Source organism: Chroicocephalus ridibundus, chromosome 2 (genome assembly GCF_963924245.1).
Source record: "Chroicocephalus ridibundus chromosome 2, bChrRid1.1, whole genome shotgun sequence".
NCBI classification, from domain to species: Eukaryota; Metazoa; Chordata; class Aves; order Charadriiformes; family Laridae; genus Chroicocephalus; species Chroicocephalus ridibundus.
The window spans coordinates 51385612-51673969 of NC_086285.1; the positions used below are offsets into that span (position 1 = coordinate 51385612).

General features: G+C 41.3%; 1 protein-coding gene across 22 annotated transcripts; it reads left to right on the top strand.

Annotated features, from left to right (window-relative positions):
• The first annotated feature begins 38488 nt into the window (after positions 1–38488).
• On the top strand, positions 38489–238574 carry ARPP21 (cAMP regulated phosphoprotein 21). 22 transcript variants are annotated; one of them, XM_063325463.1, is made up of 22 exons: positions 97737–98366; positions 99423–99464; positions 133906–134073; positions 135831–136036; positions 136882–136923; positions 137846–137935; positions 142051–142195; positions 143484–143562; positions 144882–144941; positions 145844–145984; positions 161873–161981; positions 163854–163955; positions 170476–170513; positions 172620–172679; positions 174966–175198; positions 182721–182951; positions 187316–187485; positions 189067–189171; positions 191613–191876; positions 199204–199330; positions 236448–236599; positions 237759–238574. In XM_063325463.1, exons 4-22 carry the CDS (start codon positions 135869–135871, stop codon positions 238014–238016), a joined length of 2574 nt encoding a protein of 857 aa, XP_063181533.1. In that variant the 5' UTR covers positions 97737–98366; positions 99423–99464; positions 133906–134073; positions 135831–135868; the 3' UTR covers positions 238017–238574. The 22 variants fall into 22 exon arrangements, with proteins under 22 accessions (XP_063181534.1, XP_063181541.1, XP_063181543.1 ...); XM_063325462.1 differs by lacking the exon at positions 97737–98366 and adding an exon at positions 98782–98894; XM_063325468.1 differs by lacking the exon at positions 97737–98366 and adding an exon at positions 99021–99035.
• The last annotated feature ends 49784 nt before the right edge of the window (positions 238575–288358 follow it).

Below are 288358 nucleotides of genomic sequence, written 5' to 3' on the forward strand. Positions count from 1 at the left end.
TACCTGTGGTGTTATTGCATCTCTCTCGTTTTTCTTTTTGTGTGTGTGTGAGAGGACTGTTTTGTGTACTTGCTTTACAAGTCTTCACTTTTCTTACAGCAGAGAAGTTTCCAAGCAGATCTTACTGGGTGGAATCATTTCACTCATTAATTTAGCAAGACATTTTCACAGCACAATCTTGTCGGCAATGGCCCCATGTAACCCTGGATGTGCCCAAACTCTCCAAGTCCCTCAGGCTTAATGTGAACGTTCCCAGGCTGCGGCTGTGACCAAGCATTGATTTGGGATGTCCAGCCAGGCTGCAGGATCTTAAAGGGCTTGATATGGGAGGCAGCCCCTGAGTGTATAACAAGCTAAAGCCGGTCCAATGGCACAGCTGGAGCTATGTGTGCACAGCTGATCCTTTAGGAGAAAGGATGAGCCCTGCAGTTATGAGGCTGCGACCACATTGCAGGGTGGTGGAGGACATTGTGTTTCTCTCTTTGACTTACAGCTAGGAAACCCTACAGGAATGTAAGCACCTACTCTGTGAGTCCGGCAGCCAGGTAAATCCCAAGCAAAGATGCTACACTGCAGCTTATTAATATACAAAGGTAGAGGTTATAAGCCTGATTTAACTACTTGTGACGTTTCTGTGCAGTGTTGTACTCAGTTTTTCTCTTGGGGTACTACTTAATATCTCTCTTTGCAGTTTATGTGTTTATGAATCTTATTCCTAGATATTTAATTCACTCTGTGTACTGAACAAGGAGGTGGGGGAGAGGGAAAATCAGGAGTGTAAATGTAGGTGGACTTGTGGACTACCTTAAGGTATCTAAAATAACACTATTGCTTAAAGTATCTTGCCTGACACAGGTTACCTATTATATCCACTAACTGTGTATGGATACCCCACAAGCCTAGGGATGTCTAAAAATCATAGTAGATGCTTAAGTCTAGACACGTGAACCCCACTGTGGAGATTTGTTCTGGGTTTTACTTCAGAGGTCTAAAATTACTTACTGTGGGATCGGTGGGCAAGTCTGCATGCCTTTCTTGGATATAGCCTTTACTACTAAGGTACTGCTGCTAATAAGGGGAGCCTATCACTCAAGTTCATCAGGTATACTCCAGAGAAGCACCTATTGCTCAGAGTGATGAAATTTCTCATTTAATAAAAATATTCATCCATCAGCCAAAAAAAAAATCTGATTAAAATGTCCTGCCCTGGTGCCTCCAGGAGATAACTTTCTTCATGATCTCGTTTCTGTCTCTAGTCAAGTTTCCCTATTAGAACAATTTCTGTCATGAGGTTATTGGAGAAAAAAAGGTGGGTTTTTTTTCTCCTATGGGGTCCCTGACCCAAGGAGGGGCTGCTGTGTTAGGAAGAGGGGTTTCTAACAACCACTGTGAGAAGCACAGTGACTAGATGAGGAAAAATATTCAACATGTTGGAGAAAGCAAAGAGAGTTCATGCAAACTTTGAAGTCAATTGAAAATTAGAGGGTGTGATTAAAGGCTTTTTTTTTTTTTAACTTTTTCCATATGTATCACTGTGATTTATTTAAAAAAATTGTTTAGGAAACAAATTTTCAGGGGTTGTGAATAACAACAAGTGAATTAGGGGGTTTCATTCAAGCGAATGTTTGTAGTGCTGCTTTATTGTGTAGATACTGCTGCATCTAAGCATTACCTTTCAATTTAATTTTAATATAAATTAACTTATCTTCATGCAAGTGGCTTTAAAGCTAATAATCCTAAAAGAATTAAGATTAGAAAGTAATGCTATCAGTGACAAAGCTCATTAATGGCTTTTTATCACTGCGAACTGGTGAACTATAACGAGGATAATTGGCGTAAATGGAATATACCATTTCTTTAGCCAGGTATCTTGTACTCTGCTTTACATTAATTACTTCAAGGTTTTGTTCTGATCAAATAAAATTTGGATGGCTTGTCCACCTCTTTTCTGAAAGGCTGAGCAAATGTCAGATGTGCTGCTTTGAGAAGTCAGAAAGGGTAAATCTGCAGCAGGCAGGATAAGGACAGGCAGAGGAGGTAAAAACAGGGACTGGAACAATTGCTGCTGCTGATCATTTTCAGCTGGCTGTGGGGACATTCAGGCAGGATATTCCCACAGAAAAAAGGAACTTGGTTTTGCAGAAGGAAAAGATGCTTGGGTTGGAAATTATACTCGTGTTTTGTAGTGGATCAGCTCAGGTTTGCTGAGGGAATAGGGATTTTTTTGAACCCTCTATAAGAAGTATGTTACTATTTTAAAGTTGTTTGAAAGTCCAGTGAAGGCTGGTCTGCTCCAGGCTTTTCTGAGAAAGCACCTGAACAAAACAGATATTTTTTGATTGTGGACCTTAAAAGCCCTTACCAGAGGGATAGCCTTCTCCCGTAACTTCACATACAGAAATTAAAGTGTAGCATGCATCAGCATGCTTTGATACCCTTATTAAAGGCCTTAAGAGCCCCTCTCAGGGGCCTGTAAGCACTAGATGAAGACCCTTGGCCTAAAGAAGCAGCATTCAAGTAAGAGATCTCTGGTCTCTCTCTGCTGGGAAATACTGGTTTATAACACACACAGAGGCAGGTTTCTGGACTGCACCCTCCATTTTCCTGCCAGCTCTTGCTGAAATTGCTCCATTGTAGCTCAGGGTGCAGCAAACCTGCCTCCTGTAACAGCCGTCTTCCCTTTCCTTGTGTTATCCAGCGTCATGAGGCAAGAAGAGGTCATGTCTTTTGTGCAGTTAGTTGAAGTGTTGGTTGTTGGTATCTGGAAAATGGAACTTGAATTCAAAAGGAAGCAAACCAAAGTATCAGAGCACCCTTTTCTTCCCTCCTCTGCTTCTCCTGTCTGGATTAGTTGTGGTAAGGGGAACTACTTAGCCATCTTCCTGTCTGGTTTTGTGCCCGCTGGACAAGCAGGAAGGATGCTATGAGGTTTAGGTTTTGAAGGCATAAGAGTAAATGGTCATATACTACTGCTCTCTGGCAAAAAGTGAGAGAAAGGAGATTTTAGCAGTTTGAGAGGCTGGTACAATAGACTTATTTCTTCTTCCTTTAGACCCACTACCAAAAAAAAAACCAAATTAAGCTGGGGAGGAGGGGAAGTTCTGATAAAAGTTTTCTGTCTGATAAATGTCTTCTGAAAGTGAGCACAAGATTTTCCTTTCTTCTCCTCCCCTCCCCCCCTTTTTTTTTTTTCTTCCCTGGTTTATTTGGGGAAAAAAAATGTTTGCAGAGGTTGGGGTACTCATCCAAGTTCAGCCAGCTTTTACTTTGTATTCTTGTGGCATTTCTGATGGGCAATAACTCAAAGGGTCTGTTTCTTCCCTGTCCCGCACCTCGTTCATCGAGCAGCTCCTGCACCTGGCAGACGAATCAATTCTAAACCAGCAGATTTCAGGGAGGTTTGGTGCCATGATCTATGCATTTTTCAGCAATTCAAATGGAAAGAGCTCCTTTACTAATCCTAAAAGTTTGCTGCATTAGTGCAGTACCTCAGTGAACGCTCTAATGCTTGGGACATGTGCAACTAAATGGATTGAAATAGGTACTTAAAGATTCATATAATGCATTAACCATTTTTGTAACTTAATTCAAGGCATGATATATACAGCTGACATCAAAAGCCTTTCATAGCTGTTCTTTAATTTCAGTTTCAGTAATGAATATAGATCCAATTAGAAGGGAGCTGATACACGTTGAAAAGAATTAACAATACCCCTAATTTCCATGTTGAAGTAATGGCTGCTATTATAGACTTCTTGATTTTAATCAGATATTCTCAAAAATGACAGCGGATGGGGATTCATAATGCTCAGCTGATGCTACGAGGGATCACACACTCTCTCTCTCTCTGTCTTTTAAAAAATAAATTAAATCTTACAAGCATAGAACAAAAGCTTCTTCCATGCACTACGTATTTTTCTGTCACAGTAAGGTTTATCCAAGCGGCCAAGAAGCGGATCCCAAAGACCATGTCTGCTGGCTGGGAGGGTTTGCAGTAGCTGACCCTGAGCTCCAGCTATGTTAGACAAAAGTTTAGTCAGGCTTATTTTGAGTCTCTCTTTTATGGTTTACGAGGGCTTGGTGGCACTATCTCCAGACCAGGTCTGAAGCTCTTGGTTCAAAGGATTTTGTCTTCGTGGTATTGAAAGGGATGTTGGAGCAGTTGTCCCAACTTAAATTGGATAAACCTTTGTGATATTTACGTCACTAACTACAGTGACTGTGGGGGGAATGCCCCTTTGAATTGACTCTTTCAGTGATTAGTGAGGTACCTAGTGTCAGAAATATATGGTAAACTAAACTGGATGAGAGTCTGACAGCGATGTGGGATTGCTTTGTGTCCTTTATGTAAGGCTGCATGCTAGAAATTCTTCTGTCTTCAGGGTTGTTCTAATTTTTGTGGCTTGTGCTGCTTTAAGAGGAAAGAAAGAATTGTGTGTAGATGCAGCACACAGGGAATGAATCCACTTACACAGGTTTTCCTCTCGTCCATCTACCCTTACGGTAAAAATCTGAGTCTTCTGCTTCTGCTACACCTGTATGACCTGTACCTTTATACAGCCATTAGGATTTGGTATTGCAGGGAAGAGTATTTTTCTGGCGCAGTAATGTTTACCCAAGCAGCCAAGAAGCGGATCCCAAAGAGCATGTCTGTGACACGTGAATTACTGCACATGAATAAGCTCACCTTTTCTGTATGGGCAATAGCTGAGGTTGTGATATGAAGTCTCTTCAGTCTGGCTTGCTTTTCTGACATTTTTGAGTTGGTCTGTACACCAGCTTCAGTATGTGTGGGAGAAGGTGGGGTATGCGGCATCTCAGGTAGAGACGCTGGAGAATATTACATTTTCTGAAGCAATAAAGCCAAGCAGCTTAACTGGACAAATAAACCTATTTAGAGAAATTGAAAGTGTAGTGTTTTGTTGTCACTGAAGAAAAATTCCCCAAACAGTCTCACCTTTTAATAAGCGCTTGACTGACGCACAAGCTCAAAATGAGAGCTATTGATAGTGTCTGGCTGCAACACCTGTAAAGCAATATGGGATAAATCTATCTGAATCTGTATTGGAGGATACCTTTGCATGCAGCTGAGCTGTTAATCTAAAGCATATATTAGTCACAGAATTTTAATCAAGTGGCTTGAATTAGAAAATTTCATCAACAGGGATGCAATCCTTAAATTGAAAGCGATATTGCATGCTGCTGAATGGATGTACTTTTGTGTTCAGACCTGGCTCCATTAACAAACAACTTTTAGATGTGCTGCATTTATTCCAGTTACGAAGCTTATGTGGGTTCTCTCTGGTACGTGCTTACTTTGTTTCGGATAGTGTTGTACCCCATAATTAATGCTGCCTACCCCAGTGCAGGGAGTACTCTTGCTTCTTTCTCTTCCTATGTTGTTGTGGGAGAAACTAAGATAAAGAAGCCATCGTTTATTATACAAGATGGTAGAGAGATGGCCTGGCTTGTGTCTTTGTCAAGAGCCAGCCCTGAAACTGTATTAAAACATGAAGGGAGGGTGGTGGATATACATAGATATAGTCTCAGTAGGAAACAAAGTTTGAAAGTGGCAGCTGCATTCTCCAGTAGTGTTAGGAAAGGGAGTATTAAAACTTTTTTTCCATTTAATAATACTAATGTATGTTTCTGTGTCTCTGTTTGGTACTTGGGAACCATGGTATTTCTACATGTAATATGTTTGCTGTACTAGATACATGTAACTTGATCATATCCAGTGTTGTATCAGACACATATGAGGAGAGCATATTAAGTGAAGAATTTTTTGAGCAGGTTTATTGTTGGTTGGTTTGTTGTTTTTTTTTTTTTTTTTCATAATAAGCAGTGTGAATACGCTTGAAAGCAAAATTTCTGAAGGAAGAGAAATACTTGATATGGGCTGGTATCAGCCTGTAATGGAAACTCTTAATTCCTTAATATGCTTCATTCCTCTCTGTCCCTTATTTCATGCTGCATTGTGCACAGCATCAATTCAACTGTGTTTCAGTAAATTTCTCCTTAGCCGTTTCCAGGAGCTATTCTCCAGTTCAAACCTGCTTCATTGTTACTTAAACCATTTACGTAGAATATATTAAAATTAAATCTGGGTGGGGTTTTTTTGCAAGTCTTTGAAGAAGCGAGAACGTTTGAGTGTTAATATCCTTGGGGGGCTTTATTTGGCTTTCTGGCAAATTCTTCGAATTTGTATTCCAATACCCTATTTAAAAATATAATAATCAGTACTAGTTTGGAGATGCTTCTTTATGCTAAACAAATATTTGAAAAAAGTTAATAAATTATTAATTAATGTTTAGATGCATGAAAACTTAATTGTTGCTGTTAAAGGTTTGCATCTCAGGTCTTGTTTACAGCATGACTTATAAATGTCTATTCACAATGTGCACTAATGATTTATCATCCCTCTTGATATTGTGACTGTAGTATGTGGGTAGGTCACCTACTACAACTGTATCAACTATTTAAAGCATGCCCTACATATAAGGTGAGATTCATTAGCCATTAAGCTTTAGTAATTGTTCCTGTTCAACATCGGTCCTTCCATCCTCATTATATTAATATTTGCAGTAACCCAAGACTGCAGGAGGAAAAAAAAAAACAAACCCAACAAACAGTGACAGATGAAAACCCAAGACCACCTATGAAAAAGCAGCATTAAAATTTTGGCTGAGCCAGGAAGGCTGGGAAGATTGGAGAGAAAAGTCTGGCTGTGGATCTACCGAAATTGGTTCTATGCACAGAATCTAAGAACATAAACCTCTGCTGTCAATCCATTTCAGACCTAACTTCCTTTCTTGGGCATCTTTTATAGTGTTGAGCTATAAGAGGCACTACCTGTGCGTCCCTTTTCAGAGTCACTGTATCTATCAAAATAGCATGTACAAAGTTTGCCAGACTCACCAGAGACAAAACCTATACTTAGTAAAAGTTGCAGTCACAGTTCACAGCAAAATTCAAGGCCAGGCTTTCAAAGTTGGAAGCAGAAGATAATAGGTAACATGATGGATCTTCATCTTAGTCCAATTTTTCACAGCCCCATGCCTCTCTAGTTGCATAGCCTCTCAGGTTTCCTTTAGCTGGGCTCATGCTCTGACGTCATCTAAGAAACTGTTACCTACAGGTTCTAACCATCGAATGATGCCTCTTTTCTGTCAGGTCTCTCTACCTAACGTGCATATAAGCAAATAGCTGGAGTCATGTAAGATATTACCACTTCTTTACTGCCTGGCTGTTTAGTGAGAGCACACCTATGTCCGAGCCAGCGGAGGGGAACAAACTGCACCTCAGCCACTGCAATTCAGTCTTGTGTTGCAGACCAAACCCATCTTTGCTGGGGGTTTAAGCTGGTATAGTGAACTGAATCACCCTTCACAGGGGCAGAACTTTGTGGCCCTTCCTGTAGCCATCGCTATGTGTCTTCTCCTCTCTGAGAAGCTGGCTGGGTCACAGACTACTGTAGATAGATTTGCCAAGCCCCCAGGGTCAAGACACAGCCTTCCCAGCTGAGCCCAAGCGTCATATCATCTGAAGCTCCAGCAGACGTACAGTGTACATGGACAGAGGGATTATATTCAGCCTGCTCTCTGTATTCACTTGGGGCAAATTCCTTGCTTCAAAAATTCTGTAGTAGGAATTTTCTCAAAAATCCAGATTTGGAGTGGATATAAGCAGAAAGAAATGTGAATGCACAGACTTAACTGGCTGCACTGAAAACCAGACTATAGAAGCTGCAGGTGGCTGTTGTGTGTACACAAATACCTGGATTCAGGTTAACTTTAGGTGTTTAACTTCAGGATTCTGTAAAGGCGGCACATTGTCCTGGCCTCTCTCCAGATAAAGAAAGGGAACTGAGACAAAAATGGGATGAGTCGAGGCCTACCAGATCTGTTAGGTCAATCTACGCCAACCTATTCAACTTGAAAACACCCTGATCACTAGACTGTTAATATTTGTGCAATTGATCTAGTGATAATGTCTCATCTTCCTCCTCAGACGGAGAGAAAAGTGAGACCTTTGTCAGAAGTCGTCTAATGATTTTTTTTCCTTCTTTTCTCTCCTCTGCTCAGCAAATAGAGTGGAGACTGTAGATGGTATTTGTTTCAGAACTCTGCCTTCGAAATGATGATACATGGTTTAATTTTACTATTATGCAAAGTCTCATTGAATCCCAGAGAGATTACTCATGGTAGGAAAGTGCAGGACAATAAATGCTTGCAGGATCAGGGGCCGTCTCTGTTCTTTAGTCTGAAGCGTTGTCATTACATTGTTCGTTACTGATAACTGGTCTGCCTCAAAAGTTTTTCTCCTGCTTTTTACGTATTGTGTTTCTATACAAGACCTAATTGCTGTGCTTTTCTCTGCTAATGCATGGGAGTTCTGGACATAAAGTCATGCTGTATTAAATACTCTAACCAAGCAAATCCGCATACTGATGGTGTTGCACAATAAGCAATTAAGTTTCGCTGCTGGGCCCAAGCAGGCGGCTCAATTCAAACCTAGCAGGCTCCATGTTTTCCCAGGTCAAGGGCTCCATGCAAGTGTTGTAGTGCAAGTTCCCCTCCTATACCTGCTGGGCTAACTATATCATTTGTTAACTACTCTTGTCAGCTTTCTTGGTCTTTGCCATATATTCTTTATCTACACGGCATCCTACCTCACTCGGACACTGTCATGCAAAGTATCTTCACGGTGGGAAAAGGATTTTTTCCCCTAGTGGAAACCTCTCTGGTCTTTCCTCAATAAAGAGGAATGAGGGTCAGCTTTAAATATGAGTACTAAAATGTGCTTTTTTGGACTTAGTTCCTGGTGTTTGTCCTGGTTTGGGGTGGAGCAGAGCCAACTTTCTGTTCAGTGAGAGGCTCTTGCTCACCCTTGTTGCTGTGGCAGCCAGGGTCCCTGACTGGGCTGTTTACCCCATGGAGGGGCTGCACCTGTGGGGAGGAGTGGGCAGGTCAGGGGACCCCAACTGACCGATCGGGTGTTCCATCCCATCTGCCATGCTCAGTGTAACAGCTGAGGGAGCAGAGGGGTCAGGTTGGCTCCTCTCCCGTGACTCTCTTTCTTCAATGGCTCTGTTTCTTCAATGACTGATGTCTGCGGAGGACCCCGTCAGCTCATCTGCCTCTTTGATCCCGGTCAGTGTGTTCAGGTCCCATTTGGACTGAGTCCAGTCTGGAACTTCCCCAGTGCCTGCCAGTGACATCTCCCAGGGAGCTTGAGGTTTTGTGTATATTGGTATATATTGTATCTATTTCATTATTTCCTTTTTAAAAAAATATTAATATTTAATTGAAGTAGTTTATTTTTTTCTAAACTCATAACTCTCTTTATGTCTCTTCTTCCTCTCCTTGGAGTGAGAGGTCGGGGGAGAGTATCTGTCATCTTGTCATTGGCCAACCTGGCCCAAACCACAATAGTGTTCGAAGGCAATGAAGAAAAATATGATCAGCTGGTCTCTAAAGAGGCAAATTATGTCAAATGATGATAATCAACAGGCTGGGAGGGGAAAAAAGACTGATTTCTTTTGGGTGTACTCATATTAGGTATTACAGCAGCAATAAGATTTTTTTTGTTCATGGTTGATTGGTTTAGTTTTTTGTGGTGTTTTTGTTTTGGTTTTGTTTTTTTTTTTAATGAATAGTATTAAATTTATCCCCTCTCTAAATCAGATGTGTCTAGGTGCAGATATACTGTTTCAACTCAGATCATGGTAATGAGAATGCAGTTATATTGTTCTTTCTTTGTTTGAACTTTTGAAGGGGGAAGCTACTTTGGGCAACAAGTAGTTCAGAACTCTTGGATTTGGGTGACTTCCTCTAGAGATTTGTTTGGGGTGGAATTTTTCAGTTTGGGTTTTTGGGTATTTTTGTTGTGTGTTTTGTTTTGCATTGTTTGGGTTTTTTTGGTAGATTAGCTTTGGAATGTGTTTCCTTTACTGTTAGTGGTACTCTTAACTATCAGATATCTGGCACAATTATTGAAATATCCTATAGTATAGATAAAACAGAATAATTTCACAGAGCCAAGAAAGCAGTAATTGCTCATGCAGATGGATTGCAAGCTAAGAAGAATTTCTTATGAGTATATTCAATTTTTAATGTTATGTAAATTATTCCTACACTAACATAAACAGGAAAGCAGGCTATGATTTTCAGACCCTTTTGAATAACATTTGTTCACATTTCTTTCATTCATTCTGCATTTTTATTGTACCACCCAATAACAGTTTCCCTCCCTTTACCACCCCATTCATCCATTAACGCATAGATAATGACCTCATTGCGTTGCTGTGAAATACACTTATCGCTGGGATTCATTATTCTGTCATGGCAAGGCTATTTTTAGCCCAGACTCCAGCTGGCAACTGAGAAGAAACATAGGAAAGGAAATTGCCTCAGGTGCTATTAGTGCTATCTAGTTGCCTGTAGTGTCTACCATTTAATGTGAAGTGCCCTGGAGTGCATGGCTCCAAAAATAATTTTACTTTATTTCTTTAGCCTAAGAAGCAATATGCCAGTCCAGAGAAAAAGGGGAAAAAAAAAAAACCCAAAACCAAAAAGAAACAAACAAAAAAAACCAAACAACAACAACATCAACAAAAAACCCCAACCAAACCTGAATACATGGCCCTGCTTTGAGGGGGAGCACTTTAAAGCTGATCAATAAGGGCAGGTAGAAAAATGTGTAGCACCCAGAGTTGTGATCAAATTTGTTCCTTTTGCATTACGCACCTTGAGCCTTAGCTGTGCTGGGCACAAGCTCTCCTCAAATTGGCATCTCCAGATGGCTGGGAGATGTTTATCTAGACACTTGTGTTTGGGATTGCCAACTAAATTTTACGTTTTGGCTTTTGCACAGCACTCAAATTTGGAATTATTTTTTTTAAGGACTCGTGTGAAAAACCTCTGTTTTTTCTGATGATTTCGTTGACTCACTAATATTTTTAACATTGTGCCGTATCTGTGGAGAAGAATTTGGAGACATTTTCTACCTTGGTGTATGGGGCCCATTGGTAGTACTATTTCCCTAACAAAAGATTTCAAGAGGTCCTAATTCTTGGAGTAGAAAACTTGCAGCTGTGACCTGCCTTTAGTCAGAAGAGAGTGAAACTAGCTGCCCTGTGCCTGGCAGTCTTACCTTGGGGAATGGGAGTTTAAAGGACACAATTTGGTTCACAGTGCACAGATTTATGCATCAGTATTTACCAGTTCCAATAGAGAAGCTAAATGAGTGTGAATTACACTGGAGAGATCTTGCTTGGATTTAGGCAAATATTTTGGAGTGTGGACAGCCTTTCATTGCTCCAGTATGTAGCCTGGCTCACCTCAGTCCGGGGCTCCTTCTCCTGTGGGAGCAGACTTGCATGTTTAAGGTGCTCTAATTGAGAATTTAAGGGTTTTATTCTGGATCTTTAGCAGATTTTTACATCTGCTAAAATGTAGAATTTTAGCAATCTCTACATTGCTAAAAACATCAATGAAATTGAGTTTGAGACAAATTTCAAATCTCTATTAGAAGAAGTAACTAATCTCCCCCCGCGTCAACCTGTGGTGTATAGTTTCTCTGTAGAATACTCATTATTTTACTACAGTCCAAATATCCTTTATGAAAGTATGCTTTAAATGGAAAATATATGTTGGAAACCTTTATAGTAAGGCTGTGCATATCTAAACCAATTCCCTTTTTAGCCTCAGTAGAGGCTGAGGAGTAGGGGGAGGCAGGAACTATATAACAGGAGAACAAGCTTGGACAAAACACCCACGGGCAAACTTGTCACCAGAACCTGCAAACCATGCCGATGCCAGCCAGGGACTGCAACTTGATAGTGGCCGTATCCTTATTTCAGTTTTTGCGTATCACAGCGTGGTCTGACGCAGTTATGCCTTGTGGCTGTGAGTAACAACCCCACCCTGGTCCTCCTCAACACCAGACTGAGGTGGTGAGAGCTCTTTCTCTTGAAAACCCACAAAACTGCAGTGAGCCTTCATGGAAATTAGCTGGTTGATTCCTGGATGAAATTCACCTCTACATCTTCTTTATTTAGCATAAGTGGCTATCATGCTTCTATGATCCACATGACTTAACTTGATAGATGTGGCATACAACCTGCAATAGCAGTTACATTCCTCTGGGAGGAAAACTTAATACCAACATAAAATGATTTCAAGGCATGCTGTTTAATAAGGGAGAAAGATAAGCTTTGACAAAACACAGCTTTATGCTGCTGAGAGGCATGGCACCCAAGAAATTAAAACGTACATTTATTAGGGAAAGAAAGAAAGGGAACTGCAAATTATTTCTGAAAATTGTGATAGCAGTAGGGTCCATTTTTAAAGGCATTGTCAACACTTGTACGTTGAGTTAAACAGAACTCCATGCTTTGCCTCAGGCATCATTACTTCCAAACTACTCTAAAATGACTATAATATTCTCCATTATATCCTTAATTAAGCATCACAGGACGAAGAAGCTTTGCAAACAAAGAACAATTCTGTGTGAATTGTTGTGGAGGAGGGAATTGTTGTGTATGGCATCTCTTCATTGTTCTGGTAAAGTGTGATGGAAAAAAACCAACCCCTTTCAATATTTTTGTAATGCATTTAATCAAATTATGTATTATGAACCTGTGACTGGATAATGGCTTGACAGTGACTGAACACTAAAGCGATTATGAAAAAACAAAGTTTAAGGAGATAAATATAAAATTATTGCTATATGTATAAATCCATTGTCATTATTCCAGGGATACTAAATAATCACATTTAAACAATAGGTAGTAAAATATTGTTGAACCAACAGCCTGTGTCTGGATTTTTAAGCTACCAGAAATCTAACTTGTCAGCAGTTGGAGAGGGGGAAAAATGAATTTTAAAATCTAGAGCATTTAAGAATGGCAAAATATTAACCCATCAAAGAAAACATGAATTAAAGTGATGAATAGAAATATTCTGACTAGCTTGGAAAAATACCCTGTTTCTTTAAGACACTTGGAAACGAGTATATTAATTAAAAAAATATATAATAATCCAATTAAGCTAAAAATATTATAGAATGGTTAGAGTTGGAAAGGACCTTAAAGATCATCTAGTTCCAATCCCTGCCATGGGCAGGGACACCTCCCACTAGTCTAAGGTACTCAAAGCCCCAACCAGCCTGGCCTTGAACACTCCCAGGGATGGGGCATCCACAACTTCTCTGGGCAACATCTTCCACTGTCTCACCACCCTCACAGTAAAGAATTTCTTCCTAATATCTAATTTAAATCTTGCCTCTCTCAGTTTAAAACTGTTGCCCCTCGTCCTATCACTACACTCCCTGATGAAGAGTCCCTCCCCATCTTTCCTGTAGGCCCCCTTTAGGTACTGGAAGGCTAGTTGGTTTCCAAGTGCCTGGAATATGTTGCTTTGCAAGTAGCTAAAGTGCCACCATATTCTCTGTGCTCTTCAGAAGTTCTCCTCTAAATGAGACTGGTTGCACTTCTGCAGCTGCATATATTTGGGTGGTGGATGTGGCAGCAACACCTTGAGATGCCAGCCAAGTTGGTTCTTGGTGATCAGGCAAAAGGCTCATGCCTAAGAGGAGCGGCTGACTGTGCTGAAGAGCTTGCGGAGTGATGGGACTGGAGAGGCAAGGGACTGAGAAGCGCATATGAATGTATGCGAAAGCATAAAGGCAAAGGGCAAATAACAGCAGTTCCTTAACATGGAATGGATGAAACTCATCTGGATATAGAAAAACATCTTATTTTGCAACTGTGGTCCAAAGGACCCCTGATGTAGAAACTGTTACGATATTTCTTGAACAACTCGGGAGTTAGCTAAAGAAATAAAGGCTGCTAAAAAACAATGGAAACTCTTCAAACCCCAGAGCAATTCCTCCTTCATTTGGAGGTTCAAGTATTTTTTAGAAATTTAAATAGGAGGGAGAAAAACAGCTGCACAGTGCTTCAGGGATTATATGCTAGTCATTAAGAAAGCATTCAGTGGCCTTTGCTAATTCAGTGCAGAGATATATTACTGGAAAAGTGTTGTGACAAAAAAAAGTAATTGCAGCTAATAGACAGTTATATTTAACTATTAGATTTCAACTAGATGAGTGGAATATTACTGATCAAAACCCAATGTTTCTTAGGCATTTTTTTTTTCTCAAAGAGGATTAGGGCTGCTTTACACTATTTCTTTGGTTTAAAGACGGTAAATGGAGGTATTTGAAGACTGTGTTGCATTTAAACACTTGAGGTGAGGGCTGTACGGCCTCGGGGCACAGCTGGTGAGAGGGGCTGGTGCACAGGGTACCTGTATTCATCTCAGTCTGCCCTAAAGTAGTTGTCAAGAGCAGAGGAGGAGGAATGACTCTGGGGATCTTCCAAGAGCTCACAGGAGAGGAAAAACTAGCCAGTTTAATCAGGAAAACTGGGGAACAGTTTAAGCTATATATGTTGCAAAGTCCAGGCTAGTTGCAGACATGGAGATGACATAAATGATGAAATAAAAATACAAGATTAATTTTCATTGACTGTAACTCCCTCTTTTGGCCCAAGAATTAAGGTGTAGCTCATTGATGGTTTTCTAGCTCATTTTAGCCTGGTTTTACAATATCACCATTGGGCTTTTCCTGAACCTGTTTGCTAATTTTCCCTAACTTTAATAAAGGCATGGATGTCTCAAAAACACAGATTCCTATGTATTCAGTGAAACTTGATGGCAAGGGAGGAGAAAAGGTCGTCTTAGTGCCTAATAAAGGTGGAGGGGGAAGGGAGGAAACAACCCCAAACCATTAGGCCTGCCATCCACAAGCAAAGTCCAAATTTGGTCATAACATGATATATTGAAGCGTAATTGATAGCTGAGGGATGTAGGAGAGATCTGGGGAATAACAGAGGGATTGGAGAACATGGAGAAGGGGAAGGAGGAATGGCAGCATAGCCCAGGAGCAGGAGACACTGAAGTTACAGCTGCTAAAATAAGTACGGCAGCAGTACATGCCAATGTATGGCACAAACCCTTAAGAAAACGGGCATCTTTAATTCTGAGGCGTGCAGAATAACTTGTTCTGCATCATATTTCTAGTGTTAGCAGCTGGTATCTTTATTACAAAGGAGGCCTTTCGCACTGTGATGATACTATATTATGTTGGGTTAGCTCTGACTGGACTTGTGTCATGTGATGTTTTTTTGTCTCTCAAAACAGATGAAAATAACTCTTTGACTGCCTGGGAGCTTGTCCCAGAATGAGCTTCCTGGGGTGCCTGCTTAAATGCATCCCAATTGACCTTTCTCCAGTGTTGCTTAAAATGATTAGCAAGCGGCTTTTCAGAATTAATATATTTGCTGGCATCACTGAGGAAAAACGAGAGCAACATGCAGCTACACTGAACTGCCTTCCTAATTTCAGTGACTGTTCTGTGCATGCGTATTTTTTTCCAAATATTTGGCGTGTGTAACGTAGCTATTGTGCTTGTTTAATTTCATCACCTAGCTGTTTGTACAGTATGGCCATGTTTCAGGAAACCAGTAACTAAGATCACAAAGAATAAATATAGTGGGTTTTTTTCCTCCTCCGTTCCTCATTTTCCTCTGTTCATTGAAAAGCTCCTGTGTGTGAACATCCCTGGTTCTTCCTTGTTGCAGCAAACATCACATGAGCAAGTCACTGTCTGCTTTTCTTTCCTGGGATTTCTAGCATTTCCTTTCTTTCCCCTGTTTTGAATGATGTCCTGAGGTGTTATAACTGAATGTTTAATATCTAATTATTTCCTTTAGAAAGTTGCCTGCAACAACTTGTCTTGATTTGGAATTTATTTAGGCCGTTATATTTGAGGGCAGGCTAGGACTGAAAGGTCAGAGTTGGGCACAAGTCATCCTGCCTACACATCTGCTCATTTTAAATAATTTCCGGTATACTTTGGTATAGTTTAGAAGTCTTATCCCCTTAATAAGCCCTCTGCTTTTTTTTTTTTTTTTTTGTCGTACCATTGCGTTTCAAATTGCCTAAATTTGTCATGCTGAATGGAAAGGGTGATGCAGCATTTACTAGAGGGGTGGGATTTTTTGTTTTGAGGTTGGGTTTTTTTAGTCAGGGTTAAAATATTTGAAAGTACTATCAAAAATAAAAAAAGAAAGAAAATACCTACCCCCATAATATTAAATTTTGCAAATCTTAGTGATGAGTGAGGTTACTTATTGTAGTGTGCAACTGTGGGATGAGAACTGTCATATCAGTGCCTAATGTACTGAATAATGGGCCTTCTACATAAAGTGCATTTGCTTTGTTCCTACAGTGACAGATGCAAGGAATTAATTTCTCTTAGCAAGAAATGTTCATTGAAGATAAGGCCTGAAATAAACACTGACACACAACTGTGAAACGCCCCGAAACTGTTTCTTGGTGACAAATTACTGCTGAGGTATATAGACCCTTCCACAAAAGTGACACCTATTGAATTTATTAGACAGATTATATAGAGAGGACTGAATCATTTTTTGTCCTGTTTGTAGAACTGACATTTACCAGCTTCTAATGAATTGGATATAGGCTGCCGAAAACAAAAGTCAGATGGTTATGAAATCTCTTGGACTAACCGCCGTGGATCATGCAGCCGCTGACAGTGTTTGTGCAGTAGCACTTTTGTGTGGAGGTGGACAGACCCTGAGTTTGAGGTTCAGGTCATTCATCTTTCCAAGGGAAATTGTATGAGAGCCACAATCAGAGCTGCGAGGCCTCACTGAATACAGTGAATCATGCAAACGCTTTGTACGTTGCACAAGCCAAGGCCAGATGCGCTGACCGGCTTTAGAGCAAAGGAGGAACCTGAGGAGTTGAAAATCATCCATTGGAGCTAGTGGGGAAATTTGATTTTTGCCAAACGAAGGAACCAATGCAGTCAGTGAAGTGCAAGCAAGCATTTCAAAGTCAGCTTCTTGTAGAGGAATGTGTGTTGCCATAAATTTCTTTTGTGAGTGTTTATCTCTGGAGACGTTTCTTAAAACACTACCTCAGGTCACAAGTCAGCCAGAATGTGGGCTAATCTTAAATTGTGTCTCTTATTTACACATAGTCAGAAAAGACTTTACATGGCACTTCTTATCAATACTTTTCAAAGGAGATTAATGTCCAGTTTACAAAGAGGGAAACTGAGATGCAGAAAAGTGACTGAATTACAGTCATTTCCCCTCTCCCCAACCTGTTAACAGAATCAACAACAAACCCAAATCTGTTGATCACAATCCTGTATTGCTTTCTGCAATCCAGTTTGTATGGCTACCGCTCATTTTAGTCCCCTAATCTTGTTATTTTGGGATTTGAGTCCAGGTTGGGGAACAAACGCTGTATCTCCTGTATCATCAGGTCACCAGTAACTCAAGGATTCCGGAGCGTGGCAGGCCATGTGGCTCAGTGGGCAAAGGCACCAGTTCACTCAGCTGGTATGCATTTAATCCTGTACTTAAAATGCAAGCAAGCAAGCTCCTAATTAAAAGGTTCCTTTATAATTTGCAAAAGCAGAAGCATAAAGAATTTCCCTGTTGCACCTCTATCTGAATTATTATCAATGATCTTTTAAAAGGTAAACAGAGAAGTAATCCTCCCTCAAGGTATTCTGAATGAGAGGAGAATAAAGTATCCTTCAGCAGCTTAGGATCAAAGCATCCATGAGACAAACAACTTCTGGTGAAGGCAGATTTGTGAAGGTATCTCTGCTCTATCCTCAACAACTTTGTGGGTTTCTTCCCTTGCTTCATATTCCCCTTCAACCCCGCTGTAAAAGTTGTCATACTGACAGCCAGGCGTGAACGCCATATGGAACAAACAACAAAAAAAGACCCTACTACTGAACACACACTATAGGTGAGTATCACATGATATGGCTCATGGTAGTTGTTTCTCAAGGGTTAAACTGACCCTTGCCCAAAATGCTATATGAATCAAATGCACTACCTTGATCCTGCTCCCCTCCCAGTTTTGCTGGACCTGAATACGTGGGTGACTTTGCCCCAAGGGTAGACATAGAAGGAGATGCAGTCAATAAAACACTACAAAGAAGTAGTAAACAGCACTTTGTTTCTGTTTACCTAACACAGGGCCACCTCTACAAATAAATAATCTGCTGGCTTTGGTTCAGCTTGCTAGCATAGAAAGGTTTGTCTCACTTGAAGACTTCTTCATGAGTTCTCCACAACACGTAAATGGAGCAAATATATCTGAGTAGCAGGTCCCAGAGGCTTTGGGTCTGTTTGGCATGATGTATGTGGAGACAGCCCAAGGCTATCCTCTTTCCACAGTGAAGTGTTAAAAGAAGCTCTCCATCACGTTAGCCAAAGAAGAGAAACACATAATTCTGATGTCTGCTTTACTGCCCCCAGTCTTCCCTTCTCTAGCATCAGGTACCAGCTAGAATTTGGCGCGCTCTGCCAGTCCTTTTTCTCTTTTTGCCTACTCTGAAATAGCACCTGTATCAAGGGGTGGCAGAAACCTTTCTCTATTTGGCATAAAAGCTTTCTGAACCCCAGACCTCTCTGCCTCAGAGCGATTGTGGGGCTGCAGTGAATTTAACCGATGCAATCTGCACCCTTGCACTTGAGCAAGATTGTGCGCAATGTGAAAAAAGAAAATTTCAGCCTAGCAATGAGGAGCCCCTAAGTGCTTTGGATCTTGGAAAAGATTGTTTTGATATTCTGCCGTATGCGTAATTTTAGTATTTTTTTTTTCTCCCCAGTGATTTAAATTAATTTGAATCAAATCATTAGGCCCCAGACTGGTACTGAACATAATGACTCATCCCTAAATTAATATTGTCTACCCTGAACTACTCCTGTCTAAATCACTGGAAGATTCACGCTTCTCTCAAAATCAGCTACATTCAAATGAGTGCTGCAACAAGTCATTAGGTAATGATGTAATTTATACGTCTGGGTCAGCAAATGTTTTCCTGCTCTGACTTAAAATGGACAAAGTGTGGGTAACTAAACAGGTGTCTTGTAAACTTTTGATATTCCCACAAGTGGGGGGAAAAAAAGAGGGATAAAAGAAAGAGTAAGTAGAGCTTGAATCAGGAGAAAACACGGCATACCGTACTGCAGGAATTTCCAGCTCCAGCCTCACTTCTTCCTCATGCAGCGTGGCATCATATAATAAATCTGCCTCTCTCTCAGCAAATTCTGTCTTATGAATGACGTGCTTGACACCAGCACTTGAAAGGGGCTATACTAAAGGAATCGGTTAGCATGAAGAATAAATGCACATAATTAGACTGAGTTCAGTGGTCTAGGTGAAACCTTTGTATAACTGAAGTCAGTCATTTTAGATGCTTGCTGTACATTGGACCTCTCACATCCCTACATCACTGTGCCACGCGTTGTATTTCAGTCACGGCTATATGAGGGGAGAGACTGGCAGCAACGTGGCAAGAGCATCCTGCAAATGCTTTTCTGCGGCTATGGAGCCAACACGCTAAATGGTCTGCGAACTGTGCACAAGGCAATTTATCTTCCGAAGGTCTTAAATAGTGTAGCCCCAATGAAACAAATGGATAATTATTAACTTTTTCTCATCTGAGCATCAAATCTTTTTGGTTGGTTTTAATTGTATGGGATTTTTTTTCCTGATTATTAACTTTGGACGGTGGCTATTTTTATGTACTAGCAAGCCTGTCAGTAAATGAGCTTCTTTCCTACACCTGTGTTGACAGGGTATGGCATTTTAGACTTAAGTAATCTTGGCCTCCTTAGGGGAAGAAGCTGTCAGTTGTTCCCTATAATGAATGGTAGGTTTATGGTATGAGGTGCTGCCTGTAGTATTAAGCAGCAAAGAAAACACGGCTGTCCTAGATTGTAAAGTGCTGGCTGCTGGTTAATGGTAGCTGCGATAATGAATAACTGAATGATACAACTTGACAACTGCTCAGTTTTATAGAAGATGACACTATTTTTTCTTAATTTCTCTGTTTTCCTGAGCAGCTAGAACTTCCTCTCTTCCTTCCACAAATAAGAGAGAAGAAGTGGTGGTGGAAAAAGAAAGAATATAATTATCTCCTTGTCTCTTCCCTATGCTGAGATAAGGCGATTACCTAGCTATTGAATCCTTTAGTACAGCTCTCTTCCAAAGCAATCTCACGGTGAATTTACATGACCAGGCTTGCTAGCTTCAGGTACTTTTGTAACCTGGATGCGCTGGGTGCAGCACGCTTATTTCATTGTGTCGTTCCGTTTGGAGGAAGTGAAGGAATAATGCTAAAAATGAGTGACTGAGCTGACGGAAGTGACATTCGAGGTGGCTGTCTGGAGGGGCTCAGAATAATTCAAGTATAATGAATGTGAATCATACCCGTGTCAGCAGATTTGATATCTGGAAGCCAGTTTACTGAAACTCTTATCGGGTTGCATTTCTGTAGCTTCTGGGTTGTTGGTGATTGCTCAGTCCCCAGGGCATCTGGGGATGGGCTTATGGACCGCTTTTTGTCTGGCTGCTCTTTCATCAATGGTCCTATCTTGCTCCCATCCTTTTCACAGTATCGAAGCAGAAACTTCTTACCATACTAAGGCACAGTCCTGGGATTATTAGTAACAGTTATTTTTATAATAGATGGAATCTGTAAGGATCCTAAATCCTTCAAAAACATTCAAAGTAGTTTTTACACTTTTGATTCTATTTTTTCCTAAAGCTCCCTTCATTTCCTCCTTGTGTCTGGGCTAAAACACTGTATGGGATGAGTCTTGTTGGGTTTTGTTTCCGAGATCAGATGTATTACAGAACTCAAAATGACCAGAAAAAAGTTAAAGGAACATTTTAAAACATTCAGTAAAAAGTTTCTAGGCCTAGAAAATGAGAAATGACTTTTTTCATTTGTTCTTTGTTTAACAGGAATTTCTGAACTATATGTGGCTGGACAAATTGTTGGGTATTTCAGAATAAATTCACCGATTAAATTTTTAAACAAAACACTAAACAAATTCATTAGTGAAATATTTTACTTTGATTCTATAAAAGCTGTTGTTCAATCATGTAATTTTCTCCTTTGGCAGATTTTCAAAGTTTTCAAAATATCGATTGTTCTGTAATTTTAGTCCCCACAGCTGTGGCATAGAGTTAATTTCCTTACGAGTGAAGCCAATCTGCATAATCGGGATCTGAAACAATGGTATTTTTTCTGTTTTTCCTGCTGAATGTCTGCCTGAAGTAATGCTTGTGCTATCATAAAGTACTTGCAGGAATATAGAGCATAATGTGCAACAGAGAAGTTTCACACGAGAAATAATATAGTGAATGATTTAATGTTCCTGCAAACTGATTGTATGCATAAATGTGTGTACCTCTAGTACCCCTGGATGAATAGTTTCTAGCGTGCCCATTTCCCAGAGCGCTGCTCTTTACACGTAGGCTTCTCTTCTGCTTGAAATCCCATGCACCCTTCATTTCCCACAGATGGCCCAAGGAAGACTGCCACTTTCCCAGAGGTGAGGAAAGAATTATATTTATCCAGATGCCCACGTAAAGTCCCTCTTAGAATATGTCAAATAAAATGACAGGCTAGAGAGCTGACAGGTGCTGCAGTGAGCCTCTGTGAGGTCCCGAACGCCTCAGCTGGTGAAAGCGAAGTAGTAACCAAGGAAGAAAAAACAGTGACAATGAAAGAACTTGGATAATAAATATTCCTGCGTACGTGAGTTGCCGTGCAACGTCAGTAGGAACCAGCGAGATGCGAAGGGATGAACAAGCGAGAGTGAGTTTCTGGAGTGCTGAAGATTGCCGCGCGGTCTCTTTTGCAACAGAGGTCCGGGAATCAAATGGCTTCCCATGCTCAAGCCAATGGGTTTTGCTGACTTAAAAGATTTCATGCCAAGGCTGTCTTTCTTTTGTGAGGACTTACTCATCACCATCCAAGGAGCTCACCACTTGTTCAGTATCGGCTCCTTTTCAGTGTAAAGAGAGAAGATACTTTGCAGACAGTCTTTTTGTCCACCATGTGCCCTATGGGCAAAATTGAGATCTGTGCCTGAGAGGGGCATTGAATTTAGGAACTGAACATCTCTCAGGTCTTAAAAAATAGACAACTAAGCTTCCTCTCATGTATATGTCTGCCTAGTGTCACACATCTAATGACCTCTGCAAGGATGACTGGAGTTACTTGGCTGTGTTCTCAACTACCATTTTGAACAGCTCCTTGTGCCCTTTTGTTTTCTCTTTAAATACTGGAGGTATTTAATAGAAAAGATATTTGGGTTTCTCTTTCAGGCTGCGCAATTTGCCTGGCAGTATTTAGGACAGAATGTGTTTGTTGTAACCTGTGTCGGGGAGTGGCTGCTCTGTGAGGGCCGGGTGCCCATCATTCCTTTCATTGCTGCCCATGCTCTACCATGGATGGCTTGGTCTGTCAGAACCTGGCAGCCAAGTCGGTCCTCGGTTTTTTTAGATAGATAGTCATGAATAGAGAGATTCATCACAGGTTCCACTTAACTATGTTTTAGAAGACCTCTGTGACCCATTCACTCTTTGCAGAATACCGCTATTAAGAATTCTAATTTAGACAATATATGAATGGTGGTAGATACACACGCTTATATGTCTGCGTATGCATACATATATTCATATAAACATGAAAGCCTTGACAGATGTGAGCGGTAGGTGTTATAGATGGTTGTAGCACGTTGAAGAAAGAGCATTACAAATTGTGATAAGCCACGTGGCTGATCTGCATTTCGATTCCACAACAAGCTGCAGTAGTCGAACCGCCGTTTTCAAAGCTGTGGTTAAGAGGAGCAAACTGCATCTAATTCGCACCGCACATGTCAAGTTAAATCTCCAAAGCAAAAGAGGACCAAAGAGCTGGCTCCTATAAGAGAAAGTTACTGGCTTTGTCAGGAGAAAAACCAAATTATTTGACAAATATGAGCAATCTCTGTTTATGAAATACAAGTTGGAGGTAGCTTGCACCCTGGTTACCTGAGCAGAGGGTGCTTGAAAACTGAATGTGAGCTGACACTAGTCTTTCAGAGCCCTGTGCTACTCTTCCCACATGCCAACACCTTCCACTTTGGAAGGCAGAAGCTGTTTGGGTTTAGGAAGTGCTGAACTTAACATTAAAACACACATTCATAAGCCTGAGCACTTTACAGAATCAAAGTTTTATCTTTCCTACTGTACAGCTGAGGAAACTGAGGCACAAAAAATATGCCCTATTTAAGGTGACAGGAGGAGTCTGCGATAGAGCCAAGAGTAGAATTCAGCTCCTTCCTTATCATGAGGCTTTACACTCTGGATTATTACTTCACAAAATACAATTTTGGGAAGAAGTACACCCTGGCCCAGTTTCTTCCATTTGTTGTTAATTGTGGAATTATTTTAACTAAGAAACAGTTACATTTTAATTTGTTTTTTCTTCCACAAAGATTGAGACATGCTTATATAATTTAAGAAACCAAGCAAAACAGCCTTCTACCTATTATTACCTTTTTAAATAGACATTAAATCTCAGGATCTCCCTTTAATTTTCAATTGTGTATGTTTTTCTTAGTCTAACTTCACTGCAGAATATTCTATTTACTTTTATTAAAGTTTAGGCTTTTGCTTGATGAAGCTGTGCTGCTTCCTTTTCACGTTATTTTAATATATTATTTTAATTTCCCTAAATAATTGAATTGTTTTGCACAGAGAAATGCCATTTCATTGCTTCATTTCTGTGCAGATTTTTTAAAAATTTCCATCATAACGAAGATGCAGAAGCGACTAGATAAAACATTGTTAGTTACAGATGATAAAAGTTGAAGTCTGCCTCTTCTTTCCAAGCCTAATGTGGTTGCAGCACTACTCATTAATTTCAGATTGCCGGTGAATTTAAATATTGAATGTCATTATTTTATCCGTGTCTCCTGCTGCTCTCTGCTGTCCCACTTCTTGAGACAGCAACAGGAATCCGATAGTGCCGCCATCCTCGGGGACATGATGTGTTTCACTCAGTGAGACACCTTAGCTGTTCCTGAAGAACAAACAAGCAAACAAATGTAGCTAAAGAACTTGAGAATGAGTTTGCGGCTCAGGAAAATGTTTTCTATCCTCCTTATGCTATTGTTTTCAAGGCTGTAACTCTAAATGGTCTTCCAAGGTTCTCTTTCTGTTATCATCGCTTTGTGATTATATTGACTGTATCTGTCACGTTCACAGGCAACAGTAAAGGGCTTAGCATCTCCTGAAAGGCCAGGAAACCTTCTAGAGGCTTTACTTCCGATGGAGAATTGATGTCAAAATGCAATGCTTGGAGTGGAAAGCAAAGCCCGTTTTGTCGTAAGAGCAAGGAGGGGGGCTGTTATCTTCTCTCTTTCAGTAAGAAAAGTCATTTGATGAGTTCATGTCAGGGTCCCTGCCTGCTGCGCTAACCCTCCGACACAAGCACTGGAGTCATAAGGCAGTGTCTGTAACCGCAGCTGCAGAAACCTACACCTTCACTGAACGTCCAATTACCTCCTGGTCTTTATATGTGGTTTCCCAGCATTAGGTATACATGCGAAAAGGCTACTGATATATACGCATTACATTAAAACTTAAGGGTGAATTTTTGAATCCTGAGTCAGCGTGTGTGTGTAAGACTATGGGATTGGAGAGGGACATGGACCCCTGCTCATGTCACCGAGAAGTCTTGGCATGTAGGGAAAGAAGGTGAGCAGTGGTGGGACCCGTTGAGTCAACCAGAAAAACTGAGCTTGGCTGTGATTCTTAAACTGGTACTCATGAGTTTTAAATGCTAAACAGCTTTGCCACTGCACAGGGCATTGCTGATTTAAAAGAAGAGTGTGGCAAAGCTTGGACCTGTCCTAGCTAAAGGCTGACCCTGAGCACTGTTTCTTGACATCTATGAGCAGCATGCTTTTTGGAAGTGACGTGCTCCAGACATCACTGGTGATTTTGCACATCTAGGAAGGAGGGCGCAGCAGGGCTGGACATCTGCCCTGTCAGCCCTGGAGCAGGGTTTTGTCTTCAGAGTATAATCTTGAAGACCATAGAGAATCTTAGGCTACGGAGATGGTTACAAAAACTTGTTAAATGGGGATTGTATGGTAGGTTGTGGTGCCATGTTCAATTCCCTAAACGTGACCCCAAGCGCCTTGAGCCTTGCTTTTCCTCCCTCCTCTCCCCATGCCCCAGGCAGAGCAACACTGGACAGGGTCCACCAGCTCCCTGTAGATCAGCATGGGACATGCCAGGGTGCTCTCCTCACCACCATTCACGTGGGCTCTCTCCATCCATTTTTCAACTCTAGACCCTTTCCCTTTCCTCATTAGTTCTCCAGTCCGTTCTCCCCTAGCCTTTTCTTATCCCAGGAGGGCTTAGGAGTTGGTATGGGGGGAGTGAGACCGATGGTAAAGGATCTCTGCAGATTGCCAGTGTGTAAAGCCTTTGGTGTCATGAAAATCACAGCTAAATAACAAGCGTGCTTTCTGCGTGAGGATAGATTTTCCTTCTTTTCTCCTTTCCCAGTCCCTGCCTGTGATACAGGATGCTCAGCTCTGCTTTTCGGTGCCGCTGTAGGACTGTCAGGACTTTTTATTATCTATAACCTTCTCCCTGCCCCACTCCACACATCCCGGGGAGCCTCAGACCACCGCCATACCGCTGCGGCTCCGAGTTGTGCTGTTTCCCTCATCCTCTGCTGCCTGACTGGCTGCGAAGGCATATTAACAACTCCCGCAGCCTCCGGGTGCAGCAGGATGGGCAGAGCTACTGGCGGAGTTTGCTTTCAGCTCTCGGGGCTGAAGTGGTTGACAGATGTTTGGAGGATTTCTTGTCTCTGGACCAGCGCTTCGTCTGTTCCGAGTTATTCAAAACACAAACAGTGGGTTGGCAGGAGTGAAATACGCTCAGAACCAGGATGTCAAAACAGAAATATATTTTTAAAAAGACAAGTGTCAAAAAAAAAAAAAAAGGTGTTCATGCAGTTTATAGCAAGATGTATTTAAATAGTTGAGATTTTCTTCTTTTAACCCCTTGGGCTCCCACCTGACATGCTATTATGCTATATCTATAGAGGTTTTCATACTTAAATGTTATCAAGGGTATTTTGGGTCCTGAGTCCCTTCTCCGCTGACTGATGGATCAGCCAGGTTTCCAAGGTGTTTGGAGTAGTAGCTAACAACATAATTTGGGACTATCCTGTGAAGTGTACTGTTGTAAAATTGTAGTGAGGTGCCACAAATGCAGCGAGTGATACTGTTGAACGGAGTGGTGGAGGGGGCATTTGGTGAGAAATAAAATTACTCAGAAAAAACAGAGAGGAGTTGGGGAGAGAGAGGGAGGAGAGGATGGCAGAAGTAAAACAAGGCTTGGATTTAGAGGGAGAGAGAGGCAGTTCTGCATATTTCAAAATCATAATCAGTATAGGAAAAGAGTTTCAGGGTCCTATAGCAGATACAGCTTGCCTGCAGCCTCCTTAGGCTGCATGTGCATAGTAAGGCAGGGGTGGTAGCTGATACCGAAACGAATCAGCACCATAGCCCTCTGAAAAGGGCTGTGCTCCTCTGGCTGAGTTATTGCCAGCGGTCTGGGTATTAGTAACTCCAGTCGCAGGTAGAAGAGTCAGTATTCCTCTGCGGGATCTTTGGAAAATAATCCTAATAACATTCAAGAGAAAGTGTAGGAAGCAATGGAAACAAAGTCCAAAAACAGAGGATAAAAGTGAAATTATTTCAATTATATTTATGCTTTCTCTCCCTTTTTTGAGTGTGATGATTCTTTGGAAAAATAAAACAGAAAACCAACATTCCTAGTATGTTGAAAGTTGTTATGTCCTATCCAAATGTTACTTGGTCAGCATAAGAACTATTTCTATTAGAAGGAAGGTAGCCCAGGATAAAGATACATTCCTGTTATTGCTCTGCACTAATAAATCAGCAGAATGCCGCTTTACTGGCTTTCATCAGTTGCAGAAATAATTCTTTCTTCAGCTATTGATGCTGTTCATGTGGGTATCATCCATATCATTGCCTGTTCTGGTTATAATCCTTGTCATCAGTACAAAGTCATGCAGTAATATTACCTGATCTCATGATAGTCTTTGACCTGCAAATTAATCTGTTGCTATGCTTTATTTTGAGAACGCTTTTGGTGACAGTGGATTGTTGCTGTGCTGTCACTGCTCATCGTCATGACAATGTGCTTGGTAGGAACACTTAATGTTTTAGAAGCTTTCTGTTCTCACGGCAAATAGTACCGATGCTCTGGCATTTTCCATTTTTGTTGAGATCTGATGTGAAACTGGCGGCTCCACATGTACATGCAGAGTGGATTTATGAATTCTAGTTTTGAGCTTGCAACCCTTTTATTACCTTTATAACAGCCTGGGCCATGACTGAGTGCCCGCTCCTTTTTCTTTCCAATAGAGGGATGGCTGTGCGACCTGGGCCCAAGTTAAAAGTGATGGGACTGCTTTTCTTTTTCCGTTAGTGTAACTCGGCTGACTTCAGCTAGATGAGCTTGGCTAATATTAATGTCAATGAAGAACTGAGGAAAAGCTGCCTTCGTTCAGTGGATGTTACTTATTTCTTTTACATCCTTATTTTTTTTTGTGGTTAATGTAAGCAGATCTTATGAATTCTTACCATCCATAAAGACAGCACCTAGCCAGGGAAGATACTGCTTTTTTTTTTTTTTTTTTTTCCCCTGAAATGAAAGTGGTGATATTTACCCATGTTAGATTCATAATGAATGTCAGTATGATCTGTTTGTGTGCATTTGGGGGTGGACAATACTTAAACATTCCTACTAAAGCATTAAAACACTTCGCAAACTATTGTAGCCAAGGGCATAGCTACGCCTACCCAACTAGTGTAAGAATCGGTGAGTGGGTGTGGAGAGGGAAAGGACAGAAAAAGATAAAGCAAACCTGTGCGATCTCTATTTCACATAATTGGATCCAAGCAATGATAACAACTTTATTCTCACTAACACCCAGGTTTAAGATGTAATTGCTTTCTGTCACTGGAGGCATTCTGGCTTGGTGTGTTGTAAACCCGATGGAGAGGTGGTCTGTCTATGGCCGTGATTCCAGTCTGCTGGGTGATCCTAGAGGCATCCTGCTGCCTCTGGCCGTTTCCGCTTGTGTCGCAGAACAGCCCAGCAGGCTGAGGCCTTGATTGGAGTCTGAGTATGGAATATGGACCCATAATGCTGGGCACGGCCTTTTAACACAGGAAGTTAGAAGACCTGTTTACTGTGAGAGGATACTTGGGAGAGCCCAGATGTGTAACTCCTGCTCTGCCACGCGGGTACTTTTAATTTCTGTCTTGGTGGCCAGCAGTACCCAGCTGAAATGTCACTGTCCACACTTAAAGAGCATTCTGATATTTTTTGTTCCTTCTTCATTCATCTTTCTTTTAGGAACACTTTATTTTAAATTGATTTTGTTATTAGTGGATCTGCTCAGAGGCAGTGCACCTGTTACATATATTGAGAACCTGACTCCTGACTTTAGCAGGAGCAAGTGACAATGTTTTAAATTAAGCTGTCCTCCCTGCAACTATCCTTCTTCCCTTTATCTCCCCACCCAGCCATAAATAACCAGGCAGCAGAAGGCAGGTAGTGTTATAAATTGTCAGGCTACACAATTGCCTCATGTTCTGCATTCTGTTCTCTTTCCCCATTATCATCCATTTTAAACTAAAAGTACATCCATTTGTGGTTCTGCCATAAGAGGATGTCAAATAAATTGATACTGTAGTGTTTAAAAAGTATTAAAGAATACAAATACATACCAATATATTGATAATGCTCAGCAACCAAAAAACCGACTACTAACTGGATGGTAGTGCTTTATTACTGTCATTTAAAGACTAAGAAGAGTGAAGTATAATATGGGGAAGAGTGATTATCACTCATAGTCTCTCATTTAAAAAGATGAGTGCTGGTTTCACTCGCCATAGTGGCCCATGATCTATTAGCCCTCTGTTTCCCTTATACAGTAGGTGTTCTAATAAAGAGCTCGCTATTTACTTCTAAAATGTCAGTATATCATCCATCCCAGGTCTTCTTGGTGGTTTTACTAAACAATTGCAGGCAGGAATTGTAATGAGGTATGGCCCTCTCGCTTTCCTAAATGCTCAGACAGAAATGCATGGCACAGTATCTGCCAGGCAGTTGAGGTGGCTGGCAAGGATGTCATCCTTGGCCGGTCCCATCTTGCTTTTGGGTTCATGTTCTCTCTCAGTTTTTCATCAGGGCATTTCAGACTGCCTCAGTCTATTCCACCCCTCCTTGGCTGGTGCTTTGCTGTATTTCCAGAGGTGCTATAACAAGTGTAACCTGTTTTGCACTGCAGTTACTTTCTTAAACACAGCTTCACTGTCATGTAATGTACATGGATTGGGTCTAAGCTACACAAATGTGTTCACACTCGTCCCTAGAGCTTGTTCCCTATGCTGGGGCTGTGAGGCGAGTGTGAGCTCCTGGGGGAGCTGCTCCTCACACCACTCCAGGCTGCCACATGCACATAAAAAGGACAATCCCAATTGCTTACGCTAACCCGAAGTTTCATCATTTATTAAAAAATGTGAGGGTGTGTTTCCGTTCAACTAAGAGACTTCTTGAAAGGGAGAGAGCCCTGTCAGAAAACTTTCCTCACTTTTACTGACTCTGACTGGCATCTTTCATCCATGTCTCAATAAGTGTAAAAAGACAAGAAGGGGACCAGAACCTGCTGTTGACTGTCCACTGTTTGTCTTAAACAGTCCCTTTCCCTGGCACAGCAAATGCACTCGTGAGCCAGCTTCTAGGGAGAGGGCACTTAAAAGTGGGGAGGGCAAATTTTTGGGGGTGTTTTTTGTTGTTTGTTTTGGTTTTTTGTTTTGTTTTTTTTTTTTTTTTAATCATTATCAGCTTCTAAAATGTCTAGTTATGCATTAGGAAACAAAAACTTATTAACTCTGCTGCCAGCTTCTTCATAGCTTTGAATGTTTCCCATTTTGGATGACTTTCAGGCATTATGCAGAACCCCACAGACCGTATCCTGTTAATGGTTTTAGACCTGAACTCCCTTCCCATTGCCATTGAAATTTAGATGGAGGGGGGTGGTTTGCCTAAAAAGCAATGACACAATATGGTCCATGATCTTGTTTTAACAAACCGGACTGACTTGCCAGATGGGTTTCTACTGCGGAGAGCAGATAATGCAACATTTGTTGTGTCTGATATTTGGAACTCTGGGGAAGGAGACCAAAACTGCTGTCATTGAAAGTAGTCCAGTATTGGTCATCTTCCTCCCCTTCTCACTCTTCTGAAAATCTTTAGAACCATGTTTTTGACAGTGAGTATTTATGCATAAATATTTTGTTATGCAAACTTGAGAATGCAAAAAAGGAGGGGAAAAAAAATCTGCTTCTACATACTTGAGCCAAGCTTCCAGGATATCTTTCGTGCCATGCTTTTTGTGCAGTGCCAATCTCAAAAAATTATACAGAGCTGTTGAGAAAGAAAGCTGTAATACAGTGCTGCTGCTCTACAAACTAATAACATCTGAGAGAGAGCATGATCAGTTGGGCAGCATGATACTCTTTATGTTTCTCCTTTTTCTTATTATTTCAGTGGTTAAATCACAGCCTTCAGAAGTCACTTTCACAGAAATAGTCACTAATAAAACCAGCTTCAGCAGGAGGATGACAATAAACTGTATTGTATCTGTGCTGCCAAATTCTGGGAGAATACAGGACTATTTAAATAGATGCTGTGATTCCATGTAAGGAATCGCTGGCCATGAGATATGAATACCAGAATGACAGCAATGATGTATTCCAGGCTGAAGACTAATCAGGAGATTAATATGTGTTTGTCCACTTCAGTGTTAGTCTTGCTAGTTAAGCTGACTAAGCGACAGCTATAGATGGGGACAGGGTAACGATTTGTTATCCACTATAACAAATCAATCTATAAATAAACATGTGACAGGATGAGCACCATGAATTGGAAAAACTCTGATTATTTTTTTTTTTACAGAGACAAGGATGTCTTGTTCTAGCCAAAACTGGAGGCAGTCGTGGGAGACGATTGTGATAGATCAGAAACAGGAATTGGAGTTAGTAATAATCTTTGTTTGCTCTGTTTCTTGCTTGCAAGTAGGAAGCTTTCTAAGAGGGAAACTCAGTGGTAAAATGGGAGTTAGCCTTGGTAAGTGATGCTAAGGGTGGATCTGGCAGCAGCACGGGATGAGCCTCACACATAATTTGGGGGTGGAAGGGGAGCTGTGAGTGAAATATAATTATGGCTTGCCTGGCTGGTAACGCTGCCTTGAAGTTCCTCTCCTCCCTGTATTGTGAAGACATTTTCAGTGCAGCTGGAAATGCTGTTGCTAACCAACACACGAATGTGAACACTAAGAACATAAAACCGCTGGCATTTTTAAAGAGAAAATGTAAAGGCTCTTCATCTGGAAGATATTTGCACTTGCTAATAGCTTCTGACGGTGATAAGCTTGTGGGTAGTATCATTGATAATACAAATGAGAGGTTAAAAATTCCAACGGATTCCTCCAAACATGAACCCGCAGTGTTTTTAAGGTTCCTGACAGTGAAGAGGTCTATCCCAGCTTGCCTTGCCATCCAAGGATGGACTTGCTCATTGCATTGCAGCTCTTTCTTTTCTGCTGGTTAGAAATGAGGAGAAAAAAAATATAAAATTGGAAGTGGTATATTTCAGGAAAAATACATCTTGCTTATAAATAGAGGAATTGCAGCACTAACCATAATGATGCATCTAGTCAAGCATCCTTAATAAGTTCCTGACGCTCTGCTTCATTTGTGCCAGACGGCCGCCCAACACAGGCACTGGAAATGAAAGTTGCCCTTCAAAGCTGGACCTCTGATGATTAACACTTCACCTGTGTGTTCTGCCAAACAGTCATGCCGCGCAGGGGCCCACCTCTGCACAGGAACTGACTTCTTGCTACCCTGCTAGTCCTCATTGTCACCTCTCCCCTCATCGACTTAGGGAAACTCATTCTGTGTTACCAAAAGAGGAATGACGAAGGAGTTTATTGCAGTATACGGATGTCTGAAGAGCAATGGGAGAGATACGTATTCCTTTTTTTAGTGCTGTTTTCAAGTCCCTGTTCTTTTACGAAGAGAGAGAAAAAAGTCTCAGGGTTCCCCCAAATCATCCTTGAAACCATGCAAACATGTTTTTCTGAGAGACTGAGAATTAACCAGAATTGAACTAGATTTGCCTTGAAGTACTTTTTTTCCTTAGTCATTCAGAATAGCTTCTTTTTGCATGTGTTCCTTTGCATAAAGCAGAGCAAATTGTACGTAAAAGCAACCAGAACACACAAAAAAACGTACTCGTATAACAACGCCACCATCCTGTTTCCTACCAGGCATATGTCAGATGTACCTTTTCTTGTTAATCTCTAATCGATAGTGCCTCATCCTTTGGCCCCTTGGCTTTGGTGGCAGCTTGTATCTGTCAAGTGTTGAGGCCAGCAGCTCCCACTGAGCTCCTGTGCCACACTTGTGCTTCCTGCTCCCTCTGCTCATCTCTCCTGCCTCTTCTTTTCTTCAGCTGGCACAGTGTCCCGGGTTGAGCGACACTGGACTAATTTCTCTTCTAATGCTGGGGAAAACTCCAGTTTTGGAAGATTCTAGTGTCTGAATTTGTGAAAATGTTTACTTTATGGCCAGCTACGCTATGTGGGATGCAAGGTGTCAGTGTTTTCAAGCCTTGCCAGATGCAGGGATGAGGAGGACCAAGGCCTGGGCATTTGACCCGGGCTGGCCAACAGCCAGTATATCTTATCTTAGTATCGGGATTAATACTGGTTCTTTAGTATTATTGTTAATTATTTAGTCTTATCCTATTAAATCTATTTATATTTCAACCCTTGTGTTTCCTTGCTTTCCCCGGTTCCCCTTTCTGGGTGGGGAGGGGTCATCGGGTGATAGAATAGTTGTCTAAATGACAATAAATTATTATGGGCTTTCTCAAACTGTAACCCACGGTTCAACACATTTCTTCCTTCTCCTGGCAGGACTGCCAGTGCACAGCAGGCAGGCTGGATGGGAGCACCACTCGGGCTGCTGCGGGGGGGACATGGGAACGGCCCCTTAGACACCTGTGAGGGGGTCTATGTGCACCCTGATCTTTGCTCATTAGGACTTCTTAATTCTCCCACTTGCTTCATCTAGGCTCTTGCATCATTCAAGGGCATTTTTAAATACCATGCTGAGCTGCCATCTGATTTTTTTTTTTAATTTATTTTTCTTTTCATTTTTATTTTTTGGGAGCAATCTTTTCTGTTTGGGGTGAAAACAAGCTGTGCTCGAGCACTGCTTCACGTCTCTAAAAATAAAAGTTGGCTTTCGAAGTACACAGCATACTCTCTCTCTTTCTGCCTCTCCATCTTCCCCCCCCCTCCCCGCTCCCTGCTTGCATCTTTCTGCTGGAGAGATGGCGGGGGGGGGCATTCTTGGCAACTACCGAAGATGGATCCTAAGTGGTGCACAAGCGCACACATAGCAATTTGGCACACAGCAGGGGCTGGGGGCGGGAGGCATTTTTGGATTTGTCAGCTCATCGGCACAGCTAGGTTCTTGTCAAACAGCAGAAGTTGCACAAGTCCCTGGTGGCTGAGATGCAATCGGCGAAGCGGTGTCGGTCTGGAAAAGCAGAGATGTGAGGCCACAGAATCATTTCTTCCCCCACGCTGCATCACAATTTACAAACCGGGTCGCAACCCGGTGTTACTGCCTCAACACCCATTCTCTTTCTCGTCTCGTGTGCCCCAAATTTTATGTCAGTTTTGAGATCTATTCTCTGCCTGCATATCTTCGTTTCCCTGCCTTCACATATCAGCAATTATATTAATCATGATTCTGTGATATTAATTGCTAGAAAATTTTGGAGACTTCATTGTGGTCAGCACAACCTTGTGCCTGGGAGAGGTTTGTCAAGCACAGGGATTCCTAAAAGGTGATAATGTGTACCACAGGAGATACGTGAGCCACTCCAATGCAGTACCCAATACAGGGCTGACCCAGGAGTTGCCTTTGCTAATAATGCTGCTGCCATTGATGCTGCATTGATGGCCTGTCAGAAAACATATAAAAATTAAAAGTTTATTGTGTGCTTGGTCTAGGATATGAATATACTCTGCATAGCATAATATGAATTTCCTCTGATGAGATGCCTCACACTTTCCTAAACTCCTTTTCTGACTTAAAATATTTTCTCGCTATGTTTTTGTATGACTCAGAGATGCCTTATCTATTTGGGATTGCAAGCAAAAAGCATTGGAGCTTTTTACCTCTGTGCTGTTTGGGAGATGTGCTTTCATCTGCGGTACAATATACTGTGTAGTTTTGAATATGTTTGTCTTCCCTCCGTGACTCTGTCAGTTGCTTCAACTCATGCTATATAAATTTATTTAAGATATCTCAGTAACGGGCCCGTGTAACTGTGTGATTAGGTTCTTGCCTTGACCTCTGCTGTTGTAGGAGATGTTGAATCCTAATGAAGGGAGCACGAGGATGCTGACAGATCCCCCTTTTGTGTGTTCATCACTGCTGTCCCCGCTGCTCTCTGATATAGTGAGGGGCTGCTTCTCTGCCAGTAGGTGCAGCAAAGTCCTGAGGAGTTATTTTAGAAACCATTAAGCCACTCTGTCACATAAGGCTTGGCCTGGAATTAATTTTGTGCTAACCCGATGATCAATCCAGCCTTCCCCACAGTGGTAGAGACGGCATAATTACAGACTTCTGTAGAAATGGAGCTAGGACGTTCTGGAAATCTCACTTCAGGACCCGAGCAGTTCAGCGGAGCTACTGCTCAGCCTTATCTCCCACAACACAGCCCTGCACATCACACGCACCATTCTGCACACTGGATGGAGAACTGTGTGTATTGCTATTTTTCAGATGGACTGATACATTTAAAAGATGGAAACAGAAGAAAAAGTTGACGATTATTAGTAACCAATCTGTGTGCATCAAAACATTCAAATTTTTGTTTGAGTAATTAAAGGGTGGCTGACAGTTCAAAAATAAACCTCTAGTCTAGCTATTAAGGCATTCTGCCAAGTCAAATTCCTGTTGTGGAAATATGTGAATATCCCCTTGTATATACAGTCTGGCTGGAAACTTGCGTATTGCTTTTGTCCTACTCATAAGAATTTATTCTACCTATCTGCTAAAATAGCAGCAGTTTGAAATTGCAGACATCTTCCTCAGAGTGCTTTGTAGCTGTAACTTGGTCGGTAGGGTCTTTTGCTGGGTTCAGTTCCCTTTAGACAGGAAAGAGAACCTAACATTTTTTTTTCATAATATACTGCATCACAGATCTAACCACCGTGTGTTTTGGGGAAAAAAAAAAAAAAAAAAAAAGAAAAAAAAAGAGACATAAACTGTGACCTTGCTCAGCCTTAATCTTCAATATAAACTACATTCCCAGCTATTTAGTACTGCTGCGATGAAGTCCAACAGAGTACACCCAGTTACTGATATTTGGATTGGTTGTAGTGAAAACTGGAGCCACCTCCACAACAAGGCAGAAGCCAAGCGTGGCTTTTGAGTGTCCAGCTCTTGTGGATCTGATCAGATCTGGTTTTGTCCTCTTGTATCCTTGGGTGTACGTTTCAAAGTACAGGGCTTGTGGGGCTGGACTAAAAAAATGCTTTTCTTCTCATTATTGTAATTTTAATTCTTGTGAAAGTGCATAGCAAGCTAGGTTGACATCATGGGAGACCATACACTCACTAGAAGATCTGTGATACCATAAAAAAACCTCAACATATATGTGAGAAAACTCAACAGTAGGGTAAAATCTTGTGGGAATTGCATGCAGGCATATCCAGGTCCGACATTAGCCTCATGCCAGAATCTGAGCAGCTTGTTTCATGTTGTAAGTGCTTGCGCAATATTGAGTGATGATACCAGCTGTGCTCAGGTTCTTGAATTACAGCTAGATGGTGGCCATAAGGGGACACACCATGCCTGCAGGAATAGTTGGCTTGCTGCTAGACCAACAAGCAGAGCGCTGGAAGCTGAGACTGAAAAAGAAAGTTTCCTGAACATCTCTGTTGTTTATTATAACTCTCTTAGAGAATATGGCTTTGCATGTCAAATTTTTGTTGTGATATACTTAACTTCTAATGGCATATGCTGGCATATTGTGCCGTATATAATACAAGCTTAAAGCAGACAGCTAAATCCCAGTACGCTCCAAGGTGAGTCTCCTACCTGCACTCAAGCTTTGCAGCTAGATTTGGTCTTCACTTGATCTTGAATTATTTGCGATGAGATGTCTAGCGAAGGACACACATCTCCTGAAATGGATATGCAGCCCATGCCTCAGCCACAAACAGCCCTCACTAAACTGATGTCTGCTGCTTTCCTCTTTTAAGGAAACCTGTAATTTTCTTCCACAGTAAGCCTAATGCCTTTGACAGACACGGAACAAAGCAAGGAACAATTAAAGTTATTTGTTTATATAGGTGGCTGTACATGGTCACTTAACAGATTGTGTCACATCGGGACAAAGCAGGCTTCCCACGTTCCAGTTTGGTACATATTATAAGGGTTGGAAGAAGTGGATCTGAATCCACATTCCTTAAGAGAAATGTTTCTTTCTCTAGCAGGGTGGATTACGTAGCTTTCATCACCTGACATCTTTTCTCTGAAAGGCTGTAAAATACAACGAGAATTTTCCAAATCTACCAGTAATGCTATTTGAAAGATTTAAATGTTAAATATTTGTTTTGAAGATTTAGTTTAAAGATAGGTGTTCTGGCTAAACTGAAACTTTGTTGGTTTTCTGGTTTGTTTTTTTTTTTAACAGAATGACTCAAATGGTTAGTCAGAGAATGAGTAGAGAATATTTGGCAACTGCAGTCTGGCAAGCCCGTCTTGATTTGGTCGGGTAAACAAACAATACAGCTACTAGGGAAGGAGAGAACCTGCCCAGATCTTGGCCTGATCTATATATTACTATCAAAAGAGAGACTTGGCTGTGGAAATTAATCAAGTTTCTTTTCCCCTGAGATCAAAGAGGTTACTCAGAGGAAGCAAGGGGAATGTAAGGATTCGGCTGTGTCACATTTTCTCTCTAATTTAGCCGTCTAGGGAGCCTCCCACGTTTTACAGAAGTGGAAACATCTAGTTTCATTTTATCTTTCTCAGGCTGCAGCAGCTTTCTTCTTCAGAACCCAGGGTCTCTCTATGTTTACTTTTGGTGTTTGTCCCTTTAATTCTCCTACAGTTTCACAAGTGCTTCTGGGGTATTTTTAAATTTTAGCTTATAATCACATTTTTCTAAAAGGCACCATCTGGTCCCTGACATGGTTTAAAATAACAATCCAGCCAGCACGAAGCCAGCAGCGAGACTTCACACCTTTCACAACCCAGTATGAGAGTTTCCCCACCTATATTTCTCCACAAACACTGTCACCATTGGGTCCCATTCCCCTCCAGATAGGTCTCGCAGAAAGCAGGGCCTCGTCGCTCTTGCTTTCCATCCCTTTCATCTTGAACATAGTCATTTTATGGAAACAAAATGGATGCATCAAAGAAGCTTACAGCCAGGACTGTGGAAGATCTGCTGTAAACTGCTCGGTCAGAGAATTTGGAGTTGGAGCTCACGATCGTATTTAAGCTGCCCTCTGGTGCTTATTGCTTCTGCAGTGCATGCCTTCATCGCATCCCCTGGTGCCTTGGAGACCCCTGCAATATCCAGGCAGCAGGTGGATTCAAGCACTGAAAAAATTCCTTAAGAAATAAAAAAGTGGCTCAGTTCTGTGGGTGTCTTATTTTAAGCAGGACTTTAACATGCTATGTTATCATTGCTATGCTGGGTGGGAAGGTTTTCTTGCTTTTGGTTTTTGTGAGTCACTTATAGAACTAGCTTATTTTACCTTCTTGCTGCGTGCAACAGCGCTGTCTGTCATGGTGCTTTCCCAGTAGCCACAAATCAAAGCATGCCACTAAATCGTGTGATTGTGCCACTGTCACCCTCGGCATGGCTGAGGCTCAGCCTGGCCTTTCTCTTCTGCCTGTTGGAGGACCTGAGGTTGTCGGTGCTGAGGTAGCAGAGAGAGTAAATACGAATATATCCTGTCCTATTTGTGGCCAGTAATTTTGGAAGGACCAAAACCATTCCTGGAGAGCAAAGCAGGCTAATGTGATGAATGGGAAAGGACCACGGGGTGGCTCAGGGATTTCTCTGCAGGTTGTCTGTCCGGTGGAATATTCTCTCTTTTTTTGTTTTCCTTTTAACTAAAGGCCGAGCTGGACAATTATTTCCCTACAAGCTGCTCTGTGACTGGATCACACTCCCGTCCCCGCCACGCTTCCCTGGTGCCGGCGGCGCGGGTGGTTAATATTAGCTGCGCAGCTGATTGTCCCGGTTGGTGCCCTGCGACAGGTGCGGGACGGACGCCGCGCTGGAATCCCGCCCGGACCGAGGCCGGCGCTGGCACCGGCGTTCCCATTATATCAGGAAGGGCCGTGTCCCATCGCTGCGATGTCCCGGCCCCCCGGGGTTGGCCCCAGCTGTCTGCGGGACGTGGAGTGGGGCAGCGGGTGCCCAGGGAGGCTGCTGCAGGGAGAAGCAAACCGTGACTCCTCTGGAGCGGAAAAACGGGAAGCTCCTGGATTGGGACTACTCCTGCTGTGTGGATGGGGTAAGGAGAAGGTCTCAGCAGAGCTCCGGGCTGACGGTTTTGTGGCGCTACTCTTAGAGGAGGGAAACACACACAAACAATTACTAAAAATCAAGTATCAGCACCGTGAAATTAGCAGATCTGGGTTGTGTTTGCTCATCTGTTGGCCGTGCTTTCTTTACAGCACAGCACTTTGGGTTTGCATTAATTTTAATCGGCGTTCTCTAATTTTAGAATGCTCCTGTGCAAAGTTACTTTCAATTCCAGTGGTGATTAGATGGTGATGACGTGTTTTAATAATAAACATGGGAGAGATATAGAAAAAGAAATCAAATGTGCTGACTGCACTTGTGGGGAGGGGAGAAGCGTGGTTGCTCTGCTCTAAAAGTATGTGATCTGCCTGCCCAGGGGTAATATCTTACGGTCTCCCATCTTTGTTCTTTTTTTTTTTTTTTTTAACCGTAATAGCTTTTGGTAAAAACAACAAAATGTCTAGGTGGTGTTTACTTAGCATAGAGGAAAAGGGAGCCGAAAGGCTCCTAATGCTTCACACGTTCATTTCTAGTGTCCTGTGCCCTCTATGTGACCCCCTCTCGGTGGAGCGTGTGAGGAGAGGCAGGGCTGTCAGGCAGATCAGCAGAGACCCGTGTGCCGCAGTGTGACTTCTGCTGAGCAGCGTGTGCGTGTGCCTGCGTGGTGCCAATGTGCAGGCTCACGGGTGGAGCGAGGCAGGTTTGCTTAGGGAGTCGAGCAGGCTCTGTCTGCAGCGTGACAGTCTGCCATGTGCTGGAAGACAGATACTGCTGCTGCATCCAAAACAAAGAAAAAAAAAAAAACAAAATAATTAAAAAAAAGATAAGAGGCTCATCTCTGTAATTCAGTGTTTTCTGTTACCGAGGGCAGAAGGTCAGCCTCAGCAGTGCTCCTGGAGAGTCAGATTGATGCAAAGAGCAGTGAAATCAGTGGGCATCCTTGCCTTGACTGTGGTAGGCTGTGGGTCAGCGCCGTCCTCACTATTTCCAACTATGGGTAGCGGTGAAACAGTTTTGGGGGAGTTGTGGAATAAATAAGTGCTATCTGGGCCAAACAATACAACATGGAACTGATGAGGGAGGTCCCATTTCACAAGTGTCAGGTGTCTCCAGGAGCAGTCTAGGTCTAAATTTTTTCCGGAAGAGGTTTTTGGTTGAAGCCATTAATATTTGGACATGGTCTTGGCAAAAAAGATAGAAAATGCCTTTTCTCAGTGCTACATGTGACAATTGCATGTGTGGTCGTGCCTCAAAGTGCACCAGGGGCTCTTTGCTGCAGGAATCGTAATATCCTGGGGGGGTTGCGAAATCCTTTCCGGGCCGGTACCTCTGACTGAGGACACTGTGCTACTGTAATACTATTACTGTCCTGCTGCTCCTAACCTCTCCACAGCCAGCACTGCGCTGGGGACTTGACGTGGTTCGTTGGCAATGAGGACACTATGTAAACTATGATAATCCCATACATCTCTTAATGCCCTGACTCATGCTTCCAGCCAAACCTTTCTTCAGCTCCTTCTCTACTTCCCACCATGCACCCACCCTGGTTTCTATTCCTCTTATTTTGATATGTGAAGCTGAATTTGCTGCACCTCAAACCAGTGCTTCAGCCATGCCCAGGCAGGAGCTCCCATGCAGAGACGGGCCAGTGCTGAAGGCCCAGAGTTTTACTGAAGGGAGACGTGCTGAGGCACGGGGAAAAGGCATGACCATCTCCCTTTTAAAGTCATTTATTTGTGACTTAAAAAGTGCCTCTCTAAGCAGCTCATAGAGAAGCCATTTGCAAACTTGATGCCAGTTTTTAAATACAAGATGAAAGTAGATTTCACTGCCGCTGAACTCAGCAGCTAAGAGTCCCTCAGGAGAGAAGCAGTGATTTGTGTCCCTGAAGAGCTAGGTCTGTCGCCTTGCGGAGGATCTTGTGTCCAGGTAGGAAAGCATCAATGAGCGTGTGGATCTCCAGCAGTGCTGGAGACAGGATAGCATGTTAATATAAAGCTTTGTTTATTTATTTAACCATTATGAGAAATGTTTAGAGTTACAAAAGGTTGAGAAGAATAAAATGTTTCTCAGAGTTTGTACACAAATGACTGATCTTGCATAGGAGTTAGAGAGCGTATCCAAATAAGTTTTGCAATTGACCTTTCGTAACCAAGCAGGTCACGCAGGCATTGCTGTATCTGCACAATTCTTTTTTTTTAAACTAAAATTATGTATCAGTTTCATAAGAAACTGACATTATGGGTTTATGGGCTCCTGCATTACATTATGTAGCACATCATACTCATAACTTAGCTTCCATCATTCTAGTAATTTCTCAGGCATTTAGCTTGTAATGTCACTGCAACATATGAGAAAATCCAGTTCCATTTCTAAGCAGAATGGGAATCCACGCTGTTACTGTAAACATGTTACCTGGTCAGAAGGATTTTAATTTGGTGTTAAGGAAATAGAAGAATATACTCTAATGATGTACGCATCTAGCTAGTGAGGAAGACAATCCCCTTTGCTTCTTCAACTTATATTGCCTTTCCCTATGGCCTAGGACTATAAATACATGTATGCATTTAAGAATATGATTTCTATAACATACAAAACATGGGCTAGCTACTCATAAAATCGATGCTGTTTGGATTCTGACACCACTGCTGGTGAAGCTGGTGATAACCAAGCATGCGAGCAAGGTATCCCTCAGTCGTCTATTGACAATCCTGCACTTCTGTGAATTCGTGAAGAACACTTCTTTCCCTCTCTGGCACAGAAAATCTGATGGTGGCCTGCTCCCTCCTCACCAAAGTCTAGAAACAAAGAGCAAGGGAGAAAGGCTGTTTGGCAGAGAGACTGGGAATAGAAGACTGGGACAGATTTTCTACCAGATGCTCCCCAGAGCGAAGGCAATTTCCAGATAAGTTTGTTAATAGCTACAGTTGTGTATTGTTTACAAACTCTCACCTCCCCAAAACCAAAAGAGGGGGGAGAAATTATTTGAAACACGGAAAAAGAATGCATGAACAGTCTTACCAGAGGCTGTAGAGGTACTTGAGGGCTACATGACCCATCCTTTGGGGAGGTTTGAGGTGGATGTACCCACGTGGAGCTGAGTCTGTTGCTGTCCAGGTGCCTTCTGTTCCTGCCTCACTTGTTATTGACAAACTTCACTGGCAAACTAGGGTAATGTTAACACGTTCTCACTGTAAGTGATTATGTTTAGATGTCTTTGCCTTGAATTTAGAGCTGCCTTAGATCTATCTATTTAATGCTGGGTTTCCCCTGTTGCTTTCCTGGCAAGTTCAGCCATCTGTCCCTTGCTGCTACAATGGCAACTGCACCTTTGCATACGCTCCCACCTCTTCCCTGCAGTGATTAAGAAAGGTTAGGTAAAAATCTGTGTATCCCAGTCTTCAGGCTAAAGGTGTCCATATGTGTGTGGGGAGGGGAGGGCGGGAAGGCAACGCGATTATTCACAGGGATGGAAACCTCCATCCGTTTCTTCTAAAAGGAAAGAGGTGAGGTGTTCACAAAACTGGCAGGTTGGCATCTCCTATATTAAGGGGTGGTTGGTAGGGAAGGCTCATAAAGAAGGTGCCCCATTGAACCCTTAGCAACATGTTGGCAGCTCCAGGCAGGCCAAGTGGTCATGGAAGAGTGAGGAAATGGGAAACAGCAGCAGCCCAGGCCCCTGGTGTCCGCACTGGTGGATCCTTGTGCAGTGCAAAGGCCCAGAGCGGGAGCAGGGTAGGTGACTACTCGTGATGGATGATGTTGAGGCCTCAGAGAGAAATGATATAATAAATGGTTGGTCTGACACAGTAGGAAATGTTTGCGTAGAAGTGACGGGTAATAAATAAGATCATGTTGCTATAGATCCTCCAGGCAGTGCTGGAGCAAAAATACTTTCTGATTTTCTTTCTCTAAGGAAAAAAGGTAGGGAGGCAGGGACTCTTATTTGTAATAGCCAGGCATGAATAAAACTGTGTTTGCTGCATACAATCGCTGTAATCTAAGGCTGATCCAGATCCAAGTCAAGTACTGCTGCAGCTGTAGGTTCTCAGTTGTCATAGCTAAGCTTACAAAACATCTTCCCTTGCGGCTTGTCTAATGTCACTGTCTGGAGCTGAGGGCCCACTGTTGTATCCATGGTTAAAACACCGTCTTTTCTTGCACTTGTTATCAGGGCTGCCATGAAGATGGGGACAGTCAGCCAGTTTGCCCCAGGCACTGACTCATTATATATGATACATGCTAATACATAGACGGCCATAGACTCAACTTCTGCCCTGGAGTTTCCAAGTGTTCCTGTTTATAATTTTTTACAGTATTTTACTCCCCCCCCCCCCCCTCCCATTTTTGTATGGATTTTTCTCTTCTCTCTTGCTCATTTTTATTTGAATACCAGAAAACAGACCTCTATTGCTACTGCTGCAGTGGTCAACTTGGTAAGCTCTCCATGCTAGTTTTGCTGGGTAGATAAGTATTACCTGAATGCAGTGTTACAAAATTAATTAAGACTTTGGTTAAGAAATCTATTAATTGATTTAGCAATCTGGAAGGGATTGTTCCAGAAACAGGTTAGCATCTCTTGTTTTTAAAAAAAAAAAAAACAACAAAAAAGGAGTGGGGAGAATACACTGGCTATATTTTTAATGTTCTGAGGTAGCTTCAGAAGCCTTACCCCCCGAAATCAGTGAAACAGTGTCACCTCCTTTTACTTTCCTTATAAACACGTAAGGAATGCATAAGAAATTCCATACTGAAAACCTTTTTTTCACTATGTGTCTAAGGGTTAGTGGGCAGCCAGGGAATGAGAGTACTAAAATTATCTGCCTAGCCTCAACGTTTAAGGTCTTGTACAATGCATTTCAGAATGCTTTCTGTGGGATTTCTTTTCTTTGTGTTTCTTCCCCCTCGAGAACCCCACTCCGTGTAATGGAAGCTATCCAGCTGTCCACATTCAAAGGGCAACTATCCAGGAAAAAACCCCTAAAACCCACCACCACCCCGCAAGAAAAAAAAAAAAAAAACAAACCAAAACCAAATCTTTTATACAATCAAGCTCTAGTTTCCAAAGATTCCAGTGCTAAAACTTTGATTTTTTGTGAGCCACTGGTAATTAAGATGGATGGTGTTTAGTGAATAAGGGAGGGGCCAGAAGAGCATTTAATGTCCCCTCCCAGATGGGGTGCTGGTGTCTACAGTGGGACTACTGGGACTGTCCAAGGGAGTTACTGTTTGTTCATAACATCAGCAGTGAAGTTAAATTGTATAGTATACTTATAATTTTAGAAGCTTTGTCATTTCAATGCCTTCTTGTGCACCTGATTGCATATCTCCCATTTTCTTATCCATGATAAGGGTTTCTGGGACTTAGGACTTGGCAGGGAGGGAGGATTATTTTGGAATAGGCATGTAGTGACCTACGATTTGACTTACAATATTAGGCAATGCCCCAACAGTTGCTATATAGACCTACTGAGTACCAGCACTTGGAAAGTGAGGTCTGCAAAACAAAACAAAGCATTTTTTCCTGATCGTGTCCCATAACTATGGTAGTTCAGTGTGACGGGGTAGATTCTTGCTATTTTCTGTGCTCCTGCAGTACACTATGCCTAAACTAACTGGATTTTAGGATTACTTGCTGTTCAGTACATCTCTGGCATCACAGGATTATAATGCAGGACTCTGACCATGGGAGTATACAATATTGAATCCTGCAATATAGTTTCCATAGTATTGCATTACCTTCCCTCCTCATTAATCCGTTGTTCCCTAAACCCTGTATTTTTAATGATCAAATAATTGTTCTATTACAGAAAACCCGAATAGGGCTAAATCTATTTGGTAAGCAAGACTACCAGGTTTCACATAGAAGAAAAAATGGGGGTGGAGGAAATGGGTGGGGGGAGTAGATAATTATATGCAACATATATTGGTTCCAGCATCATATTTATCTTAATTATAAGAATCTGTTGGAGAGATAAAGTTTCCCTAGAAGACAGCTAACTGGTAGCGGTGGGGTTATCTGGTTTGCTACCGTTCTTTTTATTTGTAGATTTTATATGCTTTACAGAGTGGTTGTGAATATGGTTATCCCCACTTTACAGATGAGGGATCCAATTTTGTGAAGATCAGAGAAGAAGTTAGAGGGGAGCACCACGTCTGCTGCCACCCATGCTTTGACCTTTCCAAGTCCTCTTTGACTTTCCAAAGCACATTTTTACAGCCACCCATAACACTGCTCCCCATTGCAGGCTCCAAGCGGTGCCACACGTATCTGGGGGTTGAATTTCGGCCCTACTGCTCTCCTTTTGCTGACAGCGCAGTAATGAGCTGAAACAACAACACGCTGTTCCCAGGGCTGCGTGGACACTGCTAATGCCAATGAATAAGTAAAGCTTATTTGTCGTGACAAGGTGATACTTGTACATTATGCCAGATCTTATCCTGTTAAAAAAGAAAATCTCTACTGATTCTCATTTCACTAAGGAAAAAAAAATACTGAGGAGGAAAAAATCAATATGTTCAAACTGGGAACGTATGTTTATCAGGTTTCTGAGAGAGACTGGAGGTTAAATACAAAGCCTCAAATAACAATTAAGTTTGAGGAATTTTGCCTTGAAATTAAAATCCTTTGCCTTTTCACACTTCTAGACACTGGGGGCATGAGAGCGGTGTCAAGCCAATAAACTGGGGAAGGGCAGGGAGCTGAGCTGGTAGTTACCCCTGAACTGTTTGTCAAGCCTTCAACAACACCCTGAATTTAAAGGCCCATTGGTTGTGCAAGAAGAAGACTTATGGAAGGGCAAGAGCAAGAGCGGCTGCTTTGGTTGGAACTGGTTATTTGTGGTGGTGATGTTGGCAGGAGACAACACCAAGTTTCAAGGCCCAGTTTGCTGAGATGACTGAACCAGACATGAAGACCACCATCGTTGGCTTCAGCGTGGCCCAGGCAATACAACCGTAGTCCCAGTTTCCTTTGGTAAGCCAGACTGCCAAAAGGTGGGAAGTGTAACTGAGATGGTTTTTAGAGAAGCGTGTAAGCTTGTACTAGAAGAAATCAGTCAGGAAAACTCAGGCTCCCTCTGTGGAGGTTTGAGCTGTTTGGTTACAGGAGAGGAGGTCTTGGTGTGGACCCTCTTTCTCTTTGCTGACCTGGGGGATAAACACAGGACCCAAGAAATTGCAACATTTCAACCGTGTGCCATTAGAGCCTGAACTGAAATCCCAGGATCATATAGCATATTTGGATTATTAGTATTTCTGTTACTATTTTTACTTCTGTAGCAGTATTTCTGTCAGGGGGTCCATATGCTTGACAATTTGCAGAAGAGGTTGGTATGTCTGTTTTACAGGATGGGGAAACTGGGAGGGCTCCTGCTGGTCACCGAGGCAGCCTGCTTTAAGTCTTGCTCTGACGACTCCTCGTAAAACCTTCTTCTGCATTGCAAGGAGGCTTCAATGAGCATCACAGCTGAGATGGGGATGGTTTTAGGTGGCGGGTTATGGGACAAAGTCTTCCAGCCAGTGCTTTCATGAGCAACGCTAGCCAAAGTAGACATCCCCTTGTCTGGCCCCTGGAAAGGGAGATAAATCAGTCTTAAATGAGCAATTTTATTGACAAATAACTCAGTCTGTGATGTGTGAAAGATCTGGTGCTTTTCACTGAGTGAAAACTGATCTGTGCTGTAGTAGCCTGATGATTCACCACACAGAAAAAATCAGAAGTCAGAAAAATGCCTTGTGACAACTGGTCAAATGTGCAGCACAGGGCTGATCCCATTGGTGTCCAGGGTGTTCCCCTCCAGGCCATCAACTAGGGTCAGAGGCATCTCTACACTGCTCAGATTTGGAGCCATCAGCTCCACAGTTCATCCCAAATTTTCTGTTTGTTATGCAAGGTGAGGAGGTGGAAGACTATGTGTTCATCTAGCTTGGGATCCTGGGGAACAGCAGGGACGCTGGGAAAGAAATAGGACATAATTACAAAAAACTCCCTTCCGCGCTACAGCTCCTCACCTTCAGGCATTGAGAGGTTTAGGAGGGGCTTCCTGAATGGTGTGGCATCCCAACCATCCTGTTGGTTAGATATGTCCCTCGTGAATTTGTCTAGTCCCCTTTTAGGCTTATTTTATACTTTTTGGCCTGTGCAGCATCCTCTGTCTGTGAGTCACAACTTAATTACACCTTGTGCAAATAGGTTCAATGCCGCACTGGAACTGGCAATTAGTACTTGCAGTGGCGATGCAAAGAGACATTTTCCATGTGAAAGGTACTTTTCATCAGCGCTACCCCATGAGGGGAGCTGCCTGTTGAAGCTTGCAGGAGATAACGGTTTCGGGGGGGAAGGGGATGGTGCCAGCCATCACGTCGCTGATGAGCAAGAGGAGATAGTTAGGTACTGTCAGCGTGGTGCCGCACACCTCGTGCTACCTGGCACTGGAACAATTAAAAAAAGCCACGTTGCTTGCTGAACCCCAACTGCTTATTTGGTTCGCTGTGGCCATGGAAACACCTGACCTATTTACACCTTCAGCGGAGCGAGTGGCGGTTGGCGGAAGGGTGGTGGGAACAGGGGGAATGCTTTGCATTTGGATTTTGGAGACTTTTAATTAAGATGATGTACGTGAATGAGTGTGCACGTGTGCTTGTGAGGGAGAGTCAGAGGAACACGGCCCGAGCAGGCCAGGGGTTCCTGCCTCAGCTCAGCTGCAGCATCGGGTGCTCCTTGAGCAAACACGATTTGCCCGGAGCCTGTGTTTTGCATATGTAAAATAACATTTACCTTCTCGCCCACCATTTCCAAAGGTTTGTCCATGGCTTTCTCAGGCCTTATGGGAATTCATTCTCCTGTCATTTCGACGGCAAACTACTTTGCCCTCTCTCTGCAGTGTTCAGCCCTAAAAGGCTCCCGTACATGGGAATCGGCTTGCCCTACCCAGGAAGGAATGGAGAGGAGTCTCATTCTGCACAAGGGTTGCCCATGCACCTTACAAACTTCATCTGCTCCTTGCCCACCTCTCAGTACAGCCAGTAAGATGGGAAAGAGCAACATAAAGTCATTTGGCCACATCAAACGGAGCAGGAGATTTCACTTAATTGCAGCTGGGGTTTTTACTTAGGCTTGCAGATTCCTGTGACAGGATAACACCGTGTAAGTTGGTGGAGCATGGGGACAGCAGATGTCAGGCTGAGCTTCCAAATTCTGTTCTTCTGAGGGCAACGTATTAGTATAAATGGGCAAATTAGGTTTTAGAATAGCAGTTACCTGAAATGGAGCCCTAGCTAAAAGAAGAGGAGATCTGCTGGAGAGGGGAAGATACTAAACTCTGGCCGTAAAGAACTCTGCAGATACAAGATAATCACGGTGCATATTAAGAATGAAAGGAACTCCAAGACTTTAAAGATCTGTTGGGAAATCTTGAGGAAGAAAGGATGTTCGCATTTGATATTAGTGAGAGAGAGTCTTTAATATCTCCAAAGCATCTGATTAATAACCATAGCATCAGAGCTCAGGAATGCAAATTTCATAGCTCTTTAAGATGAAAGCTCCCCCTCTGCACACTTTTTTAAATTTTGTGTTGGTTTTTTTGGGGTTTTTTTTTTTTTTTGATTGCATGTTTCAAAACCATTCATGTTCTGGCAGGTAACAGGTTTTTTTCATCCTGAAAGTAAGGGTTGACTGAGGAACAAACTGTGCAAATTCTGTTCTCAAACACCAAAATTAGAGAGAAAATACCATCTGTCTCCTCTCCAGCCTACTCTCCCTGGTCCCAGTAATGCCTTCTAGTGGAAAAACAGTCGTGAAGCTACTAACACGACGTATCAATACACCAGAATGCAATGGTTTGTGTTTGTGGTGGGACTGCTTTCTCCCCAGAGGAGGGAGGTGGAAACCATGTTCCCGGCTGGATGGGGAAGACGTTCACGCTGCCCTGTGCTGCTGGGTCCCTGCCTGGGCTTGGTGGAACTCTTCCATGGGAAAGGGCTTTCAGGTGGCATTCCTGAGAGCTTTCTTCTCGCCCTGCTACAGCAATCAAATTGACGGAGCTTTGACAGCAGCTGTGACTCATTTCAGGAAGAAATCCACTTGAGTGCTCATTATCACTTCAGCATCATTTACATTTTTCCCAGTCAGGGTGAATATTTTGTCGTGACAGGGTACAGGCTGTTTCCTTTGCCCTGGGAAGCCCGCACAAACAGACTTTCTACCTGGAAGCTCCTGCCAGAAGCTTTGCAGCTGGCTGTCTTTTGTTTCTGACTACTTCTTTTTCCTCCTTCGTGTCCTTAATGGCTGTCTGGGTTTTGGAGACCAGTTACACAACGCTGTTTTTTCCCTCCTCCAGCATCGCTGAGCAAATTTCAAGGCCACAGAGGAGGGGGAGGAGAGACTGATGTGCTGAGCCACCTTTGCCCATCCACTTGTGACTGGGGTATAATAGGTACAGTTGATTTGAGACTGCCAAGAGTTTGCTGCCAAATTGAATTTTTCATAAACTGATTATTGCAAAGTGCTCTTGGCAGAGGAATCTTTAACACCTTTCTAACAAGCTCAGCTCAGCCCAGATAGTAAGAGGGACACTGTAACACTAATCTCCTTCTGGATCCTTGGCCAGGATTTTGGATTTACCAAGAAACTGTTTCCACCCCTATTCCCTGACCCATGAGTAAACCTACTTAAGGTTTTTTTCACAGCTATTATTGGTGCAGGCATAGGAAGACTTCTTCTCTGCTGGTGTGAAGCAGCCCACCTCCATTGATTTCATTGCCCTCAGTTACTTTAGTACTGTGGGGGTGATCATGTGACTCAGAGACAGTCGATAAAGTTGATGGTAATCTGCCCTCAATAACTTAGTGTTTTCCTCCAAAGAGAGCTACGTAGCCAGGGAAAGGGGCTGGCTGAACTACTCAAACAATTTATATGGCAATTTCTGCCTTGAGTTTTCTGCTCGCAAAATACTCATCCAAAAAGTTTGGGGTTTATAAGGCGTTCAGTCTTCATTTTGTGTCAGTGGGTTATAAAATAGGTAGGTATATTTGGTTCCTCAGGATGCAGCGTTGTCCCTGTCACCTGATGACTGTCACCTGACAAGCAGAGAGAGACCGCTTCCAAGGAAGGAGGACAGCCCCCTACCTACAGGCGAGTAGCCTTCCTCATTCAGAGACACGTGCTAAGTGGACAGAGTCCCCAGAATGTACTTAACTTGCATGAGCGTTCAGCAAAGGAAAAACAGAAAACAGATTGCAGTTAAAGCAAAGCTGCTATTTGCAATTAGCCCAAATCATGCTTAGAGCTCAAAAAAATACACACCAAGAGTATTATTTTGGACAAACTGCATCCCTTCAATTTATCTATTGGAGGCCGTGCCCACTCGGACACTGTGGAGGGCCTGCTTTGCGGTGGTGCCTTGATGTGAACTCCAGCCGGATAGTCCGGGGGGTGGGCAGGGATCCCACAGCGCGCACACATCTGCTTGGCAAACCTGGCAGAACAGATGCTGGGTGTATGCGATGCTGTAAAAAAATAACAATTCATCATTTTATACCCCCCACCCCTCAGATCACCTTTCTAGCAGGTGCTCCTAGCTTCAAATAAATAGTACCTTAGCAGTAGCAACAGGGGGAGAGCATGTCCTTATTTATTATTCTATTTGCTTTGCCTTTCCTTAATATTTATACCATTAAAATATGGCAGGGCTTCACACATGCCGGTGACATAGATGCAGCAGAAAGCCCACGCTACTCCAAAGGGGAGACATTTATGGAAGCGCCAAGGAGCAGAACAAAGGCACAACGTGCCGCTGGGTCTGCCACCAGCAAGCGCTTGTGAGGAATAATCTGTACAGTGTACGGGACACACGCGGACAATGCGGTCACAATTTAAAAAGATGCCATCTGTTTAGGAAATCTGAATGTTTTTGATCTGCCTCTGAAACTAAAAAAGAAGTAGGAGTACTGGGGCTTTGATTCTCTTTGGTGGTGCAAATAAGCAAGACGTTTCCAAATGTCCGGGCAGATCCTCTTCTGCTCGGGAGAGCTCCTCGTGGAGCAGGCAGGGGAACTCTTCTCACATGTACAAGAATTATGAATTAATTAAGGCGATGTTGAGATTTATAATTCAAATGTTTCCACTATAATTTTTCACAAAGGTTGAATAACTTGAAAATTTTTGTGGACCAAAAATCTACGAAAACTAGGGGAAAAAAGCAACCTGCTTGAGGGTCAAGTCAGGGATTCTTTTTGTTTTCATTTTACTCCAGGAAAACTTCTTTTTGCTGTCCATTAGCATCCATTTTGAAATGAAAAGTAGTTTCGATTTGAAAAATGAACGCTTCTAATTAAAAGTGAATTTCAGCGAGATATTTTAAATGATGTGGGATGTTCACTGAAAATGACCTAAAACCAATGCCAAATCTTCTCAAAAAATGCTTCAGCAAGTGCTTTTAGCCAGCTCTTCTCAGCACATGGACATTTTCTATAGCAGTAAGAGTTCTGGTGTTAAAACAGAAAGCACTTATCATGAAAAAGTGTCATTTCAGTCAGATAATTCATAAATATTAAGGATAGTTGCTTGACATGATAAATGATGTTGAAAATCACTATGTGGGAGAACAGGAAAAATGGCATCTGGGAATGTGCTGTCATTAGTGGCCAAAGACTTTGGCAAAAAAAAATAATTATGTATTTGTTGTTTTAACAAGAAGATCTATGTATTATTCTTTTTTTTAACATTTCAGACATTGAATAATATGCCAGTAATGAAGAGTTTTTAACAAACAAGAAAGCTAGACTAATTAACCATAAATGTTTTTCTGTCATTCCAGGGGCTAAAATATCAGCAAAGATGGGTGAATGTAGGTTTCCACTACTGGGGGATGGGAAATTAAAAAAAAAAAAAAAAAAAAGGCAAGCAGTGTAGGGTTTTTTTTACAAAAACGTGAAAAAAAATTCATTTTATTCTGGAAAAAAGTGTTGGACTTTTTTTCTGTTTTTCTCTTATAATCAACTAAGGAGGAGAGGGAGAGAGAAGCTGCAGTGGCAAAGTTTGACAGCTTCATTAAAAAAAAATAATAAAAAACCCTCTTTCATTTCTTCAAAATATCTAAACTACTCCTAAACAGCAGTATACGAAGGTGGCCCAGAATAACCAAACCTTCTGTTGCTTCTTTGCAAAAACACTTGTATCTGCAGTGTAGCTTTAGAGGGATGCGTCTGTTCACCCGCTTCTGAATCGGGAGTCTCTTTCTTTTGGTGAGAGCTGGGCGAGGAAGATTATGGCACGTTTCACTTCTTGTCGTACCGCCCTCCTAACCTTTGTGTGCGTATATACAAAAAATGCATTTTGAATTGACCTCCAGAAGGAGGGTGACTTTTAAGACACCCATGTCAGGATCTGTCCTGCCTGGTACCTACATGCCGTGCCGTTCTCACATGGAAGGAGAGGGTAACATCAAGGACTAAGATGCTCTTTCTCTTCATCCACAGACCTCCTTACAATGAGTGCACTGCTGGAGCAGAGGAAAACAGATTTGTGAAAGGGAGTGCAGCTGCAGTGGTTTCCATAACGTATTTTTCATTTTCACTGCTTTCTCCCAGCCTCCTCCCTGTCCCCTCACCATCCCCAGGAGGACTGCGGACACGGTGCCTGTCCAGAGTCACCCGGGCACAGGTCACATGGAGCAGGGACCATAACATTTTGGGTTTCCCCACTCTGCCTCCAGTAGGTCCAGGAGAGAAGAAAGGGGGATTTGGTTCTTCAGGTTCATTCTGGTCTTTTCGCCTTTGTTAACACAGATAGCAGATTTGGGGGGGCGGGGCGGGGGGGGGGAAAGCTCCATATTTGTTTCAGAGAAAAAAGCTGAAGTGTTGTTTTCATTCTGAACTGGGAACAAAAATGCTCTTGACTTTCTCAAGGCACAGAATTCTAAAAATTCACTTAACGTCCTATTTTACTGGCTTTTCAGTTCTGAATTTCTTTTCTGTATTCTCCTCTGGTACGTCAATAGCACACAGCGCTGGTTTTCGTCTTTCATTTGGTCTTTTTTGCAATAGCTGAAATACTTAATCAATTCTTTTTTTAAACCTTAAGAGCAGCTGTTACTTGGTGTTGACTAGCACATCTTAACATTGCTTGTAGATCACAGAGTTTCTTTTTTACATTATAGCTGAAAGTGGTTTCCACTTAGCTTAATATTTTCTATAGGTATCTATTCAGATACCATTCATTTGGATTTATAGAAAAAAATGAAGCAGGCTCTCTATTTTAATTTGTATGGCATTATTCTGTTAGACCATATAATCCAGCATCAAACATTTCTTTAGACACACGCCTTGCCTAGTTTCATTCAAAGCATTCCTCTGCTTGGAGGCATCAGGCAGATCCCTTGGGCAATTTGTTTCCAGTCGAGAGATATTAATGTTTCTGTGTGATAAAGTGTTGGTTTTTTCTTCAGTTTCATCTTTCTGTGGCATTAAAATTGTAAACGCAACAAGTGTTGATGAACGAGGTGCTGGCAGAGCCAAACGGCAAACCCACACCAGTGAAAGCAGGGACATGATGTAGAGAAAAGAGTCATCTTTTGATCCATTAATATATACTTGGTGTGTACGTACAGGTTGCTGCACAGTGCAGTCTCATTTACTAGCTGGCTATATGACAAATGTGGTGCCTGTGTCATCTCTGACCTGTGCCTATGGAAAATGAGCTTTTAAAGCCATGATCTTTTATATATATACTGCCCAGTTTGCTGCCGGAGGATGTTGCATATATGTGTGGTAACGTCACCCGGTAAACAAATAGGTTTTGCAGTTTGGCCAGCATCATTAGTTAATTAGACCCTGGCTGTTTAGGCACCTGGAACAAGCAGGGGGAATTTAAATTCTTCTGATAAAAGGATTTATTTATAATGAGTCTCGCCACATAATGAGTTCCAACTGGGGGAGACTGACCATTAGCGGATGACTCACAGCATTACCGTAAAGATCAGAGTCACACATTCAATTTTATCAGGCTTACATACGCTCAGTGAGAGCACAGATTCTAGAAACAAATCTTTTGGCTCCAGTTTTTCCACCATGTTAGATTTGATACAGTCCTCCTATGCCTGAAAGTAAACAGGCAGGACACAGCAGACTATTTATTTTATTTCATTTTTTTATTGCTCTTCCTCTCTACAGTTTCAAGAGGAAAAGAAGCTGAGTTTTTAATATTGCGAGAAGGCTCAGCCCTTTTCAGCTGGGAGATGTCAGAAGCAGCTGCAGACCTAAATGAAAGGAGCTCATCTCTGAAAATTTGCTATGCTGTAATAAATGCAGGGTTCCGCTGGTGAGCTGCTGATGGCCCTTTAATGTCTTTATACTTTAGCAGTACTCAGAGGCACTGCAGTTCCTCCCCGTCCCTCCCCAGCAGCTCCTTTCCCCCTCCCTGCCCACCCAGGCTCAGGATTTCATCGTGTGAAGGCGAGAGTTCACCACAACATTCAAGGGCTACGCTGAGTTTGAAGAAAAGGGCCGTGCCTGCTTTTATCATCCAGCCAGCAGCTTCCCTTCAGCTCAGATTGATGTTCTCCTTTACTGGCATATTTGCTTTAAACATTTGGCTGCCTGAGTCACGTTCGTATACTGCGCGTTGTTGGTATGCAACATGGGGGTTGTTATCTATTTATTTTATTTAAGTAGCATATGCTATGCAAGGAAGAATACATTTTCGCCGTATCCTTGTGACGTATTTTCCCAATTAGAGGTACGCAGCACGTTAGGATGAAACCCAAGAACTACCTTCCAGCCTCCGGGTCTCTGCTCTTTTTGCGCTAATCTGTGAGCATCGGCATCTGTCAGTCTGGAAACTGGCACAGTGTTAAGAGCATGACAGATTCTCAAAAAACACATTTACAGCTGGGGAGGTGAGGATAGCGTATGCAGAGCTTGGTAAAAGGATCTCAGAGTTTGACGGAGGCTCTGGGAAACTGTCTTGATGTAGTGTAACCTGCAGTTTAGAAACCTTATAAAGCCTTTTCTCCCTAAAGTTTTAGAGATGTTGAGTCTAGTCATGTTGTAATTCATCATCGGGTACATGAAGCATAGTATTGTGGACTGGTGGGGGAGACCCCAAGGAAAGGGGGGGAACCATGCATGACTGATGGCCACCAGAATGCTGCCTGGAGCAGCACTGAGTAACGTGGAAGAGCCTGGGCTACCAGAAACATGTAATGGGCAAGAAAATCACTGAGAGGCAAATGGGCATATGCAGACAGATGATAAAACCACAGGATAGTTTGGATTATTTGGAGATTATCACAGTTGAAAGGCAAGAGTACTGTTCACTACTGGGTAGCAATGGGACTAAACACAGCATAAAACCCAAAATCTCTCCGACAGAGGAGGAAAGAGATCAGTTGTTGGGATCCTTCTCAGCCTAGCATCATGCAGGGACGTTTCTATGCATCGATGAAAATGTGGTTAGAAAAAGAAACGTATGTGGTTTATGAGACTGTAACACTTGGAGCCCTGCAGGAGGCACTGAAGCTGGCAGGGCTCTGGTCATGAGCTGTCACCATATTCGCTAAAGCTCATTGGTTAAAGGCAACCATCGCAGCTGTTGTTTGGAGAAGCCATGGTTTCAGGGACAGCAAAGGATATGATACCAAAAGCAACTGTAGATTTACAGCAATGTCCATTGGTTGACCTGACTCAAGAGGGCATGAGTGATAACGTGTATGGTGAGGAGGACTCCCACAAGAAGTCCTGCAGGCTACAATAAAAAGGAAGCATCAGATGACCCGATGGTGATAAAATCCATTTCCCTAAGGCAAGTAATGCTCCGGTAACCTCTGACCCTGCAAGTCAGACCATACCTACGTGTGATACCAAGCAACAACCACTGACGAAAGAGGTAGTCTCTGGAGTTTGGAGGAAAGGACGTAAGTGGTGGGAAGACTCTGAAGCCCTCAGCACAAGAAGGACATGGACCTGTTGGAGCGGGTCCAGAGGAGGGCCAGGAAGATGATCGGAGGGCTGGAGCACCTCGCCTATGAAGACAGGCTGAGAGAGTTGGGGTTGTTCAGCCTGGAGAGGAGCTCCAGGGAGACCTTATAGCGGCCTTCCAGTACCTGAAGGGGGCCTATAAGAAAGCTGGGGAGGGGCTGTTTGCAAGGGCATGTAGCGATAGGACGAGGGACAATGGTTTTAAACTAGAGCAGGGTAGGGTTAGATTAGACATTAGGAAGATGTTCTTTACAATGAGGGCGGTGAGACACTGGAACAGGTTGCCCAGAGTGGTGGTGGAGGCCCCATCCCTGGAGACATTCAAGGCCAGGCTTGATGAGGCTCTGAGCAACCTGATCTAGTTGAAGAAGTCCCTGCTCACTGCAGGGGGGTTGGACTAGGTGACCTTTAAAGGTCCCTTCCAACCCAACACTTTCTATGATTCTAAGACTGCCCACATCCCCCTAGTCAGCAGGCGTAAGGCAGTCTCTACCTCATGGAAAAAGATCTGGTGAAAAGCTCATTTTATTTTGCAAGCTCGGAGTCCTCACCTGAGCCTACCCAGCACTCAACTGGCAGGTGTAGTGCTATAAAGAAAAGAATCGGCAATCATCACTATAATGGAACTTCAGTTTTTCCATAGCTTGGAATATTGCAGTAAAATACCACCAGAAAGTGAGTTGCTCTGACTGACATGATAAGTATTAACGTTTGGGAAATCATTTTCTGTCTTAAATTTCCCTCACATTTTTTATTTCAGATGCTGTTTTTACATCAGTTTGAATTTTTCAGACATAAATGGTTCCTTATATAAGATTTTAGCTGTCCATTTTGTTCTGAAGTTGCTCGTTTGTTCTTCTATTGTAGGAAACCTGTTTGTAGCTAGGATATGCCAAGAAAATAAAATGGTTCTTTTGCTCCTTTTTCCCAGCATGCTACCCAGCTGTCCCAAAATCTCATTGCTCTTTAATACTGAACACTTCAAGGCAGAGAGAGATAAATAGAAAGAGACTGAAAGTACCTTTATATGGGGCAGTTTGCCATTTGGCACAAGCCTCTGTCTGAGTCAGTGTTTAATTGTGTTTGCTGATCATAGTTCTGGCCTGGATATTTTAAAATAGATGTTATCTATTAAAAAAAAAAAAAGAAAAGAAAAGAAAAGGGGGAAACCAGAGGAAAATTCACACTGTAAGGTGCCTGAATGCTTTTAAAATTTTATTTTTCCTTTTAAAATTTTATTTTTCCCTTTTAAAATAAAAAGCCTGAGAAATTGGAAACATCCACATTATTTTAAATGCAAGTAGAGACTTTGGAGTGCCAGTTTACCAAGTATGTGCAAAATCCAGATGTAATTCATCCTTGATGTTGCAGCCGGGATGAATTTATTCCAAGGTCTATACAGAAATCTTTAACTCCCTGGTTTGACAAAGACTGGCAAACAGCGAGGTTGCATTAGATGTGCCAAGCACTGTAGGCTGTGGTTACGCTTTGCCTAAAGTGCCCTCAGTGACCTCGTGGTTGTCAAGTATTTTCTATGGTATTGTACGCATGAGAAGCCAACATAGTTCATTCAGCCTAAAATAGCATACCCATTAGCTAATGGTGACAAGTTTTGGGTTGGGGTTGTTTGGGTTTTTTTCTGTTTGTTTCGGGTTTTTCTGTACTTCCTAAGCCTGTGATCCTGCAATGTGAAATTCCCCTGCTAACCATGTTGTGAGGACGGGGTCTGTGTCTGTAAATTGGAAGCTGAGCTACAGGAAAAAGAAATCTTTCTGTGGTCTCTTTTTCTATATAGCTTATTAAAGGAGTAATGCAGCGTTACTCAGGCTGGATGGAAAGCAGCCTGCGAGCGAAGAACCGCAGTGGAGAGCAGGAGAAGATGGAGTGCAGGCTTGGAGGATGATGCTCCCACCTCCGCACTGCCTGGAGAGCCGGCACAACTCTCGCAAAAATTTGGCAGGCGAAACGCAGCTCCCAGCAGCCTGAAGTTTCTTACTGGAACGTTTTGTCCGCTCCCCCGTCGGGGGTCCCATCCAGGTGTATCGCACTGGAGTAGAACAAGAATCCAGCTCTTTGCGGCTAAAGTCTTTCCAGGTGCAGGTGGCAAACTCCGCGTTTGGCTCCTCATGCTCCACCTTCCCCAGAGCAACTTGCAGCAGCTGCAGCAACAATGCCAAAGAAATAATAACAGTTTAAAAAAAAAAAAAAAGCTATCCTTTTGCCATAGCTTGTTTTCTTTTAGCTTTAATGATGATTGTAAAGAAAAAAAAAAAGAAAAAAAGAAAAAAAGAAAATGCCCCCCAAAACCCACCCCAACCACGACTGGGAATTTGGCGTGGAGTTTGGTATGTTTGTGGGCAGGGAGGGGGGCAGAACATCAGGCTCCGTGTCATGTGCAGGGGTTTGACAGGACAGCTTTTCCCTCTGAGAGCGATTCCCAGCTTTGTTTTCTTATTTCCAAACTTAGTCTCCAAAGGAAGTATGAGAAATAGATCATGTATAAAACACCCAGGTGGAGTGTCGCTGGTTTAGGTCTTTCATCCTTAAATTGACAAGAACGTTGTGAGTTTCATAAAACCTGAAGGATACATCTGTGTTCCTCGGGCGGCGCAATAATAAAATCAGCAAAGGCTGATGCTACTGCGCGGATACATCGCTCACAATAAACATTTGAAAGGCATTACATCTCCACGGTAAATGAGGCTGTCAAAGGAGGCCACTTTCAACAAATCATACTAAATTATGGCATGTGAAAAGTATTGCAGATTAGCTACTCTAGTTCATTCAGTGCTTAATGGCCGGTCTTGAATGGCAGGCAAGGAGAGGGAAGCTGGTGGTATTCAGCGATGTATTAGCTATGTAAATACAGGGGAGATGTCGTGAACCCGATTCTTCTGCCGCCTGCCCTGCACCTTTGGAAATGTAAGGGAGCTTCAGCGCGTCTCCAAGGAGGTTGGCAGCCAGTGCTGGAGCCACTCGCGGCGGCTGCGGCAGGTTGTGCCGCTCACTGTGCTCCCTCTGTGCGGAGACATGTTGAGCACTTTCCTTTTCCCCCATCTCACTGAAGCCGTTCAGGCTGAAAATGTGTTTTGCTCTTTGTGTATCAGTGCGACAACCAGCATAAATGAAAACCTCAATAGAAATGAATTATTAGTATTTATAGCGCCCCTGGCAAACTCTGCCTTTTTAAAGGAAGTGCCAATAATTAGTTATGGTGTTTTAATTAAAGCGAGCAATCTGTAATTAACAAAGGGATGCTGTATTTTATATCCTATTTTTATTATTTTTATTAATCAGCAGTACTTCACAGATGTTATATTTTCAGTTACTTGTAATGCTCTTTTGCATATTTTTTCCGCTTCAAGGTGGAATAATTGGTTTTAAGACACAGTCAGCCTGAGGGGGAGACCCTGTTCGGGTCATATTGGTAGTTGTGGCAGTGTTGTACAAGTTACTTTGGATGCTCCTGAAAAAGCAGTAAATTTCAGTTCTTGTTCTTTAAGGTTTGATGTTTGCTTCTCCTATGGTGCAAGTCACCTGCTGAACATAAAGCACATAGAAACTTAGTTTGCTATCCAATTTCTACTCATGTAAGTGGTCATTTCTATTAACTGAGTGTTTAGAGCCCATTGGGCAATAATTAGTCTGACCAAAATCTCTCCTGTGTAATTGTTCTTTTTATTTCTTTTCTGATAAAAAAATCACCTACAATTTAGTTTTGTAACACAGATGAACTCAGGTATTCCTCACGCTGGCAAGTAGTATATCCCAAACGACCACTTTGAACGTGAAATACATTTTGTTCTGGTAAATGGTTGTTCCTCATGTGGTTTTATATTAGGCTGGAGAGCTGAAATTGGTATTAAAACCTGGTAAGGACCTAGTGATGATACCTGAGCAACTTTGAAAGAGCCTGTGTTTCTCTGTATTCTGCTTTGGAGACGTATGTATTCAATTGCTAGTGTCTAGCTCAAAATGACCATGCACATTAATTTCATACAAGATGTGCCTTCATCCATGTGTGTGTACTTTAGAGACAGCAGGAGACACAGTCTTGAGGATTGTATGCGCCTTAAATGGGTTGCTTTGCTGCAAAAGCTGGCAGAAAAATTCCTGAACCACTTCACACTGTTGGCATTAGCAGTTAACACCCTTCCTGTATACGACAGGGCATGTGATAGAGGTGTATGGCCACCTAAGCTCACTGTGAAAAGCAGAGTAAAATAGTTCAGAGCTGTCAGCGCTACAAGATTTATATTCGTTCTGTGCTGTTATGTCCTGCACGCACTGCGCAACCTCTAAGCTGATGGCCCCCGGATTTTAATTTTCAGGCTAAGTCCCTCGACACTTTTGCAGTCCTCACAGCTTTGGTGGTAGAGCCGTTTCTGCAAAGTGTAGCCTGATGGAGAGGTTGTAGCTGCAGATTTAGTCTGAATGTTAATGGGATGTGGAACGGATATAGATGGGAAGGGTGAGGAAGATATTTTCTTTCCAACCAGAGATGCCTCTAGCCAGGTGAAATTGGTGTGATCCCACCAGTCTTCTGCTTAAAAGGCTCCTGCTAGGGCTGGCAGAAACAGTGACGTGGCCTTTGCCTTGGAGTGAGAGGCACACACGCATGCACTCTGTATCCATCCAGGCTTCCCAGTGGGGGCCAAAAAGCCTTTAGCTTTTTTCTCCTCTCTCTCCCTCCTCTTCTGCCTTTCCTCCCTCCCACAACTCTGCATCTGGATGTTATTGCTGTTGTTTGTTTTGAAATCATTTGGGAAACTTTTAAAACAAAAAAGAGGTTAGCATACCCCTGTTTTGCCTCAGCCGTAATTTCCTTATTTATCCTTAAAGATATCTTTTGAAAGAGTAGCCAGGATTTAGGATGCCCACACCGACTATAAGCTGAACCTTCTTAGATCTCCTAGTCACCTTCCCTCCTACCTCCCCTCCTACCAAGTGATTCGAAATAAGAGGGACCTTCCTTGAGGGGAGTGCTTACCTGTGCTTAATTAGAGATTTAACTGTAGCCTTAAATGCTTTCCCAAATAGGAGTCATCAAGTGAATCACAGCCTTGAAAATCCCTGGCAGGGAAACGTTTGTTCTGAGGCTTCCAGATGGTTAACCATGCCCTTGTTTTGAGCTTCACAGAAGAGTGCATGAAAAGGCTCACAGCTAGAAATACTAGCGCTTGCGTTTATTTATTTATTTTATTTTGGCTATACTCTTGTACACGCCAGGTTCATGATTCTCTCAAAATGAGAGTTAGTGAATGCTGGCATTTACTAAAAAGGAAATGCTTTGTTGTGTCAATGTGTCTGTAAACCTATGCAGATTTTTAGGGTAGAGGAGAGAAGGTCCTGGAGGTCCCTCTTACTTATTGCTGCTGAAGGGAAGAATGGAAAAGTAGAGGGAAGAGAGCAACAGATAGAAAGAAAAAAAAAAAAAAAAGAAAGAATTAAGAAGCTAATAACGGCGAAAGCTCACTGCCCGGCCTATGTTTCTTGCTGTGTTTGAATGATTTTTCTTTGTAGACAGCTTTGCATGGCACTATTTTTAGAATCTCTTTAATAATTGAGCTGTAGCGATTGTGCTCAGCAGTTAGAACAGGCAGGGAAAATAGCATCTCAAAGAAACTGTGCACCAGGGTAATAATTTAAATCAAACCGCATTATACTGCGCTCCCCTTTCCCCTCTCCCCCGGAAAGGTGAAATGCTGCAGAACACTGAACACAGGGGGAAAATGAAAATTGGGCAAGTTTACAGCATGTAATAAAATCCATCAAGAGGGTCCATGTTTTAGAGGTGGAGCACAGGAAGAGGAGATCTGGTCAGCTGTTAATGAATTACCGTCACTGGGTGGTTTATGAGGGGAGCGCCTCAACTTCCCACCACTAGCAGTGAATTAGGAGAGAGCAGCCCTGCCTCTACCTTGCAACGAGGGAAATTGTCGCAGAGGAAAAACGTTTGTCAAATGTCAAACACGCCGAAACAAGCCCAAAGCGGCAGTCCAGTGAAATACAGGAAGCTCCAGTGGTGCGGTTGCTGTTTGATGTGTTTGGCTGTGGCCTGGCTGTACACCCAAGCCCACGGCAGTCACCGGCACGGAGCTGGGTGTCCCCTCTGGTCCCACCAGCTGTGCCATACAGGCAGGTTTGCCCATACCGATTGCAACATACTGTCCCTAACATCCCTCCGCATAAGCAGCAAACTTGGGGCTTTCACAGGAAAACTGCTGAGGTGTGGACAGTAAATCCAGAATAAACAAATCACTGTCTAACATGTCTTCAAAATACAGGGACAGCAGCTACTATGGTAATTTGTAGATTAATACCACAGTGTTTTGATTTCTAGTGAACTCTATCCATGATAATACTATTATTTAAACCACAGTTTGATTATATTTTTATTTTTCATTATATTGTGATAATGTTTTTATTACTGATATGGCCAAATCTGATGGCATGATTAAGTCGTTTTTAAGGATTTCAGGCATTTACTTTGCAGTTCCAAGTTGGTTGTCTTGTCTTACATTGACATGCTTCATTACTATACAGACAGAAAATACTTTGAAACAGAAAAAGAATATAAAGTATTATGATTTGCATTAAGTGGTGGCTGGCTGTAAAGATATAAAAATAGGAAATTTCAGTTATCGTCTCACAATGTAGTGTTACAACACAGAAATTAGAATCTATTTCTGAATAAAACTGTGGGAACTTGTAACAAATTCAGATTTTCGAAAAAGAAAATTTTACAAGCTCCTTTTCTCTAGAATTTTCTTTTAACGTAAAACTCTCTCTTGAGCAGACTGAAACAAAGATACTGAGAATTTTTTATCAACCAAAGAGTCTGAGTGTTGACCTGGTCTGTTCAGGAAGCCTGAGAACTGGGTATAAGCTTGAAAATGCACAATAGTCCACCGGATTTTGGGAGCAGGACCTTTAAAGGTGATGACTATAAAGAAGCTTTACTTGTCTCTTAGGAAGTTTGATTTTCCTATCAGCACATGGAAGATTCCTCTCAGCATTCCTCTATTCAAACTTATTGCAGTTACTCGAATTTCATTCTTTTAATATTTGAACTCAGATTCTTCTCTAATGACACCTTCTTCTTCCACTTCTTTTTTCGTATAAAATAATAATATTGACATTGTGATATGAGAAATATCCCTAAGATAAGAAGTTGATGTCAAAGTTGATGGCTTCCCTTCAAGTTTCAACAACTTGGCTGTCAGAGTGAAAAGGTTCTTTTTCAAAAACAATTTTAATAGCCTAAGTCATAAAGGTCCACTAAAAGTATTAGAAATATAATTATATGGCATTAGTCTTCTCTCCTGTTCTGACCTAATTTGGAGAGGAGTCCTTTCTTTGAAATTCAAGAAGAATATTAAAATTAATTAACTTCTATGTGTTGTCTTTGTTAGTTGGCTTTTATTTCCTTTTTTAAAACAGAGAGGACTTTTTGCCTTGCTTGTAATAAGACTGATTTTTAAAGATACTCGGTTGCAACTAAATGTTAAGGTCCTGTTTTTTAACCAAATTGGAGTTGTTGTATCCTAGATCATGAATTCTATGTTGACCTGGTTCCCGAATATTTAGTTTAATTTGAGACCTGTCAAGAAAAACAAAAAGGAAGAAAGAATATGTCCCAGGATAAGTTGCTCTGCAGTAAACATGTAGATCGCATCCAAATTGTTAGTGCTGAAGTGTCTATTGCCTGTCTGCAGGCAAACTAACTCGAAAATTAAAACCAAGAATGTCACATTCATAAATAATAAAGTAATCCTAGCAGGCTTGTGGAAGGCGTTGTGTCAAGAACTGGTAGTTTGGAGAGTAGGCTGAGACTGTGGTCACTGGATCCAACTAGTATAGGCTTGCCTGGGCTGTTGCAAGGCAGGAGGAGGCGCTGAAGTAAGACTGTTGTGTACTCAAAGACAGATTGCGTATTTTTCCGGTATCTGTAACTGTCGGGTTGATTTGAGGCTGCGATGTGACTGAAGGACTCTTTGTTAAACCTGTGATCCGTAGCTTTCTGACATGTCATCATGGGAAGATTAGCCTGAGAAACCCTTAGTCCTGCAGCCTGGCAGTTTCTGGAGACTGGATGCGAGCAAGATGAGGTGCAGAAAACACCTAGGAAGTGTCTGCTGCAGCCTAGAGGATCCGCGCAGAGAAAAGCCATGAGGGGTGTGGACTGTACTTGACAGATGTCCAAGTGGTCTAGAGCCAGGGCTGAGACCCGTGATGGGTGACTGCAGACATGGTGGAATAGCGTGGGGGAAAGCCAGAGGTGCATGGGGCCAGTACTCTCATCTCCTTCCCGAGAAGAGATTGGGGTTAGACTATATCATGTCCCACCCTTGCAAAATATGAACTAATTTCTGTATTTTCTTAATTTAAAAGTACTCTATGCTTTCCTGTGCTAACTCAGAAATGGAAAGACTGAGCCTGAAGTGTTGGTATTGCCGCAAATTCATTAGTCCCTGAAGAGCAGAATGGCCTTGCTCTGCATTTCTTCTTTCATCCTCTCTCTGCTCACCTCATCCCCGAAGTGCCCTCTCTGTCCTCTCTGGTGCTCCCAGCAGGTAAGGAGGAGATGTGTTTGGGGCTAGCTGGGAGCATTGCGTGCACTGCTTGGATGCTTGGCCACTACCTGATAGAACAGACAACAGCTGACTTTCACCTCTGTTTTCCACAATACGAGCAGTGGCTTGGGCTCGACTTACCCGCCCTTGTCTATGAAACTTGCAGGACCCTCAAAGTTTGAGAGCTCTGTCCCAGTGGCCAGGAAGAATTTTTCAGTTCGGTGAGGAGCAGAGGGAAGAAAGGGAATGACACTAGGCAGTGTGCAGGCAATGCAATCGCATGATCAAATTGGTCTCAAAAGTACACTGAAAGATAAAACTGGCCTTCAGTTTTAAAAGAAAACTTTTTAATGTCATATATAACAGAATATTTATAGCACTCTCTAAATGCTAAGCAGAGGGAAGTATCATTGCTAGACAGTGGGCTTTTATAAGAATAAAAAAAAATGTTCAACTTTTCTTTGGAGACATATCACCGATAAGGAAAAGTTACTGATGTAGTAACTAAGGGATAGAGGAGTATGAATAGGCAATAAAAAATTAATTGCATTGTTTTCTTTTCAGCCTCATATTTGATTTTATGCTTAGTGAATGTTGGCTTCTATTTATTGTGGAGCGTAAGTGCTGGAGTTATACCTAAATTTAAAATAGATATTTTTTTAAAAACAGTAGCATGAATTCCTTGGCACAAAAAATTCATTGTTTATGGTTTACAGGTTGGCTGATATGCAAAGAATATGTGTGAGTAACGTCTCTCTGCAGAAAAATAGAAATATACATATATCATTATACTTGCAGGCATTCAGCAGAATGGCAATTTTCAACTTCACAGACTTTCCTAAAGCTCAGCTGCGTGAGCCAATTGGACCCATGAAATTGGAAATGAGCTCACATTGGTTTGGAGGGATTAGAGCTACAAAGAGCATCCACAGAATGGTGAACTTGGCCTCTCTGAATTATCTGAATCCAACCTCAGAAATTCTAGTTGGAAACTTCATTTGATGGAATTTGCAGCAGGCTGGAGAGAGTCAAGTGGACCTGTGGTCCCAGAGACGGCTTTGTGGCTTAAATGTTGTGAGCTCTCAGCTCAAGCCTGACTCCTCTGAAGCCTGAACAGATCTGCTTAGTATTTGGGGGTATTTAGGTGGATTATATGTCAGCTGGAAAGCCCATGAGTCCTAACCGCTCATGTAAGCTTGTAACTCTACTTCTCTTCCTCTTAACCCTCTTTTTCTGAATTATGAGCGATGGGAATTAGTGTTTAATTTATTCATTCTGTTTTCAGTGGAGGGAGAAAAGGAAGAATTTAACATTTAATTTCTCCTAACTTGTTTAAAAAAGAAAGAAACAGTCAAGTAGTCGAATATCTAGGAAATCCTTCAGGTTTGACCTTGTTAGCATCTCCAGTGTTCTCCATGTAAATACAAAGACCGTAGATTTCTAAAATAATAATAATAATTCCTGCTTTTGCTACATCCCAGTGTTCCAGCTTTATGAAAATTGGAGTGAGGAAGTACCTTCAGAAAGAAATATGGTGGCTGAAATACCTCTGTCTTGGTGACAGAAATAAAAGCTGCCTGCTGTTGGGAAGGCACCCCTTGCCTTTTAGAGCATACGACATTCTCGTCTCTTCAGTGTTCAGCCATTAAGGTGTAATGAACTTCTTAATGTCCATTTGTTTATGGAGACAACTGACAGAGGGATCATTTAATCTGGTCTTAAGTGTATTTTTTCAAAAGTGAAAGCTATACCACTCTTCCTACTGAGATCTTTTCTTTGTGCAACTAGCAAAGGCGACTGTCCCAGAGAGAAAAAGAGCTTTTACAGATTTTAGGATCACTTGATGCACTAGTTAGTTTTTAAATGGTGACTGCCAGCAACTGTATCAAAGCAGAACTCTAGTCACAGCCTCATTGTACCGTCTGTGCATTTGATAAAAGACAGGTTCGTTTAAGGCTATGCTGAAAAGGAGATAGGTAAGACATTAGAGAGTCCTATATTGATGGACACTAGGCTGCAATACAGTGCAATGGTGTCTTTGTACGTAATTTCTACACTAAATCTTGTCATCAGTAGTTTTATTTTTAAACGAAGATTAAGAATTAAGAATAAAATATATAATAATCTTTTTCACATGTAGCTGAATATCTGTCTTTCTGCAGAGGCTGATGCTTTTTTTTTTTTTCCCTCTGGAAGCTCGAGAGAAGCTCCTGTCTTCACAACAGCATCTTTCTGCCGTTGTTTTTAATCAGACTGTCCTTAGCTAACATGCAATCATTAGCCTCTCTTAAGATACCGATTACAAATTGACCATTGCTTTCTGTGTCATCGTAGAGAGACTGAAATTATTGTTAGTCTGATTTTTAGTAGTCTCATAGTGAAAAATAAACCTTTAGAAATGGAGAGTAACGGAAAGAAAATGACCGTTTCATTCTAGCCAGGTAGACACAGCAGAAGGCCTCTGAGTTTTAATTATATAGGAAATACAAAGTCTATTCATTGTTACGGTATCAAAATCGCTTGGGACAAGGCAACAGGACATTGTCAGACGCTAAATTTACTGAAGGATCCATTTGAAATTATATTTTAATTTAGAAACTAATTAACAAATTTACTTGTAAACACATGGAAATATTGATTATGTTCTAAAAGTGTAAGTGCATCAATATTAGGAGCCTGAGCAGTGTTCTTCATACACGGCAATGCAGTTAAATCCAGCTTGAATTGCAAGAGTCAGTTCAAGCTTATCAAGGGGACATACATGTAATCTATACCTATAAATATATGTCTGCAGAGTATATACAAATGGATGTTCTGGTGCTTTATATGTATTCATTCCTCCATTCTAAAATGTTTCTTTGAAATAAGAGGGTTTTATCAGACTGGTACGTAATTTAAGACTTTGTATTACATTTGGGCAAATATGCACTTCTTGCTAATTTATTTTCATTAGATACTCAGATGTATAAATGCACTTACAGCAAACTTACATAGCTCTCGGGAAGCAAAAATTGCCTCATGTTGAAGAAATTTTATGGTACCATTAAGGCTGACTCTAGATAACTGGTTAGGAAGGTTTTGTGCTATCGCTGCACCATTGAAGGTAAAGTGCTAACCTGGCATTGTTACGGCTTCTGAAGTTAAATGGAGTTCCTGATAGGTCTTTGCAGTTATTGTACAGTTGTTATTCATTAATATGTAACGGTCAGATCTTGTATGCTTTACTATCGTTACTTCAAACAGGAACAAAAATAAGGGATTTAAGAGCACTATAAATATCCAGCGCTGACATATTACAGGGCTGATACACTGCAAGCCAAATTTTTCAAAAATGCTTGATGTTCAGGCTAAATTCTCAAATGAGCTAGGTCCCAGTTCTGCACTTCAGTCAGACAGCAAAGCTGCAAGGGAAAAATCTTGCTCCAGTGACTATTTTGGTGAGAAAATCGGTTATTTGACTGGAGCCAGCAGGCCACCCTGATGCAGTGACCAGCAGCATCATCTTCCAGCCTGGGGAGGAAGGAGGATCATGTAGCACAAAGGCTGCTGATGTTTCTTCATTCTGCTAAGATTAGAAGCACCTGCTTACAACCTTCAAGGTTGAAGAGCAAGGCTGGATTAAGTATTAAATATAATATTAAGTATTAAGGAGCAATTACTTCTTAGTTTAGCAAATTCAGGAAATTTGCAGAATTATGAGGCTTTAGCCCTAACTGGCTTTTTGAAACAAATGTATCTTTAGACAGTGCTTGAGATGGGTCTATATAAAGATGCAGGTCGTGAATATGACAGGATGGAAGCAAGGCTTGTAGAAAGACCTCTAGATCCCTACACCAGATTGTTGTCTATACACATATTCGTGGAATATAAAGGGTGCATATGCTTATATTTGCATCGTCTTTATCTGACAACTATCAGGAAAAAAAAAAAAGCAGAAATCAAACTTTTAATATCTGCAACACCTTCTCTAGTACAACCGTCAAAACACCAGCCTAACACTGTCACAGCGTTTCTTCAGAAACTGTATTTCCTGTACCATGGGGAAGACAGCCCCGAAAGTTGATGTGCAGCCATTGTCATCCACTCAGACACTGCTGTAGGTGGAGCAGGTAGCACAGCCAGATTCTGCCCTTTAAAAAACACCACCACCTAAATAAAACCCTCTCTTATTTCAGTTACTGCTAGACCTGCCTAACCCTCTGCCATTCTCTGGATAGAAATGTTCCAAAGTGTATGCTTTGGGCTAAATTTCATAGAAAATTCATCCGGTGCCATCCAGCTGTTTCTAAGAACAAAGCTAGGCAAAAAGATGGCTGTTTTTCCCTTACTAAACCCAAGCAAATAGAAGAACCACTCTGACAGACTTTCCTGAAAAGCTTCGTGTCCCCAAAGACCCGAATCCGATCTTTGAAAATAGCGGTTGTTTTGGAGTTGTGCATTTTACTCTTCCCATGAGCATCCACTAAAATTACAAGTTTTGTATCTACTGCTCAGACACACGCAGTAGAGATTTCTTTTAATTCTAGTAGCTAATTTTCCTCATGCTTTCACAACATTTTGTAAACTAAATCCTCTAAATAATTTAGCTGTCTGAAGCTGCAGCTATACAGTGAGTTTAAGCAGCCAGTCTTGGCTCTTAAGCCAAGAAGGAGTCTTGGCACTGCTGTGGATCTGTTAAGGAAATTCCAATGGACTATTGATTTTCTGCCCCTCTCAGTCTTTTTTGGGTCGTAATATGCTGCACAGAGGTTTTGGCTCACACTGTTAGTATCTGAAACTGTCCGACACGCACAGATCATATATGCCACATTTCTCATGAGGGTCTTTTACAAGTCATGGCTTTCTCAAGAACATGATATGTGTGTTTTATCAGCTCTTTAGCATGTGTTGCTGCCTATAACATGTTTAATTATCTGCACAGATTTTCAGTTGGTCTTCATTTCCTTGAAATGGTTGATCAGTCAAGTCACTGACAACTGAACAGCTGTGTTTACTTCTGTTGGTACTTTGTTTGACCAATTTGCTTTGATCCCTCTAACAAAGAAACAGCCATTTTGATTCTGTTTTTGGCTCAGAAAAATTGAGTTTGGTTTATACAGGCCTCTATCCTAACTAGAGCTCTGTCCTCCAGGCATATTTCAAAGGATGAGGAAGGTAGGTCTCAGTCCCCATCCCACTCAGAAAGGTATTACAGGAGCTGAGTGGGACTCTGTGGATGACTAGCAGCGACAGACGGGGAGCCAGTGGGGGTACAGTCTGAGTTACTAGAAATCAGTCTGCAGGAAAAGCTGAAAAAGAGATCTGGAGAGAAAGGAAAAGCTGTGATTAGCTATGCAGGGAGAACGACCATGGGATAAGGAGTCCAGCTGGACAATAAGCAAGTCAAGGTTACAATCAGGAGCTTTCAACAAAGCATCACACTTGAATCCATGCAAATGCACTATTTCCAGAACCTGAAGTGGTTCTTCAAAGACCTTGTATGCAAGCTTTGCTTTTCAACACTTCTGTGAAGTTCCCCTCACCCCAGCAAAGTATGTGTTTAATTCCCTTTTAGCATTGTTGCATCTGAACAACACTAACCTACGAGATCTCCACTAGGAAATGGCAGAATTAGTTTTGCCTGTATCGCTTTAATTAGCCCCTCCCTGCTCTGCACATAAATAATTTACTTCTTGCAAAATAGACTTTAACTGCGTGATTAAATTTTTCCCTCTGGACTCATGCTTCTTTCATTGCAAAGAATAGCTTGGATACAGCGACAGACACATACTGTCCAGCAAAGGATGCTTTTTTATCTACAGATCCCCTGCCTTACCTGTTGCAGAAATTAGGGATTGTATAGAGGAGCTGAAAATGGAGAAAGAAAATTATCATAGTGAGATGCTTTCCTGAAGGCTTTTTGGTCTTGCTTCTGCCATGTTGTTTGAATGCAATATTTATTCAAACAAGACAAAGGCAGAGAAGTTTTTACAAGTCCCATTGGAATAGTTGCATAAACAGTTGCCTTAAAACAGAAAATGTTGTCCCCTTAACTGAGATTCACTCACTGAGCATGTGAAAGCTGCAGTACTGTTTCACTGGCTGCTTCTAGTACTGGATCCAATCAGCTTTTTCTACATTACACTGGATAGGAGCCATAGTGCTCATGTGGTCACCTCCTCCTCCTCCTCAGCTGAAGGCATAGTAACTTCCATGTAAGCTGCAGTAACTGGGAGTTGAGAGGCAGTAACATCAGAAAGAATTTCAAATTCAAGTGCAGCAGCACCTCGCTGAAACCAGTCTTTCAATTGGGAGTGAAAGGTCTTCATTTTAACAGAAACCCGAGGGGCTCATCTCTGTGGGCATTTGAGGGCTCACAGCATCAAATGAAATCAGTGGGAGATGTGCTTCAGACATAAAAGATGCCATTGAACGCTAAGTACATTTAAACTCTCTAAGCAAGCTGAATGCCTCTTTAGCCTCTGTTTTTAAAATCCAAGCCTCAATTCCTGTAATTTAAAATGGAGCTAGTACCACCTTTTAGTCCCACAGACTTTTGAAAAGAAAAATTAGTATTTCCAAAACTGCTTGAATGCTATAGTGGTATGTTCCCAAGAAAAGTCTGTAAGTAAATTGTTAGATTCAGAGCAAGGAGTAAAGTACAAAGCCAAACCATTAACACCGATGAGAAATGAAACACTGATCAGCTTCTCACAAAGTGAGTACCATCCATCCAGTGTGCTGTATGGTAGAAGGGATCTGCAAAGCAGTAGTATGTCACCATGTGATTAAAAACTCTTTGCTCATGCATTCTCATAAAGGGAGTAAACTGAAGTTGCACAGGCCATTTGAAGCTGCTCAAGAGAGCAGGAGGTTCGGAGTAGCCTTGAGAGTGAAGTAATCAATAAGGTGCAGGGAAGCATGTTATTTATAATACTCTGCAGTTTATCACATGGCTGTCGTCACTGCACATTCAGACATATCTGTAATTGCAGAAAAAATTTCCATACGATCAAGTTTCTTTCCTTGTAAGAATGACCGTGATTTGTCTTGTTCATTGGTTTTTGCTAATTGTGACTCTTTATGGAGAGTTTTTAACATGTGCTTCTTCTCAGCATTACTCAAAATAATTTTTCTAAATGAAATTCACTGCTATATTTGGAAAAGAAAAATAGTACAAATTTATCCTTTATTCTAAGCATAAATACTAGAACCTGCTCCATCTCTGCTGTAGGCTGTTTTGTAATAAACTGTTTTAATTACAAGTAGTCTTGCTGTTCATGATAAAATTGCCTAATCGTGCTGCATTGCGAGCTATGACTGATACCTCTGCTTCTTTCTTTCCCTGACTTTATCCTTCCCCGAACGACACTTTTGGCAAACATCATATACTTGCATTTAGTTACCTGCATGTGCTGAGCAGCTCATGCTAAGATTTGAAAAAGCAAACTAGTTTATCCAGGAAGTGGGTTTGTTCATGTGATTTTGGAGTTCAGTTTGTGGGGTAACACAAAGGAACGTGAGGTACACGAGGGGAAAGAAAATCTCATGACATCAAATGAAAGCATAAAAAGGAGCAGATGTGCAAAAGTGGAGGTTCTCCCTTACCTCCTGCATCAAGTCAGAGTTAAGGAGACAGTCTTGAATTGTCTGTCACTGGCTGGAGCGCAGCAGAAAAGATTAATAAATTTATTAGGTGCTTAAACTTGCCTTCCAGCCTAAGCTAAAAATCTTGTTTAGCTTCTTTGAACTATGAAGGGCCTTCTATTTTTATTAAACAACAGAAAGCATATTGGTAGTCATAATGTTGGGTTCTTATAACCAGATGTGTCCAGATTAGTCAATTTATTGAGTAATGTAAAGGTTTTGGTTTTTCAAGGAAAGAGTAATCCAAATACAATATAAAACCAGAAAAGTTATTCTGCATTTTTTTTCTGGAGCTTCTGAGTCCTCTCTTCCTTTTACATAGCTCTAATTTCTTTTGGGGGAATGTGTCAGAACTTAATAAAAAGGCTAGGAGCATTACAATTTTGTTTGTGATCTAGGGAGACAAGCAAAGCAGGGGCTGATGTGCCAGGAGTGATAATGGCCTATCCCTTTCAGTGAAAGAGCCTTGAGTAATATTGTCCTGCAGGTGAGATATAAATTTGTTTTAATTCCCAGTCAGGATCACCTGAGTATTTTCTGCTACTGGGATAACAGTGAAAAATAAACAAGGCAACAAGAAACAGCAGGCACTATATGGGTATCATTGGTAAGGCAAAGCTTCCTCTAGGTGGGTTTTTTCCCCCTAAAATTGTCTTTTCTCACGATATAGAAAGCCATCTCTGGTCATATGAAGAATGTTTGAGAAGCCAAGTCAAAGAAAAGCAGGGTCAGGGTTTTACAGTGAAATTTGTTGACAACTGAAAACACTTAAGAGAAAAAAAGGTCTCACAAGGAATATATTAAAAAAGTCATTTTTTTATTAAATTGTTTTATTTTCAGTTAGGACCTCTTCTGAGAAACTGTTTCTTTGCATAAGACCTGATAGTGTGGAAGGCTTAGGTGCCTCTGGTCGTCTAGTATTGCCCACAGTACAATTGTTCATTAATATGGTTGCATTTTAATTATGTGTTAAGAGTTCGCTGTAATCATAGAATCATAGAATATCTCGAGTTGGAAGGCACCCATAAGGATCACCAAGTCCAACTCGCGGCTTTTTGCAGGACTATCTAAGACTAAACAATATGACTAAGAGCATCGTCCAGATGCTCCTTGAACTCTGTAGTACACATTTACCCTGGGACTAAGGAAGAATGCATGCAAAAGACTGGAAGTGACCAGTTTACAAGACCAGTTTACTAAACTTTCTTGATTTCTTTCTAGGAAATTTTTTTATCTTAATGATATTAAGATTAGTAAAGTAAAAAAAAAAACAACCAACCAAACCACAGTTATTTTTCTGTTGTAGTTAAATCTCTGACCAGTTTAGACAGCAAGACCTAATTTCAGTTAAGTTGAATTGTTCGACATCATAACAGGATCCAGCATTTATCATCAAGGGGTTGTATACTTTCGTAGGCGAGCCTAGTTCGAATATGGTCTTTCACCCTTTTTATGAGAGACTCCACACGTGATGGAAGCAGTGCTGTTTAACAGTGGGAATCACGTAACGCAAAGGATGTAATAGCATCTGAGTTTTCTGTTAAAGATCTTAAAAAAACCTGGCCTTTAGCAATGAGTCTTTACCATAACCTCAGGATACTCTAGGATCTCTCATTTCTCTGACTTCACAGCTCTAGAGATTGCTATCAACAGCAGAACACAAAATTTGGCTCATTCCGGCTCTTTTGGAGTTGACCAACTCTTTTCAGTCAGCTCCACATTAGACTTCTCTATGGCAGTACGTAGGGACTCCTCTGGAAAATCTACAACACAGCTTTGGCTTCCCTAGTAGTGTGAGACAGGGCGAGCAATTAGGATCTGTCACTGAGTTGCTGTAGGGCTTCCTTGGAAATTGCAGGTTGTATTTAGGCAGTCAGTGGTGTTCTGCAATGCATGGGGCCATTTTAGATCCAGAACTTATCTGAAACCACTTTTCACCCTTTATTTTGTCACAATTCGGGTAATCTGGAACTTTATTGGACACCCTGTGTCACTTGGCAGTGTAATTAATGTGCAGCAGGCTTTTTTTCCCCTCTTCTTTTCTGCTGGAACAGCATGCAGGGAGTCTGTTGTTCTGTCCCAGAGCATCTCTAAGGCTTCCTGTCCACCGGTATCAATACTCCTTTCCCTTGGGGCTTACCTCTCTTGGCAAGACATTCAGATCAGCATTCAAGGCACATCGTTTGCTGTTTCTGTCTTTTTCTTTGGCGTTTTGAAAACAACATACATAATTCATGTAGCAGGTGCAATTTTTTGTTGTCATTGTCCTACAATATGGTGCGTAGTAGTAATCAGTAAATTAAAAAAAACCACATTGGAAATTAAGAGGCCGTGGTGGGAAGTTAAAATATGTGGATATTCTTATTAGGTAAGCTGAAAATGAAATGCTGCAGTTGTACGCTACTACTACCATTCCCGTTTTTCTCGTTACTTATTTTTCCTGCGTGTCATGCCTTGAGGGCCACCCCATCAATTAGGAGTTTAATTGGAACTGGAAGGATCATGTAATAAAGTTGCAAGCTTAAGTTAGCCAGAAATGGAGAGACACATGCTTAAAAGTGAAAACAAGAAAGTAAAAAGATGGATCACAGCTTAAGATGCTTTTCAGTTGCTCAGGGAGGCAAACCAGTTTTACAGTATTAATTAACATTTTAGGACATGCTATATCGAAATAGCAGGAGCCTGTATGTGCGTGGGAAGTGTCATTTCACCACAGAAAGACAGAAATAAATGAAAAAGCAGTCATTTTCTGAAAAGTAAGATTTTACTTATGCAGTACAATAAAAAGGTGAAAAGCATGTTTTTACTATCAAATGAGGAATTTGGGTATTTTGGCAAATGACGTTAGAAAAGTGCAGCACTAAAACAGTGGAGGAAGAAGATGTGGTGCACGTACATGTAGTTCTCTCCTTCTGTTGTTAATTGCCTCTCCATGCCTCTGGCAGTGAAGCTCTCCCTCCTCCATTTCATATGCAATGGAGACGCCAAGAAAAGTTGCCTGGCCCTTTCCCCCTCGCTCCATAGATACAAATGCTGAAGCCCACGGTGGGGCTCCTCCTTCAGCACAACGAGTTTAGGATTCTCAGTGAAGCCTCCCTCCCGCAGATCTTTTTCGCCCTGTTCATTGCTGGTCTCCTTCACGCATTGCTCCCTCGCATCCCAACCGCATGGCCACCGATGCCAACCTCAACCTCTCTGTGCTGAGATTCCTCTTTCCAGTGCCTCCCCCAACACGTGGCACCTACGTAACAGCGAGGTTCACACAACTGCTCCCATCTTCCCGGTGTTCTTGCTTCAAAGGTCTCTTCTAGATGCAACATCTACTTTCTGGAAAGGTTGCGGATAGATGAAGAAGTATGTCTGTGATGGAAAAATACCATGAAATCTTTAAAATACTTGATTACCGTTTAATGTATGGTTACCATTTTGCCACATTCGTTTGCATGCATTTTTTGTGTGTGAGTGTGTGCTTTTGAGCCTTAAACTTGTGTTTCACTATGCCAGGATAGTGATTTACGAAATAATAAATATTTTGTAGGTGTTCCTAATGGAGGAGGTTGATATTTTAGCATCTGGCCATTATAATGATCCCACTTAGGCAAATAAAGGGAATTTGGCATGAACCGAAAAAAAGCTGTGACTAAGAAAACATCAGTAGCAATGAGCAATTGAAAGCAGTGGATTGTAAACATGAGGAAGGAAATTTGTCTTGCTGGAAAGAGAAAAAAAAGAAGCTAACTTTCCAAGGAGACTTAGGTAAATAATAAAACTAAATGGTGGACAGAATAAGTACTAAATAAAATGCCTGAAGAGAAATCCTAATGAGCAGCAATTACTCCTTTTAATATGTTATTTGTAAGATAATGGAGATGATTAGGACAGGTGTCCGATTATATATTCTGTTTATAATTAAGCCTTTATTTGATATAATTTTAAAACCAGACAATAACAGAAATTGAAGAACACAGCAGCAGGCTTTTTGTAGAAGTCTGCTCTTTGTGAATCTCTGTGGCCTACTGCGTACTGATATCTACAGATTTGCTAAAGAAATCCTCAATCAGTCGTTACGATACAACGCTGGATGTACTTCAGCCTTACATTCATATGTGTTATAGAAGTTATCTGACTAAGCAGCCACCTTGAATATAGCTTCTTTATATTGCCTTGCTCTTGTGAAGTAAAACGAAAGGAGAAAAACCCAACCTAGATGCACAGATCCAGATAGCTTTCCTGCATTTTTCAGGAAATATCCCAGTGAAGCATGTTAGGAAGTTAAATGATAGAAAATCTCATCAGCTCACGCTCTTGGCTCTGCTGTTCTTTGTGGCAGATTTGGGTATAAAGTGAATTTTCCAGCTTCTTACAATTCTGAAAAAAAAAAACCCAAACCAGCAAACTTTTAATGTAACTGAAAATGTATGCATACAGCTATCTGTAATATATCAGCTTTCTATTATATATCTCTGTGTTGGACAGATTATGAAAAATTAGAAGTTTTAAGTCAGATTGCACATTTTGAATTGAAAAATCTGAATATATTTTAATTCTGAAAAGTACAAGACATGTTTAAAGACAAAGACTGTTTAAAGACAAAGCAGGTAATTTAAAATATACAAAAATTGTTATAATTATCTTTAACATTTATGACGCGTTGGATTTAAGACTGATGAAAGCTAAAGCTCTTGTAAAGTTTTCGCAAAAGGTGAATCTTTTCTTTAAAAGGTAAATAATAAGAGAAGTGGCTTTTAAAAAGCAGGTCCAGTGATACATCCCAACAGCATGACTCATGCCCCTAAAACTCATTCTATGCCTGATACATCACCATTTGCTACTCAGCATAAGCCTGTAGCTCGCTTTCTGTTGAAAGAGGAAATAAGACTTTTAAAGCAGGAGACAGGAGACCAGACTTTTGCAACACGTATGGCAAGACATCCAGCTGATAGTGTTAGCAAAGATTTACGGAGAGTTTAGGATGCTGCCTGTCTGTTAGCACCGCTATGCACTGCGTGTTTTTTGTCTCGGAGACGACATTGCACAGCCGTGTGTGAGAGGCACCAGCCGTGAATAGTAATGCCGGTTCTGTGCTTACTGTGCCCAGGGATGCACAGAACTGGGGCTTCTCTTTGGATGGAAAAGATAACGTCGGGAGGCAGCTCTGCTGTGCAGCCAAAAGTTTGCATGATGCCTGGGATGATATGATTAAGCAAGAAAAGGAGGGGGAGTTTCTAACTTGTGTTTGTGGGTACGTATTCACACACGTACATAAGCCTTTAAATGCACTCCTGTGCCAAAAGGTTTGAAAATCAGAAAGTAAACAAAGCTGCATTCTTTTACCTAAACCATCATGAGGTCGTTTGAAATACTCCTGTTTTGGATCTCTGAACATCTCTTTAGGAGGCTGCAGCCTTCAGACATACCAGTAAGCACTCCACTGAGTTGCTGCTCGTATTACTAACTGCCTTTGGTGAAGAGTATGTTTCAGTAAATCATAAAAAGGATAAAATACACGAGTATAGATTCACGCCAGGTTTTTTTCCTAAGCTGTTTCACAGGTTCCTCCAGCCTTAAATGAAGGTTACCTAATACGTACACCATGATTATACACAGAAGATTTTAAAATGTCATTTAGCAATAATTAGTTTTCATGAAACAACTGAAAGCTAGCAGAGTTTTCTCAATAACTCTCTCCGGAGACAATCAACTGCTTCACTAGAGCTCAATCTTTGCTGTGAGTTCATTTTCCTTTCATCTTTTGCCTCACGGAATGAAACAAAAAATTGAAAAACACAGAAAAATGACAAAACTGTAATGTGAAAAAGTTACAAAGTGAACACTTGGCATACAGTCACATTATATGAAAGGGTATTATTGGCTTTATGTTAAGAATGTCACTGATTTCTAATTATCCAAAACAAGCTGTTTTAAGAAAAGGCCATTTTGAATATTTCATTTAAAATTGTGTTTTGTAGGAAGGTTAAACTCAAATCTTACTGCATTATCAACTTCCCTCTATTCAATATTAATGTATATACATAAGTATATAGACAAAGAAAACATTTGTTCCAAATATTTGGGTTGAAATTACAGTATATGCCACATAATAAAATAGTAGGAGGTCTGCGAAAGGATCTAAACAACTGTTCTTGAAAAAGAAAATTGCACCTCAATGATCTGTTAGTCGTTATCACAGAAGAGAGAGAAAGGAAGGTGGACGGCTTTGCTTGATTCAGGCTATGATCCTCTACAGCTGAGCTACTGGTGGCTCGACCGTCACTGGGAGACCGTGAAGAGCCTAAGGAGAGCATTCAAGCTTTTGTGTGTGGTTTGTGCGCACTTTCTCTCATGTTTCTTCCTTGAAATATTTTGAGAGCCTTGTTCTGAAGTGGAATGTTGAAACCTTGGCAGTCTTTCAAAAAAATGCCTCTTGTTTGCTAGCCAGCCGTTACAGGATTTTTTGCATTAACAGTAGTAAGATGGGAAAACGGACATCAAAATGCAGGCTTATTGGCAATGTGCATTTGTGGCTAAAGATATTAATTAGGAATGTGATGAATTAGGAGTCATTAAGAATGTGATAGGGAACAGTAAAGATAAATGTTGACATGTTGTTAGGTGACTCATAAATACATTTTCACTTGGAGTAACCTGTATAGAACAGGTCATTTTATCTCTCAGAGGATTCTGTGTGGTTAAAGGTTATTTCAGAAAAGAACGACAGCAATGAATAAAGGCATAGGAAAGCTCTCATATGAAGTGAAAAACTTGACTACCTCAGAAATAAGAAGCCTCAGAGGTGACAGAAATACATAAAGCAGTGAATGGTTGCAAACAGGTAGATGAGGATCCTCTATTGCAACAATGGTGGAATTTATAAATGGGGATGTTAAACATTAGAAAAGAAATCCTTTTCGCCATGGTATCAAAGTTCTACGGGGTATTGTTAGCAAAATTCATACACTTGAATCTTGGTTGTTTATATGGATAAAGAAAAATATCTCAAGTTCAGTGCTAGGAAAGAGCTTGGGAAGAGTTATTTAAGTATTTCTTTTAGTTCACTTCAGGATCAGAGGTAGGATTCTGGTAGGATCAGATCCACTGTGGTGATTTCTATGTGCGTGTATGTGTGCATATCTCACAAATGCCCCTTCCTTTACAGGAAATATAACTGCAGTAAAACCAAAACAATTAAAACCCTGCCCCTCCCGCCGCCCCCCAACCCTAGTACAGTAGACCCCAGGAGACACCTAATTTTTGTAGGCTTCTGCCTAGAGGGAGAAGAAATTCCTCAGTTGAAATTCTTCCTGAAGCTAGCATATAGCATGCGATAGGGACTGAAGTTATTTGCTGGCTGTAAAAGACTCTGGACAAGAAGACCAGTGTAAATCACTTCACTTATGAAGTACATTAATCCTCCTGAGTTGATAGACCTTGGGAGTGCATCTACATAGCACACAGAACTTGGTTTGAATCTTCACAGACCTTCTATGGCACCTCTGTGGCCTTTTCTTTTTTTTTTTTTTTTTTTGAGGTAGAATGGATCACCTGAAATGACCAAAATCAAGAAGGCAAAGTCACAGCTAACCAGAAGGGTGATTTTATGGCTTGATGCTGTGTGTGCGCAGTGTGCCTTGGCATGGGGTATGACGGTACGATGAGTCTGTGGAGCACAAGAACTGCTGAGATAGTTTTGGAGCTTTTCACCACTCAAATTCAGTGCAGTGTAGGTTCACATGCTCATCTGGAGCAGGCACAGGCTCCGACACATATCCCATAAAGGGAACCCATAGCTGAGTTTTGCCCTAGAGGGAAGGAGTTGATTCGCTCCAGGATAAAGCCATCCTTTCTTCCAGGCCAGCAGAGAAGGCTGTCCTGGTTTTGGTGGTAGAAATGGAGCATGTTTCTTTCTGTTTCAGCAGTCCCTTTGGACACAACAATAGAGAGAAAAAAAAAGGAGATGAAAGTTCATAGCAGGCCTTTTGCAAAAATGAACAGATGGAGGAAAACTTTCTTATGGCAACTGATAACAAATAATAACAACAAACACTTTCAGGAAGGCCTGAGATGCACGAGGAAAATGAACCTGTTTGCCTTCTCAATGAAAATTTACAGTCTGTATTGTGTCTCATGAATATTATGACCCTCTTAGAATATGAGAAAGGGGAAGGAACTAAATGTTTCTTTTTCTGCAGCATTGCATGGAAAATGCAAGGATTTCTCACAAGCTGCAACAACAAAAAAAATCTTTTTTTTTTCCTCTGGTGCATTGATTGCATGGACATATTGTATGCATGACATTCCAGCATATTGTTCTTTTTTGTTCTCAAATAGGCTTGTTTTCTCAGCAAAGCTTGGATTGTTAACAGTGACTTGTCATTCATCTGAAAGTCCTTTCTACCTTCATGACTGATCTCGTCTGCCTTTGATTAAATTACATTTTAAAACATACTTTCACTTGGACTTCTGTAATTTTTCCAGCTGCCGTTTCTCTTCTCACCAGCTTGCTGAGGCTATTTCAAATGTTTTTACTGGAAAATAATTCTCTTGAGACATATCACATAGCTAAAAAGCAAAACAAAAGAGAATCTAATTTACCTGAGGGAATAATCCTAGAAGAACACCTACTGCTGAGTATCAAATAATAGCTTAGTAGTACTCCAGAACAACAAATGAATGGATTCCTCTGTTCCTGGGACTCCTGTGTGCTGGACATCACTGGGAGAGCTGGAACTTGAACTTTCTGATTCCACCAGAAACTGTTTTTTTTGCAAAGCAGATAGTTCCTCTGTTGCAAAAATAATATCACCTTCTATTCCAGGTGTAATAAAAGCAGTTGAGTACTGACCTGAAAAAAATAGTTATTGTCCCTCCAAAGCAAGCTGCTATAAACAAACATTTTTCCCTCACAGTCCACCTTCATGGACATAGTGTTTTACTGTTGGAATCAAGCAATTGTTTTGGCCTGTAATCCATTGCTTTTCTTTCTTTTATTTTTCCTTCCAGCTCTCAAGGAGGCCAGCAGTAGCATCTGTTAGAGTTAAGATACACTGCAATGACTTTTCTGATACTGGAGCCCTGTAGCATATTGGCTATGCAGAAGCGAGGAGATAGGCTTTTCTGTCTACATGATCTATAACACTATGCTGCTAATTCAAGAAGAGTGAACTATTTTTAGAGGTTAGCAAGTGACTCAGAAAAAAGAAGCAATTGTATAACAGATGCGAAACCGAACATTCAGATTATCTAGCTGTTAAAAAACTGGAAGAAATCAACCTAATTTCAGTTCAGCTGGAAGCAGTAGGCTTCTTTAATAGCACCCCAAGTTAATTTAAAGCGTGTTCCTGAATATAGAACCTTTGCTATGGTGAGCTACAGATGCTTTAAAAAACAAACAGCCCCTTTCCCCCGCTTCTGATGACAAATATGAATTCTAGTGCGAGAGATTTATGCCAGCGTTTGATGTTGACTGCATTGCACCTAGAGTTTTAAATCCCACTAGAAATCGCTTATCTTATTAAATGAGGAGTTTAATAGTATGCTTGGATAGTTGACAGCCAAAACAAGATCAGCAGTGTTTTCACAGGGTAGGAAAAGTGATAAAAATGATGATGACTGGGTACGTACTAAGTGTCAGCTCTGTCAGGATCATGGGCTTAAGATTTAAGTTTTAATATAATATTTCTCAAACCTTATTGATTGTCACTACTTAAAATTCAGAGGTTCCCCTCAGAATGCTTCAGGAACATTGAAAATGTCACTACAAACTCAACACCTGGAAAATTTTGCATTTGAGTTAAAAAAATAAAAAATGACTGCAGTGTTTACTCTTAAAAACTGAGACAACCTAATAGCCTTAATATTTCAGCAGTTTTCTGTGGCAGTTTATTAGGTGCACTGCATGAGGTTAAGATAGAGGTTTTTCATTACATAACAGGAAATAAGCCATTTTTAAAACTTAGCCAATGTTGTATAACACTCCTGTAAAGATGGGTGATAAAAATCAGGCTGAGGTGAAATCAGTGGTATGAACTCAGCAGGGCTTTGATTTCACCCCAAATTCTGCTGCCAAAATTCTACTTTCTTCGACCAGATGAGGAAATATTGGTAGTGAAGTGACTTTCATTGGGTTGTAAGCGAGGGTAACCTGATGTGAGCGTGCTAAGGTGGAACCACGGGATGGAGTCAGCGGTGGTTACCTTCGCGGATTCAGCTTGGGGAAAAAAACCCACGTACAGAGAATGATCTAGAAACACTGGCAGACTGAAGGAGGGCATACCCTGTTTTGGCTGAGATGAGCGCTGACAGCAAATTCGTGCTGGTTGAGTAAAGAGGTGGAAATTTTCCTGCCGCGTTGGATTTTTCAGGTTAATATGGTGGAGCTCCTTACTGCTTCTGTGCTGGAGGCTAGGTGTTAGAGAAACTAAAGCTTGGGGGGCTGTGGGGAAGGAACAGAGCTGTGACAGTTCCTAGAGCTGATCTTGGTGTATGTTTCTTGTATTTGTGATACCTACGTACTGAGAAAACTCTGCTAGTGAAAGGGCAACAAACACAGTTCCGCTGCATTTTTTTCTACTTGCCTTTCCAACTCTAATGAATGAAAATTCATCTGGAGAAACACTAATTGGGTTTGACACCACAAACACAGCAGTAATGGAAGCAGGTTTCTCAGCTAGGGAATCTGATGATCTAACAAGCTGTCTCAATGAGATTAGCTAGTTTAAGGTCTTGTGACATTATTCATTAGTTTTCTAACACGCTAATCTTTACAGTACACTTCCCAATTTGATGTTGTGTCTCTTTCTCTAGCTATGGGCTCTGTTCTTTTAAACCCAAGATAATGCTTCTTGTTAATTCATTGACAATCGGCAGCAAAAAAATAGCGCTCCCTGGCACTTTACCCTTCTCACAGTATCTCTCAGGATGTTTGATATCAATGTCGTTTTATCCTGAGTGGCAAGGTGACCAGATGAGTTGATCAAGAAGGCATCGGTAAGTATTTATAAACAAATAGCTGGGAAATTTGTCAATGCTGAAATCCGTTTTATGTAAGAGAACTGGTTGAATGCTATTGTATTTTCAGGAATGGCCAAACGGCGGGAGTGTAACAGTTGATTGCCCGGAGGAAGTATCAAAATTCTGTGATTAGCAAGTTCTTTGTTCGTGCCAGCACAAGAATTTGAAAAAGCAAAAGGGTCAGAGTGTCTGCAATTCCACGCTGTGTACATGAGCATGCAAGAAAAGAATGACAGAACTAATGTACGTGGTCTGTAAATAATACTGGACATGTTTAGGCATCATTAAGATTGCAGCAAAGCATCCCCTCTATATTGTCAGACTTGAAATTCATCTACAATTCTTGTGATTACTCTTACTGCTCTTTGTGATAATTCCTTATCAGTGTGAAATGTTCTTCTTACTCAAACTAAGTATGTTGCTTTCACATCACTCTAAAATAAAACTTAGTTGCTATCATAGAATAACTGCATCTAACCGAAAGGGCAAATATTACCTTCAGTTGCAGGGACACAGGAGCTGCAGAGAGAAAATGTGCTGTGCTACTCCTTTGCTCATCACAAAACCGTAATGTGGAAGAAGAAGTGTTTCATATGCATAAATAAAAATCAACAAACGAAATGCATCTAAGAGTATTTGTCTTGGCAGTTTCACACATTTCTTCTTTTATAATGAATCATAATATGAGTGTAAATATCAGTTCCCATCTTTCAAGAATTAGAAAGTTTCAACCACTATTTTTTTATCGTTCACTGTGCAAATGAACACTTTGAGTATCATAGGAAAAGCTGTTCACAAATGGAGCATTTCTCACTTTGGAAAAACTTTGTCCTATACCGTTTTATTTAGGCTACACCTATAAATAGAAATCAGCTGCTAAGAAATGAGTTTATTGTGCTACATCATACTGTTTTACTTTGCTACCCAGCTAATCCTGGTAAGGCTAAAAAATGGTTAACAGGCAATCTGTAAGATCTTATAAAATGACATTTGGAAATCCTGCAGTCATATTAGTCATTAGCCATGGCAATATTCTGCCATAAGGCAATGAGTCAGACGATTGATTAGAGAACCTCATCATGATATACCCTCCGGCATGAATATGGAGAGAGGGAAAAGGAAAAGGAGAAAGGAGAGTGCATGGGACACAGGACAGGAACATGGAGGAAAAGAAGGGCAAAGAAAGTCAGAAAGAGCTTCTGTTTTAGAGGTAAAGGGTAATAGAGGAAATGGACAGAGGCAGACAGCATAAATCATGACTTCTGAGGACCAACAAGGTGTGCTACCCTCATACTTTGTGAGTGAAGTTCAATATCGCTGGAAAATCTAATTTTTCTTGCACTCTTAGTATGGCCTCTTGCTCTAGACATGAGGCAGCTGTCAGCCACCTTTCCCACAGGCGTTCAATAAAAGTTGTGGAGAAGACTGGCATTGAAACATTGTCTGTTTTAATTCTGCCCATTTTCTCAAATGGATGTGCGGATATGTAGGGCTTTAGCAGCTATCATCATGTTTGCTGAGGAGCGTCAGCAAAACAACCAAGAGTGCACAGAAGCTGACAAAAGGCCTACAGGGGACACTGGAAAAATGCTCACCCTTGAAAATATTGCTGGGCACTGCAATTAAAAGGAAAGAGCTCTGCTATTTAGGGGGTTGTGATGCTTTTACTGGTGGCCATGCTATGACTCCCCTGCTGCTGTTTAGGAAATAAGCACACCACTTTTGGCTGTGATGCTCAGGTATGCAGGGCTGGGTGCCTGCCCCATCCCTGCAGTCAGTCTTAAAAGCTGCCAGCTCCTGGTAGGAGAAAGGCAGGACACAGAAAATACAAGTATTGTACAAATAGTAAGAGTGGTAGACACAAGAAAAAAAAAAACTTGTCCAGCTAAGACTTTACTGCAGCACTTTTTTTTTTTTTCCCAAAATTCATCTCCCTAATGTGTGATTTTTCTCCAAAGCAGGGTATGATGACTTAAGGACCTTATTTGTGGTATTTCAAAACGTCTGAGTCTATCTTGCTTTATCCTGAATCAAATTCATCTAGGCCCTCAAGGGATGCACAGTTCTATCACAAACTGGTGGGCTTTCTAATTTTACTCCTGCAGATTTAGAACCACTTGTCCAATATACATGTAGTATAAACAGTCAGAGGCACTTGTGCCTTTAATGCAGGGGAGCTATTAGTAAGATATTCTCCATGAAGGCACTATCTTTTATGGGGTTTACTGCTTTTCTTGGTCTGCAAGGCTCCTCTCTTTTCTTAGGCATTTCAGGAAAGAGGTTCCCAGTTTTGTTTATGTTTATAGGAAAGTGATTACAGTTATAATACAGGGGAAAGCTGATCTGTTGGGGGTTTTTTGGCTTATTTTCTAGAGTATTCTGATTTGTATGAAAATACTCTGCCTGTGATAAACACTTACTATAACTACTTTATAAATCAAAATGAATAATTTATCGTTTGTGCTTTTAAAAACTGTGTTAATCAATACCAAACATTTCAAAAGAATACATACAGATGATATCATTGGCAAACGAGATTGCTGCTGAGATCAATGTAAAATTCCCATCGTCTTCAATGAGACTATTTTCAGACTGGGATGTAGGATGTTACATTTTTACAGATTGCCATTATGTAAACTCATAATGATGGATAGTCCTTTCCCGAGAATTACAATAGCCACAAGAAAGATCAGAAGAAACAGGTGTGAAGAATAAACAAAGGCACTGGGAGATGGCTTGAATTGCTCAAAGTTCGCCATTAAATAAAAGGTAGAATCATGATCAGAGCCCTGATATTTGAAGTCAAGACCTGGCTCCTGCTTAATGATGTTGCTTCACATGCAGCTTTCTCAGATGATGCGTGGCTCATCTTTCTTGGGCTGTGGAGACCTCATATAGTGTGTAACAACAAAATCAACTGTAAGAACAAGCTTCATCAGATTACTCCCCACCGCCACTAATTACTTTTCATAGTGGCATGTCACCTTTCTCTCTGCCCTATCCCCATGCTTATGAAGCCCTTCCCCTCTCCATCACTTACTTCTGCGAGCCATGAAGCTCTCCTGATATTGACAGAAAGGCAAGATAGAGAGAAGGCTTCATGCCTCATGTGCTCACATAAGCAGTGGATCACAGGCCCGTGTAATACAGTTACAGATTGAAATAAGGCTCCTGTTCACCACGCTTATCTTACTTTCAAATTGTTTAATAAATCTTTTCTTCTTCATAAGGAATCTCAGAGGGCCTGTGTCTAACTCCTTTTTGGGGGAATGTGGTGGTACAAACACATTTAATTATCTTAGAAGAATTTCGTAACATAAATATTACAATAAAAAATATTGTTGAAAGCTACACAGCATATGGATAATGCCATATGTCATTAAAATACATCTATCTTTTAATTGCCATATTAATCAGTTCATCCTGTGGGCTGTAAACTTATCAAAAGTTTGGGCTGCATTAGGAACGGGCCATAAAATTGTAACTGCAAACCCTCATGCTGCTTACTAAACTGCGACTAATTTTACCTGTTCTGACATTATTATCAACCTTCTCCAGTTGTTTTAGTATCTTTGTATAAAGATTAGCTCAACTGTTTTATTATGTTTGTGCCTCGCTCTGTGATGTCTCATTTCTTTTGTGTAACTGCTATTACTAATAGTCAAGTACATGAAGAAGTCCAAGGACTACACCGTTCTCTTCAGGGTACAATTATTTCTGGAAAACATTGGAAAATGCACAGGCTTTCCACATGAATGTGTCTAAACATAGAAACTATTTTATGTGGAAACGATCACCAAGATTAATGGCTACTGTCGTTCATTATTCACTGTATTTTAAGGAAGATTATCTGCAACATAAATCATCAACAAATAAAACAGAGGTTAGGGTCATGGTCCAATCTTTCAAGAGCATATAGGACATCTCTTGTGCTGCTCAAAGGATGTTTTGTATGTGTGCATTCAACTGACTCTCAACAGGATTGTTCTGAAATTTCTTGATGGGCATGTAAATGTGACTGAGGAGTATAATCTGTCCCCCTGTGAAAGCCTGAACGCTCTCTGCCCAAGATGTCAGGAGGCTTTGAATGTAAACTTACATATCCTATAGATATCTTGGTCCAGTGCTCTTGACCCTAGAGTCAGCAAAAAAAGATGAACAACCTCAATAGCCACAGAAAGCAGATGAATCTGGAGAAAAACGAATTTCAGGAGCACTCTATCTATTTACACAGAGCAGTTATATAATATCTAAGGGCAAATGGCGAATCTCTGAATCACACGTTGATTAAAGCTGGAATAGCACAGAAGTTGCCAGTCTTTTTGAATGCTGAGCAAAGGAACTTTATTGGAATTAGAAAAGTAATGTTATTCTGAGACTTACTCTCTTTCTGCATCTGTCTCTTTCTTCCATCTCTGCTATTCGTTAAATTTCTGCCAAGAGCCTGGCTGCCCTCTAAAGCCTGGCTTCTAGCTACAGATTTAAAGAAATAATAGAAGTGTTTTATACTTTTTGCTTCATAATGTACTCCTAATAACATTTTGTAAGATACGCAGCATGCAAGACAGCATTAAAGAGAAGGGAAGGACCAATTTTTCGATTCCTTCAAGTTTTGTTTTTCTAAAACTACAGAACACTCTCTGATGTTAGGGAGTTTCATAAGTCACGTAACTGAAATGCTGATCAGTAGCAGCCTTGGAATGAGACCTTAACTGAAGATAGTAGGATGATCATATAGTTTACTCTGTGGGCCTTAGATCAGGCCCTAAGAAAAAAATTTCTTAAGTTGTTTGCTCTGTAGGACCGCATGGTTGCCATACTCATTGAGAGGTGTTCAAAAGCAGACCAAAGTACAGTTATCATGTCTCACAATTTTCACAAGGCAGGAGCTACACTGTACCGTTGTGTTGTATTGAACTTTCAGGGAATTATTTAATTTAATATGCCTCTGGGGTTTTCCGTGACACTGGAAACAGATTAGAAATTTAAAGTGTATAGTATTAAAAAGAAAAGAAACCAAATTTGAAAGAGAAAAGGCTTTTCTCACAACAAAGATGATTTTCTTATCTGTTCCACCAGCAGATCAGGAGTAGGAGTGAATACAAAGGCAACACGTAGGTAAATGGCTCTGGCAAATGAAACTTCATCGTTCTGGGTGTCCCATGCTTGGTTTAAGTGAATATGTCATTCGTAGCTGGTTATCCAGTGATTCAGTCATGACAGGATATGCTTTTGTCCCATTTGGGACTATATCCCTATTTAGATTATGTATCTATTTGCATAGATATTGTCTCCTGCTTTACTAACAGGGGAGAGGCGTAAAAGGGGACTTCCCTTGGAATGGCAGGAAATAATTTTTTTATATGCACAGGTTCCCTGTAATCTTAAGGTCAAGTTTACTAGCCAGCAAATGGGGGAAGAGTGGCCATACTTTTTAATTAACCCATTTTTTTCTCCATGGCTGTCAGTAAATTTACATTTGGCTGCGAGAATCCAGTTTCTGTTGGCAGCACAGGCATTGAGACATGTACAGCTTGTGCAGATTGCAGCCTGTATCAGTGCTTAAATACTGAGCTCAGAATTTCACTGCTAGGCTGTTCAGTGCCCCCACAATGTCTTTCAAAGTATTCTAGGCTCGGGTTTATTGTATTACCTTTGTCAGTCTGAAGTGCAGTAATTTATATTTGTCACGACTGCCCTTCATCTGGTGTGGTGCAACCTTGGGCTTTTTTGTCTTGTCTTTTTTCTCAGTGGAGGAGTCCGGTATTTTGAATAATTAAAACCACATGAATAGTTGATCTTGGTGATACAGCATACAACACTAAGATGACTTATGTAAAAGCCATGTGTTTTTACTTCTACTGTCTCATTTGCTCAAACTAGATTAAAAAACTGTTGTCATGAAAAATTAAAGATGATAATAATAGGCATTATTATCCTGTTTACTACATGCTGCTAATATAGAGAGATTTAGATTTCTCCTGAGGAATGGTTTGATGTATATTTGTTTTCAATTAAATTTGCATATGCCGCTTTAAAGAGAAAGATACTCTATTTATCTCTCTATTTGCTTTCACTGAGGAGGGAATAAAAGTTCCATACTTCTCCCCCTTTGCTGTATCACTGCAGGAGAGCCCTGTATTGTGTATCATAAAGAGACTGGGAAGCTGGGTAATTAATCATGAGCTTTTATGTAATAGAAAGTTTAAAATTCATTAGCTTTATATCAGAGTGAGTGTTATGAGGGAGAACATGTTGTGAATGAGAGGGAGAGCCTTATAATTAAGGAAGTGTGTAAATAATAATGAAAGTCATTAGTGCCATTCAGTTTGTAAGAATGTCATAATGCAATTGGAGCATTAAAGTGAAATTTGCAATGACAAACATTAACGATACAAAAGAGAGAAAATGTGGTTATCTTTAGTTTGACAGATAATGTCAGCTTTCTTGCAAGGCCCAGATGGTGCACAGGAAAATGTTATGAACAGTTTTATTTTAATATTTTTATGATGCGATATTTGGGAATACAATGTCACAAACACACAAGGAGGTTTGTATTTGTGAACCAATAGTGCCTTGCAGAGTACAGAGCCCAATGCTGAGTGACCGAAGCAAGAGACAGGGAAAGTCTTGTCATTGATGCAAGATCGTTGTTGCAATAAAGGTGCGGTGTGGTGTAGCACGGTATTATGAGGCTGTTAAGTTTTCTGTCTGTCTCTCTCTCTGGATATGCACTTTGAATCTTTCCTTCCTTTAAAAAAAAAAAAAAGAAGAGAGGGGGAGGGAGAAAAGGAAGAAAATGATTTAACAATTATGCTGGAAATTATATGATGCTAAAATTGTACCATGTTCTGCTCTTTCCTTTCAATGAAGGGACTTTCTACAGTATTGCGCATTGCAAAGGCTATAATTTTAGGGCGTGAAAAAATGTAGATTCCAAACAAAGGAAAATTTAAATATGTCTAGTGGATAAGGCAAGGCGAAACAAAAAGGTGGCAGCTGGAGAAAATTTGGGGGAACTGTATTATTTATTTTAAGGGCAGTGACTGAGAAATAACTATGCTTAAGGCTCTAAGACCTGAAAGGTCCAAGACCTCAAAGTATCTTTGCGTTCTGTCCGTGAAGTACAGCGTTATGGGGTTTCATACTGCCCCCATCACTTCGTGTTGAATCGACCTAATTTTTACATCAGCAGTCACTCATTCTCTACTGTCTCTTTTCTGCAGCCCACTAGCCAACACAGAAGTTGACTTCAAAGCGTTCAAGAGAAACACTGCAAATTGCTAAATTGATGCTAATCAAACTCAGACTCTGCTAAGAGTCTTAGGAAATGAGCAGTGGTCACAAAAGAGTGAAACTGGTGAGGTGAGGGTGTGCTGGAAAGCTCACAGCTACAGGACATGTGCTAAGGTTGTAATGGGCTAATGTAATGGGAATAAAGAGCCCATTGGGCCAGTGCAACATAGCAATTCCCACACCTTACCAAATTATTGCTTCAGTAGTATTTTAACCCATAGCTCCTTGAAAAACCTCTAAGACTCCCCAATCGCATGACAAAGGCCACATTTTTGCGAGTTTTATCACCACTGACAGAACTTGAGAGGGTTTTCAAATGAAACACAGCAGGAATTATTCTCTGCTTACTGTAGGGCTGCTGCTACTGTTGGGGGGTTTGGGTAGGACAGTCTAAAGTAGAGTCACGGTGACTATGCTAAATTATGGTTACATCTGTGCCTTTTCTGGTCATCGTTACTGAGCGTAAACAAAACTAATGTGATGATACATAAGCTGTAAAAAGAGGCTGTCAGATATATTGCCTGCAGTAGTTTGTAAAGGGCTGGTTTTGGAAAGCATGATTTAGCACAGGTTGTGCGTTTTGCTTTGTTTTGTTCTGTTTTCGTTCAGGTTGCTCCTGTTCTTTGGCATATCTGCACACTGATTTGCACATAAAACACGATATGGCCTTAAAGGGGGCAGCTACTTCATCTCACATGGACTGTGAGGGGAGCTGATCTGCCAGCAAATTATGTCACGCTCTTAGCACCCTCTATTGTGGAGGGTCTCCACATCTCCTCTTGAGCAGTGTTCATGATCAACGTTTCTCGTTTGCCGCTTCTCTAACTGAATGGGTTAATAAAGCTGGAGGTTGGCAGCGGGGTAAGCACAGATGGTCACAATTTTACAGAATAAGAACTAGCCTTTCTTTTCTTTACCTTTAGTGCAATTCCAACCTTTATACACCAATTTGTGTATAGATTACAGATTTTGAGAATTAGTTTGTGATCTGGCAAGTTCATCCCTGTTTAGGCAAGGCATATTTTTGTAGACTTCTCTTTTAATTATTCTCAGTACAACTGTGTTTAAGATGTGACTATCCACAGTACTGGCAGCCACATCTTGAAGCCATTATACTGTTTTTACCCTGTTTAGACTCAGACAGTATCTCTGTTAACTTGAGTGGGAGTGACCTTAGCCAAGATAAAGCCCAACCTTCTTCTACAGATAAGACTTTGGATTGGGGATCCTAAAAGAGCAATCATTTCCGAGCCTCTTTATAGCAATGTACTGGACTCCATCACTCCATGTTTATGGTCCTGAGTTACCAACCCTGCCTTGCAGTTGCATCCACAGGAGGTGTGAGGTGGGAGCAGCTGTGCAGAAGACAAGGACAGTGCCGCTCTCGCTGGGAGGTCCCCATCAGCTTCCTTTGTATTATAGTTCAAAAGCAAGTCAACATTTAGGCATTGTGGATGGCAGGAAAGCTTGAAGTCCCACAGTTAATATATGTCTGTATTCTGCTCATTGGAAGCCAGTGCTGTGGCTTCCTGGCCAGTGTAAACCTCAGAGCATACTACAGCGAGGTAGGGTGGGCTGCAGGAAAGCATCACATCCAACTGACACAGATGCTGTGGCCAGGATCCCTTCTAGAGATTCTCATGGGAGAAGTTAAACATTAATCTGGTTGAAGAGTATCAACATACTGGTATGGTATCAAGTTATTTGTGAAAAATACCTGCAAGGTAGATCTGGGCCTGATGTCAATGGGAGCCTTCTCTTAATCCGTTACGTTAAAAACATGCATTTTGGAGAAGACTAGATATTTCTAGAAGCAAAAGTTAAGAGGGCAACATGTTCAAGGGAATTTCAAAGGGAGAAATTGGCAGTTAGTGAGTACTCTGGGTTACAGGGGCAGACTGGCAAGTTTTCTTTTCTTGACCTCCAAATCATTTGCCAACTTCAGTCTCTAAGTTTTCATATGGTATCCGATCTACACAGTAGGACTGCTTATGCACTGGAAATAAGAAATAGCACTGCTTATGCACCCAGGAAATGCACTGGGTTGCATCTATGTGCCCTGACCGAAACACGCAACAGAGATGTGCTGAACATTATTACCAAGACCCAGATTCTTCACTACGTGAAATAGATAGCCGAATGGAAATACCTCACAGTCCGTATGATTGTTCTCTGCCTACTTAAGCTCGGATGATAGTCTTCTCTAAAATATACAGGTGTTGCTTTTGAGTGTTAAACATAGCCTACAACTCCATAACAATGGTTTACTGTTAATATTGCTATGGCAGGATTTCTAGAAGGTAAATGGGGATTCCTCTTGACATTGTTTTTTTCTTTTTTTCCCTCCCTGTCATTTCCTAGATCCACTTGCTCACTCAATAAGTGGACTAGTCCTCCAGCTTCCCTTCTGCCAGGATACCTTAAGGACAGGTGTAGGTCTAGTCATGGTTTAGCAGAGAGAGACGCACTATGTATTTTTGAAAGCCTGTACTACCCACATCTTATTGTGGAAGCTGAAAATTGTCACCAAAGCTTGCCTGCTCTCTAGGTGTGCTGTGAGGAAATCTATGCTTTTGTACGTTGCTTTAGACAAAGAGCTGCAATAAAGGCTTTTCTTGGTGAGATCTTGATGGGAAACTGCTTTGTGTTAGTGAAGTTATTTGTGATTCTTATGGCTCCTGTGCCGAGGACTGTAACTTCCCTCCTGCAGATGCTGTGTTTGTCATATGTCTCCTTAGAGCCACTCATACTTGTGAGCCAAGCAGTTCCTGGGCTCTTAGGTGACCCTGAGCCGTTGGATTATTAAAGCTCATAAATCCTATTGAAAGACTTTGGAATTTCCTCAGCCTGATTTCTTCCCTACAGTACTCTAATGTGTAGGTAGTGCACATTCCCCACAGTGAATCACAGATCTCAAGATAACCAACTCATTGCATTCAGTGCCTGGGACTCTCCCTCCTCCTCTTTTTCTCACCATTTTCTCTCTGGCCCATCCTAACACCACAGCTCACAACATTCTTGCTGACTCTCTCTTCTTACTGCTCTTTCTCTTAACCACTGCTTGTGTTGTCTCTTTGCCCTAACATGCACGTTGCACGTATACATTATAAAAAATAACCACAATGCCAAGTTCCTATATCAGAGATGTGCTTCTGTCCAGAGCTACGGAAAGCTACCTGAAATTCTCAACCTGTCACAGCTCTTTGAATGTTCTCCGCAACATGACTGCGTCAGAAGGGGACTGGGATGAGCCCTCTGTGTGGCATTTGACTTACTTTGGGTCATCCTTTTTGAGCTGCCAGACACCCTTTAGCCCATGAAACAGTCTGCTGTCCTTCCAACACTGTCACCTGAAAGCCCCCCAGTCCTCCTGCCTATAAACATAAATTAAGGAAAAGGCTACAAGAAGAGAGACCATTTGCACCAACGCTAGCTGTCAAAGCTAGAGTTCAAATTCCTGCTCCTTTTCTTTTGAGAGTCACAGCTGAGCAGGAGCTGCAGTTTCTGGTCTGAGGGGGGATCAGATGACTTTTTTTTTTTTTTGGTGAGGTGAGGAACTTCATGCTGGAATATCCTTTTCAAGATACACAGATATGGCACATCAAACACTTTGGGATTTCTAAAAGAAGCTAAGAGGGGATTTGAAATGTCAAACACAAAGAAATGATGCTTTGCTTTTAGGGGGAAAAAAATACCTTCCTCAGCCTCTCTAGCAACCAATTATACTTTTAAAGGGTCATTCATTGATCTTCCTCCAAAGAGAGAGTCTTAGATTTAGGTACCTGATATTAATCCTAATGAAGTCCATGGCAAAATTCTCACTGACTTTGGTAGGAATAGTATAAAGCTTCATATTTTAGCAAATCTGGGCTACCAGTACAAGCTGTACGCAAATTGCTTGGTTAATTTTCCTTCACTTGTGATGTTGTGGCTGGGATACATATTTTAGCTCTTCCTGAGAAGCGTTTGAAACTAGAGCAATTTGGGTATATTTACATAATGTAAAGTGCCATTTTAAATAGAAGTGCAGTATTTTTAAGTCCATCTGCAAATTATGCATGATTAATTTGTTTGCAACATGTAGGACGTACAAATGGAAAAAAGTTTTTTAAAAAAAGCGACCAAAAAACCCTAAGACTGATCTCTTTTACAGAAGATTATGATAAAACACATCAACAGTTAGCTTATCATACTGTTGTGCCGCAACCTGAATCATTCCATGACTCCAAAACACAACAGACTTTATATGCTATTTTTTTTTCACTGAAAAATGACTAGAGGCAGAAGAAATGTGCAACCAGTCATGCAAGCTTTGACTAATGTATTAAGTACCACTGCCTGCCTTCTACTACAGGAATCTCCCGTGATTGCAGAACTGCGTGAAGCTCTGGCTGTTTGACTTCACATACTTGCAATCTGATGTCGGTTTTTTGAGAGCCCACTAAGGTTTCCTTGATTTCAAGTGAAATCGAGATAACACAGAGATAACTATGTGCTCGCAGTGAAGAAGTAATGTAACCTGTTGTCATGCTTCAAAAATACCTTGAGCTTAAGAGTTTGGTGCTGCCTATTGGAATTTTGTGTACCTATAGCGCGTGTATGCTTCACTGCTGTAGGGTGGTCCTGTTGCACAGGAGCATTTTGCAAGACCAGAGCCCTAGAAAGCATGCGCTTTGGGTCAATTAAGTGCTTTATTCAAGGACGTATTTGGAGAACTAGGTCTTGTGTGTCTTTTTTTTTTTTTTTTTATTATCCCCAAAGTTTGTCTATGCAACAGACAGGAAAATGTGTCAGAGGTCTGAAGCGTTTATCAAATTCTGCCTCTGTTTAAACACACAGCTTCTGCTGACTTCCAGGAGGCTTAAATGGACAGTTATCCCCGTGCATGTTTACAAATCAGCACAGGCAGCAGCAAACCATGGCTGTGGTTCCCCACCTCTTAGATATTGTGATTGTGCAATGACTGTGATTTTTCCTTCTGCAAAGAAAAGTCCTGAAGAGGGAGTGTGGGATGCATATTCTGTTAGATTCGCATCTGACCGATAAGGTCTGAGGTGACTTCTCAACAAAGGGAGGCAATTTCACCTCTCTGCACATGCTGTGTTTGAAGCTGCTTACCATTCTGAGCTGAAATACTAGCTTGCATGATACTGGAGTGGTACTGGGACTTTTTTTTTCTGAGTATTTCCTTTGTTGTTGCCGTTGCTGGCATCTTTTAGCATTTGGTAGCTTGCCCCAAGCACATCCTGCCACGGACTGAACTGCCAGTAATACAGCTTGGATGAATTTTTATCTACTTACAAATCTGACATACAGCTTCGACGCTTCCCACTCTGAAGTCACTCCAGTATCCCAACGGTGGGAGACACGTGTCTGTTTTACATGTTCATTGTGCCTAGTGACTAGGGTAAGGTTTTGAAACATTGACTCCCCTCGCCCCCTTTCCTGCTCAGGCAGGTCTAAGTGAAGGCACAAGTGAGTACTGCTTTAACGTCCCGACGCAGCCTGCCTCCTCTCCCTTAGCTGGGACGCCTGCCTGGGAGGGAAGGGGTGATGTGCAGCAGCCAGGTGAGGTCCGTGGCATTTCAGTGCACGTTCAAAATGGTTTTGATAGCCATTTTGGAAAACAGACTTGGGTCCACAGTGGAGATGGCTGAAAGAAACACTTCAAAACCAAAGAAACAGTCCTTCCAGGTCCCTTCCAGGGATGGATGCCCCATCCCTGGAAGTATTCAAGGCCAGGCTGGATGGGGCTTTGAGCAGCCTGGTCTAGTGGGAGGTGTCCCTGCCCATGGCACGGGGGGTGGAACTAGGTGATCTTTAAGGTCCCTTCCAACCCAAACCATTCTATGATTCTGCGATTCCCCCGTTGCCAGCCGTAGCGCGCTTCAGCGTAGTGCCATTCATAGCCTTTTCTGCCAATCTTTTTGCTTTCAAATGCAACTTGTGGCACACAGTGCGGGGATAAGTTAAGTAATGAAATTGATGGAGCCACAGGCTAGGAGTAAGCCACCCCGGGAGGTGCATTAGCGGAACGGGTTTTGGTGTGCCCGGCTGAATGCCTCTGATGACTTGAGGCATGCACCAGGAGCCCGCTAATGCACACCCTGTCGTGGTTCATTGCTCGCTGTATTCTTCCAGTCCAATTCCAGCCAGCGGTCCCTGGTAAAAGCAGGTGTTCGCTTCTGAGGGGAAAGAGGGATTCCAGGGGTGCCAGGATAATACCTGCTAAAGCAAACGTTCCCCCCCCACACACACACACCTCCCCTCGCCCCAGCCTTCTGTATGTTCATCCGTGTCTGACTGGTGCACGAGTTCTTCTACATTCGTTAATTGTGGCAAACTGTCTTTTGTAACGAGGACTTTCTGAAAGCGCATAATGAAAGGAGTGCATTTTTAACTGCATATTTTAAATAAGAATTGTCTGTCTGTGGGAGTTGGGTTATTTGTATCGCTGTAGACAGAAATGAGCGCTATATTTCATAGGACCTTGCTGCTTTGTACTTATTGACTGTTTATTTTTCATCTACAGGATTACTAATTGCAGCGAGTACCAGACGCTTCTGTCTCCTTTCAGGTTATTGTAGTAGAGGGCATTGTACCAGATGCATGGTTATTCACAGACCATGCATTTCCAGCAGCTGAATTGCTGGATCTGCTCTAAATGATCTATGGCAATTACATTTGGCGTTGTACAGCTATAATTTTACTGCATATTAATAGCCACCTAGCAAAGAGGTAAATGCCCTTTTCTCGGCTGGGTGCAGCGTGAACGCCTGGATGTATTCAGCTGGGTGAAACAAGGCTCGGTTTTTAAATGGATAGCAAAGGTTTTATGTGTTGGAAACGCATGTGCTGGGGAAACGCGTGTTTCCCTCTGCCTTGCTGGTGTGCGGCGAGGCTCCTGGAGAAACACCACCACGCCAGACCCTCCATGGAGACACGCTGGGAGAGGGGGAGGGGAGGGGGAAGGGGATCATGTGCCCCATTTTAAGTGGCTCATCTGCCACCACCCAAAATCTGCTGCGGGCTGGTTCTGGAACCCCTTTGAGCGGCCCGGCTGATCCGTGCGGATGCTGTCGGGTTTCACCGGCAAAAATAATAACAATTAAAACCACCCTCCCCGTAGCTTCCCTGAAGCTGTCCTCTGGAGTCAAGGGCCCATTTTTTTTTTTTTTTTTTTGGGGGGGGGGGGGGGGGAGAGGTGGGGGCGATGGGGCGTGGGTGGAAGCAAATAACAAGGAATCGGAGGAGATTAACGAGCTTTCTCCTTATTAGCGCCGCTCGGGTGCTTTGTCTCCGCTCCGGGCTGGGGATGGGCTGGGGGTGGGGGGTGGGGGGTGGGTGCAGCGTGACTGGAGGGGCCGGCGTGCGGGAAGCCGCGCACACACACACACACGGACGGACGGACGGACAGACCGACCCACCCACCCCACAGACAGAGAGAGTCAGCGCCCGGCCGGACAGTCAGCGGGCGGCGCGTGTCTGCGTGAGGTGGGGTGAGGGGGGGAGTGTGGGGGGGAATGGAGGGAGGGAGCCGTTGGGCGCGCGCGCGCAAATGGCGGCGGAGCCAACGGCTCCTGCGAGGCGGCCGTTGGGGCGGCCGAGCCCGCACGCGCCGGAGCGGCGGCGCTGAGCGCAGAGCGAGCGCGGAGCACGGCGAGGAAGCGACGCGCCGCTGCCTGCGGTCCGAGGCGCCCCACGCTGCGTGGGCGGGGAGAGAGAGAGAAAGAAAGGGAGAGGGAGAGAGCGGCAGGCAGGCAGTGCAGCGCAGCGCGGCAGATAAAGGACAGAGACAGGCAGAGAGGAGCGAGAGGGAATCCAGTCAGGCACCGAGGGAGAGCGGACAGGCAGCGCTACAGGCAGGGGCAGGCGACGGCAGCCCGGCGGCGGACCAGGGGCGAAGCGAGAGCGGAGCGGGGAGAGGCGAGGCGGCGGGAGGCGGCCGGCGGGTCGGGCGGCGGCGGCGGCGCCGCCGCGGCCGCGGCCACCGCGCCCCGGCCACCAGCGCGGCGCGGCGGATCTCCTCCCGGGGAGGAGGCGGAGGCGGAGGAAGAGACGATGTCTTGTGGGAAGACGGGCACTGTACTGTAACAGCCGCGTTATCTGCCGCAAAATAAACAAACCCGCCAACCAAAAATACCCAACAAACAAACAAACAAACCAAAAATAACCCGAGCCACCAAGACGCTGGGGGCAGATCCCGTTTTCAGGCAAGGTAAAAAAAAAAAAAAAAAAAACCTGGAAAAAAAAACCAAACCCAAAACCAAAAAAGCCAAAGCAGAATCTGTAGGCATTTGTGTGGCGTGATGTCCTTTGTTGTTGCGATTTATTTATTATTTATTTTCCGTTCCAGCATGTGTCTTCTGTCATGTCGTTGGAGTCATTCGCCCCCATTCCTCCTCCTCCTTCCCCCCCCCCCCCCCCCCCCGTGATCTTTTAATTTTTGAGGTCAGGGCGGCTTGAGCATGTAGAAGCGGCGGGAGAGGGAAATAAGAGCTGTGCATGGAGGCTGGGGCTTGCGTTTATTACACGCGATATGTGCATTTATTTATAGCAACTGCAGGATTCCGGCTCGAAGATGCGGTATTTAACCGGGGGGAGGGGGGGAGGGAGGGAAAAAAGAAAAAGGAAAAAAAAAAAAAAAAAAGGGTATCATTCATAGTGTAGCGGGGCAGGATGATTTCAGTGCCGGAGCCTCGCACACGGGATCTCGGAGCGGCAGGGTAGAGGTGGTGAAAGCCAGGTACGGCGCGGGGAGGCAGGGAAGCGGGAGGGGGGTGGGTGGGCTCGGCGGCCCCCGCGGAAAGTTGTCGCCGGTAACGAGCAGAGGCGGATCCGTCGGGAGCGCGGAGGGGCGGCCGGTGGGTCGGGCTCGGAGGCGGAGGTGAGGCGGCTGGAGAGCTCGGTTTGAGGGGGAAAAACAACGGCGGAGCCCCCGCCCCGGAGCCGGTGGTCTGGGAACCGGGCTGAGGTTGGGGAGGTGAGCGCCGCCGAGGAGGGGAGCTGCGGGAGGCGATCTCCCTCCTCCCAGCGGTCGTTTTAGGCTAAAACGTATCAAACTGTAAAAAAAAAACCCAAAAAAAACCCGCCAACTTTCACTCGCTGATTTGTGAACAACATCGAAGGATACGCTTTAAAAAGCCGTGCTTTGCCGGAGGGAAAGCCTGGGCTTCTTTGACTGGCATTGTTCTTAAGGGTGGCGATTTGAGGGTAACAGCTTTACTTGATGCTTCCTTAGCATGTCTCTTTTTGTTTTTTCTTTTGCATGCAGTGAAGGAGGATCACAGTCCAGGACTTACAGTCATATCGTTAGGTATCCTAGCAGTCTTTTTTCATAAAAAATAGTTAATGTTACTCCGCTTAGTGTAATTCTGCTTTACTTGTGCGTGCGTATCAACGATATTTCTTGTAGATCTTACCGAGACATGCTCATCCAGTGCAAGCATTGCGCAGCCTTGTTTAATTGTTGTTATTTTATTTATTTTTTTTTTTTTTTGCATTCATTTACCGTTTCGGCCAGCGGGGGGGAACACGCTCAAATTTCGGGTGCGTTTTGCTGTGCTAGGTGTGTCTTTGCGCCTCCGCTCGCCCTCCCTCCCGTCTTTGCGCTTCCCAGGTGTCTGCGGTTTTGCTTAAATTCATCCCACTGCCGTGTGTGACATTGCTGTAAATATGCCGAGAGGGGGAACAAAGGCATTAAAGAGCAGCACAAGTGGGTTTTTTTGCTCACCTGTTTGACTTCTCTACCATTGCGCTGAGCTAGATGCATGCCCGGTGTGCCTTCTTCTAAATGGCATATGTAAATTCTAGGCAAGTACAAAGCAATTGAAGCTGAGGGTGATGGGGAGGGGAAAAGAGAAATACTGTGAACTGACCTGCAACTTTTCAGTCGCATAATTTAACTGCACGCTGATTTTTGTTTTAGCAGTCTTCGTCACGGATCGAGGCAAGTTTGTGTGCACAATTAAGCTTGCAAATTGCTAATCTCGCACACTGACTTTGCCTCTTGGTTCCCAGCTGGGCATGGTTACCTTGAGAGCTGTGGTATCAGCACTGTCAGAGCATGCTCCGGTGGGGAGATCGGGTGTGTTCTATTTTTAATACTATTTAACGAAGATGCTTCTCACTCTGCAATATACGAAGCATAATGGAAGAACAGAGCAATGATTGGTTATGGATACTGGAAAAGGAAAAATGCGAAGGTAAAAAGGGGAAATCCCTCAAATATTTCTATTAGGTTAATGAAAGAAAATGCAGCTGTGCAGAAAGGTGATCAATTAGCTGGTTTTAAGTTGAGCTCTTTTGTGGTGTCTAAGATGATTTTTAAAAAAATCTTTTCAAAAAGTTGTGTGAAACAAACTAGATAGGAAGTGATTTTGTGCAGTTGATCAATCTGACTGTTTGTGGATATGCTTAAGTTGAAGAAGAATATTCCAGTCTAATTCTTTTTTTAATGTTGAAATGCCTTACAGTGGAGTAGCGCTGAGGAACATCTTAAAAATATTTTTTTTTCTTGTGCTAACCAGTTTTAATGATGAATTATTTATGTTCTTATTGGTAGCCTCCTGAAGCAGGAGTTTTGAGGTTTTATTCCTTGTGGTTAAAAGTTAATTCAGTTGATACTAAAAATCCTTGTTGCATGCAATGCTTGCAGAATGAAAGCAGCTGTAAACCTCTTGCGATGTACGTGTAAAGGAAAATGCCTATAGATAACTACAGCATATGTCATTGTGCAAGATGCATGTCGATACTTTGGAAGAACTACCTCCTTCAGTTCCATGTATCTGTAGTCAGAAATACACTTATTAGCTATTCGCAACAATCTGCGCACTCCGAGTCACGTAGAGAAACTCCCCTTGATTAAAGATGTCTTCTATAAAACAACTGTATTTTCTCTCTCTGTTGCCTACAGTTTTACAGGATGGTGGTCTAAGAAATGGCTGAGTACCCCTCCTGCAAAATCCTTTTTCAGGCAATCGTTTGTTTCTGCTGTATCCTAGTCCTTTTCACTGCCCCAGGGCTAAGTGTGCAAGTGAGGGCTGCTTACACGAGTGTTGCACTGCATTGTATCCTTGGAGGAAAAATTACATAAGGAATGTATAAGGATGATGATAGAGGAAACACAGTGAGATTTTTAATACAGGTGTAATGATAGATCTTGGAAAGAGATAAGAACAGTGCAACAGTCACTTTTTGAAACTTTATCCTGCGGAGTAAAACTGTGGGCCAAATCATGTTTCTGATGATGCTGTATTTCCTCTGGGCTTTACTAGGGTTATTTGCATGATTACAGTAAACTGGTCTTGGCCTGATAAATCACTGTTACTAAACAGAATTTCTGGGAACACATAAAAGAAAACTAAGTTTTAAAATCTGCAGTACTCTTGGCTTCCTCCCAGGTTATGATTTTAACAACTAACTTTAAATTTTGAATCAATGCGAGGGGGGGGGAAGTGCGCTAATTCTAGGATGGTTTGCTTAGAGTTTGCCTTTCTTCCTGTAGGCATCACTCTCAGTACTGTCAATGGGAGCTTTAAATTTGGAAGTGCATCCAGGGTTTGGTTCGATGGTTTTATCAGCGGTAAAGACAGACGCAGGGACAAATCCTCAGCAGCTGCAAATTGATGTAGTTCCATTGGTTTTAAGAACAGTATAGATTTACACCAGCTGATGATATGCCCCTCTGCTTGTAACATACAGGATCTGTAACTTGCATTGAGTGGTATTATCAATTTTGATGGCATTAATTTCAGAGTAGGAAAATGATTTTGGCAGATTGGCAAATCCTTGTTTATAGGGACTTCTCACAAATGAATGGCTTGATCCAGTGAGTGCTCTCAGCTCAATTTATTTGCTCAGTTGTAAAGGTAATTTGTAACTTACAGGATTATTTAAAGAAAATGTTATTTGTGTTAAGTAATCTGTTTTCCAAAATACCATTAAAGATTGGCCAGTTGAGAAGCAATGTAACTACCGCGCAATAAACTTGCAAAATCTGTTTGTCCCCTGTTCATTCATTTATTAGATTATGAAGTTCTGTATTAATGTTCTCAGCAGGTAGTAAGTCAAGCAAATGGGTCCCTTTTTCTTCTAGAAGATTGAAACATTCATCAAACAAGTAATACATGGCAAAGACTCGTTACGTTCCAGTGGAGAACTTTTGATTCCGAAGACTTGAAAGTACTGTGTATGAATGTCTTTGTATCTGTGTGATAACATGTGTTTCTAGGGCGCGTTCTGTTTTGATGACAAACTGCAGTCCAGGTAAGTAGGATTTTCCCCATTTTGAGACTGGGTAAATTGAATTGCAGATAAATTATGCAAACCATGTGAGGTCACACATCTGGCTTTTGACAGCCATCAAATGAGACCTGTTCCAGTCTCCCGTCTTTTTGCGTGTCACTGATGGATGATAAGGCTCCCTGATTAATTGCTGGTTTTTGTTTTGTTTTCTAATTTTTCCACTTCATAGATGAAATGGTGACTTCCAGAAACATGTAGATGTAAATAAATTACATGTTTGTTTATTACAAATATTTCATTTTTACATAATAATTTAATGATAAATGCTTCTAGCAAGGAAATACCTTCAGAAAGAGTGCAAGGAATAACTCATGTCTGGTCCTGGTTTCTTTTGGAAGTATATTAAACATGCCTAAAAATTCAGGTAGACATAGTGGTTACTGTTTGTGGACAGGATATGTTTTTCTTGGGTTCTTGTTTAAGGAGACTTAAATCATGATAACAGCCACTATGGTTTGCGTGAGTATACCAGTGCGCGCGCATACCATTTATTAGAAAAATAAAGACATTACACCATAAAAATACAATACTACTTGTTTTAATTAAGACTCATTTCTTGATAAATGACATCTGTGATGGGTTCTTTCCAAGTAGGTCCTCATTTGTCAGTGAAGGTTCAAAAAACCATTTAGTTATAGGATGTAAGAGGTAAACTGCACATCATTTTCTTAGATGTCTGAAGTAACTCTAGTTTTAGACTCTGCATTATCTCATGTGGTGGTTTTACAGTAGATAAACTTGATGATGTGTTGCCAGTGACCCTATTTAAGAGTGATTACTATTTAGAGGTCTCCTGTGTTCTTCGGTAGCTTATCTTCCTTCCTAAGAATACATAAATGATCTATATTAATACTTCATATGTGGCATGTGCAATCCAGCATTAATTCTGGGGGAAGAGTACTGAAGCTCTCTGTCACCTTTAGGAGAAGAAAAACCCGAACAAACGCTTTCATACTGTCCAACCGCAATTGCGCTCTTCCACCTGTTAGTAACATTGCCAGTTTTTACTACCGCTTCCTTTTTCAGTGTTGTGGTTTCCAGGCTTTCAGGTCATCCATCATCAGTACACTTCTTTATGGTTCCTAAGGTTCCAGGAGTTGTGGAAAAGGCCTCCTTTCGTTCAGATGCATCGGGTTTTAATCGCATGGCGAGATCTTTAAACCATGTTAGATCATTCCAGATTCCTAAATAAGTAATAAGCTGGTATTTGAAAACGTTACATCACTGGTGTACCCCGCCCCGTTCCCTTTTGCTGAGAGGAAATACAGAGAAACGAGTAAACAAAAGAACATATTTTACAGGAGTGAGTTCATAAGAGCTATTTAGATGAAGTAATTGCTACTGTGATAAACATGGTGGAAAATACTACACAGTCCACAGGTTTTTCTGTTAATGTTGAAGAAGCTATGAAGCGTGAGAGAGTGATAATGTCATACAGCATGACTTAGCTGAAATGCAGAAGGCGTACTTAGGCAGTGACAGCTGGGAATTTGAAATTTATGACTTGGCTATCCAATGACTTTCTGAAGCAGAGGGTTTAGAGTATTTTTTTTATAGTCGCTGGCAATATATGGAGGCAGTAACCACGTAAGACTGTTCTCAGGGCAGGCATGTTCACATAGCATATGTTGAAGTATGTAAGGTGAGAAGTGCATTTTCGTAAGTGAAAGAAGATGTTTTTCACAGAGAAACTGGGACGCTTTTATGCTTCTTTCTCCAAATCAGATGTCTGCTCTTGATCTTTTCAGGCCAAAAGTCACAGTTAACAAGAAGAGTGCCATGAGAAAGCGAAGTCCTATGAAAAGTATTCTTGTAATTTAATGCTTTCTAGTATATTTCTCATTTAGTCTTAGGCAATGCTATGTTTTATTTATGAGCTGTTTATACAGCGCCTGTGTTAAAATTATAGAGCCTTAGTAACATCTTCCAAATGATAAAACTCTCTTTTTCTTAAACTGGATGACTTTAATCTCTGGAGTCAAAGGAAAGCTTAAATGGTCAGCAGGACAAAGTTAAAAAATAATCAGTGATTAGGCAAAAAAAAAAAAGGCAAAAACTCCCACACCCCTTCCCCCACTGGTAAATACTCTGTTTTTTATTTCTCAGAGTTTTTGTCTTCTGTTTGCAATCTATGCTAAAACATAAACATCAAATACATAAGAATCAACTACTTTCAGGCTTCTGTTTCATCCCAGTTTTTATGGTCATAACAGCAGTGATTTTTTACTGGATTCATAAAATCACCAGAGCCATTTTTATATTCTAGGAGTTTAATTCTGTTATCAAAAGCATGCCTGAACAACTAATAATTTTGTCATTAATTAATCCTGTTGCAGTATTTATATGTTTCTTGCCTCGTGAGTTGAAGTCTCCCTGTGCCTTCAATACGGAAAGGATTTTGTAAATTTTCATTACATCATTAAATATAAGAGTCAGATTGTGGTGCTTTTCTTCACAGGGAGTGCATGCATCTTGGGTTTGGTGACTTGCGGAGCTTCCAATGGTGTAATGCTTTATTTACTGTGAAGAAAGTTACCACAATTGGTTCCTGAGTAAAGAGGGATGGCAAGGCTTTTCGGCTGAATGAAGCTAATGCAGATAAACTGCAGTGATTAGAAGCATGTTATAAGTACAGTTAAGCTGTTGTATAGTTAAACTCTCCATACTAATTAATATTGAATTCAGTGGGAAGTTTTACTGGGGAGCAGACTTTGGTGTCGATGCTCTCATGTGAAAAAGGTGCGTAATGGTGCACTTCTGGAGAGTATGCCTACTTTGTGCTTTTTGGGTGCTTGTGCCATTGAACTTAATTTGAAGTGCTTCGCCTTCAGTTGCACAAAAGTAAATAGTAAATTGCTGTGGTTCAAACTAAACTTTAAGATTTTTCCATTTTCAAGTGACAGTTCCATTTCTAAATACATTGCCATTGGCATAACATTTAGAATCATTTGAATGAGCTCGCTTAATGTATTATAAAGTATTTGTCATGGAGTCAGAAATGTTTATGGTGTCATAAAAGCTTTAGGAGAAACACATCAAATAAATTGGTCCATTCTAAAGGCTCACTACAGAGTTTAATGTAAGCCCGGGAAATGTCTGATAGCTTTATAATTTGTGTACTTTATAAGCCATGAAATCTGAAGTGAGGAGGTCTGACTTTCATGCTTTTGGTTTTTGTTCCTTTAAGAAAAAATCAGAGCTTTCTGCTCCCAGCAAAAAAAAAAAAAAAAAAAAAAGGAAAATTGTGAACATAGATCTAAAAGGAAAGCATAATGAGTAACTTAAGGCATTTTAAAGTGCTGTATTTCATAACACGTACTACCATGAAGAAAATGATAACAAATCCATTTTTTGATTCAGGTATGATTTTTGGGGAAGCTTTAATTTGTAGAAAACAAGTCTAACTGAATTGGTAAATGCATTGTATTTAGCAGCATCGTGTATCTCAATATGCTTTTCCACTATGGTACAGCGATCTGTTCTGCATCTGAGCAGCAAAATGGAGGGGTCTCTAGTGACAAGAACTGTGGCGAGCAGCGTTAAGAATTCTGTTTAGCTACTGAAGACAATGAATTATTACTGATGGATAATGTAACTTTTGTTTAATCTGTGTACTGATGAAAATGACATCATTTAAATGAAGTCCTTGAATGACCTGCTTCTTGAAGTAACCATCTCAAAATCAGAGGCTGAGGAGTGGTGGGCTAAGGGGTGTAATGGAGGATTAGCGGCAGTGGTGCTGCTTGTAATGTGAAATCAGGTTATGGGCATCAGAATTAGAAGGACAGCAAAGCAAAGGAGAACTTTCAGGTGATGTTCCCTGAACATGAAGTAATTGGAGTTTTGGACCACCCAGAAAAAAAATAAATAGATGTGTAGCCTCTTTTCAGTATCATTTGTTTTTCTGATTTAAAAAAAAAATAATAAAAAATCCTTATACATGCGATGTGTCTTTGCTTGGAGGATCAGGACAAAGTAAGTACTCCACTGCAATCGCACTTGATCTCCTCAAATCTGAGACTATAGGAATTGTAAATGAGCTGCTACTTCTGAATTTTGCTGTTGGTGAATTGCTCCTCTCTGCCACCTACCTGGCAGACCAGAAAGGAAGATGACAGAATTGTGGCCAAGGTCTGAGGGCAGCTACACGGCAGCACGCACTCGGATGATGCTTCTTAGCCTGGCTTAATGTTAGCGCATGAAGCTGGTGGGCGAGTCCTGGGGAGGCATGCAAGATCATGGACTATCTAGTCTGTCGCCAGTTCTTTCGCGAGAATAAATTGGTTTCTATCTTAATAGCTCTTGTCTGGGCATGCCAGTAACCTCATAAATTAGTCAGGTATTTACTGAAATAGCATAACGTGCCCGGTGACTACATAAACTCACACCTTTCTGTAAAGGGCTTTGTATTAATGGAGAAGGATTGGTGGAAAAGAGCAGCTTATGAGACACAAATCTTGATGCAGTGTTTTGGCTGCTACCGGTAACCATATAGCCATAGTCGTGGGGCCGTGGTTTCTGCAGATACCCTGTCCACTCGTTCTTTCGTCCTGATCGTTTCCGCAGTGCGGAAGGAAGATGCGGCAAGCACCTACCTCTTTCAAAGCCCACATATTTCTTTGATGTGTTTGTCACTCCTCGGGGTTTTTTTTTTTTTTTCAGGAAGGAGAACAGAGAACATAATTTGTACTCATGAAGGCTAATTATAATTCTTCCTCTACAGATCGTTTCTTAGAGGGCCGTATGTTCAAAGAATTGCTTCTGACTCTTTTCTACGTTGCGGTTATGTTCAATGTCCAGGCAATGAAAGTCAAATTGTAGATTCTTTTGGCACCTATTCCTGTTTGTGTTTATTTAATAACATACACTTGTGTCACGTCTTTATTAATGTTGTCAAGCACTTCAAAGCCATCTGTAATAAAACTGCTTCAGTATAAGAGCGTGTCAGAAAACAAGGCAGTAAAATATCGACACTTCTTAACAAAACATTCTATTGATTAAACAGCACCATTTCAATATGTGGAAAATTGAAGTCAGTTCTGATTACTTCAGTACTTTGAGAGTAAGTAATACATGATTCTTTGACTTGCCTAAAAAATGACAGCCGACTGAGCAATTCGGTTGTGTATTAGAGCGAATTCTATGGCATGGGAATATGCCTGCTAGATTTGCACTGATTTGAGATCATAACAAAGGAGGAGCATACATGACCCAAGTACTCCTGGTGCATAGTTAAATGTTCCCCTGGAATGTATCATTTATTACCTATACTCGGTAGTTGGATTGGGGCTGGCAGATGATGGTGTAACATACCAATGCTCCTCAGAACATCAGCTGCATGTACAAGCAGTTTTAATGTCTAGTTGCTGCCAGACAGATGATTTTAATAAAAGAAATACGGAGGCTTGATTTTTGATCTCTGATGGTTTATTTTGGGGACAGTAACTTGAAGTGCTGTTGTTACTAAGCATTGTACGATTGGAAAATGGAGATAATTTCAAGTAGCCTTACGGCCTCAGCAGAGAAAAAAATACGGCAGGGAGTTAATGTTACATTTTTCTGGCAAGAGCAGAGTGTGTGAAGCAAAGCACACTGAGGTTAGGAGACCTACTGCATCCTTAGGTGTAGCATACAAACAAGGGATCTTTCCTAAAACCAGTTTGTAGCCCTGACCTAATGGTTGTTGCAAGTGCAGCAAGTTAAATATTAGAGGAATTCACTGCAGTCCGAATACAAACTCTTCTCTTGTTTTGTTTCTTGATGTATGTGTTTCAGTCAGTCTGTAGCATTTATGTCACTGCCTCTTTCCTGGCTGTTTCCATGCATGCATCAATTGTCTCTGTTCTGCTCCTTGCATCATCTGACCATTCTTCATACTGGGCCTGTCCTTTTGCAAATTGTGCCCCTGGTGTGAACTTCCCTTTGTTAAACTGACCCTTCTGACTTTTCTTGGGTTTTCGTCATTTGCTCACACTTCCCAGCTTTTGTTTCTTGCTTCTGTCTACATCAATTGCTTGCTCCTGTTTGAAATGGCTGAAAACTTTGATTTATTCATCATATAGTTCTGCACTTCTAACAATAACTTCATTCTGTGGATATTTGGACAGTCTGCTTATATTAAAACATGTTATATAAAGCATGCTGTCATTATTAGAAATACGCCAGTTCATAGATCTCTTGGACTTTGTTTTGGTATCTCTTAAGGAGGGAGTACCAAACCAGCTCTGACTGCGTCTGTGAAACAAAAGGTTTTGTGGTGGAATCTACAAGACCTTGTGCTTTTGGACTTTTTAATGTATGCAGATCATATCAGTGTACCTGGGTCCCTTTGGGGCCTCCATTCGAATTCAGGAGCATCAGGTGCACGTTTGCTCCTTGAAAATGTTGTGTCCCGAATTTTCTACTTATATAGATTATGTTTTTTTCTTAGATTAATAATATTTTCAATAGATTTCATGTCTGTTCTTAGAAACTCAGGCATAAGGGAGATGACCCAAAATTAAATGCCTTTGACAGTGTGTTTGTTGTCAAAGGCTTTTTACATGTTGGCTCTCTGACGTTTCAGATGGGCTGCTCTCGGTGGTGTGAGCAGGAGATCCCAACAGCTGGCTTAATTTCTAACGCATTACCTGAAATGCAGTTTGCTGTGTTACTGGGTTGTGCGATGAAAAGAGGAAAAAATGGATGGAGTTCTTTTATCGAGAATTATTGCGTATTTCATGTCTGTACGCTTGTTGAATAAGCTTGGAAACTGCACCAAAAGCTGAAGGTTATGTATTCTTCTCATAACTTTGATTATAATGATTGCGTAGCTGCAGCACCTGGTCAGAAGTGGAGGAGACTGATTGATTATATACTAAGACATCCAGCTATCTACATTTGAAGACCTATACTAAATACGTAATCCATTTCTGTGAAATGCATATGTAGAAGCTCCTTTTAAAGACAGGGAAGTAAAGGAACTCTGGGCTGAACCTTCTCACTGAAGTGGAAGACTGATGTGTTTGAAGGAGCATGGTTTGCTGCCATCATCTGAAAGTTGAAATTTATTTTTCCTGGCAATCTAATCTTTTTTTTTTTTTCCTACATTTTGTATTTTTTTTTTACCTCTCTGTTCAGTGTTGCTGAGATACAGCAGGAGAAGTGCCTGTATTCATCTGCCAATTATGGATTTAATTCAGTTATTTGTTTTTCAGTAATCTGATTGCCATTAGTGCCTAGTTCACTAATTGCCTGCTGTATTTTGTCAGTTTATTATGAAAGTAACATTCAGAGTATTCCAAAAGCTAATAAAGAAATGATGGCAGCAATCTGAACAGATGATGTATATAGTTATGAACTGATTCGATTTTTTTAATGGGTTAATGTCCAGACTGATGGACAGTCAGCTCAGTTATTTCTCAAGCAGCATTGCATTGAAGAAATCTCTCACCAGTTAAAGACAAAATTCTGTGTTGTGTGGAGTTATTCCATGTTTTAGAGGGATGTCATACTAACAAGTCATTCATTCCACAAATTATGGTGCCAATACTCACCTCAGTGGATTTAGTGATATCAAATTCTCGAGTTCAGTTGTTTGCTAAGGAGATGATCTCTGATTTTTAAAAGCATGTGTGTAAATGTGTGTAGTAGCACAGACTTGGAATGTGGTGAGATGGGCTTGGTTTTTTACATAGCCTAGGTTTAAGTTGACTGAAGGAGAGCTCTTGCTTTTATTGACTTAATTCTCTATTCTTAATCCTTGCAAATAAAGGCATGAAAACGTTAGTCCATATAACCATATTGCTGCAACTTGGAGAGCGATGTAACTGGACTGTGTTTCTGTAGCAGAAAGCTGATATGAGTAGAAGATCCTTCCAAAATGTGCACCCACATATTTTGTGGTCTCTCAAGATAAAACGTTTGTATTTCTGAGTAAAACTAAGTTGAGATGTTTCCCAAATGACTGTATTACCAGTCTGCTGCTAAACTGCCTTTCCGATGCAGTGGATAGGAGAACAACTAGATTGCATTTGGAAGACAGACAGGCAAAACACTTGTTTTCAGCTTTCTGCTGAATTCATACATTGGAACAGGTAAACTGTTATGTGATGAGGGAAGCCGTTATAAAAGTAACGTTGCCTTGTGTTCTTCGGCCCACCAGAATAACACTAGATACAAAAAGTACAATCCCCATTCCCGTGCCCACTAATGTCAGCTAAATAAAAATAAACTTTATTGTTGAAAACAGTTTATTATTTTTTTTGCTGGCATTGCAGTAAAGACAAGATGGGGGAGGGGGGAATCCAACCAAAAATACCCCAAGCTTAAGATGAGAAGGATGACACTGGGCTAATGCTGTTGCTGCGCATGAGAGCACATGGCTCTGTAGGAGAGCTTTTTCCACTGATGCCTAGCTGTGAAGTGTGTGTATGAGGAAAAAGGCCGGCAGTAGTCATGGGCCAGTGGAGACCTGTTCCCCTCTACCCTGCACAGGCTATAGGCGATTGGTGTGATAGTCATAAAATGCCTGTTTACTTCAGGAAACAAAAGGAGACCCTTTTATAAATTGGCTAACTAGTCTGCCAAGAGAGAGGATGCGTTTGCTGAGTCACTAGCAGAAAAACAGGGCTACTGCCTCTTAAAGAGTATTTTGTGGTACAGACAGTGAAATATCATGACAGGTTTTGGTTTTTTTTCAGGAATGGGTCAGATTTTCAGTACTTCCAAATGCCTGTCTGAGATTATTTGGATGATTTTGGGTTATTCTTTTCCAGCGAAGGCTATAAAAATTATTTATGTCTTAAAAAGGGGCCTTTCTGACAGTGGGAATAGCTACAAATTTGAATGCTACAGATAGTATTAGTTGGCAAGCTGTATGCTGTACCAATATCCTCACAAAAAAAAAAAAGCTTTCCCAAAAAATGCATTTTCCAAAAAGCAAAGACAGATAAATGGGTGTGTTATGAGTGAGTAACATGAAACAGCTTCAGGAGGGGAATGGTCTACCATGAGACGGTAACTCGGAGAATGATATTCAAGCAATAGAAATCCCTATTGTTCAGTTTTCTATTTTTTTCTTCTTCCTAACATTCTCCAGCACTGAATTTCCCTTCCTCATGCTCAGCTTTAAGAAGCATGGATGTCCCCGGGGAAGGAGAACAGGCAGCCAGCCATCTCTCATCAGTGTGAAACTTTTTAACAAAGATTCATTTGGGGAGTGGATAGAGGGAAAAAACAAAACAAAAGGAATTGTTTTTAAACAAAAAAAATGCACGTTCGGCATCGTTTGCACTCCCCAATGAAAAGTAAGCTGTCCAGCCACTAACTGTGGTGATCTGAAGTATGTCTGTACAGTACGTGGTACACAGTGAGGATAAAACCCGTGGTATAAATAAATATTCCCAGCAAGGCTTCGAAAGGCGCCGGGAGTGAATTCGAACTCGGGTAATGAAAGCAGACTTGAAGTGAAATTGAGCTGATTGTCCTCACCGATTGCCTTGTTCAGTTTGCGTTGATGCTCCGTGGCGTGCTTTAATGGGTGTGCAGGTGATGTACTCAAGCCTCAAGATACCCCAGAGAAATACTCCTCCTGCGTAAGTGAAAGATGAAAAGATGATTTGAGAAGTGTAGGCACTGCTAATCAGGCTGGTAGAAGGAATATGAAGAATAGCAGTCCGCATTCAATACTGCGTTTGTTGTAAATAACTAAAGTGGCATCACTTTAGTATTTAGATGCTGATACGACTTTATGTTTTTCCCCATGTTTATTGTCAGTGTTATGATGCAGGCTTGCACGCTGCTTATTTGTTTGTGCATCTCTCTTAGGAAATGAATCTGAGCCATTATTATAAATTACTTGTAAGTGCTATTTCAGTCTAATTAGATTTATAACAAAATGGATCCCGTAGACAGAATTTTGCATAAATAAAAGCATTTTTCTCGCTCTTTCACTTTCCTGCCTACTGTCTTGTAATAGTAGTTCTCAGATCAGTTTGATCCAGAGGCCACAGTTAATTGTAATGTGCTTCAGCAGGTTATACAAAAGAAGCAAGGAAAGTTTTTCCTGATTATTAATTACTATTGTTAAAAATGCAGAACTTCTAGATTTCTTGTCATGTGCCCCATATCTTCATATATAGACAAAAAAATATTTTAAAATATGCTTACAGTTTTGTTAGTGGCTCCTTTTCATATGTGCACATTTCTACCTGCCACAAAAGTGTCTGGATTTACAGGGGGCACTGGAGAGTGGAAGATGCTAGAGAAAGATGGCCCACGTACCTGGGGAAGGGGTTGTTGGCTACCCTTCTAGCTCTTGTTTTGACCAACTTCATTTGTCATTTAACCTCTGTATTCCTCAGTGTCCTCACCTGGAAGGAAAGACTATGTTTTTTTTTTTTCTATTTATATGTCCTGAATGTGTTTTGTGTTTTTTTTTTTTTTTTTTTTCTCCTTAATCAGAGATTGTAGTATTTTCGAATGTTTTATAATAGAGAGGCACTATATGAGTGTACACTTTGCCTCTGTTGTGCTAATATTGGCAGATACAATCAAGTTATGGTACCTTCACAAGTTAGCTCAATCACAGTTATTATTTGTGCGTAGTCTTTCAATCCACGGCACGTATGAAGACACTCGCTTTCCTGTTGCTGCTGTTACTCTCTGCTGTCAGTGTTGCGTGTTACCTCATTTAGTGATTCTTTTCCAGACAAATCATGCAATAACATGTTTCTGGTAGTTTTAGCAGGTGATAATGTTGAAGAATTTGAACAGGTACAAGATAAACAGAATTTGAAAAATGAAGTCACTGCATGTTTTTAAAAAAAAAAAAAAAAGTCCCAACCATGTTAAAATTTAAAAGTTTTAGTACCTGAGGCAAAGCATGAAAGAGTTGATAGGTTTCTTTCAGCTGGTTTATTTTATATTCTAAGTCTAGAAATACGTGCTTATGTATAGGACGTATTCAGGGGTAGCCCTTGCCAGGATAGTTTTTCAAGCAATGTTGGTTGGTTTGTTTTTTTTTTTTTTTTTTTAAACCCGATGATGTGTACAAGTAAAAAGAAAGGCATCCATAAGTGCCAGATGCAAGTGTTGCACACAGCTTGCACTTAAGTAGGTAGATTTTTAGTTTGCAGGTCAAAGTTGAATAGAAAAAAACATTTTAAGGGGGAAGCTTTTGAAAAAGTTGCAAAGTAGTCTTGACCTGTTTTGTTACAGGCATGTGAATTCCCCTCTTGTACCTTTATCTTCACTTTGTGTAGTGTTTATAGGTCATCCCTCTTTAATAAACAGTAATTATTTATAATTTCCTATGATAAGTTCCATTCAATTTTTCAAAAAGACTAGTTTTCCTCATACAGCTTGATTCTATAAAATAATTACTATTTTAAAGGAATGCTTCATTCATATTTTTTTTATTGTTAGAATGTAAATATTTTTCTAAACAGCTTTTTAAGTGTTATCATGAAAATGTATGATGTTATAATAATTGTGTAGGTTACATAAGAATTTAATCACCTTTCACATCTCTATTTGGACTTTAACTTTTGTCTTGAGACTCTTAGTTTGCATTAGAATCTGTTATTTCTCACTTGACTTGGTTTTTCTGGAGGCTGGCATACAAAAGTGACTTAAAACCAGACGTTGTCTGGTTTGCTGGGTTATGTATGTTTGAGAGGTCCTGGCTTTTACATTTAATGCGTCCACTGACTTCTGTGGCATCACGGTTTCACTCTTGGATGTGGCCTCGACATCACTGAAGTTTGTGTACTGAGACAACCGGTTCTCTGCGTCACTGGCTTGTACACATAGGTGCTGCTTAAATCAGTGGGTTTTGGATAAAAGTATAATTTTGCTTTCTTCTCGTTAAAGCGCGTACTAGTTCTCATATAACTGGTCCATGCCATTAATTTTAGGCTTTTTTACAGTCCTTTCAGTGCTGTTGTAGGCTCGTTTTAAGGATTAATTTTGACTGCTGTGCAGTAGGTGCCCTCCTCTGTGCATCGCCTGGTTCCCTGCTTATCCAAGGAGGTACCAGCCATAGATGAGTGGCTGGGACAAGTATGTTAATTGCTTTTCCAGTTTTGTTCTCAACATAAAAGAAGGGTTTAATTTAAAACAGGAGTTATTCTTTTTCTTTTCCAGCTGCCCTGGAGCTTTGTGCCTCTCCTGGTCTCCAAGTTTTCTCTTACTACTGGAAATTTTACAGTTTTCTGCTTGCTGCAGCTAGCTCCAGCCAGTTTTTCTCTTTTGTTATTTGCAACAGACTGTTTCTCTAACCTAGAGTTCCTTTGAATTTTCTGGTATTTCTGATATCATTAGATTACCCATTTTGCACACCTCTGTGAGCACCCTTACGTCTGTTCTGCCTTCCCTGTCTGTGCAAGAGCAGCTTCCCTCTTTGTACGGAGTTCTTTGTTTGCTTCTTTAGTAGTTTCTTATGTTGTCAAAAATATGTAATGCATTTTAAATTTTGCAAAAACCAGATGGCTGGAGGCATAAAGCCCAAAGCCAGACTCGGTAATAAAATAAGCCTAGCGGCAGCAGTAAAACATTAATGTATTTAGCATTAATTTGCTATTTGAAAGGTAAGATTGCCTGATAAAACCTTTTATATCAGCCAGTACAGCTGAAAGACAATGTTTTCCTACTGTGGGGAAGTACAGATTGAGTTACAGACTGTTGTGTTGGTTTTCTGATGAGAACATATATCCATTGTCTCAGCAATTAAAAGTACCCTTGCATTCAGTAAATTTATACATAGAGTGAGTCAGAAGCATAAATTGTGTTTCATGTATGTCACTGTTTAGTCTGCATGTGTATTTCTTCAGGATTTAATGCTGCAAAAACCTTGGGTCTGATCTGCTAAAACAGTTGTGAATGTTTTAGTGTTAAACTACGTGTGTGTCAGTGGTTACAGGACGCCACTACCCATTTGTCCCCAGTAGGATGACGCTCAGCTGACATTAGCTTCCACAGAACCATGTGACAATAGATATGACCGCAGTCATCGTTCAGTGACATGTTTTGCTTGTGCCCAGATTCCTTGTATATATACACGCATATGTATAGGCAGTGCTCAGCTGTACTTCACTGTGACTCAAGTTTTGCATTCATTGTGGTCATGAGCAGTAAAATGGAGCTGAGATAGAAGGAAGGAACAAAAATGATTAGGTTCAGTTTAATCAAGTTAACTAATGGCATTTCTGCTTCTTAAAAATCACATGTACACATCAGTTACATTCATGTGTAATATGGTCATTGCCAAAAAAAGAAAACAATTGTAATATCACTTCATTTAAAAAAAAGGGGGGGGGGAGGGGCTAATCATGTTCTTTTGTTTCTTTATTTTCTGAAGATAGTCAAAGGCTGTGAAGTATCACATAAATATTTGGTGATTTCACCGAACTGGGGCAGTAAGAAGTGTCCACAAGGATTTGTTGCGGGAGGGAAAGAGGTCTGTAAGTTTTATGGTACTTTCTCAAGAGACAGTCCATAGATGAAAAGCAAATTGACTCCCTTCAATTCCTATAGAATCTCCTAAAGGACCAAGAAAACAAAAATGTGGTAGTTGTAAGGCTTTTTACCATCCCCAGTTCACATCTGGAACCAATAATCTATAATATAGGAGCAAACCCAGAAACAAGGAAAGAAAGCTCCAACCTGAGATACTCTCCTGGGAGGTAATTTTGAGTTTGGAACATACTCAGAGAAGTGCTTGGCAGAGGAACTAAAGACCATTGAAAGAAGTTTTATGTTGTGTCTCTTGAAACAGAAATAAATTTAATGTACTTAAATTATCCCTTCAGACCTCGGGCTCTATATTACTATGCAATTCTTTTCTTTTGTTGTTTTCTCTCTATTTTCCCCCCATCTGAATTGCCAGAGATTCCAACTAGGTACATGAAATTTGTTTTTGTACAGTACTGATTCACATACTTGGATTGATATAAATATTTAACCTACTAAGTCAACAAGCCTTTTTCGTAAGGGTTTATAAAAACGGATAAGTGGATGTAAAAGGAAATTATGCAGACATTATTACTTTCAGAGAATTTGAAAAAGTTGTTCAAACGCTGTGTTATATTTTGGTTAGTTTTGTCAGGTTTAACGTTTGGACTTAAATGAGAAGAGCTTTGATTTCAGTAGAAGGCGGCAGAGTATTTTCAGTATAGAAGAAGGTAAGGTGATCTCAAGGCCCCTAATAGGGTGTATATAATACGTGGGTGGAATTACAGCCAGCAGCCACACAGGACTGTGGTGTGGGAGGGCTGGAACAGTAGCTTTGCCAATCACAACTTCAGCTGAAATACTGCTAATTCTGCTGTGGCAAGGAGTCAGTGCAGTCTGATACTTGAATCCATTGTTACGAGATATTAAATGTTCGCATATTGAGAAAATTACTTCCACTGAAATTGAAACAGGTTTCTCCTGTTGCATTCGAACCCTTGGCAACCCAAATAAAGTGACTGTCCAGAAGTTAAACGCTTGAGAGCTCTTTATATTTTTTTTTTCCAGTATGGAGGATAATAATAAGGTATCTGATAATGAAGGAAAGGGAAAGAATATCCTCTAGAGGAGTTCTAGTAGTGTGTGCACTACAGCGGTATGCAAGCCATTTTACAATGCTCTATGAACGATACTTGGACAGCCATATGTTTTGTCCTTCTCCAGGGAGCAGCCTATTAGTTGTTACGATGCCAGTGATGGTACCCACCAAAAATATGGGAAACGCCTCTTAATTATTCCTGTCTTGAGACTTCCTGTTTCAGAATTTTTTGTACTGAGAAGCCCTGTGAGGAGGAGAAAAGTCTTACAAATTGTTTTAAAAGACTGATTCTGGCCTCCCTAATTGAATATCTGTAAGAGTTATATTTTGCAGTTGTGTCCAGAGTTTACAGTCAAGATACAAGCCTTATTAAACTCTTCCCTTTTTAGTTCCACATATTGAAAAAAGGGTCCTTTGCATTGAACAGGCATAGGTGCGAGGCAGATGGAGAAACAGAGGCAGAGCTCCATGTTCATGCAGCCAAACAGAGCATGGGAAGCAGATGCGTTTGTAGCATCAGGGTTTTTTTCATGAAGGTAAGTCCCGTTCTTCCTTAACAGTGAGCGAGAAATCATTTCCCAATGAATGTATATCTTCAAATTCCTAACTTTATTATGATATTGATGAACCTAAACTTAGTTAATTAATTTGTGGAAAGTTACAGGACTAACACGACATTTGAAAATCTTGTTTTACTTTGGTTTTACTTCCCTGGTTTGTTTTTTAATACTGCCCAATATTCTTGTCAATAACGTTAGTTCTATATATAGTAAGATGACAAGAGTATTTGTAGGCAGCCATGTAAATTGAAAACTAACGTGTCCCACTTACGCATGTGCAATGTTCTGAAAGGCCAGGTACTTCACTTCTTAGGCTGTCCTAAGTATGAAAATGACTATATGTCAGAGCCTCCAGAACAATAACATTCTTGCGATGCTCTGATTGTAGCCAGAACGGGAGAGATGCAAGATTTTTGAGTACAAGACAAGATAGCCAAGAATTGTGCCAATCCTGATAAGCACGAAAACGTCTCATCATGGCACTCTGGTTTTATCAGCTTTTAGCAGCATGGATCAGAATTACACAGGGTAGACAGAGTATTTACAAGTGTTGGGCTTCTCCTTCGCTGTTGGTTTTAAAAACATCATTGAGAAGATCTAGCATTGCCTTTCTTCTGCTATGGCAGTCCTTTGATTTTTATGAAACTGGTGGCAAGCCACTTTCCGTGAAAGAAGCTTGATTCCATAGTTGTTTGTGGATAGGTAGGTAAATATTTTGGGACATGTTGGTTTTCTAAGAGTAGAAGTTTTATGGGTCAGAGCAAGAATGTTTGAGAAACATTGGTTTCGGTAAACTAGTATGACTAGAACAGGTTTCATTTACTTAGCACTCTGAGTCCTGCCTTCTCGTTTCATTCTCAGTCAAGCAATTGGTAGGGATGCTGGAGGCTCATTAGTCTGTCTGAGTATTCTTCTACTCTGTCTGTGCCTTGGTATTTTGATTTCATGAGGTCTAAATGTTTCCCAGAATGAAGGTTTCCAAGAAAGGAGAAAGACCCTTTGTTGAACCTGACAGTTGAAATTTGGGCAGTTCTATCAGATAATATCTTTTAGGAGACCGTTAATCTGTCAGATTCTAACCTTTGGTTGAATAATGAAAAATGCAACATCAGGCACAAATTAACATGCCAGCAGTTATGTTTGGCAGCCTTTGCACCTGTCTTTGGCTAAAGTCATATGCAAACATGAAGAGCTTCAGACCTTTTATTCTTAGATCTCCAGTTAGACTGGAGGCAGGCTGAAACTTGTCTGCATTGAAGATGGTAACGATGCAGATAAGGATGGGGAAAAGTCCGATGAAGAAAGAAAATGAAAAAGAGCAGTAAACTCCCTCTCTATTCCTTGTTCTTCAAAGACACTTCTGAAAGAAAATGAGGTCTTTCTTAGCCTTTTGTGGCTTTGAAATTTGAGGTTTCAGAGGACAATAGTATGGGGTTTTTTTTTGTAGAAGACAGACAAGGGAAAACTTCCAGTGGCTAGAACTTTCCTCTCTTTAATAATTGCTGCTTGTGTATGTGGGTGGAAAACTCAGCGTCGGGGGACAAGCTGCAAAAACTAAATATAAAGGCAAAGGTGTTTGAGCAAGAGATGGTAGTGTTTTGGTGGTTTGTTTGTTGTTTTTTTTTTGAGAATGATCTCTAAAGCTAGAAATGGTAACGATTAGTATTCAGAATTGTAGTAGCAGTACTTAAAGGGTTGGTCGGGTCCCACTGATTTAACTATTGTGCAGTCTCACAGGCTTTGTCTATACTGAGAAGATGAAAAGCAGATGTGAAAGTAATAAACATGCAGACTGAATACACAAGGTATGGCAGCAAATGTCGTAAGAATTACGAGATAATGTCTTTTCATATGACTCATGAAGATGGGTTAGGCCATAGACCTTGTGTCTGTCTCCTGGGGATAAGGAAAGAGGGAACATTGCTTCCTTTTAGATTGAATTTGTCCATCTTCGGAACTCATTGTCACTTAGTATTAATTTTGCTATCATATTATTGTAGACTGAAGAATTTCCCTTCGGCCAGAGAAGATCTTACTATCACCTCTTAGTGGGAAATGTAAGGTCTTTAACTTGACTGAGAGACATAGGTCTTTTCTTGGCTGGCTGCATTGTAACTGGGAACATGATACAGGGGATCTGACTGGGTTGGTGTTAATGTGCCATTGGAAAGTAATGTATAAAATGGATAGAGGATTTGCCTGCGTGGTGTTTTAAAGGTGTATTAGTGTGAGTACTGGTTTTCCTAATACTTGGTGCTCTCAGCTCTTTTTAAATACCAAGTTCACTGTGGACTAAAATAATCGGAACACACAGAAATGGCAATATTCCACCTCCTTTTTCTTGTCCTATTTCTCTGTGTCTTTTCATTTCTTTTCCTCACTCGTTTTTGAAATAAACAAGGAGATTAAGTACTAAAACTCCATTAGTACTACATTGCAGTTGAGAATGAAATTGTCAGGATGGCTGCTTGTGGTTCCCACGACAATCATAACTAGGCTAAATTGCACATATGTATTAAGTCATAAAACATAGAATATAGCAATACAGAATATTCCTTATAACACATTATGCATGCTGTGGGAGCCATCACTTTGAAAATCTTGACTTCTGTGTTTTTAAAATCTCTTTTGAAATGTAACATTAATGTATTTTTTCCTTTTGCATGTAAATTTTTTTCTTTGCCCACTGGTGATAAAAATCAGGTCATGAATGCCATCTTGGCATCTCTGTGAACTCTGCATAGCAACCGGTCCTTCTCCTTCATGTAATGCTTTTGCAGTGAAAACTGGTACAAGAAGAAATAAATAACAGCATGCAGTGAAATGACAAGTGTAAAACAGTGAGCTCCCATTACGGCCACTTTACGTCTCAGTAAGTTCCAAATGATCTCTGATAAATGTTTTTAGGAAAACAGATTGAAATACTACTTTCTTGGCTTACAGATACACGTAAAGGGATACTTTAATTACGTTTCTATTCTGCTGACTGGTAAGTGTCGTATCATTTTGGAATCTAGCCAGCCTTTGGTTCCTATGCCAAGGCTACACCCTGTAGATGTTAGAGGGTTACTAAAACCCTGAAAACTGGGAGGATGTAAACTCGCAGTGATAGCTGAAGGTAACATCACCAAGCTGCCATGGCAGCATAGCAAGCATTGGTCTGTCCTCGGTCTCAGTGGTGGGACTTGCGGGCTGTTGTCATCTCCCTCTAGCCTACTTCCAGTCTCATCTGTCCTTTATCCTGTTTGATTTGGTTCTGATGTTTGAACGTTTTAGCTGTCAACAAAATGAAGGCTTTCGTATGAAACTTGCAGAGCCAGGAAGATTGACCTGAAACTGGTCGTGCAAGGGTCTGATTGTTTCTGCTCCTTTGAAGAAGACAGCTCCATTTTCAGTGTCAGCCTTACTGTCGTGCTTCAGGCTTTCTACCATCATCCTCCTCTTATGACTCCCATTGAAATCAAGCAGAGTTTCTATGGAGCAGCAGGGTAGTTTGTAATCAACAGCAGGGTGTTGCATTTACAATGATTTTGTTTAATTTACGTAATTGGAGTTGGAGTGCAGAAATCCTGTTTAGTTGTATCTTATTATGATAAGAAGCTGGAATTTTCATAAGGGTCTGCGATGTTTTGGTGTCCAACTTTCCTTGGAGGTTAATGAATGTTTAAAAGTCTTTATTGTCCTACATTTTGAGAAACCGCAGTTTAACATTGATTAACAGAACACTGATAGGACTTTTACAGTTTTAACAGAGATTTGGTTTTGTCCCTAAACATACATACCAGATTCTTGCTCATATTGGCTGGTGGACTTATTTCCTGTATTATGGTAGCTCCAAGCTGCTCCTGTCAAAATTTAATGCAGAGGATGCTGGATAAACACAGACTAAAAAGTTTTTCCCACATCAAATGGGATGCAGTCCATTTCATTTTCTAATTCTAGTTAAAATGACAAATTAGACTTAAAAATCATGGCATTATCTGAAATATTTGAAAAGCCACTACAGCTTTTCCTGGTTGCAGAGGTGTTATCTTTGCAGCTGCTGATAATCTTGCATTGGTTTTGGAAGATGTACTGTGAAACAGTAGCTCTGACAGCCACAACTTCAAGACTCCTTGCTTATGGGTCAAGATGAGATTGGCTGTTAATAAAACCAAATATTTTTGTGGTCATGTGCTAGCAGGGAGATCCAAACTTGTATGTTTGTTTTCCATGAGCTGGCTGTCTAACTCAATAGCTCCCATCAGGAGAACCACGATTCAGAAGAGGAGTAGAAAGAAGAGAGAAATACTAACTACTCTTCTTGGGGTTTTGTCTATTTAGTTGTTCTCTGATGGAAAAAGCATCCCTTACATGTAACAACACTTGCTGAGATCATAGGCATGAGGTGGGTTCGGATCTCCACGTATTTAGGAGTTTCTGAGGATCAGGGCTTTTCTGGCATGATTCTCAACTCAAAACAAACCTAGTTTTGCTGGTGGTATTTAGTTGAGCCATTAATGCAGGAGACTATGTGGTGCTGTTACATGAGCTTCTGATGGGCCTGTTCTTGATCCTTTCCCAATTGCGGAAATTTCCTTAAGATAAGTTACTTAGATATTTAGAGGACAACCTATACTCTGCCCACAACTTCTCTGGCTCACGGCAGCTGTGGACCTACTTAAAAGTAAGTTACAGCACTGAATTTACTGCTAGATACTTTATATTTTGAGGTGTGCAATAGTTTTATGAATTTTTTTGTTTTGCACCTTTAGGGGAAGAAAAGGAAACTTGTCAGGTTGGTGTGTGTATATTGTACATGTCTGTAAAAGCCAATGCTCATCTGTAAGACCTGTCACAAATGACCTATGCAACACAGAAACCTGGGCAGGGGCAAAAGGGAAAAAAAAACCAAAACCTGCAGCCCGGTCAGTCCTGTTGAGCAAAAAGGCTTCCCAGAATGTCAGTATGATTTCTGAATTTTAAGGAGAATAGACATTCCTCAGAGATACAACTCTTTTTTACTTGAAGTATTTTGGGAAACACGTACACTCTCTAAGACAGCTGAAGCTAATTTCCAATATATTTCGTTATAAAATTATTTTTTTGAGTCCTCCCTTAAGTGTGTTTTAAGATATTACCATAACTGTAATGCTGTCAGGTGATTACTCAGTTAGTTACAAAGATAAATTTCTTACGGTAAGAGAAGTTTTGTTATTTTAGACTGGGGTTTTTTCATTTCTATAATGAGGTGAAAGATTTCGCTCGACCCTACGAATTTGTTTGGAGTCACGCATTATTGAAAGTCCCGTGACTCTCCAGCACAGTCGCTAGTGTGTGGCTGTTTATACTTGCTCCTGCTGATATCTGCTAAAACTTGGAATATCTGTAAGCTTGCTTAGAGTTGACACCTATAGATAACAGGTCCCTGGGTGTTTTAACCACATTTTGAAATGGAGCGTAATTACTAGGATTTTGTGGTTGGTTGGTTTGTTTTTTTAATTAATGCTTATAACCCAGATTTCATAATCGTTTTGTGTGTTTTTTTGTGATATTGTAACACTTACAATATCGTTTGTGGAACGGTTCCTTTGCTTTGTTCTTCTGTGTGAAACCGCAATTCTCTCCTCTTTCCCTCTTCCTGTTTCAAATTGTACAGTAGGTACAGGTTTTTAAGCAATATTCAGTCAGAAGATTTGTTTTGCTATAGAATATGTCATAAATTAAGCAAAACATATACAATAAGCTGGTGTCACTTCTTTTCTTGTCTTTTGCAGAAGGTTCTCAGGCAGATAATTTTTAATGTCAGAAGAAAAGACAAGGGCATAAATTCTTGCCATTGCATTTTGACGTGTTACAATAAAACATGCGAAGGCTAAGGTCTTTTTCCTTAGGAAGGGTGATTTGCAAGAAGGGTCGCAGTTCCTCAGAACTGGACTTAACAGTGACAGGAGTGGTTATTAATTCGCCCTTTCTCATAGTTACATCGTGTTTCGTCAGCCTTTGAAAATTCTTGAAGGAATCAAAATAAATCCTGAGGCTCAAATAGCACAGCGTTACATATTAAGAAGTAATGACCAAACAGATTTTGTGTTTTACACAAGATGATGGTTTCAATTCTTGCAAGGGGAAGGTCAGCCTAGACTCAAAATATGGTTAAATAGGTAAAAAATACTTCATTCACAGGTGGGCTTTTAAAAATGTTTAGAGGAGAGAAAATAAATATCACTGTATTATGTGGCTGAATACCACCAAGATGCTCATAACTAGTCAATATGAAAGTTCAGTTAAGGAATTTAGGGCAAGTGAAGTTCCAAAGTACTCATTAAATGCTGAAGTCTTAGAGGTACCTTCTTGAATATTTATGTGAAAGCCTTTTGTTTTTCCAAAGACTATTACACTTAATGGGTCTTGTTTAACGTCCAGGCTGGGACCCGAGCCTGGAAATACATCTGCGCTTTAAAGGATTTGTAGCATAGAGCTGTCCTTGATATATATCAATTTGTCATAGTCAGTGAAGTCCCACCACCTCCATTTTTCTTCTTCAGATTTCATAAAATATATTCTCCTCTGCCGTTTCAGTGTTGTGCTTTATAATCGTGTTTTTGTTTACTCTCTGCTACTGAGCACAGCAATGAAAAAATGTGATGATATGACCATTCTGCAATGGAAATCAAATATATTATAGGCTATAGAACTTAAGTCCCGCATTTCTCTCCTGTAATTTAAAACTCAGTATTTTTAGATCATTGATGTAGTTAGTGGTTTCCAGTGCCAAGTAAGACAGATTGTTTCACAGCAGGTAAACACAATTTTGGATATTACAGAAGTTTTCTTAAAATCATATTTGAACTTGTGGAGACTTCAATCTGTATAACAAGATTTAAAATACTCAAAAAACCCCGCACTGTTTTTCTGATTGCTTTTTGAATATCCCTTTCGATTAAATATATATATTTTTTTTCTAGTTTAAATTTAATAGGACATATTCCTTAGAGACAATGGCTAGAATATTTGATTTCTGCTGTGTCTTCATTTCTCTCTTTTATTAGTTCATGTGTCATGGAGCTTTCTGGCTAGGCATATGTGGAGTGGCCAATTACATTTCTAACGAAACTGCTTAGCTCGCTCTGATACGTGTGTCATAATTTCTTTCCTGAAAAACACAAACAGACATAGAAACACTTTTTCTGCCTTTTTCTTTTGTTCACAGTATCACATGGAGCCTGGAATTACCCACTGGAAAAGGCCAACATAATGCAGAAACCACAGGGTTTCTGGCAAGGTATTTTCAGAAGCCAAAGCTACAAATCTGTGAGCTGGCACTGCCAGTTCTGTAAACCTGGGTTTCTGCCTTTTCTTCCTTGACTATTGTAACTGCTTTTGAAGAGGATTTCTTCCTCTCGCTGGCCGTTAGGGTGACAGTATGAAATACCTGATTGGTGTTATATAGTTGGATTTTTTTTTTTTGTTCCTTTCTTCAGGAGTTGATTGCAATTTCTAGTACTGATGCTGCTAATGAGGAAATGTGATGTGTATCAGTACGTATCTTAAAACAGGTTTTGACATAGGAGCAGAATCTCTCTTTTTAGAGATGGCAAGGGAATTGACAAAAGATGTAAATGTTGACTTCTTTGTTATTTCTACAAGTGAGCTGTTATTTCTACAAGCTGAGGATACCTGGCACTTAAGTGCTTGGAGTATTGCACAGAAATGTGTAATGGTTTCATTGGCTTTTATAACATGTATTGAATCATTAGGCACTTCAACTTCTAATTTACGCATAGAATTGGCATTTTTCTTTACTCTCCTTTGAAACCATGGCAATATGGAGTGCTGAATACAATGTATAGCATACTTAAGGCTTCTTTTTGTAATGTGCGGTATTTACTACTTAACTGCATTGCCTGAGACCAGCCAAAATGCGACCAACGAAATGGGATTAATATGTTTACCTAAAATACAAATATGCATATATTAAAATGTAGAGATATATAAATTAAATACATAAAATGTACAATTTATATATATATATATGTATATATAAATATTTATATCTGTTATGTGTGTTCGTAATATTAGGCCAGTAAGATAATGCCTCTGCCTTAATTTTGTTCAGAAGTGCCTCAAACAATGAGAAAACAGGGGGATGTGCATCTAACAAGAAAAAGCAGTCATTCTCAGGAGATTCAAAGTTAAAAACAAGGAGCATCTCCAGATTTGGTTGAAAATTGCCAAAATCTTACCTGTACCTCTTGCAAGATTTTAGGCAGAATTGTGGTGTCTAGCAAAACAAGCTTAACTGATGAGCCTTTGTCTATGTTCTCACTGGATGTTGCTCTCCTAAGTCTATTAATATCCAAAAGAAGCCATTGGCTAAGCTTTTGTATTCCAACATATTTTCTGATAAGCACAGATAAAGATAAATAAATAAAATAATATATTCAAATAATAATCTTGTATTGGGAACTCTCAAAGGGTCTAGTCTTTGTTGCCTTTGATAGAAAGGACTTGAGCTGTAACTACAAATTGGTTGGAATATGAGCTTGGAAAATTTACTCTGGATTAAAACAAGCTTGATAGCAATTGTCTTTGAATATGGAGAGTACATTTGCGTAGTTTCCAAGCAGCAAATTTAAATGGGTGGGGAAATATAATGTATGGTGGGGTTTATTTTGTTGGTTTGTTTTTTTTTAAACCTTACGCAGATTTATGGATTGCATTGGTTTGTGTTTTGTTTTGTTTTTTTTGTTCCAGAAAGAAAATTTTTTCTTCAGCTGCAGGCTATTTTTGTTTCAGAAAATGATATTGGGAAAAATAGGAATTTTTCCTACTATGTTTAATTCCAGTAATCAAAAGAGACTTTTTTGGGGAAATAATGTTTTGTTTTGTTTTGTTCTTTCAGTTCTGGTGTGGAAGCTTTTTGCTGTTTTGCAGTCGGTGTTTGTCCGCTAAGGCAATTCTAGTGGTTAAGCGCAGGTCTGTTTCATCAGCATAATGCTGCTTTGCTGTTAGCAATTATTTTCTTTCTGGGTTTGCCAATTAAGCTAGTGCTATTGAAAATGCACCTAATTTGTCAATAAATGGCGGGATGAAATATAGGGGCCATTATATACATTAGGAAAGGGAAAAATCAGGAAAAGCATATGTGAGACTCGGTGATACTTGGTCCATTCCTGCTGTATTTTGGTTGTGGTTATGCCTCCATCCACTGGTGATGTTGGAAGAAGTGTAAAGCAATTGGTCGTAAGTTATGGGTCATCCATGTCCTGAGCATTGTGCATTTTAAAAAAAAAAAAATTAATAAAATTTTTCCTTTGGGAGAAGCTGCCCAGAATGTTTTGTGCAAAGACTTGTTAGTAGTGTACAAAACTGTTTTCTTTGTTTAGTTTAGGTTTGGGTTGGTTTTTTTTTCCTCCTTGAACTCAACTGGTTTGTGTTTGGCACAGTTGGTTATTAACGGATGAGGCACAATGGCTCGGCTGAGCACTCGTTTATTACCTGCAGTCTGCATAGACCCAATTCTGCAAAGGGGTGTATCCTTCAAAATGTAGCCTTGTGGTGCTCGGGTTTTCTAGTAAAGTCCTTAAGCTGTAGGAGGAACTGAGTAAAGAAATAGGTTAAATTGAGCTTATAGTTCCTGTGCGTAAAGCAAAATGGACTTAATCCGTGTTACCTGAGAGGATAGAAATGTCAATGAGAAGGCACTGAAGGAAGGAAGAGAGGGGATAGCTTGACTTAGAGAAACAAAAAATGTTTCAAGAACTCCTGCATTAAACTAATATTTATATAGTTCAAATTAAAATGAATGGAAACTATATATTATTTCACATTTCGTTATGTATAACAGCGTATCATGGCGTACCACAAATGGCTTGAACTTTCTCACCTAGACTGTGCTGGATGCCTGCAGTCCCACCACTTCAGTCTGTGACGGCTCCCAGGCTCTGCAGTAGCTCTGGCTGCCCTCAGCGCAGTGGAGACCCCTCAGTGGGCAGCCCAGGCTCATTTATGCAGTGTTGTTGATCAGTGTTCCATGCTGAAATGACAGTATTCCTTCTGGGATATCCTTATGATATTTCGCTGTCTTTAAACTGGTTTTAGTGGTTGCGAAAACAGAGCTCCGTGCATTTACCATGATGTAAATCCATGATGTGTTGACCGCTGGGCATCAATGGGTGGGAGAACGTCTGTAGGCACAGAGTGCAGTCCTGGTGGAGGAAGAGCATGAGAGAGATGTAAGGAAATGTTGAAGCAGACCATCAATTGATAAAAATTAGACTAGATGTAGATAGTAATGGAAATAGCGTACACCTGTTTAGCCAGCGATTAAAGGGAGTCGGCTTCTTTAAAACTAACAGGAAATAATGAAATGGCATGCAGTTATTTTCCCATGGGGAGAATATTGAGAAATTGGGAAAGCTATTTAAAATAAAGAAAAACTATTGGCACAGGAAGAAAAATGTACAAAGTATTTGACGTATACAGTGGGGTAATGGAGAAGGTGTCGTGGCAAGGCAGTGAGGTTCTTGAATGTCCTTACAGTAAGATTACTAGAGCATCCTCCCCAGACCCCCTCTAATCTTAAAGTAAAGCTATCAGTCTCTAAAGAGGACTTCATGATACGGTTATTTTTGATAGCTGAGAAATAGGCCTGATTATCTGGGAAAATGAGTTTCAGTCCCCATTTCCCTTTGAATTGTGTATTTTCCTGTGTTGGCTATTGTTTTCATTACAGGATTTGAGGAAAACGACTTCTGTGCATTGAAAGGATGGCTGGGAACCACTGTGTCTCTGTTTGGACTCACAGGAGCTGTGCTGTTTTGCACCACCTAACAGTCAAACCACTGATTTTAATGACTTTGATTTTAGGGAAATTTGTCAGGCTTGTGCCTGGGAATGAGACACAAATCGGCATTAGGTGTTTGAAATGCGCAAGGCTGTTTTGAAGGCTGGGCGAAAGCAAGCAACTCATTCCAAGGGTGCCGATTTGTACATCGGATTAGCTTGTTAAAAGTTTGGGTGTTACTCTGTTCCGGGTAAACTTGCGTGATTGACATTTATTAGCCAGATCACTCAAAGCCTCATATCTTTTCATGCTGATCCTGTAAGACTTCAAATGGTCATTGTGACAGATAAAAGAGCATTTTTTTTTTGAGCCTTTTCTTAAGTATTAAAACAAAACAGGCTCTCCCTATGGGCCATCTATGTTTATTTTCCCGGGTAAAGCTTCTAGCTTTGCAGAAATATAACAAGCTAGAGGGAACATCATCATTATTACTTGGCTGAAGATGATGACATTGACATGAGGTCTTCTGACAGGGGATTAAAGTGGAAAATATTGGTGGCAATCTGTTAGGAGCAAGAGGATCCTTTTGAAAAAGAGGAATCAAGTGTAAACCACAAAGAATTGCTTTGTTTCTAAGTTGTTTGTTGGAGGGTTTTTTTTGTTGTTGTTGTTAGACTGTTTTTGTCCTTGCTGTAATTTGTAAATACTGGATTTCACATGCAGGTTGGGGGGAAAGCCAGTGCAATTCCAAGATAGAGGCTTTAGCTGGGATGCTGCTCCTCGTATCATCTAGTTGCCTCTTTTAAAAGGCAACTGGTCATTGCGTAGGATCTGAAGCCTGATCCAGTATATTTCAATCTGCTCTGTTTTCATCAAATTTGCCCACTGTTCCCACTGACGGTTGTTTGCTGGTCTGCGTAAGGTGGGTCAGTGGCCTCTGTGTTCTTGCTTGTACACAGATGCTCATGTTTCTGTAACTCCTGGGGAAAAAAAATTGCATTTGCTGACAGTCTTTATTAAAGTGCCAACAGTAAATGAGTCTAAATAACCTTTTACCTGAAGAGGTCTGTGGCACGTAGGAGCAGAAAATGTAGGCAATCACTCTATCTGTTTCTGTAGCAATGATGAAGAGGGGACAAAGCGAACACAAGAGGAGGTTGGAGATAAAATCAGGCTTCAAATGTTTCCTTTAAAAGTATTATTTGCCCTTGTTTTTTGAGGGTTAGTCTTCAGTCTTTTAACAACCAGTGAACTTGTAGGATTCTACATATTTCACAGCCTTGATTTTTATGTTATTTTTAAATTTATTTTTCATACTAAAGCATTTTGGTGTGAGAGCTGGCGTGGATTATTATCCTGCTATGATAATATGCAGCAGCAAACTGGACATCCAGCTGCCTGTGTGTATTTCTGTGGGTAAGGTGTGAAAACAGTGAGAAGGAGCACAGAGTACCCAGCCTAATGATGTAGGTCCTGGTGACTAGGGCTGACAACCGAGTAGCGGTGTCTTCAAACTAAAACTTTTAGGATTTACTTGCCTTTTTGGGGTTTGGTGGTGGGCCGGTAGTTTTTTGAGGTTTGGTAGTTTTGGGGGGCTTTTTTTGGGTATAATAGGTTTCATATCCAGAAGATTTTCTTCGAAGCCACCACAGGGAGCTGAAGTTCTTGGTTTTCAGTGTGAAACCTGAGATTTTCATAGATTTGCTTGATGGTAGGAATGGGAGTTTTTAAGTAAATGTTAAATAACAGGAAGCACGTGCTTTAAGCCATGAGAGTTTGGCAACATTGAGGGCTGTATGTACTGATAATCTTAACATAATGCCACAGACTGTTTCTAGTGGTTTCCAGGAATCTGATGAGTTAGTTAGCAATAATGAGTCAAAGCGGTAAGGTATATATCACGTAGTGGAAGTCATGACTGACATCTCCGCTTTCAGCTCGCGGGCTTGTACCTGCAAGCCATTCATCACTATGGGATGAGAAGGATCCTGATGTTGACAATCAGCCAATTTTTAGTTACAGGAGCTGTTCAGACTCAAATGATTTTACCTCTATGCTTAGCAGCTTTATTTGGAAAAAAACACCTTGGGATTTACCCTGGCAGGGTTTAGTCCTGACTGCTGCTGCCTGCTCTCGGTTAAGAGTATGCTGTTTGGCTGCTCATCTTCTCTTCTGAGAGAGGACATGTTGATACTCACTGGAGCATCAGGATCTCAAAATTCCTGCTCCAGTATGTGATACCTTTGAGACCGTCAAAACATTTCCTGATGCATAATACGTAAAGGGCTTACTCTTCTGTGGTGGGCTCTTAGGGTTTTGTCAGATGTCTCTCTGTTTAATTTCAGTTGATGGTCAGCTATCAGGTGTTCATTGAGGAGGGCTTTCTGATGTCTTTGCTCATTTTTCTGTTCTGTGCTTTTTTTGACAGCTCTTCTTCTGGGGATAGTTTTTAAACTCTTGCATTAAATTAAGTGTATTCCTTCCCACAGACTTTTCTTAGAATCTGCGTGGTATGTGTTATACGAACGTATGTGACCATTCGCACCTTCCATCCCTTTCTCTTTGAGCACTGGCAGTAGCTGCTTAAGCTCAGTAGTACCCTCGGCTTCTAAAGTTAAAATCCTGTGAATAAAGAAAGCAGTTTAAGAAAAAACCACAGCATTTACATCCCACACTGTATACTGATCACCTGGTGCTTATAAATTCTGTACAAACAGATTATATTTCCATTAAAATGGTTCTACAAATGGCTTGGTGGGCACCTGTATTTTCTGTTGCATTGCAGTGTGCAATACTTGAGTTGCTTTAAGGAGTTAGTGTGACATTTTTCCGCAAGCTCTTGTAGACCGCTTCTAAGATCCCACACCCCTATGAAATTTTGCTCACTTGCAAATAAAGAAGGTGGCTTTTGCCTAGCAACAAGCTTTGCAGTTTCTACCTGAGGATCAAAAACACAAGTGCATTTGTTCAGCCTTTTGCGTCACTTCGGTACTGAAGGTTTTGACAGTCAAATCATCGCTGACATTTCTGTTGATGTGTGAGAAAGAGAATAATCCAGTATGTTTTTCCATAGCGGTGCTGTCACTGCAGGACTGAGAATAGTAAAAAGTGAATTCATCACTGAATAACCAGATATCCTGGAAACGCGCGAGAAACCGAGACGTATTTTCAGTCAGAATGTCTTACTCTTAATGGCTATTTTCTGACTGATTCCTCTTTGCTATTTATACTCCCCCTGAAGCATTTTATAGAAATCTGAGTCCTTTTGAAAACCCACCCAAACAACCAGAAGTGTATTTTACGTATTGTAGTATGTAAATGATTAGTCATGACTTGTAAATTGCCTAATGGAGGAGGAGGAAATTTATATTGAGGAAGGTGAAGCACTCGGTTGTGACTGCTATATGTCTCAGTTCTTCCTGCCATTTTTTTTTTTCCCTCAGAAGATAACTATGAAGCATTTTTAAAAAGAACCATCCCAAGAAACGTTGTCATTGTGGGTTTGAAAAATGGTAGCTGCACACTGTAAGCTTATTTTCCACTTGCTTATGTTTTCTTGGGGAAATTTATGGGGGTTTTTTTGTTGTTTTAATTTAAGATTCTATGGTCGTCTTGTATATTGCCAATGAAAAATGATGTTGGCATCCGATCTTAAATGTAACAATATAGGGAACTCAGTTTATGAAGAAATATGTCTTTGGTAAAGCGTGATAAGATTATGTTGAGCATCTGTGGCACAAGACCAGAAATGCTGTTTATTGGAGTCTTGGCAGATCTCTTCGCTTGCTGGATACGATACCCTTTCTTTGGTTGGTTTATTGTCTGGTTTTTGTTTTGCTCTGTTTGTCTTAAGAATAGTTAATCCGTGACACACGGTAATACTGAAGAATCTTGAAATTATTTTTTTGTGTGTCCTGATTTTGATACAGCTATCTGTTTTTTAGTTAGTTTGGGAGGGTTACGATTTGCAGCAATCTACATCCTGGCTGGCTGTTTTCCAGGTGAAACTGTAATGCACTGTATTTCCTTGGGTTTTTTGCTTTGTGGTTGGTTTTGGTTGATACTTCTTATTTTTCTTCTCCTGTCTCTCTTTTGGAGGCGTGAGGGAAAGCGTTAATGGAAGGGTTAAAAGTTTTTAAGTCTGTGGTTTATTAACTTTCTTCTCTCTAAGTATTGGCTCCATGAAATACATTTGCATGTGCTTGAGTGCTTAGGCATAATTTTCCATATTGTTCCTTCACCACTCCCATCATGATCCTGTGCTTGTCAATGAGGTGCAATTTCTGAAAATGTCCTACAAGAAACACTTAAAAGCGAGTGGAAGACTTACTTTGTATTCCTCTGTACAAATTATTAAGTGGTTTGAGGAAAAGAAATATTTTTATGTATATAAATTTGCAGGCTGGTAGTGGTAGTTTATATAGCTGCCTGCTGGTCTCCTCTGTGCACTTGAGCTCCCAGAGAGAGCAGGACTTGATTTTTGTGAAAGGCTAAATTCCATTTTTGGCGCATGAAATTCAGCTCTTTTGACGTGCTGAGTTCTAGTGCGCTGCCACATACTGTACAGCAATTGCAAACATGTGCAGTTTAAAATGTGCCTCAGAAACAAGGAGTCTCATATTAGAGCGAGATGATTTTCAGTTTTGCTGTGGTTTGGTTTTGTTTTTTTTTTTTCTCCAAGTAGAATGATGCGTGTTTCCTCCCGTTTGCTGTTTTTGTGTATTTGCACTAATTGCTTCAACTGTGATTCACATGCAAGCCTTGAGAAGAGGTGCCTGCTGTATCAAGACAGTCGGCACAGGGCCATGGCTTTGTAAATCAGTCCGACTCATCCCAAAATGCTCCTTTTCTGTCAGATCAGCTATTCAGCTGGCAAATGCGATCTTCATGAAGAGCATAAATTGCATTGCTGAGGCAACTCGTTCTTCAGGTTTATCTTCCAAACTGTAACCTGGAGATCTCCTTTTTCCTCCTCATACAGTGCCTCAAAAGAAAGTTTTCCCGGTGGCTGTTGTTCGGTGAATAGGATTTCTTCTTTCTCCTCCTCCCGTTCTTGAGCATTTCAACTTTTATTCAGTTTATTGAATGAATATCTAGATTCACTACCCTGGCAAAACAGGTCACTTTCTAAAAGCACCCACCCAGCTTCTTTTTTCAATAGTGTTTGACTATTGAGATTTTAATTGGAGCAGAAGCCGTAGTTACAAAGCAGGCAAGTCCTTTTTCCTCATACCCTCATTGATTTCTGTAGAAGCAAACAGATGAGCTTCTATATAAATATGTATATATGCTTTTTTTAATGAAAAGTGCTGGAATTCACTAAAAAAGGTTAAAATTGAAATGAGTAATCTTCAGTGCATAATGCAATTGTTAATTTTAGCTCCTTGCGTAGGAGCTGTTATGACTTGAACAGCCGGCTCTAGCCTTCATTAGAGAAGAAGCAGGCAGTTTTGAGACAGGTGGAGCTGGATCAAGCTGTGAAAGTGATTTGCTTGAAGCTGGTCATTAGTGTTAGAAATCTGGTCCTATCTGTTGCATCCTTACCTTGTACCATGATCGTGACCGTTGTTACTTACTTTTCGTCTTTTTCCAGGTTGACTATGATCCGTCAAACTCTCTGAAGGACCACATGGAGATTGGCACTCTGAACTGTTAATGGGGACATGGGACTCACGTTGTCGTTGATCATTTGTGTGGACTTTGCCAGCGAAGAGCAACAGAAGACGCTAGAAAGACGGTGGGAATTATAGCAGTTTTTCAGGTAAATGGCTTCTTTGGTGCAGCTGGTGAACGATGAGTGTCATTGTTTTTGTGAACACTGTGTAAGCGTGTAGGTGAGCCGCGGGGGGTAGTATGCCCATGAAGAACTTGTGCATGCATGTGCATTTCCTGATGTAAATCCTTAACAAATTGAGGGTTGTTAAACAGACCAGTTTCAGGTCTTGCCATTCGTCGTGGTTTGAATTTTTAGCAAAGCGCTTCAACTTTCAGTTGTAACTGCAGAACGGCCAATACCGTGGGACTTCCTGGGGAGGGCAGTGGGAGGAAGGAGAACAGCTCGAAGCTTGAGTTGACTTACTGTGAGTGAATTTCTGAGCTGCTTATTCCAGTTGGTTGATTTAGGAAGCATGTAGCTTCATTTCTTGTGAAATCCACAGTCCCCCTTAAATGGGAAGATTACGTAGGAAAGCGTTTATTATTTTATTTGCTTACAGTGTCAAAACGAAAGCAAAAATTGGAAGAAGTAAGTTTTTAAAACTCAGTAGATCTTATTTTTTTTCACTTAAAACATGACTTAAAAAAAGATAAAGGTAGGTGATACCAGATCTGTTGAATGTTAATTACAAGCTGTAAAAAGAAACCTGGCAAAGTGTGGTTTTGCTTAGTAGGCAGCGTTGCGTTGTTGAGAAGTGGAAAGGTGTTGCAAAAGACCCTTTCTGAACTAACTCCCTTTCTCAACCGCAGTTGTTTTTCCTGAAGATGCTTCTTAAGCCAAATGGATGGGGAAAGAAAAGTTAAATTATTCATGAGTCTCATTTGACAATTGATCAGTGGGGGAGGCTTCAGGAGGGAGCTGAGGGGAGAGAGAGAGAGAGAAAAGAGAGAGAAAATAATAATAGGCTTTAACTTTGAAAAGCCTTTAAAGCTTCTGTACAACAACCCATTGTGAGCTGAGACTAAATGCAGTTCAGTTAAGATATCTTCATTAGAAATACCTGCCAAGGGCTTCCTGTAGGATTTTCATAGTGCTGGAGGGTGACATGGGGTTTGGGAAGAGGCTTAGGATTTTAATAATGGAGCTGTCAGTTTGATGCCTGAAAACGTTGACCCTGAGAGCTTTATTGATAAATTTAGATTTCATATTTACATTGAATTATGACCTCTTCAAATATATAGATATTTAAAATGGTAGTGAGCACCATAGGCTTCTGCTATGTACAAAACCCATGGTTGAGTGCTAAGACCAGTGGTGGTGTTCACATTTTTTTTTTATTTCTGTGTGTTTGTTTGGCTATTCTTTTTTTATTTAAAAAAAAGAAAAAGGGAGTAGGGGGGAAATCAAGAGGAGGGGAGCACTGAGATGCCAGAGACCTGGAATTCTGACTGGGTCCTTCCTGCCTGGTACCGCTGAGCTCGGTAGCAGAGAGTCCCTCACCGTCCCTGCCTGCACCTCTGCAGTCCCAGGGCTGAAGTGGGAGAGATGGGGCTGGGGAGTCTCAGCACCTTACCTTAAATCTGCTCTCCAAGACTGCTTAGATTGGAGCTCTCTGCCTGTTTAACCTGACACTATTCTGCTGTTATCCAGTATTGTCGATTCAGTACCTCTCTTCAGCTGGGACTTACATAGCCTTCCACTCCCGAGCTGCGTATTTTGGTTCGTTTAACAAAGGAAATTAAATGACTGGCTTGAGAATTTAAAAAAAAAAAAAAAAAAAAAAAAAAAAACCAAACCATAACAGCAAAATTCACCCCTAGTGTTTTTTTGTGTGTTTGTGTTGTGATATCTTGACCTTTCAGGTCACCAAATCTTGTTATTTTAATTTCTGTCTGGAAGAATGTCTGAGCAAGGTAAATCAAACCAGGAGACAGCAGAGGAAGCTGCGAAAGAGCAGGAGACTGTCATCTCCGAAGGGAACACGGACAACTGTATCCTTAATAAATCTGAAAGCTCGGAAGTAGAGGAGAAGGAGGAGAAGCTGAGCGATGCCAAGACAGAGCTGCAGGTAAGACTGGAATAGTGAATGTGTGCGTTAAATAGCAATGTGTTGCCATTGCCTTTCCATTTCTATGATCTCTTTCATTGCCTATGCTTCCCCCATTTTTCCTCTCTTAATTTTCATAATTTTGAAACTGTCTCTTTTTTTTTAATTCTTTTTTTTGGGTCCTTTTATCTCTCTATAAAATAAATGCTTTTATTTGTTATACCTTTCAAGCTCTTTAGGCTGCTGTCCATGTTATTAAATTTTCTGAGAAGTTAATTCCTAGATGTCTGTGTTAAAGCTTGGTGAAATACTTGACTGTTTTCCCTCTTTGGGGATTTAGAAAACTACCTTGATCTCATGAATTTACAGGTAATACTAATGAATAATTACTTAATGTGTGGTTTGGTTTGTAGGTGTTACTGCCAACAAAAAGTTGTTATGCAAAGCCTAAGAAGGTAATTTGATAAGAAGACTTTATCGGATGAGGGGGTTTTAATCCTTTTTGCTCAATCGAATATAAAAATAAAGGGGGAGACTACAATTTAAGAGGAATTTGGAGAGGGGGAGCGTTTACTTAAGTATGCTTTTTCTTACATTTTTATTGTATTCAAGATTACGGAAAACTGTGCAGTGTGTTTTTGTCGGTTTTTTTATACCTGTTCTTAAAACGAATAAAGCTGAGCAGAGATGATTCTTGTTTTTTCCCTGCTTTCCAGACTGGGATTGGGGAAGTTGTTTTTGCAGTCAACAACTGTTTAAAATATCATTTATGAGTGATTTAGTCTCTCTGTTCATTGGTAATGTTCTTTTGTCATGCACGTTCTCCACTGAAGTGATAACTGCTTCTCTTTTTTTGCTGTAACCAGAAACGAGGTGCAAATCAGAACCAGCAGAAAAAGAGATCTAAGGTAAGGGTCCATCTCTGTTTGGAATTGCATGCCATGAAAGATAAAGAATTTCAATAAATGTTTGTCTGCAGTTGAAATGATGGCCTTCATCACTTGTGTGGTGGTTGGGGTTGGTTTGTTTGTGGTGGTGGGTGTTTTTTTTCTTTCCTCCCCGTTTCCCCATAATCTTGTTTCACAAAGGCAGAGGACTTCCTCTAGGTAAAATGTGTCAAGCTCCCCTTTATTTATCCATCGTTTACGCTGCTGGGCTCCCTGTGTGCTTGTGGTAGACAGCATGTGTGCTTCTGTGAGCCACTGGGGAAGGAAAAAGCTCATTCCTTTTGCTTTAGTAATTAATGTTCTTGTTTGAATTTTATTTTAACGGACTAATCTTGACATAAAGAAGCAGAGACTGACTAGCTCCCTAAGGAGGGGGGCAGGGGGAAGGAGCCTTCTAGGAACACCAAAAAATCCCCAAAACCTTCTTTTAATTTTCCAAGTGCGGATTCAAAAAACTTGCACCTTTTATTGTCCGTGTTCCTTAGATATAATACTGTTAGAAGAAGAGGGGGGGGGGGAAAAACCCCACAAAACAAACAAGCAAAAAACTCAAAACCAAATGCCGGAAGGAACATTTGAGTTTAACTTTATGTTAAATTACCTTCAGTGCTGGATTATCTATTCGTTACTGTGACGTTTTTTGGTGGAAGTGAGTGAACTGTGGCAGAAGTGAGTAAAACCAAAAAGAAAGCTACTGCCTCCCCTGTGTGGCAAATGGCGTGTTGCTTAGAATCCTCTTCTGTCCGCATCGAAGGCAGATACAGTTTTGCCGGCCGGGTGGGTAGTAGTTACTTGGGATATTTAGGGACCGATGATGTGAGCAGCTTATGTGACTTGGGGTCAGTAGTAGTGTTCTCTGTTTTGTTTTCTCTCTCTTATTCAGTCAGGAGCTAAGGGAAAACTCGTGCGGAGTCTTGCTGTGTGTGAAGAATCATCCCCTCGCCCGGGAGCGGAGAATATTCATGATAATCAGGTACATTTGCAATCGTTGCCGTTAGCTGCATGGTTGACCTCCATGTTCAGTTGCATGATTGTGTTACTTAATTGGGCATTTAACAACGTCTTTCTTGGGGGAAAAATTACATCCGGCAGTGAACACGTTTTTGTGAAGTTATCTGGTTTAGCGTGAACTTTATTTTGAAATACTAGTTTTATACTATATCACAGGGTGTTGTTTGCTTTTTTTTCCAGACCCCCTGAAAATTTCAGCAAATGGAAAAGAATTCAAAAGAATTCAGATTTTAAAATTTAAAAAGATAGTAACAATCAAAAAGAATATTAATATATGCTCTTTTCTCTAAGGCGCTCTCTTTCGAGGCTGCACCAGATACTGTTATGAATATGCTCTGGTTTCTGGTTCCTCTGAGACTCCAGTTCATATCAAGTGTCCCCCTTCAAATAAAGCACACAGATCTTTTGCTCTCTAAAATACCTTGGTAGAGCCAAGGATGCCTCCAACTGAGTGGCATTCATTTTCTAAACTCTTGGTGTAGATTTTCTGCTATTGAAAAGCGTGTATTTGAGTTTATCTGTACTGGTAGTGTTGTATTCCCAGCAGCTGGTAGAGTTCTGTCCCCTGCACCCCTCACCTCGGACAGTAACACTGGTGGCAGTCTTTGTAGGCTAACTTCAAAAAATGCCCCAAAAAGCAAAAGTAAAAACCTCAAATGCTCTTCTTTGCTTGCCTGGTAAGAGCAAGGCTTAACAAAAAACCAAAACCAAAATATCACGAGCGCTGCCTATAATTTATGAGATATTTATGTGCAAATGAGATCAGCCATCGAGAGAGCTTGAGCAAGTGACTTCTTGTGAGCTTAGCACAAAAACAAAAAAATCACATTTAAGTGTACTTTCTCACTGTTTCCTCTATTGACTTGAAACGAAACAAATCCAACTCTCCTCTTAGCTCAGAAGTATGGAGAGGTTTTTCTATTTTTTTTAATTTTTTTTTTTGAAAGACCAAAACCCAGGTTGTTTAGCAGGGGAACGTCTGCATGTTCTACTGCTCTACAATGATGCTTATGCAGTAGACGGGCAGGTTATTTGATCAGTTGTTCTGTTGTAGGTATACGCCTTCTGCTTAACTTGCGTTACTCAAGATGCGTGGCTTTTGTTCTGCTTTCATTTGTATTTTCTATTGTTTAATGGAGAATGAGAAGGAGAATAATATAAAGAGATTGTATTAAGCACCGCATGGTAGTTGATAATGTACTGCACAGGACCTGTATTAAACGTCAGAGAAACTGGCAGGTTTTGAGGTAAAAATCCCTGTCCGGATTGCACCCCGACGCCAGGCAGAGGAGGGGCTCCCGTTCCACGCAGCCCCTGGTCTTACCGGACTTTGCCCAGCCACGGCAAAGATTTCTTTGACCATATCAAAACAATTATGGGAGATAAAACGCCTCCCTGGACCCCAGCATTCATTTCCTAAAGACACAATTGGCTTGGTGTAATTAATTAGATAGGAATTGCGCTTCTGCTGTCGCAGACATTTTACTAATGAGTGCGGCTCAGCTTTGCCATGGGAAGCTGGACCTGCAGGCTCCTCCTTGGACTGGCTGAAGGACACAGGAAGTTTTGTGCCAACCGAATTGCTTTGCTTTCACTTTAGAGGAGAAAAAGCTTATTTTCGGTTTGGATTTTATTTTATTTTTAAAAATTATTATTTTATCTTAATGGTTTACAAAGCACAGGGAATTAATTACCAGAGAATGTACAGTACATTGCCAGAACTACTGAGTATGGATTGTACTGCAGACTTGATGTTTGTATTTATATTTGAATACTTGCCTTCATTTTCCTGTATAGGGAAAAAACTTGTTTACCTGTATTACTTGATCTTGAACGCTTACCTGATGGTTCACTATGTCCTTACTTAAAAGGAATGTTGCCTTTAATGTTATACTATTGACCAAGAAGTGTATTATTGCAATTTGAACATTTATTTTGTTGTTCACTATACTTACCTTGTATCAATGTATTTATTAACATTGTATTTTATTATTGAGAAAAATCAATAAAAATCTAAGAAAATATACAGTAGCTTGCTTTCACGACTCTACAGCCCTTTTGTGTGTTTCTTCTAGTGCAAATATATAAGTATTATGTTACATGTAAGACGGTATCTCCTGTATGTTCATATGTGTGCTTATGTGTAAAGTCTCTTGTTTTTCTTTTCATAAGTGCATTTTAACCACCGTGAAGGTTAGGATTAATGTCCTGGGAATAGCATGGCCAGTTACATTTTTCTCCTGTTCTGAAAAGCCAGCGGCATAGTCGCTCTGCTCCGGGCAGCGCAGGGAATCAGAGTTATCCTTCAGGGTCTTTTGGCAGTGGTTGATCCAAAGTTTGTTGTTTGAATGAGAAATCGAATTGCCATTTGAAGTGAAAGAAAGCAGGCATAACATTAGGCCTCTTGAGTGCAACGGAGCAGGTTAGCAAACATTTTCCTATGTATCCTTATCTCAAACGACCAGGAGTTCCCACTCTTTCCCTCTGTATGCTCAGTTTTTCGCCAAAACTAGCAGGAGTAGGGATTAAGGACAGTAGTTCAGGTTAAATTTTGGCTCCAGGGCTCTGTTTCTCTTTTACAGTGCTTTTCATCTCAAGTCTTTTGTGCCACATTCAAACTTCACAAAAAGTTGATACTGATTAAGCTGAGAAATTACCGAATTTCTGTCTTACTGTGGCATGTTTATGCTGATATCTTGTTCTGTTAGGATCTTGTCTTACATGTGTCGTGGTGGTTGATTTGTAGTTCTTCAAAAAAAATTCAGAAACCTAAAATTTGTAATAACTATTGAAAGCATCTTTTGAATTCATAACGGTCTCGTTGCTTAAAAATAAAAACCACCCCTTACTTTAAAGTTTTGTAATGGTCTTTTGGTATGCCAGTATTTGAAAAATTGAGAAGGAAGGGAATTCACTATCATTCAAGAAACTCAGATTTTCTCCAGTATTGGTGAATTTGTTTTTCATTATCATGATGCCAAATAATCAGGCATTCAGGACTCTCTTCTATTAAAGAAAACTGCATTGCCAGAGAGTTTTGTGACAGCTTAATGCCAATGTGCATTTTTACACTACTTAAGCATATAGTATTATTTTGGCCATTTTTTTCTTCAAAAGAATATGAACACAGAAGTATGCTTCATTCAGTTTTGTCCAACCAGCTTGATATTTCTTGAAAAATATAAATTATGCCATGGTAACTTCAAAAGAAAACAATTTGTGTTTTGTTACAACAAAGCCAACATGAAGTAATGTTGTAAGTGGGAAATAACAAGTTTTTTAAAGCAAATCGGAAAATGCAAACCAGCTGGAATTCTCGGTTTTAATTAAGTTTTTAAAGCTGAAGCATGCTTTCAAAGGGACTCATAGTCTCTGAAATACTGAATTTTTGAGGATGGAACTTGTGATGCTTTGGAGAAGTTCACTTGCCACAACTTGTTTGAAAGTTGCAGTGCACATTTCCCCCCCTTTTGCTGAAGGCATATTTGCATATGTCTGTAAATAGTAAGTACCCGATAAGTTAGTAATCCCATTTGTATACAACTGAGTTTATAACTTGCTGGCACTCTTCTTCTATCAAAGTCGGAAAGCTCAGTGTGGCTGATACTGTGCTTACATATGCAAAACACTTCATATGAACCTGCAGGATTTTTATAGTGAGGGGAAAAAAGTTATGTTTTTCAGACATCTGTCCATCAGTGATCATTTACCATGTGTAGTATTGATTAAATTATAGAATTACTTAAGAAAGCCCACATAAAATGTATTTCACAGTTCTAATGAGTCTTAAGTGAGAATTACTAAAGTGTAGAATAATACAGTGCCTTTAATACAGGTAGACTGAAAGTTTATAGCATTCAAATATTAGGGAAGCAATACACTTACCACTAGAATTTGGTGTCTAGGATGCCATTATTCTCCTGGGGAAAAAAGAAAAATCAAATAGGAAAGAAATGTATCTGGCTTCAGCTTTTCTAGCTACGCGTAGTTTAACGCAAATCTCTGCAGGTTGGAAGCCATGGGAAGCTTACTGAATCTGGCCCTAAAGTGGTCTGTCTTTTTTTTTTCCCCCCACAGGAATCAATCCAACTACAGCTTTCAAGTTTTCCTAGCTTGCAAGAAGAAGATAAATCTAGTAAAGATGACTCCGAGAAAGAAAAAGAGAAGGATAAAAATAAAGATAAAAACAGTGAAAAAACCAAGATCAGAATGTTATCGAAAGGTGAACTTAAAAATATTTAAATTGCTATAATTACTGTTATAAAAAGGATTGTATTTTCTTATAAGCATGCATTTCCTTATTTGTATATAAACACACAGTAGAAGTGTTTTTATACATTGAGAAAATTCAGAATCTGAAATGTGTATGCATGAGATTGGGTGGTTTTTTGTGGGGTTTTTTTGGTGGTTGTCTTTTTCATATAAATTCGGGCTTCGAAAGTGAAGAAACCTTCCACGCTGAGGTTCGATATTGGAGGTTATTAACTTTCTTTAATGTGAAATCATTCTTCTTCACGTACCCGTTGGTATAAACACACATATATGTAAATATATGTGTGATTATATAAGTGTAAGACTCTAATACGCTTTTCCCCATTAGTGATAATATATTGGCGTGTCATTTGTGCAATGTAGGCAGTAGAGAGTAATCCTCTTCACTATTGCTCTTCTCTCATGGAGAATTTCTCCTTAAATGCTGTAAGGAAATCCATCCGTGACCTTTAAGCTGCATTGCAATCAACTATTAGCACCTACTGAGACCTTCTTCAGAAAATATTTTTGTATCTAAGTATAGTATTTTTTTAAAAAAATCATTTTATTAATCCATGGTACAGAGTTGCAGTGTAATCTCTTAAAAATAATCATTGCCTACCTGGGTGTGGATCCGCAGCTGGTGTGAATTGTCAGTTGGCTTCAATGGAGCTCTCACAGTTCACGCCAGCCTGAGGATCTGTGTGTACTTCTCAGTGAGGCAGTATAGCAATGCTGAACAATTAATTCTGACTAATGTCACGCATCCCTGTTACCTGCCCACTCTCAAGGCGTCACTGGATTTCAGTCTGTTAATGCAAATAGTATTCCCACCGGCACGATGCCTCATTTTCCGTGTGTACAGAATTTATTAAGTGATGCAAAGAGACATTGATGAATAAAACCTTTTTTTTTTTCTTAATTTTTTTTTAAATTTTATTTAGTATTTTAAAGGAAGAAATTGGCAGGGTTTTGAGAGGCATTGAAGGCTTCCCACAATTTTCAAGTGACCAGCACTTTCTGTCGGTGTTCAGTTTTGGTGCTGGACTCTCAGTAGAATAGTACAGAGGAACCACGAACGTCCACCCGATGCTTCTGAGCGTAGGTCTTTGTTGGCCGAACTCCAAATGAACATTTTCTTTCAGAGCATATGCTTTCAGATTGTTGCTGGAAAATTTATTTTGATTTACAGTGTAGCTTAATCGTAACTGTTCAAATGAAATAAATGAGGGGGGCGTGTGTTTGTTTTTATCTTTCAGATTGCAGTCAAGAGTATACAGACTCAACAGGCATAGATTTGCATGAGTTTCTCATTAACACATTAAAGAATAACCCCAGGTACGTATTTTCTGCATTAGAGATGGCACTTCTGAAATTATAGCTGCCGGTCTCTGAATTCCTGTAACTGTACGCTGTGTCTTATTAGTTCTGGAGACGGTTATGAGGGAAAATGTAAAGGAGGTAGGCTGTTAACTGAGCAAAAAGCTATAAAAAGTCATCGACTTCTACCCACCTGTCCGGTCACCCATTGCTTGATTTAATTTTCAGTGACATCTGGTCTTTGTCCTTACCTTCCTGCAGGTAGCTCTACATGATTTTAGCAGTAATATATTATAACTATTGCAGTTGGAGATTTGTATATGAATATAAAGTAGCTTTCTTTTGGCAATGTTGTACACAATTAAAATCCTGTGCGCAGTGCCAAATTCTGCTTTTGATATTCCCAAAGTTTTCATTTGGAGCAGCGAGCTCGTTTTAACATTAAATTTGCCTCCGAGTGCCTGAGGAGGGGTCTGTAACATTTTTATACGTTGTGCTTTTCAACATTCATTTCAATTGAATCCATTAAATAGGTACCGTGTAATTCTGCAATTATAGGACAACTAGGAATGATAGGGTACCTAACAGCTTGCATAATCTTTTGTATAGATGACATAAGGTCCTTGAATTGTTTTATCTGCACAAAATGAGAAAGTTCAAAAGAGCTAAGGAGTGATGGAGTCTGTCAAGCTTACAGAAATGTAGGTGTGGGAATGTGCTGGGGAAATTTTTGAATGTTTTTGGGTGGGGGGAGAGAACATCTCAGACTTTCCAGTTGAAAACAGAGCATTTTGACGGAGAAATGCTGCGGCATCGCCTCCTGGGAGCCATAGTTCAAAGGCATTGTTCTCCATTGTGCTCTCTCTAACTAGGTGAGGTGCGCCCAGTCTTCTCGCCTGCAGATCAATGCCTCGCGGAAGATGTGCCTCAGACAAAATGTTGAAAATTTCCCTGGTATCTGGTCTCCTCATGAAAGAGCGAGCTTAGCTGGAAATCTCATTTTTTGTCAAAAAAAAAAAAAGGGGTGAAAAGAGACCAAAGCTATCCATAGCAGTCAGAGTCTTTCTGTGCGAGGCGTTGATCACAGCCTGGTGTGGCTGGAAGCCCCTTCCTTGAGCTCAAGGAAGAGCTAAATCTGTCACATATGTCAGTGAAGGTGCAGCGAAGCAGGCTGCAGTCTTCTCCAGATGTGCCAGGGCGCAAAGCATGTTTCATTTTCAGTCGAGATGGCTGATAACACTTGCAAAATTGCCTTACAAACATTGATATATTCGTTTTTTCATCTAAAATGTCTATTGGTAGTTGACGCTACAAATCCTTGCGTTTCTTTTTGACAGGGACAGAATGATACTCTTGAAAATGGAACAGGAAATTATTGATTTTATTAGTGACAACAAGTAAGTCGCGTTCCCCACTTGGTTACTAAGTCACGTGTGCGTGTAAGCAATGGGAGCTGCGCGGTGGATATGCTCATATGGACCACAGTGCTCCCGAGCGCTGTTACTGGCACGCTGCAAGATCAGGCTTTTATTTCCCGACACGTGGTGGTACTGCTTAAAATACGGTTAGACGTAAAGGAAAACCTTTGGCTTTTCATTACATTGTAATTTTTCAGTGGCTTCCACTGGCTCTACTCAGTTAGGTCCAAAAATATAAGTAAAGCTTTCAGTGCAGAGGACAATCAAGTATGCTACCTCGCGGGTTTCCCTGGATGCTACATTATTCTAATGCCTTGGAAAATAAAACTGACCTTGGGTGGGAGGGATTGTTGCTACCACATGCTCTTTGGAATAAAATGTTTCTGCAGCCTTAAAAAATAGAGGGTCAGAATAGGAGCAGAGGAAATAAATATATTTATCGGTAAGAGAGAAAAAAGGAGTATTTACCAACCTAGATCCTTCCAGCGTCGCCCTGCGTCTGACCTTTGGGAGAAAGGCAGAAAGCTGTTGCCAGTGTCTCAGCAAATCTGCAGGGTGGTTTGCGCAGGGAGCCTAAGCGTGTGTGTGGGGTTGGGGAACAAGTTCTTCCCAATAAACAGAATACTCAGACGATACCACGAAGCACGAGCTTTGTTTGTCCCAATGTAGCGCAGCACGGAAATAAGCTTATTAGAAACTCACAATATAATTCTTTTCTCTTGTGTGCCTTTTTGTAGCAGACATTTATATGCAAATGCACAAAGGAGAAGTTTTCAGTTAGACTTCTGTCCAATGAACTATCAAATGTATTGCTATTTTCATTTAATTATAGCTCAGAGGGAAATGTAATTATCGATGTGTTTTTGTTTTCCTCTTTCCAGTAATCACTATAAAAAGTTCCCTCAGATGTCGTCATATCAGAGGATGTTAGTGCACAGAGTGGCAGCTTACTTTGGAATGGATCACAATGTGGATCAGACTGGAAAATCTGTAATTATCAACAAGACCAGCAATACAAGAATGTAAGTAGCAACACTGTTGTGTTTTCCCTTGTTCCCTTTCATAAAAGCTGGTCTGTACCATGACTGCGTGCCGTATTTTTTATTTTTATATATATTTATTTTTTTAATTATTTTTTTTGGTAGCAAGAGTGAGTGCTGTTTATCGCTTTCTAGGGTGGGAGGGGAGGACAGGGCTAGCACTGTGAGGTTATGTAAGGATATAAAGATGCGTAAGGAGAAATCAGCCCAGTTTGTCTCTTGCGAGAAACTTAACATGGTATGTTGGAATGTTCGTTTCCCTGACTCCTTAGTGCCACCACTGTGCTACAGAAATGAGCTTGTTGCTTTACGTGTTATCTGATACCATATGGCTATATTCCTGAATAACCCCAACATATTTGGAAGATTGCCTCTTCCCTTGTTCTGGCTCTCCCTGCTTCAAGAGTCGTTTTCTGACCAACCTGATTATTTAGGATTTAGTTCCCCTGCACCACCTGCCACAATTCATTCCCTTTTCCTCCTCTTTTCCCCTCCTGGTTCTGCTTTATTTTCTCTTCAAATCTCATCGTTTGACCACAGAGCTTTTGTGGGATATAAATTCCTTCTGATGGTTCAAATGCATCGCAAAGTTCCTGGCAGGTTAAACGTGTGCTGGCGTGCTTTATGCTCTCCTCCATGAACCTGTATGAAGCTGGCAAAGGCTCGATATAAGTTCCCTGGCTAATTCGGTCATGTGTCCTTGCCTACTCAGCATCACTTGTTCTGCCGAGTGCCACACGTGTATTAACCATCATGGAACCCGTAGCCTTCCTCTCCTTCTTTACCTATAAACCACATAATGAAGAGGAAGTAATTACAACTGGTAATGAAGTTTTCGTGTCTGGTATTGGAACAGGAGAGCCCTATTTGAAAATTGTGTACTTCCTGTATTCAATTAGTAGGAGAAATAAAAACATCTATTTCGTTTACATATGCAGTAGTTAGGTGATTTACTTAGATGCAGTTGCAGAGAGTATTTTTTTTTTTTAATGTTATTAGCTTCTCCTGTAGAAGACTAGAGGGACTACCTAATTTTGTAAGACCAAAATCTGAGCCAAACACATCGATATTTGTTATTTCACTAAGCCCTAAAAATCTTCTGTGTGTGAAGTAAACTTAAGATCATGGACAATTTATTTTAGATCCTTTTCATGGGCTATTCCTGAGATACTCGGACATCTGTAAAACAACACTTAGACATTAATGGTTTTAAAGGGTTGAATAAAGGGTGCACTAACAGTTTGATTTTCGGAAGTGAAGAGAATTACAGTAGCTCAATAAAACTAACACTCAGGCTGCGAAGGCTCGGCCTCGGGGTCTGGTAATACCTGTCCTGTGCAAGGGCTGCGTTTGGGTATGAATAAGAAAAAGTTGAGTACGCAGCAAACCGGTGTTCATTTTTGAGCTGTAAATCAGAAAAAAAAATTAATTTCCTCTTAAAACACAACCAATCATATTTGAATGCTTTTTAGGCATTCCTCACTCTTTACAGCTCTCCCTTTTCCCTTCATGTCTGTCACCTCTGTAGTGCACCAAGTGCACCAAGAGATCTTTCCTCACAGCGTTGCCTTCACCTGGTTGACTTGATAATGTGATAATATCACATTAATATCTGATAATCCTTGCTCAGTTGTGTGGCTGTGCATCGCAGAGATGAGTAGCGCTGGAAGCGCTGTTGGAAATGCTTGCACAGCGCTTCTAGAGAGGACACTGAGGTCTTCTTCAAAAATCAAGACTTCATCCGAGCGGTCTGGTGAAACTGTGGCTTCTTGCGTGGTGGGAATGAGCAAGCAAGGCTGTTTACCAGCATGAACTGGCATCCTTGTGGGCGAGCTCAGCGGGCAGAACGTTGCAGGGGTATAATGGATCAAATGACCCTTTCAGCTGTGGTCTTGCAAGCTGGAGGTGAGGCATGGAGCCAGACAAATTGGTTCGGACATTGTTCCTGTGCAGATCTCCCAGAAATAAACACAGGGCTTTTCCCCTCTGTTGGCTGGGAGTTACAGCTGTTTTGTAAGCAGCACACAAACTGCAGATTTCTTTTTTTTTTTTTTTTTTTTTTCCCCTTCTGCCATGATTTGGTGGTGGGTAACTGGATTGTATGAAGCTTGTGTTGCATCATGATGCTTCCAGTATGTTATTTACATTATTTTGATACTGCTGTAAAATAAAGCCTTGTAGAAGTAGCTCTTTCTTTTCATAGCTGGAGATGGCAAGTTGTTTTGGTTTTTGTTTTTTTTTATATGTCCCTGGCTCTGACAGAAAACGGATTGTTATTATCCAGCATGAATAAGGGCTGATGAGATTTTATTATCCGCAGCAAATACTGTGTAAGTTCCACATCTGAAAGCATCCAATGTGATTTCATGTGTTCTGCATTTCAGTACTCTCAGAGGAGACAATTTTGTGCGGTTCAGAATCAACACCAAACACCAGGAATGTGTTGACTCTATTAATTACTACTTGGAAAGTATCCAGAATACCGGAGAATCTGGAGAGCAGCTGAAACGCTGTTCAACATGGTTATACCGTGCTGTAAGCCTCAGCCTTGATAGTTTTATGCGAATTTATGGAGAGGCCCCGTAGACAGATATTCTGAAGATCTGCATTTTGACAATAAATCATCTCTGTATGGCACATGGTTTCCAAAGTACTTTAGCTGCGTACTGTGGAGAGGGAAGAACATTCTCAAGAATTCATAAATTCTGCACTGGCTGTGACTTCTGTCTGTGTGTACCTGTTCGGGAAGAGCATATGACTGCAGAGTCGCCGTGTGGGCTTGAATAAGCACCGTGTGGCTTACTTCTCTGTGGGGGATCATGTTGCATCTCTGGCCACACTTGCAGGAGATGACTTGTTCCCTGGCTCCGGGCAGTGAGTTGCATTTATGCGGTTCAGCAGAGACCTGCTGCGCTCGCTGCCCGCAGGTGCTTGGAGGCACAAGCGTCAGGAGGTTAACGGGTTTGAGATGAATGGGCTGGTTGGGAAGAGCTGGTAACAACCCTACCTTAGAGGTGCCGCGGTACCGAGTAGGGTCTGTCAAACAGGGGACTAGGGTATGAATGGAGTGGGTGAAGGCATTTAATTTCTTTAATCAGTTGGCCATCTTAGGTCAACATATATCCACTTCTGTGTACCTATGCCTATAGAAATGACCCATTTTTCGAGGGCTTGGGACTTGAGGAGGTGCTTGTTGAAGAGGTTGCACAGCTGGAGGGAGGGCCTTGGCTTGTCTGGTCAACCATGCTGCTTTACAGAGAAGTGAAGAAGATGGTAAAAATGCGCTAGGTCTTGAATCTCTCCGTGATTGCAGTCCTGGAGCTTTAGTGAACTCTCAGTGAAGTCTATCTTAAAAATACAGTCAGACCATAAGGACATCTTTGCAGTCTGCAGACTATTTATGATGAAGAGCTTAATCTAAGGTATCTTTTTTTTTTAATTTATTTTATTTTATTGGAATGTGAACAAGTCATACTGGTTTTTGAAACTTTTTTATGAAACGAAATTTTAAAACACAGAGAGGTGACTTCAACTACACAAATGGTTGTTAACCTTCATAAAATTAAGTCTTTGTACTCTAGCTCTCATTACAGAATAGTGGATTTTAAAAACAAATACCTTTCTGGAGGATTTTTGAAATTAAGACTAGGTTAAAAAAGAACACATTAAAAAAATAAATGTCATTTTTCATAGTCTCATATCTTGAAGTCCTGCCAAACTAAATTGTCCAAAGTCTAAAAATCATATTCTCAGCAGTGTGCATGAGAAAAGTTGATCAGAAAATGAGAGGGGGTTTTTTGATGTTGTTTTGGTTTTTATAGCCAAAGAGTTCAAGTACTACTTAAAATGGGAAGTCTTCTTTGTTCAGTATGAAAGTGCGCTTGTGTCACCATTGTAATTTATATTTGTGTGTCATCTGTGTCTGCCTGTCATCTATCTAAAGATATACTGAAATGTATGGGCAACTTAAGACAGTGAAATATGATACAAACAGGAGTTAGGAATTGAGGCAATATGTTAGACAGGGCATCCCAAATTGGAGCAAAAAAAAAAAAGGTGTATGTGCCACCTTATATTCCATGTATTCCTCGTAATTCCTATCAAATGACTGGCAGTACTTCAGGGCGTTTTGCAGGCTGTTCATATTATTACACATACCAGTTCAATCGGTTTCATTCATTTGGTTGTCTGTAGGTAGGTGGAGAAACGTAGGGGAAGTGTGTTTGGTGTGCTTAGTAAAGGAAAAGGGTTTTCATTTGCTTGAGCTCATCACCCGTGTGACAAGTATGTCTGTACCACAGCCCACACATGCATTCATGTACATTTTTATATAAGCATGAGTGGCAGGGCTCATCAGAGTTGAGAAGGCGGAGTGCTTAGAATATATAATGGTTGTATTTAGACATTTTTGTATATTCTGAGGGTGTAACATACCTATTACGAACTTTATACCAATACTCAAATCTTCAGTCATGACTAATTTTTTTTTCCAAGAGCATCATGAGTTATGATCCTTGTAATATTTGGTTTTCTTCTTACTCTGTTAATATTTAAACGTTAATATAATATTGGCCCAGTCAGAAGGTTTTTTGGTGCCTTTGAGATGCATGAAAAACTTTGGGCAATACTAAGATTTTGCGTGTGTTACAGGGGTTCCTTACAATCCAGGGTTGAACTGTATCAGCAGAAGGAGACATAATGTACAGTATGTACTTTGAATAACCTACAAGACCTTTGTAGTTATGACATACAGTCTATGTTATTCTGTCTCCTCTGTGCAAGGGTGGTTTGGATCACAAGCAGAGAAGTTCTCATCAGGTTTCTATTGTGTATACGCTGAGTGATCTTGTTGGAGATAACATCTGTGCTAGCAGAGGTGGGCTGTGCCAATTTCACTATCTTAAGATAAGAATCTGAACTTTGGTACGGGATCCTACGGACGTGTCAATAAAATGGCATCCACTGAACATTGGCAGTTTTGATGAGGAATAGTTTCTAGAATTTATTTTTTTTTTACCCTAGGCAGAAATGTCAAGAAGATTTCTTTGAGATGCCAAATGTTACAGCTTTTTGAGCATGCAGAAAAGTATGCCTTTCCCCTTGGCTGAATAAAGTATTCAGTGTAATGACTTTAATTTCTTTAAGCAGTTGTTTGCTGATGGGAGAGATGGGACATTTTCCACGTGCAATTAGTAACGACTCTTTTTTTTAGTCAAGTACATGGTAGTAGTTACAACTGTGTACCTGAATGCATATATCTTATTTTTTGTAAAATCTCAATCAAAGCAGTGCAATGTTTGCAAGAGAGTTTGAAGCATAGTTTGTTTCCCCCCCCCCCCCCCCCCATTGTAATATGGAATAGTTATCTGGCAAATGGTTTGCTGTATGGTATTGCATCTGCATTTAAGCACCTTATGCTATCCTTGATTATCATATATGTACACAAAATAAAGATCTCGTGAGAGTAGAATGGCTTTTATGAGCCACATGGTGCAGGAAAACATATGTGAACACCATTATTTCTGCTTTTATTTTTTTTTCCTTGGAGTCTTGCATTACTTTTCTTAAAGGGACTATGGAGTCCACTCCATTTCTCCGTTTCCTATTGTAGTTACCTCTTTCCCATCTTCACTACAGAATAGTTGCCCCTTGACTACTAAGAAATAAGTGGAAACTGGGGATATCTATACTTTCCCTCGGGCTTACAATTGCTGTTGCCCAATCAGTATACGTGTCATATGTTACAAATGCGTGGAGAAATATAAGGGTGCGTGGTAGATGTATGCAACTAAAATGGAAAAAAAATGTGTAACTGGGAAATAACATTGTAATTGTCTGAGACATGACATTTTGTTCCAGTTTAAGCTGAACTAATACATTATGCAACTAAGGATTTAGTAGGAACATAATAAAGCAATAATGTATAATAATAACTAAGAGCTGATTTAGCTACATAGTAACACATAGCTTTGAAGTAGCAAGTTATTTTGGTTTTCACGGATTTTATTTCTTGAGATTTTCATACAAAAATAATCTGTTTATTTCAATCTGGGATTAAATGAGGAACATGATTAGAAAAAACTTTTGTCAGTGCAATAGTAATCACGTTTAGGATGCCAGAGCCCAGAGCGCCGGCAGTCATTGCTGTGATGGTTTAGGTTTTAGCCTTTGCCTCCTTTCTGGCCTTTCCCGCTGCAGCCCAGAGCCGGGCAGCGCACCCCTGCGTGCCTAGCAGGGGAAGGCTTTCACATCTGAGAAGGAATGGAGAACTTCCCGAAAAACGCTTCAGGAAAACATTAAGGGGAATTAGACCATTCGCTTTGAGGTTCAGGAAATGTTTGCCTCCGGCAGTGCCCGAGCTTCCTCATGCACCGCAATGCCTCGGCTTTTTATTACAGGCGAGAGCCTGTGTGTGCTCTCACCTCATGTGGAGGAATTTCGGCTCTTTTATCCAGTCACGTGGCGATTGGAGAAGTAATTCGGGGCGTAAGTATGTTAATAAGTGCTAGGCATTTTAGCAATATCTTAATATTATGCTACAGGCAGTTGTTTCGGACATGAGGTTGTCACTGTTCCGCTAAACGCATTATTTGAGGTTGTGAACATTCATCATTTCACTGATTGATGCTCATCTGGAAGAGATTGAGCTTTTTTCCTCACAGTTGTGGCCGTTTGTGGTTTGGGTTTGTAGGTTGTTTTTTTGGGGGGTGGGTGCGGGTGGTTCTTGGTTTTTTTGTTTGTTTGTTTTTAATTTTTCTTTTCTTTATTTTAATGATACTTGAATTAGGACAGCCTTTTTTCTGAGCAGGCATTCTCCCATTTTAGTCACATACCTATTCTGCATGAAAGATACAGAATAAAAAAACCCCAAAAAAACCTGTACACTTGAGGTTGGGCTGTGTATGACCCTTAAATACTGGCTTTGTTCTTACTTTGATCAGTGTAAGGCATATACTGGACCCATGGAAATGACTTACTTTGTAAATGAGATGTTAGGGTTAATGAACCAGTTCTAATAGCTCCAATATTAAATTTTCATCTAATGTAATTTATCAAAACTAAATTGTTTATAATTAAGGTGAACATGTACTTTACAGCTGTTCTATACTCTAATGGGATATTAGTTAAGCATTAATCGGAGGACATCTATGGTATTTCTCTTTTTCTTTTCTTTTCTTTTTTTTTTTTTTTAATTCTTGCAATCACACCACTGAATAGCGTAAGTTTTGATAAACGCAGAAGGTTAATATCAGCTGGTCCACATGGGGAGGTGGGAGGTTACCCAGGAAGAGGGGGCTATGGAATAACAAGTAGGTAATTTGGTTGAGGGAAGCTCTTCCTTGCATGAGTAATTAACCAATGTCTTTACGTGCTCGTCTGAGCTGTAGCAGGGAAGTGCCTGGTAATCAAGCTGCTGTTTTGGTCATTTATGGTTTCAAATTACTGGAGGCAGATCAGGAAATCTGAAATAGTCCCTGTGCTTTCCTTAGAGGTAACTGTATGTCAGTAGTAGGTGAAATAATGTCTTTAAATCTGGGCATTTCAGAAATGAGATGTTGATAAACACGAGCATGTGAATTTTAGAGGTGTTCCAAATTATTTTTAGTAATTGCCTTTTACGCTTCTTTGGCCTGCCTCGTCTTTAATGTAGGAAATATGATCACTAGAAATGAAAAAGTATTGTGAATTTTGAGAAATTTGTTGGTTTTGTAAGCAAAGTCAGTTGCTTCTGTTTGCTGTTTCCAAGGTAGCCTCGCAAGGCCGTCTCTGACAGGTTATTAAAAATCGGTGCTCTTCTTCAGGCCAGTGATTTTTCATGGGGTGACCTCTGATCCATGAGTCTTCCTGCTGGAGAGGGGAAAAATGTTCCTGGCCTGAAGTAGAAGTAAGCGCAAGAATTTATTGTGGTGTTAGTTGGTATGCATGGGGCATTTCAAGAGGACTAATCATTTATTCATTACACGGTTGGCTTTTGGGGAGCCATCTTGCCTTCATTGGTAGCGTTCAAATCTTGAGTTTGCTTCATTTTGCTTTCTTTCTTCCTTGTTAATTTTTGAACTTCTACGATAGAAAAACGTAGTTTTAAATAGATCGTAGCAGTTACACAATGCTGTGATTTTCAGCCACTTACAGAGTATGCCACATCCTTAAAATCAAATATTAATGAATTCTGTAATAAACTATGCTACCACTTACAAGCCTCTACTAGCTGAAAATAAATTGGCGCTGTGCAAAATGTTCAGTCTCAATAGACATCCTGAATATAAGAACTAAATCCCAGTGCAGGGGAGTGGGAGCAGGAGAAGCAGGTCCCTTGGGTACAGAAATAACCTCAGTGTGATCACAGGAAGACATTTTGAAGCTCCAAAAATGGCCCCTCTCTGAGACAGGGCTTTGCACTTGAGCAGAAGGAGCTGGTATTTCGGTGTGCCCTTGCCCTGATGACTTATCCCCTGAGTTTAGAGCTAGATTCTTGTGTTCTGGCCCCAAAATACTGGGCCAAATTTTGAAGCCTGTACTTAGGCAGACTCTCAGGGAGTCAAGATGTACTGTGATTAAACCAGATAGATTAAACCAGGATGACTTTCTGGAATTAAGCTTTAGGAAAGCTTGTGAGGGTCATGAGTTGTGCTATGATATCTCATCATGAGATCAGGTTCTTTTAAATACCATACGTTCTGAAAGCCTTTAGGATCTGGCTTTCTGCTTGGTCCTCACACAAAATAACTTGGCATGGAAGAGAATCGGTGTACATCGTCTCAGTCCATCCTGCAGCCCTCAGCTTCACCATCCTTTTCATAATGGGAAACGCTACTGAAATCGTGCTGCTGGGGTACTGGGACTGAGCATCTTGAAGGGTGGGCAGGAGTGACAGAGTGAACCTCACTCGCTCTGAACGAAAAGCCCAGGGGGATGTCGTTTCCATGTGCTGGTACTGGCTCTTCCTTTCAGTCCTGCCAGACGTATCTGCAACCCCAGTTAGAGGGGAGAGTGCCTGTCAAAATAACTTGTGACTTTTCACATCCTTGTTGTTTAGTAATAAATACAGAACACGTTTAGAGTCCAGATGCTGTTCTGGGGGGGGGGGGGAAGTTAAAGAATACAGAGTCTTTAACCAGGAAAAATGTAGCATTTGGTATTTGAGGTTTTTTTTTTTCCCCTGTGCTACAGAGAAGGCAGCATCTTGAAGGAGCTGCCTTGTACAGGGTTGATTTTTTTTTTTATTTTTTTTTATGGCTTTCAGTGCGCTTTTATCATCATAACAGGAGCCGTTAGTGACTCATATGGTAAAAGCAGCAATCTGTTAATAAGGCATTTACCTTGAAATGTTTGAAATGCCATCTTGAGTGGTTTTAAGTTGTGATAATATAACTGCACTGTACTTTAACAATTATCTGTATTTAAATACTGACTGACTTTTTGAAACTCTGGGTTAGCATCCATCAGCGCCTAAATACAGGAGGGCTATTTGAAGGCTGTAATTCTGGGCCCTCATTCTTGAAAAATGTTGTTCTGAGAGAATTTAATCAAATAATTTAACCTGTAGGGCTGGAATTCTGCCTTTCGTTGTTAAGTTGGGGCCTCTTGACTATGATGATATTTGCTTCCAAGTTCTGTAAATTCTTGAACTCTCAGAATATATTCCCACGTCTTCATGATCAAAACAGTCATTTGTACTGCAGATAACAGTTTTGACCTGCAAGGTAAAGCAAAGAAACAGTAATGCTTAACGTAGTTTTACTGTGGTGGTAATGCAGAGCCCTAGGAGAGCCTCCAGCATAAAACCAAAAAAAGCACAGCAGGCAGATGTAGTAGATATTCACAAACTGGCAAAGCAAGAAAGGCCACCATACTGTGTCACAGCGTCCCCTCAAAATGGAGGGCAACGTGATGTTGGACTCAGCAGTTGGTTTAATTAAAGACAAGCGCAAAGAAGAAGAAACACCATTAGACCATCAGAACACCTGTATAAGAGTGTCCTAAATCTTCACAACTCCTCTGAATCCCGCCGGCAGCGGCGCTTCTCCCCTGCTCTCACCATCCCATTGCTGTCCTGATGGCATCCTTGTGGAAGAACATTTTGTCGGTTATTCGTTTTGTTTGCCATATGATGATTCTGTGTGTCCCCAGGGGTGGTGTTTTTCCTGTTCTTGCCCCGTTACCCTACCTGCCTTTCACTTTGTGTTGCCGTTCAGAAGAGGAACATTAACATGCTGTCCCGTTATGTACGTTAAGTGAACATTGTATTGCAAATGCAAAATTCAGGTTGGTTTTTTTTGTTGTTTTTTTTAGACTCTGGCAGAGCACAGCGATCTCCACTTTTGCCCTTGCTTTCCTATATTGCATTCCTACAGACAGCTGCGTGGCTGTTACCTGTGGGGCTTTTGCAGATGATGTGTGCTACGGCACTTGCTAGATTTTTAGCAATTTCAGGCGCTGTACTGGCAAAACCATCTTTTCCACACGTGGTGAGGTTGTTGCTCCTTTTGAAAGGCATCTTGCAACAGCCTGTGCGCTGTGGTGCTGTCAGAAACATATGCCTCATAATAAAGATTTATGTGCTGTATGTAAGTGAGCCCTGACAATCCCAGACTCTTTGTGTGCTCTGCTTAATACAGTGACTAAGTCTTCAGAACCGTAACGTTCAAAGCCGATGCTTGTCTCTCTCCATTTGTCCTTTTGGTGTGGTATCTGTGTTTCCTGTTTCTCAGCCAGCTATTTCAGAGCTAATTAACTTATTTTAAATGACTGCAGATTTCCCCCCCCCCCCCCCCCCCCAGTATTTAATTTCTTATCTCCCATGCAAATAGAGGCCTATGAAACAGCATTAGTTTTCTCCTAAACATGGCAGATGCAAGGAAATGCCCTGCGACTTCCTTAGTCCATGTATCCTGATAGCTATTACCACTCTGCAATACGTTTTTTAAATCAGTAATTTGATTAAATAGTGAATACCTGGTTAAGGTACTTAGGACTTGGGGGTTTTTTGTCATTACTACTTACGGTGGTTGACTTGGAATGAAAGGCATGAAATGATCACGTAAGGGGGAATTCTTCTTAAAGAGTCCATGTAAAAAATTACGCCTGAGGGACAAACTCTTTTTTCTGTCATACTGAGATAAATTGAGAGGAACTCTACTGAAGTGAATGGAAGTAGCTCACATTAAAATTGCCATAATGATAGTAGAAAAAAAAATCCTGTAATGGATGTTGCTATCAAAATCTTAACTTTTTTTTTTCCTTTTCTAACACGCAGAAGTGTTTTGCTGCTTATTCCAGCTTTATCATTTTTAAAATATAGGCTTCATTGTAAGGCATGAGTCCAGAAAAGTGTCTTTTGTTGGGCCCTTGCTTAAGTAAGGTATAAGTAACTGTAAAATGAGAATAGTAAATGATAATGACCAACTTGCAAAACAAAAAGCAGGCACAAAAAACATCTGAAAGAGGTAATGACAGAGCTTTGTTCTGCTGTAGATTTGTTACTATATATCTGACTTCGTGTTTCACAAAATGATAGCATGGTTGAGGTTGGAAGGGATTTCTGGAGGTCACCTTGTCTGATCCCCTGCTCAAGCAGGGCCATGGAGAGTCAATTGCCCAGGACAGTGCCCAGATGGCTTTTGAATATCTCTAAGGACGGAGACTCCACCACTTCCCTGGACAACCTGTGCCAGTGCTCAGTCACCCTTACAGCGAAAATATTCTAGGCGCAGAAGAAAGAAACTTCACCCGTATCTTGACATGACTGTCTACAATGATCTCCCAACACAAAAGTGGGGCTGAAAGAGTTGAAATGATATCGCACGCGTGAGAAGGAGCACAGCCACTAGAAATGGGAAAGCAGTACTGCCCTGAAATTTTGCTTGAATAGGGGAAGGTGACTGAGCTACCAGACAACTTTTAGGAAATACAAAATGATTTCATATGCAATTGCGTTTTTGTGAAGTTGCATTTTTAGGGCACAGATGTTTTCCTTCCACCCATACTGTCAAGCAAGAACAGTTTGGATGATCAAAAGGTTATATTTAATTTTCTTTTTTTTTTTTTTTTTTTTTAGCCTGTGTGATTTTTCCCGCTCCCTGTGTCTTGACTTCTGTACCTTTAAGGTATAGTTGTGTCATACTTTCCGGTTTTCTCAACACAGTCCTCAAACTGCAAAAATCCTATTGACTTAAAAGGGAATTGGTATTTCCTCCTTAAGTGTTTTTGGAACAGCGGGGCTTGAGGCTCTCAAGTGATCTGCTGATTCCAGTTATGGGGGCTAAGTGAAATAATGAATATCATACCTGTGGGCAGCACTCCTTGTAAGCCTTGCATTTGCATGTCTTTTCTTGGAGGCTGTTGTTAGCATGTAGGTGGGTGTACTGTGTGCCCACCAATGATAGGGTAGGTATTGTATATTGTTTTGTTTGGGTTTCTTTGAAGAAGATCCCTAAATAGTTAAGAGTACTCGAGTTAGCAATAAGCTCTTTAGAAGTACTCAATGCCTCTTCAAAAAGGCTATGTAAATCCCATTTTTACCACTTAAAATTAAACTGAGGTGCGGTTAGGGTTTGGAGGTGTAAATTAGGTAACCAGTGTGGTAATAGTAAATAAGTTCCTGATTTGCCACGGGTTTGTGATAGTAACTGTAAACCATGCTTTGACTTGAGTAAGATCTTAATTTATGCTAGTACTGAAAATAAGGTTGATAAATTCCTTACATGCACGAACACAATTTGCTGTGTTATGCAGACTCCACTACTGACAGAATCATGGCTAAAGAAGCTTAGAAGAAAAGTAAATGTGATTGTTATTCATGTAGGACTCACATGAGATGAATTCACTGTATCTGCTGTATTACTGTAATTATATACTGTTAGCATATTGATCGTGTACTGCATCTTGCTCAAAATTACATATTTCCTTCCATTTTCAAGCAGTTGTATCACCCGGAAATTCATAAACTAATGCAACGGATCTCCCCAGAATAACCACAGTGGTTCTGCTTTCTTTTAGCAAAGGCATTATACAATTACAGGGGACTTCAAAGCTGTGAACACGGAACTGGCACTGACTTCCATCAGAGGACCAGACCCAAATCTTTGCAGAACCAACCTCTCCTCTACCCAAATGATTAGAGCATTTGGTTCCACTTACTGGTTTTAAGCATAGTTTGCCATCTGTCCTACTAATAATATATTCCTTGCAATAGATGCTAAAAAAGAGAACGTAGTAAACAGTATTGACAAAAAAAATGCCCAAAGCCTATACGCAAATATTGCGGGATTGTGATACCATCTTTAAATTAGTCCTTCATTTCCATTTCTCTCAACTGAATGTCCTTTCCTGATTTTGAACACTTGAGCACTTACTGAGGGAGGCCTGTGGGCTGGCGTGCCTGAAGACATTTGTTGCTGTGGTATCCCGTTTCTCACTTGAAAGTCTTCCCTCAAGCTTTGCACCCCCTTACTAACGGAGCTGGTCGTGCGGTTGGCAGCCTCACTGGTAACAGTGACCTGGAGTTGCAGTGACAACTGGCAGGGACGGCTCTTCCCAGGGCGCTCGTAGTACTGTGGGGCTCCCTAATGCTCCGCATGTTCACCCAGGCAAACTTCTTTTTCACGACTGTGGAGATTAATCACCTACTGGGCTTGTAGATTAATTTTATTAACAGGCACATAGCGGATCATTAGTTTAGGCTCATGGCTTGATTTCGTGCTGCTTCTATTCTCTTCTGGCAAGGGGAAACATTTTATAAATAGTAAATGAAGTGAAAATGGGATTAAAAAATGAAAATAATGCTATGAAGTGTGAAAACCATGTTGTTGTTTAAGTAAGTTAGTAGTTGGCTGAGACATTTAACCAAATTGCTTTTTCCATTTTTTTCTCTAATTTTTGATTACATTTTTCCCCCCTCTGCATTTTAAAATCCCAGTTATTTATTATGCTTGATACATAGTTTATTAGATGCTCAGCAGATAGTTTACAACTATACATTTTACACTGATAGTACAATTACAGAAGCTTTGGTGTGTTAGGATGCAAAACCAGAAAAAAGAACGTTCCTCAGCTGGTGCTGTCAAAGCAAGAGTATTTGAGGGAACGAATCTTCCTTTCTGGCTGTGCAGGCACAGCGCTTGTTAATGGGAGCAAAGGCAGAACAGCCCACCTAGCAACCCATTAACGGGGCTTCGTGGCTTCGTAGCCTTTCTGTTTGTGAGGAAACATCACTAATGACCCATGAGGTTAGAAGACTATGCAGAGAGCCGTGGACTGTCAAAAAGAAGGCTAGTAGGGCATCCAGAGAGTCTGCTGACTTTCATCTGTCGGGCCTTACATCCGTTAGCGCCAGCACTTACAGCTGATGGACAAAGGTTTCTTGAATTCTCAAAAGCTGTGGAAATCAGGCTGGTATGTCTCGTTGCTTTGTTGCAAAAATGCATATTGCGAGCAGAAGCGCGAGTCCTTCAAATTCATACAGAAAGCGAGGCAGGAGGGCTGCTGTCTCTTAATATTGTATTTCTAACAGTTAATTACAAATGTTTCCTGCACATCTGACAATGAGTTGTAATGGTCTGTAATTATGGCATGAATATGTGCTATATTTTGATTTGAAATCCATTGCTAATTAGTTAAGTGCAAATCTGAACGCTGGAACAAGAAAATGGTGGCTGATTTACGCATCTGGTTTAATTTTCCATTCTGAGATAAGATGAAGCTGAGATTTTTATTTTGGAGGTTACAGTGGACTTTTAAAAACTATTTATGAAGTCACTGACTTCTGTAAATTCTACCTTTAGACTTCTTGACAATTGGTCCATTACTGTCAGCGGAAGCTTCGTGTCTCGTTTAGGTAGGTCCGCTATGTAGGCAGGAGCATCTCCTACCGCTACTGCTGGCAGGAGCTCAGCGCACAGCCCAAGGTTTATGTTCCCTGGTGGCAACCTCACGGCGTGACACAGCGTATTATTGCTTTTATAAACCAGCTTGTGCGTTAGCAATGCCTCAGTTGGGTGACAGCAGCGTGTGAATCCCATCTCAGTTCTCCAGGCCACTGGTTGCCCGGTTGACATCAGGGGGGCTTAAGATATCACGGGTTTGGGTTCAGGAGTGGTGCAGGCTGGAGGGTTGTTTATTGACAGCTACAAGGCGTTGGCAGCAACCAGCTCGGTGACATGAGATACTTCTTAAAACTTGCTTTTTGCGCAAGGTGAGAACGTGGAACAGCGTCCTCCCAGCTCTTACGGACCTGAAAATGTTGAGCTTTTAAGCAGTGAGGTTTGGCTTTTAAAACTGAATAAATCGATGTCTGGGTGGGTTTAAATCGGTGAACTGATTGGTACTCTATGATTGTTGCAGAGTGTTTTCCCCACTTCATGGTGATGAGATAATACTTTGTTTAAACAAAACACCATCAGTCCCTCAAATTACTGTTTGGTTTTTTTTTAATTAGGAGTGAGGAAACTCTGGTTTTTAAGATTTCTGTCCATTTTTCCTTACTTTTGAAGGTGGATAGGCTTCGCTAAGCGGCGGTGTTGCCGGAGGTCACAGCTACTGAAAGAAGCAAATTAACATACAGTGTGTTAATTTGTTTTCCCTGTCCTTCAGTCACAGTGAGGAGGGTCTAAATATTTCAGTGACTGAGCCTTTGGATTCCCGCTCCTTGCTACACAACAACAACAACAACAACAAAAGCTATTTATAGCAATAACAGTTAGCAGCGATACAGCAGCCTCAGACAGCTATAGGCAGCGTCTCACCATGACCACAAATGTTAACTGCTTTTGCACTGAATGCCTCTGTGAAAACAAAGAGCACTGAGAAATAAAGATCAAAGCAAAACCCAAAGAAAGCTTTTTTTATTGCTATGTTTTACTTTGCTGGCAGACCAGAGCAAAGGTTTTCTGAACATTTAAAAGATGAAAAAGGTGAAGAATCCCAGAAGCGATTTATCTTGAAGCGAGATAACTCTAGTATTGATAAAGAAGACAATCAGGTTGGTTCTCGGTTCGAGAGTTGCTGAAATTTGTTCTGTTTTTGAAGGTGGGCTGACTGATGTTATTGTTGTTCTTTTGTTGTTGCTCTCCTTCTGCTCTTCCTCCTCCTCCTCCTCCTCCCCTGCCCTCCTGCCCCCTCCCCACCTCCTCTGGCGTACGTACCACCGTGGGTCGCATCCAGCCCCGGCGTGGCCGCTTCAGCCGTGGCAGTGTGTGGGTTTGCATGGGTGGTTTGCTTGGCGCAGGACTTGCTGCATGCCCACGGGGAGGGGGAATGCCGGCGGCTCCGGGCTGCGTGGAAGGCTGTGTCAGTCGCATTTCTCAATGTCTCGCCTAATTATGGCAGTTGTTCCGCTCCCTACAGCTTCCTCCTTCCGTTGTACCCATGCAGAGTTGGATTTCAGCAGGGACTGGTGATACAGTGATGTAGCCCAAAAAGGAGAGAGGAAAAAAAAAAAAAATAAAATGCCCCAAACAAACATGATGGTGAGGCCAGGTTGTTGTTTTTTTTTTTTAAATTTTTTTTTTAAACCACCCTAAATTAAATTTTGACCAAAAATAAATCAATTTCATCTTTTAGTTCCCTCCCTCCTCTTGGTCCCTCACCACCTTTTACTGTCTGTGTAACTTACTTGCTTGTCGTGCATGTACTGTGGCAGACGTTCCCCCTCTGTGTTGCCTGTGCCGTAACACCACCTTACCTTAGGTGAGCCCGATGAGTAGGGGGAGCGCCAGGGAAATGTGTGTGTTTTGTGCTGCCTTTGAAAGCAGGTGTTGTGCTGTTTCAATCCAGTGCAAACTGTGTATGTGGAATATATTAACAAACAACAAACAAACAAAAAAATCAAAATGGGTTCTGACGTGAATTGCTTGTATGACAAAATTCTCACAGGTAAGAAGACAGCGTGTGCTTTCTTTGCTTAGGTTCTATTTGTGGAGGGACGTGCCAGTGAGTCTCTCATTGCCACTCTCCTTCATGTTTTCAGTAAGAGACCGATTTTTCCTGTCTCTTTTTTTTTTTTTTTTTTTGTTTCTTTTTTTCCCCTTTTTCTTTCACTTGGAATCATCTATAGCAGCCTTGCCAGTTATGCTGCAGTTGGCTTGGAAAGCAAACCCCCAGCATTTTCAGGGTGTGATGAGCATGGGGATCAGCCAAAGGAAAACAGCATGCCCTATCTTACCAGGTGCTGGGGCGCAGGGGAAGAAAGAGCAGTGCTTGAAACCCAATTGCCAGTGAAGCATTTCTTGCTGGCGTTCCTCTTCTCCTTGCCTCCCACCCATGGCACAGCCATTTCCCGCACTGTGGTTTACCAAGAGGCACAAATGGCCGTTCTCTTCCCAGCAAAACTGAAGTGGAGGGTTCCTTTATGGTGTGGAAATGGTTAAAACTGTCGTGCCGAATATTTGGGACTTCTCCTCCTTGTACGCATAGACTTTGGTGGGTTTCTTCTAGGGTTTGCAGCTTAGCTCTTACCACCTAGCTTCCTTCTTTTCTTCCTCGATTCCGTAGGTGGCGCAGCGCTGCCTGCCCTCCTGCTCCTCGCAGCCGGTAGGAGAGTCAAGAAATCTTAGCAGTCAAGAGCAACAGCGCTTAGGCTTGGGGTGAGAACACCCAATTTTGGGATGGCGGGTCCACAAAATCCGCGCAGAAAGCCTCGTTTTGGCCACTCGCCCTATGAACCCGTGTGGAGTATCTACCTGGAAACCCTCCGGGTGCCCAGCCCCGCAGGGCGCTTTGTGCAGGAACGACAGCTATCGTTTTCATGCTTCATTTGTTTAAGTGAACATTTATTATTCTCAGCTGACAGTTACTTAATGGCAGTTTTTAACAGCTCAACTTATATAACCCTCCTGGTTTTCTTTCTGCTCAGCAAAACAGAATTCTTCCATTTAGAGATGACAGACGAAGTAAATCAATTGAAGAGAGAGAAGAGGAGTATCAGAGAGTGAGGGAGAGAATATTTGCACAAGATGTGAGTAGTTGTTTTAATTGCCTCTTTAGTGCCCTACCTTCGCCGGTAGTCAGACAGTCTTGCCCCCCTCCGACACGAACACCGCAGCTGGAACTTGCCCTGTGGAGCTGGAGGCGACAGGGAAGGGCGACTGGCGCAGAGGGTCCAAGAGGAGCTCGAGAGGTGTGGAGGTTGGTTTCTGGAGAAAGAGGTGATGAGCGTTGCAGGCAGAAGGGTAGAGGAGAGATCAGGCCCAGCATGTTGTCTGGGGAGTGCTTATCCCGTGTCTCTGTTCACGTTCGTGTGGTCTAGGTTTCCTTCTTTTTTCCCTTCTCTCTTGCCAACTAAAGAGCAGTGATTTAAATGGACACTCTCAATTTCAAATAGCTGCGTTATTTCACGTTTGTTTCGAGCTGCATTAAATTTTGTAAGTGTCCTCCTGCAGAGCCTCCTCATAGTTTTGTTTCTTTGGACCGGTGCTGTAGCACTAAGGCACTGCGAACAAAGGAAAGCCGGAGGTTAAACATGGAGTTGCATGGGTTCTTGGAAATGACTGATTAAGGAACTGTCCTTCTGCCATCAGAAGGAGTCGGTCACGTTGTTGAGGATTTTATTCTGAAAGGAATAAAACGAAATAGGCATTATAATCCCTGCCTTTAACAAAAAATCAGAACCTGGGCAACAAGCTACGTTGCTAGAGGAAAACATTTAAATAGAAACATCTGTGAGCAATACCTCATGTTCCTGAAAAAGGAAGAAAATTGTTATTTGCTATAATACTGTAATGACGGTGTCCTAAAAGGAAAAAAAGAAAAAAAAGTTAATGTCTTATTGTTTTATCTTACATCTCGGTGGGAGCTCTGCCAGTAAGAGGAATATGGGAATAAACCCAATTAAAACTGTTACTGAAAGTCATATTTGGCAGTGTCCTTTTAAATTAAAACTGTTCATATGTTGCAGGACTAATAGTATAGGTATCCTGTTATTTTGCTCTGGTTTTGGAGTTGAACACATCCAAGTTATTTTTTTGTAGCAGAATACATTGTATAGTTTTAAGGTGTGTGTTGTCTCCCTTGTGATTAAGTAATTTTGCTTTTTAGTAAGTACCTTGCCACATCTAAACGTTTTTAGCCTCGCTTTTTCTTTTTTTACTGAGATAATTCCAGTGAAAGCGGAGGCCATTTGGTTTATGTTTTGCTTTTGGCATGTGGGTCTGATGTAAATACTGTCACGGTATATATGGTAGAGTTACCGAGTTGTTCAAGGGCTGCAAAAGCCTCTTTGCAACCTGTTCCCTATGTGAAAGTTGCTGTTTCTGGCTTATTATAGAGGAGCTTGTGCAGAACCAAAAAATCTTTGGGTTTTGAAGCAGACTTCAAATGAGACAAAATGTTGTTTAAAAGTGCTATATGGAAAGCTGTTGCCAAAGTAATGCAGTTTCTATCACAGGCAGCGGTTAGAAATGCCAGGCTGGGAAATGGAGGTGGCTGGGAAATGGAGGTGGCTGGAAAAGCGTCCTGAAATTTGCTCCACAATGCGCTGCTGTTTTTATCTTTAGATACTTGCGTTTTAAAGACAGGCAAGCAGTGAGCGTTTTAATTGCCCACAGCAGGAGGTTGTTGTGGTCCGTTGGGTTAGGTCTTGCCGCTTGGAGATGCTAAGGAACAGCGTGGTTTATGGCAGGCGTTTTAAATGGATTGGGAGTGAGCATTTTTAGAGATCAGTAATGTTAGATATCTCTCCCTCTCTCTCTCATATCCACTCATTTGCTCTCTCTCCCTGCTATTGCAGGTGTTCGTGAGCATTGTGGTGCAGTGAATTTCCGCAGGCTGTACTAATAATATTAACAGGAACGTATGTCTTAGCTGAGCTTTCTCGAGTGGAGCGCTCCTCACAGATACGAGGTGTCGTTAGGATGATGTCAGTGGTTGTGATGGTGGACAATGTCATTCTTTTCAATTTTAGGAAAGAGAGCAACGGCTTCCTATTACAGGTAGCCACTTCCTGCATGTAAGACTTTATAGTTTTAAAGCCCTCTGCAGTCATTAATTAATCCAATTCTCCCCAGGTTTCTCTGAGGTAGGTACCTAAGCCTTGTCATCTTGCAAATTATAGATGTAGAAAGAGAGACAGGGAGGGATTAATCGTGGTATTTTTATTATCTCTATACTGTTTACACTGCTGTAGTCAAGCCTTTATCAGTGCCTTGCTTATGAACCTTAGCAAATGGATTATAGATTCTTCACTTCTAATTAGAGTATGCATGAAGAAAGCTTGCATGAGAGGTCTCCAAAGGGCAGTCATGAAGGTCAAGAGTACTGCCGTAACTTGTGGCATCCAGCACCCCTTCTCTAAACAACTTCGAGGTACCCAAAACTCTTTGGATAACAGATCAGCCCAAGAGTCAGAACTGTGAACAAAATTTAGGAGGAAAAGGCAGTCTGGTGACAGGGGCAAAAAATCCTGTGCATGTTTCAAGTGCTGTGGAAGATGTCTTAACCTGGACCTCACGTACCAGCCAACAGAAAGATTGCTTGTCCTTCCTTTTATTTTGCCGCACTTTAGTGTGCCACATATCTTCATTTCCAAGTGGGAAGGTTTTTTAAAAAAAAAAAAAAAAAGTTCATGAATAATGCCATCATTACGATAGTCCTTGTGATGATTAGTCTGATATTAGTCAGTTTAAATTATACTTTCTGGCAAGTTTTCCTATCTGCTGTGGTGGCTATCATAAATTTTGACAAGGGGAGCTGGAGGTTTTAATGACTCCAGTCGTGTACAGTCATAGCAAGTGGCAGGGATTGAGAAGCACGTTAATGTGATATCTTAATAAAAGGATTGATGAAGAAATAAATAATGAATAAATGTGATTGTTCCAGCGCACTGAAATAAGAACTTAAACTTTTAAGGCTGCTAACAGTAAAACAGTGCTGCTTGAACACTGTTATGCTCAAAGCTATTTTCAAGGTTATTTTTTAATTGCAAAGCCTACAACCTTCCTTTTTAAAAACATGGGTTTTTTTGAACCTTAGTTTTGCAACAATTTGTGAATTTTTCAACCAAGTGCACTGGAGCAGAGGATCTGGAGTATCTGGGTCTTGCAAAGAAGCTGTTTCTTGTCTGAACTGCTTTAGTTGCTTTTAGCAGGTTGAAAAGGAATTGTCCAAGAAAGACAAGGAACAATCTAAAAGAATAACAGAAAAAAAAAAAAGTGTATGCTGTTCTTCCCCGTGCATTAATTCAAACTGTGGATTTAACTGAGAATCCCAAATGTGTGCGTAAATGGTACACTACGTTTGGCTTTTAAGCATGCAGAAAATTGATTCTAAAGACTAGCAATCAAATTACGTGGGGGAAATTTCATTCTTCAAGGTTAACGCAATGTATAACCTCATGAGCCAAAATCACATAAGGACCATCTATTGTTCATAAGTGTATTCTCTAGTAATCATTGTGTATTCACCAAAAAATGTAGATGCTTTATTACTTACACAAATGCTAGAATTGCCCGTGATACACATGGAACTTATTAAAGGAAATACACCATGATTTTTATTTTCTGTCGTTAATTGTAATGGCTATTTTTTGACTGAATATATTCTGAAGAGCCAGATCCTTTAGATAACATAAATCATGATTCTTCTACTTAAGAAACCACTGAGGATCTTTAACACTCTGATGAAAGAGAGTCATGAAATAAATATTTCAAAGACTGGCTTCAGCCTGTCCTATCCTTCCATTAGGATGAGATTAGGAAGACTAGGGTTTAAATTTAATAAAAACAAACCAAAGGCACGCCTCGTGTTGGCTACCATAAACCCATAGGTACTAAAACTTCCCTACTGCTGTACAGAGCCTTTGTTTGTGGCTGCAGATCAAGCAATAAGCATTAGTTGGAAGCCTGAGATCTATCATGTCTTGTTTAACTGATGTGAAAATGATTACCTGATGGTATCCACTGCAGGATATTGCTGCATGTTAATAGTTATCTATGTTGGCTGATGTAATTAAAAACAAGAGCAGCAGCCCATAGCATACCTAGTGCACTGGCAGAGCCGATGAACGTTTTCCAGTTGAGACTTTTAAAAGGCTCTGTGAAATTGGAAGAGTGATATACTCGTTTCATAAACGTCAGTTGGTCATACAGAGCACCCTAATGGAAATCTTGCATGCAGAGGTCTCTGAGGAGGCAAATTTGTAGGTAATCATCTTACATAACTTTTTTTCCTTTTGTAGGTTTGTTGTCACTGTCTTTGAGTACACAGGAGCCAAGTGTTTTACGAATGTTTTTGACAACAGCTGTGCTGTGTACTGAAGCTTTCCTGGTGCTTTAAATTGAGCATTATTGATGCCATAGATCAGGAAAGTGAGTCCTCACCTTGTAGTAGCTGAATTACTATCCAGAGCTGATTAGCCATCTGATTTTTAACAGTAAGAACAGCATAATAAAAAGCTGTCTGTCTTCTCTGCCTCTCAGCCTCACACCTGTACTGAAAAAATAATTCCCAGGGATTGTGTGGCCCTGTGCCAGCATCATCAACTGGGAAGACAAATGGACTCTTACAGACTCTGTCTTTGAGTTTATAATGCAGTTGATAGCAGTTCCCGTCAAGACACTGAAAAGGGAGCAGACCTCTCCACTTGTTTGATAAAATATAAATCCCAGATATTTATTCTGCTTCATGCCCCGGTCTCTTTAAAAACTTGAAAAAACAAAATTAAAAAAAAATTCCAAATAGGTGCGTGCCCCTTTGCTTCTGTAACTTTGTGGGGGACGCAGACCAGTACTCTGGTCTGAGCAAAGGTTTTTACTTGCTTGTTCTGGAAGAGTAGCTATAACGCTGCTTTGGAAATGTGGCTGCAGTGAAGTCAATGTACAAATGCCTATCCTGAACCTCAAACTGAAGATACAGCCCCACGGTTGAGGTTGTACAGGCCCACGGGGTGACTGCGCTGTGCTCGTAGGTAGTTAGATTATGCTGAAGCCTGCACAGCCGCATTTGTTAATGAAACCTTGTGAGTAAGGTACATAAAATGACAGAAGAGGCAGTGTCGTAGCTGTACGAAGGATCCCAGTGGTTTTAGGAGGAACAGTTTGTGTCCCCTTGGTCTTGGCCCGGGGTGAAACCCTAGGTCTGCTGTGGCTGGTGGGAATTTGGTCCCTGGCATCGGAGAACTTTCTCCTGATGTCCTGAGGCTTTGTGCTAAGGAGAGATGCCTTTGCCACCGATGCAGCCCAGAGCCTTGCATGTTTAACTGGAGTGCAGGGTGGGAGCTCACCTGGGAAGCCCACAGAGCTGTCAGGTGTTCCCTGATGCGGGTGCTGGGTGGGCAAATTACAGCTTTAACGAGAAAGCACATGGCCTTCTCAGGGCTAAATTCCTTCCCTCTGTAAACTGATGGGATGGCGATGACTGTGGTGCTAAGGGGAGAGTTTGCCCAGGCATCTGCTGGAGCACTGGGAATGCGCAGGGTGTTGCTTCTGGTGTTGTCCAGGGCTCTTTGAGTAGGTCATTAGCTCACCCTTTTCAAAACAGAAACATCCCAAATCCGTGCATATCCCATACCATTAAAATCTGACAGGGCTAATGATGGCATTGCGTTATTCTTTGAGCTGAGTCCTGTTGTTGCAGAAGTGATGGGCCTGATCTCTGGTGCCCTCCTCACTTTGCCTGCCTTTTGTTTAAACTCAGTGCAAGTACTGACTGTCCTTTCTTCTGTACCTCATGGAGATATAGTCCAATGACAGCTACGAGGCACTTTGTGTAGTGAACATGAAATAGGAGGGAAATGAAAAAATCAAAGGGGAAGAATTATTCATGGGAAATTGAGCACAGCTTCATTTCTCTGCATAAAAAATTAAGCAATGCTGAAAGAATTATACAGTTGCCCATAGGATTTATTTCTTCTGAGCCCTTCACCTTTCTTGGGATCTAAGTCCTCCAGCAGAGAACCTTTTTGCAATAGACTATTATTGTTGTTAATATTATTATTAAGATGATTATCATCACTATATCTCAATGTGGGTATGACTGTTTCCTCTCCAACTGTAAAATGTGAAATCACACAGTATTTCTAAGTACTGCAGTATCTTCCCTCCCTTTGAAGAACTTTGTCGGTTCTGCATGCTTTCCTCCTGTTTGTCCTTCCTACCTGCAGCTCTGTGCTCTTCTGCAATCTTATTTTGAGGTGGTAGGGCAGACCAGTGGAACCTTATATTACGTAGGAAAAACATTTTTCCCCTTCAGATTGCCAGTATTTTGCACATACCGCCGCCTTCTGATTTCAGGACTGAGAAGTTTCAGTTTGTTTCCAAACTGAGACCCCTTGTTGGCAATGTGTTATAATGCATGGAATTTATTTTACTGGCCTGACCTTATTCTTGACCTTTTTTCCCCTCTTGTCTTCTGCAAATGCAAATGATGCATGAATTGAAACCCCCTTAAGCCTGAACAGGGGAGATAATTCTAAAATCGAGGAAGGAATTGGAACAGCAGAGCATATCTAGAACGTCTGATACAATGCCTTTTTTATTTTTCAGTCAGTTTGCTCCCAGGAAAACCTTTTTGTGGAAAACAGGTAAAAAATAGCTTTTTTTTTTGTGTTAAACTTAGCTGTTTCTCTTACTATTTTGTCTATCATAGTTCTGTAGTTGTTTATCCTAATGCAAAGACTGTTGAGCAAATTTGTAATCCATATTATCCGCAGTGTTTTTGTGCTTTAAGGTGGTGGGGGGGGAAGAGATTGCCTTGCAGTATTGTATATGAGCAGATAAGGCGTTACTGCTGCTTCCCCAAGACGTTGCATTTCAGTTTTAAAAAGCAGATTGTGGGAGGGAGGGGGAGCCCACCTAAGGTTTCATTTCAAATGACCCATCCGTCTCTGGAGTGCCTTTGGAATTTAACTTATTGATCTTTAAAAAGCACTCTAGCAGTGGCTGGATGATGGTATTTATGAAAGACCGCGCTTGTGTTTCTGTTGTTTAACCTGCTCTCCTGCGGGGCTGAGCGGCAGCCCTGACTTCGCTCGTTGCTTGTGAAGGCCCACACGTCCCCCAGACCAGACCTGCCTCACTGCTGCATTGTAGTAACGAAATGGTGATATCTGAGCTAACTGTAACTTTGCATTACTGTGTGATAGTTCCTGTGGATGTTCTTTTTATTGTAATAAATCCACTCAAAGCAAAGAGAAGAAGAAACTGTGTTTAAGGTCTAGAAAATATGAAGCGTTACAAAATATGGCTCCATAGCAGCCATAAAATAGCTTAACTGTGTTGAAAATTGGGGAAACTGTGCATCTTTACGGCATATAAGGATTTTAACCAAAATGCTGGGAATTTCACTGGTGAGTGTTTGAGCAGTGCTATCCCAAGTCTGTCCTGTGCAGGTTTTAAAACTGTTCAGCATCCCCTTGAAGAAGGGGAGGTTATCTTTCACGGTATTTCTATCTCTGTCCATCTTTACATCTGTCAGATGCATTTATGGGTAAGGCTGTTCCCATAGAAAATGACCCCACATTAATGGTATAAACCAGCTTTTCCGATGGACAGTCCTGTAAGTGGAATGAGGGAAGGGCCCTCAGGAGGTAATGGGCACTCTCATCTAACCACCTCGTATTCTGAGAGCTAAGGACATTTCCTCAGCTGCTGCTTCTGTATCGTGACTATGGAGATACATTTTATCAAAATAAATCAAAATTTCAACAGAGGAACCCAAAAAGCAGATACTCCCATAAACCTACTTTTCCCTCTCTGGACGGACTGGGACAATAAACATGATTAGTTGTTCCTGTTCCCAAGTCAGTATGGAAAGTGCTCAGACGCTGCCTTGCTGAGGGTAGGATGGGGACCTTTGTGGGATAACACGCGAACTTCACAGCCAGGCCTCCATTGGTTTATGCATTCAGTCCCACGCCTGCGCGCAGGAGGACGCAGCCTGTTCTGATGTTTGCGCTTGGTTCGCTTTGCTCCAACACGTGAGCTGGCTGACCAGCTTTCCTGGTGTGAGGACGCATACCCAAGGGGAGACCAGGAAAAGGCCAGGTTGGAAGTTGGGCTTCCGTTCCTGCCTGCGCCGTTGTTGTCAGGAGGAAGACTTCAGCTGCCTTCCTCGGCACACTGCTTTTTCTTGCTGCATGCCTTACAGCCTTTGATCAGGTGAAGCACTTCAACTCGTACTTAGCTCTGTGCACGTAAATGATCTTGTTGATTTGCTGTGTTGGAAATTAGGTATGTGTTTAAGTGCTTTGCCTTTCCTTTTCATCGGAGAACCTGAGCGTTTCTCTGAGCTGCAGAGATTTCCAAGCGACTTAGCAAGTGCTTAAAATTATATATGCAGTATCTTGCTGGCTTGCATTTTTTATGTTCTGATTAGGTGACATTTTTATGAATTTTCTTTTGGATGTAGATGTATAGTTCCTTGGCTTCTGAGAATTACCTTGCTCGGTAACAGGAAACGTTAAATGGCCTTCAGCCTCCCTGGCTGACGTGTCTTACGTTCAGTTGACTGTGCACAGTTATGGGAGAGGGAGCGGGGGAAATTTTAGCCTTGGTTTGTTTTTTTTTTTTTTTAAACTACGAATCTAGCGCAAGTTGGAAGATGTTGCTAGAAATTAAACATAGCTTTACAGATCAGATAAATCTGAATTGCCATGTCTGTTACCATAATCTTTCTTTTCGTTTTCCAGTAGGCTGTTGGAAGACAGTAGTATATGCAATGACACCCATAAGAAAAGACAGCTGTTTAGGTTTGTATGACTTTATTTAATATTTGTTTCCCAGTAACTCTCACTCGTGATTGTATCTGTGTCCTCGCCGAGGGAGACCTTGACAGGTCAGGGTATGTCATTTTTCTGGTTGGAAAGGAGCACAGAGAACAGAGTTCTTACACCGCTCATCCCATGCTCTGAATGGGGAGGTCACAGTGGGACTCCTTCCTTCGGTTTTATGGATCATCGGCTCAGGAACCATATGAGATTTTCAGCTGCCCAGCTGCTTGGACTGCCACAATTTGGGGGTGACTGTGACAGGTGGAAGTTGATTTTGCTCTAATACATACTACAGGCATGTTTTACAGACTAATGCCCAGACTGACCTTTTTTCCTTTTGTTCTTTTATTAAAAGCTGAAGTAAAAGTACGGTGAGGTGAAACTGATTGAAGTTCCCTTATCTAAAGTAGCAATGTTTTGAAACCTTTTTTCTCTGTAAATTTTGTCTTCCAAACTCCAGTTCCTTCTGCCCAGAGAACATTCAGATGTATCCCATATCCCAGATTGCATCCCAAGCCACAGGAAATCAGTAGGAGTCAGTCCATGTTTTCATGGAGAACTTTTTGACACACTGGATCAGTGGAAGACCCAACCTGGTGGTGACAGTGTTCCTCTGAGAGGCTTAGAAAGGCTCTGTGCCCGCACCCTGAGCTCCCATAGGTTCAGTTCAAACCAACTAGAGCTGAGCATGCCAAGCTGCTTTTAAAGTCAATCAGCTGCCACAAATCCTAAGCAGAGCGGGCAGAAGTAATGGAGCCGCATCCCATGGCCACAGGCAGCAGGCAGAAAAACTTTTCTCCATGCTTTGGGCGAGCCGTGATGACCTGAGAGTCTTGGATTGGCCATGCAGGAGTAAGGAAGCATCTTACACACAGATGCTCTTAATAACTAATACCTGTTCAGGTTTGGGGAACAAAAAGGAATTTCTGTAACCCCAAACCATAGATAACTGGGATACAAAAGCATTCTGTTTCTCTTCGTCTTTTCCACTAGGATATAAATATAAGATAATTGTTAATTTCTAAGCACAAGAATGCAGAAGAATCTGTAAATAATATACTTTGGTTTTTTGCTTTCCAATTAAATCTTAAGGACGTTTTCTTTTTAAAATCTTTTTCCTTTTGTCTGTTGTTGCTTCTGTGCTGTTTCTCTTCATGCTTTCCCACTGTCTGGGTCTAGCGAAAGTCAACAGGTTAATACTGCTGATCACATCTGTGAGTGGCTCTGATCACAGTCAAGGAACGCACCAGCCTGATCCCATCTTTGACACGCTGCTCCTTCACGTCCCGAGTCACGCAGCTCGGCGGGTTCTCCAAATAAAGAGCAGGAGCCATGTTCACAAGGGGAAAGGGGCCAAAAAAAAAAATAATAGATACAGTCCCACCTTTTTGATTTGTAGAAAGAGCTTTGAGCCTGCAAGGTATTATACTTTAAAATAAGACGGAGGGGTGGAAAATGTCTTCTAAAAGCCTTCCAAAAGCCAGTGTTATTGGGGTAATGGTTGTGGTGCACTAAGGTGTGGTAGGCATGCTGGTTTGTCATTTCAGCAGCACATTGTAAGTGGTTCACCATAAATAAGCTGAATTCTCCTCCAAATTCTGCTCACAGTTTACTGTGTTGTTACTCCCAGTACCCTGGGTGCTCTGCAGCTGTTCAAGGACAGACAGTCTCTACCCAGAATTTTTTGCAATTACTGTATGCAGAGGGGGGGGGAAAAACCCACCCTGACTGGTGGGTCTCTAAGTGGAGCGTTAGCATTGAAGAGTTTGGGGTCACACTGGGAGGACACATGTTTAGGGGAGGGCTTTGGATGGCTTCGCAGAGCAGATGATGAGTGGGGACAAGGTGCAATAGAAATAAGGAGGGTGGATACAAAGACAAAGGTAAAGTTAGTGAGAAAAACATTACAGGTGACGGACAGCAAAGGGAGAAGTAGCGATGGGTCTGCTGAGGGAAGAGACCGGTCAACAGGCAACAGAAATACTACATCAGTGCTACGTAATATTGCCCCGTCCGGTGAAGTGCTCTTAGGATATATGCGGATGGGGAGCAGCGGTAAGTGCTGTGCATGTAAAAAGGGTAGAGCAGGGTTTATTTGCTGGAGGCAGATGAGTATGGGGGTCAAATCCTCTGTTTCAGGCATGCTTTCGTAAATGCAGAGTGTTTCCTTTTTCTTTATTAGGCTTGCTGCAGGGTGCACAAAGATAGACTCTGCCCTGACATGGTTTTGTCTGTGTATAAATCTTTGTTTCCTGATGTCCGTAGGGGTAACAGAGACAGCACGGGAAAGGCATCTGGCAGTCGACAGAGCAGTACGGAGAACGAACTGAAGTGGACAGACCACCAGAGGCCATGGAGCAGCACAGACTCAGACAGCTCAAATCGAAATTTGAAGCCAGCCATAACAAAGACAGCCAGTTTTGGTGGGATAACCGTCCTGACAAGAGGAGATAGCTCATCAAGCAACAGAAGTACCGGCAAACTGTCTAAAACAGGTAGCTAGTACTGTATTGGGTTCACAGTTACTTCTTGTTGTGTGGTAATAAATGGCTGTACCGGTACTTGCCTGAGTATGGTATATCACAGAATGGTTTGGGTTGGAAGGGACCTTCAGAGATCATCTAGTCCAACCCCCATGGTTGGACATGATAGTGAGTTACATCAACAGTCATATTTCCGGTGCGTGTCTGTACGTCCATCTATGTATGTGAGTATCTGGGTACCTGGTGTTGAGTTTTTAGGAATCAAGAAGAAAACACGGTGCCTGAGGTTTGCAAATCACGGGTGAGGTAGGCTTTTCCTGGAGTAGAGTACGTGCACATCCTGTTTGACTGTCTGCACTTCTCGTAGCCTGAAAACGGTGGTACTCCTTTCAGACATAGCACAAATTTTGCCTTTTTATTAGTCTTAATCTTTTTGAATCGTGAAGATTTAAATGTCATATAGCTGATGAGAAATCCAAGAACATTTTGTTGTTGTTGCTGAAATGCAGACCGTCTGTGTCTTGGAGTACAGCCTCTCCCTTGCTGCTGGCAGATGAGGCAGTGTGCTGTGGTGGAAGCAGGCTGAAGCGCTGGATTCACAGAAGTCCCACAATCCCTCCATTTTCTCATTTAGTTCCCATTAAATGAAAGCACCATTTAAGGAGACTATGGACCTCGTGGGAGTTCTGCGTTTATTTGCATTAACTTCACGGATACATTAACATATGAGTGAGTCACAGGGTCTGGATCTAAGTAATTTCAAGCCATGCCATTAAGCTACTCTATTATATTTTTGTGTAAAAGTGTATAATAAATAATGAGCCCATCAGATGATTCCATCAGTTTGGTTCATTTGATAAATATAGTACAGGACAAGTGGTAATCAATACTTAGCACTTAGTGCTCTTTCAGCTTGAGAGTGTTTTATGGACGATACTTAATTTAAACCCAGTTTATCAAACCTGGGTTGATCATATTTCACTCCTGTTCCCAAAATTGTATGGTAGCCTTTGCCGTGATTCAGGATAATGAGGAATGGAGTTGTCAGAATAAATCAAGAAAACCTTCGACTTGGTAACTACATTCTGGACCACCAGATCTTGAACGTAGTTTAAAATTCTGTTATATTTTACAGCTGTAAAGGAACCTGGCTTGTTGGAAAGCCGCCCTTTCAAACCCCGCTGGTCATAAAGCTGCTGTGAGCTTTTGGAATATCTTGCCTCTTCTTCTTAATGCTTCTATTTTATGTTTCTTTTGAGACCCTGAAAAATATTTGGTTTATTATCCTAAGATTCATAGAATCACAGAATATCTCAAGCTGGAAGGGACCCATAAGGATCCTTCTCTAAGATAAGACTGTCCTTCAGTTTTGCTCCATCCTTATGTATGTGAAATCCCGTGGAATTAAGGTAAGAATAATTTGACTTCGAAAATTAGTACAGTATAGTTGTTACCTCTGGCTTGTTCCTAAGCATGAGCATATGCAACGTAGCAAAACCAGCGTGTATGTAGTTTCGAAACTACACTCTCCTGTATTTTTTATTTGTATGAAGGCTGAATAAGCTATGCAGTGGGGCCTGAAGTATGCGATAGACCATGTCTTTACCTCCAGATTTCTTTGCCTCACATGAATCTTTCCGTTGCATCAGAATTCAATTTGATATCCATGAATTAGGGAGGAGGCACAGGTTCCTGGTATACTTTTCTGTATCATTCACCTTCAATAGAATGCAGTAAAATGTGTGTCTCTGCAGCGTTGTATTGCAGAGGTGCAGAACACTTAAAACGGTGTCAGGGAAATCCAGTTTGGAGTGTTGAGACATCTAATTGCAAAAGAGTAATACTTTTAAGTAGCTGTTGTAGTGTTAAAATGAAGCATTATTAGAGGGTGCAGTTAGAAAAAGTAGTAAAGGAGAGATCTCTGAAGCATGCCAATACTTGTAAATGCATCTGCACTCCGTATGCACCAAACCCAAAATTGCTTTCAAATGAAAGCTCTTATAATACATTTTTAAAACATCGGTGATATTAAAATTCCATGTCCTTTGCAGAGCAATTACATATTGTAAGTGCTTTGACTTTTTTTTAAGCAAAGTGTTTAAATTGGAAAGCTAGTTGAGGCACAGAATCATGGAATCATAGGGTTGGAAGGGACCTCTGGAGATCATCTAGTCCAACCCCCCTGCCAGAGCAGGGTCAAAAAAAAGTGAGGGAGAAAGTGGGGGAAAAAAGAAACAAAATCAAAGGAAGAGGTGGGGGAAAAAGAGCAAGGCTGGATGTCAAAACAAACTTACACTTTCAAAGCCAAGACGGAAAGTCAAAACTGTCAGTCAGCCTGAGGAAAGTCATGGGGAACAATATCTATCTGTATCGCTATTTCTATCCTTCTCTCTAAAATATTATTGAATGGCATTGAAGCAGAAAAGAATGACTGTTAAAAAAAAATATGGAGAAATATGCCTTGATAAAGTGTTCTTCCTTCACCAAAAAATGCTGAGTGCATTCATACAGCTGTCAGAGTCCCCATGTGCCATTTGCATATGTTTTCTAAGGTACATTAGGTACCAAGCGACTCTTCATTGGGCATGTTTTGCATTAGATCTGTACTCTAGTCATAGGCATTTTGGGGGGATTTTGTTTATTTTCTGTTGTCTTTACACCTCTGTAATCCTATTTCAATCAGTGTAGTAGCTACAAACATCAGGCATGCTGCCTTGGCAGTGTGGCAGAGCCTGGTGGGCACCAATTCTGTCCCGGTTCTCCTCTGCAGAAAGTACTGGTCTGTTCTGTGCAGTGCCTTATGATTCACAGTAATAAATTTAAGGCATTTTTGTCTTGCACATAGTATGTATGAAATCACTTTAAAGTCACTAGCTGGTCAAAATGTTCTTCATTGGCTAAATGATGGAAAATGTTTGTGACCATTTTAAATGTGAAAATTATTCTACGTATATGGTAGTCATCCAGAAGCATTGTCAAACACTCTTCTTGATCATGGGAATATTAAAACCTTCAGGATTTTCACAGATGGCTCATGGCTGCCTTTGAGAAGATATGCAGTGATGCAATATCAGCATTGTAGCCTTTCTGGATTGTTTTTAATATTGTTAAGGGCAACAATATTAACCTTAACTTCTGATAAATCAGTAATTAATGGTCCATAGCAGACAAACAGAAAGAAGCACAGAAAGAAGAAACAGAAGCACAGAAAGATGTTAGCCGCCCCTTAGGCAAAGACAGATCCTAGAACGTGCTGTTTTCCGTGGTAGAGTGCAGTAGTGTCAATTAGTCTTAGACTTTAATTGCATTCAGCTGCACAGGAATTGGAGCTTAGCAAAGGAATTATATTACTTTATTCTTGCAAACTTCACAAAAGGGGCTGTTTGAAACCTATTACACTGTTATCTTACTGATTCTGATGGTTATTTTCATGCACCTGTTGATTGTGTAGAAAGCCAATGAAAAGCACAGACTGTATATTGCAAATAAAATTTTCTTCTCTGTTATTCTGAAGCCTAGTAGATATATAGAGATGTGTTAAGTTATAATTCAGTATTGAGCGGGGCGTTAATAATTTAACGAATTGCAATCAGATTGCATTCATACAACTCAGGAACTCATACAAAATCTTGGTTAGTTTAGATTTCCAGTAGTATAGTGGACTTTCCAGGGTTGTAGAGTGGTAAGTGAAATAAATGTCCTTGTAGGCATCAAAGATGCACCTGTTCAGTCTTTAACACACCCATGAAGAGAAAATCTAGTTCGTCAATTACCATGTTATTTTCACTGGCACATTACAACAGGTTTTTATATACATTATTTGGAGGGAAGACAAGATGCGTTTCAAAGAAATGTCCCCTGTGTATCTACGTATCTATTCAAATAATCGTTGGAAGACTTAAAAGATGTAACTGTTGCATCTTTAGCTTCTCTTAATGCACTTTCCATTCAGTGGAATGCACATCTGTTGGAATGTGATTCTTTCTTCCCCTCATTTACAAAACGCTGGCTGCACTGGGGTATCAGCTGTGTTGATACAGATCTGTAGGGATCGTTAACTTTCTTGGCGAGGCTCCAAGTAATCGGAGCCACAGTCTGATCTCTCCTGTTTAGGTGTTCATTGCTACTCCTGTTGGGGAAAGACAATTATACTGCAGGCATTTCAATGCATTAACTTTTTTTTTTTTTAAATAAAGTGTCCTGAAAATTATAATTTTTTTTTTCTCTGAGTTTTGGAACTGGATTTCTGCTTCTTTATGATTTCCTTTAATCTGGCATTAGCCTGATGGGTCTCGTGAGTCCAAGAGAAACTGTAGGAATGTTGATGTATGGGTAATAAATCACGAGCCAACTGCTTCCAGTCATACTCTTCCCGCCAACCAACTGTGCTGAAACATCAGTCTTATTTTTAGAAGTGCATCTTGCAGAGAAATAATCATGTTCAAGTGAGCACGTACTATTATCATAAAAAAAAACCCTAAATACATTGTAATATACAGAAATGCAAGCGGCTTACAAAAGTAGCAAATAAATATTCCTAAACCAAGAAACTATGTCCAAGACAAAAATACTTCCATAGATGATCAGCTTTCTACTGTTCCAAAAAAAAAAAAAAAAAAAGACTGCCTGGAGCAAGTAATGGGTAGCTCTTGAGAGTCCAGTTGATAAGAAAGGAAAAATTTACCTCGGACTTGGAATGTGGGATGAACAGAGATGTTCAAAGTCATCAGATACTGAATGCTGACCCAGAACAAATAGAGCAAGACATGTTGCATTGCTGACTAATGCTCAGAATATTGGAAAATTAGTGGTATCTCCATGCTCTCCCTGCACAAACCCTCTAAGCCATTAAGACTTTGTGGTGATTTTTCTGTCTCTCTTTCTTTTACCACTCTTTGAACTGCTGTATTTCTCAAAATACTTTAAAAATATATTAATGGAAAGTCATGAGAATATGAAGGTTATTATTATGTCAACTGTGAAGGAGCAAGAAAATTACAGAAGAATCTAGAAGAAGTAGCCATCATTACATACTGGAAAAAAGAGGTTGGGTTGTGTAATGGGGGCAAAAATCTCATTTAGTCAAAGTTCCTTTCAGAAGTCTTTAGCAAGACATCTCTTAATGTGAATCTGAATAAAGTCAGATAGTTCATTTTTTTTTTCCATTTGCTACAGTACTGAATTCATTATGTGGTGATTTCTTATTCCAAATTTAGACACCGTGAAAACAGCTCATCAGAGCTACAAAGACAAGATTAATTGGTGTTAATTTCCAAACATTAGTGTTAGAATTTACTTGGCTTAATATGTCTAGACTTAAAATGATAGGAAATAAGTTGTAGTGTTGGGGGAAAAAAAAAAGATCATTCTTATACAGGATAAATGGGGGCAAAACTGGTTAAGGAGTAATTTCTGGGATTTTTTTTTTTTAAATATTCAAAAAATTGCTAAAATAGTTTTGTGTTTTACTTGTGTTCTTTCAAAATCACCCACTTATTTTACTGATACAGGAGAGCAGATCTCTGATCTTTTAAAGCAGACGTTTCAAAGCTATCGCCTTGGCCAATGTGGGGTGATAGCTCCAGAGGTTTTTCCACTGCTTCTGCCTACCATTTGATGAGTACATCTGAATTCATTGCAGTCCTTTGGCTTTTAACATTCAGAAGCTGGTAAAGATCAATCTGTGATTCTGCCATAAAAACAGCTGAAAGGGGGGAGGAAAGGAAAAAAAACCCAACAGTTGAACGTCAGAGCTGCAGTCGTCTTTCAGGCTAATGGCATTTCTTCAGACTAGCACAAAATGCGGAGAGAAAAGTCTGAACTCAGGCTTGATACTACTTACACGCTTAGAAATAATGGGAGATTTATGAAATCTCATCACCACTCCTGCACCTCCAGATAGCTTGCTAACCTGTTGAATTCAATAGGTGATGAAAAAGAGGAGAAAGTCAAGCAAGAACTCAAAGAAGCAACATGAAGCGCATGTAGAAGAGCCAGGGAAATGCAGGAAAGGAGCTGGTGACTGCTGTAGAAGGAAGATTAAGCTCCAGCAGTTGCATTTATTTTTGCGAGGAAGATACCAAATCCTGGTTGCAGCTTGATGAGGATGACCTCCAGGAATATCTGCGCTTTTTAGACACTGAAATGATCCAATAAATAAAACTATCCCTGCAGGAATAATCTTTCTAAATTTCCAGCCTTAGTCTACAAGGAGGGGAAAAAATATAGCATTTAATACAACTTTGAAGCGTATTTATAGAAATCAAAAATTTGTTCTGAAATCTCTTATTGCTTTCTTGATTAGATCCTGGAGAAGCAGGTTTAGGGTCCTGCTGATAGCAAATAGTGCACAGCTCATAAAGAGGACTGTCTCTGTGGCAGCTGCCATGTGAATATGAAGTTTGAAGAAGATGGATAAAAATGTGTTTTACACAGCAATCCCCAGCAATCTGTAGAAAGACCCTCCGTTAAGTAACAGGATGCTGGTGTGATTTCTTCAGAGGAAACCTGTTTTGCTCTACCTACAAGGAAATAAACAAATTCCAATGTGGATTTGACTGAAAACAAATCGAGACTCTAAGCAGTCTACTTCAGGGTTCTCCTGCAGTATCCTAAATAGGAAGGGACATAATTTGCCCTCTAGGAAAGAACTTTGCTAAAACTGACGTCTGAGTTCTGTCTTTTCTTTTAGTCTGTACCTGCAGGAGGGCACGTAGTTAACGTAAGATGTGTAGACAGTGCACAGAAGTGAAATAAAAGAAGTTGTAATTACAATATGCTTTTGGGAGGATGCATCCGTACAGATGTTTGCTTTTGCACCTCCCTTGTATTTGCCTTAACATCCTGCTTTAAGGAAGCCATCACCTGAACCTTACGCTCTCAGTCATTCTTGTCGTTTTTATGTGAAGCAAACCGAAATCTAATCAAGTAAAATCGCTGAAGTTTGGAAATTATATTTGGGCCTTAAAATGATGCGTCTCCTCATCCTTCCAGGCACATATGTGTTTTAGCACATTTGATTTATCTTGATTGATCAATTTTAATAGGCTAGGTGCTGAAAAAAACAGTAGCAAAAGTCTTAGGTAGCTTTAAGTTAGTACACACATGACACAGGTACGTTGTTACTTGACTGACAGCTCAGTTGCTGGGTCTTTTTTTACGGCACAAAATGTTTGGTGGTTTGTTGTGTGAGGTTTTTGTTTCTTTTTCACTTACAAACCCTGTGCTTAGTTTTTATACTTTATGAACCAGTACTTTGGCATTATAAATACGTGCTGAGCATTTTGTGTTCTGTTTGGTAAAGCTGTTTACTGGCCGGGGGGGGAGCAGATGTTGTGGGAGGGAAGTGGTCCTTTGAATTGTAGAAATACCGCTGGATACTGAGCTCATTAGGGAATGAAAACTCCCCTCCTATCAGCTGGGCATGGGCTAGTGCTTGCCTTTGCGGTCTGTGAAGGGTGTCCTCGTGTACGCGCCGTGTCTGATGGGGACTGGGGTCCCTTGTAACCCTCCTGCTGCGATTGTGTCTCTCTGTTAGGCTCAGAGTCTTCCAGCAGCGCTGGCTCCTCAGGATCACTGTCACGAATACATCAGCCTCTCCAAAGTGCACCTCTTGTCCCCGGGGTGACGGCTAGCTCTTCAGGCAGCGTGTCCTACCCTGAGAATGGGATGAGTGGCCAGGTGGCCCCCAGCAACACCAGCTATATCATTCTTCCACTTGAAGCTGCAGGGATACCGCCTGGCAGCATCCTTCTCAACCCACACACAGGTCAGTACGATGCTCTTCTGCCTGGTGCTGCCCTTCAGCGTTTCAGATGTCGGCTGGGGAACTGGTAAATCTCATGTTTCAAGAGATATTTTCTTTGAGGAACTTTACGAGGAAGCAAGCAGCAAATATCCGTAGAAATTACTTTTGGCAGGTCGTTTTTTCGAATCTGCAGGCAAAGTTGGATTGGCTTTCTGAGGCCGTTGTGGCATAGCTGGTGGGAAGTCATGCAAAACACACTCGTGCGGTCGCAGACAGGATATTCATCTTGTAAAGTCCTGGCACTCCCTGACTGCGAATCCGCCAAGATGCCATGAGCTTCACTAAGGACAGATGCTCTTCCATATCGAGCTGAGATATGGTGCAACTGAAATGTGATGCTCAAAATTTTAGAGATTGTGCTTAACAGCAGAAGAATTTCGAAAGGCTTAGAGGCTGTATTTGAATTATCACTCCAGAGTTAATTTCCTTATGTGATTAGCAGTTGTACTTAAATGGGAAGTTTTGTGATGTGAGAGAGTCGTAATCTCTTCAATTCTGCTTTGTGGCCCTGGTAGTCAGCAGCACTGCGGGGCTTGAACGAGGTATTCGCAGCCACCCGAGCACTGTGGACACTTCAGAAACCACTCAGCTTGAACTGGAGTGCTCGCTGAAAGTTTAAGGCAATTTGTTGCCTCCTTGGTCCAGATGAAGTCCAGATAACGTTACGCTATTACTCCCCACAGTATTGTACTGAAAGCATTGCAAAGGTTCAGGGAGGTTGAGACTGTGATGCTTCTTCACTGATTGGGACTATTTCAGTGACCATGACTAGCCATGCCGTCAACCTTAGCTGAGTTATGCTGGGTTTAAAATAACAAAGCCTACAGTGCAATGTATTTTCCATTATACTGGGAGCTGAGAGTTGAACTCCAAAATACTGCTTTCAAAGTCCTTAACAAAGCATTTAGGAGCTTTTTGTTTGGGGATTTTTATTTAGAATCGGTATTTTATGTATATTACACCCCTGTGTTCCAGTATTTTGGTGCGAATGCGTAAAGCTTATTTGTGAGTCCACTGCTAAAAATAATTTTTTAGCCAGAATGCAGTCAAAACAACTCTGAAAGTTGCAGCATTTAAGAAAAACACAGCCTTGACAAAACTACTAAACCACACTTTCCACAGACATTTAGAGCGTAGTATCTGGGGCTGATCAATTTATATTAGTGTATATAAAATCAGGGAAGAGTTCTTGCTTTTCTTAGATTCAAACACGATAAATTTTTTCTAGAGAGATGACTTAGAAAAATACATGTTTGTGCAAGTTACTCAAGACTACTATTTGTGCGTACTTTTTTCAGGCTATTATATTGTTGACATGAGAGCCTCATACTGTCAACATAAATGGTGATTTTAGTCATTTCTTAAAATGACTCGGGGAGAGGACAGAATGGGAGATGGGCATTAGCTAACCCTGTTATTATTAATTTACTCATTTCTGTTGTTCTGGTAGTTGATAGTTCTGTCTGTAGCACTGGAGTTTCTCGGTCAATGGAGAAGGTGGCATTTTGTGTGCTGTGTGGCCCACTCCCATACAAAACTCAGCAGGCCTAGGCAGAAGTCCATCCATAATTGAGGTGATAGGACTGAGAGAAACAAATGAAAGGAATCGCTGCTGCTTCAAGCCCACCAACAGCTGAGAGGTTGTGCTCGTTCCTGGCCATGGCAAGGACAGAGGGCTGCATCTCACCACACTTGCAAGCCAGAAGAGCTGTTTAAGAGGAACATCTCCTACATCAATTCAGCAATTTGCAGCAGCTAGCTTGTATTTTTCCGTGATACCTAGGGAGTCTTTGTCTGCCATAGGTATAATGCCTTTCAGTATTGTCACTAGAACCAGAGTACCTGGTCTTCCCTCCTAGCGTGCCTCATTGTCTGAGGAGGCATAATCGAGAGCTCCGTGTGCGTTAGTATGTTTAATTTTCAGGGAGCAAGTGGTTGTGTGTACACACAATTTTGCGTTTCCTTCAAACTGCATGTTTTGTTTCTGTAGCTCCCTTGTAAATACATACATAAGAAAGAAAATGGAGGGAGCAGATTCTTCTAAAGACTGAAATTCTTGTCTCTGGCTGAAAGTCAGGCTGTATTGTAGCATCTGCTGTGTTTTTAACATGCAGCAAAATACATGCTGAAAATTTGCCACTCTTTGGGCTGAGAATCTTTGCATCTTATTAGGGTAATGTTACAAAAGAAGCTCCGTAGGGAGGAGACTTAGATTGCTGGATGCTGTGATCGGCTATCAAAGTGATGGATGCTGTCAGAAATATAGATGAAGAGAAGACAGTTTAAAGAAAAGGAAAAAGGAGCTTTGTTTCCTATAATGAATGGATTTTTTTTTTCCCCCACATAACATGATTCTTTAGCTTTCTTCTCCTCTTGCAGAGTGGCTACTTCCAGTCTTTTTCTCTCTTTTGATCATAACACCGTGTCCTTTAAAGATCTTTTCTTCCTTTCACACTACATAGTCACTGACTCTTCAAGCCTCTAATGGCATCCACAGATGCTGTCAGTATCTCCCTGCTCTAATTTATACCTCTCCGCTCCTTCTCCGGTGTTGGCAATCCACACTTTCTTTTCCATAGCTGAAGTTTCCTCTCCTGTGCTTTACCCTTCTCCTTCCCCAGATAGAGAAGCTTCGTGCTTGCTTTGGGAAAAGACCGTTTATGTGGCTATGCTGTTTTACTCTGTTTCATCTACTTCACCAATCTGTTTTACCCTTTAAAGGATTCCTCTTGACACGTTCTCTGACTTAACCCCTTTGACAATTTAAGAGCATTTACATTTCATTCTTACTCCTTTAAATGACATGGCAATCTTTGCCCTTCTATCAGGGCCACAGTTCATAACTTACAGATGTCTTCTCTGTTACCATCTGATCTCTCCTTTTCATTTCTCATTTCGAGATTTCTTCATGAAAGGCCTAGTTTTTTCATCTTTAAAAGCACTGATGGACCTTTTCTCTTTCAGTTCTGTCATCCTTCACTGAGCCACGGGAGATGCTCTTTACGGCTTCCCTTGAGCATCTGGCACAGGCTTTGGGAGCCTGTTATCCCGCTCACCCGGTCTGACTTCCTCAGCCTCCTAAAGTACTTCTGGAGCCTGAGACTCCCGAATCTGGGGAGTCCATGCCATTGTCACCCAGTGTGTTTACAGCAGACAGAACTGCCCCGTGCTTCTCTTCCACTCGCTCTGATGATGACCTTTCTCACTCTGAGTGTGAGACGTGCGCGGTATAATACAGTGACTTCATCCCGAAAGTCTTTGTGCTTTGGAGAGTTAGGGCAAGGTTTCTTTATCTGGTGCTCCTCATACGTTTCTGACCATTATCAATAAGAGGGAGAAACTGAAAGGCTGAGGAGTAGATAGAACAGGTAGAGGCGCCTGTGGTATACAAATTGGAAGTTCAGTATTTCACTATTGCTCTCAGTCACTGCGTTCCTCCAGAGTTCCCTTTTTATCTCAGATATTCATACTTTGGTTACCTGCTTTAAATGTTATAACTCCCGTTGCTAAAATCGCTTTTTCTCACAGAAACGTCTCTAATTCCTTTGATTTATGAATTTACGATGGAACTGAAAAGAGAACTGAGGTCACGGAAAACATTTTCCCTACAGAGAAATACTGTTTCTTTTCTGTTTGCAAGACAATGACTTGGGTAAACTTCTTTCTTTTTTAAATAAACATTGCTTTAGCAAGCTTACTTCCCGAAGCAAAAAGAGTTCAGCAACTTCATCGAACTTTGGACAGAATTTTTCCTGTATATAAGAGATTTTTTCAAAGACATCTTAAGTGTTTCTTCCTTTATAACTTCCAGTGCCACCTCCTCTAATTACATAGGGTACAGGTCTCAAAAATAAAGAACTATGTTATTAGAATGTGTAAATAAATTAGTAACATGGTAATTCTGTACAAACTACAGTGTGTCGGGGTAGTTGTGTACATCTGAGTGCTGTTGTGTGGCAATAAAATGTACACGAATATTCTCTACCTCCAATGTTGGCTCCAGAGTTCACTTTTAGTACTTACTGATTGATGCATCATTGAATGACTTCAAGTAATCATAGCATCTGAATCATCTTACAGCCATGGTAACCTTCCACACATTCCTTGGAAAGTCGTACTGCCAAAACAAATATCTGTTGTCTGCCTTGCCTGCAAAAAAAACCCCCAGATGGCTGATACTGTAATGAGACATTGAGAGTGATGGGCACTTCACTGCTGTAGCAGGTCAGGTGAAGAGCAATCAATTAAAGCAAGGTCTTAGGATTTCATACAGAAAACAGTACATTCTTAAAAGTGCTCAGCAAAGGCAGGGTGTTTTGTTTCAGGTCAACCGTTTGTAAATCCTGATGGGACGCCGGCAATATACAATCCTCCCAGTGGCCAGCAGACGATGAGGAGCCAGATGGTGGGACAGTCTCAGCAGCAGCCCTCATCCCAGCAGCCGCAACAGGTTCAACAGCCACAGCAGCAAATGGCAAGTCACCTTGTCACACAGGTAGGTGTGGTGGCTGTTGAAAAAAGAGAAGAAGCTCTCAGGGATACGAAGGATGGCCTAAAGGGTAGGAGGGAAGGATGCAGCTAGACAGAACATCAGGATGTCCTTTCCTTTTGAAACAAATTCAGGCTGATGATCTGTATTTTCAACGTGGATGAAACTGATGGAGAGGGAAGATTCCTTGTTCAGTTCCATCTAAAAGATGGTTTCATTTTGAAAAGGACTGTTAAGCAAGTTGCTGCAGGTCTACATAAATTTATTTTGCAAAAAATGGCCCATAAGTGAAAGCTGAAGCATTCATTCTCAAACTAGCGCAGTCTGTAATTCTCTGCAAAGAGCCGGGGACCTTTCCCTGTCCCTTTCAACAGCAGTGGGGTTGTGTCAAAGAACGAAATGCAGCACAGGGCTCTACAAGTTCTTCCATGGCCGGTTACATCGGGCCTGAGCTTTGGGTAGCCCACTCTCCAAGCACCCCTGCCCCAGATGGAGGGTCTTCTGCCTGTGCCCCATGTTCTGACCACGACCTTGCTCTGAGCTAGAAGCTCTGGAGCTACAGCAGGACAGGGGAAGAGCAGCGTAGTTTGGGCACAGTGCCACGGTATGTCGGCTCTCTGGCCCCTGGGCTGGCCGTGGCGTGCCGCCAGACATGGCTGAGTGTGGACAGCAGGGTTTGGGTCTGGTTCAAATTTAATTTTGTGGATTGTGTGCCTGATCTCCCAGAGCAGAGCAGGCAGAGGAAACTACTCAAGCAAGAACACTACCTCCTGCTTACTGACAGAGCGGCCAAGATCTGCTGTGGTTCTTGTGTGGCTTTATAATTTGGCATGGTTTCATACCCAGGTTACCCAGAAATGCAACGTTTAAATTCAGTGAAGTTGCTTTGATTTTCCTTGGATTTGTGTGTTTGTGGCTCTCATTTGTCGATTTTGGTCTTAGAAGACATAGGTAGCACCAAACCTGTGTAAGACTCAAGTTAAATGAGAGATTAAACCGAAAGGAACAGTAAAGCTATTCAAAGGTAATAGTGCTGTAGAAAATTGTTCTTTCACTTAGATAAACATCTGCTCCAAGCTGACAGGCCTGTCTCTGTTGTTAATTTGCAGCCTGTTCTTTGTCAATTTATTTTTCTTTAGCTATTGTGTTCTGCCAAAGGAGCTTTAAAATCATTATTCCTTTGCCTATGACACACTCGGAGTTAAATCAGTCATTATCAGCAAAATTCAAATATACACTTACACTGTGCTGCTCTTCCATTTTATCTCTGTAAATTAAATGTAGAATCATAATTTGGCTTTGCCTCGCATCAGTAATAAGAAGGTATAGCTTGGCTTTATTTAATCTAACAGCCATGAAATATATGAAAATAGGCAGAGGAATCTGTAATAAAGAATTGTTTGGTGTAAGGCTAAGACGAAGACTAAAATCACAGTACCTGACCTCTTGTATTTGGGCTGGTGATGAGTCACCTGCATTTTCAGAGCTGTGTTTCTGATCTTTGTTCTCAGTAACAGAGTTTGTTGTTGTTGTTATCTGTCTCTAAGTAGGTTGTATTTATTGTCTTTCACTCTGTTTATTTTGCAGCCTGTTCAGGCAATGCAGCCATCTTCTCAGTCAGTCCAATATCCAGCAGTTTCTTATCCTCCCCAGCATCTCCTGCCAGTCTCTCCAACGCAGCAGTTTTCTGTGGTACTAAAGATTTTTATTTTTTTTTTTTCTTCCCTTGAAGTTGGGGGTGTGAACATGAGTATGCCCGAGAGCCACTGGGGAGCACTGCGAGTGAGAACCCCATCTAAATCCCTTTTCCTTAACACTTTTGGTACTGACAAGCCTTTTGTGAGAGCGTTCCCACTGATTCTGCTTATCTAACCTGGAGGATGATGTCAGAAGCAGGGCTCTCTACCTGGTTAGCAGACCCTCTAGAAAAATGTTTTGTTGTGCGTGTGATAGGAGCTTGTGTTTCCCCACTTTATGTCGAGGGAGCATTTCAGATTTGAGGTATTCCCTTTTTATGTCCACAAAGACTGGAGAAAAGACCTCTAGAAATCATTGTTTTTTATTTTATATCATTTTATCGATATACTAAGTCGACTGCCTGGATTTATTCCCCGATGATACCAGAGCGCTTGGAAAACAGAGTAGCAGTGGACCAGCTGCAGAAGGTGCTGTACGCTATGCATCATGACAAAGCACCAATGGACATGTATAATAAAAATAAATAGAGTGCTCTTCTGGAGTCTGAATCTGGCTTAGCGCTTACAGGGCTAAGATTATACTGTTGTAAAATGAAGCTGACATTTTAAGAGGCACTACAAGACTTTTTTTTCCTGTTATTTTGCTCTCTTGCTCTGGTAATCTTGTTTATGACTGTTTTTTTTTCCCAAGGTAGAGATGTCATGTAGTTATAGTAAGAGATGGAAACAAAGCTGAACAGATCCTTGCAGCTAAAATAATGTTATTAATGCCTGGTAGATGAGCGGTACCATTTAAAGGACAATAAAAAATGTTCCATGCTGAACAGAAGTTGCATATCTTGGTGCTAATTCTCTTGAAAAGTGTCTTGCAGGCATCTCAGCTTGTTCTAATGGTGGTCATAGGAAGGCTGATATTTCTAGTGGCTAACGTAATAGTCAAACTTCCCCTGAATTAGTGTCTTCAATGTACATTACATTATACACATAATGTATAAACTATAGGGGTTTGAAGCTCTTGGTCTCTATTGTGCAAATCTAGAGACATTACAGGCTCAGTGAAGCTTCTTGTAGAATACGTTTGCAGTCATTCGCCATCCAGGTAATGACTGTCCTGCCTTTTTAAAGAAACAGCTTCAAACATACAACTTACGTGCCTGAATATGGATGTAAGATGACGGTAAAATTACTAGCATTACTTTCTTACACCACCTGAAGATCTGTCAGGAGTGTTTAAAATGTTGGCCCATGGTATCTGCTCTCAGAGTGGGAGGGTGAGTCTCTGTGCAATCTCTGGCAGTGCTTTCCACAAAGAAACATTTTATTTTTTTTTCCCCTCTTCTGAAGTTTCTAGCCAATAAATACATTGTACAGGCAGGAGGGTTTTGGGGAGCGAACGCCAAGCGGATGCAAACAAAATCAAAGAGGCTCCTTTTAAAAATAGCATGGATGTTCTAAGTGAAAAGCATTTTTATCGTGCTAATTCCCTATCCATGAGGAGGTATAAGGAAAGGAAGATAATCTGCATATTAGCACATGATGGAATTTTATGCTGGATTTATTGTTGTATAGAGTATGCTTTAATGTTGATTATTTAAAAGTCTTATGATATGGACATAAATGAAAATGCATAGGACCACATTTGTAAGTTTTCGACCTTCACAGAATAAACTTGAGAGCATTGATTGGTATGGATCATTTTGCAAGACTGAACAGATACTGTCGAGAATCCTTGTATCATTACCAGCGTGTAATGAGACTTAGTTCCTCTGACTTTATTTGGTACGTTCATCCTACCATAGATTTATTATTTTTTCCCCACTCCAGTCAAATAAAGTATTGTTTCATTCCAACACTGACTAAAAAGCCTTGAAATAGCAACTGAAGGCTTAGCTGCTTTGCCTTCTCTATGTTTACAACCCTAGATTTTCAAAACAGTACAAAAAGGAAAAGGTCTGCACCTGAATCGTACTGAATTCCTCTTGGGATCATTTTGAAACACAGATGAAATTAACAGCATGTGTTTGGCTGAGGAATTCTGTGTTTGGGGGGAGAGGTATTCAAAATATTATTTTCATGCCCTTTATATTTAAAATGTCTTCTTTTGAACATTGTAAAGTTCACTTGTCATTTTGGAATAAAAGGAGGGGGGGAGAGGGCAGGGTAAAAGCCAAAATAATTGGCTTTTATGCCAAGCAATGCCATTCACCTTGCAGTTTGGAAGCCTTTGTCAAAGCATTTGTAGAGATTTTCATTTTAATTGCCTCCATTTTTGTAGCTACCCATGCAGAGTTTGGCACATACTTGAGCTGAGTGATTCCTTCCTGCCCACCCCCCCCCCCCAATGCTCTGTTTTGAACCTATTTGGGTTTGCTAATTTGCGTGTCAGCCGCAGACATCGTGTCTACATCATTTTCCTACCGCCTTTTTGCCCTGCAGCGAGATGACATGACAACGCAGTTTAACCAGATGAGCTTAAGTCGTCAATCATCAGGAGACAACCCCGAATCGCCTTCTGGTCCTGTCTACCCGTCGCCTATCTTGCAGCAGCCTGCCCAGCAGACAGGTTACATTATGGCTTCCCCAAGTCAGCAGCTTCCCCCGGGAAGCTTTACAGGTTCAGGTCCACCAGTATCCCAGCAAGTGCTGCAGCCGCCGCCGCCGCCCCAGGGCTTTGTGCAACCACCACCGCCACCTGCTCAGGTAGGCAAAACCTTCGCGGCCGGTCTGGCATCGGTGCTCGTGATCACGTCAGAAAGAGCGTATAAAAAAAAAAAAAAAAAAATATATATATAAAAAAAAAAATTACCCAGATTTTATTTTATTTTTTGCCCCCTGGTGAAAGCTTAGCAGATGATTAGGCAGCAGGAAACTCGCAAAGCCTCTATCGTTTCCTGGGTTTCAGCACTTCCTTCCCTATCCTCAAACCCTTTTCCGAACATATGTTTGTACTCCAGGACACATCTGCGCATGAATATGAAGGAGGGAGGGTGAGTAAATATCCATAGTCCTTTTTCCCTGTATATACGCCAAAAGAGCAACATGCACATCAGCCCAGGTAGTCGTTAATCATATTTAATTGACTTGAACATGTGAGATGTCACAGATCAGTAATTTTACCTGTCTTCCTGAAGACTGATTATGTTTTACTGTTCACTACCAAACATCTCTACTTGTCTCCTGGGTACCTTTACAGAATATTGAAAGTGATTACTGTCAAGAAGTAAAATGCACAGATGACTTTCTGGACCATTTTCAAGGCATGCACTTTAAAAAGCCAAATTTCTTTATCCAATTATAGATAATTTCATTTAAACTCTACTTTAAAATGGTATTAATAGTATTTCTCCTGTTTCCATTTTGTCCTTTGGAAGAAAATATATAAAAGTAAAATAAAAAACCACCCTTTCCTTTAATGTAAAAGTAGTGTAAGTCCTACTGTTTTCTTTTTTTTTGCTTGCCACTTCTTACTGAAAATCTCCAATTTTGTTTGTTAATGGGATTCTGTATTGTCGCAGTAATGAAGAATTTATATTGTTACAATGTTTTATGTGGGCTAGAGGTCTAGTTAATTAGATCACTAATTAACAATAAAAGAAATCTGAAGACTGCTGGATGCTCACATCTCCTAGAGGACTGAGGCATGCACAGTTTTCTCTAGTTAGAAACTGTGCAGCCATTTTTTCTGAGAGAAGGCTTGCAAAAATATTTTTTTAAGGAGCTGAAGTTCAATACAATGTGATTTTTTAATTTTTTTTTTTTCAATTGAAAATATGGCTAGAAAAAAGATTTCACTATTTGCCAAATGTAGCGTTTTTTAAATAATTTTGGGTGGGAAAAAAAGACCTGAAGAGCAGAATTCCCTGATGAATCCGTCTCCCCATCTAGACCGCGTCGCCTAAGTGAGTAAGTAGAGGCTGTCCAGGCTTCTCTCCTCGTGTGCAAGCCCCCCGGTGCCCTCAGTGTTTTCAAGCATCATTTAATCAAACCTCACGACACTTCTAGTGAACCAGATAAACGCGAGCACCTCCATTTTACAAGCTGTCACGGCAGCAGGCGAAGCGATGCGTCTCCCAGCCCTGCCGGCCAGGGTTTGCTGCGGGGGCTGCGGCATCGTGCTGCCAGCCGTGCCGGGGGGCCCCGCACCACCTCCTCCCCCTCCTCGGGGGACCCCCCTCATCAGTTGACTTTTCACAGGTTGCTTCCGCGGGTTTGCCTGCAGCTCCTGCCCGCGTGTGACTGAACCTTCGTCACTTGGGGTGGGAAATGTTGGATTTCGCCCTTGCGCGTGCAGCAGGGTGCAGGGTTTTCCCTCAGTCTGGCGTAGCGTTGCTTTATGAAGATGTTTTTCCTCATTAATGCTTGCTCTGGTGCTGCTGGAGAGGCAGATGAACTTCTTCAGAGGACAAGTGATGAGGAGGTGCTTTTTCATATATAGGCTGCTGTAGGGCCAGTACCAGTACCGTACTGATGTGTCTGATGGCCACTGTGTCTCTGTCCACACCCCGGATATGGTACATATGGGCTCTTTCCTCCTACGTTGTAACAAAGTGGGAATCTACCAAGGACAGAAAAATATCTTTTGGGTTTGCAGCAATTTCAGTTATTTCTCTGGGCAATGGTTTGTCCTCGGTGGGTGTAGAAAGGTGAGACATTCAGCACTGCCAGATTCCTCTGCATCTGCTGCACTGCGTGCACCATCTATCTCCAGCTTGTCGCTATTCCAAAAAATCCTTGTCGGATGCCCGTGTGGAAGAGGGGATGGAGCGTGGGGTCAGTCCCTGCTGCCCGTGTCCCTGTGCTGTGAAAGCACAGTGGCCTTCGTCTTCTGGGAGGGACCGGCGCAGATGGGGTTCCCATGCACAGATGGGAACTTCTGATGGACATTTCAAGTTTTAATTTATTCTGTTCAGCCTTAGATTGTAGCACGGTGGTTTGGATACTGCTTCTAGCACGTGTATGGCAAATAGGGGATCCCTCTTATAAAGAGATGCACAAAGCCTTGGGAGATAGCAGTCCCTCTGCCCTAACAGCTCAGCTTTCTGCGCAGGGGAGCTAGACCCCAATTCCCTGTCCTGCCCATGGGCAAACTTCCTTGTGGCAGCGGCTATTGGCAATCTGAATCACTTGTTGCTCTTTTGGGCTTAGATGCAATCCTATGGCTGCTCTCAGATGCCAAAGCAGGTGGTCTGAGGCAGGCTTTAAAAAAAAAAGAAAAAGAAGGGCAATAAAAATGATATTGCATGCAAAACATTATGTGATACATTAATCAACGCTATCAACGTAAAAGCGCTTTTATATCTTAAATGTTGCTATTGAATTTATACTGGTAAAAGAAAGGTCTTGACTAATGGCTAATTACTTCCTGTAAATGCATTGCTGATAAGGTTTTAGTGGGTTGGCTGTGGGACCCTCTATGCTGTTGGAAAAGACCAGAGCAAGGAAAACTTGGGTGGGGGTCCTGTGAGTATGGTCATTTCCCTTGGGAAAGGAGGAGAAAGAAAGGCCCTTCAAGCCTACAGACCCAAAGGTACTGCATTTAAATTGTTAGCTTTTGTATTAAAGTTCAGTTAGACATAGGTCCACAGCTGCTCTCCAAAATTATCTCTTCCAGTCTGTATCAAAGCAGAAGCAGATTGAGCGTGAAATGACATGCCTAAGAATTGATTAGAGGACCCCTTGCATTTCTTTTGCTGCTTCTTTCTTTGCGGCCATTCCCTGGCTTGACAACTGAGTCATGATTTAATAACCTGAAAATAATCATCTGTCTTTGTTCGGCTAATTGGGGAAAAAAAAAACAAACCACAAAACCAAACCCCAACCATTACTCTGGTTTTGGTGAAAGGGACTTTTAGCAGCAAATTCCTGATTGCTTTCTCTGTCACATACAGCAAACATACATCTTTACTTTCTCTATTTCCTTCTATTTTCAATTTTCTTCTCTTTCTGATGGTTCTTCTATAGCACTTGTGGGCCCGAGCACTTCAACAAGGGTCCACATTCAGTTTTTACAGCATTCTGTCATTGGTGCTTATCATTGCTCTGCCTCTGCAAATGAAGAAATGGGAAAACTGCGAGCACTATGCCAATGGGAAAGCATCCATTCCCTTTAAAGCCCTTTTCACCTCTTGACTCACTCTTTGTGGAAGGTGTACTGGCAAAATGATGTCGAAAAATGAAATGGTATGAATTCTTGGAGAGTCTGGGAGAAGTAATACACATGTTGAGGGATTTTTCACCTGAATTAATTTTGTGTCATCCTTGATTCCGTCTGTCTCTTTCTAGAAGCCCCCTCCTAGAGAGTCCATAGCTACCCTAAGACAAAAATCTTTATTCGTAGCATGTCTCCTCTAGAAAACTTGGTATGAAAAAGGCTGGGGAGTGACCATGAGTGGGTCTTTCCTTGATGATCTCCGAAGATTATATTGGAGGACATGCCTGTATTTGTACACAGGCCACTATTTTTTGTTACTGTTGTCATAATTATTATGGGGGATGGAGGGTAGGAGGAAGAGAAAAATCCTTAAAGAATGACTAATCCCAGTCAGATACATACTGGGAAACACAGTACCTCCATGTGTCCGTACATCACTGTGGTTTGTCTTGTCTTCACTCCCATTTATGCAACTGTAACTACCATTAGCAATAGTGTCACCATCACAAATTATCTGGATGAAAGTGTTAATCCAAATCTAACTGGTTGTCAGCGATGTTGAGAGAAGGTGGAGCACCTGTCTGATGGCAGAATTAAGCCGTAAGTCAGCAGGGAGGTAGATTAGGAAAGTAAAATCAGCCTGAAGGATGTATGGAATCCTGTTCCTACCGTGAGGAAATAAACAACATACCCGTGACTTTAAGGCATGCTGCTAGAGAGCGGTCCAAGGGAAACCCAGTCTGGTACTAGGGTTCGAACTGTAGATGGACAGAACAAAGCAGAACGCTAATGCTGTATTGAGTCTCTGTCCATCATCTAGAGAAAAAGCACATTAGAAGGAGGAAAAATTCATGCCTGTTAGTGCCATTTCATGAGGGTCTCTGAAGTGATGTGCCTAGTCCTGTTACAGAAAGAAAAAATAGAGATGCATTGGAATGGTCAGCCTACAAACGAACAAGGAGAGTGTTCACCTTCAAAATAAGAATATCCAAGGCGTTAAGGATCATCTGTCTACTGTTTCCATGGTAATTATTAAAAGGGAGAGGTTTTTCACAGTGTCAAGGTCAAGAAGCTATGCTTTTAGACTAAAGAAGACAGCATTTATTTAGGTTGTGGTCTTAGAAGGGCATAGTTTTTAATTTTTTATTTATTTATTTTTAGGATAACCATACAGCTGTGTTGGCACGCTTGTCAGTGTAGTGGAAACTTCCTGGTTCTGTAAATGTAATATGTTAAACAAGCGAAAGGTTCAAGGTTAGATTGTGCGTTCACATGGGAAAGGAATTCAAGTATAATCTGGCACGTCAGCAGGCTGCTGCAGAAATGTAATGTTTTTTGTCGAAGAGCACATAAGCAGAGGTGTTAGTAACACTGACGTAATGAGAAACTAAAAAATTCAAGAGGGTCAGAGTAGATGATGTAAGTGATACTTGTTATCTCTGATCCCTCTAATTCCACTGTTCACCAAAGTAATATCAGAAAGGACAAATAACGTGTTTCAACTACTGACGCAGAGATGTACTCAAGATAAATGAAAACGGATCCTTCCAAACCCCTCAACCACAAAAGACCTATTTTATCCATGTCTATATTTTACGACAAGCCTTTCTTTTAATGTCTGATCTCTTAAAAAAAAAAATCCAAAACAAAAAAATCCAAACCAAACCCAAACCTCTTCTTTGCAAGTGATGTGTGCATGATTACTAGCAAATTCATCCATTAATCTTTCTAAATGAAATTTTTTTTTTTTTTTTTTTTACCCAATGCTTCTACTACTAACATTTTTCAGGGTGATAGATTGCACTCTGATAAGCTTCTAAATGGGTATGTAACAAATGTATTCCAATGAATTGAGAAAATGAGAGAAAGGGAGAGAACACTTTTGACTAACTCTGAGGTGTTATCTGTGTCGTAAAAAATAAATACATTTCCAAATTACTCTGAATGCATCAGTGTATGGATATATTTTTGTGCTAAGCATGTTCAGCTATAAACCTCACTTCAAAACCTATACTCTTCAGGCTATGTTTTAAAGTTAATACCTACAGAATCTTTCCACAGGGGATAATTCACATTGTTCTCATATGCTCGTGTATTTTCAAATATCTTAGGGGCTTGTCTGCACAAGGAAAATGAGGAAGTTGAGGGTAAATCAAATAAATTTAAATCCTTTAAGTGCGACTAAGCTGCAGCCAGGAGAAGTGAGAGTATTTCCACAGGGGTTTAATATTCTTTAATTTGTAGAATACGGTAATAGAAATTAAAGAATATTTGAGAGGATGTCTACTCTGTTCCCCTCCTCCAAGGCAGGATAAGCTATTTGCATCGACTTTGCTTAGGCTGAGTCTTATCACTTCTTTCAAGTCTCCTATTGTAGAGGTTTCCATGAGATGAGTTTATCACATTAAACTTGCCTGATCCCTTATTTATACTGCTATGATGTTTAAAGAGTGATGTTTGCACCTGAAATGTCTGGGTCAACTTTCCCACCACAGTTACCCATTCAGTAGTCTCCTACTTGCCAAATTAGCCATCCGTACCCTCTTCTTGCCTAGTCTTTTGTATCTATGCCTGTTCTTTCTCATTTGACATCATCTCTAGGAAGGTTTCTGATCTCTCTTATGATGTCCTACCAGTATACAAAAGGATGCAGTTACCTTTACTCTGCTAATACTTTATTTTATGGGTAATCAAGTTGAATAAGCTGGTCAGGAGCATATCGTCCATGCAAATAAAAGTGACAAAAATAGTTTTCATTTTTGTACGGAAAAAAAACCCCAAAAGCATTTGGTATGACTCTGTGCATATATCTGAGAAGGATAAATGCTACACACAAAGGAAAAAAATAATTGTATGATTTATAAAGAAATGCTGACAGATGTGGCAAAAGTCACAAAAGGAGCAACGTTCTCCCAAGCCTTTGCCCTCTGCAGTTTGTTGATACCATACGCTTCTAAACTGTCACGTACCCGCAGAACCCACTACAGCTGGAAACAAAAAATTTTGAGTGCTTTGAACTTGCCAAGGGTCAGTTGAAAACTGTTTAGCTTGAATGTCGCGGTAATGGTGGTGTATGGTGTGTAGGAAAAAAACCCTTTAGCTCCAGTCACCCTTAAACTTCCATGTTCGCCTCCATGAGAAGGTGATGTAGTACACGTTGCTCTATAATGAGGAGAGTAGGAAAAAGAAGCCCACCTGGCAGAACTTGCTGACTCAATGCCTACCCTCAGCTCCTGCAAAAGAACAACTATGATTGATTGTTTTTTGAGCTGTAATTGTATTCACACCAAGTGTGAGAGAGGCTTTATAGGGAAAACGTTCATGTAAGGAAAGATGTAGCTGTTAAATGAAAGCATGAATTTAGTAATCATTTCCTACAAGTGTTAAGGGCACACACACTCCAGCTTTCCCGCTATCTCGCTTCTATATATTTTTACTCCAGGCCATTCTTTGCTTCGAATTGACCATTTTCTCCAGAGTTCACTTAATGGTTCAACATGCTGTCTTATATTTATTATGTTGATGTGGAAGGTGTCGTTTGCATGCATTTTTCTGCAGCATTTGACATTTTACTGTGATTTCTTTGATATATGCATGTAGCATTTTATGCATCCTGTATGGTTTTGTATCTTTCAACTAAAATTCTTTTTCTTCTGTTTCTTAAAGTATTTAAGAAGAAATTTGGGCACTGACAGCCTTTTTCCTAGCAAAGCCGAAAGCAAGCAGCAGTTCTTGAAGAGACACAACGCAAACCTCTCCTCTTGATTACTGTTAATATGCTTGACTTGAACTCTTGCTCCCCTTCCAGTTTTGTTTTATTTTGTGAATCTTTGAGCTTTAGAGTCCATAGTTAGTTGCTGTTCTCTTTCTTTGCAGATGCCAGTGTATTATTACCCATCTGGTCAGTACCCTACCTCAACAACTCAGCAGTACAGACCCATTGCCTCAGTTCAGTACAACGCACAGCGGAGTCAACAGATCCCACAGACTGCACAGCAAGCAGGTATTTGCATCTGTTACTCATTTCTTGAGCTGCTCGCCGTGCCTTTGCTAGTGAAACCTATTGGTCATGTTTTGATTTTGAATTTGAACGGCAGAGGAGGAAGCTGGTCGCTGGTATGTTTGAAAACATGGTGAATTACAAATTGAGAAACACTTTGCTTGGATATACCAAGCAATGGAAGAGCGGAGGTTGCGTTCTCCACCACTGCTGTCCTGCACGCAGTGCCACGTCCTCAGTGTCCGTGCTCCACGTGACGGGGCACAAGGAGAGGTGGGAGGGAACTGGTGTGAGCAGTCACATTGCGTGTTCAAGCCAACCATTGAGATTTGTCCTTCATCATACAAACTCCCCCAATGTTTGTAAGACTACACGACGGACAGGTTTGCAGTGTTGCAGAAGGGGCTGTTGGTGCTCCACCACTTTCTGCTCTCCCTGAGCCCGAGGAGCGGTGAGGTGGGTCCGTGTGGTTGGTGCCAGTTGGGACCAGCTTCCCGCAGCGACGTGCAGCTGGAAGGGGGGCCGTTACACTGTAAGAGAGTGAGTAGCAGGTCTCACAGTGAACCGGTCTCTTTTCCTGCTGTGTCATGCCACTCCTGATGGCACCAGAGTGAGAGAGACGTAGGCAGAGTTGGGCTGGTGCGTGTTGGCGGGAGGGCAGGGGTCGTGCTCATGAAAGGGTCCTCGCATTTCAAGGGAATAAACAGTTCTTCTGTCTTTGGAGGTTATTTTTTCTTTTTTTCAAATTATATTGATTGTGTGTTTCTTTAGTGCACACCTCCCCTCGTAGGGTGTCTCAAACAGTAACTCCGAGGTGTGTGGGGGGATGTTGTTTCCCAGTAGGGCTTGCAATTACAGACATGCCACGTAGGACAAAGCATTCATCTTTCTGTCTGGGTTTGGCAGAAACCCTTCTGAATGGCAAAGCAGGTTCCCTGCTAAGGCATTGATACAAAAGTCTTTTAAGATGCAAGTCAAGAGCCCAGACGCGAGACATGAACAAGACTTACGGGGTCGTCCAGCCGTCAACCTGTCTCTGTAATGCGACTGCTGGCAATTTTGTTCGCGCTCTCTCAAGTGCTCAGGGAAACAAAGACACAGCAAACGCAGCTATAACTAAGCAATTGATTACTTATTTTTTTTAAGCTATTCTGTGTTCTAATAAAATCAGTGTTTGGCCAGTGTCAGGGTGGCTGACAGTATCTGCTTTCATAACTTTATATTTATACATTCCTGAGAGAGAAGAGGGTGAGATATTGCTCAAAGGTCATCTGTCTCTTCTGACTTCTCCTGTCTAACAGTCTGGTGCCATATTTATTACTTCTATATAGTGGGCCTTTGAACCTAAGTGCAAATCAACTTAGATGACATTATCTGGGTCTACTGTGTTGTTATAAAACCATATTTGTCAGTTTAATGCTACCTCCGTAGCATAGTGAAGATCACGGTAAATGAAGTGCACAAGAGATGACCTGAAGGACCTGAGTGATGTTCTGTAGAATACCCAGCCACTTGATCTGGAGGAAATCCTAGTTTTAAAAATATATTGTAGCACAGGAGCTGTTACAGTTGAGTACAGACAACGCCGAGATGCAAATGCTAATTTTGTTTCTGTGTTTACTGCATTGTTTTCCATACATGTTTGGAAAACATGAGTCAAGGAGTTTGTGTAGAATCTCTAGCACATCGCTCTTTTCCTGCAGTTCGCTCTTTCAGCTGCCTGCTCAGTTGGAAACATTATTCTTATCTCTTGTTTAAAAACGAAAACATTGTGACTACAGTTTAGACTCCCTGCTGTGGGTGATGATTTTAAGCATTTAGCTATTCTCAGATCTTGAGACTTGGCTGAGAACAGATTCCTCAAGCTGGTTCATCCCTTTGGGCTCAGATACATCCTTTCCCATAGTCATCGTCCGAGCTTGTGATAGGCATGCCAGGAAGCAGCTTGCAGCTTCCTACAGATTTTTTATTGGAGATGGTGAAAAGATCATTCAGATTTATGTTCCACTGCGTCCCTTGGTGTTTGGAAAATAACTAACTTTCCAAAATGTCACATAACCTGTACTAAAATAAAAGAGAAATTAAAGCATAGGCAAGTATATTATTTATGCTATGGATTTATTGCAGGAAGTTCACTGTAAGCACCGAGACACCAAAAACCCAAATGATTCAGTGATGGTCTCAGATGGTTTCATGCCCGGTGTCGCTGCGTCTGCTTTTCTTCCCGTGAGCCTGCCCACACACATACATTTCGCTCCTCGTGTGCCCTGTGGCCTCAGCCTACCTGCAGAGTCTTCATCTCTTCTGGTTCCTCTTCGATGCCCCGTAGCTGCCTGCTGGGCAGGAGACAGTGCTGTGGCACCGCAGCAGATTGTCCGGTGGCACCTAAACAGAGCAAATAACTGCTAGCTCGTAACGCAGCCTTTTGATGGTAGGGCAGGTGAGCTGGGGCATGCCTCTCCTCTTTCAAGGCACTGATTTTTATGAAACTTCCATCTCTGTGTCAAATGTGATAGAAATCAGATGGCGAGCTCAAAAAGTTACTCTGAGGGTTATTTGAGGGGAAAACTGGCAGAGCAATCACACTCATTTTTCCTTCAGAAACCAGTTTTAAAAAAAAAAAACAACCACAAAACGAGCACAAAATCTTCTAAATCTTCCTAGCAACTTGTATGTGACTGGAGAATAGCAATCAACAAGTGAGCATTTCAGACTGCACTTTCCCTTCCCGTGCAGACTTCGCTTCACATCAGCAGGCGAGCGGGTTGTGCAGGGTTGTGTTATCCCTGTCTGGGACAACAAGGGGCAGGAAAATGAAGACGTGATGGAGAGTAGCGCTGGCGAAACAGGGAATGCTGAGGGAGGGAAGGGGGAAGAGATGGGAAGGAGGCAGAGGAAGAGATGATTTCTGAAATGGCTTCTCCAAAGACCTCGCAACACTTGCTGCTGCTTCGGGGCGAGGACGGCTGCCGCGCAGGCTGGGAGCTCCCGCGGGAGCCCAGGCTCTCTGCCTGTACCTGCCGGCTGGCTCCTGCGGCAGCGTGAACAGCAGGCCAGCCTCCCCCTGGCAGCTCAGAAAATGTTTTATTAAAATAAAAAAAAAAAAAAAAGTTTGCCTGCTTGGAGGAGCTTTGGAAGCTTTCAAAGCAGCAGCAAGGATCAGATCTTGCTTTGCCCGCTTCGGGCTGCAGAGGTCAAAGTTTGATCTAATGCCAGCAATTTGTTTTCATTTTTCTTAGAAAAGGTCTCTTCAGGAGCAGAGAGATACCGATGACTTTTACAGCAAACAGCTAAAGTAAAATGTCAGCACAGCATCTGTGGTGGCTCAGGGAGCCTGTACTCTCTTGTGGCTCTGGACGGAGAGCAATATTAAGTTAAAATGGTTCCAGGGCAGAAAAAAAGATGAGCTCACCTAAAATTAGATTAGAGCTCTGGCAGCCATAAATCATTTGGAGAGAAGGAGGAGAACTTTTTGTGTGTATTTATTTACATTTTGTATTGTTCTTTTTTTTCCTTAAGTGCCGGCTTGTGTGAGAACATAAGCGACCCATTTCTAGGAGAAGCCGCCAAGAGTTCTTCATGTTGATTTGAGAATCACCCATGTTGATTTGAGAATTGTCCATGAAGGTTTTATAAAATCCTCTGCCATTTGAATTATGTTAGTTTCTGTTCAAGCCAAAATGTGGTATCTGATGGCATGGTAGCGTGGTCTGTGAACAGAAATACTTTTATTTCACTTAGATACATACCATCGTTGTTCTTCTTCATTATGCTGCTTCTGCACCGTTCTTGTGTCCGGTCCTGCGGAAGGCAAAGGTTTTCCAAGTGTTGCGGTTGAGTGGGGCCAGGGTCCAAGGCGGTGTCTGCCACACTGTGGCATGCGTGGGACACCATAGGTGGATTCCCAGGACATGTTCAGGCAGCTCTTCTGAAAAGCAGTATGCTCATTTTTCAAACTATTTGTTTATGTTGCTGTTAGTCATTTCTGCACTCTGTAACAGATGATACTTAAGATACTGTGAAATGTCCAGTTCTGTAACCACACGGAAGAAAATATTGTTTCTGTATTTCCCTCTAGCAGTACTCTATAAATTGCATGTTTAGCATCATCGGTATTTTATTCTTCAGTAATTATCTCTATATTGATAGTTTCGAAAGCTTTTATTCCTAGCTGTTGTGTTTGAATAGAAAAATGGAGATATATTGATGATAAATCAGTAACGATTTCTATTTTATCATGATAGAAGAAATCAGCAGTGTGTTATTTTCTGTCTGTGTCTCTGTATTTTCTTTCATTATAGCAAGTGCCGTGTACTGTGAGGATTTTTTTATCTTTAAAGTGCTTCATAAACATGAGCTGGATAAGTACATGAGTATTACTTTGGGATAAGCAACTGTTCTTATTGCCGTTCACAAACGGATAAGCTGCAACAAATTGCATGATTTTTTCCAGCTTTGGTTCATTGTTGTATGTCTTCCAGATAATTTCATAACGCAACAGAAATTTTATGGATAAAATAATATTTAGATTCTTGTTTGGGCAATAGTCCTAAAAGGCGGTTAGCTTGGTTGACCACACAGTTGCAAGGTAAAAATCTGTAGCGTGTGTTTTGCATCGGTAATGAAGATTGTCTTTTGAGGAGATTAAAGTTAGACCTACAGTATTCGGTTAAAAAAACCTTCCAGTCAGAAGTTTGCGCTATAATATTTCCAGAGAAAATAAGACGGTATTTGGCATAATTGGGTAGTCTTTAATTCCTGCAATTAATGCAATGATTTTTAGGATTTCTCATTTGAGAATCAACAAATGTTGCCATTATAACTTGTTTCAGTGCCCAGATAGCATGGGAAGGCTCAGATTGCATAGGAAATCTCTGCTTTTTCCTGAAAGCAGGATAGTTGGTTGTGTACAGTAGCACCACGGGCGAAAGGAAGCTGTTAGATGAGGAAAGTATATATCTGAACACTGCCTTGGTGTAGAGTCCTTTCTTAACAAGTATCCATGGATCTTCTGTAAACAGCGAATGTTTTTCTTGAGGGAAAGGCAATATTTCTGATGGAGTACTGTATTATTAGCCTTTACAGCTTCCAGTAAGAAAAAAGAGGTAATTGTATCTTTAATGCATCCCTGAAACAAATTTTAAGCAAAGACAAAATGTACCTTAACATAGTCCATAAATGTGTTTAGGTAGAAATCAGAGTCAAATTGACAGTGAAATACCAAATTTCTCCTTAATTTAATCATTTAGGTGTCAGCATAATTGAAGAAGTGTCATTGTCAAGTCTCTTTCATCCTCTTTGTCTTCTGAAAGCATTTGTCACTATAAACTGATACTGAGAGGGGGAAAAAAAGCAGGAAGGGAAATGTGCAGCACTAAAAAAAAAATTGTTTTGTTATCATGGTCGTTAGAGAACCTTATAAAGAAAGATTGCAGCTTTCTACCTTCATTAACAACCTGACAGGAGCTCATGGTCCACGAGAGATTTGTTTGCATAATTCCATCTGTAATTTCTGTGCTTATATAAACATAAACAACTTCCATTTTTAAGTATCTAATTATCCGAAGAAACTATTTCTCCAACAGTAATTGCTTACTGCACTGTTGAAACGGATTTGTACTGAAGGTGTCCATCTGCGTTTAATGCTATATTTTTCTCCAGCAGATACTGCATCTCCTGGAAAGCATTGCAGGGGGTGTGTGTCTCATTTTTACAGGGGCTTGGCAGGAAAGGGAGGGACAGAGCTCTGCTGTTTCAGGTACTTAAGCGTAGTGCTGCGTTCGCTAACGTCGAAGTAAGGCTTTGAAATTTAAAAGCAGTTTATGAAACGGTAGGGCCAGATCAAGAAGGAGTTTGCAGCAATTGCAGGAGGAGGACTGACTTCAAAATTGTGATCTTGGAGTGATCCATACCGACATTATTAGATTCCGTCCCAAGTATTTTATGTTTAAGTTGCCCAGAAACTTGCATCTTCACCTACGACCGCTTCCATTTTGACGGTGCTGAGTGTCTCAGACGAAGAGCATCTGCGCGGCAGAGCTAAGCGCTCCTCCTGCCAGCTGCCTTAGAGGCTGCTTCTGACAGGTGTGCCGTGGAGGTGCCTGTAGCAAACCTAGGGGTCTGCTCCTCAGGCTTGGGTTTGGGTGTAGATTTTTATTTTTTTCTTAAATCACATCTGCAGGAGAAAGAGCCCTTGCGGTTTTGGTTTTTTTTTTTTAAATTTGATTGTATGATCTGGTTCCAACTTTATGCATTCCCATGGGATGAGAAACCCGGATGCCTTGACCTGAGAGGGTTTTAACCCATGTTGTGCACTGCGGGGGGAAACGCTCACCGCGATCTCTGCTGTTCAGGGATGGGCCACATCTTTCTTGCAGTTCTTTCTTTAAAGGTGTGAAGGAACAGAGAATTAAATGCATGAAAAAGAACGGCATAAAGCAAGAAACTTGCTTAGTTCTGATTATATATTTTATGTTCTTTTTTTGCCTTTGTACTGTTTCGCCATTGTATGTGGTGTGTGATTAAGATTAGCTCCAAGACCCAGCCTCCTCCTCAGTGTTTCCTATTACCTACCCTTAGGGAGTTTCCTAGCTCAAGTTCTGCACCTTGGATTTCATTCCTCTACTGCTGGGGGAGGATTCTGTGACTGAATATTGCGTTCAAGACTTCTTAGAAGCTTGCTGGGAAAGCTAGGACTACAGCTTAAAAGTTTTTCTATTTCTAGTCTTAGAAACACTAAATCCTGTTGTCCTTCTGACATTAAGTAATAGTGCTGCACCAGTACTCAACCACCGTTCAGCTTTACAGAATATCTGTAATTTAAATTAATAGCAGAATTAATACTATCACACTCCCTGCAGCGTACTTGATTCTGAAAATTAAAAGGCAAAATGACTTTTGTCAAAAAGCTTTGTTCTTCCTCAAATGACTTGTTTAATTATTCAGCGTTCACACCAAGAGACAGCAAATATTGAAGGAAAAGAACACCGGTAGGCTCGACAGCCATAAAAGTCTTAAGACAGACATTTATTTGTGGTTTTCTTTCAAGGCTTCTCAAGTTTTGTTCAACTTCTGTAGCACTAATTAAAATCTAAGCCATTTTTTGACAGTGTTCCTCCAGTTTCACACTCAAATACAGGTTTTTAAATTTTTTTCTTTTTAGAGAATTAGTATGCGTTAATCCCATGTCAGTTAATGTACAGGAGGAAGCAGAAAGAGAAAAGATGTCTAACAGCATTATGGACTGGATAGGACTTCAAAATAGCCACTGTAAAAATAGCAGAGGCCACACTAAGATGTAGGGAATGTTCTAAGGTATTCAATGGTGTCTACAAAGGATCTTTGTATTTCTGTCTTTTCTTTGCCAAAGAGAGTCATACATCATCTGTATTGCTAATTCTGTGTTGGATCAATGCACAGTGCTCCCACTTCTTGCGATGGAAATTTCCAGCACTGAATAATTGAGAGGTTTATATTGTAGTCCTTGAGAGCACAGACAGATTTCATCTTTTCTTTTTTTTATTATTTTTCCTATTTTTTCTTTTCCAATACCATCCTGCCATTGCTAAAACTAGTGGAGCCCTGCCATTGACAGAGATGCTAGAAGGGCTCTCTGGAGGGGCAGAGGCCATCTCCAGCTCTGCTTCAGGCATGCTGCTCACAGTAGGTCTGTAGGCTTTGGGGCTCAATTTTCTGTAACTTTCCGACAGATGAAAGCGTGCAATGGGATGGAGAAGTGCAGGAGGGCTTTTGGGTCTAAGCTAGTAATTGAAGAAATACTGTTGAATGTACACCAGAGATCTGCGCTGCCTGGGGGGGGGGCTTTTGCCTTACTGTTGCTATTGATTGAGGATTTAAGAACCGAAGCACACTTTGCAGTTCTAAAACTTAATAGAACAGGACACTTATTTAGATTGGGATGCGGCAGAAGAAATGCGTGTGAGTATGAGCTGCCTGGAAGAAGGGCCACAGCGTGCGTTCAGTGTTAGGGCAGAGGAACTCAAGAACCGTGTCCCGGTAACTGAGGTGCCATTCTGCTGACCAGCCCTCGGATGTAAAAAAAGTCCCAGTGCCTTTACCTGAATTGTGTTCAACCTTTGTTACAATCAGTTATTGTTTGCCTAAACCGTCCTCAAGAACAACATCCCTTGGCAATTGCAAGGACATTTTCAGTTTGACTCGCCAACACTGGATGTATAGAATGTATGCATTTATATAGCAAGTGAGCAATTGTCTTAATTTCTCTTTTGTTTGTTTGCCAATGAAATAAGGCTGACAGTGTGGGTGTGTGAAGGAGGCAGCCCTTGAGTCTTCTCAAAGAAAGGAGCTGTTTTCCTTAGCAACAGGCAAGGATACGTGATACCTCCCCAAATAGTTCTTTACCTCTTCCTCGGGTCCTGCTCTCTGTTGCAGCTCATTCATTATGCACCAGAGCAGATAGCATTCCTGCAGCATGAGCTAATTGTAATGCGTGAGGGATGGTAGCTGTCACTGGTATTGGACAGAAAAATAAAATTAAAAAAAAAAATTAATTTGCTGTCTGAATGTCTGGTTCTAACAACAGCTTGATTATTTCTGTTATGACTAGTGATGCGTAGTCCCTGCTGAGGTTCCAGTGGGTATCACTGGCGTTTATCATTATGAACGATAAGGATAAATGCAGGTTTTCTTGCTACAGACTCTGGTAAGGGTTCCCCCATGGCTGACAGATGTAGATTGAGAAGGGAAAGAGGTGATCTTTTACTCAGCCTTTGCTGCCAGTCTAAAGACCTAGCTGTAAATGCGAGTCATTTTACGTTAATTCACTCCAGAACTGACAAATAGAGGTTGGTTAATACCATTTAGAGCTGCTGTTGCCGCTTCTGTTTACGTGCTGGTGGCAAGACGTGACTATATCCTCATCAGGGATGTTATTTTCAGGATGAAGAGAAAAATAAGCATACTGCTCAGTATGCCAAACTTAAATTCATTTAAAAAAAAATGCTCTTTCAAACCTAGAGATGTCCGTGATGTAGAAGTTTGAATCCCTAAGCCAACCATACCTGAATAATGGGAAGTTAGATAATCTTTTACCCCAGTATACCTGAAAGGAGATGAGATTAAAAGTACTTTACCACAGATTTTCCTTCTGTATTTTTATGGATTTAATTTAATTTAATTTTTATTTTCAGTGCAATGCTCGGGATAATCTCTTGGCAAGAAATACAGTCTCTTGACTACCGTCTTACAAGCTCTTAAAAACAAGGAAAGGGAAACAGGCCAATCTGTGCGATAACGATTCTTGTACCGTAGTCATGCCAAGGAACTACAGCTAGCCTTGAGAGCCCTCTGTGCTAAGGACTTTATATATAAATGTGAAGGGATTTTCTTTTCCTTCCCTGAGATGCAGCAAAGAGCTTGCATCCAGGGTTAAAGGAAATATTAACATAGGCACCTTAGTGGCCATCCAGTTCAGGGCTATTGTCTGTCTGTAAGTTCCTTAGCTTAGGTAAATACGAAAAAGAAAGAAGCAGCTTTTACGGTGGCAGCTGTTGATTCATTCGTTACCTGTAAATGTTGGGCACCCAGAGTTCCCACTGAGTGCTGAAAATGGTAAGTAGCTTTTGGAATCATTTACGTAGGATCTTCGCGTGTGCTCGCCTAAATATTACTGTTTGGAATAATTCATGTTTTTGAAAGTGTTTGAATTTCTCATCATCTTCAGTCTTCGTGTTCCTTCTGTTTGCTTATGCAATAAAAACCCAGAACCATAATGAGAAGTGAGTGGTCTTTGCCTGTAAGTAAGAGCAGTCTTTTGCATGTTGCTAATCACTTCTCTCCAAAAGACCTTAGCCCTGTGGCGTTACTTAAAAAAAAAAACAAGGAAAAAAAAGAAATCCATTTCTGAGTAAGCAAATATTTAGGCGATATATATGTATCCTTGGTCTTTCTGTCAGCCTGTGTTATCAAAACAATTTATTATATGCTTCAGCACTGTCCTTGGGGCTTCCAAGTAGCATGCTGATTAAACAGAACATCTTCAATAGCATCTGCTCAACAATGGTGTGTTTCCAGTTTGCTCTTTGTTGAGAGCTACCTTTCATCAGGTACCGAGTCTGCAGGAGTGCGAAAGACTGGATTTTTTACAGGTCCTACAAAGGAACCTCCACAAATGAAAATTTTTAACGTTGCCAAGTACCACTTTATAGAATAAGCAAAAGAGGGGAAATGTATTAAATTATAAGAAGCAATGTGCTACTTCAAAATGATTGCTGTGTTAATAGTTTGTATCAAATGGCAATTTTAATTCTGGCTCTATTGGAGAAAATAGAAAGTAATTAATCTTTTGTAGCACATTGTGAAAAATAAGGGCTTAAACAGGATCTCAGTGAGGCTGTTCCTTCACTTAACCTTGAGCTGGGCAGTAAATAATTATAAATGCAGCTACATCGCAAGGCGAAAGTAATTTTGTGAAATAGAATTATCATATAATGCAGGAATTAGAAATCTGAATTAGGTTTCCTGATGTTCTTTGTACCAGAGAAGTATGAATTTGCCAGTGATTTGTGTGTAGAAGAGTGGAGCCAGGTTTTACAAAGCACCTTTTTACACCCCAGCTATCACCAAATTATTTGGATTGCAGTGCTGGCATAGGCAAATGCTCCTGCGCTCTTTCAGCTATAACTCACATAGAGCCTCTGATGATAGGACTTGTTTTATGGAGGGAGAAGGTGATGTCCAAGGTGCGTGGATGTATTAACATCTTTTGAGTACTTTCTTGCTCTTCACTCAGGGCACCGTATCATCAGTGCTGCCTTCCACGAATTGTTCAGTGGTACCACATCATATAAAGTTTCTGCTCCGTTGCGGTGAGCTGCTGAGGAGACTAAAGACACAAGTCAGAGCTGCTTTACCCAGAGCCTCTCTCTCCTGCCCATGCAGCTTCAGGGGCTTCCTTTTCCCTCTGTGCCACACTGCTGTTCCTTACGGCTCCCACGCATGCCTCGTCGATCCCAAAGCAGCATAACCTTGCTTCACCTTGGGGCTTTTCGGCCAAGTCAGTGGAAGCTGGTCGGTGAAAGGATCAATGAAGCATATAGGATATGGGTCATCAGTTCATATCGTGGAGCTGTGTGCCGGATGCTCTGATAAGGAGAGGCAAAGGATGTGGAAAAATATATGCAGGGGGAAGGGAGAGAGCTGTGTTTTTCTGCTCTGGAAGTCTGCTTCAATATACCGGCCCACTGGAGCAACAGGCAGGAGCCATTCAAGCCCCTGGCTAGCTCTGTAAAAATGGGAAGCCGTAGTTTGTTATGTCCGGGTTGTGTTAAGGAAGAAAACTTTCCTAAGTAAAATAATATAAATATTATTCCGCTTTTCTTTGAATCGCTCATCTGTGTCTCCCAGAAATACGGCCTTGCAATAGAAGGAGCAAGAAACTTGTTGCTAGGAGACGTAGCTAGCAGTAGCAGTGGGTTTGTAGGGCATTGTCCAAAGTCATGTTGAGTCCTGAACACCGATCCCGCTAATTTCGGGGAGATACCATATGTCTGCAGTGAACCATATTTATACTTCCATGGTGGAAGCTTCGCAGTGGTAAAGACTCTTCAACTTTTGTCCGTTCTGTCCATGTGTCAGTAGTGAGCTATGGAGTGTTTCCAGACTAAACGGAGGAGATTTCTTTGTTTTATAAAACGTAAAAAAGAAATGTAATGTGTAATTGCCCATGCGCTGCTTTTTTCTTCTGTGCAAATTTGAGACTGACCAAAAGGCTACAAAAGCTGACACGATATGCTTCAATTTGACAGAAGTTAATAAAAGGAAGTGTAGCTTGTACTTTTTTTTTCCCCCCTTTTCCCCCCCTTTGTTGTATTTGTTACATTATAAGGAAGAAAGTGGACATACAGAGCTAATCATGTTTCTTAAGAGTTGTAGTCAGGTGCGTGGTAGGACCCAGTCTTTCAAGTACTCAAACAAACCAATTTTCTGACTGGAGCCTGGAGGAGAGCACAGTTACTTCAGTTTCTGTCTTCTCATTCTACTCCATTCTGATTAGTATGTTATATGAGTTTATAGTGTTATTTGAAATGCATTAGGCAGCTCATTTGTGCTATAATATGTCCCATTGTGTAAATACAGAATGATATGATTTATTGGAGGAACAGGTGTGGGCACATGGAAATACAGTTTGCCTTAGAGAGTTGTTTCTAATTGACTAGTAAAATGCTGTTTCCAAGTAGGCTATAATTAATCAGCAAGAACTCTTTTCCTGAGTTTCCTCCTGTAAATGAACAGACTCAGCACATCCATCAAGTAGAAACTGAGAAAATGAGAGGGGAAATAGCCTGAGTCTCCAGCGAGCAAAGTGGTTGTATTGCCGTGAAGCAACCCCAGCAGGGCGCTCTGCTGAGTAATCCCAACATTGGCTTTGAAAAGAAATCCTGAATTTCTCATTTCTGGTAGGTTTGTTAAAGTTTTAATACACTTGCAGTGGCTACTGTGTCCCAAGAAGGAGGCTGAGGAGAGTCAGGAAGAACGATGACACAAAAAATGGGCTGGTAAACCAAAATGTTTCTCTGGTACCTCCTTAAGTGGTTTCACACATTCTCTCTCATCTTTTCATTACGTTGTGTTGTGCAGGTGCATTTGTAGTTACTGTAATAGCTCTAATCACGCTGAGCTCACTAAGCACAAAAACGAATGTCAAAAACTTGTGTTGAATATGCATTTTACAGCAGCACTGTTACAGTGCTGGAGATGTTTCATCGGGAGATGGTAAAACAAGTGATGTTTAAGTCGGGAGAGGTTTAATCGGGAGGTGAAACAAGTGATAACCCAGTTTTTAGAATACGTGTAGTCGTTTGAAAATCTCAGTACGTTTTGATCATCAGAAGCGTGATCTAGCTTGTTTTTTGCATGTAGGAGGTAGGACTTCACTGTGCACACTATGCTGGTGATGGAACAGTGGTGGATGTTGGTAGATCTGCTGTACAGGTGGTTGATTTCGGACGCTGCTTTAGTAGATTCAAGAATATCTAATTTATGTTCTTGTTCAGCAATTTGGGAATGAGATTCATTTTTTAATACCTGAAAGTCAGAGGACTCCCATAGTTTAGTGCAAGGTTCGTACAGGTTGCTGGTTAGAGAAGGATATTTGCAAGGAAGACGGGGCTTCCTGCATGTGGAAAAGAGGAGAATGTTTGGGTATCCATCGCAGGAATCAGCCCTGAGAACACCACCTGCTTAATTTGTGCGAGTTGACTTCTCTTGAAAAATCTTAAGAACCAGCTTGTTGGAATGAAACCCAGAAGCCCAACAGTTAGATGGGCTTGTGCGTATAATTTCATAGTTTTGGATGTGCTGTAAACGAGCAAAAGCCATAATGTTCCAAATTGTTGTTCAGTTCCTTAGGTTAAGGTCATGTGTCATGTCTTTCTGGTGCTTCTGAAACCATTCATTTCCAAGAATGCTCATGAGTCGCTTAAGAAACTGCCTTCATTGCTGCACAGTGAAGGTACTAAAAGCACTCAATTTCAAGATTCAGTGCATCAAATGAATTTTTACCTTTGGTTAAAAAGCGGCTGCTTAAGCATTATCTATTGATTTCTAGTGTCTAAAGAAGGACAGAACTAAGAGGAAGATACTGAGTCTGTCCTTTTTAAAACCTTATTTCTCTAAACACCTGCAGTTTCTACAACTCACTGTATATATCATACTAGAAACACGGCCTGTGGGCTGCTGGCATCCTTGGGAGGAATTGTGTTGGCCCCGAGAGCTGCCCCTTGTTGCATGAACGTTGGGGACTTCCTCATACCAGCAACTCAATCTTGTTTAAAAAGTAATTAAGATTTTTTTTTTTTTTCTTGGAAACAATTTTGTGAGGTTAAGAGCAGTCACTATATGATAGAAGGAAAGGTGAAATAGTGAAGGCTTATTGAAATAGTTCCCCCAATTTTCATGTGAAGCCCAGCTGTTCCCTTTGGCTTGTCCTTTTTTTCCCCCTGCAGTGGAGCAGTGGGCCGCTGAAGTGCATGCTTACATCCATTTCTATTCAGGTAATCATTTCAGGGATACGAATCCCATCTTGCTCGGTAGGACTTGCTTACGTGTTTAAAATGCTTTCCTGTTATAAGGATTATTTCTTTTCCTTATCTGAGGCAAAAGCATGAGCAGAACTGAGCACTGCTGCTTCCTAAGGGAGAGCGGATTCTGTTCTGATCCCAATTGACCAGCAGTTGATTTCTTAACATCTTCAACACCCGTGCTTTGGGATGACCTCAAGACCAGATAAGTTTGTGTGGAGCTTTTTTTCCTGTTTATTTTTCAGTGTGCTTTTTGTCAGTCTGTTTCTTTCCAAAGATGAACATCCTTGATATGATTAACAAAAGTCCCCCAGGTGTGATTTCTGAGCATGAGGAGAACATGCATAGGCAGGTACATTCTTCCTCATGTGATTAAACAAGGAGGAAAGAAAACTTATGGCTTCAAGCACCATCTCTCCTCAGGGCAGGAGGTTAACATTTGACAAGAAGAACGCCCTTTTGAGGTGTCCCAGCAAAAGCAGGTGCAGGTTTCATCAAGGCCTGATCTTTTGAAATTCACTTTGCCTACTCAGCGTACTTCTCACGGGATTTTTCCCACAACTCAAAAACATCTACATCTGTGTAAGGGCTGAGGTGAAGTCTTTATAAACTGTCAAGCTCAAAACCATTTTGAAGTCCTGCTGTGGTTCACGTGGAAACGTGAACATGAGAAATTCTGCTGGGAGGCACTTCAGCAATTTATTATTATGTAATTAAGTACTACATCTCATTCATACATGCCTAAGTCGCTGGAATTAAGGTTGTAGGGTCTACTTTTGCATTGCCTTTTGCTGATTTCTGAATATTAACTGTGCCACCCTGGTTCTTTCAGAGGCTATACGGACACAAATGCGTTGACTTGTGTTTCATTTTTAAAAACCTGGAATGTGTGACCCCTTAAGGCAATGCAGCTGTAGCCATGCAATGACAGACTTCTCACGGTTTTCAGTGCTTGCAATTCATTTTGGGGGCCTGCTTGACTCTGTATAGGTGTCTTTGTGTGGTTTGCTCCAGATTTATTTCTCAAGTTTTTTCTTACGGGTCATGCCTCCCTAGCTTTAGGAATAACTGCAGCTCCCTGTTGAAGGGTCCTTCAGTAGTGAATCTGCTGTGATCGCACTGTGGAAGAGGGGGGCTGGTGTGAAAAGAGCCTTGGGGCGGTGTGGTACTTCTCTTTACTTTAGACCTTGACCTGCTGGCATGAGCTGACATTTGGTAGAGTTGCATCTACACAGACCATCCTGCACCATCAGATTTTTTTTTTATTTGTATGCAGGACTTGGGAGAGAACGGTGCTGCATGACTGAAGGGTATTTAGGTTTTCCATCCTGACCACTTCAGCCTTTGGTCTGAAAAAACAGATTATTATCTACTGAGCTAGAATTTATTTATGTTTTGGCAGTACAAGAAAATAGAGCCTTAACAAAGAGATACTGGTTGTCCTTGCTTAAGCAATAATATTGATCCCAAGAAGATGGAGAAGCTTTTGTCTTCTTGTTACAAAAGGTTGTTATATTGACATAACAGAAACTGAAAAATTGAACATAACATAGGGGGGAATTTTCCTTTCATTTGACAGGCAACGTTGCAAAAAAACGCTTTACAGTTACTAGGCTATAAAAGCAGGTGGTAAAATACTCTCAGCTTTTATACAGTATTTACCTTTTATGGCAGTTTTCCAGAACCGCTGTCTTACGCCTGGGAATCCTGCTGCTGTTTTCCTCGGAGACCTCAGGAGCCTGACATATATGGAGCATTTCCAGTTTTCATGTTAACTTGTTGTTTGTGTTGCCATAGTTAAGGAGCCCTGGAGTTGAGCCATGGCTAGATATGATCGAACACCTAGCAAAAAGGAGCAGGAGTAAGGGGGACTGTGTGCTTCAGCAAGTTTCTGAGCAGTATGGAGAAAATGGGGAAAGGGAGACAGCAAGGAGCAGCAGATGGCAAGAGCAGAGACTGCCTTACCTCCTTTCCTTTCGACGGTGCTCTCTGTTTAGTGTTTTTCTTGCAAAGAGAGTCATGAAATCCTAAGTCCTTCACACTCGCTGTGCTACAAGGTGCTGGTTTTTGTTCTGTAATGAGATCTCGGAGGCCCAGGAGACCATTCTTGTTCTCCCTTTGGAAGAAAAATGAACTGCCGCCGCAGCAGCTAGGCTGGCTGCTGTGGCCGGAGAGCCTGTGCAGCACGCGGAACCCGGGAAGCTGTCAGGGGAGATGGAGCAATAGTTTTCCAGTAAATTGGGCTGTTCAGACAAAGTGGCATTTGTGCCCACACGGAGAAGTTGGCCTTCCAAGGGAAATGTCCCGGAAGACATTCTGAAGACTGCAACATAGAAATGGGTGTTTGGGAAGGAAGGAGATTTGGAACCTAATTAAGAGTGAAATTTTCCAGGGAACAGGGGAAAAAGTGAATGTTTTCTGGGTTAGGTGGTGTGGGAGGAATAGAAATAAACATTTTCTGGTCAGTTTTACTGCCCTGATTGCTGGGATGCTGTGAGGGTTATTTCATTGCTTCGGGATGACAAACGTGGGCAGGTGATGGGGTCGGGAAGGGTATTCTTATTTCTTCTGTCATTGAAAACAAATCAGGGGCTATGGCGATTAATCGTAATGCCTCGTGCCCAGTTTGCAGTAGAGAAGGGAGAATCCTTCCCCTGCTCGGAGGTAAAGTTTATCAGAATATTTCTAGTCTTTTGGTAAGGTAGAATTTGAGGGATGCTGTAAACACACTCCATTATTTAAGTAACAAGTGTAAATCTGAGGGGTATAGACAAGAAGATGACAGGGGAGGAGTGACTTCCTTGTTACAGCTTTAATGTTCAAGTTGTTATTGAAAAAACAAAAATGTTCCCATTCTTCTCCCTTGCTTGAAGAAATCTATTTCTGCCTTGTACTTTTATTAAGTGCTGTAAAAAAAACCCCACATAATTACAGTGTACTAAACTAATTCTTTTACACTGCATTGAGCTTAAAATAATGTTGAATCCATATTTCCATTAGCTAGCAATGAAAAAACTATTAAGAATAACACTTAACATACAATCAATTCAATTCCTGCAAATGTCTCTAAAGAAGAATGGTGCTGCAGAGCCGTAAATAAATGGCAGCGATAGCCTGTCCTGTGCTGTAATATCTGTACTACTGAGAATTTCCATTCAAGGAAAAAATGTTTGTTCTTCTAATCATTAGATTAAAGCTACAAAAATAGATAAAGGGACGGGTTTAAAAAGGTGCAAAGCTCTTCTTTCCCATATGCTTCAGAGAAATTAGGAAAATAACTACTAAGTTTTGCCACTTTTGCATTTGCTCCAAGTCTTTCTTCATCTGTAGAGAAAGTGTTTAGCTAGCCTACTTTTAAAGTCTCAATCTGTATATATGTGTTTTATGCCATTTCAGTTACAATGTCACTGGGGCATTTTTCATGCGGAGACTGCAAATACAGAAACATGATCCTCAGGCATTTACTGGCATAAACTCAAGAAATGGCCAACTTCCTCTAAAAAGTTACACGAACTCATTCTATAAGTAGGCAGTATGTCTGAGGTCCTCAGGTTATACGGTAATGGGTATCATAGAAACAGATAGATATTCATTATCACTTCCCAAGGGAGTGTTTTGGATTAAATAGAAGTTAAAAATGCCCAGCAGAAACAAATTCTTTGTTACATGTGCTTTATCTTTTGGATATGAGCCGATTACAGTATAATTGCTGATAAACTTCTTTCGATGCACAGCAAGATGTAACTGCTTTGGCCAAGTCATTAATTTCTCTTTGTTACTCTTAATTTACGAGCTGTAAAGATACAAAGATGCGCTTCCTAGTGTGTAAAAATGGGAGGATTGTCATAATTGGAGGCAGATACAATTTGTTAAACTTTCCCTGTTAGTACGAGAAGAGTCTGCTGCATGGCTCTCCATGGCACTAGCAAGGGACACGTTCTCTTCAGAGGACACCCTCTGAAGTCCAGGTTGACTGTGAAGTCAGTTTTGGTCTATGCTAGTATGTCAGAGGGTAGAATTTAGCCCCAAGTGTCTTAAAACAAATTTTCAGTGTTTCTACAGTAGTAAAATGTTGCTGTGGGAGAGACTTTGGCCTCATGCTTTTTCTGTGCTCCTTTTCCAGTGCTGCTCTGAGCCATGGGAAGAGCCTGGCTCTTACTGCAGGTTTGAACTGGTGTGACCAGTGAACAAGTATGCCCAGTAATTTGCTTCCCTTGCAGAAGTGATGATACAGGTGTCGGCATGGCCCTGGTGACCACCATATGGCCAAGTCTCCGTCTCATTTTGGATATTAGCACAGCTAAACGTGGCAACACTTGGGTCACTTTACCAGTCCTGTTGAAGGTGGACAGCCTGTAGGTCTGCAGCCCTTAATTTGCTTCAGTGCCTACGACCTAGAAGCAAGAGGCAGTTATTTTCCGGGTTCCACCTAAAAGGTAGGATCTAAACTGTGACCTTCTGTGCCAAACTTTGTTCCAGAGCCAATTTGTAAACGCTTTGTATGTCAACTTCAGCTGGGAAGTCCCAGTCACTCTCACCATTGTAACGTTATCTTCCAAAAAGCCAATGAAAATACAGCTTTGATGTGTTTCTCTAGGTGCTCAGATGCTGTTGCATGTGAGGTATTATCATGAAAACCACATTATCACAGTAATTCAGGGCCTTCGGGCATCTGATGTTGCCAATTGCCTTCAGTTCTTGCTGGTATGTAATTTATCACTGGCGTGGCCTACCCTGCTAAAATGCGCCCTTTGTGGGCAGAGGCGAAGCTAATATACTTTCAAAGTGTATTTGAATTGCTTCAATAAATCACTGCTGTCACTGTGAGCAGTTTTATCACTTGCCAGAACAATATGTTATCTTCATGCTTTATAGTCTTGATACTATTCTGGACTTTTAGTTGTGTAAATTGTAATGCATCATAACTTATTTTATCAAATGAATTTGAACAGCCCTGATTTTTTACATTTTAAAAAAAAAAAAAAAAAAGGAAACTTTGCCTTGATCTGTAAAGAGGACAGCACTTTTATGGGATGCGTTTCATGGTAGTAATTATTTTTTTTTATTATTATTAATTAACTCTAAGAACATTTGCAGTTTGTTTTCAATTTGTTAATTTTCATTCTTTTTAAGCAGCTCATGCGGCTGGGGTAGCTTCGTTTTGTAGCTCGTTTCCTCTTCTGCTCTGCTGTGCAACAGGAAGAGCAGCTACGCAGCCATCCAGGGCCATGGAGGCTCTGCAATGAGTAGAACAGTGGGGAGATGCAGGAGCCTCCCTGCCTCATTATTTTTTTTTTTTATTTTTATTTACTGTCTGTGCAGAATATTCGCCAAAGTAATCAACTGTGTAGATTTAAAATAAATAAAAAAACCTCCTCAAATCCGGAAAGGAGTTGCAGACAAGCCTTCCTACCTGAGACCTGCAGGGTAGCTTAACAGGGAAGTCACAAGTAGTTAATTGTGCCTAAGGCATAATTAATTCCTTCATCTGGGGGTCCTTCCCCTGAATCATAGAAAACAGCTGGGAGCATGAGGATGCTCGGAGCTGTGATGTGGAGCCCAGGCTCAGGCGTGGGCTGGGGAGAGGGAAAGTTGTGTCTCGGCAGCCAGACCTGCTCTCCTGGACAAGGACCAACCGTGCTCGTGCCGTCTGCTTGCTCTTGCCCCGTCCCAGGTGCCCCACCAGAGGCAGGTTCCTGGGAACTTCACTCTAAGCTCTAGACAGACACAAGCTCATCCATCATATTTTTCTTCTCCTGCCACGGTGGTAGATCTGTTTGAGTGTGACCTGTGGACATGCTTCCAGACCTTGCTGTTACTTGGGAAGCTCTTTGCAACAGGAGCCTCTCCTCAGCTCTCCTTTCTCAGGGATGCTCTGATGTTAAATGCACTGTTTCCAGGACAGCCAGTAAAACGTCTCCTTTTTATGGCCATGCCTAAAATACCAGTGAATATTTATGAACCAATTTGCCATGGCTTCTTCTATGATGGGGAAAAAAAGTGCTTTTCTTTTAATTGATGCAATAGCTCATTCCAGAATATGAGAACAAGGTCTATAAAGTAGTCAGTTTTTATAATTAGAAAATTATTTATTTGCAGCAGATATATTTGCTAAAATGTGAAGATTGTATTCATCTGGTTTTTAGTTTGAAGAAGTTATGCTAATTGTTTAAAATTAAACAATGGCTCTATTGTAAGGGAAAATTTATAGGTGTAGATCGAGTTCCTTGTCGTGAGGAGTAGTCTAAAGGTGTGACTTACATTTGTCCTTTTTCAGTTACAGAAGTCAGTGTTTATTCTCAAGGTTTGCACTCAGAACAAGCAGTAGTTGCTAAAGAACATTTTGCAGATGTGTTTGCAGATCCTGTGATTTTCTCTTTTCAAAGATTTTAGCTACACAGACATTTTCAGCAGATTGGCTAGGCACATCAGCTACCACTTCAGAAATGCATGTTGTAAATTTTACATGGAGAGACATTTCTGGCAGCTGCTTTGCAGTTTGACTTTGAGCAGCCCCAGAAGTAGTACATGAAATCAGTTACCCCATCCAGACCACGTAAGCAAGAAACAAGTATTTTAGCTTAAGGTTGACTTGGATGATGGTGCTGCATTAAATTCAGTGGTGGCATGTATAGGAATGCATACATACCCCTGCCCACGCGCATAGATCATTTCACAGGATCAGAGGAGCTAGGGTTGGAGGATACTTCTGTTTCTGTGAAAAAAACACCAAGAAACCTGCTTTTCCCACGGAAGACATCTGTCCCACCTCAGCTGAGCCTGGGGAGCTGTCAGTTGCTTTTTAGCAAGCATGGCAAAGCCTTTGCAAACCCTTCCAGGTGAATTTCCAAATTCCCATGCGTATTGGTTTGCTGGCAAAGCTCTGATTTGCAGAGACCTGTGGTTAAGACTTGTGCTCTGGCAAATGACTTCGACTATGCCCTCTTCCTCACCTTCCTGCCAGTATTGGCAGACTTCGGGCTCTGGGAATTCAGCCCTACCCTTGCAGGTGCTGACAGAAAAAACAACCATCTTTTTTGAATCAGAGTAGAGTTCTTCATCCAACTGAAAATTTTTCAATGCTCTGTATGTAGGTTAGCAAATTCAGCACTCGGAGGCCTCTTCATGTTATATATTGTGTTGGAGATCAGTTGTTTTTCCATTGACTTTATCAATTGTGTGTCTAGCACTTCTCAGCACTGCTGGATTTCAAAATGTCTCATGAAGAAGTCACCCCTCAAAACCTTATTTAACAGATGAGAAAACTAATATGCAGAAAGGAGAGGTAATGCACTCAGGGTGTACTTTGTCCCAGGCAAGCAAAAAGCTATCAATATTTATGGTGCTTGCAAGGAAAAAGTTCTGCTGCTGGCTCTCAAATCTACCTTGACTGTGCACCCAGGCTGATCTTCAGTATTTATGCTGAGTAGAAGACTCCATATGTTTATGGTCTTTATTGTGCATTTTCCATAGCTCTGAATGCTTAGCTAGCATTGCTCACGAGTTCAGACTTTGCAAATACCTTCGGCCGTGAAGACTGTAAATACAGCTTTGCTGGGGTTGCAAACTATTAAAAGGGTGCCGTGTGGCAGCAAATGCTCCATGGCAGCTCTGCCCCAGTGATTTCCGAGAGCGGACAAAGCACAAACATTCAGGAGACTTTCCTAGGTTTAAATTTGTGGTATGCTTCCTTTTTTTTTTTTTTTTTTTTTTTTTTTTTTTTGCTAATGAAAGTAAATTTTGCATCATCTACAGTTGCGGGGTTGCAAATACCTTGAGAAGGGAGATAAGGGGATCAGGACTGATCCTATGGGTTTCACAGTGCAAGTCTGCATGCAGTGCTTTTGCTTGACAGATCAGCCCTTTGGGGCCGTTGCGCTGGTTGGGTTAGCCAAATACCCTGGGCAATGATAACACCGGACCAGCCATAGCAGGATTTTTTCCAACTGATTAATGTGCTCTGCAGTGAAAGCTGGGGATGAGCAAGGGCAAGGAGAGGTTTATTTCCACACAGCTGAATTAAACCATGCTCTGGCTGAACATTTTGACATCTGCTGACCACAGGCCTGATTCCAGGTTTGCTCGAGCCCACGGAAAAACCGCCACTAGCGTGAGGGAGGCAAGGACTGGCAGAGTGACATCTGTCCGTGTCCCAAGCACCGCTGTCAGCCTGTTGGCCAACTTGTCAGAGACTTGGCAATCAATGTAGAAACCAAGGAGCCTCTTCTGAAGCCACCTCCATCCTCCCTCTCCCCTTTCTCTTTCTCCCGCTCTCTTTGGGCCGAGGTTTCTTGGCGCAGCTGTGCAGAAAAGCTTGTCACTTGCTGCTGACAGTGTCGTATCTGTTCATTTATTTTGTGAATACACAAGGAACTTGTGTCTCCACGTGTTTAGTGCTCTTGTTTTCAAAAGTACCACTTAGCCCTTTTTTAGAAAAGGCAAAGGTGAAAGTTTACATCCACCGTGCATTCCCCCTTTTTCTTTTCTTAAAAGAAATTTCTTTTCGTAAAAAATGTAGTTCATGTTATTTTGCCCACCCAATGCAAGAGTTGAAAATATCTTTGCCTGTGATACGGAGATAAGCGTGCTTTGCAAATTTAGCTGCCTGATTTATCAAAAGAGTTTATAAAACTGTATGAATGAGTTATTTTGCAGATTCCCTGGCCAATTAAAACAAAAAAATCCTCAAATTCCTTTGAAAGGAGATGATCCTTCTCCCCCCTCAAGGCAAGCCAAAAGATGAAATAAAAGCTTTAAATTGACTATGGACAATTAAACTGTTTCATTTCATTTAAAATACCTTCTAAACGTAAATCGAACAAAATTTTTCAAGTCTTAGAGATTGTTAGTGTTCTGTTTGGAATGTCAAAAGGGAATGTTTTTACTTTTTCAGACATCTTTGGCTTTTACTCTCTTATTCCCTCCTTTGTAGGATGAATAATTTGGCCGCAGGTGGAGCTAACCAGGCACTGGAGCAACCACCTCTGTAGATTTTGCTGTTCACCTCCTTCCAAGAAAAAGGTTTAGTTGGAAGATACAGCCCAGTTTTAGTGCAGTAATCTGATGTATTGCTTTTGTACCTATGGCAGAATTGCAATCGACGTTTGCAGTGATACAGAACAGAGTGGATGCCTAGAACAGAGACTGATACAAAGTACGTGTAGGTGCTTTACATGTCTTTTGCCTTGTACTTCAAGGGGTAATGGGAATGGAGCGTCTTAATGATAACAATTGCTTTAGTAGCAGAAAAGGCCTAACCCAATTTCCTTAACAGCTCTTTTTAATTAAGAAAGACAAGAGAAGTAAACTAGGGTCCACTAGTAAACTAGAAGAGTTTAATTGCAAGGTAAACATGACTGGGAGCACTCTGCCTGTGCCACAGAGGTGAAGTAGGTTAAATTCATCCCTTGTTGCCATTTGGTTTATTATTTGCCAGTATCGCTTGGTACGCAGCCAATGCTTAGTCTCATGGCACTTTCATGTGTGTACATATATGTGCATTGGGCCATGCGTGGATGCAGGCACAGCCCCATCTTGCCCCACTTTCCAGCTTGTTGATCAAGCACAGTGGCTGCGCAAAAGGAGAGCTGAGAAATTATTCGATTTCATATATTGTAGAAATGAATTTTATTGGAATGGAGCCTCTTTTTCCTGGTCAGGTTTCTCAGAAAGCTTTTAAGGGATGCTAAGAGTAAATGTGTCGGTATCCCTGCCATTGGAGATCCCTTCCTTCAAGGGGCTGAGTTCCCTGGCCTCAGTCCAGGAGTGTACTCAAGCCTGTAAATCATTGCTCTGAAATCAAGAAATTGCCTGATATGCTTAAAAGTTAAGCAAATGCTTATGGGCTCCGCTGTATTGGGGCCAGAGTAATCGCTGTGTTGCAGGCGAGTGCTTCTAATACGGTGTAAAGCCGGTTAAAGTTGATTGCTAACCCCAATAGTCTTTGGATTACGTTCTGCATGGGCGCACTTGGAAAAGATGAGATTTTTGCAGTTGGACCCATATGGGCAGGCATATGCTCCATCAAAGTCCTGTTGGCTTCAGTATCATCCTTGCGTCTGTTCGCATCTAGCTGGAGGATGTAGACCGTAACTTGCTGTGCCCTTATGTTATAGGTAAATAAATAAGCGTAAGTCTTTTTGCTTAGTAATTTGATATATTAACCTATAGATGTACGCAGAAGCAGCAGGGAGGAAGAGTGCCGTCAGGCAGTGTCCGTGCCTTTGTTGCAGATGGTATTTACAATTGGTGTTGCGTTTATGAAAACTCTCCTTGAGGCTGAGCCACAAAACAAAGCCCAGCTTGTGAGGGTGAAAAGCGTAGATCATTAGTGAGAACGTATGCTGCTAGCAGTAATTTACTGCATTCTGCTGCCCTCAGTAAAATGCAACACAGTATGGTGAACTGTGTATCACCAGCACGCTTCCTCCAATACATGGGATGTGGGCAGGAGCCTGTGCCTGAAGCTGCGTGGAAGCAAACGGTGTGGCAGAAGCAGTGAGAGCACGTGGACCATCATCTCTGTGACTGTGCTGGTGAGCGGCAGCCCGCCCGAGCGCTCCCTGCTCAGGATGGGTCTCTAAGCACTAGTCCTCTCTGAGGCAGCACGCGGAGATGTTGGTGTATTTTCCAGAAAAGTTTTGTGCAGATCTGCTGTTTTTCTCTGGGCAAGTTATTTCTCCTGGGTGCTTATTTTTCCGTCCCCAGCTGTCTTGTCTGTTGAAGAACGTGCCATCTTCAGTGCAGGGACTGCAGCTATTTGAAGTTTGCACGGTGGCTGGCATGGGGGAGGTTCACCCCGGGCTGGTGCTTGCAGATATTTCAGCCATACCAAGAGCAAAGTTATAGATCAATACGTGGGGGGTTAACACTTTGTTTGCTCAGACCCGCTGTTACTTATTTGGGGGCAATCTAGAAAATCCAAATAGTGTAATGTAGAGATGAACCTGCTAAAATGCAGTGACTCCGTGGGTTCACAGCTTGTGTCGAAAATCTGATCCTGCTGGTTTTGTATTTGTTCGTTTTGGGGATCGCACTTAATGTTGCTTGGGTGGCTAGCTGTCCCGTTGCACACAGTTCTGATGGATTTTCTAACAAAAACGATGGATATTGCAAATAATCGTTATGCTGTGGCCAGGAACTGCTTTGTATAACCATGCAAACACAGACACGGGTACATATAGGGGAGTATTAGACAGGGTGCTGTTCATCTGATGAACTACATTGACTTCACCATATGTGCTTCCAGCGAAGGCTTCACCCACCTCCTGCCTTGCTTTGCTTTGGATTCAGCACAGAGCAGTTGTGCAGTCAATTTGCGTAGCCTAACTGATGATCAGTAACTTGGGCATTTATTGTTATTTTCCCGTATCTCGAGCCCTGTCACTCATGTCTGCAGGTACTTTTGGCTGGAAATACCAGCTGTAAGTCTGCTGCCCTTGGGAAGGCCAGGCTTGTTGCTCTCAGTGAGGAAAATGATCATATTGCCACCTGACTCGTCCGATGCAATCGCAAAGAGAAATCTCTCTAGTGGACTGTCTTGAGTTGATGTTACTTGACTGTTTTCATTATTTATACGAACTCTCCTGGGCAGCCTTGTGTTGGACCGCTGCATCACGCAATCTGGAGTTATCACGTGCATCCCACTGTTAAAGCTGGTGGTTAGGTTAGAACTCAGTGGTTGCAACGAACGGGCTGCTATTTAACTTTTTTAGCTTTGCATTTTATCCGATATTTGTTTTCAGTGATACAGATACGTGTGTGTGTTTATGCAGGCAAAGAGTTAAGTCAGTGCCAATTATTTTTAATAAGGGTTTGAATTTATACCAAGTTTAAGTTTGCGCTAACTACAGTATTGATATTCCTGCCCTGAAGTACAGGAAGTTACCATTTCGCATTAAAAATATTCCCATGTGAAAACGAATACATTTGTAACAAAGGTTACATCTTGCAATTCTGCAAAGTACAGTTTTCTGGGTAGAGAGATGAGAGAAGAGCAGTTTGTTCTTGCAGTCTTCAGCCAAAAATGGTGTTTGGGTTTTTTTTCCTGAAAGTAATAGTAATAAAATAGTTAATCGTATGCTTCATTGCTGCACAGTTGACTGTAAATCTTAGCTTTAAAGAAAATTCATTTTTTTCTGCAAGAATGTACGGACACTTTGTCTCTAAATTCAGCAGAATCCTGAATGTAATGTTATGTACTCATTCTAAATGAAGACCCTCTATAATGTTTTGTTGGCAAGGGCTTCTCTTAGGAAGCCACTTTGAAATGTGAGGCAAGACCTACAGCAGGTCCTATACCAAAGGAATCTTACCATCAACAGCTAATGAGTTTTTACGTCAGTGTTTTAGTTGTATATTAGCCATTCAAAAATCCTGTAAAGAGGAACCGCAGCAGACTACAGCAGTGTAACAGTCTATGGCCATAGTAAGGGCTATGACTAGATTTGCGTGTTTTGGTCTTTAAGCAGTAAAGCAACCCACAAATTCTCCAGAACAATCTGTTGGCCTGCCCATGGTTCTGTGTTAACTCCCGTTAACGTCAGCGGGACTGGTGGGCAGGAGCTGAGAGCAGGTGGCTTGTACTTGGTTTTTCCCTGGCGCTATTTGGGACCTCCCTGACGTCTCGAGAACCGCACACCAGCTTGCAACACGTGCTTTCGGTGGCTTAGCTCTGCGGGGATGAGAAGGCTTCACCCCTCTCAGAATAATGTTTTCCAGGTCCTGCAGTACCCTCCCTGCAGGCACCTCGGCTGGCTTTGGGCATCTACACCGCTCCAGTGGGAACCCCGGCTCATCGTCCTGGCCAAAGGGAAATGCTTTCCAAAGCCCGTCTCCCCAAAACTGTCGAGCCTTGTTCACGTGACTCCATGGATTAACTTAGTTCAAAAGCATAAAATACTTTCCTCCTCTCTCTATATCACCTGTGTTATTTGCTGGCTGAGTTACTTCTTTTTTTTTTTTTTTTTGGTCTCCAATAAAATGCAGAAGCTTCAGATTACCAAAACAGCTGCACATGCTTTGTCTGGGTTAATGCATTTAAGTCAGGCTCCAGGGTCTGGGTAAGTGCCAAGATCCCAGATCAGCTGCTTTACCGGAATTATGCCGCTGTAACGGAGCCCTGCATTATTGTGTTGCAATTATTTTGGCTTGCAGCTGGCTGTTCCCTCTATATTTTTACTGAAGTGAGATAAAAGGATTTTGTCTTAAAAATAGAATTTTCTTTTCTGACTCTTACAGAAGCTTTGAGTTACATACCGTGTCTGTAAGAGGTGCCCCTCGGTTTATCTTCAGATTTATCTACAAGGAGAAAAGCCAATAAGTTTTGTCATAGTTTTTGAAGAACGGGAACAGTGCTAAATGGTCTCAAAACATAAAATAAAAGTATATTGAAAAGATAATAAATGATTAAAGTGTCATGTAATAACCTGGTTTTAGGTTCTCAGCAAGAACAGGTTTATTTTCAGCATCGAGCCACTTACCAGTAGCAAGTTGTTTTTAAAGCTGTCCCTATAATTTGGAAATCCTTTGTGTAGACAGGTAAAAGAATAGATAGATTTTAAACTGAAGAAAAACGATCCCCCAACCTTGAATCTCCTATACTTGTATCTATTCAAGCTCTCTTTGGTGCCTATTTATATACATTTCTTGTCAAATAACAGCTTTCTCAGGTTCGCCTGTTGATAGTAAACTGAATGCAATCATTTATCTTTGAACTGTTCAACTGTGCCCTTCCTCATGTTCTTGTTAATAATGCCAGGTCTCCCAGGAGCGCTCTCACGCAATTTTATCACATAAGCTTTTTGTTTGACCTTACCTGCTGTTCCCCTGGAACACGGGGAGGAGGGCGGGGGCGGGAGGGGCGAGCCAAAATGTCAGCCTGCCTTAATTAAAATTTTAGTCTCAGAAGATGTTACAGTATGTGATTTCATTAGGTGTATAATGAAAGTATTTAATCATACCGCTTATTTGTCTGGGCCTTGGTAGCGAGGTCACTGAGTTTTAAAACAACTCTTTTAAGGTGTGGAAAAGTAAGCGAGGGGTGGGTGTGCATCCATAAGTGATTCTTAAATTCATTGTATCCATGATTTTGCATGTTTGCCCTAAAGGTAGTTGCTAGGATGATGAAGTAGAAGGCTCTAAATAACAGTTCGGTGCTCTTCGCGGAAACAGTTTCGCCCCACGGGACAGTGAGCGTGCATATAGATGGTTTCTAAAAGATTTCTTTGTCTCCAGCAGTTGGAACTTGGCATCATAGAGAAAAGGTGAAAGAAAATGTAATGGGTGTTTCTTTGGTACTGATGTGTAAGAAGTCAGTACCAAATCTCTAAATCTCGCGTGTGATATGCAGCGTTATTTTCATCGTTTCTCATCAGCATAATCTAAACCACCACGACGGGAGGCTTTCTACCACCCAGATGAGGCCATTAGTTTTAAGCAGCGACTACTCTTGAGGAAAGGCCCCTGCGCAAAGCACCATCTCTTAGCATTTGTAAACGCGTACCTTATTCCAGTTTACATAGGACAAGCAGACCTAAAAAATACATTTGTCAGGCCCTGACCCTGCACATCTTTTGAACTGGGAGGGTTTGCATCACTAGGGGAGTTGTGTTAATCCCCTATTTATTTTTTTTTTCCTGTTTTGTTAGCAGCCAAGAAGCGCCCCCGCTTGGCAGTGTTGTGTACTCTGTGCTTTGGGTTTCTTCCAGCCCCCAGGGTTAGGAGACAAGTAAAACTATGATTCCATATAGCTTTTTGAGGAAGAATAAATGAAGAGGACGAGGAGGGGCATAGATAAAGACAGATCCTGCTCTCGCAGTTGGACAAAGCTAGCCAGATGGGGGATTTCAGAGCTGTTAGCCAGAAAAAAAAATTCTTGTGTATCGGAGTATCTTCATCAGCAGTTTTTACCAAATCCGACAAATAAGTCACTCTGAAATAATGCAAAATTGCAGCAGATTTACAAATTTGATTTCTTCTTCTTCTGAAGCTGGACGAAGATGTTTTTGCACTATTGATTTAGTGGCATTGGTAGCTTTGTAAACCAGAGAGAGAAAGGAGGAGGGGAGGACAGACAAGCTGTCCTCTAACCAGTATTTTTTGTCTTTCTCTTGTGATAATAAATCTTGCTGTCTCGTATCTCTGATGGATATACATCTTGCTGAGCTCCTTAATGCAGTTGAATATGGCTCCTTCTCTGTGGGTCTGCCAGCAAATGTGGCTGTTGATCTGTTACCAGGTTCGGGAAGCATGAATATGCTCTTAGCAAAGCTACGGCCAATTTAGGGACCAGGGAGCTCCGATTCTGGCAGCAATTATGTGTTGAGACTCTTAAGTTCAAAAACCTGTGGTTTTATAACCCCAGCTCTGCAGAGAATTATTCGAGTCACTGTCATTGTAATCAGTTTAGGAATATATTTACGGTGTTATGTGTTTTCACTGAATGTAACTGGAGTGCCATTAGCTAAAATAGCTAAAAATCGTTTTGATCTCGCACAATTTGAAAGAATCGATGTCATTAGTTTTGAATTTTGAAAACCACACTAGTGTAATACCCCATGGGTTCCCCTGCAAGCTGTACTGCTGGGGCGGGATGTGCTTTTACCTGAAATGAAAGAAGCCAAACCATAAGTCACTTACATGAAAAGGCTTCTCTTGTTTTTGAGGGTCTGAGCCTGTGGAGTGCCGTGGGGAGAGGACTCTGTGTGCTGCTGTGCTTACTGGCACATGTGCACAGTAACCTGTGGTTACTGGCACATGTGTGTTAGAAGTCACCTCATACCTCCAATTTACCGCTTGCTTCTTAAAACTCCTTTATTTCAGGCGTAGGTATTGGTTTTTTTCCTTTGTATGTGTGTGAAAAGTAAATAACATAATTGCATGGTCTTATATTTTGAGGGGAAAGAGATAGACTTTTAGCATTAAGCTAGTATGTGTTTGTCCTTCTAGCTCACATGGTATCCAGTTCACACCCATAAATTATCTGTGATGCCTGCAAGTGGAAAACAAAGCCCCAATATCTTCCTAGGTCAAGACATTTTTATGAGTATTGCAGAGAGAAAGCAGACACAGTAGGAGCGGATTGATCAACTGCAGCAGATTTGGTTTGCAGCATGCCTTGGATTTTAAATCCAAGCTTAAACTACAAAATTGTTTACAAAGTGTTTTGGATTCCAGCTGCACGAGTTGCAGTTTAAATCTTCAGACTCACACAGAAAATGACACACCAGCGGGGAGACATTAATTAGTGTGTCTTCTGTGGGATTCTTCCAAACTGCAGACAGTTTGGGGTGAGACTAAAATCAAAATCAGCTTAAATTTATAGCTTAATTTTGTATTTTTCATGAGACTTTTAGTCCTTCATTTGCGGTGAAGCTGGCCAGGTAATGACCAACTGCATTAAAAAAACCCAAAGCCACCAATTTCCTCATCAGCCACCCAAATCTAACGCATAAAGGTGGGACACAAGAAGCCAGTCTGAGCACAACGCCTTGGAGCAGCTCTCCTCTAGAGCGAGCAGTATATGGGGAGATTTTGTAGCTGGCAATTACGATGTTCATGTAGGAGGTGAAACATCTGGTTGCAATCCAGCGCCTGGGTATCCCATGCGAGGTAAGGAGCATCAGCTTGAGGGACGGACAGACCCCTGTAGCAGGGAGGGCTTTGTTCTGGCTGCTGGAAACCCCTCGCCTCAAATTCCTGCACTCCCTTGTGCTGGGAAGGGATTTCAGTGTGCACCTCCCACAGCTTGGCCAACTGTCATAAACGCAAATGGTTCCCCAACCTGGCTTCCTTTCCTCATATTTTACAGATAACATTTAGGGTCTGTTTGAGAATCAAAGGTTCTTTGTGTCGAGACACAGTGTTTGATCTTGCTGAACTGCTTGCTTTATTTTTTTCCTTCCTTCCAGTTTTGGGATGGACCAGCCCAGAGGTCTTGGCAAATAAGTGAATTGCCAAATGTACTGATGTGTGCATGACTGAATCATGGGTTTACAATGACATTCCATCTTCTCTGATTAGTAACTTATTGGGGGCATTGTAACTTTCTATGATTGTGGAGTAAAAGCTACATCCAGCCACTTTAATACTTTACCCATAGCTTATTTTAAAAAGGAAAACATAGCCTGGCAAAATTGTGGGAATAGAGCCCAATCATATTCCTCAGCCTACAAAACCTAGTCAGCGCTAATCCAGACAGGGCAAGGTAAACGAAAATAGGCCAGAAAGAGCCTTTTCCAATATCCACCGTACACAGGTGAGCTCTGCTTGTGGAGTGAATTGGGTGGCGTTGCCAGTATGTGATCAAAGGGAGGAGAGACCGGGAAGAGGGTCCTGTCTCACATGCAAAAGATTAGTCCTTTTCCTTGGAAGATAGGAAGAGTGTTAAGAGCTAACTGGCTAACATTTTCCTAAATATTTCAAGTCTGGAACATGCAATTTAATGCTCCAAATAATCCTGGACACAGAGCACACTAATCATATCTTTATTCCCAGAACAACTTCTCAAACTGATGAATATTTTCTAGCAAGCTGTCCATCCTAGTTTTAGAGGTTTCAGGTGATAGCAAATGTGCTTCCTCTCTGGGTAAACAGCGCCCTTGTTAATTATAAGGTCTGCTGAAACTTTAAATTTTATTTCTAATCTTGAAAAGTTCTAGATTTGTCTTGCAACCGAGTCATTTTATTATACCATTTTCTATTCTGTTTAAGAACTATCTACCAGCAGATGCCTCTTTGTCTTTTGAATAAATTGAGCAGAGTGAGCTCGTTAGGTCTCCCAGGAAGAGGTGCACCTTCTGACCTCAGTTCATTTTTGTAGTTCTCAGCCCCTATCAGTTTTGGGGGAGTCTTCTGCAAATGTAACCCCCCGCAGCGAGCACACACCACTTGGGTGCAGAATCTGCTGTTAACACTGTTTTCAGTACATCACAGGGTCTTCCCTTGTGTTCGCGCCCAGAGGTGGTGCTCGCTCCCCTTGGCTCTTCCGCAGGAGCTCAAACTCAGTCTCTTCCCGCTGCTCCTGGTGGCAGTTGCAGCAGAGTCTGAGCTGGTCTATACGGGGGGGCACCAGAAAAGCACTGCAGTAGTTGCAGAGGGGGCAGGAGCATGACCAGATGTGTGTAGGATTGCACTTAGCCCAGTTAGCCATGCTGAGGTTTCCCTTTTGAATTTTTTGGGGCCTTTTCTTGTCTAAGCCGCTGCAGTGTGTTGCCAAGGTACCTGCATTTTGGGTTTGCTGGTGGCAACGGATCAGCTTCTCCCAGCACTACACTGGGCGAAGCGGGAAGGGAGCAGGTGAGCTCTCAAAGCACTTCACACCAAAACCACTGTGTATTTCTGCATTTGCATCAGAGGGGCTTAGGTGCAAGGAGTCTGTTCACGTGGTAAGAGTACAATAAGATTTGCAGACTTGTGCCAGACTGTGGCACTCATCAGCTGAAGTGCTGATCACTCTTTACCCGGAGTGCTGATACACATATTAAAAAGCTATCTTGCTAATACCTGCTTCCAATCTAAAATGAGCAATGAAAGTCCCTCCAAACATGGATGTGCTGTTCATGAAGGGATGTGTGCTGAGGCCAGCAGAGCACCAAACATGCTTTCATTACAGCTCTGGGTGACATTACTGGCGGAGGTGTAAGACCGCTGCATTTTGTCTTTTGAGCTCTGTAGCCTCATTAAGAAATTAAAACATTTGTGGTTCTTTCACACAGTCTTTCTCCCCCTGGGATGTTTAAGTTAGCTGACTGTCAGCGTGGTGGTGTAGGCTGCCAAGGTTCAGAGAATTACCTTGATGGTATGACGGCCTCTTCCATTTCAGCTGCAATCCAAGGCTCATTTTTCCTCTGAGGCATTCATTGAAATTCTGTGCACGATTTGTTCCTCTGGTTGTTTAACAATGTCTCTCATGTTTGCCCTGATTTAAAAAAATCCTCCTTTGTAGCAGAGATAACATAGAGCAGGATGATATAATTGCAGTAAAGAGGCCCTGGAGCTTGCAGTAATAGGATGGTTCATCTGATGTGTACTGCCATTAGAAAATAACCCACGTATGTATGTTCTCAGGGGACAGTAAAGAGGCTTTTAAGGATTACACTTTATGTAGTATGAAAGCTAATGAGCGAAAGAGCAAGCATGGAGAAAACTATTGCCGCAGAAAGCACGGTGCCTCTTCCTGTTCTCACTCATTTCCTGACGCCTGTGTAGCTCCAAAACATCCACCCCTGCCCAGCAATGCATGGCTTTTTATGTGCGGCGGTTGGTTCCCAAGACTTGGAGGACGCTGTATTATTTTCATTTCATTGAAAAATAAATGGCATGTCAAAAGCGTGGTAGGGCTGAGTCAAGGATTGAAACTGCTGTGCGTGTACAAAATAAATAATGTTGGGGGAATAACGATCTCTGATAGTCTGTGCCCTCAAAAAAAAAAAAAAAAAAAGATTTGCTGGAGTGATACAGTTTACAGTTTCACAAACATTGCTGAAAGGTCAATATATTAAGACTATCAGTTATGCCGAGTAGCAATTCTCCCATCTCCATTCTTTTCTGGCCAGTGCGCAAAAACATATGAAGACGTCAACGTACGGTAAACACTGAAGGATCCATTTCAAATGTTACGTGGCATGCAGAGGCAGAGTTGCAGAATTTGGCCTGCAGAGGTAGGAAATTCAGAGCAGCTGGTTTCTGATACCAGCAACTTCTCGTTCAAGTGGAGTGCCACTTTCTTACCCTTGCATTTGTGCTGAAACAGAAGCCGTCTAGCAGAACGGACTTGGGCTTCTTTGTTTTTTCACAGCATTTTCCTCTTACTTATAGAGCTCGTTGTAGATAAAGAAATTCATTCACCTTTTAATGCTCTATACCCCGTCTGCACTGTTGGAGTATATTTTTGCACCTTGTCAGGTTTTTATGTTCAATGGAATAGATGAACCTGCATCTTTCTTCATATATTTAACATAGTAAAGGGTCAGACTTCGCTGTCAGGTAAAGTGAAGTGGCTTCACTTGAGCTGCAGAGCCTTGAAGAGGATGCTGGTGTTTGACCAAATGCTGTACTGGGGTTCTGCGGCAAGGTCTGACATCCGTAACTTCACAGTATTCCAAAGGGTACCAATCATAAAAAAGAAGTCCGTGAATATTAAGTGAGGGGGAGATGACAGCCAGCATCTTTGCGAGGACACAAGCAGGCCAGTACCTTCTTAAACATCCCTGTTTCCACCTACAAGTCAAGGGAGCAAATGGTCAAGAGACCACAGTACCTCCTTTTGCGCCAAAGAAGTGACTTCAATTCCCTTAACAGCAAGGAAGGTTCAGGAGAGACTGCGGTCAGATTCTTACGTTAATACCTCTTTCCTCCTGTGTAATCACATTGGAAGTGTGTTAAGAGTGCATGTGAAGTATTTTTCTGCTTGTATTGTGTGGTCAGAGTGTTGTAAAGGGTTCACAGAGGGAGTAGCAAAGAGGTCTTCTGACTCTCGGGGGTGTGAGCAGGACTCTGCATGTTGGGACAGGGGTGAAGGGTGCACATGCCCTGTCGTTAGGAGAAATGGCTGAAGCCCTTGAAGAGTAATAAGATTGTTAAAATAATAATCCATAGTCTGGTGGGCCTCAGCTCTTAACCCGTCCTCTTTTTGTATTCCTGCACCTAAAACTTGGAGTGGTTGTGCCATGTACTAAGTAGCGTTTGCTAACACAGAGGAGATTTTCAGGGCAGAGTTACATGTTATTGTAATACCTTCACGAGATGATGCCTCCATGTTCAGCATAGAGGTAGATACTTAGCCATTTCCATAACTTTTTGTTTCAGTTTGATAGCCATGTATTGGGCAATAAATTTGTTGTATTTGGAGAATATGGAACACAAAGCTGAGGTGAAGAGACCGCTGTATGTTCCAACATAGAGCAGAGTATCAGCAGTAGTCTGACTAAAAGTCATGGTAATGCAATTGTATTTACTAGAGATAACAGGAGGCCTTCTCTCTACTTGACCCCAGTGGCATCTGTCTCCGTGAAGCACGAGACCACCACCCTGTGCCACTGCGTCACACTCCAACTCTGCGATCCCAGATCCAATGTTTGATGGCATTCCCCAGCTTAGTGTCACTTGATCCCTGGCCCACCATCAATCTTTCGTTTATTACAACACCTGGGACTTACTTTGACAACCGCAAATGACATAAGATGAATTATCTAGTGCTGCTTCTGCTGTCAGTTGACTCTTCTCTGCTTAAACTTCCAGTCTTGCAAATACCAGAATAGTAGTGCTAAATTTTTTATTTCTGTCCTTTCTCTCCCCAACTACCCCCCCCCACCCGCCAATTGATATACAGGAGCAGAAGAGGACTTGCAATTTTATGATTGCTGTATAAGCCTTCTGTAAACTCAGTTACAGTACTTCTGATGTTGGTAATTTTTGTGACTGAAAAATATGCTGACGCTGTGTTTGTGCACAGTAAAAGAGCAAATTTGAATGTATAATAATCTGGTGCATTTGGGAGATGTTTGATGCTATATCCCAGCCAAGTTAATCACTCACGGAATTAATTTTTTTTTTTATTTTGCTCAGTTCACTGGAGACGTTAATCTCATATCTGTGAAAAGGCATCTTTAATGCCAAAAAATTGATCAGAGATACCTGACATTTCTCTGGCATCAGAAAAGATTTTGAAGCAGAGCTATCAGTTGAGAATAGACCAGCAGAAACAGAAACATTCGTTACTTTATTTTTCTTACATAATGAAGAAATACCCAGGTGATGATTTCCAATTCGTGAAGTATATTGAACCGTGTACTGTATTCATGAATATAAATTGAGCAGACGTGACACACATTTTTCTATAAAAATAACACAGCGTTGTTCCTTCTGATAATTCTTCTTTGCCCGAAATATGCTTATTCTGAAACATCACTACAGAGTTAATAGTGCACTGCATAACTGCATGTTAAAAAATATGAGTGCTAAAGGGCATAGAATGTCTTAAGGAGAAATTATTCATAGATTTGTAATGACTGTGGCTGGCTGCGTTTTTCAAGGACAGGAACTTTCTGCATCTGCCTTTCCTTTTGCGCTTTTTCAGCAAAATCCTTCCATCTCTAAACAGGAGCCTCACCCAGCCGGCCCACTGCCATCTAGCCAGGCTCGGTCTCAGGCTGGGTCATGTTGCTGCCAAGCAGCGTACCGCTCGCGCTTCGCTTCCCATCCACGCCCCCGCCCCATTAGCAGCTTTGCCCGCCTGATCATCCAGATTATTCCCATGCCTCGGTTAGTCCTAGAGGAGCCGTCCCAGCAGAAAACCTGCGGTGTTGTGGTACCTTCGAACACAGAGCCAATCACAGGCTGAAACGGAAGCATCAGCGTCTCATCCCTGTGTAGTCACTTGTGTGTCAGCAGTGTTCCCACCCAGCAACGGGGAGGACCAGACGCTCCCTAATGCATGATTTTCCTCTTTTGCCGAACACGAAACTAGTAGGGTGGAACATGACCCTTAATATGGCCCAATCGCATAAAAAGCCTTGCCAGTGTGTATTCAGATGTTCTTCTTGATTAAATAAAGCCTTGCCTGTTTACATCGTGCTAGGGAGCTGCATTACAAGAAAGGTAAGAGGGTCAGATAAGAAACGTGACCTGAAAGAAAACTAACAGATTATACTGTGAGGGCCAAATACTGGTGTCCTTGAAGCCGGTGGGAGCTTTGCCTCTGAGGGAGTAGCCAGAAGCCAGTAGCACCCTGTGTCTGTCCAGGGCGTTACAATCCTGCGCTGCATCCCTCAAGGTGGTCTTGATGATCAGGCATCCCTCAAGGTGGTCTCTGCCGCAGAGTCGAGGAGCATGAGGAAAGCATGCTGCCCACTCATGTTAGTCTGACGGGGCTGTCAACTCACAGCATTTTGTTTATTCCCCTTCAATTTTTCACTTCCAGTAATGCTGCTCTAGAAATAGAGCAACGTTTTGACGAACGCAGGGTGAAATGATGGGATCATTTGCTGTTCCTGAGATCAGCATTAATTTTGCCCCTACAAATGACAGAGTATTTGAAGACGTCTTTTTTTTTCTTCCAGGTTACCAGGCTGTCCTGCCGAACCAGCAGCAGGGGTTCCAGGGTCTTATGGGAATGCAGCAGCCGCCCCAAAGCCAGAACCTGATGAATAATCAACAGGGAAATCAGGTGCAAGGCATGATGGTGCAGTATCCAGCCATGTCGTCTTATCAGGTACTTGGGAACCCTAAAGAAAGACTGCTGTTCTTGGAGAGTGCTTAATTGAATTAAATTTTCGTATTGCAGAATGGTCTTTATTATTTCATTAGGACAGCGTGTGGCAGGAGGCCTCCTGATAAATACGCTTCTAAGTCAAAGTGGTTTCTTTGCTTCCTGTTTACGTATTAGTACTCCAGATTTTCATTCTGAATTGGGAATACTTCAAATGAACTATTTATTACAGCCTGCAGTGCGGGTAAAATGTCACAAATGAAGAATGAATTATACTTCTTCCTGTGAAGAAAATGAATTTAAAAAACAAAAGACAGAACATTGGGGTTTTTTGGTTTTGTTGGGGTTTTTTTTTGCCAGTGCAGTGTTGTTTCCTGTAATGAAGTTGAGGGCTTTGCCTGAAGCAGTTAAAAATTACTCATCTGTGGAGACTCCTGCCAAGGATCCCACCGTGTCTTCCATAACAAGCTGTAGCCAGATAGATTTTTGTTTATTGGGTTTTGGGGAGAGCGAAGGCAGTGGCTTAATTTTTAGCAAGTCTGCAAGTTACCCAGACTTACTTCCCCAACTCCATACCTGGTTTCTGTGAGATATGGCAAGAGCCCGTGAGAAGTGGCCTGTGCTTGCGTTTCTGCTACTCCCTCTGGAAAGTTAAGAAACTAAATGACATCTGATTCATTTTAATAGATTGCACCGATTGAGCAGCCATTCGCCTTTTCCCTCAGCTTCTCTGAAAACATTACAGCAACCCAGCTGAAATGGGGGAATTGCTTATGGGTAAAATTTTCCCCTTACATCTTCAGAATTACTATATTGAAAATGTGTTTTAAAGGTTAATGATTAAGTTAAAGGTTTAGACCTTTATAAATGGCCTATATATACTGTTTGCACTGATTCCAGAAATTCATATTCAGCTAGATCACGACAGAGCCACTTACTGGACCTGGGAGCAGAAGGATTTCTCTTTAACCCTTCTCTAACAAAGAAAACCCTCAGGGATGAGAACAGTTCTGAGCTGCAGAAAATGACGCATTTTGGCAGAACATGTTGTATATTCAAATTCAGCTAGAAGGAAGATAGGGACACTTGGGATCTAGACCTACTTTAATTTGTTTAGTACTCACTATTGTTTTTTCTTACGTCTTTCCGTATTCCTGCCTAGGTGCCAATGACCCAGGGTTCTCAAGGATTGCCGCAACAATCGTATCAACAACCAATCATGCTACCTAATCAATCAGGTCAAGGAACACTTACAGCCACTGGAATGCCTGTCTACTGTAATGTCATACCTCCTGCCCCACAGAACAACCTACGGTTGATTGCCCCACACTGCCCCTCCAATAACGTTCCAGTTATTTCTGCCAGCTGCAGGACAAACTGTGCGAGCATTAACAATGCAGGGTGGCAGGTGAAGTACTGACACTGTGGCTTAGTGTGGATATACGAGGATAGCGGTGCATTATTTGACAAATAACTCATGGCCTTCAAATGAAGAGGAACACAACAGGATAATCAGTTGAGGACATAAGTACTGACTATGCTCAAGTGATTTGCTGCTGGAAAAATCTGTAAAAAAAAATAAAATAAAATTTTGAAAAAAAAAAATGTTTGCTGGTTAATGGTGCATATTTTTGTCATGTCTGCTAGGTATGCCTTTATAGCTTAGCTAGTGACATGAATTCATTGAGGTAAGATTTTTTCCTACCACGGAACACCACTGTGTAGATTGTAATATCCCCGATTCGGATTAGTTTTGTACTTTGTGTTGAGTTTGTGAAGCTAAAAGTATTTAAAAATATAATAAAATCACATTGTACCAAAGCTGTAATGGAAATGAAAAAAATGAGAACAAAAAAAGAATTACTGAATGGAAGGAATAATTTATATACACTATAGAGTTTTTTATGGATATATACTGTATTGTAGTGCTTAATCACAATAAAGTTATTTGACCTCATGGAGAAAGGTCATGTTTCTACCACCTGCTTGGTCTCCTCTCTGTTTTGGAATGAGTGAACTTCCCTTTGGTTCTACATGGTCTTGTTTCAGGTGAACCTAATGGGGGAATGATGCTTAACGGGCTCATGGGAGTTTGGTGAGAAGGCAACATACCTGTGTCTTAGCATGCAGTACCGTAACAGCTAAGACCACTTAGAAATTGTAGCGTAGACACCCAGAAAGTGTTCAATGACTGATGTACTGGATCATCTTAAACTAGGTTTGTGCTTTTCCTATCCCTTGGACCAGAAATGTCACAAACACAATTCACTGCTGCTGCGAGCTTCCACTAAGTCATACCTCTTCAAGAGGCTGTACAACAGTTGTAGGTAGGAAGACACAGATGTCCCATGATACCCCATCCATTTGCTTGAAGATCAGTTGGTACTGCTGTCCCAACCAGAGTACTCAGCAATTCTTCTGCTACGTAGAGATACTCTACCCAATTATTGGTACTCCACTTATAAAGCTGTTTTGCAACAAAAAGACAACAACCCAAGAATCTGCTCCATCATGTTCAAGTAGTGGGGATGAACAATACATTTGGGGGTTTGGCTCTTAAAACATGCCGCACAGGGGTTTGTGAGAAATTTTTAGAACTTCTTTTAAATTCCTGTGGCATTTCTCATTTTTATGTCCATGTTCACTCAAATTCCCAGCTTGTTCTGATAAATTATTCTTCATTCATAAATTCTGCATGGAGTTCCTCATTCTGCTTCGATGATGACAATATTTGAGTCACAAATGTGTTTACCAGACAAAAGCCTGTGTTGTTTTTCACTTAAGCTGCATTTTTGATGAGTTTTGAACACCTTTAAAATAGGTAGGAGTTGAGCACTGCAGAATTATGGATATGCATCATGAAAAAGCCTGAGATCCTTCTGTGTGTAAAATCTGTATGTGTCATAGTACGATTTTAGGTACACCCAATATGACAGCAGCCCGGAAGGCCCTTGACCATTGTTAATCTGAATGTGAAACAGCTTTCATTTTACCTTTAAGACAGGTGGCCTTTCCTTTACACACTTCAGCTGTGGAAGCAGGAACTGGGAGGGCAACAACCCATATTTAAAACATTTTTCTTTTCTATACAATGAACAGATATCTTTCTGAGTTCAGTCTTTTTTTACATATGTGTCTTAAAGTGTGAAATACAGTCCTATGGGATCATAAGAAAGCCAAACACTAAATTTTATGTAGTATAATCATGATTCATTTGCTGAGAGACAGTCAAGAACATGAGCAGGTAAGTAAACACAATGCACTCTTCAATTAGAGGTGAAATGCCTTGGGAGAGCCTCCTGATTGATTTTTTTTTTCCTTTTTTAAATCGAGATACTGCATTTGAATTTTGCCTGGAACCCCGAGCTCTCATTTCTGATGCCTTGCATTGTATGGCCTTCTCTCCTACCATTACTATAATTACACATAATTGGGTTTGCTGCTGCTGAATGAATGGGTATCCTTCTCTGTCAAGGCTCCAGAGTCCGGCAGGAGAGGACGTGCAGGTGACCTTATGCAGGACAGTTGTGTGTAGCCAGGCTGAACGAGCCTGGGGGGGACAAATCTCTGTGCATGCAGTGTCTGGACTGAAGAGACCCTTTGGTGATCACTATATTTAGTCCCATTTTTTTCTCTTCTCTGAACCGCTCCTGTTACCTTATTGAACGTCCTTCTCATCAGAGAACTATGAATGAATTGCCTGGTTAAAAAAAAAATAAATCTGCCCTCAGCATCATCTATCGATGGTCAGCTGGGCTGTAGACACTCTCAGTAGTGATGGGGAAGGGAGTCAAAAGACAAAGCCTAGGAATCTTGCTTCTGTAAAGATACAGTTTCCTCATGTCCTTGTGACACCGTTTGTCACATCCCCTTGGCAAACAGCAAATCCCATGATTGGCCATGGCTGTGAATTCCCATGATTTACCTGTCTCTGCCCGTTCAATGACCAGCTCGCGTAAAACATGCAAATAGCCGTGGCAGCAGGGATCCCACCGACTGACTTCTCTCAGCCTGGTGGCAGAAGCTCCTACCTGCGCATTCAAGCGCCTTCCTGCTGAAATAAGACTTTATGGAAAATTGAGCAGTTTCAGGAGGAGGTCACAGCCACCCACTCCAAAATGGCCTACATCCTCTGATCGTCTCACTCTCCAAAGAGTTTGAATCTCCTTAGGCATAAGAGGAAACTGAATTGATCTCCCTCAGCTATGGGGAATGCCCTAATTATTAAGGTATCACATACACCGGGGAGACATCTCACGTGGTGGTGCACATATTTGCTTTATGCTGGAAGCATTTACATTTGAAGACAGACAATTCCGTTTCTAGATCAAGTGAAGGAAAAAAAAATTCTCAAAATTTGTTTTTTTAATCAATCATACAATATTTTAAAGTCTTTCTCCTAAACTTTTTGTTCATTAATAAAAATAAAAATATTTTGAGCTGGATTGTTTAGCAGCCTTCTGCTATTAAAACAGAGATGTTTCAGCATTGTCAGAAGGTGAGGAGGAGGAAAAAAAGAAGTGACCTGCAAATACACGTAACAAAAATGGCTAGGTGAAACTCAGTGCTTTTTTTTCTCAGTCCTTTGAAATATTTTGTGGGCAATCTCCATAAGAGGAGTGCTGTTAGACTCACTTGGCCAAATTTAGTTCAAGCAACTCAGCAATTGGTCACCTTGAATTCAGAGCCCAGCTCCTAATAGTGAAATGATTTACAGGCCGTGCTCCTCTCCTGTGGGGTTGCTCTGTCACACTGGGCTTGTTTTGCTCTGGTCTTCCCTTGGAATTTGTCAGGCTCAGGCAGCTGCTCTGCGGCAGCCCTGTTGGGGTGCTAGGGTCTGTTTGTTGCATTTTTCCCTTTACCTGCTGTATACTTGCTTTGGTAGTTGTTTATCGCTTTCTCTTTTTTTTTTTTGTATTCTGAAGCTGATGGAAAGTGCTCCCAAGGGCCCCATGCATATCTAATTTGCCACTGTTTTTTTAATTTGTATTCTACTGAGAAACCAAAAAGGCATATCCTGGATTAAGCTGACTGCATCAGATGACACTGATCAGCCTTTTGGATGGGTCTAATTCATGTGGGCTGTAATTTGCAGAGGCTGTACGTCCTAACGGAAGCCAGATGCCATTTGCTATTGTTTCGCCCTTTGTGCTGCTCGAGAAGTCAACGATTTCCTTCTAAAACCGTATTCCCTTATGTTTCTGTTTAACTCCGCGTGAACAGCTTCCCATACTGAAGGAAGACTGCATAAATCACCCCAGCAGCAAGGAACGGAAACGCGAGGGGAGGCCGTAGCGTGCCCAGAGCATCTCACTCTCTGCCCTGTTAGCTGCTCTGTAGCCTGGTGACCTGCCCTGGCATGGCCATTGAGGGCTTCAATGACAAGGTTTCACTGGCACTCCCAAAAGCGATACAAAATGTGCCACCGGTCAGTGTCCTTTCAGCCCTCCCCTTCACAAGGTTGTTGAGCTGTGGCACCTTTGGGATAACTGGGGAGTTTTCTCCCTTAGCACTCCGTGGAGGTTCTCTGGTGGAGGGAGGTGCCCGCCCAGGGCTGAGAGCTTTGACTTGCTGTCTCCCAGGGCTCATCTCTTGACTGGAAAGGAATAGGGAGGATTAAGGATTCCCTTAATCTTCAAGAGTATGCTACTCATGCTTAAGCCCACAGACTATGCTTTAGAAATGCTCACAGCTTCAAAACCTGCTTAGCTCATGTCATCTGAAACTACATTTCTGGCGAGGGACATCACCTTTTAGCCTTAGGCAGCGGCCGGCTTAGGGCAAACATTGAGCCAAGCTCTGACTAGTGCTTCGACAGCAATCCTACGAGCCTCAAGCGCTATTCAAAGCTGTGTGGCAGGCAATAGAAATGCCTTGAATGTTTTGGAGGGGAAGAAGCCTCACCGCATCACCTGTGCCCAGCGTAGTACAGGTGATGCAGCAGTTTCGGGCATCCCTGCTGCCAAAACAGGGCAAAGATCCTCATTTCTAATTGAATTCCTGCCCCTGGTTTGCTGTAAGAATATACTCTCTTCCCTGCTAGTTCCTTTAATTCTTCAGAAAAGTGACTATAATGAGCCTCTGAGGCAGTGGATTGATGGTTAAATAATTAATGCCACACAGTGATCCTGAGGACAGTTGGCCCAGCATTCGATGAATGCCATTAAGTATTGCTATACTGCTATATGTTTTGCAGAGTTAGGCTTTGGGTGGAATGCTGCTAAAAAAACAATAAAATACTGCTTTCCAGTGCACGTCAGAGGGGGAATCAAACCCCACTCTTCTGGCTCTTTTTACAATATACAACCAATTCCTCATTACCTCTCCTGATAAAAGGAAAAGCAGACATGAGAGAAAAAAATAAATTGCTTATTAGAACAGCAGTTTCCAAACAAAGAAAACAGGATAAGAGCTCTTTTTTCCCCATATAGAAGCGTATAGACAACCTGTGGCATGTCTTGCTGCAGGACATCAGCTGTGGTTTCAGAAACAGCCTGAAGAAATATCTCCATATCGTTGCCCCATTCTTAAACCTTTCCCCAGACACTACGCGAGATGAGCATTGTGCTGGGGATCAACCTCTGACCTGGCCAAATATGGCAGTTCCATAAAGCAATATTTGTTACCCAATACTTAATAAGCAAATAAAATAAAAATTTGTATCACCTGAGAGAGCCCATCCTGTGACAAAACCTGTAAGGGTCAGAAGGAGGAGGTGAGGCTAACCTGGGGTTAATTTTTATCAGTTCGTTTAGTGTCAAATGCCCCTGACTGCATGAGTAACTACGACTGGCCTTACGCAGCTGCTTCTTCTGCTCTTCAGAGTAGGATGTAATGCCATGTTGAGGATGAAACAAACCTTCCAGTGGGAAGTGCCTCATGATCTTTTCATCGTCTTTAATTTCTTCTTTGTAGCATATAATTGTTCTTTATTGTTGTAAAGGTTAATTATGCACAGGCAGTGCTTTTGTGCCGAGTTATTTGCTTTAGTTGATAATAATTATTTTATTTTTTTTCAGGTGTCTTTCGGTGTATAGTCTGTTGTTTCATGTCCAAAAGTCCTGGCTTTCCTGAAAAAAATACAAACCAATAAACCCTATTCTTTTCAGGTATAGTTGCTACTAAGAGTGGTTTTTATAGTAATTTGTTGCTGATTTAAAAGAGGTTAATTGATGTAGGAATTTCAGGAATAAAGTGCAAGAAAGCACCTGAGACTAGCTTTCAAACTGAAGAATAACGGGTGTTCTGGGTAAAATTATGGATGGCTTGTTGAAAAGCAGTATTCAGTTCTTCCCTGATTTTCATTTGGAGAGATCAGCTGCGAACGTACACGTGCTTAATGAAGCACTACATCTCAGTTCATTCTTGTGTTTTTAAAGAATAATTTTGGAGGCTGCAGATTTAGGAAAATAAGTCAAAGAAACTTTGCCTTTTATGTTGTGGGTGCAGTTTTACAAAAGACAGTTGTAAAGAGGAAACGTAAGGAGAAGATAATGTTATAGGAAAGATATATGCTCCCCAGTACAGAAATTATCTCCGTTGAACTCTACTAAATATATCCCTAGAGAAATGCTTTAAAAAGGTCCCCTCAAAGCATGCTGTGTATCTTGAGATGAAAAGCAGACTTCACAGTTCCCAAAGCTACATGGGTTTTTTTAAACCCTAAGGGTGAATCTAGGCTCTTGCCATATCCAGGTTTTGCTTGCAAATCTATGTCAGATCATCTCCACCATCATGGAAAACTGCTGTTATCTGCATGGAAAACATGAAATCCTTTGGTAATTTTTTTTTTGTTTTTTAGGGAGTGGCCACTGGGCCACTGAGCGTGATAGGAAGACTAGAGTGAATTGATGGTAGACAAGACTGAAAATTTTCTGCTTAGATTAGATTAATTTTGACCTCACCAGGATCAAATCTTATGACAGGTGGAGCTTGTTGGGGAAAAGGGCTCTCTGCATGTGTGTGCATGTCAGTACAAATTTTTTTGACAGAGAAAAAAAGAATTGTTTGGTTTTTTTCTAAAGCCTTTCAATTAAAAGAAAAGGTTTTACAAAATTTCTCATGAATCATGCTCGTGTTTTCCAAGCGAAGTGTTGCTGATTCATTGTGGGCATGATTTAGTCATGGGACATGATGTCAGGAGGTGGGTGGGCACAGTACAATCCTTTGATGTGCAAAACTTAATGCAGTTATTTGCAAAACAGATGATCTTATCTAAGAACCGAAGAAGGAAAAAAATGACATTGAGATCAAACCTTAAATGGTAAATCTGGACAAATTTTACTGTAAAGACTTATCAAATACATTAGAGAATACGTCCACAGGGGAAAAAAAAAAAAAAAGGAAATTACTTTCAACACCTCAGACTGTGCCACCCATTATAAAGGCCGGGAGATCAGAACTTAAAGCAAAATGCCGGATTATTTGTAGGATTCCTATAAATAACAGTTCAGAGCAATTCACACGTACGCTCTCGGTTAATTGCATTAACAGTAAGTAAAATGGAGGCCAACCAGCATCCAGAATCTCCCTGACCCAAATTTTCAGTGAGGGTCAAATCTTGAGTACGCTGAAGCTTGAGGTGAGGTTTCTCTCCTGCAGAGCAAGCAGGAATGCATTTGTATGAAGCTGACATGTGGCACTTGAACCAAGCTCCGGCGCACATTAATGGCCACTCTTTCATTTTGTTTCATCTGTGCAGATGAAACACTGAGACATACAGCGTGCTGTAATTCAGAACTGCTTCAGGCATCCACAGTCCCGCTTCCCACTGGGTGCATAAGCCTGTTGGGCAACATAATTCCCATGGCTATGGGTTATGCACAGCTTGATGCTTCTTTTATTGGCATGGATATCAGAAAACCACATGTCATGGGGCTCCCTGCCATCTTCCACTAGGCTGAAATTGCCAGAGAGTTTCAGAAACTACAAAGGGGTCCAAATTATATGGAAGACACTCGGGTAAATCTGGATATGCTTGGATAAATCTGGATCCTTCCTGCTGTCCTGGGGATGGAGAAGGGGGAAAAAAGATCTGCTTTAAATATTTCTTGAACAGATTTTATCATCCCAGTCCACTGGGACTTGAAGATTATATGTAGTTGGCATGTGGTGGAAGGAGTTACTGCTGATGTGCAAATAAAGATGTTGCAGACATCAGAGCTGTCACACACACAGCAATGGAGTGAGCTCTGGACATGAAGCATTCATACGGCCTAGGAAAAATTTTGATCTGAGAGTTGTTTATTATTTATTCATGCACTTCTCTGCTCCCCTGGACTGGGGATGTATTTTTTAGAAAGCTGCCTTGCTCTACAGCAGATGTTCTGTGGTACAGAACTAGAAGCGTTGCCCCTCTTTGCTTAAGAAATAATTGGGTTTTGGATCGAATTTTTTCTTGAGTGGGAAGGCTAATTGTCTGAACAGATGTATGTATCTGTTTAGCAAAAATGTCTGTTAGTGACAGTAACTAACATTGTCCAAATACGAGTGTGTAAAGGGAAGCTGCAATTTTTTCTCAAACCACTCATCCAGCGCAGGACGCTTCTGGTGTAACTGTAATTTATGACCATTCTTCTCATCAATAAAGCATGTTTTTTTTTAAAAAAAAAACAGCGGGTAAGGTTTAACTACAAAGGTACCGGTGGCTCTTTTAAAACATTTTTTGTGCAAAGAACTACGTCTTTTTTGTGAGAACTGAAAATTTCTTTCTGCATTGAAAAGCGGCAGAAATACCTGAAAGCCAGCTGCAGTGGCAAAGCCTTTTTACTCAGCTCTGCTACGATGAGCTCTGTGGGTGTTGTGAGACAGCTACGAGTGGCTAAAAGAGAAATTTTACTGCATTTCTTTTTTCCTTTTCCCTTCCTCTTTGTGCTGCCCCGTTTTGTTCCACGTAAATAAGCCCGTGCTGCTGGGAGCTGGGGTCGGAGGGGCTCTGAAATGTCGTACACAGGAAACAAACGGTTTGCAGATCGAAGCGAGAGAGGTGTGATGGCAGCTAGTTTTTGGGAGCACGCAAGGAGGTTCAGAGCAGATAACACGCCGCTGTACGCTTCGGGCATGTGTGCCGAGCCCCTGGAGATCAGCGTGGCCAAGTCTCTGAAGCTGCTGGCTGAAGTGAGGAGCCCCGGCTTGTGCCTGCTTGTGAAGGCACGCCAGCACCAGCGTGAGAGACGTGTGCGACCTGATACCAACGAGGCTCGCAAATGAAGTCCCACCCTGCCTGCCTGTTCTCTGTGCCTATTATGGGCCGCGCTGTAGCGGTCTTTGTACAGCAGAAGCATGAAAAAGCCAGCTGTGGCCATACACAAGGTGCCAGGGAGGGCATTTCTAATATCAGCAATATGTATAAGATCAGTAGAAAAAAGGATGCCTAACGCTCTGGCACCCTTGAGATCCAGAAGGGAGATGAAAGAGATGCTAATAACCACACTATGGGACTGGTTCTGTGGGAGAGGACCGATCCTTTGAGCTCACACAGAAACACAGGCAGAAAAGGCACCGTTAGAGATTCTCAACCGGCGCTACCGACAAAGAATATTTCCCTTTGCTGCTGCTGCTTTCATTAGAAGACGAGCTATTATCCTCAGTTTTTCATGAGAAAGACATACCCTTTAACAGAGATCTGTGAGGATGCCATATTCTAGGGTGGAATGAATCGCTCTGTGTAGGTCCCCGCGCCTCTCTCAATAGGGGAGCCGAAATAATTAGTGCAGCTTGACGTCTAACTTCTAGACACCAAGAAGTGGGATAAATGATACCTAGGGCACAGAAATCATGCCAGGTAGACCAACGATAACTACTGGATTGCCAACGCCCTGTGCTGACTATCGTTAAAACACACAGACACACATACACCCCACCCCCCAATATTTTACCAAAGTGGAGCACAGGCTTTTTTTAAAATGAATCAGTGCAGCGTGTCTCACGGGTAGTAGTTGGAGAGAAGGCCTGAAGGTCTGGGATGCGCTCTCACAGAATGACATTTCTTCGGAATTAGTAAAATCTTGAGCTGTGGGAAGACCAAGGGGAAGTGCTGGGATGTGATCTTTGCCGCTGACAGATAATGGAGCAAGGGCTTTCAATTCAGTGCACTGTGTCTGGGAATCCCAGAAAACCAAGGGTCACAACCGTTCTGTTTTTCAGCCTATTACCCACCGTATTTCTTCTCAACAGTCATTCATCTGTGTCTGGCTTCTCAGATGGTCCGTTTCAGAGTGAAATGGTGGCTGGCAGCTTGTAAGAGAATCTGGGTCCCACTCCAGCCTACGCAGGAGTTAAGACCCTGACAGCAGAGACCCACGTTGTTGGTGGCTTTCAGAGAGCAATGAATGTCATCTGCAGGCCCAACTGCCTCGACAGATGCACATTCCTGTCAGTCAGCTTTGGTCCACATCCACACTTAGCTTGCAAAGAGCGCCTAATGCCGATGGCCCTAGACATGCAGTTATGTGACCTTCTGGTCACTTGTGTGGACTGAGCCATCCTGGCATCTGTGAAGCTCAGCGTCACGATAAAGCAGGCGTCCTGCTCAGTAATCTGCTGCGACACTTAATCCTGCATTTGTTTCTTGCTTACTTACCGCAGACGAGCCAGGCATTAAGAGCCCCCCATGCCTGCGGCGCTGGAATCCGGAGCTGAGCTTCAGCAGGCGGCGTTGCCTCCTCCCAGCCAGCCCTGAAAACTGCTTGGCAAAGCCCAGTGCAGAAGTAAGCTGATACGACCAGTGTAAATATTGCACACGCTTAGCTTTTAGAAGAAGCAGAGCCCTCCAGGGAACGGACAGAACGACTTTGCCAGTGCTGCTTTTCCAGTCTGAGTCAGAGTAGACACGTTCTCCCCAAAGCTGCAAACCAGAGCCGTGTCTTGATGGGTCCAGCTCAGCCAGTGGAGTGGTGGCAAGGCAGGCCTGAGGGGCTCCTGCACAGGCATGCTGCCGGGCTCTGGTCACGCCTCTCTCTGCTTTTAAACCTAAGCTCGCTCCACTGTTCAGAAAGCACTAACTTTAGCTCCCCTCAGAAACGTTAGACTGCAAGCTGCGGGGCAGGGTGAGAGCAGCACTGGGACGCACTTGCGTTTAATGCATTGGATGCTACTATATATATGGTAGCAGCCTTTTTTTGATCTATTCGTGTTCATCATGGTGCTCTAGAAAGAGGTAGGACATGTATAGAGTTGTTTTACACTGACATTAAGTCCTTCTGCAAACCTTGCTAATTAAAATTGCGTTGTGTTCCAGTTTTGTTACGTATTGCTATCAGTGCGTGTAAGATAGTGGCAAACACCAAAACCAACATGGACAAGTGTAAATAACTAGCTAATTTAGTGTTGTACTTGAATGCTTTTTATTTATTTTCTCATTTTTATTTCCTTCTTCTTATGTGTGCTTTCTCAGCTGTACATTTTTCTAAAAATGCCATTAACCATTGAACATCAATTAGAGAAGGGAAGAGTTATTTTTCAAGCACAGTCACCATCTCCGAATTTCTCCCGGCATTTTGTAGATTCTAAATTCACAATTTCCTAAGCTTAAAATGTTTGGGTTTTTTTTTTTTCTTTAAAACGATTTTCATAGCTACAAAATGCTCTTGCAAACGGAATGTGGCATTGAAAGTATAAAAACAGCCAAGACACTGGAAAATATATTTTCCCCCTAACATAAGGTATCTTACATGCTGTTGGCACTCAGGCTAGCTAATATGCTTTTTGGTTAAAATACCCAAGATACTAAATGTGGCTTTAATTGGTACGTCTCTGTGAAAGAGCATTCTGGTTGAATGTGTGCCATAGAGCCGTCCATTACAAAACATAGACGGGCAGGAGAACTGCCATCTCAAGGATTAGATTTACAAAGTCCTTGCAATTCCTGGTTTTACACAATGTAATACCAGTGTGAGCTAGAGCCGTGAACTTGCATTAAGGCATCAATGGCTTGCACAGCTATGGCCATCTTCGTGCAGAGATTCAACTACTAGTGTGTGCTGGTATCTAGAAATAACAGTAGTGGCATTGACATGCAGGAAAATGAGGATAGTTTTGTCTGTTGATAACGCTGAGCTTCATGATGTATATCTGCTTTTCCCTGCTAATTCCTGTTCTGTTTTACTACAAGTCTTAAAATTTCTACCCTCTTTCAGGGGAACTGCTGATCATATAGGAAACCCTCTTCAATAGCACCAAACTCTTGATAATAATTTTCCCCAGATGTTTCATTGTATACTCCCTGTGTAAGGAGCAAAGCCTCATCATCTCCTAGCAGATGGAGCCACTTGGGTGAAGGGGTTTGACCAAGATCATGCAGGGAGTTAGCAGGCAACACAAAACCAGAAAACAAAAAAAGTGCAAGAGTGCAAGAGAAATACCAAGTTCCTCCATGCAGCTGATGTTAAAACTAGGAGACATCAGCACGGTAATGCTCAAGGCTGTAATGAATTCTTTGTCCCCAGTGTTGCAAAGGAGGGTGTAGGATGAATCCCAGAGGTAGGATTCATGCCTTGCTCATTCAGAGCAGCTTAACTTCAAAGGAAAGGAGCAAAACATGTGTGGGTCCACCCCTGCCTTCTCTCTCTGTATTTTCTTGATCAACTAATTTTTTCTCTTAAGAAGTGGATAACAGGGTGGTTGATATATTGGCAACAGGAGAAATCCAACTCAGCCAGCTTATAGAACATGACTTTTCAAGATGTCAGGGTTTTTTTTTTAATATATATATATATATATATAAAAACATATATACTTGTTCTTTTGGTTGTCACTGAAATAAAGTTGTCCAAAGTTTGGAGTGTAGCAGGACCTGAAAGAGCTGAGAAAGCTCAAAAAAGATGGACAGATGTGATTTTTTTTTTTTTTAACTACCACAGATCTAGTGAAACAAATCAAATACAGCTTTAAAACTTCCCGGCTTGAACTTCTCCTCTTCCCCTTCCCTCTCCCTGGGGTTTCTGTTTTAGAGCTCTTGAACTGATTTGTTGAGACAGATCAAAGTATAAAGTATTTCTCAGCTGGTCTTATTTCTCTCACTGGATTGTAGTGGCAGGAGACAGGCAGCTCATTACAACTGGGAGAGTGCTCCTGTGAAACCAACTTCATTACAGCTGGTAAGAAAAATAAGATTCTGCTGGAGCCATAGTTCAGTCTCACCATCACAGAAAGTAAATTATTTTAGAATGAATAAATAATGTCACACTGCTTCTCATTAGCATGAGGCTGAGTATTAACATGACGTTAAATACATCTGAACTGTACTGTTTCTGTCTGGTACTGTGAAGCCTTTGAAGTACATCTTGGATTTGTCCAATTTCAAGCTTGTTTCCCCTGTGCTTGTTCTTTTTCTTCCCTCTTCAACAGTGCTTCAGTGAACAGAGGGGATCGGGAGGGGGGTGACACACCTCAATAGCGCCTTCTCCAGGTGCTGACTGTATTTTGTAAGTCACCACAAAGTATTGGGTCTGGGTATGTTTTCAGGGTGCAGGAACATGGTTATCTGAACCCAGATGTGGCTCATGATTTTTTTCCAAGGGTGCATCACGGAGGCATAGCAGTATAAAGCAGGAAACTCAGAACCAGACAGAGTCCAGGCCCGTTGGCTGTGAGCTCCAGTCTGAGAGCAGCTCAGAGCAGGCAGGTTAGGAGGTTGCTTCTTGCTGCAGACCATGTGTGTGAGTCATCTTTCCGTAAACTCCTGTCAGACAAGGGGCAGGACAAGCTTTCTGCCTTTGTCCCCTGCCCTTGTCCTTCCCCCAGCACAGGCCCTTAGCAGTCCCAAAACAGAAAAAAAAAAACCAACCCCACATTGTTTTAACCAGGGTCAATGCCATGGTGTGCTGACAGCTACGCAGATTTTATGGGTAAGGCAGCAGGAATGATGGCTCCATTCAGCAGCAGAGCTCATCTGTAAAATTATCCCCTGAAAGAGCAAGTCATTGAATGAATTTTAATCTGAAAAAGTGGAAGGAGGAGAAGAAAGAGAAGGGAAATGACCCAGCTAAGGCCACAGTTCAGTAGCAGGGATAGGAACAGATTTCAGGTCTCCTGACTCCCGTGAAATCACGCCCAATTCTGACATACGTTTGAGGTGCACATGGCTTTACAGGTAAATTGAGACACAGCATGTAGGAAGCAAAATGGAAGTGCCTTTAGTTGGAAAGAGACTCTCCTCCTGAGGGTTTGTACTTAGGTTTCTGCTTAAATGCGGCATGATGCAAGTTGTGGGCTTATTTCCTATCTTTTTCCTCCACATAAAACAGTAGAGAGCAAGAGAAAGATATATCCCTGTAAGGAAATGTAACTATATTATATGTCAGCTGGTGGCAATTTTTTGAGTTGCAGGACTGGGAATTTTGGGCAGTTATGGTTAGACCACGGGAGATATCCTGGGCAAAGACGCAAGAGGTACTGGTGCTGGCAGGGGAGCTAATGTGGCCTAGGTGGGCACGCAGCTCCATTTGAAACCAGTGCAGCTGTCCCATCTACCCAAATGCTAAACTTTGCTCAGGATCTGCTGCAAGCTCCCTCACAGAGTATGTCAAAATGTGGGATGGAAGTGAGGGTTGATCCAGCGTTCATCTGCTAAAGGAAAATGTTGAATGTAGACAAGAGAAGGCAAAGGGCTGAGACAGATTTCCAAAGCCGGGCTTTCTGCCCCTTGTATTGCAGCTGGGGAATGGGGGGAGAAGTGCTGGTGGAGCCAGCCATGTGTATCATGCAATAACTTTTTTTCTTCATGCCCCAGTGTTCATCTCAGTAACAGCAACCTGTTTTTCTACGCTGGTGGTGTAGAAAAAGCAGACGATCACGTACAGGATGGAAAATGAGCTATGGCTTCATGCTTTACCTATGCTATCCTGCATGCTGAGATTTTAATAAGCGTACCACATAAAACTGGATGACAGAGCAAAATAAGGAAGGAAGGACCAACAAAGCTGTGGTGTTAATGCACGGTCCTGAAGAAGGTCTGAAAAATGTTAGGTTCCCTCCCCACCACCGTCTCAGCAGGCCTACTGTGAAATTAAATTTCCCCAACAAGACAAAGTTTGAAGAACACAAAGCACGTGAAGTCTCCTGGGGAGGCTGTATTTGAAAATTGTGTCCTCAATTTGCTGTAGTTTGAAAACATAAGAGTGGGCTCACTGGGATTTCCCCTACGGTAATGTCACACTCTGATAGCTCATTCATCTCACCTTTCCAGGGTGCTCCCACATGAACACATACATCAGTGGTCACTGTGGGGCCCAGGACCAAAGTCAGTGCCTTTGCGGGCACATTTTAAGCACATGGAATAGCTAAGCAGAAATAAAAGCGTCATGAAGATCAGTGGTATTTTGTGTGAATACAAACCTAAGGATGAAAACAGAGAAATGAAAGGGACCTCCTGTGTCAAGGAATCCTGTCCAAGGCACTGTGTCATCCTCTTGATTTCATCCATGGATGACTATAAAACCATATAGGCATTTTGTCCCCCTTCCCCCATGTGCATGGTTTGGAGCCATGCCCATCCAGTGCTTTGAGACCTCCTGATTTCCAAACATCTAGCACAGGTTTGAGCTGGTTTTTAACAGGAACGGTGGGGCCTCTGTGGTTGCAGAGGTTGATCCAAATCTCTGTTTTCCTGACTGTGTTTCACAGTTAGTGTTCAGCTACCTCGAGGACACCATTTTAAGTAACTGAGTTGGGGAGTTGAGGCTTGAAAAGCTATGTCAGGAGGCTGTACCCATGTCATGTATTTTTTTTTTTTGTCCACAGTCACTTTCCCAAGCTGAGGATTGACCTGCATGCAGCACCCTGTTGTTTCCTGAGTGGTCCCTGCTCCACAAGCACTTCTACAAGGGGCTGAGGAAGGGAACAAAGATTTAACTAGCAGCAAATGTGTCAGTGACCCTTCGCACTGCTGCTCCAGTCTTACAGGAATGCTCCAAGATCAGAAAGAGACAAACATCTTACTCTATTATCATGCTTTTGATCAGATATACCTCCCAGATGAAATCTAAGCATCACAGACAAAGTCTGTATTCCACAAACATCCTTAAGAGTTTTGCTGTTATTTCAAGGGGATTTGGGCTTCATACTCTCTGATTAAGTCTTAGCCTTGTTGGGCAGCAGCTGTGGATTACTTACAGCCATTGGTGGTGGTGATGGGGCAGCTGTGTATAATTGACCTTCCTCATGGTCTGTAGTCCTTCCTCTGGAAGGAAGAAAATGGTGGGCTGAGCAGAGTGCTAGAAGTCAGTCCTGGTGAGTACTAATTCTAGTTGCTACTCTATCTTGTAATTTTGGTATCTGAGAAGTTGTGATTGTTTTGAATTGGTTTCCATGTTGACGCAATGCAGATAAACTTTTCCTGTTGTAGTGGACAGGGATACTGTTATCAATCAGTTGGTTAATATTGTGAAATATTTTGGAGGGGATAACATGCACACTGGGGAGATCAAACTGTGAGCGCTGGTACAAAGTTCTGTGTATTACAAAACTTCCCTGCATCTCCCCAAAGCTGGGTCCCTGCCTTTTTCTCCTAGCCCCCCAGTCCTCCTATTACGGCTCTTAGAAACTCTGAATACAGAGTATTGCTCAAATCCTGCTACCGTGTAGCCCGACTACCAGGTCAACCCCATTTCCTTAGTCCTTGTGCTATTACACACTGAAGTTCCTACTTCATACAGACCCTACCTGTTTGCTCCCCTTTATTTTGCCTAAGTCTAGCTGCTGGGCAGAACAACCAGCTGCTGAGGGTTACTGGTGTAAAATGGTAAATACACTGCAGCTGTGATGGATTGGTGGGCTTGGCCACACTGAAGTGTCTGTGCAGGTATTTCTGTAGGATGGGCGCTAAATAAGACCCACCACTGCATTGGCAATATACACCCTTAATGTGAATATGCACATTGCCATTTCTAGAAAGGTTCTCGCAATAGTGATCAGTAAAAAAACAGGTAATGCTTACTAGCGGTGCTTGGAAGTTCCTTCCGGCTTGCTGGCTCCCCACAGAGCTACATGGCATTTGTGTTTCTTTTTTTGCTTCTCTCTTCTTTTTTTTTTCTTTTTTTTTTTTTTTTTAAAACCTTCTGAATGTTGGGTATCCTAAGCTTTTCACTACTGGGAATGACCAAAGTAGAAGCGGAGCTTTCACTTCTAAGCACATATAATTTTGATTCTTCCTGTGATTTTTGACTTGCTGCTAGCAGAGAGATCAGCAAAGGATACAAAAAGAACTTTAAAGCTGGCTTTTTTTTTTTTTTTCAAACCCATAACAGTAGATATGAGTATGCTCTGCCAAAGTTGCATGACTTTTGTTCTTCATTAGGATGTGTCAGACAGTACTGAGAACAGAAGGGGCTCAAAAATGCCACCGCCTAGTAGCAGAACTGTCCTCGGGGTTATCAGACTGAGACAGTATTTTCCAAACTTGCTTCTTTTTTTGGATTTAGGAAGGTGCAGTATCCTGTTCCCATATCATACAAGCACTAGTGGGTGCCTAATTAACACATCAAAATAGAGTGGTAAGTCCCATAGTTCAGGATGACTAGAGTTAATTGACACATGTTGGAGGCGAGGGTAGAAGGTGGTAATACTACAGCTCGCTTCCTTTCTAGAAAAGAAAAAGCGGGCATGAGACTTCTGAGAAGTTGCATTGCTTCCCTTCAGAGCAGCACGGGAAAGAAGCAGTACTTTCCTGTAAGTGTAGGAAAGTATTGCTGTGGTGCTTTTGCTCTGTTGCTAGGGTTGGCTAGGAAGGTGTTGCCCTGAAGAGTGTTGAGGTAACTACAGGATGTGCTGGTGCTTCCCATGCTTTGTGAGTGCCACAGTGGCTTTATGCAAGTAGTACAACCTGCACGTCATGGTCTGACCCTGATTGTCAGGGTCAAGTAAGCCTTGTGGGTTTGTTTTCTCTCTTCAGTGTTGTCCGTGACCAATCATTTTGCCTCCATTGTGAAGTAGGACCTTCTTCATCAGCCCCATCTTGGCAGTGATAAAGACCTTGCAGTAATTATTCTTTTTGGTGTACTGAGTACCATCCTGTCACCTATGCCCTGCCCCTGCTAGCTCATGTGCCTTTGCTGTTGGAGAATCTCAGCTTTTTCTGACAGGTAAAAACTTCTGTACTGAAGCAGTGCAAAGCTAATGTCAAGGATGACGATTCACAGCAGAAATAGTGTTGCTTGAGACAACTGGCCACTTTCTGTGTACATTAGGTTGCGTGAATGACTGCAGAATTGAGATGGCAAATCTATATTCACTTATTTCTTGCACGTGTACTGTTGTCGCATGGGCTTGTACATTCTGCTGCCATGTATTTATGGATTATGCAAGTCCTGCATGTTTCACTATATATTACAGGCAACATAAACTATCAAGAACCAATACGAGGTACTGTGGCAAATTTTCCATTAATATTGTCTTTTCCTTCTAATGTTGCAGTTAGTAATTTCTTTACACATTGGAAAATTCTGTAGCTCTAGTGTGAGGTCGATAATATGCAGTGTACAGTTTCCTGTGTAGGAATAATTTTGGACGATCCTTCTTTGTTTATTTCTACTTTAGTCCAGCAGGCCTTTTTCAAATTCTATGAAGTGAAACTGTGTGATTCTTTGCTGCATGCTGCTGCTGCTAACCACAATTTATAGACAAACTTCTGGAAGAAAAATTTGATAATATTTAGACAAACGCATTGTCTCTGGTTTGAAAAGTCCCCTGAGCCTTAGATCCTGAGAGGCTGGAATAGTGTCGTGGGGAAAGAACAGGATATGTTTTCCCAGTCTTATACTCTTCTCAAAGTGTTTCCTGTCAGGCTCAGTCAGAGATAGAATTAAGTGCTGGATTGACTTTGCTCTGATTCAATACAGCCTGTTTTCTCCTTTGGTCTCTGCAGGTACCAGGTTATTGTTTAACTGTCAGTAAGATCTTTATTCTAGGTGAGATAATGTGATATGAATCTTGATACACAGTCCTTTTTGCTAATGTATAATTTTAAGACTTTATTAATGTTGTCTTCTGTGCCTGTAGGGGACCTAGTGAGAAATATATGAAACCCCATTTCTGACTAGGACCTTTCAAAAATGATTATTTACAAGTTCATGAATATGAAAATGATTCTCCCAATAATACTGAATATCTTGTTTAGATAAAATAGCCATATGGATGGTTAATAGCTTCACACATACAGACTGATTAAAGTGGCAGCTGATAAAATAGGACTTGACCTATTTCAGACCTCATTGTATTTTTGCCCTGGGTAGCAAACAAAAGTAATTTAGTTTAAATCATATTGCTTTTTTTCAACTTCACTCCTAGCCCTTGTGTTCTACCCAAATCAATAAGAGGGAGAGTCTCTAAACAAGATCCTGTTAAAATGGTGACCTTACGCTTCAGTGCTATTCAGGAGGGTTTAATAATTCAAGCAGTTGTTTCTCTGAGGTGTTTTGCCCCTGTGCAGACAACAGGCAGATGCAGTTAACGTTGGGTTCAAAGACTTTTATCATAGATACCAGTAGCAATCTGAGGAGTCATCTTTCTACAAATTTGTACTGGATGAAACTAATATGCAGGAACTTTGTCATTTTGCAGACTTATTTTAAAGCACTCAGAAAGTGGTTTATGTCAGGTTATCTAAACTAATATTGAACTTCTGTGTGAGGGCCTGAGGTATATCCAGTCAGAGATTTCCCAACAGACTGTTCTCTCATCCAAAAGTACCAATTCATCAGAGGTTGAACTAAGTTCTAGTTTGAAAAAAATAAAACCAATAAAAACCCTCAAAACAAACCCTGTGCCCCACCCCCCAAGCCTGAACAGAGCCCTGTGAAAACAGGGGCGTAAAGAACACACTTTGAGTTTGTCTTCAGAAACATTTGGTCTAGGGTTTTCAAATTGTGGGTTATAATAGAGGAAGTTGAAATCACAATGTTGTACTTTGCTATTTTGAACTGAATAGTTTGGTCTGGACCTTCTATGAGAGGGCGGTTGTTTTTTTGGTTATTCCTCAGTTTATGGCTTTTTTGGTTTTGCTACTTGTGTTGGGCTTTTTTCTTTTTTTTTTTTTTATACTTTGAATTGGAGGGGGTTGTGGAACAGACATGCTATGGAGATCCTGGAGTTCCTTGTGTAAAGTAGAACTGTATTTCTGCCTGGGTAAGAGGGATAGCTATCTAGAACATGCAAAAGAGGATGTCACCAAAATGAAGGTCCTTCAGCTGGCTCTTCTCTAGGAGGAAGTTTCCCTTGTGCAAGAGAAGCTGTGAAGGTGAAGCGGGGAAAGAAAGAGTGGAAAAAAGGGGGAGTACATAGCTGTGCAGGACATGATTGTACCCCAACCTCCTTTCTCAACCAGGAAATAGGCATCTGGGTGGTGCAATTCAAGGACAAACTCTTCTGGTTGTGGTGATTTTTGTAAAACAAGACTCGCCTTTGGTGTTTTTCCTTCACAAGGCTACCCAGGGTCTTCCTGGTTGTACCTTTACATGGCTGGTGAGAGCTGGGCCTCCTTGTCATACATCTGTCCTATGAGAACTATTGTTTTCTGTAAATCTTCCATGTTATGACCTTAGATATTCTATATAGTAGTCATAAAGCAGAAAATTATAATCTATTTCTTATCCAACTGTCTGCCTTATAGAAAATGAGTGTCTGTAATTGGGCATGAAGTATTTTAAATTGGGCCATCAAACAGACTGCATCTGTTGTTGTCCTTATTATTATTCATTACACATCACAGCCACTGATGTTGTGTTTTCATTAATTTTTCTATTAACTTTTCCCCATCAATGTGATTAAAGATTCATTAATCTGAAACAGAGTAAAACAACCTGCCACCACTACCCCCCCAAACCAAAGTTAGGCAAAAACTGATTCAGCCTTATAAAAACAAAATATCTCTGAAAACAGATGTGTTAGCAAAGGATTAGCTGTTCAAATGGTCAAGTCAAACAAGACATAATCAGGGCTAACTTTGCACCTCCTCCTCATTTCACTTCACCCATCTGTGATTTCACAACCCTTTAGATGGGAGTTTAACTTAGTAGCAATTATCTTGTACCAATTATCTGTGTATTTAATTTGGCCATGTAATTGGCAGACATTTGCAACTTGGCTAATTTTTTATATGCTAGATATTTAATGTCGCTGAAGGATTTTTTTATTCCCTCATGTTATGATCTTTTAAGAAACATATATGAGCTCTCCTGCCTCCTTTCTCTTTCTGGCTGTTATAAGCAACGTTGCCTTTAAAAGTTTGAAAAGTGTGGTTTCTAGCAGCTTGTGAAGAATAGGAAAATGATAGAAGTGGAAATTAGAATGCTTCTAGACATGGTGCATTCATGTGGATGTAGCAAATGTAGATTTTAGGAACCCATTGGTGACTGTAGTTCCATCAGTATTATTGTGTTTTTTATATAACAAAGGCATGACTTTCCACAAGGTAAGCCTTTTTTTTTTTTCTTTTTTTCCCCATGAACTGCTAGTGACCATCCTAATGTTAAGCCACTCTGACACAAGGGAATACAGAATAATCAGGCATGGCAATAGTCTCATGTTCAAACCTGCCTTTCCCCAAATCTTCCACATTTTCTGACAAGCTAATTTCAACTTAGTAATTTAGGGAATCACTGAAAGCTTTCAAATGTGCTCATGTACTTTGGACTGAGGGCCTTCTGGTTCTTGCTAGGTTCCTCCTCTTTTTCAAGAACTGTCTGCCAGTCTCTCCTCAGCTACATGCTTTACATGCTCATTCTCCTTGGCAGCAAAGCTTACAAACAAAGCTAGTGCTGATCATAACCTCCCCAATGTGAATTAATTTTCTTCACGGTAACCAATATTTAGGGTTTGATTTAACAAAGCACTCAAGCTTACCCTGGAAAACTGATGTTACTTCATCTGGTCTTGTGCGCCTTACCTAATGGAGATGGATTAATCTGTGTGCATTGCAAAATGGATCACAGTCCAATTTCCCAGCTTTCCTTACAGCTGGGAAGAACTAAAGAAACTGCTGTCCATAGAGGAATTTGGGCAAGGATGCTAAAAACACTTGGCCCAAAGGCTGCTGGCAATGCCCTCCCTGTTTTATGTGCTTTGCCAAAATGTGAATGTGTTAACGAAATGACTTATTTCACCCTGTACAGACCATGGGGTGTGTATGCGGGTTGTCTTTCTGTTTGAGAACCATGAGAGTACAATACTTCTTATCATTCGTTTCTGCCGGGAAGCATGTCAGGAATGAGGCTGTACACAAAATGCATCAACCTGAAATGGCAATGAAGTGGGGAGAAGAAAGTTTGTGTTTGGGCCACAGCTGCCTAAGAAAGCCAAAAGGAAGAAAATACCTCAAGGTTGTACTGAATCAGTGAACTAGTCCACCTAGGTGTTGTGTAGCACCTGTGCCCTGGCTTTGAGCTTTGCGCCACCGAAATACTTTGTATGTTTGTAATGGCAACTGACATGCTTTCAGAAAAACAACAACAAAAAACCCCACAACTAGCCAGATCTGCTAGCCAAATCTTGTTACAGATGTGCTTCTCTTAATTCTTCCTGACTTTGCAGAGTCCACTTCCGAAGGCAGATTTTCAAAGGGTCCCGAATTCAATGAAGTTGCTTAAAGGACTGTCATAATCTGCAGCTACCCATAATGGCCTGGCTAATACCACCCTCCCATACCAATTTCCAGACAGCTCAGTGCAGAAATTAATGCTAACTGGTCAGCAACTGAGCAGTGAATGAGCCATAGGGTGCCCTTGATGCCTCTGAAACATCTGTGAACTGTGACTTCAGTCTCTGTATGGACTGCCCTTCCTGAGAGCGGGGACCTCCAGATCCTGTGGTTGGTACCAGCCCATTTGAAAAAACATTTTAACAGATCAATATTGTGGTTCTAGAAAAGAATAAATTTAATTTAATGTAAGGCAAAACTTTAAGTCTACAGGAATAAATGAGTAGGACAAAAGCAGGCTTAAAGCAACGTATTCTGTAAGTTATCTTTAGTTTCACCCATCCAAAAAGTTCTGTGGCTGGGATCCATGTCTCTTGCAAAACTTCAGATGTTTTTTTTTAGATACTGTTTTCATCAACCAGGTTTGGGGAGAAGTCTCTGTTTTCTCCTTGGAGAGGCCTTCAGCTTTCAGAGTTTGTAATTCATGAAGACAATATTTAATTAAGGCATCAGGAGGAGGCAAGTGAGGGAACTTCTTGTTTCTTGCACTTTTTGTCCCTAGGTGTGCTTATTGTCCCTGCTTAATTTTGAAAGATGAAAAATGCCGTTGGCCTCTGGACACAGCTGCATAGGGCCATCTTCTGGTCAGGCAATCAATGAAACTCTTTACTGAGCGTTAATGCAGCCTTATGACTGGCTGGGCGGTAACTTGGCAGTAAACACTGTTTTATACAGATAAATAGATGAGACCAGTGCACGCTCCATGTTCCTCCCTCTTAATAGAGGATATGTATGATTTTGGTCCCGCCAGTAAACACTGTTTTATACAGATAAATAGATGAGACCAGTGCACGCTCCATGTTCCTCCCTCTTAATAGAGGATATGTATGATTTTGGTCCAACAGCTTTGAGATGACAAGTTCTGCATGGGAAAATTCCTTGGGAGGGTGATTTTTAGAGATGCGGCAGTTGCAGTTCTTTTCTTAAAATCATCTTCATACATACTTTAAGTGAGGTCCAGGGTTACATTTTTATGCATGTATTTTTCATTCCAATTTTCTGAGAAAAGCATGAGACACACATACTGGGAGTAAAGTGAAATTTATTCAGTTTATTTGAGATAGTTAAGTACAGCGATGTGGAGGAAAGGTAGATAGTTTTATCTGAATTTATGCTGTACTAATGGTAAAGGAGAAGAATTGTCTGGAAACTTCATCATAATTGAGTACTGGAGGAAAGACTAAGTGGACTAGCTCTGGCCAAGCGGAAATGCCAAAGAAATGGATTTTTTTTAATATGTATATTCAACATTTTAGTTGATCTGATGCCTGTGGGTACATTTAGCACAGAAGCAGAGCACTTCAAAGTGATGTGGTGTTAAACTAGAAACAAGAAGAGTTTAAGACAGAATTGAAGAGATGAGATGCAAACAGAATTGTTTACAGCTCTGAGGAAACATCTAACACTTGGATGATGAAAAGTGAAATCACAAATTTTAGGAGGAAACATTGCAGTCAATAGCGATATTGGTTCCCCTGGAGACAAAATCAGTAGGAGTTATCTGTATTGCCCTTCAGAGATGATGTCTTTTTAGTCTGCCTTGATCTTTATGAGGAAAATGCACTATCTGAAAATCATATGTCTGTGACCCTTTTAACACGACTATTTGCCAGAAATGATGTGCTGTCTAAACTTTGGCTGGACCATTTAGGTCTCATACTGCTCATATTCTAACTATGTAAATGCTGTGTGGTGGTACAAGATGGCCGCATCGGAGTTTAATACACAGCCGTGCGGGGAAGGCGTCCATCTCATGGAGCAGAGAGGCAAGGAAAGCAGCCCAGTCAGCAGTGAGACGCATGACAATGAGGGGTGCAGCGTATGGGGAAGCCTGGAATTTCATACTGACTAGAAATTATCTTGTCTTCAAATTAAAGGGCTTTGAAGTCAGTATTCAGTGGTTGGTGTGCATAACTTTGCTTGGATTGATTGCTTTTCTATGTGGAGCTGCAAATGAAAATAATGCTGGTACGTGGGTTACTGCAGTGTTTTATCAGATAGTGAAAGATGACCTGGAAAATGCTGCATCTTTTATGTCCATAAACTCACATCCACTCTTCCATACTTATTGGCCCCTTCTTAGGGTTTTAGCAATTCAACACCTAAACAATTATTTAACTTTTAAGTGCAGCATAAATTATCGATTTTACAGCTTATAAGGAGGAACACAAAACGACTCATGAATTCAAAAAGATTATTTTTGTAATTTCATCAATTGAAAGCAAATTGATGAAACAGTTTATCCAACTCGTTAAGTGAACTGACCCCTGAAGGTTAATGTAGAGCTTCTGAAAGTGCCAGGGCAATGTAGGAGAGAGGGCAGTATCAGAGTGACTGTGGTAGATGCAACAACTTACTGCCTCTGTGCAGAGAGGGCTGTGGGGTAGGACTCAGTGGAAAGGCTTCTTTGTTTATCCAGCACTTCCTGAATAACGGAATAGCTTGTGCTTCAAAATGTACGCCTGCTGGTAGCAGGCAGCTTCTCTCACCTATTCTCCAAAGAGCCATAGATCTGAAACCTGAGGAGCGTTACTCATTACACGGAAATGTGTCATTCAGTGAAAATGGAAGAAAAACCACACCACACATGAGACAGTAGCTGTTAACTATATGTGGTTAACAGGTCAATGGCAGCGTACAGTGAGTCTGTCTCCTCCTAGCTATATCAGTTTTACAGTGGTGCAATTTTACTATCTGCATAAACTTAACTGATTTATCTGAATAAGAGCAGTAGCAAGCCAATGCTGCTAACGGCATGTGTCACATGGTGGATATTTCATGACATGCCCAACAAAATAACTTTCTATGCAGTGGAAATTTCATTCAACTTAAAGTTGACTGACTCATCTGACATAAGATAACAATGATCATCTGCCATTCACCTGGGAAGCCCGTTGGAAGAGGTACACTACCACTTGTTCCTCCAGGCCTATCCCTAAAATTACTTCTGAATCTTCCATATTGCAGAAAGGAAGAGGCAGAGAAAGTGTTAACTGTGCAGATGCAGCACCTGCTTAAAAGGTTGCTGCCTCAATTCAGTTTGCAGAGAGCAGGGGGTGGTGTGGGAGCAGGAAGGAGGCAATGTCTCCAGCTGTTTGAAGAATTCCTGCCATCAAGCGTGTACCTGAGGTCTGAAGATAGGCTTTGTAAAGTGCACTTCATGTTGATCTCTATTTCACTTAGGCTGATGTTCAATGCTGACAACAAGCTGTTCTGTATTAGCTCTTGTTATTTTCCCAGACAGCACCCTTAGGACTGTATAAATGGCAGCAACAGGAAAAAAAATATTGAGAACATCATTATTCTCTAAGTGAGTTTCTGTTGTTGTTACAGAACTTGGAGAGTCAGGAGCACTGAGACCCATAAAAGTGTCTTTGGTTATTAGTTCTTATGATTTCGTCTTTTTTTGCTATGTTGGAAACGAGCCGGGATCCTGAATGAAACATGCATTTAAGATTATGGTATTTCCTGGAGTTTATGGAACACATGCTACGACATGATGAATTGGTATAATATGTTTATCTTGAATGTTCATAAGATAGAAATACTTACTTATTCCACACTTACATAAACAAAATTATATGTAGTTTAGAACCAAATCTAATTCCTAGACAAAACCTTACAGGACTCGAAGTAAGAAAAAATATTGAAGAAAGGCCTTTCCACACCCCCTCACCCCCATCCTTAGAAGCACTGAAAAAAACATGGCACTGTTTCTTCTTACTCTGAGATTTAGAAATATTCTAACATTCTTTTCCATGCAAAATCCAAATGTAAAAAATACTTGGTAATGCATCTACCTGCTTATGTTTCCAAATGTCACAGCTACAGTTTAAGCCAGCTTGTGATGATGTACTTACTGGCCAATATTTCTGATAGCATCTGCATAACTGGCTTAAGAATTTCATTTTCTGCTTGCAAAGGATTTAGGTAAGGCTTATAACGCTGAGCAAGCCACCAAATCTGTTCCTGAAGACAGAAAGTTATTTTTTTTTAACTTTTACTGCATGGAGATGGAGCAAGTCCTAAGGAGTGAAGGACTCCCCTTGGTGACATGGGACTGGCCCTGCTCACGGGGCACCTCACGCTGTCCGTAACACCTCAAGATACCAAATGATGCTTGGTCTGTGACTCAACATTCAATGAGTACAGCATGAGTTACAACTGGGCTGCAACTTTCTGTACATGCATTCCTGGTCCCTAGGAAATTCTGTGTGAAATATGAGGTAATTCGCTGTTGCCTAACTTACAAAGGAAGAGTATATAGTTGAGCTGTATTACCTTCCTTCTCCTTCTCCTGTGGACTAATAGTGCTATGGTAGCTTATCAGGTCTTGGTAAGAAACAGGTTTTTCACCTCTTAAGAATTATCCAGGCCCTTTTTAATGTAAAACATAGAAAATGTGAGGAGGACAGGAAAGTCTCCAAACACAGGTCTTAGAGCACCTTGTTATCTGACCGTGCTTTTACAGGTTCATTGATGTCATACTTAGGGATGTAGTTATGTAATTATACAAACTCTTCCTAAGAAGAACAGACTTACCAGGTTTGAGATATGCTCTTAGGCTCTTCCTCCACGAGGAATTTTGGTCAGGCAAATCTTTTGCTGCATGCTATTTCCATGTCAAATGAGGCTCTGTGTTTGCTGTTGACCCTCTCATGGGGCCTTGCACAGAAAGGGGCTCAGATTCTGGGCAACAGGAATGCTGTTGTAGTCTAGTCATATGAACTGCCAGCTCATTTTTTTGTCATGTGTGCAAGTGACTGGACTGACAGTGTGAAGATGTTATTACTTGGTTATAACCAGCCTGACACTTCATTAGTCTCAATTTCCTCTTGCAAGTTAAACTTCTTCAGAAAAAATGTTGGCCTATCTGCATATTTATTTCTAGCCCCCATCTTGCCAATTATTCAGGCTTTGTCATTAAAAATCCTGTCTGTGACTGGAAGAAGTCCTGAAGACCAGCCCTTTCAGGGCCTGCTTATGCAACGGAAAGCAGTCCAGGGATTCTTGCTCTTGTAGGGATGGATCTGAAACCAAAACTCACATAAGTACGCCCCTAACAGGCAGTCAATTGTCTAGGGCATAGAACTAGTCTACTGTGCTTCTGAGATTGAAATGACCATCTGCAAAGCAGTGGTCACACTTGTGAGAGCCAGCCTGGAAAGCTTTTGTGGCAAGTTACAGACATATCTGTAAAGGCAGTTCCAACTCCCCATCAGAGGAATAAATTGCTGGACAAAAGTTAAATCTGAAGAATTATTATGGCTGTGATTTGGGGTTGTACCTGAAGTTACTTCCCCATAAATTTGATGTATAGGTGTAAAACTTAGTTGCTATCTGTCACCGTGGCTTGCTAAAATGGCTAAAATGTCTTCCTCTAGGATGACTGCATAAAGAGTACTGATTGAGCAAGACCTTCTCAAGCTGTGGGTTTACTCGTGATCTATACATCTTAGGCTCATGTGGTCCTTGCAATATTTCCTTGGAAACAAGCTCTTAATGGTCAGCAGCGCATTATTGCAGGAGGGGTTCAGAACCAAGGCAGCAGAACCTTAGCTCCATGCTGTAAGTGTAATGGATGTTGCCATGAGTCCTGTGTTTCAGTGATGTACCCAGCAGAATGAAAGCTATTGACACATAGTACTGGTGAATACATTAATCATGATGACATAGGAAAGGTGGCCAACTGATTGCAAATTTCACTGCAAAGTATGGTAATTGCCGCTTCTGTAGATGTATAGAAGGTGACTGAAGTGTTGTAAGTGACTAGTCCACATGCTGTTAAATACACCATGTTTAAATGGACATATAAGAGAGGGGACTTATTTTTTTATTATTATTTTCCTTGGTCAAAAACAGCATCTTGTTGTTTATTGCAAAGGAAATGGGTGGATAAGGTATCGTAGAAGCTGTGCTGGAGTTGCCTTTTACGATGAGGTGTCAACTCAAGGTCAAGACAATATTTCTGCAGAAGATTATTAGGTAGTGTTTAGTAAGACGATGCTTCTTGAAGAAATTTCTCCAGCTGAGAAAGGTCTGATGATATGGGAGTGATAAAGTGGATATGCTTGGTTGTATATGTTTGAGGGGAGAAACCACACAACAAGAATTTCTCATAAAAGGGAAACTAGAACTACAGCATTAAACAAATGAGTGAGTCACACTCTGGCATCTGCTACAGGTTTCTTCCCAGGGAATATCTCAAGGGCACTAAGATCATCACTGTTAAGCCCTGGGGATGCATACTAATCTTTATTGACCAACCTGAAAATAGCAAATATTTTTGGAAATGGTGCTGTAGGGCCTCAGACAATTGTCCCACTTGGCTCAGGGTAACAAGGTGGCTGCTGTGGGAAGATCCCCTTGAATGGCTGACCATTTGACAGTGCCATTAAGCTGTAGTATAGAATTAGATGATGCTACCAATGAAAAGGCAGGGTAGAAGATGCTGTAATGTGATGTCAGTTGGGCTTCAAGCTCAGTGGAGAAGCATTGTGGTGGCGTTTCCACCTGGAAACCCCTGGGAAGATGTGAGGTGCTAGATCAGAAGAAAGAGAGCTGAAGCAGCTCCCTTGCAGGGGATTTAAGACCACTGGCAGTGCTTGGTGAGCATGGTTGATGTCTGTAGCCCACCACAGAAAAGCTGCTTACAGGTGATGACAGCGAAGGCTTTGTGCAGTCTTTCACTGCCAGCTTTGAGTGCCCAGCTCAAGCTTGACCTTGCAGAGAAGGCTACGTGGCCCAGTGTAGTGCAGGTGTCTCTTCATGTGCTTTAGGTGCTGTGCTGCAACATTGGTGGGTGGGAAGCAGACTCTGCTGGCGTGCCAAATAATTTTTTTGAAGTGATTCTGCAAGAAAAGTCTTTTCTTGCATCTTATCAAATGTATAGCAAATCATTTCTGAATTGAAAGCTTCAGCTCTCCATTTGAAGAGGAACTAAATGAGAGTGGGTTCTGTGAAAGCCTTTTCCTTCTTTTGGATTTTTTGATTTTTTTTCTTCAAGCCATGTGTAGCCACAAAGAAGCATGTGAACAGGGTAGATTAATCACGTCTGTTTTTTTTTCTCATTAGGAAGATGCAGTAGTAATTCTTCTTTAACTTACTATCAACATTTTTGTTTTGCATTGACTATGGTTACAACATTAGGATTTCCCACCGCGCTCCAGAAAAAATGAGCAGTCTGCTGCAAGCTCAGGAGAACTGGGTTCTTTCTCTCAATACTGACCACAAGACCAAGCTGTTCTTGTAACTCACTATTATGAAGAAAGCCTGGAGTTGTCTGGTTACTTCATTGTTCTGCTGTGAAATGAAAGATAGTTAACTGTTTTCTGCTTAAAGGGGCAATATCCTTCATAGACTTTTTGTTTGCTTTTCAGAGACTGGGTATCATCTATCTTCACCCTGATACATCAAGATACTGACTGCAGCTCAGCAAGTTACTAACACAGGGGGGAAAGGGCTGCTTCTTTCTTGGCTGTGATCATCTGCAAAGTGGTATATGTCACTTCCAATTTTACACCAGCTGAAACTCTTTGGTGTCTTCTGTCTTGCAGTTATTCCCAGGGAGGGAATACATGTTCCCATATAGGAGGTGGTGGCAGAGGCTGGCTTGCTTAGTTGCTGGTGAGCAAATAGGGTAAGAATGCAACCATCACTAAACAAGGCCCAACACCTTCCCTTCCAGGCCCTTTAATGTGCTGCTTTCCTTCCTATGTTAGGATTTCTACACTTGACCACATTAACTGGTTTGTTTGTTTTTGTTTTTTAACCTGGTGACCGATTTATTGATATTACAATCAAATAATCACCAGGGGAATCAATGTAGTGTGCTTCATCAGAAGTAGTATTTCATATGTCAGTTTTCATTAGGCAAGACTGATTATGTAGTTAAATACTTGAGTAAAGCATTCCATGTAGGACTGAGGCTAGTGTGCTTTCGCAGAAAGCACACTAGTGCCTCGATGAATAGCTCTTAAAAGGTTAAAATGAATGTAAAAAATTGGGAACAGCCTCATGCTGCTGAAGAGGAAGAAGAGAACAATTCAACTTGGGAGGTATAGAGGGCTTCCTGCAAGGAAATCTCCCTGGTTGCCTATAAAGTAAAACTCTCACTGTGCATGGACTGGGTGCTGGCTCTATGCACAGGCTGGAATTTCATGAACAATGTGACAGTGCCCAAGGAGGCATATAAAACATGCGGGAGTGAGCAATGACAGCGTTCTTGGAAATAAAATAAAATCAAAGGTTTAATGGGATAACATCCAACAAAACTAACAAAGTAAGTCACATAGTTTAGTTAAATTAGGCTGAATCAACACTTGGAGGAGTCTCTCAGTCTCCACTCATGACAGTGGGGGATCTAGGGAAACCAGGCAGCCAGAGTAGTGATTATTATTATTATTACTATTTTATTTTTTTCCCCTTCCCTATGTTGAAAGACTTAGAAGAAGACGAAACTGGGATTACCCCACCACTATAAAAACTCTGAAGGATATTGCCACTTGGAGCACACTGGGGGGGAAAAAAACCCAAAACACAAAAACCGAAGACGTTTTTAATGTCTGGACACAACTATGGAATCAAACTAAAGTTTCTTCTCTGGCAGGCTCCATGCTTGCTGTATTTCTGCATCTCCATGGAAGTATACTGAGGTTCAGCTGTGGATTTATGCATTCTTCATATGCATAGAGGCTCCTTTACTATGTTTCCTTATGTTGCATCTGCTATGGGATAAACACCATCAAAAGGCAGATCTACAGTCACTATAGAGTCAGGAGCTTTGGCTGGTCAGGCCCAGAAGACCCAAATGGTCTGACTTTTCATGCCACTGGATCATGCTCTGTGTCAGAGGAAAAACATCTTCTTGTTTTCATAGCAATGGTGGTGTATTTATAGTTTTTAAACACTGAAGAATAGCCTAGACCACCCAAATTTTGTACTATCACTTTTGAGCTCATAAAATAGTCTTTAATCGCCTTTTTTCTTCTACTAAAGCAAAATGCTATCTTTGAAGACAGCTGAAGAGAACTAGGGTTCAGTATTTCACCTTTTACTAAAAATAGGAATGATAATCATTGTTCTGAGATCTCCTTCACTAAGAAAGCAGGCTCCCATTTCTGGGATGGACAGTAGGATCCAGTGTTTCTGCGTACAGTAATCAATGCTGAACTGGTGTTCTTTGCAGCATCGCTTCTGGGAATCCCATGGCTGCTACAACAACAACTCCAGCTATCAAACCGGTCTCTTAGGTAATCAGCCTCTCCCTTATATCATGTGCTGGGTTTCTTTTTAATTAGAAAAAAATGCTGTTTCTTACAAGCAAGAGGCTTTTGTCATTAGCACTGTGAGTCTGTCTTTGGGCATTTGGTCCCAGATTAATTTAGAAGCTGAAGCAGGAGCAGTCTCATGAGCAAAGGGAGGTTTTTCCTCTGTCATCATGAGAGATCAGTACTGCTCTAAAACACTTTCAGGAAGGTCCCACTTTGAAATGGCCTTTAATACCAGTGATTTCTAATGGGATGCTGAAATATGACAGCAGAAATGTGTGCAATGAGTTCCGAAAGTCTAATGACAGTGTAACATTTATCTTTTGTGTTGCTAATCTCTTCTGCTGCCAGGAGATTAGTTTTCAATATGTTGAAATAAAAGCTCATTCACCCTTTCAGGTCCCAACACTATACAACTGGAACGTAGGTTCTGCTTGCTTTTTTCCATCTCCAAGTACCTTAAGCTGAACTTTACTATATTTTTTTTTCTTTCTGTGCTGTTTTTCCTGCCACCTTTGTTCCCCTGCTATCTTTTTCACATGGCAAATGGCTATGGATCCACCTCATCTTGCCACCTCCCTGTTTCCAGCTTGTTTTGATGTTTCCTGTTTACACCTGCCCCTATTTCTGTATTGTCCTACCTTTTGATTGCAAAATCAACCCCACCACCCATCTTTTGTCCCATACTGACCACCAGCAGACACCCCTAAAGCAGCACATTTTGCCCAGGACCCATTGCAGCTCCAAATCATGTACCTGAGAAATGTGGCCTTTGGCTCCCTGCTCATCTGATCGCGCTTGTGTCTTCCTGCCTCTCAGGGAATTCAAGTAGGAGGACATGAAGCTGCAGCAGGATTATAGCCTGTCTTGCATAAGACTGTCTCTGCAAACCGACGTTACACCATGGTTAAAACGACAGGACTACTTGGTTGAGGAGACTAACGACAATGTGCTTTGCATGCAGCTCAGATTCTCCAACATGTTCTCCATTTAGTTTTTTCTTGCAATATTGTTTTCAGATGTTCAGTTTCATTTGTGTCGCTTGGCATAGATTAATGACACTGCAGCTCTGAATAATTTTATTACCTACTACTGTGTATTGATGCTAATGAATTAAGTTGTTTCTGCACGATTATGTGTATCATCCTTCAGTACAATTAAGACACAATGTATTGGTACTTGAAAGATGTCCTGCCACTTCTTATGGCTTGAACTGTATTTTATTTCCATGATTTTAGATCTTAAAAATGTACCATCAGATGAGCCATATAAATCAAGGAAGGTTTTAAGTCCATGAGTGAGTGCCTAGGAACTCTTTCTTTCCAAAAAATACAGATTATGAAACATTTAAGACACTGTCCAGACCTCCCTAATGTATTTCCGTCAACTCAAGTGATAAAGAAATGCACTCATTCTCAGAAATGGTTTTTGGAATTATTCACTAGGTATATTTGGAGACATATACTAGAGTTGGCGTGCAAGGGTATGAGTTGGCACCATGAAGCAAACTGAATTATACAATTGAAAGATCTTAGGGGATCAGTTAGATATTTAAAAACCTGAGAATTAACTGAGTTCTTTCACCTCAAGTGTGACCTTATTTTTCAATTTAGAAGCCCTGTACTTTTGCTTGCTGTTTATTGTGGAATATGATAACAGCTTTTTGCTTGTTCAGTAAACTGGAACTTAAGTTAAACATCAGTTATCTGGCATGTTTCGTCATCACCCCTCTTATACTGTGAACCACATTCTGTTCATGGTCTGTATTTATAAGAAAAGGCCTTTATTCTGCATTTACATTGGTATGAAGAAATGGAATTAATCCATGGGCATATAAAACCACTTAACATCTGCAGTCATACTGGTCTGTAACAAAAATAATCTGTTATTTTTACTCAGGGTAGGGAGAATAGTAAATAAATCACACTGCTGCTGTAATAACTGTCTTGATTTGTTTTGTTGGTTTTTTAGTGTCCTTCAGAACTGTATCATTTAAGCAATATTGCTAGTAGGAAATCAATGTGCTCAGACAATTACCAAAATAGGGCAGTCCCATAAGATTTGTTGTGTTGGTAGTCATAAATAGAATGAAACACTATCTGTAAGGGCAATAAAACACTGCCACGAAAAGCCTGGCTCATTATGTTTCCCTGCAATTTCATTTGATAACAGCACCTCAATAGGTACTAAACTTCAGAATGAGTAAAGTAATTTGGGTGAGGGAGATGAAGTCAACAGAATTTACTAGGTTATGAGGTCATATAAGGCTTGTATTAATTTTAGGTAGCTCTGCTGTCACATGGAGTATCAGCCAATGTAGAAGGGGCTTCCTTAGGTGAATGTAAATGATCTTGTTCAACCTATCAAAATTTTTTATTTAAATAGGTGAACCAGGTAAATTACTAGCTCAACTGTCCAGCTTCCATAAATGCATGCCTACCTGTGATCCTAGACTGTGTACTAGTAATAAAGTTTGACTTTTAAGACAGGTGATCTTCTATTCTAGATGTTTGCAGTATAGCTTGAAGTGGCAGATTTCTTCCCACAAACGAAGCAAATATTGGTAGTATTAGGTACTGGGGCAGGGATCTGGGAGATAAATCGTGAACTGCCTCTTAGCTGCCTGTTCCTCCTGCCTGGTGTCTAGAAGGGGCTTTTCCTTGGAACTTGGCATTTGCAGCATCAAAATTCCCTGCAAATCTGTGGCTTATCAAGATGCATATCCTAATTCCTGACACTTTCAAAGTCACCTTGAACTTGTGGAAGTAGTGTACCCACATGCTATTTTTAACAGATTCCTTATCTCTGAGGAATTATCAGGCAGTTTCAGCTAAACTCCTGTAGTACTTGAGAACACTGCAAGTTCTTTTTAATAATGCTAATGCACTCCTGAGTACAGAGCTGGAAACAAAGTTATGAAAGAAATAATAACAATATAAAAAGCCAGACAGAAAAAGTCTTAATATTCTATGACATCTTAATATTTTATGACAATAGTTAACAGTAGTTATTCTCAGCTGTGCCAGTATCCTAACTTTCTCCCTTGGGATCTTGAAGAAATAATTAACCTGTTAGGCAAGACTTCTCTTCGTTCTTTTAGCCACCATCTGTCCGATGCTTCCCAGAATTCAGCCCTAAACTAACTGAATATCTAGCACCCCTGGCTACTTAGAGCAGCAACCTTCTGAACTCCCTATTTCTTTTTCAGGACAGCTCACTTTATTTGTTTACTTATTCTCTTCCTAGTGCTTTCATCCAGCAAAGTATAGTTTTATTGACCTTATAAACGGATTATGATTACTTTGCCAGTTGGTTTCTTTCTGGATATGTTACAGGAATGTTCTTAAATGATTGTATGATCTAAATGATTTGTGAAGATTTTCAACAGGATTATAATTACCTCAGGAAATGAACTGATGCACCTGGAATACACACAGCAGTGTGTAGATGTTTGTCTTCGAACATGTTACTCCCCTTGTGATGTATCTTCCCTTCACCTAGATATGCTTTACCTAGGCTTCAGTGAGAATTGCTCTCCTTTCCAAGAAACCCTTGAAAGGCTGAAGGAGGTGGAAAGTGAAATGAATGGCTTTAAGAAGTTATTTGTTCTAGTGCAGCAGAAACCTGGTGCTTTATGCCCAAGCTGTACATTAGTGCAATGATTAAAACATTTGTCATTACCTGACAAGGTGTACTGCTCTGACAATTTGACCATATCTACTTATCTTTCTAGCTGCATCTCTACTGGTTTTCAGGAGAGAAAGTTACACTGGCTTCAAACAGCAGCATGATTCTCTAAAACTTATATTTCATTTCCATGTAGGCTGCTGTGAAATGGAGAAGGTGGAAGAGGGAGGAGGCATAAACATGTTATCCCCTTGGCCTTTTGTGTGCTTCTGTAATCTGTGATGGTCACAATATATTATAGCAATCTGTAAAACAGTCTTACTACTGAAATACCATCATGTTAAAATGGAAGTTATGTTCACAGCTGTGAGCTCATGTTTTTTTTTTTTAAATTCTCTGAAAGCATCAAGCAAACTGTATACTAGAACAGATTTAGTGAGCTTCTAATTTTGTACTGGAAATGGTTATTACATAGTTTAATCCTAAATGTAAGATTAAGGAAATCTGCAGTGAATTACTTGGTGTCAGGACTACATAAATCATTAGAATACTGCAGCACTTAAATAACTGCGCTTAGTTGTGCTTTTGTTTTGTTCTTCTCCTAGCCAGACTCTGCTTTGGTTTCTCAGGGAATGTATCCAAATGTGCATGGAGTACACTGAATCTTCTTTTTCCAGGGACATCAGATGTTCCTTCTCATTCCTATCCCTTTTTAGTTGTTCAGCATTATGTGCTTCCTTGATTTACTTCTTTTTCTGTCCTGTGTTCTAAACACAATAGCAATGAAGGTAAGTAAAGTTTGAATTTGAATATGAAAAATACCTTCCTCTACTTCCAGTGTCTGAAGTTTCAGTACGATTCCTTTGAATGTACTCTTATATGCACCTGTCTGTCAAGGAAAAGTTTTGTTGACAGGGTGGTATCTCTGCTCTTTTTTGAGTGTTATCTGTTCAGGTTCAGTTTCAGCAGGGAAAAGAAACAAGCATGACTTTAAATCTACAAATACAAGGAATGATAAAGCAAGGAGGGTGGATTAATTACGTACACAAGGGAAATGTTATTAGCAGAACTTCTAGGGTGTATATCAGAAACAGCTTCCTGCTGGAAAGAGAGGTGGATGTAAAATTGGGAGGTGGTTGAAAAAATATCATGATAATGGGATGTCTAGATACAAATACGTTATCAAAATCTGGTTTTAAAGCCTTGTCTGGGATAATGCTGCGCTGATCTGTCTGGATGGATCATCGAGGTAGCTAGAGGGTTAGCCATTTCTAGCCTTTATTTAAAAGGTTTCATACTCTGTTACTACTAAAAGCAGCAGGAGAGCCTGCAGTGATGTCTTATACGTGAGTAAAGGTGGCTGACTCTGTAAGATTAAGATAGGGGTGAGGGAGAGAGGTCAAAATTCAGGGTGCTATGCAGTGTTGTCAGTTGCAAAGTCCAAGCCCTTGTATGGCAGTTTTCTACCCTCTCAGCTGTGTTGATACCACTGGTTTTGGGGTCATGCTGTGAATCAGATGATGAAACTGGATGTCTTGCCTGCATCACTTTGGCTGTTCAGTTCCTAGAGCAGTGATAGACACAACTGCAGGGCAAAAAATTGCAATATGGGAGGCAGAAAAAGCAGCAGGGAAATATGTGAATTGTGAAAGTTGGCTTGTTCACCACAGGGAGCCACACTCAATGAAGTGGAGAAAGGGAAGGAGTGGGGAGAGAAAAGAAGCATTTAGAGGGGGTGACATGAATGGGTGGATGGATGTTTAAGACATCAAAGAAAGGAAGATAACCGGAAAGAATATTTTTTTTAAAGGAACTTGAGAAGACCACAGGGAGTGGATGTGAAGGAGGTGAATGGAAAAAAGAATGTCCACGGACCTAGAAGAGTTCTGGTCAGTGCTGAAATGGAACAGCAAAATCAAATTACAAAAGGGATTCTGGAAATGGCTGGAATAAGTTATACATTACATATGTGTGTATGTTTGCACTAGTACATATATTACATGTACTGTTATGAACATGAAAGTGTTAAAAATCCTTTTTCCTCTAACTGGTGCTTCTGTAACCAAAGGCTGGATTTCAGGAGGAGATTCTGAATCCCTCCTTCCCTTCTGATTAACTCTTTGAGACTATCTAGTCTTTGTTCTGCTCCAAGTCTCAGCATTAAATCCCACTCTTATCCCCAAATTCTCTTCATTTGATGTGGTCATGTGTGAAGTTCTGACTTGTGGCTTTAAGGTTTTCATACCCAACTATTTTATGAAAGATATTCTCCTTATGTATCAAATCTATTAATACTCCTAGGAAATTCTGCAAGGACTAATGTTTGTGACCACTTACTAGTGGAAAAAGTACTGTCTACAACTTTCCTCTCCATGTAGTTGGTATCTACTTCTCCCTGGTGAATTTTATTCTTAGGAATGCTCATGGATAAAGTATCATAACTGTCCAGGCAAAAGAGAGATTATATTGAAGTAGCCATAATACATTGGCCGTGTTGTCTTGAGTGCCATAATCATGAAATTGAATCAGTATGTGACCTCTTGCTCACCATGAAAATCTTACTGCAAATGCAGTAGCAGAAACACCTAACAGGCTGGAATATGCTCACACAAACAAGTTGTTAAATAACTTTGAATACTAATATCTTCAAATTGGACATGGTGCATCATCCAGACATAAAAGCAAAGGTTATTGAATTAAAGGTTCTGTGAATTTGTCACTTAAGTAATCCATATGTCAGCTGAGGCTTCAGCATTAACATTGCTGCTGTCGTCAGCAGGAGGTCTTGTATCCTTGAGGGATCTAGCTCATGGAGGTTTACTTATCCTGCAGAGTTCACAGGCTTACAGACATAGAAAGATGCCAAAACTTCTTGAAGCAATGCCTGGATCCTCCTGTATGTCCAAAAATAATATAGGGAAGGCATGGGACAAACTTGGAAATCTGTTTATAACATCCTAATTACAGGAAAAGGGTAGAGGGAGGTTAACTATGGAAGGTTATGTGGTGAAATGGTACAGGCTGAACTTGGCCATCTTAACTTCTCTGTATGCCTTCCTGCTCTCCAAGGCCACACACAAACTGCGCCCAAAGCAAGCCTACTAACCCTCCCAACAGCCCCACAGACTGAACACGCATCTGAAATAATGTGGATTTTTGGATAATGGCTCTTTGCCTCATAGAGAATCATGCTGGAAAGGGCCTCTGATTTGAGACTAGAGAAGGATGATGCATTGTTACTTAAAAAGGTGACCTCAATCTCAGGTAAAGCATGGCATCCTTTTTCTAGCTGTGCCTGGTTTTGTGTATGCAGGATTTGCTTTTTTCCTCTTTTTTTTCCCCTTTTTTCCCCTTGTAGGCATCCTCTTCCTTCAAAATATTCCTGTCCTTACAGTTTCATTTTGGTGTATGCATACACATTTATAGTAATAGCAACTTCCTGTGTGCTTTCTAGGTTTCAAATAATTTTTAGATTGTGTCTGTTTTTCAAGAGAACCAAGAAGTTTGAGTAACTCAGATACTAGGAGCTTTGAGAAGTCTGGGGGTTTTGGTGTTTTTTTCTTTATTTAGAGATGGTAGTATCAGTCATTCCATTTGGCATTGATAGATGCTGTATGTAAATGAATGTAAAGATGCTGTCAAAGTACTGGCATCACAGGTTTAATGGCCACCTGTGAAAACATACACACTTACAAAATCTGCCCATTGATTAAAAGCTTCTTCTCAGACCAGACTATAAAACTTTTCTGTGACTTTCACCTTCAGACACCCATTGCAGTGTTTGGAGACTTCTTGTGTCGAGTGCCTCTGGCATTCCCACTATATTCAAGCCTATGTTGGCTGGGTGACGAGTCACCAGCAAGTTCTGGGCCTGGAGCACCTCCTCCAGGCTTGCGGGGCTGTTTCTCTCACTTTTTTTCCTCCCTCTCACTCTGCCAGGCAGGGTTTTACCCATATTTTTTTATTTTATTTATTTTATTTTTTAAAAAACATGCTTCCTCAGAGGCACAGCCATGGTGGCTGAGGGGATGAGCTGTGCCCTGCGGTGGGGCCATTGGAGCCGGCTGGATTCGGCCCTGTCTGGCCTGGGCCTCCCCTCACAGACACCCCCTGCAGCCCCCGCTGTGCTGGCACCTCGCCACCGACATCCAGTACAGGACTCACAAAATGGCCTCTTCTGATCCCCTCCCTTCACAATTTTCTTTGTGCTGGCACGCTGTGTCAGCTGCAACCTGTATAACACCATGACAGGCTAAAGGAAATAATCAGCAAGATGGGTGTTCTCAGCCCAGGTAAGAAGCCTGCAACTGTCTGTTCCTTGCCCTCTTTTCTTCGCTTCTCCTTATTTATCTATTTTATTTTTTTTTTCTTCTCCTTTCCACACTCTGGCAGTGCTGCTGAATGTCAGCATCACAACTGGCCAGATAAAAGCAAAAGGAGGAGTACCTGCACCACTTCCTCATTATTTTTTTTTTTTGGGGGGGGGGGGAGGGGGGGATTGGGTGGTTTTTAAGTAATGTGCCTCATGAGTTTCTCTGCCTTCCTCACTTAATAAATCACAGTTGTGATAGTGGCTGTAGGTTATTCGTAATTCATCTGTTTGGTAGCATCGAATATTATTTTTAATCTTAAGGGTTGCTGAAAGCACGTAGAAGAGTTCCTGTGGCATGTAGCATAGAAAATCAACATAAACATAGGTTCTTGCATACTCAGCATTAAGGCAACTTAGTTTTTTATAAAACGGATTTTTCCAAGCGTGTGTACAATTCCACAGTTAACTGGAATTGTTCCATACTAAACTGGAAGTATTTAAAATATAAATAAAAAGAAGCTGGCCTAATGGGCTTTTAAATCAAATGGGGCCAAAAGGTCATTTGACCTAATGACACATCTGTGTTTAACAGCTGGGCTGGGCTATCTGCTATCTTTTGCTATCTGCTCACCCCTGGCTGGGGAGGAAAAGGCCAGGCTGAACAGCCCCCTAATTAGTGTGGCTACACTGGATGACATGGCTGTGATGGGGGCTTGTCAGCTGAAACAGCTCCACAAAACTGTTGCTTTTTATCTGGGCTGAGCAATCAACTTGACAGGTGAACCAGATGTCATTAATATTTTTTGTCATCACCGTTATGATAGAGAGTTGTAGAGTAAATCTTATGCTTGGCCTGTTACGTTTTCATGACAGTTTTGCAAGGTTAATTTAGGCCTGTAGCTGCAATGAATGAAGCAGGGCTGGAAATGAGACCTCTCTGAAGCTTCTCTTCTGTTGGTTTGTCTTGTTATCTCTGCCAGCAGGTCATTGTTGTCTCTGATGTAACACAACTTTGACAGCTGAATTCTTGACCACAGAATGCCTCCCAAAACCAGCTGTGGTTTTCCTAGCGAAGGCGTGATAGACAGGGTCATTTTCTTTTGCACAAAATATAAGCGTAAAACAGCTGCAATAGCATTTTCTTCTTCAATAGACTGAATCCTGGTTTCTTAAAGAGACATAGTAAATACTCTGCCAGTATCAAGTATTACATTTTTATAGTCTAGAAGTAGTTGTGATGCTGCAGCAGATGCCCATAGTTAGAGTTCTGCTTGACTCCATCTGTGAGATGAAATACGTTATTTGTATCTCAGAAGATCCTTTCCTCCTGCCTCAGGGGTTTAAAATCCAAGAATTGTCTTAGATCAACCTAATCAGAATGAAATACCTTGAATACCCTTACAATTTTATTGTATCAAGAATGTGTACACAGGTAGTAAGGCAATGCAGGATTAGTCTCTGGCTATTCTATGTTTATAAAGGGTGAGTGAGGGTGGTGAGGCACTGGCACAGATTGCCCAGGGAAGTTGTGGATGCTCCATCCCTGGAAGTGTTCAAAGCCAGGTTGGATGGGGCTTTGAGTAACCTGGTCTAGTGGAAGGTGTCCCTGCCCATGGCAGGGGGGTTGGAACTAGATGATTTTTAAGATCCCTTCCAACTCTAACAATTCTATGATTCTAAAGTAATAATAGGCTGCTTCCTGTTATAGGATCACAGAATGGTTCAGGTTAGAAGGGACCTGTTGGTGAGAGAGGGCTTGGTTTCCTTGTTTTTACTGCAACCATGTTGTTGTGGTAACCTCACTGCTGGGACTGCAGGTAGGAAAGCAGAGATTCCACCATGAAGGGGACTGTGCATCACACCAGGCAGTGCCCACAAAAGCCCCTCTCCTTCACAGCTGTGAACATATGAGCTCAACTCAGATTCAGGGTTTTCATGGATTGGGGTAAATATGTTAGTTTTAACCAGTGCTGTGTACAGCACTGAGAACAGTGGTATTCATGCGCTCGACTTCACCAAAAAACCCAGCCAGCAAATTGAACCTAGCTCACTTTCTTGTACATAGCTGCAAGAATAAATCACCAGAGTCAGACAGTGTGGTACAGCCCTTGTCCAAGCAGCAGAATTTGGATAAATTGATTATCTGGGCACAGCAGCATTACAGCATCTCTTATTGGCATCTTTCTCAGGTATGCACAGTGGCAGATGCAGCTGAATTTTGCTCTGTGCAGCAATATACACATTGAAAGGGTTAGTGGGCAGATGCTTACCTGGTATAAATTGATGTGGCTTCATTAACTTCAGTGAGACCATGCTGATTTAGAGCCGCAGAGGAGCTGGCTCTGTGAAGCAGTCAAATTTATAAATGACTGCATAATCTACTAGAAAGTCAAGTCAGGCCAACCTCTGTGCTATGACATTTCCTCTGAAACTCACTTTAATAAGGTAATATTTTCTTCCAGTTCCATAAATGCAAATCAGCTGAACTGCACTTCACATACTTTCTCGTTTAATTAGAAACTCTTAGTTCAACTATACTGCAACTGCAGGTGAAAGTGAATTATTCTAACAATTTTTCATTTTAATTATCTTGATTAGCTTTTCTTTCTTTGCAACTTTATTATATCTCATTTCAGAAATGTCCTTTAATTTAAGACAATAAATAAACTTTTATTTAGCAAGCTGGGGAAACTAAAGGATATGATGCAAAGAAGATTCAACTCATTAAGCATTAATGTTACTAATATTCTTACACTAATTATTCATTAAGTTGATTGTCTTAGCAGAAAAGTAGGCTTGGCTTCTCTTGTGGATCATTACACTTTATTTGCATATGCCACAAAAAAGATAGGAATAGAAAGCTTACCAAAGTTAATGCTAAAATATTTCAGAGGACATAATGCACTTAATGAATTTCTTACCACTAGATGTATTTAAGGTCTCCCATTTGGTTTTTATAGCTGCAAAGCTCCAGGTATGTCCATTAACACACTTTTAGAGGAAGTGATGTCTATTCCTTCAGAGTTTCTTTGTTTCTGGCAAAAAAAGACAGCTATGAAGGGAGGAAAAAGTCACCAAAAAATACATGCAATCTCCCCTTCTAGCCTCCTGAAAATCCTATCATAAACAGAATTTCTAATACCAAAAAAAAAAAAAAAAGCTGGAGGATGTTACTGTGTCCACTAAGGATTTTGTTGCTATGTATTTTACAGTGGCAGTAGTGTGTCTTTTCCCAGTAAATCCATATATTTTACATTTTCAAAGACAGCTGCAAGAATGGGGCACAGGAAAGAAGATTAAACCTGAAGTCAGCCTGTTTATGTAACCCAGGAGGAAAGTTAAGGAATGACTTGACCATGGAGCCTATAGTGTCTCCATCTACTAAAATGCCTGATACAGGATGAATGTGGAATTCAGATCTCTAAATCTAAACCCGCATTTCTGGTAAAACCTCCTCTCAGCAACTGTAGTACCTGGAAATGCCTGCCTTTCTCAAATATGTTCCCTATTCACAAATACTTTCCCTCAAAGCTCCTCACAGGACTGCAGACCAGAATTGTCTCTGTCTTGGCAAGAGAACAGTGCCTAGCTTCTGTCTTGCCCTGACTAACATCCTCAACGTCTGATGTCCCCTGTATCTGTGCCCCAGGGATGTCATCAGTGAGAGCCCTAAGAATAACTGATGAAAGTACTTGGCATTGGACTCCATGTTAAATGCAGGGAAGTTCAAGTTAGTGTAATGTGCAACTAGGTTGTGTGCCTGCCTGGGAAGTGCAGGACTGAAGTTCCCTGTGATCTCATCTCCTAGGACAGTGCCGTAACTACAAGGCTCTCCTGAGAAGTTTTTGGTGGTGGGTAGCACTCTTTACGCAGTTCCCAAAACTGTGCCACTCTGCAGGAAACCATGAAAGAATTGAGAGGACAGGGAGTGAGAAAAGAAAATGGAATACAGGCCTTATATACCAGTGTTGGTGGACAGTTTTTGAAATAGAAAATGTGAACTTCCTCTTTTGTCTGATCTGAGAATAGATTTAAACTTGGGTTTTCCGTTTCCCATGCAAGTGCTCTGTCAACGAGCTGATTTAAAAGGCAGTCACCACCACTCTTGCATACATTTTGAAAGAAGGCTGAATCCTCCATAGCTTTTCCACAGAAGAGATGCTGATCTTGACCTTTGGGGTGATGATTCTGTCCTGATGTGTGTGGGATGATGGATCCTCAAAAGCCAGAGGTACCTAATTCCCAGCTATCAGAGATGCAGACGTTGCTCTGTCCTAGATATTTCCTCCTGACTACCCTTCTACTGCATACCAGCAGTTTGTATTATTTTGGGACAAGAGTCTATCCCTACCTATTGTGTAAGGAGACTAATGCCTCTTACTCCCAGTTACGGATTTCACTCTGGGAAGGATCAAGTTTGCAACCTTTTTATGGTTTGACCCACCGATTAAATAAGAAAGTTTTCTGAAAGATAGGCTAAAGACTGAAATCTGAAGTTAGTCAGTTCGCAGTAGTAAGTAATGTCACAACAGTTTCTGTGAGAACGTGTAACTGCTGGAACAATTTGTGATGCTCTAGTGGGATCTCTGTGGTAGAAGGTCTTTAAATTCAGCATTGGGAGTCTTCCTAGATGATCTATCTATCCAAAATGATACGCTGTGGGTGACAAGTTCTTGGCCTCTGGTAAAACCTCATATCAGAACTGATATGGATGTATTTATTGGTTTCTATACAACTTTATGCTGTCAGGCTTTTGAAATTGGGTTTTCTGGATCTCAGTAGACAAAGAGCGAATGAGAATTGTACTCTCATGCAGTGTTGTGTAAGGTCCTATTCACGTGGTGCTGCTTATTGTGTCAGGGAAACAGCTGAAATCAAATAACAAAGACTACAATCTACTCTTTGAATCTGTTTTTCATTCTCGTTCTGTAGCACTGGACTCTCTTAGGACTTCAAACTTCTCTGAATTAGAATACAAGGTCTGAATTATCTGGCAAAAGTTTCAAAACTCTAATCTAGCGATGGAAGGTGTGCATAATAGACCCTTGCCCTATTCTCAGGACAGAGTGAGATGATCAAGATGCAGAAGCAGAACCTGACCCGGTCTACCTTGGAGGAATATCTCTAGAACAGCTGTTCTCGAAGACCAGGAGAAACTCTAAAAAAACCATCTTGATAAGAAAAAATGTGTTTGGCTCTGTTTAAGACTGAAAAAAAGATACACTAACATTCATAGAAGAAGAGTTTCTGTTCATAACTGGTATATGAGTAACTTTTAGCTTTGACTCAGCATGACTTTGTCCACAATGCCGAAGATCCCATACATGTCTGAAATCCACACTTTGAAAAATTATTTTAATTAATTTTTTCTATTTTTATAAAGCGAGGTAAAGTGAAAATTTGATAATTAATGAACTTACTCTGACACACAATTTTCAAACAGTGAAAATTAAATTTCTTTCCATTCCAAATCTTTCAACCCTTCTGAGAATCCCATGCTCAGGAAATCCTACCACGGATTGACAAAACGAAGCAAATTTGAGAAAGAAACATAGAATAGTTTGGGTTGGAAGGGACCTTTAAAGGTCATCTAGTCCAGCCCTGCTGCAATGAGCAGGGACATCTTCAACTAGATCAAATTGTTCACAGCTCCGTCCAACCTGACCTTGAATGTTTCTAGGGATGGGGCATCTACCACCTCTCCGGGCAACCCGTGCCAGTGTTTCACACCTCTCATTGTAAAAAAAATTCTTCCTTATATCTAGTCTAAATCTTCCTTCTTTTTGTTTAAAGCCATTGCCCCTTGTCCTATCACAACATGCCTTGCTAAAAAAATTTTCCCCATCATTCCTGTAGGCCTCCTTTAACTACTGAGAGGCCGCAATAAGGTGTCCCCAGAGCCTTCTCTTCTCCAGGTTGAACAACCCCAACTCTCTCAGCCTGTCTTCATAGGAGATGTGTTCTATCCATCTGATAATTTTTTTGTGGCCCTCCTCTAGACCTGCTCCAACAAGTCCATGTCCTTCTTGTCTTGGGGGATCCAAAGCTGGATGCAGCATTCCAGGTGGGGTCTCACCAGAGCGCAATAGAGGGGCAGAATCATGTCCCTCAACCTGTTGGCCACGCTTTTTCTGATGCAGCCCGGGATACAGTCGGCTTTCTGGGCTGTGAATGTACATTGTGGGCTCATGTCCAGCTTTTCATCCACCAGTACCCCCAAGTCCTTCTTGGCAGGGCCGCTCTTGATCCCTTCATCCCCCAGCCTGTATTGATACTGGGGGTTGCCACAATCGAGGTGTGGGACCTTGCATTTTACCTTATTGAACCTCATGACGTTCACACAGGCCCACTTCTTGAGCTTGTCCAGGTCCTGTTGGATGGCATCCCTGCACCTTTCAGCTTGGTGTAATCTGCAAATCTGCTAAGGGTGCACTCAGTCCCCCTGTCTATGTCATTGATGAAGATATTAAATAGTATTGGTCCCAATATGGACCCTTGAGGGACACCGGTTGTCACCAATCTCCATGCCAGCCTTTTACCTTTTCTCCAGCCTCTGTTACTTGCCACTGCTGGAAAAAAACCCAGGCTACTAGTTAGACTTTTCTTTGGTTCCTGTGAGACTATTTGTTTTTCCAGGTGTTGTTGGAACTAACACACTCGAGGTCACTCAATGTTTCAAATGCCTGGCCTGTGTGATTGATATGAAAGGTACACGGGACCAAGCTGGCACTTGGTCTCTGTTCTTTGATAATGACTTATTGAGTAAAACCAGTTTTCACAGTGACAATATTTTTGTGCTAGTAGCCTATCAATATTCATTTCACCCTAAAGCTCCTAAGACAAGTTTCATTTGAGCTTGTGTTGTTTTTCCACAAAACTTCATGCTCTCAAACAGAAGAGACCTGAGACCACACAGTATAAACACAGCTGAAGAGGAGATAAGCTCTCAAAAGGATAGCAATATAAGAAATGGTGAAAATGAGAGAAACTAATGTACACTAGTGTGAGCAGAAAATAATCTCTACTGCAATTCATTTTTTCTCATGTCTTAGAATAAGTCATCTTGCAGAAATTAAATCCTCTAAGGAAGAGTTGACTTCCAGCGTCATTGAAAGTAGTAGGAAAATTTTTTAAGAGGTTCTTGTAGTGGATAGCACTGACCCTGTTAGGAGCTCTGTGTGTGGCTGGCCCTGCCCTCTGAGGAGGTGGCCCAAAGGCATCCATTGCAGACATGGGTTAAATGAAGTCCTGAGCAGGAGGCACGCTTCCCTGAGAGCAGCTTTCTGGGCAGAGAAACTCTCTTGAGTGGAGGAGGGTTTTCTCCTTGGTCCTTAAGTGTTTGAAAAGCACCGATGCCTCACCTCTGTTAGGCTGCTGGCTTTTTGAACCACATGGCCTATCACGTGTTGCTTTTGTCTTTTAATTCAAATAATGCATGTCTGAGACAGCTTTTAAAATCTAAAATGGCCTTGGCTTCTGTGGAAGGATGGAGAGAACAGCTAACAATCCTATTTAGAAGTGTTAATTACTGGCTTCTATAGCTTCAACTTCTGTGCTTGTCTTTGCCCCTTACTCCTCTCCCTTTTGACCTTGCTACTGATCTCTTTTCTTCATCCACCTCCTTTACAGCCTTTATCACCGCAGTGGGAAGGTGGCTGAAAGGGGAATGTCTGTACCATTTTTGCTCCACATGCCTGCCTGTGGAAGAGGACTGGCAGTCCCACCTTCTCTTCAGCCCTCTTCACCCTCATCTGGTTGGTTCTTGTTTACAACTAATTGCCCACTGAGAAGGTGAGGGCAGGGCTCAGGAGAAGCACATTTCTCACACAAATTTGTTCACTGAGAGATAGGTCTCTTCTCATTCTCATATTTGACCTGGTTTTATATAATTAATTATTTTGGGAGCCAAGAGGCAGCTGTTTCAGCTGGTTACAGTCATGAAGGATCCCACTACATTAGGAGTCTTAACAGTAATTTATTTACTGTTAAATTTCACTTAAATACCTGCTATGTTAATTTCTCAGAAATGTCTTAAGTGTAGGTTTTACTGCCTTGTATTCGTTGTGGTTCCCTAGGCTGAGTTAAACCTAGGCTGAAGGTTTCTTCGGGAAAAGACTAGGAATATCAATGTGGCATGGGTATGTTCAGCTCTACCTGTGCAGGGAAACTCTCTTCTGTGGTTTCTGTGGGCTTAATTCCGTGCTGGGGCATCTCAGCCTGGCCTTAACTTTTACTGACTGAAAAGAAAACTTTAGCTCCAGACATATTCTTGCTTTTAGGAAGACCATATCTGACAGGTTGGATCCATCCAGCTATAAATATTAACAGCTGCCAAATGTCAGGTTTAGAGTTGTGCTGTGGAGCTGGCCAAGGCAGCAATTACTTGTATTTTAGCTAGTGCTGCACATTGACTGTGGATACATTAGCTTTAGTGGAGATTATTTAGAGGCTCAGTAGCTTAAAAGCAGAAATCACTTACATTCATATTGGATATTATTACAGATTCAGGAGAGTTGGCCATAAAAACACTTAGCTTCCTGTAACAAAAGGACTCCTAGCCAAGCAAGTAAAATGTTAATGAGACAGCAAGCACTCATTTTCGTGTCTGTAGCCTTTCCCTCCAAGGTTTTGCTGCTTCATACTGAGGTTCATTAGAGTGGAAATGGTTGACTTTAAAAAAGAAACACCAGCTAAATTGCTAGGGTGTAGAATTTCCTTTCAGATCATAATTATAGGTGATCAACGGAGTGTGTAATTAGTAAGTTGGATGAAGGATATTTCCAGAACAATCAGCAGCAATTTCCTCCCTGCTGTTCCTTTCTCTGCTCTGAGGACCTTTTTGTCTGCTTTTGTAGGTATGGCTTTTTTTAAGCCCAGAAAACACAAATATAAAATTTTATGTCAGCTAAGAGTGACACAATAAATAATAATAAAATAAAGAAAAACCCTGCAACAAGATATTCTCTCTTCACTGTAATAGGCCTTACTGATTTCGCCGTGTTTCCAGCACTTGAGCACAGATGTTGTCCAGAGGAAAACAGACAGGCTCATTTCTGGACTCCCTTGACAAACCTGTGAGACTCTTGCTGGAGCCTGGTTTTGCAGTTGCACAGCAAAAATGTGAGAAGCTGTCATTGTCTTCAAATATCATAGGAATGCCCAGGCTGTTTCTCGGTGCTATGAATAATTCATGGAATAATTCAATGAATCTGTCCAACATGGCTAAAAATAGCTGTATAAACTGAGTGCTTTTGACCTTAAGAAACAAAATCTGTCTCAAATTTAAAATAAATAAATGAAAAGACACAGAAAAATCCTGTGGAACCAAAGATGTCAGTCTGTAAAGATATGTTTGGTATTGTATCCTGGAATGAAATATGGTTCATCTTTTCAATCTTTTTTTAAGAGACTTGATCTTCTTTACACAGCTGTTTGGCTAGAAGAATGGACATTTCTCATAATTTGGATGGATCAAGGCTTTTGGTCATCTCTCTCTGTCCCCACAAGTTAATAGGCACACTGGCAGGGCATGGCTTTGCTGAGTCCCTGGCTAACAGCTGTCTCCTCCATTGCAGATCCTCAGTGAACAAGTGCTGCGGGAATGGTGGTTGTGAAAAGGTCAGAGTTGGCATCCAGCACAAAGACCTCAGCCGCAGCCTGAGCACTCCCTGTGTATGATAACGTGGAGCATGAGACCCTTAATACTGCTGTCTGGGGTCAGGACTGTGCCTGCCTCCTCCCAGCCCCCAGCTTCTGACAGCAGTAACTGTGCATTGTACACAGGGAAACTCCAGTGATCCCTCTGCTGCCAGAGGTTTCCTGCCACTAATGCACTGTGGGTTTTTCCTTCATTTGCTTCTACCACTTGTATTTTAGAAGCCATGGATGGGCCTGTCCCTCATGGATTTATTCTGTCCTGCAACTTTTGTCACTATGTGACAAGGCCACAAATTAATTTGGTATTGTGGTAATAGTAATAATAGCACTTCCCTTAGTAAAGCTTTTAGTCCTCCTATCCTGGTGACTTCACTAGGTGGCCTTTCATAGCACCTGCTATTGCTTTTGTAGTACAGTCATATCTTCCCTTGATAAGAAGAGCTGGGCCTGTATTTGAATGTTGTGTTCAGTCAGCCTCGGTCTACCTTCCGATCCGAATATATCCAGAGCTGCTGTTTAGTGTTGCCAGACTCCCACAACAAGCTCTCGCAAACCCTGCGGTTTGTGGAAACTGAATGCTGTAGTCCTAACTGATCTGGCTTGTGTAATGCACAGAAGCAGGCAGCCAGCTTGAAAAACTGCCCTGGACTTGCAGTAGGAGGGCCAGACATCGGTCGCCAGAACTAAACAGTACCACATCTTCAAATAGCTGGTTTTAAGCCCTGTTTATAGGGGGAAATCTCAGCCTTAATTATCAAGTTGTTAATGTCCTCTAGATGAGAATACATTCCCTTAAAAATATTTTTCTGTCTATTTTAAACATGGGCACAATTCTTGGCAATAGTGTTTTGCTGTTCTAATGAATGCGGGATGATAACTCATGGTAGAAAGGGAGGTTGAACATGAAGACTCTAGATTTTGCGTTTCTGTATTGAGACAATGGTCAAATTAGGCTTTTGCATCAGCTGACACAGGGAGCAGAAAAAAAAATCCCATATCTGATTCTGCAGATGTCAGACTGCTTGCATAGGCCCTTGTATGGGTTACAGGAAAACCACTGGTACTCTCCTGCTATCTGTTTGCCTCCCACCATGTACTGAGTACACAGTGCTCCGATCAACCACTGGTTATGAACAACCATAATGATAGGTTTCTTCTAATGTCTTGAAATAGCAAGAAAGGAAGCGGTTTGGGAATGGCTGCCATAC

Coding starts and splice junctions, on each gene's coding strand:
- ARPP21 (XM_063325464.1), top strand. CDS start 135,869: ATGTCTGAGCAAGGTAAATCAAACCAGGAGACAGCAGAGGAAGCTGCG. Junction 145,985..161,872: donor AAGACCAGCAATACAAGAAT/GTAAGTAGCAAC, acceptor CTTTGCTGGCAG/ACCAGAGCAAAGGTTTTCTG. Junction 163,956..170,475: donor AGAGAATATTTGCACAAGAT/GTGAGTAGTTGT, acceptor TTTATTTTTCAG/TCAGTTTGCTCCCAGGAAAA.